The sequence below is a fragment of the Pipistrellus kuhlii genome, unplaced genomic scaffold (assembly GCF_014108245.1).
Source record: "Pipistrellus kuhlii isolate mPipKuh1 unplaced genomic scaffold, mPipKuh1.p scaffold_m20_p_16, whole genome shotgun sequence".
Classification (NCBI taxonomy): domain Eukaryota; kingdom Metazoa; phylum Chordata; class Mammalia; order Chiroptera; family Vespertilionidae; genus Pipistrellus; species Pipistrellus kuhlii.
Window position 1 is genome coordinate 31,501,212 of NW_023425471.1, and position 288,358 is coordinate 31,789,569.

The following is a 288,358-nucleotide window of genomic DNA, read 5'->3' on the forward strand; positions in this document are numbered from 1 at the left end:
TACTGGTGGACACTTGACCTGCTTCCAATTATTGGCTATTGTAAATAATGCTGCAATGAACATAGGGGTGCATAACTTTTTTGAATGAGAGGTTTAGGTTTCTTTGGATATATTGCCAGAGATGGGATCACTGGATCACAAGGCAGTTCCATTTTTAACTTTTTGAGGAAACTCTATACTGTTTTTCACAGTGGCTGCGCCAATCAGCATTCCCACTAAGCGCATGAGGGTCCTCTTTTCTCCACATCCTCAGCTATACTTATTTGTTGATTTCTTGATAGTTGACATTCTGAAGGGTGTGAAGTGATACTGCATTGTATTTTTTATTTGCATCTCTCTGATAATTAGTGACTTTGAGCATTTTTCATGTCTATTGGCCATCTGTATGTCTTCTTTGGAGATGTGTCTATTAGGTCCTTGGCCTGTTTTTAAGTTGGATTGTTTGTTTTGTTGGTGTTGAGTTGTATAAGTACTTTATGAATTTTTACATAAATCCCTTATCAGATGTATCATTGACAAGTATTTTCTCTCATTTAGTGGGTTGTTTTTTCATTTTCTTGATGGTTTCCTTTCTATGCAAAACTTTTTAGTTTGATTTATTATAATTTGTGTATTTTTTCTTTTGCTTCCATTGCCCAAAAAGATATGTCAGAAAAAAATATGCTAATAAAAATGTCAGAGATTTTACTGTCTGAGTTTAGGAGTTTTATAGTGTTTAGTCTTTTATTTAAGTATTTAATCTATTTTGAGTTTATCCTTGTATATGGTGCAAGAAGATGGTTTAGTTTTTTTTTTGCAAGTATTTGTCCAATTTTCCCAACATCATTTAATACATAGACTATCTCTACCCTATTGTGTGTTTTAATCTCATTTGTCAAATATTAATTAATCATATAGACATGGGTTTATTTCTGGCCTCTCTATTCTGTTACATTGATCTTTATCTCTGTTGTTATATTCTATTTTTATTTACTGTGGCCTTGTAGTATAGTTTTACATCAGGTAGCATGATTCCTCCAACTTTGTTCTTCTTTCTCAATATTTCTGAGGCCATTCATGTTTTTGTGTGGTTCCATGAAAATATTTTGATTATTTGTTCTAGTTCTGTGAAACATGCCATTTGTAATTTAACAGGGATTGCATTGAACCTCTTTGGGTAGTGTGGACATCTTAATGATGTTAATTCTTCTTATCCAAGAACATGATATATGCTTCCATTTACCTGTATCTTCTTTGATTTCTTTCTTAAGTGGCTTATAATTTCAGGTCTTTCACCTCCTTGTTTCAAATTATTCCTTGGTGTGTGTGTGTGTGGGGGGGGGGGGTGTTGGTGGAATTGTAAATGGGACTTTCTCAGTTTCTCTTTTTTGATAATTCATTATTGCTGTATAAACATGCAACTGATTTCTGAATATTAATTTTATATCCTAAATTGCCTTCTTTTAAATGTCAAACATAAATAAATAATTATTTAATGAATTACCAGTTCACATTTTCTAGAGGTTTATTTCTAACAGATTAATGTCTGTGACACTTCAATGACTCACACGTGTATTACTGTCATTATTCAAAAGGGAAACTGAGTCTGAGAGCTCTGGAAATTTGACTATAAGACTTCATAATTCTGGTTTAAATTGAATGCCTAGCATATAGCAGGCACTCAATACAGATTTCTTAAAAAATAATATTAAATTAATGCATTATTTACCTTTGTCACTAGATGCTTCTTCTTGTCACCATATGTCATAGCAAGAAAATCCACAATTTTATTTCTTTGTTTTTCAGGTGCTTAGAGCCAAAGGCATTGCTAAGAGGCTCCCTTGGGCAATGGAATCGTAGATTAATGCCATTAGGCAAATCTCTCAACAGAAGCAATTTGGCTTTCAGGTCATCTGATGTCTCACTTTTTGATAACTATTCCGTGCAATGCCACAAAAAGCAAAAACTGCTAAGCCTTAACTGGTTGGGCTTTTGTGCCTATGGGTGCAGCTTATTAGAGGTCCAACAGGGTGGGGCCATACTCCCATCTCTAGAGACAGTAGACCCTGAAAGTATGCTATGATTAAAATTGGGGTCTTTCTTGAACTAACAGTGGAACCTGGTAAACCCCACTAGGTCTGCATCTAAAGAACTATAAATATAATTTGTCTTACTCCGTCTGTAAAACAAAAGGCATTTTTTGTTATGATAACTATGTATTAGTGGCCTGGGTGAGGAAGTGGTAATTCTGTTTAAGGATGTTAGGCATGACTTAAAGCACTGGTTCTCAACCTTTCTAATGCCGCGACCCTTTAATACAGTTCCTTATGTTGTGGTGACCCCCACCCATAAAATTATTTATGTTGCTACTTTATAACTGTAATTTTCTACTGTTATGAATCATAATGTAAATATCTGTGTTTTCCACTGGTCTTAGGCTCTACAGCAGTGGTTCTCAACCTGTGGGTCGTGATGCACATGTTGAGAACCGCTAGCAGGTGCCTATGACCATCGGAAAACACAGATATTTACATTACGATTCATAACAGTAGCAAAATTACAGGCTTTCATTTTTTGCTGATTGAATTTATTTACTTCTGTGACTGGTATGCAAGCTCCTGGTTGGGAGTGTGTGTGTGTGTGTGTGTGTGTGTGTGTGTGTGTCTGTGTGTGTGTGAGTGTGAACTTTTTAGCTTTGTAGCACGTTGATGCAAATGAAATTTAAGGGATGGGGTAGCAAGCAAAAGCAACCTAATTACAATGAAATCATTTTCCAAATATGTTTACAATCAAATATCTCTCTCAATAATTTGATTTGTAGGAAATGGCAGAGAGCAGCGTTTTATACAGAAGCATTTCAATAATTCATCCTCAACTCATTGATATGCAAGCCTTTGGCTAGGTTGGTGAGTACAATAGGTGCTCTGGCATGGGGGAAAATTCATTTGGGTCCTGAAATTGATGTATCCCCTCTCTGATCCACCAGTTTAATGCTGCTCTGTTCCTGCAAGTAGAGGTTTTTTAATTTACTAGGTAGCCTCCTGTAGTTTGCATTTTTTCAGGGTACTGGGGGCATTTGGAGATTGTACTTTTTCCTCATTTATTTTTTTTCAGATTTACATAGGTACAATTTTAATTAAGCTGCCCAGATGATTAAATTCCATTGTCAAAAATTATGAAAAATTGACACACTCAAGTGTTAGCTTTTGGAGACATAGTAAAGTTCGAAAGTGTAGAAAATGAAAATTCAGAGAGGGTCTTGTACTAGTTGAAAAGATAAGTCTCTCACAGGGTCCCACGGTCAGTGAACCTGAATACACAGGGAATAAAAAGACCAAGATGCATTTGAAACTCTTCAAGTGTGAGCTAACTTTGAAAATATTTTCCTAGGAAACTTACACTCTGGTGGTGGCTCCTCACAACTTTTTTTTTTTTTTTTTTTTTTTTTTTTTCCAAATAGTGGCCCAAATTCTATGTTTATTATAGAATCCTGTTTACATTTTGTGATCTATTTTTCTTGTCCTTTACACATTATTTTCTTATTTGTATGAGTCTTCAGCTAATAAAGACATTACTTTTTAAAAAAAATATATTTTTATTGAGTTTTTACAGAGAGGAAGGGAGAGAGATAGAGAGCTAGAAACGTCGGTGAGAGAGAAACACCGACCAGCTGCCTCTTGCACACCCCCCACAGGGGATGTGCCCGCAACCAATCTACATGCCCCTGACTGGAATTGAACCTGGGACCTTTCAGTCCGCAGGCCAAAGCTCTACCACTGAGCCAAACAGCTCCTCACAACTTCTGTACAATAGACTTTCTCTAGTTCTTGTGTAGGGTTAAGGGAAATCCTTATTAACTGTAGACAGTGCCTGGGAAGGCATATGGCCATTTCTTTAATTATTGTTGGCTGAAACCAAGGCGACAGTCAAAGCCACGCCCTGGAAAAATGCTTTGCCAAAAAAAGAGTGTTATCAGCTTGGCCTTCATTTCAGCCCAGGTGCCAGGGAGTGTACTTTGATATGTAAATCCAGTTTAGCACTGGGAATGAGGGAATGAATAGAACCTGGGCCCACCCAAGCTCCTTTGATCCTAAGTTTGTAGTGAAACCCCTGGTATTTGGAATATAAATAACACTCTGTGTGGGCTCTGGGTCCCTGTCCCTCAATCAGAGAGAACAGTGGTCCCACCCGGCTCCAAGATTTTTCCTTCTATCTTTGTGTCTTGTCTTTTTCTTTCTTTTCTTTCTCAATCCCCAGCCGCCTCTATTCAGAACCAGTTCATCTCTCTTTCCGTGCCAGCAACCCCCCCCCCCAAAAAAAAAAGAGAGACCCCACCATAATTAACCTTGTTCCTTTTTGTTTTCATGGAGAATGGAGAAGAAAGAGGCAGGACAGAAGGAGAAGGTGGGTGGAGAGAAGATGGCATGGCATTCCAAGTCATCTCAATTAGAGTCCCAGAGTTTCTGGCAGTAATATGCTGAGGCTTTGGCACTGAGAGAGGCCAGACAGTGATTACCTCCTTTCTAATAATAAACAAGAGACATGAAGTTTGCTATTGTGCTTCTGTTGCTGCTCTGAAACTTTGTGAAACCATTGATCTGACTTCCATGAACCATAATACTATTGATTTGGTGTCAGATCACTAGTAGACACTTGAGTGACAGCCTGAGTGGATGTGATATTACATTTAAATTGTACTTTTGTTTGCTTTCTGGTTGTCAAAACTTCTTGATAGAGTATGTGCTGCTAAGTGCCTGTGCAGTCCTTATTAGAGTTCAAGTCTTAAGAACATGTGCTGCATCATTAAACCAAATGAGTGGCTCTTGGCCAAATTTTATTAATAAAAAAAGTAAAATATTTGGTTATCCTGATTTTCTCTTACCAGCTCAGAAAGACACAGAGTTGTGCCCATTAAAGCTGGGGAGGGCAGAAGAAAAATCATCCTTCACCTCTCACTCTAATCTTATTGGTATCTGGGATTCATGTCATCTCAGTCACATTTCTGGCTATGTTGTAACTGAGAAAAGGTTTTACTAGGCATTAAAACCCAGCAGGTTGAAAAGTATCATGAGCCATCACAAAGGAAGTGGTCAAGGGCTGGGGGGTGGGGTGGGAGAAAAAAGTGGAATTAGTCTGATACATTCTTCCCAGGCTCTTGTGGACACAATAGGCAAAGTAATGTCCTAGTGAGGATATGATGTGGCAAAAGTTGAGATGCATGAACTCGTGGAACCCATTCTTTGGTGGGTTTGAATCAGTCATTATTTTTATTCAGTGATTATATATTGAGCACCTGCTAGACACCAGGCATGGTGCTTAGTGGTAGGCATACATTAGTAAACTAGAATGACATGATGCTTACCCTCAAAACACAGGTTAGGAGGGAAAGAAGAACCAAATAACTCTAATGAAGAATGCTAGAAATAATGCTAGAGAAAGGGAGAGAATGGTGTGAAATATGCCCCTGGTATCTTGAATTATATTGAATCTATAGATTGTTTTGAATAGAACGGACATTTTAATGATGTTAATTCTTCCTATCCATGAACACAGTATATGCTTCTACTTATTTCTATCTTCTTCAACGTCTTTCTTCAGTGTCTTATAATATTTTGAGTAAAGGTCATTTACAACCTTGTTTAACTTTATTCTTAGTTATCTTATTCTTTTTAATCACTTTTGAATTGGATTGTTTTCTTAATTTCTCTTTCTGAAAGTACATTATTGGTGTATAAAAATACAACTGATTTCTGGACTTTATTTTGTATCCTGCTATTTTACTGAATTCACTCCTCAGTTCTAGTAGCTTTTCAGTGGAATCTTTAGTGGTACATTTACACATATGAATACTATTTGGCTGTAAAAAAAGAAAAAGGAAATCTTACCATTTGTGACTGTATGGATGGACCTGGAGAGCATTATGCTAAGTGAAATAAGCCAGTCAGAGAAAAACAAGTGCCATGTGGTTTCACTCATATATGGAATATAATGAACAATGAATTAACAAGCAAAATGGAGATAGATTCATAGATAGAGAGCAGCTGACATCTATCAGGCAGTACTTGGGGGCTGAGTGAGGAGGTGAAAGGATTAAGCAAAAAGAGAAAAAAGTCCTGTACCTGTGTGGTGATTGCTGGAGGGAGGTGGTGTGGGGGGAGGTGGAGGAGGGTACAGGAGGGGATAAATGGTGATGAATGGAAACTTGACTTGGAATATTGAACACACAATACAGTGTACAAATGATGAGTTTTGGAAATGTGCACTTGAAACTTGTATAATTATGTTAACCAGTTTCACTCCAATAAGTTCAATAAAAAGGAAAAAAAGTGAGGCTGTATAGTGTGGTGGAAAGGACATGGGCTTTGGAGTCTGGTATATCTGCAATCAAATTTAAATGAGCTGTTTGTTCTTGAACAGATGACTGTTTTTCTTTTATTTCTGTTTTAGTTTTCTCCTTTGTAGCATAGTGATAGTAATAGTGTGTACCTCAAAGGATTGTTACCAGAATGAAATGGGAATATGCATGCAGATATCTGGCCCAGAGCCTGACACTAATAGGTATTTAATTGAAGAGGGAAGAAGGAGTGGAATAGTAGTGGTAGTGGAAAGCACAGTGACAGGTATATGGAGGATCATGAACAAATGCAAGTAAGACATGATGATGCCCAAAGCTAGAATGGTATAATGGTGAGGGAGAGGAAGGAACAAATGTTTATGTTACAGAGGTAGAATGAATGGATATGGGAGTGTGGGAAAATCTAGCCTCTATGTTTCTGACTGTGATAATTGGATGGATAATTGTTCTCTCTATGGATTAGAGAATAAGAGGACATTAGGGGCAAAATAAATCTGAAATATCATTGGGACATCCCAGTGTGTGTGAGATGTCCAGTAAGTATGCAAGTTGATACATAAGTGCCGAGTTTAGGAGCAAGAGCAATCCCCAAAATCCAGATTTGAAAATTATCAGCACATGGGTTGGAATTTTAGCTCTGAGATATTTCATGAAGAGAAAATGGAATGAGCCCAACCTGTGTGGCTCAGTAGTTGAGCACTGACTTATGAACCAGGAAGTCATGGTTCAATTCCCTGTTGGCACATGCCATACCTAGGTTGTAGGCTCAATCCTCACTGCGGTGGGGGTGTGTATGCAGGAGGCAGCCAATCAATGATTCTCTCTTATCATTGATATTTCTATCTCTCTCCTTTTCTCTTCCACTCTGAAATCAATAAAAAAAAACATTAAAAAAAGAGAAAATGGAATGAGAAGGGAAGATAGTCAAGGACAGATTCATAGAGCAAAATTTGTTAGCCTCTGCTTCTTATGTTTAATAATCTTCCTACTTTTCCAGATAGGCATTTATGGAGTTCTTTATAATTTTTGTAAAATGTTTATTTTGTATAACTGACTTATGAGTCTCCTGCACATTGAACATTTTAATTTTATATATATATATATATATATATATATATATATATATATATATATATATAATTTTTTATTTTTTATTTTTTTAAGAAAATGGGATCTCAAGTATAGTGAACTATCATGAAATTGTCAAGGTCACACAGCCAGTATCAAACCCAGGACTCCTTCTTGCCTACCTGCCCATGTCAATCATTTCTCTATGATTCCTTTCCATATTGAGATATCCCTTTCTTTGCGTCTGGATGTGGCATTGTGATTCACTTGTGCTTTGATCTCCTCATCTATACTGATATGGGTTGTTATTTAGGGTTGTTCATGTTGGATGGGGAGGGCAGAAGGTAGGGAACAAGAGAGTTCTGTTTTTGAGCATGAATTGTTACTGTAGACAGAAATATGTGGGAAATGAATACCTTGTGCTGTTGGGAAGCAAAGAAAGAGGAGTTGAAGAGAGTAGAGCTAAAAGAAGTGGATGTATTATTGGAGTAAAAGGACACTGAGGAAAATATTATTCAAAGACCTAGCATGAAGTGAGAATTTCAGGATGTAAGAGACAAAATTGGGAGAGGTGTGAATGTGTGCACAGCAAGAGGCTTGTTTATTGCCCCTTTAATTTATTCAGAGTTTTTTAATGAAAGCCCAGCAGCAGGAGATGTTCAGTCCATTTAGGAATAACAAGAACCGCTAATCTAGGATTTACCTATGCCTGCAGAGGTGAAAGTTCCTGCTACTAAGTTATTTCAAGTTAATGCACCGGCTCAAGCAGAAATCTACTTGTCTGGCTGGGTCAGTCCTTCAGTTAATGCTTTAGCCCATCACAGTGGAAGTAAAATCCTGAATTGGATTTCCATACATGTCTAATATAGACTCAAGAAAAAGCCCAGAATAAAGACTGAAGCTTCTGTTTGTTTATAGAGCCATGCAGAATCTCAAGGATCTTGATTTCCATGATTGTGTAGCTGAGTGTGACCCCCTAATCACAAATGTGAGCTTGAGCATACTGTGTACTGTCTGGTTTCAGAGGGGAACTTTAACCTCTTTGACATTAGCCTACATAGAACTCATGTCTTACTGCTCCAGTACTTTTTCCATCATCCCCTGTAAATCAAGAAATCGCAATTCCTACCAACAGGAGGGAAAATTCTGGTAGGTGTGGGGCTGTTTGTACGCTTGGTTTCTCTCCTAATCTTAGTGCTAGGAGCAGGTGTCTGTTTGGCAGTTCTGTAGCCCTGAATCATCTCAGAACAACTATCATCATAATTCTCCAACACATAGCCTCTTCTCCACAGGGTATTTCTGCTTGGCAGACCTGCTATGGCCTGGTAAAGAGGGCTTACCAGATAGCATCTTCTCTCTGGAAACTAGTCTGCAAGTCTCCCTTCAGTCCCTCAGCAACTACAGAAAGACAAGAAGCTTCTGGTATGATCTATGGTAGGAGTGGGGAACCTATTTTCTGCCAAGGGCCATTTGGATAGTTATAGCATCATTTAGGGGCCATACTAAAATTATCAACTTAAAAATTAGCCTGCTATATTTGGTTAAACATTTAATTAACTCACCCCTAATGCCTTGGCAAGGGATAGACTAAATGACTTTGCAGGCCTTATATGACTAATGGGCCAGGCATTCCCCATCCTTGATCTATGGATAAGGACCTTTGTAGAAAGAATCGTTCAAATTCAGATCCCCAGATTCTGGAGCTTATACCCTCTTCCTCAAACATCCTTTAACAATGCTCCAATTATTAACATGGTAAACAATTCCTTTGTCATGCTTTAGTCCTGAATAGATTACCACCTAGTACTGAACTATTTATGATTCTCCCTATATGTAATTCAAACATGAAAATGTACTAAACTGTAAAATAAGTTCAGAATGTCCAAAAACCTTCTGATTTTGACATAATAATTACTATCATGCTTTCTAAATAGAAAATACAATATTATTTAAAATAGTATTGGGGTAAATCAGATAATCTGGCAACAGCTCTAGGCTGACACTTAACAGAATCAGAAAGAGAGGCTACCTCTGCAGAAAGACCACTTGAACTTTATAGGCAGAGATTCCATATTCCAAAGCCCACAACCTTCTTCCCCAATTTATTTTAGAGATTGTTTCAAATGAATATCTCTTTGCCAGGTGCTCCAGACTGATCCTAGTGAACCTACGCCGTCACTCAAATTGGCTGTTCTCTTATGAAAAATACCAAAGAAACCCCAATTGCACAGACTAATCCAAATTGTCTGAGCTACTTGGTTCTATCTTAATGGTTGATTAGAAAAATCAATCTGGTTAATCAAAGTAGAGAAACATTCTGGCACCTCCCAAATCTTCAAATTCACATCTTTTCTTGAAGGCATGGCTTAACACCCAGCTGTTGTTTGGGAAAACTTTTACCAGAATTTTTACCTGAGCTGCATAATTTTCATATGAAACAATTCTCTCTTTCCTTGACGCAAAGCTATTATTGAAGTGTAGGTGGTTTGGGCTGAAAGAGAGGATGAATTTTCTCAGTCCTGTCATATGGCAGAACAATCCATCATTAAGTACACAGATTGCCCAAGGGAAACTACTCAAGGATTATCTCAAAGAGGCAAAATTATCGTTAATAGGATGTACACCTTTTCCCATACAAGCACATGGAACACCAACAACCAACTTCACTAAACAAAGTAAAGAGATATAAAAGCCTGCAGCAGAAGAAAGCTGTAACCAAGAACATTCTATTTATTCAACTTAATCTTAAAGTTCATTGTTGATTAGCTCTAAATAATGATAAACTTATAGATATACTTCTACCTAAGGTGTTCTTCCACCATATTTTGAAATAGAGTCTTTGCAGATGTATTTAAGTTAAGATGAGGTCATACCAGATTAGGTTATACCAGTAAGATTCAAAGTAATTGAACAGGGCTCACTATACTGTGTATTCAGTTGGTAAACGAGTCTTTAATATACACAGAACTACTTGAAGTAGCCAAAGACTGATCTGACCCTGGCCTTGGGTTTATGTCTATGCTATGGGGACCAAAAGGGGAGTGTTTGAATGAATTCTTATTCTGGAAAACACTTCAAAGTTTTTGTCTCACTGATCATGGCTCAGTAGTTATTTCTATTTAAAAGACTGCACATTTTAGTTTTCAAAAGTGATCACCTCTCGCCGAAACCGGTTTGGCTCAATGGATAGAGCGTCGGCTTGGGGACTGAAAGGTCCCGGGTTCGATTCCAGTCAAGGGCATGTACCTTGGTTGCGGGCATATCCCCAGTAGGGGGTGTGCAAGAGGCGGCTGATCAATGACTCTCTCTCATCGATGTTTCTAACTCTCTATCTCTCTCCCTTCCTCTCTGTACAAAATCAATAAAATATATATATAAAAAAGTGATCACCTCTGGAACATCTATCATTTATATTAAATAATGCAATGTATATATTGGATTGGGTATAGAATGTAGTTTTATACCATGTAATGTTTTGTTTCTTTATAACTGTCTCTCCTCCAGTAAGAAACCTTACATTTTGGAAGGGAGAAACAAACTAGCTGTCCATTTTACAAACTGGTTCAGGAATCACAAATGTGGATGTATAAGTCCACAAGTACACACTGTTTCTCCCAAAGGAATATCTTACAACTGTGTATAGGAATGGCTGGAGAAATGATCACTAATTTAATGACAAGGAAACTGAGGCATGGACAGATTAGGTGACATTCCAAGGTTTGGTGGGTTGAGTAATAAAATTAATTTCTACCTGGAACCTGTGACCATGACCTTACTTTGAACTAGTGTCTTTTCAGATATAATAAAGTTAAGATGAAGTCATACTATTAATAGATTAGACTATGTCCTGAAATCCGGTAATGGATGTCCTTATAAGGAGAGGGAAGTTTGAAAACACAGAGACATAGGAACATATGGAATAAGACCATGCGATAGCTGAGACAGAAATTGGAGTTGGGTAGCTATAAGTCAAAGAATGCAAAAGATTGCCAGCAACCATCAGGATATAGAAGAGAAGCATGGAACAGATCCTTCCCTAGAGACTTTAGAGGGAACATGGTTCTGCTTACACCTTAATTTTAGACTTCTAGCTTCCTGAACTGTGGGAGAACAAATTTCTGTGTTTTAAGGCTCTATTCCATGGTAATTTGTTACAGTAGCCCTAGGAAACTAATACACTAAGGTTACATAGATAGTGAATAGTAGTTAGGTTCATAGATGGAGTTTGGTTTTCTGAATTCTAGTGCAGTGTTTGTTTTTCCAAGACATCTGAATGCCTCCCTATTTAATGCCTGCCCTTTCCCCATTTAATCTCATCATGATCAATAAAAATAAGCTAGGGAAATCATTCTCTTTGAGATTTATACTATTTTGTATTTAAGGGTACTGTAATTATAAAGAGGTAGGTGACAGATTAAGAGGACAGTAGTGTATAATGCCCATAGACACTGTCCAGAAGCAAAGCATGCTACAATATATTGGGCAACCCATGTTATGTGGAGAACATATTATTTCTCTCTGGTTCCCTTCACTGAGACTATCTCAAAACAGAACTGTAATGAGCACTATCTATCTCTGCTGGTAACCTATGATACAATTATGATAATAATGATGATAAATATTTATTAAGCACCCATGGTGCCGGATGTACTTGTTAAAAATGCATAAAAGACCTGGTCTCCACTGTTATAGTATTTGCCATAGTATTGGCACAGTGGCAATTGACACTCTGTGGTTAGTTAATGCTTTGAGCTGATCTGCTTGGACAACAGACCACAGCCCTTCATACTTCCGAATTTCTTTGAGATATTCTGCTGTTTCTGGCTCATATAAGTACACTGTGCTTGGAGACCATAAAAATTTTGGACTCTGGAAAATTTAAAATTGTCATAATTGTCAAAATACTTTGACCCCACTTTTCTCACCAATTTACTGATCACCAGTTTATAGATGAGGAAACTGAGGCGTGGACAAATTAAGAGGCACTTTTAGGAGCAGTGGGTTAAATAGTGCCCTTCCTCTCAAATTCATGTCTATCTGGAGCCTGCTAATGTTACCTTATTTATAAATAGGGTCTTTGCAGATGTAATTAAGTTAAGATGAGGTCATACCAGATTAGGTATATTTGGTTGGTGAACTGAATTTTTTGGGTTTTCACAGGTTTCTCTGCTTACTGCTTCTAAATTTCCTTGCTATGGCTCCTTTAAATTAGCAGTAGTCCTTTTATGGAGAAAAGCTGGAGATGGTTTTAGAACCACATATCTTAGCAATGAAAGGGACCATAAAGCAAAATGGTGAGAGAAGACAAAATGGCAGTAGAATAGACAGACGTGTCCTAAGCCTTGTCCTGGAGCAGATAAAAAGAACAGCTAAAATGAATAACATCCAACCCAAATTGGCGAAGGAGACTCAGCAGATGAGACAGTTTGCAGCAGGGAAGGGCATAAGATCCCTGAAAAAAGGAACAGCAGCTGTGTGAAATATCGGCTCCCCCATCTGAGAAGCAGCAATGACGTGAGCAGCCCACCCCATCTGAGGAGCAGCAGCCCAGCCGCAAGAGCAGCTCACCAACAATTGAGGATCTGAAGCCCCGCATAGCCCACCCTCACCTGAGGAGCAGCAGCTGTACACAGCCTGCACCCTACACCTGTCCAAGGAGCAGTAGCCACACAAGCAGCTTACCCCCATCCTAGGAGCAGCAGCTGTGTGAGCATCCCACCCCCATTTGAGGAATAGCAGCACAACAAGCAGCCCTCCCCCGTTCGAGGAGCAGCAGCCCACAGTGGACCGAGGAGCAGCAGTCACACAAGCAGACTGCCTATGTCCAAGGAGTGGCAGTCCTGCACAACCTGCATAGGTCCAAGGAGCAGCAGCCATATGCAGCCTGCATCTAACTGACAAGCAGCAGCTGGTGAGCGACCTGCCTCCGTCTGAGGAGCAGCAGCTACACATGCAGCTCGCTCCTGCCTGAGGAAAAGCAGCCATACAAGCATCCCATCCCCCATCCTAAGAGCAGCAGCCGCATGAGTAGACCACCCATGTCCAAGGAGCAGCAGTCCTGGGCAGCCAGCAGTCTGAGGAGCAGCAGCTACACACAACTTATACCAGTCCAACAAGCAGCAGCTGGGTGAGTGGCCCATGTCCATCTGAGAAACAGCAGCCACACATGCAGCTCACTCCTACCTGAGAGGCAACAGCCATGCAAGCAGCCCATCCCCTGTCTGAGGAGCAGCAGCTGTGCAAGGAGCCTGCACCTATATGAGGAGCACCAGCCTGGAAAGCAACCTGATCCTGTCCAAGGAGGGGAAGCTTCATGAGCAGCCCACCCCATCTGAGGAATAGTAGCAACATGCAGCCAGCCTTGATCCTAGGAGCAGCAGCCATGTGAGTAGTCCACCCCTGTTTGAGTAGCAGCAACCATGTGACCAGGCCACCCCCAAACCAATGAACAGCAGCTGTGTGAGCAGCCTCCCTCATGAGCCAGAGGAGACACCAATACCGTGAATAGCACCCACCAGAGGAGCTGCTGCCAACTGAGGAGCAGCCACTTCAGCAACTACTTGAGGAGCAACTACAGCCTGAGGAGCCACTGCCACCCAAGTAGCAGCCCCTGCATGACTCAACATCTATATCACTTAGTAAGACCAAAAATGGGTAGAAAAAGACACCCCCAACGGAAAGAAAAGGACGAATAGCCAGAAAAGCAGCTAACCAAAACAGAGGCAAGCAATATGTCAGAAAAATAATTCAGAATAAAGGTCATACAGTCATAAATGGGATGGAGGAAAAAATTAACAACTTATGTAAGAATCAAGAAGAAATGAGGAGTGATATAGCTGCAAAAAAAAAAACAAAAAAAAAACAAACAAACAAACAAAAAAAGAAACACGGAAAGTTTCAACTGTAGACTAAGAGTAGCAGAGGACTGGATTAGCGAATTCAAAGGCAGGGAAACAAAACACACCCAAACTGAACTGCAATTGGAGAAAAAAAATTAAAAGACAGGAGGAGAGCATAAGGGAGCTATGGGACAACAAAAAATAAAGCAACATACAAATAATAGGGGTGCCAGAACAACAGGAAGAGGAACAAGAGTTAGAAAACCTGCCAGGACCGGTTTGGCTCAGTGGATAGAGCGTTGGCCTGCGGACTGAAAGGTCCCAAATTTGATTCCAGTCAAGGGCATGTACCTTGGTTGCGGGCACATCCCCAGTAGGGGATGTGCAAGAGGCAGCTGATCGATGATTCTCTCTCATCGATGTTTCTAACTCTCTACCCCTCTCTCTTCCTCTCTGTGAAAAATCAATAAAAATATATTAAAAAAAGAGTTAGAAAACCTATTTGAATAAATAATGTAAGAAAATTTCCCTGATGTGGGGAAGAAAAAAGTCACATAGGCAGAGTCCCAACTCAAGATGAACCCCAAAAGAACCACACCAAGAAATCTCATAATTAGAATGACAAATGATCATGACAAAGAGAGAATCTTAAAGGCTACAAGAAAGAGACAGAAACTTACATACAAGGAAGCTCCCATTATATTATCAAATGATTTCTCAACAGAAACACACCAGGGCAGAAAAGAATGGAAGGAAATTTACAAAGTGATGCAAAGCAAGAAGCTGAATTCAAGAATAGTTTATCCAGCAACATTATCATTCAAAATTGAAGGGGAAATGAGGAGCTTCACGGAAAAACAAACAAACAAAAAAACACGTTAAGGAAGTTTATCACTACCAAGCCAGCAATACAAGAAATGCTAAAGGGACTGGTGTAAAAGGAGAAATAAAAGGTAAGAAAGAACACAGGCACAAAAATTAAAAATGGTTACAAACAATTACCTTTCAATAATAACTTAAACATAAATGGACTACATGCTCTAATAAGAAGACATCCAGTGAATGAATGGATAAAAAAGCATGACACATATATATACTGTGTACAAGAGACCCACCTCAGAACAAGGGACTCACACAAACTGAAAATGAAGGGATGGAAAAATATCTTTCAGGCAAATGGAAATGAAAAACAGCTGGGGTAGCAATACTTATATCCTACAAAATAGATCTCAAAGTGAAGGCCATAACAAGAGATACGGAAAGCCATTTTATAATCCTAAAGGGATTTATACAACAAGAGAATATAACTCTGAATAACATATATGCACCCAGTGCAGGAGTACCCAAATACATTAAAAAAAAACAACAACAAAAAAACAACAACAACAACAAAAAAACAACACTCCTGGAAGATATAAAGGGAGAGATGGACAATAATACAATCACAGTAGGGGACTTTAATACACTACTGACATCACTGGATAAATCTCCTAGACTAAAAATCAGCAAAGAAACAGCAATCCTAAATGACTAACTAGATCAGATGGACTTAATTGACATCTTCAGAACATTTCACCCCAAAGCCATGGAATATATGTTCTTCTCAAGTGCACATGGGACATTTTCAAAAATAGACCACATATTGGGTCACAAGCAAAGTCTCCATAAATTCAAGAATCTTGAAATCATAACAAGCATTTTCTCACACCACAATGGCATAATATTAGAAATAAACTACAATAAAAACAACCCAAAAAATTTCAAAACTTGGAAGCTGAACAGCATGCTATTAAACTGGGACTGGGTAACCAAAGAGATCAAAGAAAAAATTAAAAACATCATGGAAGTCGAAGCCGGTTTGGCTCAGTGGTAGAGTGTTGATCTGCAGACTGAAAGGTCCCAGGTTCGATTCCAGTCAAGGACATGTACATTGGTCTCTCTCATCGATGTTTCTAGCTCTCTCTCTCCCTTCCTCTCTGTAAAAAATCAATTAAATATATATATATCGTGGAAACTAATGACAATAAAAACAAAGCAATGCAAAATCTGGATGTGAGGGCGATCTGGTGACATCTGTCACCCCATTGATCGCCAGGGTTGATTTGGCTGATCTGGCTGGCTAGGTGGGTGTCCCCCTCCTCCCTCACTGATCCATGTGAGTCCCTCCTGAAGCTGCACGCTCGATCGAAAAGGATGACTTTTCCCCAAGAGGAGAGGACCGGTCTTCAGTCAAGGGTATATGAGTAACTGCGCTCCCCTGCTAGAACCTCCAAACAAGCTCTCAAAATCTATGGGACACAATAAAAACAGTCCTAAGGGTGAAGTTTATAGCGCTACAGGCCTACCAAAAAATAAAAATAAATAAAAAAGGTAATAAATCATCTAATTCTACAACTCAAAGAATTAGAAATAGAGCAACAAGAAAAGCCCATAGTAAGCAGAAGGAAGGACATAATAAAGATCAGAGCAGAAATAAATGACACAGTGACCAAAAATACAATACAAAAGATCAATGAAACCAAGATCTGGTTATTTGAAAGGATAAACAAGATTGATGAACCTCTAGCCAGGCTCACCAAGAAGCAAAGATAGAGGACTCAAATAAACAAAATCAGAAATGAAAGAGGCTAAATAACAACAGATCCCACAAAAATACAAATGATTGTTAAAAAATACTATGAACAACTCTATTCTAACAAATTATACAACATGGAGGAAATAGATATATTCCTAGAAAAATACAACTTTCCAAAACTCAATCAGGAAGATTCTAAAAAATTTCAATAAGCCAATTACTATGGAAGAAATTAAAGCAGTCATCAAAAAGCTTCCAGCAGCTGAAACCTGAGGTTTGGCTCAGTGGATATAGAGTCAGCCTGCAGACTGAAGGGTCCCAGGTTTGATTCCCGTCAGGGTCATGTATCTCAGTTGAGGGCATATCCCCAGTGTGAGTTGTACAGGAGGCAGCTGATGGATGTTTCTCTCCCACCGATATTTCAAGCTCTCTATCCCACTCCCTTCCTCTCTGTAAAAAATCAATTATATATATATATATATATATATATATATATATATATATATATATATAATCTTTTAAAGCTTCCAGCAAACAAAAGCCCAGGGCCAGACGGCTTCATAGGGGAGTTTAATTAAACATTCAAGGAAGAACTAAAACTTAGCCTCCTAAGATTATTTAAAAAAAAAAAATCAAGAGGAAGGAATACTTCCAAGCTCTTTCTATGATGCCAGCACCATTCTAATACTAAAACTAGATAAAGACAACACAATGAAAGAGAATTACAGGCCAATATCCCTCATGAACATAGATGCCAAAATCCTCAACAAAATGTTAGCAAATCGAATCCAGCAGTACATCAGAAATATCATACATCATGACCAAATAAGATTTATTCAGGGGATGCAAGGATTGTATAATACCTGCAAATCAATAAATGTGATACATCACATAAACAAATTGAGAGATAAAAATCAAATAATCATATCAATTGATGCAGAAAAAGCATTTGATAAGATCCAACACCCTTTCTCTTTTTTCCCTTTTTAAAAAATATATTTTTATTGATTTCAACGAGGAAGGGAGAGGGAGAGAGAAAGATATAAACATCAATGATGAGAGAGAATCATTTATCTGCTGCCTCCTACATGCCCCCTACTGGGGATCAAGCCCACAACCCAGACATATGCCCTTGACCGGAATTGAACCTACAACCCTTCAGTTCACAGGCCAACGCTCTATCCACTGAGCCACACCGGCCAGGGCCCAACACCCTCTCTTGATAAAAACTCTTAGCAAGATGGGAATAGAAGGATCATACCTCAGCATAGTAAAAGCCATATATGCAAACTCACAGCCAACATCATACTCAATGGGTAAAAACTAAAACCATTTCCCCTGAGAACAGGAACAAGACAGGGATGCCCACTCCTGTTCGAAATAGTACTGAAATTACTAGCCATTGTGATCAGACAAGAAGAAGAAATAAAAGGCATTCAAATTGGAAAAGAAGAAGTAAAACTGTCCTTATTCGCAGATGACATGATACTGTACATAGAATACCCTAAAGACTCCATCAAAAAATTATTAGACTTAATAAATGAATTCATCAATGTAGCAGGAAACAAAATTAACTCCAAGAAATCTATGGCATTTCTATACAACAATAGTGAACTTACACAAAGAGAGACTAAAAAAGCAAACCCATTTACCATTGCCCCCCCCCCAAAAAATTAAGATACCAAGAATAAACTTAACTAAGGAGGTAAAAGACCTATACCCCCAAAAATTTCAGAACACTGAAAAAAAGAGGTAGAAGAAGACATAAACAGATGGAAGAATATTCCACGTTCTTGGATTGGTAGAATCAACATCATTAAAATGTCCATACTAACCAAAGCAATCTATAGATTCAGTGTACTCACCATTAAAATACCAATGGCATGTTTTTCAGACCTAGAATGAACTTTCCAAAAATTCATCTGGAATAAAAACAAAACCCCAAATAGGTGCTTCAGTCCTGAGAAAGAAGAATAAAGTAGGTGGGATCTCAATACCGGATTTCAAGCTGTATTACAAAGCCAATGTTCTCAAAACTGCATAATACTGGCACAAGAACAGACATATAGATCAATGGAATAGAATAGAGAACCCAGAAATAGAGCCCAAGCCACTATGCTCAATTAATATTGGACAAAGCAGGCATGAACATACAATGGAGTCAAGACAGTCTCTTCAATAAATGGTGTTGGGAAATTTGGACATACACATACAAAAATGAAGCTAGACCACCAATTTATACCATACACAAAAATAAACTCAAAATAGATAAAGTACTTAAACATAAGACAGAAAACCATAAAATACTAGAGGAATCCACAGGCAGTTAAACCTCAGACATATGCTGAAGCAATTTCTTAACTGATACTGCTCCTAGGGCAATGGAAACTAAAGAGAAAATAAACAAATGGGACTACATCAAAATAAAAAGCTTTTTCACAGCAAACAAAAACAAAAACAAAAACAAAACAAAAACAAAACAAAAAAAACAAACAAACAAAAAAATCAACAAAACAACAAGAAAGTCCACTGTTTGGGGGAGAACGTATTTGCCAATGTTAACACCTATAAGAGCTTAATCTCCAACATTTACAGGGAACTCATACAACTTAACAAAAGGAAGATAAAAAATCCAATAAAAAATTTGCAACAGACTTAAATAAATACTTTTTGAAAGAAGACAAAAGGAAAGCAAAGAGGCATATGAAAACATGCTCAAAGTTACTAATCATCTGAGGGATGCAAATCAAAAGGGCAATGAGATAACATCTCACACCCGTCAGAATGGCTATCATCAACAAAACACAAGTGCTGGTGAGGATATGGAGAAAAAGGCACCCTCCTTCACTGCTGGTGGGAATGCTGACTGGTGCAGCCATGGGGAGAACTGTATGGTGTTTCCTCAAAAAAATAAAAAACGGAACTCACTTTTGAGCCAAAAATCCCACTTTTAAGAATATAAGCTAGAAACTAGAAACATTAATCAGAAAGGATATATGCACCCTATGTTTATAGCAGCATAATTTAATTTTCTAAGATTTGGATAAATATTAAGTGCCCATTAGCAGATGAGTGGATTAAAAAACTGTTGTACATCTGCACAATGGAATATTGTGCTGCTCTAAAAAAAAGGAGTTCTTACCATTTACAATAGCATGGATGGAACTGGAGAGTATTATGCTAAGCGAAGTAATCCAGTTGGAGAAAGATAAATATCACATGACCTCACTCATACGTGGCATATAATGATCAGCATAATTAGATGAACAAGTGTAGAATCAGAGACAAATGGCAGGGGAGGGGGAATTGGAGAATAACCACAGGACTTGTATGCATGCATATTAGCATAACTAATGGACACAGACACTCAGGCAGTGGAGGCTTGCCCGGGGTAGGAATGGCTGGGGGGGGGTGTGTGTGTCAATTGGGGAAAAAGGAGACAAATGTCAAACTTTAGACAATCGTATCTAATAAAAGAATAATATGCAAATTAACCATCACTTCACTACACACACAAGCCAAGCTCACCAGCCAATCAGGAGCAAATATGCAGATAAATCCAACCAAAATGACTATGGCCACAGAGAACAGGAGGGAGGCTTGGGTTTCCCTGGCAACAGAGGAAGCCAAGCTTTCCGCCTGCCCTTGCTGGCCTAGGCCTCCACTCTAGGCTACCAAGTCTCAATGATAGAAGATACATAAATCCAAACAGAAATGACAACAGCCATGGAGCTGGAAAGAGCAGGAGGGTAAGGTTACTCCAGGTGATGGAGGAAGCCAAGCTTTCCGCACTCCCTGGCTGGCCCAGACCTCTGCTTAAGGCTACAAAATTTCAATTATAGAAGATACATAAATCCCAACAGAAATGGCTGCTTCCATGGAGCAAGCATTAGGCGTGGCTCCACTCCAGGCTACAAAGTTTCAATTGTAGAAGATAAATAAACCCCAGATGCCAGGGCCTCACTTGGGTCACCAGGGAGCATGGCTGGCCTGCAAACCACCACAGGCCCCTCGGCCACCCCATGCTCCAAGGGAACCCCCACCTTGATCTGGGACACCCTTCAGGGCAAACAAGCTGGCCCCCATCTATGCACTAGGTCTCTATCCTATCTATTGAATAATAAAAGAGTAATATGCAGATTGACCATCACTCCAACACACAAGATGGCTGCCTCCATGTGGTCAAAGATCCTGCCCCCATGTGGACACAAGATGGCCACCCTAAGATGGCCAGCAGGGCAGGGCTGTTGTGGGCAATCAGGCCAGCAGGGGAGGGCAGTTGGGAGAGACCAGACTTGCAAGGGAGGGCACTTGGAGGCAATCAAGCCTTCAGGGGAGGGCAGTTACAGGTGACCAGGCTGGCAGAGGAGGGAAGTTGGGGGGCGACCAGTCCTGCAGGGAAGGGAAGTTGGAAGTTACCCAGGCCTGCAAGAGAGAGCAGTTAGGGGCAAACAGACCGGCAGTGGAGCAGTTAGGCATCAATCAGGATGGCAGGGGAGTGGTTAAAGGGTGATCAGGCTGGCAGGAAGAAGTGGCTAGGGCAATCAGGAAGGCAGGCAGGTGAACAGTTGGAAGCCAGCAGTCCTGGATTGTGAGAGGGATCCCATATTGGAGAGGGTGCAGGCTGGGCTGAGGGACAACATCCCCCCTCCTCCCCCTGTGCATAAATTTCATTCACCGGGCCTCTAGTAAATAAATAAGAATTAACAAAATAGCCCATGTCAGCAATGATATTTCAGTTCTTGATGGTGAACAAATGGTGGCAATGCAGGTCCAATCCTCTCTGGTTTGGTCCTGGGCAACCTGTAGTGATACACAGCTGCTGACTGCTATTACAGCAAGGTGTCATCAGTGTCTTCCATCTCTGGAAAGCTTTTCTTCTGTTTTATTGGTTGGAGAAGTCCTGTCAATTTCTCTCTGTTGTCAGAATCTACATGGTCTTAGAGTTGTTTTCTGAAAATATACAAACATATTCTCGACCAAAAGTTAATAAAGGAATATTTTCTATAAATTTGACTTGGGATCCTTTTTCATTTTTTGCCCAAATGATTTTCCTCTGGCTTGTTTTGACAGTACGTGTATTTTTCATGGGTGTCTTGCTGTTAGCATAGACATATACACATAAGGAACTGTTTGACATTGAAATTGGGTCTCAAAAGAACTGTTGGCCCAGAAAGAAACTCACTACAGACTGATTCATATGCCTTTCAGCATAACTATTATTGCTTGTCTCATTTTTAAAAAAAATATATTTTATTGATTTTGTACAGAGAGGAAGGGAGAGAGATAGAGAGCTAGAAACATCGATGAGAGAGAGTCATCGATCAGCTGCCTCTTGCACACCTCCCACTGGGGATGTGCCTGCAACCACGGTACATGCCCTTGACCAGAATCGAACCCAGGTCCCTTCAGTCCCCAAGCCGACGCTCTATCCACTGAGCCAAACCGGTTTCGGCGCTTGTCTCATTTTTGATTCTTATAAGTATATTTCCAGTAGGACATGATCTCACTCATCTAGGGGAAATGGTAAACACCATAGACTGATGAACAAGAACAGACCCAGAGATAAGGAGCCATGGGTCAGACTGTTAGACCTCAAAGGGAAGGTGGGGATAAAAGGAGAGATCAACCAAAGGACATGTGTGCATACATGTGAGCCTAACCAGTGGTCAAAGACAATAGGGGTGTGGGGCATAAGTGGGGAGGGGTGGGGGATTGGAATGGGGGGTTGAGGACAAATATGTGATACCTTAATCAATAAAAAAATAAAAAAATAAAAAAATAATAAAAAAACATGCCCATGTTAAAAAAAAAAAAAGTTTTCTAGGAATACAGGAACACAAGGAAATCAGTATTCTTTTTCTGTGATACCCAAGGAATCAGCTTTGGTCTTGAATACTTATGTCAATTTGCTGGTGGTCTTTCAGAATACCTTGTTTAAAACCTTTGACACAATTGTGGTGGTAAATCAGAGAATAGATCAATTTCCAAGAAAATAACATCCATCCTTTATGTGAGCTATCTCTACTTTCTATTCAAGCCCATATTTTGTGAGATGAGGATTTGGGGTGGTGAAGAGGAAAAGAAGATGGACTTACAGCTGTTCTGTGGGTTTGACTTCACCCTATCACTTTGAATAGGTCAAAACCATTTTAGAAGACACTACACTATTTTTTTTTTCTAGTCTAACAACTTGGAATGGAAGAATGGAGCCTACCCAAAGAGAAGGGGAACTGTTCTTGTCTTTTTATCCCATGTCTCTCCTTTCTCAGCTTTCTAATCTCTTTGGTGGCTCTATATATTGAAGCAGGAATCCAAAAGTAAGGGCAGAAACCATATCTGGTCTTTCTAAGTGACATGACATAATTGGTACAGGTACCAATGTGAAGTGGCCAGCCAAGTTACTCTTGTCAGTGAATCTAATTGCCTTGCTTAAGTTGTGTTTGGTTGAGAGTAAGGACAGTCTTGAAGGAATCTCATTTATAGACCACATCTATTTTAGTCTGATTTGATCACTGCTGTGACTTTCCATTTTTCCTTCAATCCTACTCATTTATAACTGCTGAGCTGCTCTAAGGCTTAGCATAAAAAGGTTAAACTCATCTTCTAGATGATGCACTGCTACCATCTAGAGTTGGGGGGGATTTCAGCAGCAATTGTCCTTACTTTTTAACAACTGGTTGTTGGCAGACAGAGTGGTGAATTTATTATCTTGTCTGAGAAAAATAATTTTTTCTGAAATCCTCTTGGTTCTTTTGGAGGTGCTTGGGGTTAGAATGGGGTTTGGTTTCTGGACCAGTGAATGAAATTTATAAGGTTGATAGTAATAAATATTTATACAGACTTCTTATTCTCTTTACCAGCCACTACTACCCATTATTACTAATAAGATGGTGCATTAGTAACCTAGGTATGACCAGTACTAAGGCACGATTAATCTTGTGGCCCAACTACACTCCAACTCTTTTTGTTAACCTCTTGCCTGAAGACATACAGTTATCAAGTGAGATCGAGGGCCTCCCTGTTGATTATAGTAGGAGCCTACAGTCACTGATTTATAAGACTTGGGTAGTATAGCAAAGCTGGAGGGATGCTCTATAGTTCTACCATTTACCTATGCTGAAATCCTTACCACTTATCACCTTGGTTCCACCTACACTGCAGTTCGAGTGCCAACATAATCCATCCTCATGGCAGATTTCAGTTGTGAACCTTGGCAGAAGATAAAGATGAACTTACTAGTAAGTGCTTGATATGTTACATTCCTTGTGGTCAAGGTGAGAGTAGAAGTTACCATTTTATAAGTGAAACTTAGTGCAGGGTGGCAAGTCTTACTGAAGGGAATGGTCCTATGACTTTAGAGTTGGTCCACATGTCAGGTCTAAAGCAATTATGTAGGTAGCACCAAGAATGCTATCATTTCTTTTTATTCATTCTCAAAGCCAGGCTTGTTTTATATTCACATGGAAGAAATTAGTTATCAGTGTTAGTCATCATATTTCATTCTAATTATGCCAAAGCAAAGCCTAAAGAGAGATATCATAAGCCTCTAACACACTATACTTCTGGGGTAGTCATAACATGTGACAGAGGTGGAAATTTTGAAGTACATAGGAGAGTTCCAGTACCTTCCATCCCCCAGAGCATGAAAACAACAGCAATACCCATTTTTACAGAGATACTGTTAGGGTTTCCAGAATTAATCACTTTAATTTCTACCACTACTTCTTATACTAACCTCCCGGATTTTTTCCTCACATTGTTTAACCTTTAAACACAGGTCTTACTGTTTTTACTAAAACTTTCCTGGTCTAATCACTAACAGATATCTTAAAGAAAATCAGTTTGCTCAATAGGCCATTTGTTGGCATTTAGTGAATTCTTAACATTGTAGACTGCCTCAGATGATCATTAGATCTCATATGAGATGTTACTTCCTCAGAGAAACTTTTTCTGATCATGTGTTCTATGGTTGGTCTCTCCAACTTTCTCTTTGGTACAGCAGTTAACAAAATATGCTCCAGCCTCAGGAAGATATATTCCCTGGCTCTGCCCACCACTATCTATGCTACCCAAGGCAAATTGCCTCTCTCCATCTCAGTTTCCTAGTAAAATAGGAAATAATAGTACTAGTTCAGAGGGTTGTTGTGAAGATTAATTACAATGCATAAAGCTCTTAGATCAGTGCTTAACTATCATCATTATAATTTTAGCTTTTGTTTGTTTCTTCTGTATCACTATAATTTTAAATTGTCATAGGTATACATTTGTTTGTTTTTTCAGTCTCTCTCCTGCTGTCGTAAAAACTTCATGCAGACAGAAACCATATTTGTGTTTGCCTTGTCTATTATCCTTTCCCTAATGACTAGCACACAATAGGAGCTCAATAAATACTTGCCAAGTGAATGAATAATAATTTAAGAAAAATTTCCTAAGCAATTGAAATATTATTTATTTCCTCCAAGCTTCTTTTGCCATAAAATCTCCTTAAATCAAAAAAGACCCTTGGATCTCAATCAATGGAACATTTTATTTCAAAGAACATTTGCTACAAGCAAAGTAACAGGGTACCACATTCTAAAAGCCTTCCATGCCAGCCTCATCTTTTTTTATGACAGCCAATGCCTTCTTCAGCTACTTACAATTAGATCTACTAATGGGAACCACCTCTACATCCAGGCCCAGAATCCAAGTCTATCATCCAAGCAATAACAAAGCTAGAGTGATTGAAAATTTAGTCTAAGGTACAAAATTATAAAGGTACAAACATATTAGAAACTGTATTGTGCAAATTGTAAAGTCACCTTACCCCACACAAAAATGTGTTAGAGGTGTACTCTGAATATCTGTGTAGCCTCCAAGTCATAGATCCTAGTCACAGTACCATCTATCACAAACAGCCATATCTCATGGAACCAGCACAAGACTTCATCTGTGCTTGTTACCTGGAATCTTTTGCTGACATACCCTGTCCTCTTATTTTCTGAAATATTTTGAAATTTGATGAATTATTTGGACACAGTGCCTTGGACATCCAGTTGCTACTGTTGATACTAGTCTCCTGTGACTTAAATGCCTCAGGTCTCAGTGTTGCTACTCAATCTCAACAGTCCTGGCTCCGAGCTCATTCTAGTTATACTGACTTGGTACATGTTGTACTGGAATTTGACTTGAATTATTGAATTAACCTAAAATGTATGCACACTAAAGGAAGTTACAGGAAACCAACCTGATTTATTATTTCCAAGTAAACCACAAATCATAAAGATAATATTTAGTAATTACCCCATTCTAAAGCTTTTGATGACTCCACTGTGAGTTTCTGATTATTCATTTTAGCAATCAAGGCTCTACACGATAGCCTCTACCTACCTTTGCAATATCAACTCCCATTACTTCACTATACAAAGCTACTGTGAGATTCTTGAGGGCAGAGGTTTTCTCTTCTTTAGTAGGAAGTAGCCAGGCATCTTGAATAGTATCTGGCATATGCGGTGGTCAGTAAATATAACAGCTAGAAAGCATTAAGTTCTTTACTCTGTGCTGTGCATATAAAACATGAAATGATTTATAGATATCATTTATAGGTATCTTATGTGATCCTCCAACTTTATGAAATAGATACCATATTAATGTGCCCAACGTCACTCAGATAGAGAAATGGTAGAACCAGGACTTGAACTCAAATCTGTTTTGCTCCAGAGCTCGTGCCATTATTAACTACACCATCATTTCAGTGGTGTTTGTAGAATAAATACTTTAGCTAAACTGTACTTTTCATTATTTCCCTATTACAATGAACTTATTGCATTCTTTCCCTTACCAAAAGACTTTTTCCATGGCTTCTAGTGTCATCAGTCACTTTTTTGGACTTAAGTTATATCAATGCTGAGCACTGCTGCTTTGACATGACAAATACTTCCTTGTTTTTGTAGTTCTCCTTTTATGATACCCATAGACATGTTCTAAGCTCTTAGAGGGCAAAATTCACATCTTACACTGTTGTGTATTCTCAGCCTTAAACATCAAGCATATACACTTGAATCCAATAAGTACTGTTTCCTCATAGTGATGGGTTAAATGGGGACAAAAATAAACTGAAATTAGGTTCATGATTAATTATAATTGACAAGAGACCTACTTACATAAGGACTTGTCAAACATGAAAGTCCTTTCAAGGGCAAATATTAGTTACTGGGATGAGATATTAAAGGAACAGGGAAGAAATAGTCATTCATCATAACCATCATACTTACAAGTCAATCTGCTTTAGAAGTTGAATTATCCTGTTATTTCTACCATGTATTTTATTTATTTTTTTTAATTTAATAAATCTTTATTGTTCAGTATATTACAATTGTTTCTCCTTTCTTCCCCCATAGCTCCCCTCAACACAGTTCCCACACCAACCTCTGCCCTTACCTGCCCCCGCCCACTGTCCTCATCCATAAGTGTATAATTTTTGTCCAGTCTCTCCCCCGACCCCCAACACCTCTTTCCCCCTGATAATTATCAGTCCACTTGCTTTCTATGCCCCTGATTCTATTATATTCATCAGTTTCTTATGTTCTTCAGATTTTTAATTCATTTCATTTTTAGATTCACCAGTTGATAGATATATATTGGTTGTTTATAATTTTTATGTTTACTTTTTTCTTCTTCCTCTTCTTAAAGAATACATTTCAGCATTTCATATAATACTGGTTTGGTGGTGATGAGCTCCTTTAGCATTTTTTTTTTTTTTTTTAATCTGTGAAGATCTTTATCTGAACTTCAATTCTGAATGATAGTTTTGCTGGGTATAGTAATCTTGGTTGTAGGTTCTTGCTGTTCATCACTTTGAATATTTCTTGCCATGCCCTTCTCGCCTGCATAGATTCTGTTGAGAAATCAGCTGACTATCATACAGGTGCTCCCTTGTAGGTAATTAACTGTTTTTCTTTTGCTGCTTTTAATATTTTCTCTTTGTCTTTTGCTCTTGGCATTTTAATTATGATGTGTTTTGGTGGGGTCTTCTTTGGATTCCTTTTGTTTGGGGTTCTCTGCACTTTCTGGACTTGTAAGTCTATTTCTTTCACCAGGTGGGGGAAGTTTTTAGTCATTATTATTTCTTCAAATAGGTTTTCAGTATCTTGCTCTCTCTCTTCTTCTGGCACCCCCATAATTCTGATGTTGGTACACTTGAAGTTGTCCCAGAGGCTTCTTACACTATCTTCAATTTTTTGTATTCTTTTTTTCTTTTTGCTTTTCCAGTTGAGTGTTTTTTGCTTCTTTGTATTTTAAATCTTTGACTTTATTCTTGCATTCCTCTAGTCTGCTGTTGGGTGTTTGTATAATATTTTTTATTTCAGTCAGTGTATGTTTAATTTCTAGTTGGTTCTTTTTCATATCCTCAGGGATCTCACTAAATTTAGCAGCCTTTACTAGGAAATTCTTGAAAAACCTTATAACCATGTTTTTTTTTTTTAAAAAAATATATATATTTTATTGATTTTGTACAGAGAGGAAGGGAGAGAGACAGAGAGTTAGAAACATCAATGAGAGAGAGTCATCGATCAGCTGCCTCTTGCACACCCCCTACTGGGGATATGCCCACAACCAAGGTACATGCCCTTGACTGGAATCGAACCCAGGACCCCTCAGTCCCCAAGCCGACGCTCTATCCATTGAGCCAAACTGGTCTCGGCATAACCATGGTTTTTAACTCTATATCCAGCCATTTGTTTTCACCCATTTCTTTTGTTTGTGATCTGTTTATTTGTCTCTACATTTTCGCTGCTTCCCTAAGTTGGTAGAGTAGATTTGAGTGCTATGTGTCCTATATGGCCCAGTGGGTTGGCCTCCCCAGTTACCTGAGATGGACACTCTTGGTGTACCCCTTTGCGGACTGTGTGTATAGCTTTGTTGTAGTTAAGTCTTGATTGTTGTTGGTATCACTGGGAGGAATTGACCTCCAGGCCAATTGGCTGTGAGGATCAGCTGTGTCTACGCTGGGAAAACTTCTGTGTTGGAGACAGCCTTATGAGACCAGACTTGCAAAATTGCAAAAGCCTCTGTGTTCAGTTTGGATGGGGCAGAGTCTCAGGGCTGAGCAGACAGCCTTGGCTTCCCATCAGCTCTGCCCTATGAGGTCCCTGGGCATCACTGTCCCTCGGTCATTGCTGCAAGCACCTCTGAGAGAAAGCCACCCTCGAGTTTTGCCCACTGCCAGACAGTCCAGTTTCTCCCCCAATGAATATGGATTCCCAGATTCTCGCCCAGAACTGGAGTATAGTGCATTTTAGAGCTTCCTGTTCCCTCCAGCTAGAGAAAGCCAGTGGCACACACAGCAGTCCGTCCTCTCTGTGTGCACTTGTGTGCATGCCTCCATACCTCTGCCTTTTGTGGCTCCCATGAGTTTCTGCCTGACAGTACATATTTCACCCATAAGAGCATGGGTTCCCAGGGGCTTGCCTGGAACTGGGGTTCAGTGTAGTCAGGAGCTTCTGACTCCTCCACTAGGAAAAGTCAGCAGCAACTTCAGCAGTCAGTCCTCTCTGCATGCACTCACACACCTCCAGACCCCTGCCCACTGCAGCTCCCCCAGTCTCTGAGTCTCCAGTGCCTTTCTCTCTACCTGAACTTTTTCTGGGCACTTCCAGAAAAAAAAGAGATTAGTTGCTTAGGCTGGACATATTTTTTTTGCATTTATAGAGTATTGTAAAACTGCTTTGCAATAATTATAATGTTCACTGGAGATCAAACAAGACTCAACAGAAACCCGTGAGAGTCTTCAAAGGCTTCTTGATGACCAGGGTCTGCCTATAGTAGGAAATCTTTGGTTAAACTCTATGTAGATCTCTTTTTTCTCAAAAGATGATGAAATTTCATTGATCTCTGTGTTCTAAAGCTGTGTGACAGCTATTTATTTCTTAGGGAAAAGAGAACTAAATTAATTTTACTCTCCTTGGCTAGAAAAATCTAATGCCATATTGGAACAGGTTAATGGTTCACTAAGTTATATTCAAAGCTCTAAGTTATAAAGGAAGGGAGGCCCATGCATGAATCTCCTAAATGTATTAGAAAAGATGTGAAATTAAGAGTTGTGAATCTCTACTGACTCTTGTAGGTGATTACCTCTTCTGGGATTTTAATCTGGTGGTTTCACAAACAGTAAGATTAAGTATGATGCCATATATATTAGAGGTCCCTTGCAGGAAGATTCCTGCAATAGGGCTTGCTGCTGTAGTCTCCGCTGCTCCGCCTGCTTCTCTCCCTTCTCCCTGCCCTGTCTTCTTCCCTTCCTTCTCCGCTGCCACGCTCGCTTGCTTCTCTGCAACTTTGTTCCCTTCTGCAGCACTTGGCTTCTTTCTACACTGTCTTCAGTCTTCACTCTGGTCTGGATATGCAAATTAACTGCCATCTTGGCTGGGTTAATTTACATACTCACCCCGATTGGATGGTGGGTGTGGCTTGTAGGTGTAGTGGAGGTATGGTCAATTTGCATGTTTCTCTTTTATTAAAGAGGATATACTGATATATATATATATATATATATATATATATATATATCCTATAATGACATAATTTTCTATTCTCTTTACTTTAGGAAGAGGGGTCAGTGGAAGATGTCTTCAGATACATTGACATTGAAGAGAGACTCTATATATAACCCCCCTAAGATAACCCAGATTTCTGTTACGAAGCATGCAATTTGATTACCTTGCTAGTGTTCACTTACATTGCATGACTTAACAAAATAATTAATAGCTATAAAAGTATTCTGGTCCTTAACAATTCAGTGACTATGCTTCTCTCAATGGTCTCTCACAGCAGCAAATTCTAGGCTGATTAGAAGTTGCATACCAATTTTAATTTTAAAATATACTTTACATTAATTTAATTAAACCTACTTTTGCTCTCCTGGAATGTCACTAAGAATCAAAAGGGCTTTCCCGTGTCTCCCAGCACTTCCTCCATGGATGTAAGAAATCAGACTCAACTTTTCTCACTTCTTATCTTCAGGCCGAGTTTGTCTTTTTTCACTTTACCATTTCTTTCTGAATAACCAACCTTGTTCTTGACCTTGGGCTTGCAATCTGAGATCTGGATGGAGGTAAAGTATAGAGAGGATGTTCTGGAGTTAAGCAGATGGATCCCAAGAGCACAATGGCTTAGCAGCCCTCCTGTGATTGTTGCCAAAATGCCTTCTTGTTTTCAAAGGGTGTCTCACCCTCTGCTCCTTTGTTTTACTCTGCTAGGAGACTGCAGTTCTGATTTTGTGAGGAACCAAATCTTCTATTTCAAGAAAATGCAGCTGTTTGCTTTGGTGGGTGGCTTGAAAGAGAGAATTTTTCTGTCCTCCTTCACCCCCCTCCTCCCCCCTCCATGTCAATTCCACTGGCTGGCTCATCATCTCAGGAAGCATTGATTTTAGAAGCTGACTATTTGCTTTTGATTGTTTGGCTGAGGCTGCAACGAAGTCATTGATGGATCTCATTTTGAGCTATAATCATGTCCATTTTTTTCTGCTAGCCTTCCAGAACTGACTGTCTGTTCCCCCAAATGAAACTGCACAGCAAGACAGTGAGGCTTTCTCAAGTTCCACCATTTCTCATTTCTGAGAAAACGCATAGCTGCAAGGGCCTCAAGCTGGGCATGCTCACCCTAAGACTGTTAGTTCTTTCACCAACCCATCATTAAGCGCAAGGTGTGATTTGATCACTGCTGCCTAGGCTGCTATCCCTGAGTGGATATTGCCTGGTACTGATGTCACTGCTTTTTGCAATCTTTGCTGAAAGAAAACAGCCAAGCTCAGCACAGCTGTAGTCTTCTATGCTATAGGGCATGCTCTTTTACTACCCTTCCCAACTCCCAGCTTTTGGAAGAAAGGTCATTGGTTCCCTATGGCCATTCTGGTCCCAGCTGTAGGCCACAGGCACAAATTAATATGCTTTCCTTTCCCAAGTCCAATGAGCTAATATCAAAACTCTTGGACCTCAAATTGGAATGATTTCCCAGCTGGCAAGGCATTGTTTTTTCCTCAATAAAAAATTGTACATAAATTCTCTGCTGCTAAAATGATTTTTCTGTCACTTCTACTCTATCTGTCCTCTTTATGGTTCTCTCTATGCTTCTTTTTGGGATCTCCCTTTTTCAGTTTACTCTCCACTGCCCCATGGCTTTTCAACCTAAACAGATATTGTGTGTTGTGTTGTTAGTAGCACATGTGACAGGCCTTTTGTACTTACATTGCTAACTTGGGTAATGTAACTGCTGCTGTCAAACTGGCAATTCTTCATGTTTATTAGTTTTCTTTCTTTCCTTCTTAAGTGGACATTAACCAACTTGTAAGTTTCCTAGTTTAGTGAAAGATCAGTCAGTAGAGCAGTTGGAACTCTTAGGGAGCTACCTATAGAAAGCGACTCCTGAAATTCTGAGAGAATCTTTGGAGGGACAAAGAGAGAATCTAAGCCCAGGCTTGTAATTTAGAACTAAAGATCCAGTGTTCTCAATTGAGGTTATCTTTTTTTCCTAGAGAAAGAAGATCAGGAAGTTGACTCATTAGGTTGTTCTCTTCTCATCCGTTCTTTGGCTACTATCTATTTGAACTTAATGTAAAAGGTTCTATAACATGGAGTTCACATACTCACTCCACCTCCATGACCATATATCTCTAAGTCTTGAAAAATCTAGTTTGTTTTTTCCCAGTCCTGTGGATATCTACAAAAAGAACTCAACCTCCTATAAGACAAGGCAATGAGTTTTTATTTTATTTTATTTTATTTTGTTTTATTTTATTTTATTTGGAAAGCTGATCTTCAAGACACATCCTATAGGGCTGATATTTTGATCAGTAGTCTTTTAACACTCTCACCCATTACTTCCAGAGATATTTCTGCCTCTTTTCCCACTCCACTTGAACCATTCTAGAAATAGCAGAAGAGATTGTGCAAGAAGTCTAGGCTGGGAGCCAAAAGTCAAGTCCTTGTCTGGAGCTCTAATCTAAGGAATTTACACATGGTACTGAGGTCCCTAAGATCTATTTACTAGGTTTAAGCACTAGAGTTTGGGGGTAACAGTGAAAATAAATGGATTGGCCTAAAAAAAGGCCTAGTTTTTTAAATTTATAATTATATAATTTTTAAAAGTAGATGCACTTTATAATTAAATTGGTTTTTGAGTTCTCTTATTTGATGTTTGTTTTTATTTTCTCCAAGTTATCAAAAAAGCATTTCCTCTGGAGACAGTGGAATGTCACTTTTACATGCCTCCTTGGGATGAGAGAGACAGGAAGTGGTAGCGGAATGGTTGGGCATAATCTGATCAGAGTGCCTTTGAAGGGAGCTTTTTGTTTTCTGAAGTGTGGTGGTGGGGAACAATAACAGTTGGTATGAGTTTGCACCTAGGAGACTAGCATTTGGGATCCACTTGGAGAGAAATTCACAGGAAAAGGTTAAGGCAATAACACCCAGAGCCCAAATGGTGCTGTCAAACATCACAGGTAGTCGCTTCAGGGTAGTAAAGAACGTGTTAGAGAGCAGTGTCCTTTATTGAAGTGTATTTGTTGATTTAGTCTTTGCTAATTAAATGGTCCCCGTGATGTATGCTTATTTAGGGATATTTATGAATTTTGCAGCAGCAGGGGTTTGGCCTCCTGGGAAGTGCCATTCCTATAGGGAGGAGATAAGCCCAGAGGAGGTTTGGAATAATTTATTCAGGGATATGGACCTTGTCAAAATGGGAAAGCTTGGGCTGATTAATAGCTTTCTCTTTTCACCCCAGTCCCTTACCTTTCTTATCTTTCTTAGAAAAGGCAAGCATCAGTGCCATGAAGAACAATTTTAGTCCTTAAGGAACACTTTCTTTACTCTTTGCTTTTCTGATGCAGCTCCCTAGTTGTCAGTGTTATTCTCTTTCACAAGTTGGGAATGGGAGGGGTTTATGAGGAAGAGAGAGAAAAAAATACAAGGATTTTCAAAGACTTTTCTTGGCCCTTTTCCCTAGTTTTCCTGGTATTTCAAAAGGGTCAGAAACAGCATCCAGGATGGTGGAAACTGCACCCCACCCCTGCTCAGCAGGTCTACATTCCTAGCTGTTGCTTTTAATGCCTTTTCATGTGATGTCTGAGTGTGTGCATGTGTGTGTGTATGGGGGGAGGGGGAGTGGTATAAATTGGGCAATCACTTTGGGTAGATGGGAACAGAATTTCAGGAAGTTATCAACATGGTTCCTACTCCAGCAAAATCTATAGAATACAAAATTATATACTGCTATTAAATTAATCAACTAAAAGTAAAACTTCACAAGGGCAAAGACGGTCTTTTAAAAAACATTTCCAGTCCCTAACACAATGCTGGGCACGTAGCCAGCACTTGTTGATTTCACAGGGGAAATGGTTGAGTTTTATGTAATGAGGTCATCTTGGCAAATCATTAAACTGCTCTGAAGTAGACTTCCACATCTGCAAAGTTTCTTTACCTCCCAGGGATATTGTAAAGATTAAATGAGATGATGACTTTAGTAATGACACTTTTCAAGTTTTTGCTGTTTCTTCCATTTTCATTCTTTTATTTTCTCTACTCAAGAAATTATAACCTAAGTAAGAAAATCAGATATGCAGGCTAGAAAAGTTTGACTTTGGTTATTTCTTAAAATCAAGCTTTTCTAAGAGAACCTCATCAGGCAGCTGGTCAATTTGGTTGCATAAAGTGGAATTCCCAGGATATGCAACAAAAGCCAAGCTAAATGATCCATTTTTCTGTAGCAAGGGCAGAGGAGTGGGGCGTCAGAATGGGGAGGGGGAGATGTAGACGGAGAGAGAGAATAGTTATTTGAAGGCTAATTTCTTTGGAGCTTGAAGCAAACATTTTAAAGAACACATAAGCATAACCAATGGACAAAGACACTGGGGGGTGAGGGCATGTGCTGAGGGGTAGAGGAGATGAGGGGTCAATGGGGGGGAAAAGGAGACATATTACCACTATATGTAATACTTTAAACAATAAAAATAAATTAAAAGAAATAAAGAAAGCCCCCTTAAACTTGTCAATACTAGAGTTCTCATATTCTGGTATGTTAGTTCTTACCATCAGTTTTAATTTTTTGAACAAAACTATTTTAGCTTACTCTTATCCTCATTTTGGTCTTCTATAGCACTGTAGTTGATACCCAGGGTCTGATGTTTCTCAGCAAAGGTTGAATAAAAAATACCGAGAACGGTCACTAGATGTCCCTCTTGTGTCTCATAAGAGGCTGAGGAGGCGGGGCTCCCTTCAGGATTGAAGTAAAAAGAAGCTAAAACTAAGAACTTTCTTTTTCTTTTTATTATCTACATGCAGAACAATTTTATTCAGTTTATTAACAAATTCCTGATCATCAAGGTGTTTTCAGCCACTCATTTACTCAATAGCATTATAGCTCTTGGAGTATAATAACCAAGTGTGCCTCTTAGAAAAAAAAGAATACATTCTGAGAGCAGTGTTAGTATTATCAGTACAAATAGATTGGGGGGGGGGGTAGGTGGAAGAGCTGCCTTTTTAGAGGGGAGGTATAACTATCACTCTGAGCCTGTGGTAAAGAAGGGAAGCAGGGCACATACCCCTGCCTCCCTCAACGTCTCTTTTCTATAAAAGCGGTTTATTATAGTTGGAAGCACTTGGGGTGCTCTGCGAGGAAAGCAGGGGCTACTCCAATGTGAACAGCCAGCAAGAAGCAGGGAGCCCGCTGCCATCTCTTTATCTAAGAGCACGTTTGTCTTTGCAAATGCTGAACATGTCTTTACAATGTGATTGCAATTACAGTGGTAATGACATTGTACATGAATTGAATTCTCCTATTTATCTTTAAAAGACAGCGGAATATAGACATTCTATTAGCACTCCCCAAGGTAAAAGGTCCGCAGCCTTCTTATCGTGTGTGCATCTTTTCAGATGCCACGGCAATGTTAATCATTTTACCTGAGTAATTCTTCCATTTCTCATTACCTGGGGGATTGTTAATGGCCAAGACTACTTCTCAGACTCTTTGCTCCCGCTCAATCAAGCCGTGGAGGCGCCAGTTTACTTTTATTGATCAGCGGGTTCCTGACAGCCTTCGCCACAAGGAAGCAGCATCATTCTTTTTTAACTTAAAGGGGAACAGATCGCCTTAAAGTTTACAGCTAAAAGCCTCTAAGCATAGCATGCAAACATTTTAGCATGTTGCTAATTGTTCTGTTTAAATAGTCCAAGCAATATTTTAGAAAGCTGTCAAACGCCCGAGTCACATCTCGTGATCAGATAGCATTTCAAATGCCTTTTTAGGCCTTTTTAATTAGAACAAAATGCACTTCATTCCCACTTGCTGACATGAAAGGTAAATAACTGTGATAAATCAAAGGGAGCCCTTCTCTTTGTGAAGTCTGCGAGGTGCGCCCTTGCTGCCTGCCATGTTGTCAGTCTCCTCCACTACTTGCCCATTTTTCCAACAGGGTCTGCAGAAAACCGGACAGGGCACCAGACACCCTCCAGCCACAACTCTGCCAGTCCATCCGCATCTCTAAATTACCAAAATTAAATGATACTCACTGCAAATGCTTTGATTTTCCCCGTGATGTTCTGGGGTGAATTGCATCCTAATGGAAAAGAGTGAAATGCTCTTTCTCCACGAGGAAAGCAGACTAGGCACCTTGCACTCTTCCCTAGGTCTCCGCCAAATCAAACTTATTCCTGATAATCTGTCTCAGTGGGAAGAATCTGTCTTTCCCTCCCTCTGTAAGGGTAAAGGCTGGTAAACTAGCTCCTCTTAGGAGGATTAATTTTTTTTAAGCAGCTGGGGTGCTCTTTGTAAGAAGATGGCAGTTTTGAGAAAACCTATTGTGCCTAAACGCCTTTTTTCTTTTCTTGTTTAATTTTCTTTTAAGGGCAAAGTGAGTCTCATTTTAAGCTCACAGGTTCGGGACAATGTCGCTGTGTTAATTAAGAGTTTGCTTACCGGAGACTCCCAAATATATGAGAGGACTCACTCAGAAGGGAGGTTTACCCTTCTAAGAATTGTGAATTCAGAAGCAGGTCCCCTCCACCACCAATTTATGATTTTAAAGAAACAAACAAATAAACAACTTATTCAACCTGATTTTTATTTTCCCCTCCAGTGACCTTAATTAAGAGCCTCAGAATCAAGTGGAGAGGAATCCCCCTCTGACCCCAGGGCTCCTTCAGTCCGGAAGGCAAATGGAGTTTGATGTCAGCCGAGCCACGCCAGCCTCTCGCTTCCCAGCTCTCGTAAACCCTGCATTAGCTGTCACTGTGACCGCCGGAGCGGAGCTGGCAGCTCCCTGGGACCGAGGCCCCCGTGGGAAGGATGGGGCGCCCCGCACAGCAGCGCCGACTCCAACAACAGATGACCTAGGCAGATCGCGCGCCAGCTCCGCAGCTCCCACCCGGCTCTGGGCTTCACTGGTGTGGCGCTGCGGCGTTGGCTCTACCGCTCTTCTCAAACATACAGTTTATTTATAGGGAGCTAAATTCTCCAACAGGGTGTGGTGAGGGGCAACGAAATGTGTCAAGCTCTTTTCAAGGTTCAGTCCCTATACCAAGGAACCCATCTGATTAACAAGCAAAGGACAAAAGCGAACCAAATCGGGCCACGGGTCCTACTGGGGTGGGGGAAGTGCTGCGTCTGTCCTGGGAGGAGGGATGGGGTTGAGGGTCGGGGAGGATGGCTTCCCTGATTCTCAGTTGAAGTGAAGACTTATCGGCCAAGAGCCGGCTGAATGGCCACCTCAAGGGAGCTTTCTCCTTTCTTTTTTTCCTTCCACTACCCGAGAAAGGAAAAGAGAGGAAGATAAAGAAGCAGACAAACCCAGAACGATGAGACAAAGAGGGAGGGAGGAAGACGGCAGGGGAGAGGGAGAGAGGGGGAGTGGGGAGGGAGAGAAAAAGAAATATAAATATGATATTCAAGATATGAAGATATATGAGGGAGATAAAGACACCCAGATAATCAAATCCCTCTCATCCTGCAATTTCTAGACTCAGGAGAGGTGCGCAGTTCCTGGGAAGGTTTGGCCGCAGCGCTAGCATGCCCCGCTCCTCCCTGTCCTCTTACCCCAACCTGGCCAGCCCGCCAGGCCTCCCCTGATTCCCGCCTGGGCTCTGCGGGGCCGGGATACCACTTGGTCTTTTCAGTGTGGAAGTTTCCGGCTGGCCCCGCCCAGCCCTGGCCCCCGCGCCATGGCCCCGCCCCAATTCCGGAGCCCGCTGGGCTGTGCGCTGATTGGTCAGAGCCTGGCGTAGCCCAGCTCGGCAGCTCCGGCTCTCTCAGCCTCTCTCCAGACTCCCTGGCCAGTAGTTTGCGGCATCATCGGAAGCAGCAGCAGCAGTAGCGGCGGCAGCGGGTGCGTAGGGAAGACAGACTAGTGGGCTCAGACGGCAGCAAAGCTCCTGCACACCATGCCCGGCTTGCCCAGGGGGCACTGGCACTCGTGCCCCTAGCCCTGCGCGGGCTCGTGGCGCATTGCTTTCTGTGGCATTCCAGCTGAGCGGATTCATCTGAGATACGAAACCTCCCACTCCTGCTTGCTCACACTCCACACTCAGACTCCCCACACCACACACTCACTCTCCCTCTCCTCGCACATTCACAACACCACCTGAGAAAGGAAGAGAAAGCCAGACAGATCTTCCGAGTGCGAGAGCGCCCGAGAGGGAGGGAGCCCAGCGCAGAGGGGCCAGCGCCTCTCCGGGAAGATGGAATCAAGACTCTCATGCAAGTAAACTTTGGCGGCTACAAAACCGTCGACCTTGGCAGATGCTGAGGCGAACCCCAGCGACATGCCGCTGAGCTAGGAGGGCTTCCTTCTGTGGCGGCGGCGGCGGCGGCTGCGGCGGCGGCGGCGGCGGCGGCCCTTGGAGCGACAGCCCAGCCCAGACCCAGGGAGGAAGAGAAGCCCCCGGTAACCCGCAGAGGCTGCCCCGCCTCTCTTGGCCGGTACTGTTGTCGCTTCCCCTTTCCTCCTCCCCATTCCCGGCCCCCATCGGGCAATTGGAAAGACTGAGACTTTGATTTTCTTGGACAAATTACCAACGCCCGGTTTTCACAAACTTGACGTGGAAGCTTGGGTGTGTTAGTAACTTTGATATCTGAGACGCAAAGCCCGCAGTCCAACCGCTTTGTGGTGGGAGCTCTGCATGCATCTCTGATTCTGGACAGACGCGCCCCCCCGAGTCTTCCAAAGCCAACCTCTGCACCGCGGAGCGTGCTCTCCTCTCAGCAGCCTCTCTACCATCTACCCTCCCTTGCTGACTCTGGGACTGCTATCCGACTCAGCCAGGTACCTGGGCGCCAGCGGCTCTTGACACATCTCAAACTCCCACCTGTGATCCCCCTTGTTCCAAGCCCGCCTCAAAAAGGCTAGTGTGGCTCCCTACCGGACCCCGGAAGACGTGTTCCAGGCGGATCCATCCTCGCAGTGAGCCGGGAGCGCTGGGGGGGGGGGGGGTCTTACGTATGCCAGGTGCACAGACCAGGAGCTCGCCAGTCCCAGTGCTGGTGCGCTGCGGCGGGCCGGGCAGTGCCTGACACCCTGCATCCCCACCGCCTTCCCCGCCTTGGCTCCAAGAGCGGTCCAGACTTAGTCGCACATCAACCCGGCCACTCGAACGCCGTCCGACCCGCTGCCCTGCGACGTAGCGGCCAGTCGCGCCTGGCTAACTCTGAAGGGGGAAAACTGAGTAGCCGGGCTGGAGGGTGGGGGCTCGGGGCCGCGAGGTGCTCCCTCGGCCCCCTGGAGCCCCCGAGCCCCCCGCAAGCCCCCGCCCAGTCCACAGAAACCTCAGCATTGGAGCCTGCGCGGGTATCACCCGCGCGCCGCCGGGCCGCCCTGGGTGGGACTCCTCCCGAGGCCTCCAGGGCCCCGGGGCGCGCGCAACAGGCGGCCCAAGTCAGCGGAAAGCTGGAGCGCCGGCGGCGCCGTCCTCGGAGGGGTGTGGAGAGGCGAGGCCAGGCAGAGCCCCGCGCAGCCATGGAGTCACTCCTGCTGCCGGTGCTGCTGCTGTTGGCCGTACTATGGACTCAAGCAGCCGCCCTCATTAACCTAAAGTACTCCGTAGAAGAGGAGCAGCGCGCCGGGACGGTGATCGCCAACGTGGCCAAGGACGCCCGTGAGGCGGGCTTTGCGCTGGACCCGCGACAGGCCTCTGCCTTCCGTGTGGTGTCCAACTCGGCTCCGCACTTGGTGGACATCAACCCCAGTTCAGGCCTGTTGGTCACCAAGCAGAAGATCGACCGAGACCTGCTGTGCCGCCAGAGTCCCAAATGCATTATCTCACTTGAGGTCATGTCCAGCTCAATGGAGATCTGCGTGATTAAGGTGGAGATCAAGGACCTGAACGACAACGCGCCCAGCTTCCCCACGGCACAGATCGAGCTGGAGATCTCAGAGGCGGCCAGCCCAGGTACTCGCATCCCCCTAGACAGCGCCTACGACCCAGACTCTGGCACTTTCGGCGTGCAGACCTACGAGCTCACACCTAATGAGCTGTTCGGCCTGGAGATCAAGACGCGTGGCGATGGCTCGCGCTTTGCTGAACTCGTAGTGGAGAAGAACCTGGATCGTGAGAAGCAGTCGCATTACAGCTTTCGGATCACTGCTCTGGACGGCGGCGACCCGCCGCACCTGGGCACTGTTGGCCTCAGTATTAAGGTGACTGACTCTAATGACAATAACCCGGTGTTTGGCGAGTCCACCTATTCAGTGAGTGTGCCAGAAAACTCACCTCCAAACACTCCTGTCATCCGCCTCAATGCCAGCGACCCAGATGAAGGCACCAATGGACAGGTGGTCTACTCTTTCTATGGCTATGTCAATGACCACACTCGTGAGCTCTTCCAGATTGATCCACACAGTGGCCTCGTCACGGTCACTGGTGCCCTAGACTACGAAGAGGGCCACGTGTACGAACTGGACGTTCAGGCCAAGGACCTGGGGCCCAACTCTATCCCGGCACACTGCAAGGTCACTGTCAGCATTCTGGACACCAATGACAACCCGCCGGTCATCAACCTGCTGTCGGTTAACAGCGAGCTGGTGGAGGTGAGCGAGAGCGCCCCTCCAGGCTACGTGATTGCACTGGTGAGGGTGTCTGACCGAGATTCCGGCCTCAATGGGCGAGTGCAGTGCCGTTTGCTGGGCAATGTGCCTTTTAGGCTGCAAGAGTATGAGAGCTTCTCCACTATCCTGGTGGACGGACGGCTTGACCGTGAGCAGCATGATCAGTACAACCTCACAATCCAGGCGCGCGACGGCGGTGTGCCCATGCTGCAGAGTGCCAAGTCCTTTACTGTGCAAATCACCGATGAGAACGACAACCACCCGCACTTCTCCAAGCCCTATTACCAGGTTATTGTGCAGGAGAACAACACTCCTGGCGCCTATCTTCTCTCTGTGTCTGCCCGAGACCCCGACCTAGGTCTCAACGGTAGTGTCTCCTACCAGATAGTGCCATCGCAGGTGCGGGACATGCCTGTCTTCACCTATGTCTCCATCAACCCCAACTCCGGTGACATCTATGCGCTGCGATCATTCAACCACGAGCAGACCAAGGCATTCGAATTCAAGGTGCTGGCCAAGGATGGTGGCTTGCCCTCCCTGCAGAGTAACGCCACAGTTAGGGTCATCATCCTAGATGTCAATGATAATACCCCAGTCATCATGGCCCCGCCACTGATCAATGGCACGGCTGAAGTCTACATCCCCCGCAACTCCGGCATAGGCTATCTGGTGACTGTAGTGAAAGCAGAGGACTATGACGAGGGCGAAAACGGCCGGGTCACCTATGACATGACCGAGGGAGATCGCGGCTTCTTTGAAATCGACGAAGTCAATGGTGAAGTGAGAACCACTCGCACATTCAGCGAGACTTCCAAGGGTTCCTATGAACTTATTGTGGTGGCCCACGACCATGGCAAGACATCTCTCTCCGCCTCTGCTCTCATCCTAATCTACCTGTCTCCCGCTCTGGACGCCCAAGAGTCAATGGGCTCAGTGAACTTGTCCCTGATTTTCATTATCGCTCTGGGCTCCATTGCAGGCATCCTCTTTATCACTATGATCTTCGTGGCGATCAAGTGCAAGCGAGACAACAAAGAGATCCGGACCTACAACTGCAGGTAAAGCCAACTTTTCTTTCTTTCCTTTTTTTGTCTTGAGTGAAAAAGGTGTATCCGTGTTGCTTTGTGAAAATCCCAGTGCCTTTGTTTCCTACTTAAATGCATGCTTGGTACCTACGGAGCTTCTTTTTTTTTTGGGGGGGGGGGAGGGAGGAGTTTGTGGCAGTCCGCCTTGATCAATTCTTTTGATCTGACAATTTGCTGGAAGATAATAATATACTGCTCAATGGATTCTGTCATATAATGATGATGAGCAGCATATCAATTATCATTTTAAAATTTGTACAGCTGTCTTCATGAAGTTGGGGCAGAAAAAAATGGGGTGGGAGGGGAGGGAGGGAGGGAGGGAGAGAGAGAGAGAGAGAGAGAGAGAGAGAGAGAGAGAGAGAGAGATTTTCAGCAGAACCAGAGAGAGAGAGAGAGAGAGAGAGAGAGAGAGAGAGAGAGATTTTCAGCAGAACCAGAGAGAGAGAGAAGAGAGAGAGAGAGAGAGAGAGAGAGAGAGAGAGAGAGAGAGATTTTCAGCAGAACCAGCAAGTACTATAACTTTATTTCAGAGGCACAGTGTTTTGGGGACAGGTACTGAAAGGAGGGGGAGTGCTGATAGTTGCCCTGTCACTTTGTAGAAATGAAGTGTTAAGAAAGCGTGTGAGTGGAAATGTGAGGTACCAAATGGAGAGTTGGGGAGAAGGGGGAACAGGAATGGGTGGGGAAGCAAGTGATTAGTGTTTTTTTTTTTTAGTGTTTTCTTGGCTTGTTTTGTATCCAGTTCCCAAACATCTGGTTATGCAAAGTGAAAGTCTAGTAGTCATGTGTATGTTTTCAAATATCTGGTTGGTTGGTGGGGTATAGGCCAAACATTCCAAGGAAGGACAGGACTTTGCATCCAGATGTTTTTGTAAAAAATAGCAAACTTCTGGAGTTGATGGTGCTTTCCTCTAATGTGTTGTATTAAGATCTGCTTCCTACCAGTGGATGTCACTATGGACTATTATGTTTCAGCCTCCTTTGAAGTGTGATCAGGATGTGTGTGTGTATGTGTATGAGAGAGATAGAGAGAGAGAGAGAGAGAGAGAGAGAGAGAGAGAGAGAGAGAGAGAGAGAGAGAGAGAAGAAATATGGAAATTGGAATAACACATACTGTTGTTTTTTTTTTTAATATTTTGTAATAAGCACATTAGAAGGCCTTTCCTTACAATTGGGTAGGAAAAAATCTAAGTATTTATAGAATCCAATTTAGGATAATACATGTAATTTTTTCCAGCAGTGTCTCATCGAAATGGTTGAAAAAATTGTTTCGTTTTCTGAAAATGAATGATATTGCTATTTCTAACCAAGGTGTATGTGCGCTTTCAACACACCTACACACCCAGTGTGTCTTTTGTGCCATCTGTGCTTGCATGCTAATCAGTCAAAATAGGTCTGATTTGTATTTTACATGATCTGAAATGCACACTTCTGTGAATTAGCGTCCCCTGAATATGTAACAGCCATGCAATTATTGTTTCCCTTTTACTATTCTCTGCGTTACACAAGTTAGTAGACAAATGCTAACCACACATGAATATCAATCAGGTGCCACAAAAGAGCAGCTGCAATGCCTCATAAATGCTTTAATCCTGTTACTACTGAAATGGCCATGACTTTTCTTTTTTTCAGCTCTGTCATTTCAGATGGGAGACATGGAAATTAATATTGCTCTTCTACCTTTGAAACCTGCAAGGGCCAGTGGTGATTTTTATAGGGGAAAAATGCAGGGTCTATAAAATGTTATTTATATAGAAATAATGATAAAGGAGGCTCTTTTTAAGTCATTTTCTGAGCATAAAGTAAATGCATAGGACCCTTTCCTTGATGAAAAAGAAATCAGTTTGTGATAAAGATATTGAAGGCTTTGCCACTTCTTGGTGATGTATGGCTAGAAGTGAGAGTTCTTTCCTAGAGGTTGCCAGGAAAATCACTAAACAGGGAGGAGAGCATTTGAATTGGGAAAAAAAAAAAAGTCTCAGTGCTCTCCAACTTCACCCACATGTGAATTTTGTAAAGACCACTGTTCCCTGTGATGGTTTGGGATTAATCAAGTACAGTTTAATTAAATAATTGCTCAATACAGACAAGGCTGCCCAACGAATGCCTCAGCTAAATAATTGGGCAAGGCATTGCCAAACTTACCCATCATGGGTAAACAAAATGATTAGAACTTACCATTGATTTAGTAAACAGATTAGAAAAGAAAATCAACCCTCATCCTGGGGTTTTGGGGATTTTATCTGCTCCCAAACCCCAGTAGCATCAGCTTGCTATCACTGCAAGCCAGCTTAAATACTGATCCAAAGGGTGAGGGGAACACAACTGCTTAACTCTTGAAAATCACAGGGACAGAGCAAGAATTTGCCTCTGGAGACATGTAATCTCCCTATGTGCTCAGACTTTTTAGAAAACAAAAGTTGAAGAGCTTGTCTTTCCATGTATTAGGCAGAGGTTTCTTGTTCTCAGCATCTGCAGAGCCTTCTCCTCAAATGCACCGTTTATGAGACTTGTGAGATGATCTGCAATTACTACTTGAATTGGGCTCTCTTTTTGTATTCAGACAATCAGCTTTGTCCAGTGAAAATACAGACACCGTCTTTCCCTTGCAAAGATCAACCTGTATTATTTATTAACCCTATTATTTTGCTGATTATTGCACAGAAATTGAATTTCCAACAATAGGCTGAATCATTGTGTGCAAAACAATAAGTGACTTTGATAATTTTGCTACATTTTAATGTATTTCTTTTGAAAAGTCTTAATGCTTGGTGTCTTTGGTGCACGTTGCTGGGTCTGTGTCAGTGTTAATTAAATTTAGCTCTTTATGTTCCAGTTGCAGCACAGCTGCTTGTAGGTACACCTGAATGGAGAAGGATGCTGAATGCACTAACCTTTAAATTCCTTTGCAGTAATTGTTTAACCATCACTTGTCTCCTGGGCTGTTTTATAAAAGGACAAAACAGCAAGTGTCAGCATTGCATCTCAATTTCTCCCATTAGCGAGGAGCAAGACAAAAAGGCTGAGGAGAAAGTGAGCCTAAGGGGAAAGAGGTAAAGAGGCATTTCCCCTCATTCAAATGGGTTTGGCTATCAGATTTCGCCTGGAGAGGTGGGGTGGGGAGGGGAGTGGAAAGGAGCAGGGCTATGGCCAAGGGAAGGAGGGTGTGGAAGAGAGGAGCCAAGAATGTGTTAACACAGGGTCTGTTTTCCTACCCCAGTCCTAAACTCATCAGGTCAATCATAGAGGAACCTGATTGAGGGTCTTGGCCACATGGAAAATGTTTGGAGGAACTGGAAAGAGGGTTATTTTTTATTTCCTTCTACCTCTTTTTCAGTTTAATTAAGACTTGCTTCTTCATTCACCCAGGAGTGACTTTGGCTTCCAGGGAAGCTCCAGATTTGAGCATTTTCATGCTTTTGCTCCCATAGCTTCAACTTTCCCATTCCCCCCATCCTTGCTAAATGGCCACTCTCAATGAAAAAATTCCAAATCCAAAGTACAGAAAATTTTTTTGCGGGGGGAGGGGGTGTGGGCAGTTATTATTTTTAATAAGAAAACTTTATGGCCCTCAGCTTGTTTTCCAATGTAAAGAGCACAGGGAGGAACCCGATGATGTAATGCACCCAAATAAGAAGCTGGAGCAGAGATGGGTGCAACTTCTGGGGTGCTTAATGTTTATTAATCAATGCATGGTTTGGGAGGGCGTTAGCGATACATCCTGCCTTTTCTGTCACATAGAATCGCTGAGTACTCCTATGGGCATCAAAAGAAATCAAGCAAGAAGAAAAAAATCAGTAAGAATGACATTCGCCTTGTACCCCGTGATGTGGAGGAGACAGACAAGATGAACGTTGTCAGTTGCTCCTCCCTGACCTCGTCCCTCAACTATTTCGACTACCACCAGCAGACACTGCCCCTGGGCTGCCGCCGCTCTGAGAGCACTTTCCTGAATGTGGAGAACCAGAATACCCGCAATACCAGTGCCAACCACATCTATCATCACTCTTTCAACAGCCAGGGCCCCCAGCAGCCAGACCTGATCATCAATGGTGTGCCTCTGCCTGAGGTGAGTGCATCTAAATGGCACTGTGAGGTTTACCCAAAGTTTCTCCCATAGGTCCCTACACTGGCACCTTCTCTGGCAGGAATAGAAAGGGCTTCTCTGCCTAAGCCCATTTCCATAATCAAGGTCTGCTACCAGTGTTTCTTGGGACAAAGGGTAACTCAACATATTGGGCCTTTATAGGGGTGGGTTTTGGGAGTGGGAACTCAAGGGGGCTGCACCTTTGAAATACCTAGTATTCTGGCATAATATGAGTTTGCTCCACCTGTTTCAAATAGGGCATGTTTGCCAGCTAGTTAAAGTGGCAGAGAAAGAGTCAAGTAGTGTTAAAGACGGATTAACAATGAAATGCTAGAAACCAATTTCCCAGGGTAAGGGTGATTCAGCCCCCTTCTTTGGTCATATGCTTGCTTTGCCAAAAATATGGATGGGATGGTAAAAAGAAGGCTAGCAAAAAATTTAAAAAGCCACTTTGTCATTTCTTAGTAGGTCTTATGGTGATGTTTGAAAAACGAGGAGCTTAAAACTGTCATTAATAATGAAAATTTCAGGGATTAACCATGCATTTGAATTAGCTGTTTATCTTTACTGAGAATGAATGTTTTAAAATGGAAGCATTCTTTAAAAAACACTATATGGTCTAATGTTTGACATCTATAGAAATATCTCAGGGAAAGAGGCTGAAAATGTGGATGATGGTGGGTGTGTGACTGGGTGAAAAACTATAAATACAGTTCTAAAGTTGATTTTATTTTTCTATGAATTGCTTAAGTCCCTCTTTGGTTGAAAATTTGATGCACTGGGAGGCATATGCCCTCTTCCAGGCCACTAATGCAACACCATACTGCATACTTGGAATACTGCACACTTGGAGGGTACTTCCACATTTAATAAAGCACCTTCTCAACCACTGTCTCCTTTAATTCTTACAATTAGGGTCTTGATACATTGCCCTTCAATAGATGATAAAATGGAGATCCAGTGATGTTATGGAATTTGTTCAGACTCACAGAGCAGCTCTGTGAATGTTCTTTCAGTGACACCTTCCTGCTTCAGAAATAATTCAGCCTGACATACCTAGGCTATGATGCATACAAAATGGTTGCAATAGAGAGGGAGAGATGGTGCTTTGAATGGAATAAGATAGACCATGATTTTGAATATGGGGGACACCTCTTGCTATGGAATCCCTCTGAGTCTCTGTTTTCTCATCTACAAAATGGGCACATCTACCACACAAGGTTGGTCCATGGAAAATATGATGTTGCACAATGTAAAGGATCTGACACATAGGTGTCTTTTAAATAGGACGATAATTGGAGAATCACTGTTGCAATAGTCTGTACAACTAAGTGTGACTCCCTAGGCACTTGTAACCAAAGAGGAATTTAGGCTGGTTCTATATAGGTAATACCTACAAGGTGGTGTGGTTAGAGTATTGATATTGGATATATATAAGCAATAGAGGTAAAAAAGTTATGGGTTTGAGTGCTGCTGTTATAGCTTGTGGAGATGTACAAAAGAGAGAATCCTGAGGGCTTGGTAATTACTTATGCAATCAATTCAAGGTTCTAGAGAAATGTGAGCCTAGATGTCTATGAGATACGTGGAAGGGGCAGGAGACATATGACAATGTCTGCATGGTTTACCTAAAGTCTTGGTGTTCTTTCTAAAATTATCCTATGGCAGGATTAAACAAAGTATTGCTCTAATTATTTAGAAAAGCCATTGAAAATCTGAATTATGATCCTAACCCTGACTATAAAGCTAGATGTTCTCCTTATTTAACAAAATCACATAGATATAGTATCTAGGGCTAGTCAGGGCCAAGACAGTGTGTACTAAACACAGTGCAGTTAAGTGTATATTTCTAACATATGACAAACCCATTCTGAAAGGGGATAGACCCACATACAGCCATGCATGAATTAGTCAATTTAACCTGAATATGTCACAAAGTCCCACATAAGGAAAATGGCACTTCTCTTTTTCTTCTCATACTAGAGGCCCCTCAATATGGATTAGGTAGAATACTTGAGGTACAGTGAACTCTATAGATGAGTAGGAATGTTTGATTTATAAATACAACTAATATTTTTTGAGTGTGTACTCCCTGTAAGGGTCTTCTCTAGGGTCCAGTGTTTGAGAAATAAAGAAGATGGTCTCTGATATCAAGGAATGCACATTCATATTGGGGAGGCATGCAAACAAATAGGTGATTTGCATGGAGTGATAAGTGCTACTATTGGTTAAAATGGGATATTCGCCTTTCCTAGGATAGTAATACACTGATGTATTTATTTACATTTTCTTTATTAATTAATGGATTAATTTAAGAAACAAACCCTTATTACAGAGTGATAAGTACTACAATGTGATAAATATAAGATTCTATGGAAGTCTCTATTAGATCTTATGACACTTATTTTTTCATGAAACCATTGTTATTTCATTAAACCATTTTTATTAATTCAACCTAGTAGCATTTATTGCATACTTATATAGTAATATGCCAGGCACTGTACTACTTGCCTAGGATATAAAAATAAAACACTTGATCTTTGTCTCCAGGGAGCTTACCTAGAGACAGCCAAATAAACAAATCATTTCAAATCAGGATAACATCTCTTTCCTGAACATATATTACATTCTTACTCTTCCATATTGGAACCAAAGATCAGTATACATTGGTTCCTCTGCGGATATACCTTGTGATAAACCCATTCTGTTCCTTTCATTAGCTGCAGTACAGTTTTAGGGCTAACTAGCAATGCCATTTTAGGGGAGTCAGAACTTCCCTCACAGAACTCCATCACACTTTGAAGTTTATAACCTTGGTATTAGAACAAATTGATCAGCATTGTTTCTACTGTATGCTCAGTTGTGCGACAGGTACCATGAGGATCCCAAATAAATATAAGAGGTAGATGCTTCCCTTACAAAGGTCTTAGTCTAGGTGGGGAGCTAAGAACAACCACTATATTTTGCTGCAAACAATACAAGTGTTTCTACTTTGTACTCTTCTTAGTATTCCCTTTCTCCTCCTTCTATGCTAGACCTGCCATAATTTATATGTAGATTTACTCTTGAGCTCTCAAAGTTTGGTTCTGATTTGGGCTTATCTTTTGCATTAGCGTGCAATTGTGGACACACCTGAGCATTGTTGGCTCTAGAAATCAACATTGTGACTTTAAATGCCATTAAGGAAGGAAGGTAAAAGGAATGGAGCATTATCTGGAAAACTGAAGGTTAACCTTTACTATTACAGAGATAATCTTGCCCAGATTGTATTAGTCTATCATTATTTAGCAGTACCCTGATGAGGAAATAAGTTAAATGGATTTTGTGGCTTTGTACACAAATTTGAAGAGGAAAAGTGAAGGATGTCTTTGCTGTTGACAGAAGTTTTGTAGAATTAGTGATGGTGAGGTATCTCTTAAATATTTTACATTGAAAGCTGAGGATTCATTCATTGGAATTCTGGTTTACTTCGTCCATAGATTAAGTATATGTGTAATTGAATGTGTGTGTGTGTGTGTGTGTGTGTGTGTGTGTGTGTGTGTGTGTGTGTAGGGGCGAGTGTGTATGGTCTGGAGGGTGAAGAGAGGGAAAGGGAAGTTTGAAGAAAGAATGGAGGAGAAAGAAGGTTTGTCAGTTTGCTAAGATTTTTTTCTAAAAACATTTAAATTTTTTAGAGGCTTCTTAGTATGGCAAATGACTTGTATTTCAATCTTATATAACAGAAGCATGTCTAGTGGGCTCCACTGGATGCTCAAAAGTGTAACTTCTTTGTATATCGGTATTCCTGCATTTCCTTATTTGTCACCCAGGCTGTGGTCATTGCTGAAGAAAAAAAAATGCAATTCATTTCTTCCACTTGTAATGGAGACTGGGTGAGACCTTTTCCTGTCTTCAGAAGGGGTGAAATGACCCAAACACCCAGTCTCTTTGATGAGGCATTTAAACTTTTAGTTTTCTAATGTTAAATATTTCTAAATTGACAGCACTAGGAGAGTGATAATGGACAAGAGATTCCAGAATTCTAATCATAGGTGTATAGGGACTTAAATTTTGGTTTCAAACTGAATCTTGAGTTCTCTATTTTTTTTTTTACCTTTTGTTAGTAAACAGCAGCATCTTTGATATGAGACTTTCTAAGGGTGTCTGCATGATCTGCTATGGTCACTCACCAAACAGTTTCATAAATAGCAGTGTAGTACCGGTGGGAGAGCTTGCAGCACAAGGATGTATGTGACAGACCGAATTGAATGCTTCCAATTATCCTACCAAAAGTCTCAATGCATGTTATCTTAGTGCAAGTAATGAAACTAAAGCACCAATTAGGCTTTGAAGAAAATAAGAAGAAAAATATAGCTCGGTATGCTTTGGTCCCTAAAACAGAGTTTTAAAGTTAGGGATTTGCAGTGATTTGAATGAAAGTCTAGGCTAAGAAACTAGAAAAGCAGCCACAAACCTGTTAGATAACAGATTTAGAAATCACTAGAAAATAAATGAGTATGTTGAGGCTGGCTTGGATAATAAAATAGAAAATAGCACAAAGCACTCACTACTTCCAATTAAAACCAACAAACACTTCAGTGAGTGTTTTTCACTTTACTTTCTTTGTTATGACAGGGTTTTGGAACCATCTAAGTCTTATCCCTAAGAGTCAAAAGTAAGCTCCAGGCTGCAGAAAGAAGCAATGGAAAATATCTTTTCAAGACTGCTTAGTCCAATTTTCTTTTACACTTTGGGTGGTGATCACATAATGGAGTATAGAGATGTTGTATTATAAAGTTTTACACCTGAAATTTATATAATGTTACTAATAGGAGTTACTCCAATAAGTTTAATTTTAAAAATCGATGGCTCTACTTCTACTAAGACATTCTAGGGTCACCCATTACCTATATTGTACCTTATTATCCAGTTTGAAATCTAACCCAGGTAGTGTGTTTCCCAGTGGGGATCCGCTTGCAAGATGTGTTCTAGAATAAACCGTTATTCTGTCGTCTCCATGCAACTGCCACAGAACTCAATTAGTTATTTGCTAATTTATTATTACCATTCCTTATTGGCAATTAACTGGTTACCTTAGAGATCATCTCTTTCCCCATACGCCTTCACCAAAGGTGAGCTCAGACAGAGGCTTGCTAATGATCCTGAGATTTCTCTCCCTAGGGGACTGGAGGTAGGACATTTTTTATAGAGGGCTCTGAGGCTTTGGAATTCCTCTTATCAGAGGACCACTTGTTTGGGTCCCTGGGGCTGCTCCTGGTTTTTCTCTGATTGTCAGTCAGATTTATAATGTGAGAGGACCCGTAGACTTTTGCCTCCTTAACACTGCCCTAGTCTTTGCTGTGACTTTAGTATACTGTGCCCAGGGCTGAAGCTAGGGGGTTGGAGTATCATTTGTTAGGAATTAGGGGACTGAAAAGTATGAAGTCACCTCTTGGCAAAGCTGGAATCTTTCACTTATGGCAATGCAGTGGATCTGAGGCGTCTTCCTGGAGTTTCAGATGTTGAACCCTCTGCATGTGTATCAGTTTCCAGGGCTTAGGGAAGGCCAAGCTTGGCAGGATCAAGTGTCTCAGATGTGGGTAAATGAAGTCATTTGTACAAGAGACCTGTGTGTGAGAGGCGGGAAGCTGGCTCTGGAGCTGCCATTTTCCCCCACTGAGAGGAGCTTGATTTCTTGCTGTGTGACTGGCTGGCCTTTAATGTGAGCCTCATTTACTTCGAACAATGGAGAGGCTTGAAGTGAAAGTCCCAGAGGATCAGTTGTTTGTAGAGGAAAATGCTCTTCAAGTTACATTTCCTTTTTGGCTGTTGTGTAGTTACGAGTAGTTTTTGTGTGGGCTGCATGATGAGGATCACTCTGTTTCCAGTGGGTGTAGCCAGGCTGCAAGTGCCTCCCTAGGTTTCCCCATGGAATGGTGAGAAAAGTACTGAAGCTATGTGAAGAACAGCTCTGCCAGGTCCAGGAACTTGGGCTCCAACTTGCTAGTATTCGGCATTTTGCTTAAAAATATTGGCTAGGACTACACCACTCCATAGCACTCCCAGAAAAGGTATCAGAACAGACCAGCATTTCCACTTTATAAGCATGAAAATGGAATTACAGAAAAGGCAAACGACTCATCCAGGCCCACAACTGGACTTCATTTTGCTTGGCAGACTTTCCTCTGGTGAAACTTTAAAGTGTTTTCTGCCACGTAATAGAAATTGGGTTCTACAGGAGGACCTTTGAATCACAGTGTGTTCCCGAAAAGCTGTGCAGCAATCGAGTGTTTGTTTTATAAATTAGACCCCCCATGTTAACCATATTGGTGACAATCCATATTTATAGGAATCCTGTGGTGGATTGTTTTGCAAAAGAAAGAGCCCTTGTGTAATGGGGATGATCAACTTCTGACTAATTTCCATTACAAGTAAATCTGGATTGTCACATACCTTATTTGCTTAAAGTGAGATTTCTCACTTGGCAAGATTTACAAAACCTTTGGAAGGTGGGCTATTTCACTAATCCCTTGGATTTTCACTGTTTAGCATTTCTTTTTGATTTTCACTTAATTAGAAAAACATTTAATTATGTAATATTTAAAACACATGGAGTCCAGAGAAAACAGATACGTATCTACCAAATGTAAGACATTTCATATTTGTTCCGGATTTTAAAAAATGAAATAGAAGGTTACAGCTACCCCACTCCCATCTTATTCCTATCTCTTCACATTTTGTATGTGTGTGGCTGGAAGAACAGAATCATAACAGGAATGTTTTTGGTGCTTTTTGTCTTCGGTGTTTCACTTGCTTCTGAAAGAGATAGCTCCCACTTTAAAGATCCCAAATCAATAAGGGCTTCCTGAATTGAGTAGATCCTGGGAATTACTTTGGAAGTGCTCTTTTAGACTTCCTTTAAATTCAGCATTTGTGAAGGAAGAACATTATTTTTCAGAAATAAAAAAATCAGAGTGAGAGTTTGACAGATTGACAGACATATGGATGTTAGGAGCAGTTGTCTTTAGTTTTGAGCAGATCATTTGAAATTGAAGTAGACAAGGAGCTTAGTGTGAGGCTTGCATTCTCCTTGAGCTGTGTTCATGGACTAGCACCAGGGTTTCTTCGTGTGGGATGTTTAAGCACTTGCCTTGATGTGCATAGTCTTTGGATGCTCCATTAAGTCTCTGAATGCCAGGGTGGCCAGTTTTCAGCTTCTCCCACAGGGGCCCATCTGTCTACTGTTCTGTGACAAGATGCTCTCACTCACTACCACTAGCACTGGCCTTGGCGGTCTCTGCTTCCTGGATTATTTTCACTCCTAAATCTGATTTCCAGAGCATGAAGGGCACCTCTTCTCAGAGTGTGTAGTTTCCTCTTCTGAATAAAATGAATTCCCTGTGTAAGTTGGCAGGAAGATAAAGTCAATATAAGGGGCAGATTCTCCCTTTAGGTAGGTAGGTGTGTATGTGTGTGTGTGTGTGTGTGTGTGTGTGTGTGTGTGTGTGTGTGTGAGAGAGAGAGAGAGAGAGAGAGAGAGAGAGAGAGAGAGAGAGAGAGAGAGAGAGAGAAGACATTGTGTGTCTCTCACCCACTTATTCTGCCTCTGTGGTGATGGAGCCTTTAGGGGGTGGCCTTATGGTACATAGTCTATGAGATTATGTGTTAAAAATCCTACTCCCCAACTTTGATATCCAGCTGGTTGTCACCATAGGAAAAACTTAGAAGCCTATTCATATCAGGGTGTGATCTCCCTAAATGTGAGGTTAAGGCACTCCAATTTGATAAAGTGCAGGGACAGATCTCATGGGGACTATTTTAAGTTAAGTAATGGGCAGCCAAATAATTATTTTGTTAATAAATTTCAACTTCAGAAAAACTTATAGGGACTTTTAATTTATTGTACATATTTTTTTCTGAGGCTTAGTTTCTCTTTTGTCTTTTTTGGGCATAATTTTACTTCAAGCCTTTCTCTTCCTCTTTAATTCACTTGGCTTGAGGAAATCTGGTTTGAGTTGCCTATATGTACAGGTACTTTGCTATAAACCATATCTTTTCTAAGTTAGATGCATGAGTAGGGAGACTAGATTAGATTGCATTTAGAGTGATGGGTTTAACCTTTAAGCAACTCTTTTTTTTTTTTCAATGAAAGATGTCTGTAATCTAGTATTCATATGTGAAACTTGACATGTTTTAGGGAGACAGGACTCTGGAAATGCAGGGATAAACAGATGCATCTGGATATAGGTAATGGAAGACTGATTTCCCCCTCTGTGCTGCACTCAGAAAACTGGCATTGACTATGATCTTGCTGTACTGGTCATTTCTTTAATTAGTTCATTTCCATTTTCTCAAATATGGACTTTTGAGTGATGAAGTGCACCAATGGCACTGTTTGTTCCTAAGAACACAGAGGAGAGAATATGATGTCATTAGTATTAAATAATGACTTTTTCATAGTGGATTTTTGCCTGATCTTTTAATTGCTAAACAATGTAATAGTTGTGGCTCTTTAGAAACAAATCTCAAATATAAAACACCAATTTTCTGTGTAACGTGTGAGCTTGCTAACGAGATGTGTGTCCCCTTACACCTCTGGGTCACTCTAATTTTACATCTACTGATAATTCTTAAGAAATGGAAAAAGGTGTGTGCTTTGTTGCAGTAAGAAATACAATAAGGTAATACCTGCAGTGGAAAGAAAACTAAACTGCCTTTGCATAAACTACTATTATACATTGTAATATCTTATAAAACTGGTAAGCTAGAAATACTATGGCACTGGGAATTACTGAAATGGCATCAAGGAGCTTGGTCTTTGCACATCTGACCATCTGGGATCTCAAGAAGAGATCATGGAAGGTGAAGAAAAACAGGAACTTCAAAGGTCTGTGGCTGTGAATGGTGTCAGATTTGGTGGCTCATGGGATAAAAAAATCTGTGTGACTCTTGCAATATCTTGCTCTCCTCACTCTTTGACCCTAACAAGCTCCAACAGAACAGTTATCTCTAATATGTGAGTGACCCCAAGTCACTGTATCCCCAAAGATAACAATCTAGAAGTCTATAATTTTGGAATAAGGGAAGAGGTCACTAGTAAAAAAAAAATTAGAAACCTCATAAAAAAGGAAATTTAGTTTATTGAAAGCTATTATTAAGAAAATCAGAATTTAGGACATCAAAGATTCTAAAGACAAAACTAAACAGATGCTAAACTGTACTAATTCTGCAACATTTATTTGAGAAGATTTGGTCAGGAGATTTCCAAGTTCTCTTGCAACTCTGAGTGTAATTCTGTGAATTTTGCAGCATTGGTTTGAGGGTCTTTATACAGCATTAAGGTTTGAGTCCTTGTAATGACAGTGTCTGCTCTGTAGGTATTAAGGGAAAGGAACTTAGTTAAAGTAGGTGACACAATAGCCCTTTAAGTTTTAAATGAGAGTGACATATTCTGTGTCTAATGTGAGTTGTGAGTGTGTACATCCAAATTCAGTAGTCTCCCCATTCAAATAGGTCTCCATGTCTAATGTGAGTTTTATTATAAAGGCAGCAATGACTATACTAAGCTTGCCTCAGTTAGTCTGTGCTTGTTCTAGAGATGAGTAGGAGAAACACTCCCCTTGTCTGGCAAACCAGACCTTTCAGAAGAACACAAATTCACTTAAATATAAATTGTATTGATTATCACATGACCTCAAAATTCACAGAGCTGGAAGTCACTGTGATCTTTTTAAGTTAGATATTCTTGAGAACTATTTTGTATATCATGATAAATTATCTAACCTTTCATGCTGTTGAAGGCCATACATTATGGAAATAAGCAGCTTTTTATTCTATTCTAAGGTCAGTCTAACCAAATTATGCAACTTCTAATGCAATTGCTTGAAGCTTCCACTTTGAAAGTTTTCTCATTTTAATACCTTACAACAGAGATATATATTTTAACTACAATTTGTGCTTAACGATATATTTTACTGATTGTCATCCTCTTTGTAGCATTTGTTGGCATGAGAGGCAGTTTACAATGTCCTTTCTCATTTTGCTCTTTGTTATAGATAATCAGCAAAAAGTCAGAATTGAATAAAAATGTGTTTTTGTGTGCATGTTATTTTTTTAAAAAATTCTTTATTAAGGGATCACATATTTGTCCTCATACCCCCATCCCCACCCCAAACCCCTTGTGCATGTTATTTTTAATTTCAAACCATAGGAGTCTAAGTGAGCCCTACAGAATCGATATATATGGGGCACTTGGGGTTTTGCTTGAGAGCCAAAATGAGGTAGATTTTCTTTTAATATGGATTTGATTCCAGGATTATTAAACTCAATGCATGTTGGAGGCTGACGGATTGCATTTAGTAGGATTTGGGGCACTGTTTATAACAGAGCAATCTATTTTTTTCAGGAAGTAAACTGTTCTTTCAGGAGAATGAAGGCCAGTTGGGGAGCACTTGGGAGGTTCTGTTTTACTTTTAATACCCATAAAGATGATTTTTCAGGGATTCCTTTAAGGTAGGGCTAATTCAGTGTAATTATTTTTGTATAGCGTCAGGAGTTATTAATTGTGTTTTGTTACTGATGAGTTTCTACAGTGGTCATGGTTCTGTGCACTTAAAGGGTATTAATTTATTCTAGGTAGAGCCTAGTTATCTATGATGCTTTGCCTCTAGACTTTAGTGAATGGACTTGTTGTTTAATAGTGGGTGTCTTTTCAAGGAAAAATATGTTGGCTTGAAAATATTTATCCATTCACCTATCCAATAAATATTTGTAGATAATTATTTATTGACCAACCCCTACACAGATATGAGGAATATAGAGAAAGTATAAGCAGTACCTACCCCCATAGCTTATATTGTCACTGAAGAGACTAGAGGTTAAACATATTTAAAAAACCAAAATCATCCCTGCTGGTGTGGCTCAGTGGTTGAGCAGATGCCTGGGTTAAGGGCTTGATCCCCAGTAGGAGTCATGCAGGAGGCAGCCTATCTATGATTCTCTCTCATCATTGATCTTTCTATCTCTCTATCCCTCTCACTTCCTCTCTCTGAAATCAATAACAACATATTAAAAAAAGAAAACAAAATAAATGGCTAAAGTAATGATTATTCACTAAGTGATACTATGTAATTGATTAACAATTGGAAAAAAAGTGTGTTTTTCCCCATTATATGAGAATATAAATTCAACATGGATTAAAAGCTAAAACTTTAAGATGAAAACTCAAATAATAAAATTATTAAAAGAAAACATAAAATTCATCTAATCTTGAAATTGAATAAAACTTTGGAAGTATAAAAGAATCAGAAATGAGTGCAAAGAAAAATACCAGCAGCTTTGACTATGTCAAACTTTAAAAAGTCTGTATGTCCAAAAATATCATAAGCTAAGTAAAAAAATAAATGATAGCAGACAAATAACCTATATTTTTTAATTTTACATATAATTATAGGGTGCTTATTACTATGTGCTAGTCAGTATTTAATGTGCTGGGTCTACAACAGTGAACAAAACAAAGTTCCTGATTCATTGAGTTTATATTTTTATGGGCACAAACAACAAGCAAATAAATATATATGTTAGGTGGATAAAGATATATGTTCTCCTGGGAATGAGGATTCTCTAGGAAGGTCAGCAAAGACATCTTGGATAAGGAGACATTTAAGCAAAACCCTCAATACAGAAAGAGTTCTTACAATTCAATAAATAAGACAAATAACCACAATATAAAAATAATGCAATGTTCACAAATATTCAATAGATAATTCATAAAGAAGCTTTACAAATGACACGTATATATGAAAGTATTACAACCTTAGTAATTGAATAATAGCAGTAGAATGACATTAACTTTTAATTACAAACACTATATATTCTTATTAAAAATTCAAGCAAGTGTATAAAATAGAAGTCTCCACAACTTTCTCCTCACCAATCCATTACCTCAGGGAAACCCAAGACAATTTTATATGCAAGTTGTCATTTTTTAACTTATCAAATTAAGAAAGTTTTAGAAAATATACTAAACATTGATAAGGGTGTGCTTATTATACTAGTACTCTGTTACATGGAGTATAACTGATAGAATTGAAATTGATATAATATTTTTTTGGGGTAATTTGTAAATACACATTAAAAACCCTAAAATATCTAGCACTTCTTCCTCTGGAAGTTATCCTAAAGAAATAATTTTAGATCGCTTAGAAATTCATGTCCAAGGGTGTCAATCTCAGCATAATTTATAGAAATAAAATATTGGAAATATCCTAAATAACATTGATATGTGAATGATATTTTTTTTATGTTGCATATATTGCTAGACTACCATGAAGCCATTAAAATAATATTTTGAGGAATAGTTAGTGGTATACACTCATGGTATAGCATACATTAATTGAAAAATTCAGTAGACAAAATGGCATGTGTAGATTGATTCCAATTGTTTAAAAAATATATATATGCATAGACAAAAATACTGGAAGGAAAACTACCTAAGCATTAATAATTATATCAAATCTCAGAAAATCAGGTGATTTTTACTTTTAAATATATTTTCTAATTTCCCAAATTTTCTACATTAGACATGTATTATTTTTGAGAGAAGAAAAATAATTACTTAAAGAAGTTAACTATTATACTATATAGTTTATATTAATGACCAAATATGTGTCATAGGCAGTATTAAAATTATTTATTTTTATTTTATACTTCTAAAATTTCCTTCTTATTTTTCTTTTTGGTGCTTTCACTCAGATGATAACAGGTATGAAGATTTGCATTTAAAAATAATCATTTTCTTTACAGTTTATCTTTTAAATATTTTAAATAATGCTATGAAACATATTTTTCCTTCTTCACTCTTCTTGCCCATATGTATACCCTTGTAAAAGTAGATTTGTCGTACTAGTGTTAGACATCTGGTCCACAAATTTTATTTTTAGAATAAGAAATTTTAAAATAGCAACATTTGACTATATTCTGTACAGATTTTTAATATTATAAAAATGATAAAGGCTTTCTCTAAAGGCTAATTTGGCAAATATATTTTTTCAATGCCCATTTTAGGCCCAAATACCTAATTTGAAGAAGGACCTTTCTAACATTTCTTAATATTTGATTTCAGGTTTGAATCTTTTGGGTCTGAGGTATATAATATCTCCAACAATTTGGAACAACAAAAAGAGGCAGTGAATGAGTTGGCAATCATTTAGATGCTCAACATTTCAAATTCAGCCTTGACTAAATGTACTGTCCTCCTCCCCACCAAACAAAATGGACTGCTTTCAATCCTTATTAAGAAAGGCACATTTATTTGATTGCCTCCCCATCTAGTAGTTTAACTTTGAACAGTCTAAGTACAAAAACCAGCATCCTTTGGGACACTTTAATTGATGGCTGTATAATGCTGTATAAACCTCTCACACACTAAGTACTGTACTTAAATGCAAAATGTTTATTCAGTAGTTCTGTGTATAAGTCAGAACTATTTAGATATTGTAAAGAAAATTCTAATTAAAAAACAAATAGATGTTTCACTCCCACCCCATAGCTAATAGATGAGAATGTTGTCTGTACAATGTCACCTGATTGTAGATGAAGTGTTCGTGTACTTCAGAAAACATCTGCAGCCTAATTCTATAGTCTGTCCCTTGGATAAATGGAGACTGTGGCTTTCAGTAGGACTGAAATCATTTAACTAGATGAGTTTCAATTTGAATTATATGTTATTACATGGCATATTTGATAAAAAAATAAATATCTGTTGCTTTTTTTATGTGTGTGAGCACAAAAAGAAGGGAATAAAAATTAAAATCCAGCCTCTTCTTTTCTCAGTTTTTTTAAAATATAAAAGTTCTCATTTAAAAAATATTGAGAATGCTTGAAACTTGATTATAAAGTTACCTAAGATTCACATTTTCCTTTTATATAGCTTAAAGATTAGATTGTTAGAATTAAAAAAAATCAGAAAATTAAATATTTAATTGATTTTAAGCCAGGATTTGAAAGAAAAGTAATGTGATAAAACAGAGTGTTCTAGCTGAGGAAAAAAAAAAGTAATACAATGTAAAAATAAAATGCAAATTCATGTAACCACTAAAGTGAGTATAAAACTCTGTAAAGTGATAAGAAGATTAAAAGCAAAGAATTTTGCGTATTGAATTCTGAGCCTATTTGCAGTTGCCGGTTAGTGGGGGTTTGGTACATGCTGCTTTATAGGATGTGAGTAAAGGTGATTCTGAACTTGCTTATGGGCCCTGCATAGGCCTAAAGATTTGAACTTCTCCCCACCTTCCATTTTATTTGGATCTTATTGCCTAGGGCCCCAGCACAGAATTGATTAGATGTTGTGGCTGAGATATTCTTATTTACCAGTGCCCTTATGATGGAGATTGAGCCACCTAGGGTGAAAGAGATATTATAAAAGTCCCCTGCAAGTAATGGGAATCTCAATGGGTTGATACCTTTGAAGACACATCTGTTAATGTCCTGAGTGAATGTAGTATACTATCTGACTTTCACTTGATAATTAATAAGAAACCTGTTGCTGTCTGGGAGAAAAAGTAGGCTGAGTCCTATTGTCTTTTTTTTTTTTTATTGTTTACTCATTATAAAATCAATTCATTTATATTGTGAAAAAGATGTAAAAGTACAGAAATATTTGAAAAAGTTGGAAAATCATCTATAATTACACTACTCAGGGACAATTTCCATGGAACAAAATAGGTGTTTGATAAAAGTTATTGAATTAATGAAAAGAATTTCCAAATTTTTACTATTTTAAAATTGGGATCATTTTAGTTGAGATTTTTTTTTCCATCTTTACTTTATACCATAAACAACTGGAGGCCTGGTGCATGAAATTTGTGCACAGAGGGTGTGTGTCCTCCAGCCTAACCTGCACCCTCTCCAAGCTGGGAACCCTCAGTGGAATAGGGCCTAAAGAGGCAGTCAGACATCCCTCTCACAATCTAGGACTGATGGCTCCCAACCGGTCACCTGCCTGCCTGCCTGATTGCCTATAACCACTTTTGCCTGCCAGCCTGCTCCCCCCAAACTGCCCTCCCCTGAAGGCCTGGTTCTCCCCAACTGCCCTCCTCTGCAGGTCTGGTTTCCCATAAATGTCCTCCCTTGCCAGCCTGATCCCCCCGAACTGTGTTTCCCTGCAGACCTGGTCCCCCCAACTACCATCCCCTGCTGGCCCGGTTGCCCACAACTGCTCTCCCCTGCAGGCCTGGGTCTCCCCCAATTGCCCTCCCCTGCAGGCCTGGTCACACCTAACTACCCTCCCCTGCAGGCCTGGTCACCCCTAACTGCCCTCCCTTGCTGGGCATCTTGTGGTGGCCATCTTGTGTCCACATAGGGCCAGCCATATTGTGTGTTGGAGTGACAGTCAATTTGCATATTACTCTTTTATTACATAGGATTATTTCTATGTCATTAGCATATATTTATAAGCAAGATTTTTTAGTGGTTAAATTGTATACTGTTCCATAGATAGGATTAATTTTACTCAAACAATCACTAATGTTGGCCTTTTAAGCTATTTAAATTTTTTCCTATTATGAATAACACTATGATGGATATCCCTGTACATAAATATCATTGTGATATCTGATTGTTCCTTTAGGATAAATTCCCTATTTAATTATTACAAATAAATTCCAACTCAACATACTTTTTTTTTTTTTGCTTTTAGTTACATGAATAATAGTTTTTTTTTCTGTTTTTTTTTTTCTTTCACTATTGGCTCCTTCAAGATTTTTCATTATTCTTTACTAGCATACTAGTTTCTAGTTCAACTGTGAAGTTGGAGAAGGTCCTACATACATCAAAGTTAGCTAGAGGTGCTGGTGGGAGAGTAAAAGCTCTTCTCTTACGTTATCCCCTGGTACTTCCTTTCCAAAGTCAGTGGATATTAATTCAGGCCTTAATCTGGTATTTTTCAACCTTTCTCCTGCTTGACTCTGTGCTGGGCATCTTCATTAACTAGGAAGCTCTGGAGATGGCAATTTCATGGACCACTGGCTTGGGGTTGTGACCTGCACTTTAATAAGTACTGCCCCAAGCCTTTCTTCTCCTATGACCTGCTGCTTCTGCAGACCTGGACTCTGTTTCAGGGCCACTGGTTTTTCTTTCTTCTTTCATGCAACTGATTTACAAATGAATTTTAATAGCCAGTTCATGGTGAGGAACTTCTGAGCTCACGTTCCTAGTACTGTGCTCTGTCCCAGACATGCCTTTTTTCCACCCAGGAAACCAGTTCCTGGTGTTTCTTTTCTAGGATCTTTTACACTTTTTTCAATTTGGGGATGGAATGTAGAGGCGTAGGGTAGGGGATTCAATTCACTTTCACTACTTGGGGTACCAATTTATACTTTGGAAGGTTTTAGCAGAAGGCTAGGAGTGGGAAGGGAGAACAAAAGCTTGATTTTCTATTATAGTTTTCAACCTGAATGAAATGTGTGAAACCTGGCAAACAAGATCTCACTCTAAGTGACTCATTGCCACCAATAAAATAATAAATAACTGGGTGCCACTATTTTCTAATCAGATGCATAGCCCTAAGGTATCATTTTTTTTAAATAACTAGATACTTTTCCCCATAAAGTTAACATTTGAGGATATAATCTCTTTATTTAAGTACAGGTCGACTTTTCTCTTTTCTAGCTTATAGAGTTGTAATTCATGCACGTACAATTAAAATGACATTCAAATACAGCTCAGGGTTTTCTTTGATTTTGCAGTGGCTTTGGTGTGTAGGGCAGGTTGTTGCTTTGCTATAAACCACAGACCTAGAGTAAACCTCAGCTGTGCTGTAGCTATTTTGGACGACAAGTTTCTAGTTGCTTGTGTGTAATTGCTCATGTTACATCATCCTAACCATTGTGAAATGTGCAAAGTACAAAGCTCATCTAATGATTCATTTCAGGTGGACAGTTCCTCTCAAAGTAATTCTAGAAGCAGTTCTCTGCACAAAACAGATTCCCCCCATTTTGTTCTTGCTTTCTTGTTCAGGTTGAAGGTAATTTAGTGATTGATAACAATGTACTGGTGAGAAACATATCATATACATTGTGCCATGTAACCTTGACAGCCTACCTAAAATGTTCCATGGGATGTAGTTTCTCTTAGTGAAAGTAAAGAACCGAGAGAAGCAAAATTCTCTCCACATCAAATCAAGGAAGCATTAACCCTAAATGAAATTGAATTTTACTATCACTGAGCAACAGAGAAAAAAAAAGTCTATTTTCAGCATTCACAAGAAGCTTGAATACAAATCGCTCACTGGTCTTACTGGAGTTTCAGTTTGTCAGAGTATGCTATATTTTGTAATGGTAAATATATATGCCACATGAAGACTTTAAAATGCCTCTGTTGATAGATTATATTAACCCATCTTTAGTCAGGTATGTGAAATTCCACTAAGCTAAAATTTGGCATTTTCTTACCATTATTAAACATTTTCAGACTAGCTAATAGATCGCGTTTACTCATCTATTAGTAAGAAGAGGGGCTTAAATTAATAACACTTATCCATGGACCCTACATATAATATCACACACAGAGTACAGTTTGGAAAAAGGCTTTATAGGTAATATTTCAAAGTGGAGGAAAAAGATTGCTTGGAACCAGAAAGGTCAGAAATAGATAAAATAATTCTGGGCATTTTTATTGCTGAATAATGGACTTTGTAAATACCACATGTGACTATTAGATAAAATGAGAATACATAGAATTCAATATTAATTGGTTTAGTATGAGCTGATGGCCCGATTTCAGGGTACAATGAAATTATGTTATCAATATAATGTTTTATTGATTCCTTGGTTTGAAAATTAAATAAACATAGCATAAGCATTTGCAGTGGTAAGTTGTAGCAGGGAATAAGGTTTTTATTTGGAAGGTGAAAACAAAATTAAAGGTGATTGAGGCAGAAAGCAGGCTATGGCATAAGAATGCTGTAAGCATTTCTTGAAGTAATAGTATATTTGTGATTTGGAAGAAATAAGAACCAAAGAACAGGGACTTTGGGGGAAATGGTCTGACATACATTTCTAAGGATGATGTCACTATTAGCAAATACTATTGTTGAATAGTTTAGCTTGTTTTGATGTGGATATATTCATTTATTAATTATTTCATTTTATACTTTCCTCCCTTGCCTTTTTAAAATTTAATAAATCTTTATTGTTCAGATGATTACAATTGTTCCTCTTTCCCCCTCCCAGAGCTCCCCTCCACCTGGTTTCCACCCCACCCTCTGCCCTCATCCATAGGTGTACAATTTTTGTCCAGTCTCTTCCCACACCCCCCACACTCCTTTCACCCTGAGAATTGTCAGTCCACTCCCTTTCTATCCTCCTGATTCTATTATATTCATTAGTTTATTCTGTTAATCAGATTTTTAATTCACCTGATTTTTAGATTCACTTGTTGATAGTATTTGTTGTTCATAATTTTTACTTTACCTTTTTTCTTCTTCTTCCTCTTCTAAAAGAGTACCTTTCAGCATTTCATATAATACTGGTTTGGTGGTGATGAACTCCTTTAGCTTTTTCTTATCTGTGAAGATCTTTATCTGACCTTCAATTCTGAATGATAGCTTTTCTGTGTAGAGTAATCTTGGTTGTAGGTTCTTGCTATTCATCACTTTGATTGTTTCTTGTCACTCCCTTCTGGCCTGCATAGTTTCTATTGAGAAATCAGCTAACAATAGTATGGGTGCTCCCTTGTAGGTAATTAACTGTTTTTCTCTTGCTGCTTTTAATATTCTCTGTCTTTTGCTCTTGGCATTTTAATTATGATGTGTCTTGGTGTGGTCCTCTTTGGATTCCTCTTCTTTGGCGTTCTGTGCACTTCCTAGACTTGTAAGTCTATTTCTTTCACCAGGTGGGGGAAGTTTTCAGTCATTATATTGTCAAATAGGTTTTTAGTATCTTGCTCTCTCTCTTTTTCTGGCAACTCCATAATTCTGATGTTGGTACACTTGAAGTTGTCCCAGAGGCTCCTTACACTATCTTCAAAATTTTGGATTATTCTTTTCTTTTTGCTTTTCCAGTTGAGTGTTTTTTGCTTCTTTGTATTTTAAATCTTTGACTTTATTCTTGCATTCCTCTAGTCTTCTGTTGGGTCTCTGTTTAATATTTTTTATTTCAGCCCATGTATGTTTAATTTCTAGTTGGTCCTTTTTCATATCTTGAAAAACATTATAACCTTGGTTTTGAACTCTATATCTAGTTGTTTTTTTCTCCTCTATTTTTTTTAGTTTGTGATCTGTTTCTTTGTCTCTGCATTTTCACTGCTTTCCTGAGTTGGTAGGGTAGCTTTGTGTGGTAGGTGTCCTATATGGCCCATTGGCTCAGTCTCCCCAGTTACCTGAGGTGGATACTCTTGGTGCACCTCTTTGTGGTCTGTGTGTACATCCTTTTTGTAGTTAAGTCTTGATTATTGTTGTTATCACTGGGAGAATTTGACCTCCAGGCCAATTGGCTATTAGAATCAGCTGTGTCTACGCTGGGAGAATTTCTGTGCTGGAGACAGTCTTATGAGATCAGACTTGCAAAATTGCAAAAGCCTTTATTCTCAGTTTGGATGGGGTGGAGTCTCAGGGCTGAGCAAACAGTCTTGGCTTTCTGTCAGCCCTGCCCTATGAGGCCCCTGGGTCTCAGTGTCCCTCGGTAATTGCTGCAGTCCTCTCTGTGCACACATTGTGTACACGCCTTCAGACCTCTGCCTTTCACAGTTCTCCTGAGTTTCCATGTGCTCTTCTTTTTTCCTGATAGTCCAGACTCCCCCATATGAGTTTGGGTCCCCAGGGTCTCACCCAAAACTGGAGTTCAGTGCAGTTGGAACTGGTGTTCATCGCAGACGGGAGTCTCCATCTTCCTCCCACTAGAGAAAGCCAGTCGCACACTCAGTGGTCAGTTCTCTCTGTGCCCACTTGTGCACGTGCCTCTAGACCTCTGCCTTGCATGTCTTCCTTGAGATTCCATGCGCTCCTCTCTTTTCCTGACAGTCCAGACTCCCCCCGTATGAGTCTGGGTCCCCAGGGTCTGGCCCAGTACTGGGGTTCAGTGCAGTCAAAACTGGTTTTCAGTGCAGCCATGAGCCTCCGTGGCCCTCCCACTAGAGAAAGCCAGCCAGGCATCCAGCCTCCCTTTCTCTCCATGTGTGAGTCTCCATACCTCAGCCTTTTGCAGCTCCTCTGAGTATCCGTGTGCCCCTCTCTTTCCTTCTAGTTGTAGAATTTCCAGTCATCCAGCTTTTCTGTGGTTCTAGATGATGTCTGTTCTGTCTTTTAGTTGCAGTTTTTAAATTGTTGTGTGAGGCAGCAGTTTAGGTGTTCACCTATGCCACCATCTTGCTTTCTCTCCCTGGTGTCTTATTGATACTATTCTATATACTGTTTAAACAAGGGTGAACAAAATTGACATAGTCCCTGCCTTTATGGAGTCAGAAGACAAAACCCCAATATAAAAGTGTAGCGCAATAAAAGAAAAGGTCATTTTAGTATGAAAGAGAAAAATTGGGGAATCTGACATAGACTAGAGGATTAGGGAAGTCATATTTGAGTTGACACTTTAAGGGTAAACAGGAGTAAGTGAAGCAGAAATGTTTTGGGTTGGGGCGACTAGCATGTGAGAAAACCCTGAGGTGGGAAAGATCTTGGTGGAATTCAAGCTAACAATGGAATCAGAGCAAGTGGGTGAGTGAAAAAACATTGCATGCTGTGGCTGTTGAGTATGGATCTGGAATTAAACTCTTGGCCACATCTCAGAAATCCCTTCTGAGTGCTGAGGTTTTGAATCCTACACAAAGCTATTGATTAAAAGAGTGCAAAGGGGCTGAGGCAGGAGGGCGGTGGTGGTAGTGCACGGGTCTATTGTGAATTCTAGCAAACACAAATTTATTTCAGAAAAGCAGCCATGGATTGAATCGATTTCAAAATAAAGAACGTAGCCTGTAGCCAGCTCCAGATGGATAGCTTGTGGCTGAAGTCCATTCTCCCAGTCTCTGCTTAATCACCTTTTGTGTCCATGTTGTGCTCACTCACATTGGTGGGTGGTGTGCAGATGAGCTCTGTTAAGATAGTGCTGTGGCTCATGCAAGGCTTATCTAGTAACATTCACATTGTGGAATAAGTAATATCAAGGCAACATTGACAATTTTATTTTCAATCTCGACTGGTCTTGACAGAGAAGACAGGAAATTCTTCTCTTCATTTTCTCTCTGAATAAATAGACAGCAGGCACCAGAGAAGAATTTTTTACTTCTCTATTTTCTGCTTACTGTCTCATCTTCTTTATCCTTCTTCCCTTTCTGCTCCAAGTTTTGTGTGTGTGAAGTTCTGCCCAATAGTCAGCAGAGGGCGCACAAATGCACCAAAATTCTACCTTTATTCATCTGGCCAGAGTAATTTCACTGTCTTTATATGTTCATCTTTTCATTCTTCAGAGACAGGGATGCATCTTAGCCTGTTCTCTTTGTAATATTCACATCAAGGCAACCATTTCTACCTATTTTGTAAAAGTGGGCCAAAGCGACTATCTAGATAAAAAAGAAAAATGGATTGTGTTTCTGAGATATGGGAGGAAATGTGTGTGTGTGTGTGTGTGTGCGCGCGCGTGTGTGTGACAGATCTCAGAGTTGCTGATATCCTATGTAACTTGTTTGGAAAGGACTCATTTTGCCAGTAGCAAGGGAGACAGTGCGGGCTCCTGTTCTTTGCTTTCCTTGGGCTGTTGTCCTCATAGCAGCTGGCCTACTTCCTGACATGTCCTACTAATGAGGATGATGTGGCCAGGGGGAGATTAATCTTCTTCCCCAATCTGACCTCTCCATCGAATTTGCTCCTTGCTGAAGTCCAAAGGGAATTGTCTCCTCTTAACTGTTAGCTCTGTTCACTCTGCCCAAGGTCAGAATCCAGCTGTGGCCTGTCTGCCTCCAACGTCACTGGCCATAGAGAGTGATCCGCATATGCCTGTGACAGTTCTGAGCATGATGTGTGAGAAGCAGAAATCAGCTAGTGTAAGCTTCTCAAAAGATGTTTTGGCATGCCAGTGCTGATGAAAGTGGAGACTTGTTTGTGTCAGTGACATATCAGAGTAGACATCTATGGACCAGATGCAGGGAGTGAGGAGGTGTGTAGCTTAGTATAGTCTTCTGACAAAAGCCCACATACTTTACATTTATCTGCCCTTAGTGAAAATCTTCTTCTGATGTCTTAACCTAACTTTCGTTCTGGTTTGTTCATAGGGTTCCAGTGCTACAAAGAATTGTTTGGCTAGTGGCAGTAATACAGGTTTGCACATTAATACAAGTACAGGGCAGTTTAACCAATTAGTGTCATAATATGAGGAATAAGCAAGTTTAGCATATTCTGCCTATAGTAAAGTATCAGGCACAGTTATAACTCCTCATAAATAATTATGTCTCTGAAAGGCCACTTTTTCATTTAAATTACTTTACCATTAACAGGTTTGAGAAAGAACTAGATTGAAGAACATGTTATTTAAACAGCAAAACAATTTCTCAATAAAATACTTTTTAATTTTTCCCTTTGGGGCTCTGGGGTGCCCTCCTTGTCTTAAAGATCCACATGGGCAGATTGCATGTTAGCTTGAAAATACAGAGATGGAACCATTCTTACCTTCAATGTCAGCAAAACACTAATTCTTTAAACACAAAGGACATTTTACATAGTACCTGTTTTGAATAGAGTGAGTGGCACTGTGAGCTTGCTCTCTCTTGGATAATTTCTGTATGATGGGAGCAACATTGGGAGTCAGTTGTGTACATGCATATAAGTACAACCAATGGACATAAAACTCTGGGGAGGGAGGGTATGTATGGGAGGGGAGGGGGCAAAAAAATCAATAAAATATATTAAAATAAATAAATAAATTAAAAAAAAACATTGGGAGTCAGATCAAGGCCACTCTTTAGTTTGTGGTGTATAAATGAATGAATCAGGTCAAGGCTTCTCCTTGATTTGGAGGTATAAATGAATAACTTTAAAAATGTATATTCAGAATCATTCCTGTTCTTCCTCAATAGACTTGCAATCCTGGGCTGAATACTTTTTTGGCTTGGTTTTGTGTCTATGGAACAAGGGAAACTTCCAGTGACCAGTTTGGTTAACCACCAATGCTCATTCCCTCTTTCCTACTATTCCATTTTGGGTGTTCTTTTACTCCAGTACATTGGATTTCTAATCACATCAAACTCTATTAGGCTGTCTTCCATTCATAGCAGATTAGATTCCCTTATACTTCACTGCCTAGCAGGATTTTCCTCTCCACAATATGTAGAGTATTAGATTCTCTGACATGGGTTGCTGCTTGTTAAGTTGTGTTCGGTGCTGCGTAATATCGAATTCTCTTCCTCATCAGTAGTCACTAGTTTGCAAATTCACTTCTTTTGCACATTCTCAAATGCACAGCTCTCCACAAGCTCTGACTGCGTAAGTCAGTGCCTCAGGCAGCCATAGCTGCTCAAAGGTTCAGTTCAATTCAGTTCTGTGATATTGAGCATCTGTGCTTCAGAGTATGTGCTAGGTATTACAGAGTTTGCCAAAGTGAGTGGAGAATAATTCTGGCCCTCTAGAAGTTTTCAGTCTGCTGGGGTAGGGACAAGGAAGGACAGTGCACAATATGAACTATGTGTATGAAGGGTGTTAGTTTTATGCCTCCCCTAGTAACAATTTATTATGTAGCATATTTAAAACACCATTGAAGGCAACTTGTGATTTATAATGCCATTATGGTCACCACTCTGTTCTATGATGAAAGAAAAATTATAAAGCACAACTGCATGAAAAGTGGACATCTTATCAGATTCCAATACAGGTATTGGTAGAATTGCAATAAAACTCTGATGTCCCTTAACACACTTAGTTCTGTTTTCACATGTGTCCAGCATGATATTAGCAATTATATGATTCTAAGAAATATCTATTAGGCATAGTAGATAAATAAAAGTTCAGATTTAGATTGTTCTATAACATGCTTTGACATTATATACAGACTAGGTCTATCTCTATTTTTTTCCTTTGTCACCAAAATATTCTACTATTTATTAATCTTTGGAAGGGAGGGAACTAAACATAATAGAAAATGGTGTGAGAGTCATGGTACCCTATAAGTAACAAAAAGAGGGGAGAGGAATTACCAATTGTAATCTTAATGCTCAAAAGTTTCAACATGGCTGCAGAATCACAATCTTATGTCTCACGATTAGTGTAAATACTGCTTACTTTCTTCTTCATATGACTTCTCATTCCTTCAACACTTACCACATGCCAGGCACTGTTCCAGGTACTTTGTTTTAGCATCTCAGTAATTGCTCACCATAAACAAACCTTCTCTGTATTTGCTGTTGATTAAAAAAAAATCAAAGTTTACTGGCAACAAAGGGATGTGTTTTGCAACTCTTTCTGCCAACTCAACCAGAGTGCTTCATTAATGCCAAATTTCTAATTTGATGCGACAAATAGTGATCTTAAAAGAAATGTGGTTTAGAAAAAGACCTAACTAATAAGAGTAAGATTATTTGCTATAGGAATGAAATAAAAACCAAAACTTTGGTTTAATTATTTTTTGTTGACACCAATATATTGTGCCATTAAAAAAAAAATCCCTGGAAGGGAAGGAACTAAAAGTAAGGCAAGGTAGAAAGAGGTGACAGGACCAGTGCTTTTGCAATTCACTCAATATTTTCTAACTAGTAAGATATATGTAGTTAAAACCCAGAGTATGATATCTGTATTTTCTATTCTAATTGTTCCCTACAAAGAGATTTTATTTGTATGAGAAAGTGACAGCAACCTTCAGAACTCATTTTTTCAAGGATGCGTTACTATTCAAACATGCGGACCATAACACTGTTTCATTAGAATAATAAAACATTGATCTTTCTACTAAAATGTCCTACCCACTTACTTGACCAAGGTCATCACTAGTTTTTGGGGTGGTGGTGTTTTTTTTTTCTTTTTAAACTTAACATGCACACCTGGATGCAGATTTTATTGTACTCTAATACCGCACCCAAACATTTACTGATCTCTACTATGTTCAAACACTCCTACCAGGGTATACACTTCCATAACTTAACTATTTCATATTTCATTCACCTTTGAATCCAAGACTCTACACTATGACTTACAGATTATAGCTTCAGAGAACAGTCTGTTACAATGTACCCTACTATTCCTTGGACATACCTTATTTCATAGTGCAATTTCCACTTTTCCCTGGTGCTTAATTTTTTTTTTTTTCTATAAAAACCATAGAGTCAGTAACTGGCTCAAATCTTGCCACCCCTTTCACATTATTAGCACAATAGTGAACATTCTGCACATTGCTCATGATTCACATAATCACCATGCAAAATGCATCATTCATAAATTGTTTAGTGTGAGCCTTTGCACAGTAACACTAATTATTATTATCATGTAAGATCAGTAAACTAGACTGATAATTATCAGGGATTTATTTGAATGGATAGCTAAGCTATTTTTGGCAAGTTAGTCAAAGAAGTTGTCACGACAGCCATACAAATATGTGCTATGAATTAGGTTAATTAGATTAATTAATAACTGTTATTTGGCCCCTCTTTCCCAAGGTATTGCCTCAACATTATCAAAAGGGAAGAGGTAAAGTTATTTTAAAAAGTTTGCATCCCTCTTCTAAGAAAGCTACTTTAAAAATAATTAAAAACCTATGAACATCCAAAGGTGGCTCCTCTAGAGAAACCCTTATTTTCTTTATAGGATCTCCTCCTACTTTTGGAGGTTTCAGAGTCAGCAAGCATAAGCCACACTGAAAAAAAGTAGTTAAAAGGAGATGCTAAATAGTCAATTCCCCCAGGCCACCGCTTTCCTTTTAGTCACCTGTGAGAGCTCCCAAGGGACCATTCCTCTGGCCACCACTTTTGGCAGAGCCGGGCTTTGTTTTTTTTCTCACCTAGAACTTTCTTGCTTTGCTCTCTAGCCTGTCCATAGTATCTGTTTCCTCTTCTTTTTTTTCCTCACAAAGAAGTTGTTTTTCTCGCCTGGGTTTCTGCCCCTCTGAGGTTTTCCAAGTGTTAATTTTGTTAGAAGCATTTTTTTTTTAATTCAATGCCTTGGACCATCTAATACTGCCTGGTGGTTTTGCGCTTCTCTCTCTCTCTCTCTCTCTCTCTCTCTCTCTCTCTCTCTCTCTCTCTCTCTCTCTCTTTTCCAAAGAAAGGAAAAGGGGATAGCTCTGAAGAACTTTCTTTTTCTTTCCTAAAAAAGTAAAGGGTAAAAGTTCAAGTATTATCTCTGTGAATTTCAGCATACTAAGTTTTTTTTCTTTATTATAGTGTGAAGAAAAGAGAAAGGGAGGGGTTAAAATGAAATCGATTTTTCCCACTGAGGTCATTTCCCCCCCAGAGGATACTACTGTGTTTCCCCGAAAATAAGACATCTTCCGAAAATAAGACCTACTTACAGATTTCCTTCTGAGTGAAATATAAGGCATCCCCCAGAAATAAGGCCTCCCTAGGCTAAACATGAGAGATTTGGTCCACTGATTCTGAAAGAAATGGAGTCACAAGAAATTCACCAAGAAATTCAGGAATTGGATTGTTATGATGATGTTCCAGAAGATGATGACATGATGGTCATTGAATAAATGAGTAAATTCTTGATACTGTAGGATTCACAATTTGTCTGGTTTGTGTTGACAACTACCGTACTACCGTACCGTATACAGGTAATAAATTTCCTTTATTTTCATTTAACAATAAATATGTACCGTATTCTTCTTCATGGAAAAATAAGACATCCCCTGAAAATAAGACTTAGCTTATCTTTGGGAGCAAAAATTAATATAAGACACTGTCTTATTTTCGGGGAAACAGGGTATTATTCACAAGAAAGAATTTGAGACTTTTCATAATGGTTTTGAGTAGCAAATTTCTCCCCCCCCCCCCTGTTTCTTCCATAAAACAAGGAGAAGGGATGGATACAGGAGGGAAGGGAACTGAGTACATTAATTGAACACCAAATCTATGTCACTTTCTGGGCCCAATGATTTTCATATATTAATTTAATCCTCACAATAGCCCTGTGAGACTGGACACAATATTATCCTAGTTTTATAGATGAAGAGACTAAAGGTCAAGTAAAGACCACACATAATGAGGACTTTAACCCAAATCTCTCTGATTTGGATTTCTTTATCCTACACTAGTTAGAATAGTTTCTCAGAAAAGTGAGAAGCTTCTAGTACTTTATAAAATCCAGATGCTTTGTTCACATCTCAACTCTCCTTGACTAGGAGTGCCCATTATTTCTTGCTTTTTTGCCTCTTTGACAATTGAGACTTATAATTCAGGGGCCAGCATTCTGATTGGCCCATAAAATTTAAGTTTGGAGACAACCACAGTGAAAAGCTTTTAGTAGAAACTCCTTAGAAACGGCCACACACTTTCTTCCCATGTCACACTGGGGTCTCATGATCAGGAAAAGGCAGCTTCCTTTTCTATTTTATATGCAGTTGGCTTGTTAAGGAAGAAAGGAGTTGTGTTGTCTGAAGGTGTTGTGTTGTGGCTTGATGATGCTTTGAAGCTGCACAGGACACATGGGAAATGGAGGTAATCCGGGTCCTTTGGTTATCCTTATGCTAGTAAAACAGGACCATCTTCTGGCAGCTTAGGAAGCTGGAAAACCAACAAGAGAGAGCTATTCTAGGTCCATTTGTCTAGTTTACCTGTATGAAATTTAGAATGGATATTGTACATTTGGTATTAATTTTTAATAATCCATAATGAACATTCATTCATTCAGCAAATAGTTATTGAATACACACTTCCTTCCAGACACTGTATCCAGGGTTCTAGGGAAAGCAGTGAACCAAACACAAATATTTCTAACATCATGGAGCTAATATTGTAGTACAGGGAGAGAGATGATAAATAGTGAAATATATAATATTTTAGAAGATAAATACTATGAATAAAAATGCCGGAAAAGAAGAATTGTGAATATTGGAGAAATTTTGCAAATTTAAATAGGGTGATTAGGTAAAGCTTCAGTGAAATCTAATTTTATTCCTTATCAGTTCAAAAACAGACTCTTCTCCAGCCAGGCTGATAGTTCATTTGTTCATTAGTGCCAACTTTATGTATTATTTGTTTAACCTGTCAAACATGAAATACACATTTCAGGATAAAACAGACCCTGCTACTACCCTTATGGAGTATAATGTAGGAGACATACAGTAAAAAGATGATTACAAAGATAATGACATGTAATCATGATAAGGGTGATGGAAAATGGTACAAGGTACTAACATGTACCACCCATGAAGGCTAGGACACAGCTTACTAATACTATTAGATAAACCACTGAACATCTGGTCTCACTGGATTATAATAGAAAGGACCATGCTGACATGATGACAAAACAACAAGTCTCATTTGGTTTAGGTTGTGTCTAAGAATCCATGATTTTGTAATTTCAAAGATCTGATTGCCATAATTGCATATAGATATCTTCAGCCTCCATCTCAGCATATTACTGGCATTTGATTTTAAGTGCACACACATACTGTGTTTTTCTGGGAAACAAATGAATGATTGCTTGATGTAGCAAATTGTGAGGCTTATAGAAAACTAGCTTAAAAGGAGGGGAAGCAATAATGAAGGTAATGGCTGATTTTCAGAGTGGAGTGCCTAATTGTTTTTTACTTCTCCTTTTGCTGTACCTCCAAAGCTTCAAAACCCCCTAAAATGAAAGATTATAGGATAAAATACATCCTTTTTTATTTTTAAACCATGAAGAGTGAAGTGTTTTAATGAGGAAATATATTATATTATTCTCCTACAAAATAAGGGTTAATAGCCTGGAACTGGTACTTTGGCTCCCTAAAAAGTCCAACAAGACAAGCCAATTATGGACGCTGAAACATTTTTATTTTTAGTTCCTTGTAATAGCGATTCATTCCCTGCTACGGTACATTAACTGGGAAACAAGTTGAAATGAGAGTTTTGGCACCTTTAGAATAATTGACTATATTTACCAAATTATTAATAGTGCAGAGAAGCTAGTAGGTGGGGGATAGAAGAGCAAAAGAACAGGCAGGGAAAACATGTACGCAGGAGAGCGTGACTTTCCATGAACTCATGACTTTCAAATTGACATCTGTGGAATACAGTTTAGCTAACTATTTTTCTTTCAGTTTATTCTTCAAGTAGGCACACTTTGGTTATTTTCGCTGATTTCTGCCTTTAGGTGTGATGTGGTGTTACTTTTGTGACAGGAGTAGCTGTTTACAAATGAAGAGTGCAATTGGCACAGCTGTGATATTCTTCTCCATACCACAATTTCTGGCAGTCTGCAATTGTTCTCTGTACCTGGGTGTATTTGTAACACCTTAGCTGGTCGCTTCCCTTACTTTTACAGTAGAATTTCTTTTGGGGAGAGGCACATTACTTTTCCTTTTGGTTTACTCTTTCATCAGTGGTTCTACTTCCCTATCTGGTAGTCTGTTTGGAAGTCTCAACCAAATGCCAAAGTGGAGTGGAGTTGGTCATGCCACAATGGAAGGAGTCTCTGGTAATGATAGAAATGTTTCGAGGGAGGCAAGTTGAGGACAAATGGATTCTAAAACAAATATAATATTAGGCTTCATTAACAATGTATAATTACTTGATTACTGAAGGGGTAGCCCCTCTTTGATTACATCTGAAGTATTATGTTCAATTTTGAACATCTTATTTTAAGTAAAAAACTGACAGACTGGAATAAGCTTCAAGGAACTAGTTAGGAAACTAGTAAAGGGGCTGGAGACTATGTCATTTGTGGAACAATATTCATATTGCTTAATTATGATGGAGGTCAAAAGGCTTGTAAACATTATTATTGGTTTGCACTAGGCAAATGTGTTAAAAGAAGAGACTAAAACTAAAATATCATAAAAGCATAAAACATTCTTTTTCTTCTTAATAGATTGTGAATTATTTTGAGTAAATATATAGGGTAGAGCAAAAGCAGGTTTACAGTTGTGAGTACATGAAATAGTTTATTCTTGTATTATTATTTATTAATTATTGTATTATTTTCCATATGAACAACTGTAAGCCTAATTTGCCCCACCACATATATACAGCAGTCTCCCCTTATAGGGGTAGGTTTCAAGACCCTCAGTGGATGCCTGATACCGTAGATAGTACCAAACCATATGATTTTTCCTATACATCCATACCTATGATAAAATTTAATTTATAAATTAAGCATAGTATGAGATTAACAACTAATAATAAGATAGAACAATTATAGCAATGTTCTGTAATAAAAGTTATAGTATATGAGGTTTATCTTTTTCTCTAGTGATAAACCTGATAACTTAGATGGCTATTAAGCAATTAATGTATACAGCATGGATCCACTGGACAAAGGAATAATCCACTTCCTCGTGTGATGGAGTAGGTAGCACAAGATTTTGTAATACTAGTTAGAACAGCCCACAGTATAAAATTATGAATTAATTTTGAATAATTTCACTTAATATTTTCAGGCTGTGACAACAGCTTTTGCATACTCAGCATGGAAAATCAGTTCTAAGGGGCAAAATCAAAACCTGCTGGATCATTGGGTGATCAGGGGTTTCCCTTTCCCTTGCACAGTTCTCCAAATTTAAACTTCTCATTATTAAAGACCAGGTGATTGCCACAACCAGAGATAGGGTCCTAGAGCAAATTGGCCAGTAGCTAGTATGCTGTCTTCCATTTCTTGACACCATTTGCAGCTTCTCAGTGTTGTCATATTAGTGGGGTTAGGAAGTAGTTAATATATTGGAAAAACCTTAGATGTGACTTTTTCTCTTGGGAATATTGAGAAGATGAATATGACATTTTGAGATTTTATGGTATCTTATTATCTTTCTCTAAAAAGCACTTCTTGTAATAATAATCCAAAAATTAAAGAAGAAATATTAATTTGTGAAAATAAAATTTCAAAATAAAATTTTTATGAAATGGTTGACTGGCATAAGATCATCATTATTTTTAGGACACATTGGGAGAGGTCATTAATATCTTTATTTATTCATTCACTATTTTCTCATGCATGATTCATTTATTTATTAAAATACAGGGGAGAAAACTTTGTGAGGGAAGAGATAAAAACAAACTTTGAACAGAAGCACAATGTATACATTGTTGGCTTAAAGCTTGTAGTTAACAGAGTCTGGTTTCAGAGTCATTCATGCCCTGTTATTTAGGACAGCAGACTCAGAGCCATCATTCTCCGATCAGAGATGATGTTTCTGAAAAAGCCAAGGTTTTCCTTGTGATCTTCCCTTACTGGATGGAATCAGGTCTCCAGGGATGGCACATATTGATAGGAAGAAAGTAGGGCTTCTCCAGCACCTGTTAAGCAGGAGAGTGACCCAAGAACTTTTAGCTTCTTCTGGATAAAAGACAGTGTCAGGTGAATCAGAGGAAGAAGAGAACAAGCATAAAAATTCACATTTTTAGACACCATAAAAGGAATAAGGATAGCGCTTGCTCTGCTCCTTACCAAGTATACAAGTTTTATGGTAATCTTTTTTGTAAGGCCAAGAGCTAGTAGGTCTGACTTGCTGAGGAAAATGAAGGTCTCCATGTACACACTGTTGTAGAAAAGAATTAGATATTCATTTCCTACCTCTGACAAGTAGAGAAGAGTCTATTCAAGCTAGGGTTGACTTGTCTCAGGACTCATCTTTATGCAAAGACTGCAAAAAGAATTTAAAGTCATGAGCATCTTGACCACTGGAGAGAACCTTTACTCATTCAAAAACAAGTCTCTGTGGTTTAATTAAGTACCCTTTCGGACATTGATTTTTCTAGCACTTCTACTGAATGCAACTTGTCTTCCAAACTTTGCAGAGGATCCAACCCAAATCCAGCTGGATTTGTGGCTGTAGGGAAGTTGCTTGATTTTATTAAGCATGGCTTATGCTCTCTCTCTTTCTCCCCTGACACTCTTACCTAACTTGCAAAATGAAGAATTAGAACAAGAGAGAAGCAAACTTCCCTCCAAACAAATGCTTTCCCTACTTTCATTCCCTCCTTAGATTGCATGTGTCTGAAAGCAGTTCTGGCAGCAAGTGTTATAACCTGGGTGGGTGATGCTTTTTCTTGGTTGCTTTCCCCTTTGTGCTCCCTATATATGGTCATAGCACAATGCCACATTACAATTGTCTCTTACATACCTGTTCCCATCACTTGAAATGTTAGTTACTTGAGGGCAAGAGTGGGATCTGATCATCTCTATATCCCTAGCATCTACCATGAAGTCTGTCACACAATCTTAACAGTATTGGTTAAATTGAATTGAACTATTTTGGCTCTGAGCTGTACTATAGCTGCCATTTGTTCTGCAACAGGAAGTCAAAGACAGCCAGGGAGCATGAGGCAAATCTTTTCAATTTTGGGGAGGACTTGGAATGATTTCTTTTTGCTTTGTCTTCTACCTCCTCTCATTGCACCCATTTACCATTTTTCATTACTGGATGCTTATTTTTTGTGCAAAGAAAGGTCTCAAACAGTGCAGGATTTTCTGTGACTTTTATGTCTTTTGACTTGGGGCTGATGGCTTTGTCATTTCATACAGCCTTTATAAAGTACAGTGAAATCTGATTAATTGAAACTAACCCAGGGAATGGCCGGTAGGAATTATAGATATAAAAGAAATGCAATTTTATCACTTTTGAGTTCGTAGAGTAATAAGAAATCTAGCAAAGCTCTTGCCAGGAAATTTTGCCAAATAGAAGTCCATGGATCTGCTTTAATGAATAAATAAGAATAATGTGCAATTAACATATTTATTGTTTGTAAATTGCTTCTAAAGTGCTTAAAAACAATTTATTCCTGCAAGTAGTTTAAACACTTCCCTTGTAATTCTGTTTACACCATAATTTTCCCATCAAACCTTCTAAAAAATAGACACAGCAGCCTAGCTTTACCTGGGTGATCACCAAATATGAATTACTGATGTCTGAACTGCAAAGGTATGGCTCCAATATGTTGAAGCCAGTAAGCACGAGAATAATGTTTTGAGGAAGTGGGCAGAATAGATTCCTCCTTTTCTATGTAGTTATTAGTCATAGAGACAGGGATTTAGAGTTAGTTGTTCAGTCCTATTTAGAGAAGGGGAAAACTCCTCACCAGGAAAACAATACATGCCATCATTCTATCCCCTCCTTCCTCAATGGTCTAATGCCAGTTTCCACAGAGGCAGTAAAAATGAGCAAATTTGCCTTTTGGATAATTTCACTATGATCAAACAATCCCCAGTGGGCAAAACTAATAGAAGATACATACTGTATTTTGATTGCAGTTTATCTCTTGCAATTATAGATGAGCAATTTAAGTGACAACAAAGCAAGTCATTTGCTAGAATGAGGCTGTATTTCAAGGAGCTTTATCATTTGATGTTCTCCCTATCACTCAGCTAAAGACAGTATGTTTCCTTGGGTGGATCATACATTCTCTTTATTCAGTATCCCGAGGAACAATTACTTTTCTTAACGTTAGGAAATTGACAAGAAATAATTTACAAACTTCATTTGCACTAAATTACATTTCCCCCCCCCCCAAGAGAAATTTAGTTGATGAAACTTACAGCATTCTGTTTTACGTTTCTGGTACTTCTTAGAATTAACAGGAAGGAGCTGGACAAGAGTAAAAGGATGAGCCCTAGCCTGGATGTTACACGAGCTGAGTTACAAACCCATGCCTGGGTTTCTGATAATCAGATGTGTTATTTTGAGGTAGTTGTGAGGTTCCCTGTGCTTATTGTCTTCAAATAGTGTGTGTGTGTGTGAGAGAGACAGAGAGAGAGATAGAGAGAGAGGAGGAGAGGGAGGGAGGAAGAGAGGGAGGGAGGAAGAGAGGGAGGGAGGGAGGGAGGGAGGGAGAGAGAGAGAGAGAGAGATATCTAAGGTCTTTTTGAGTTTTAATATTTATGATTCTGTGATGTTCATGAGCCTAAAAGGGAATTTTTGAAACCCTGTAGTGAATAGCATAGCATTGTCATATTGCACCAATGATTTCAAGAACTTTTGAAATGACCACATTTGTCAGTAAAGTAACTGGAGGCTCTATCAAGATCTTAAGAAATATTTAATATTGCATAAAATATGTTATTTTTATAAATTTATGAAGTATAGGTCTTAGAAGGGACTATAGATTGAAAGCAAAAGCAGTAAGTCAGCCAATGGGCTTTTGTTTCCTACTGCCTGTAAAATTAGACTGGGTGGAAGGTCCTCTAGTCCAGGAAGCAGGAGTTTTAGGTTCTTTCTCTGAGTCTGCCAATACTTGGGTGTTTGATATTGGATTAGAAAACTCTCTGGACCTTAGTTTTCCATCTGTTAAAAAAAGGGAAAATAATATCTTACCTATGCACCTCTTAAATCTTTTGTGGTTATTGTAAGAGAGCATATGTCTGGGATCTGTAAAATATAATTGCCATACAAATACAAAGTATTATTTGAGAAAATAATTTTCTTAATTGGGTCATTATGATACACAGTTCTATAGGTGTTTCTCATTGTGTTAGATTGTAAACACCTTGTTTAAAGGTGTGGATTACATCATGTTCAGTAACTGTATTACACACTGCTATATTAATATTAATAAGCACGGTCTTCTAATTTTTTTTTACATTTATAAGTGGTACTTTGGATAAATAAAAAAGATAGAAATAGAGGGGTGGGAGACAGAGTTTTATTTTTGTTTTTGACTTAAGCCAGTCCTCCATACTATCTAAATTCTTGAGAAATGTTGAAACAAATACAAATTTAAGAACTATAGCAGCCTTTTAAAAAATAGCTTCTTTGGGAGCCTTATATTTCTGATCCAATTTATGAAATAAACAGGTGATCTCTTTCTATCTCATAGACAGGTTTAACATAAGGTGTTATTCAATTAACAAACAATGGATGAGCACCTGCTCTGTGCTAAGAAAGATGATAATACTGAAAATATTGACACCAAAGATGTGTTTCTTGCCCTTAAGGAGTTTTCAGCCTTGTGATGCCAACAAATAAGCAATGCAATATGTTACAGGATGTGATAGAGATAAGTATACTATTTATATTTCCTTAGTTCACTAAGTGATCACATTTTAGAACTGGAGAGTCTGAGTAACAGATCAACAATCTTGCTCTGAGGTAGCACTGACCAACAGAACTTTATGTGCTGATGAAACTGTTTTATATCTGTGCTGTCTAATATGCTAGCCACTAGCCACATTTGCCTATAGAGTGCTTGAAGTATGTCTACTGTAATTGAAGAACTAAAATTTTACCTTTAATTTTGTTAAATTTAAATATCTACATGTGTCTATGCTGTTGGACAACACAGCTGTAGATGGATGGTAGAGGTGGCACATAGTCAGGCTCCAAGGCAGTCCTGAATTGAAATCTCTCTTATCGTTTTGGATCTTAGAAGGCTCTGGTCAAGCTTTCCCAGTCTTCTTTTAACCCTGTTTTTTTCTTCTTCTATCTATACACTTCACTAGCCTTTAACTGGCTCATTTCCAGCTGGCAGCTCTGAGGTATGCAGAGGGGGTGGACAAAAAAAGGAAATGAGGGAGGGGTTCTTCTCTCGGGTTAGAGATCTAGCGACGGAGCGATCCTATTAGAGCCCGATCTCCCGATCCTTTGTCGAGAGGGAGAGAGAGCTCAGTCTTTTAGAGAGCTCGCTCTGCGCTCTTCTGAGCGGATCTCTCTATCTCTCTTTTTCATCTCTATATCCTTACTTCATCCTTCATTCTTCCTTCCTCTTCCTTCCTTCCTTCCTTCCTTCCTTCCTTCCTTCCTTCCTTCCTTCCCTTCCTTCCTTCCTCCCTCCCTCCCTCCCTCCCTCCCTCCCTCCCCTCCCTCCCTCCCTCCCTCCCTCCCTCCCTCCCTCCCTCCCTCCCTCCTTCCTTCCTTCCTTCCTTCCTTCCTTCCTTCCTTCCTTCCTTCCTTCCTTCCTTCCTTTATTTTTCAAGAAAAGTGTTTCCATGATAGTTAATCATAACAGATAAAGGAAATATAGGGCAAAGGAAATCTAGTTTATAAAAGCTTTAAAATGTCTCAAATCTTTTCTTTCACATAATTTCAGATAGTGTGATGTCATTTCAATTTTCTGTAAGCTGACTTTTCTCTCTCTTACACACACATGCCCGAGCATACACACACACACACACACACACACACACACACACACACACACATACACACCCCTCAGCTAAGGTCTGCTGTAGGAGATTGTGCTTCTTCTATTCCTATTGACTCAGTAATTAGAGAGTAATTAGATAATGCCAAAACAAGACTTCACCATATTATTTTTTAAAAATAAATCTTTACTGTTCAGATTATTACAGATATTCCTCTTTTTACCCCCATAGCTCCCCTCCACCTGGTTCCCCCCACACACCATGTCCTTACCCCCTGCCACTGTCCTCATCCATAGGTGTAAGAGTTTTGTCCAATATCTTCCTGCACCCCTCATAACCCCTTCCCCCCAAGAATTGTCAGTCCATTCCCTTTCTATGCCATTGATTCTATTATATTCACCAGTTTATTCTGTTCATCAGATTTTTTTATTGACTTGATTTTTAGATTCACTTATTGATAGATATGTATTTGTTGTCACTTTGTTGTTCATAATTTTTATCTTTTCCTTTTTCTTCTTCTTCCTCTTTTTAAAGAATACTCTTCAGCATTTCATATAATCCTGGTTTGGTGGTGATGAACTCCTGTAACTTTTTCTTATCTGTGAACCTCTTTATCTGACCTTCAGTTCTAAATGATAGCTTTGCTGGGTAGAGTAATCTTGGTTGTAGATTCTTGCTATTCATCACTTTGAATATTTTTTGCCACTCCCTTCTGGCCTGCCTAGTTTCTGTTGAGAAATCAGCTGACAGTCATATGAGTACTCCCTTGTAGGTAACTAACTATTGTTTTCTTGCTGTTTTCAAGATTCTCTATTTGTCTTTTGCCTTTGGCATTTTAATTATGATGTGTCTTTGTGTGGTCCTCTTTGGATTCCTCTTGTTTGGGGTTTTGAGTGCTTCTTGGACTTGTAAGTCTATTTCTTTCAGGTGGGGGAAGTTTTCTGTCATTATTTCTTCAAATAAGTTTTCAATATCTTGCTCTCTCTTTTATCCTGGCAACCTCATAATTCGGATGTTGGTCTGCTTGAAGTTGTCCCAGAGGGTCTTTACACTCTCTTCATATTTTTGGATTCTTTTTTTTTTTTGCTTTCTGGTTGGGTGTTTTTTATTTCTTTGTATTTTAAATCTTTGATTTCATTCTTGGGATCCTCTTGTCTACTGTTGAATTTCTCTATATTATTCTTTATTTCATATAGTGTATGTTTAATTTATGACAGGTCCTTTTCCATTTTTTTTTTTTTTTTGCATTCTCACTAAGATTCTTGAAGATCTCACTAAGTTTCTCTGAGGTTTCTAGAAGGTTCTTGAGTAACCTTATAATTGTGGTTTTGAACTCTATATCCAGTAGTTTGTTATCCTCCATTTCTTTCATTTGTGGCATATTTCTTTGTCTTAGCATTTTGGCTGCTTCCCTTTGTTGATGGAGTGGCTTTGTGTAGTAGGTGTCCTATAGGGCTCAGTGACTCAGCCTCCCCAATCACCTGAGGTGGATACCCTTTGTGGGCTCTGTGCACTGTCTTTTTATAGTTAAGCCTTATTTGCTGTTGGTATAACTGGGAAGAATTGACCTCCAGGCCAATTGCCTGTGAGGAGCCGTTGTGTCTATAATGGAAGAAACGCTGTGCTGGAGACACCCTTATGGGGCAGGACTTGCTTCAATGGGGCTTTGGTGCTCACTGAGTCTGCCTCTTGAGTTTGTCACTTATGGATATGAGGAGTTGAAATCTAGTGTTATCTTACACTGACCACTAGGTACACTGGCTCTTGGATCTCCAAGGAGGTGCAAAGTCAGCTACTGCCTGAGGCCACCCAGCAGGAGCTACCAGGAGATCTGCAGATTTCTCCTCTTTGTTTGAGGTTTGGAAGTTTTGTTAGGTTAGGTTGCAGTAACCTTATAATTAGGTTTATAATTAACCTTATAATTATAAAACCCAGCTGCAGTTTGTTAGGTTAGGTTGTGAAATGACACGCCATTCATATGCAAAAGCTTCTGCTCACAGCTGGGTGGTGTTGTTAATTGGGTGAGGTGGGGTCTGAGGGAATCACCAGGATGGAGCAAACAGCAATGGCTGCCAGTCAGTCAGTCTGTGTCTCAGCCTCTCCATGTCTCTGAGTCCCCATGCAGTAACAATGATCCCTGCGAGCACCTCTGTGAGAAAGCCACCCTCACTTTCTTACCCAATGCCAGACAGTCTAGTTTCTCCCCATATGAGTCTGGGTCCCCAGAATCTCACCAGAAACTGGAGTTCAGAGCAGTTGGGAGTTTGTATCTCCCTTCCAAATGAAAAAAATAGCACACCCAGTTGCCAACCTGATCCGTGCACCTCCGTACCTCTGCTCTTCCATACCTCTGCACCTCCTACCCAGTCTCATTTGCTTTTTTCTTTCCTTCTATTTGTAGAACTTCTACTCAGCCATCTTTATCATGGTTCTGGATATTCATTTTGTCTTTTAGTTGCACTTTTGGTTTGGTTGTGAGAGGCAGCACATACATGTGTTTACCTATGCTGCCATCTTGGTTTTCCTCTATTATTTCTTTTTCTGAAAATACAGATAGGGGGAGAATAAGATAAAAATATTAGTTGGAAATCTTAGAAGGAAAGCTATTCATAATGTTCAATAGGAATTTAGTTTAGTTAGAGATATAAATAAGTATTTAAGATAAATTAAGTTTGTGTCATGATCATCAGACTTGTCATTTGTCTAGTAATACATATAATAGTTTTAGAAAGCACCTGCACCTATATTGTTTTATTTGATTCTAATAATAATTAAGTAAGCTACTTAGGACATATATTATTTCCATTTTATAGATTAGGAAATTGAGGTTCAGTGATTTCTGTGAAGTCACATGGCTAACAAGAACTTTTTTTTAATTTTTATTTTCACCTTGAAGGCTTTGTATTGGGAGCTTTTCTAGGACTTTTCTTTCACTGTTCTGTGATATTTTTTAAGTTAATAGCCATCTTACCAAAATAATCACAGGGTTACTTAGCCCTAATGAAAGCTGTGTCTACCAGGAAAAAGCATTTTTAAATAACAAGACACTAAGATATAAAAATTATATATATAATGTATATGTATTCGTGTGTGTGTGTGTGTGTGTGTGTGTGTGTGAATTAAGACATGACTGCCCATACCTGTTTGTACTGGGTTAACCCCAAACAAAATGTTTTATTTTTTATTATGTAGACACAGTATTGAGCAGACCAGGATGAGGAGTGAGTGTGCAAATTTCCTTTGATAGAAAGGTGTGGGCATATGTATAATAAGAGTAAATGGAGAAAAAGTTGTCTAAGAGCATTTGAGAGACTGACCAGGAGAAAGCTGAAGAGAGAGAAACCTGAGAACAATATTGGGAAAGGAAGGTAGTACTCAACTACACAGATTGAAGGTATGACTGCTTGACACAGTACAGTGTTATGTTTCTGACAGCATTAAATTTTTTTGACAGTTAAGTTTGTAATTGTTCCTGATTTTTGCTGCTGGAGTCTTACAGTAGAGGGAGAGTGAAGTGTTCCCCCTCATTATTTCTTAATCTTTCTGCAGGAGGAAATTGTTCCAGTTGTGTTCACTGCCCTCGAACCTGTCACGTTTAAGCAGGCTAGGGTATTTTTTCCCCCCTCCCAAATAGTACACCCAGTCAGCCAGTCCTAATTACTTCTATTTTATTGCATTTTCCAGAATCCTAATGAGGTGTGGCCTAGTGGTGTGAATTCAGGACCCAGAGTGAGGAATCTTGAATTCCAGCTGCAGATGCAATGCTGCTTCTCTCTATTAGAGGCCACGTCTCTTAACCTGTTCTGTCCTCTTTTAATGGGCTTAATAATATGTCTTAAAGGCAGCAGAAGAATTAAGTAAGTAATGTTGGTTAAAGGCAAAAATATAAGCAAGAAAAAATAAATGATAAGTTTTTTTGTGTATTGTGTGCATTTTCAAATGCTAATTCATTTTTCAGGATGATATAAACAGAAGGTTCCTAGTCCATTGCAGGCAATAAGTATCCACAGAATTCTTGCTGGCTGGAGGAGAAGCAAAACTCTGTGCCATGAGCTCTGGAGAACATGTAGCAAGCTACATTCAGCCCCACTTTCCAACTTGGATGTTTGTTTTCTGCTTATCTACTAGTAAAAAAATTCCTTCTCTTATGGTTTCTCTAAATTTTAGTACTGTCTCTCTCTCCTGAAACCTTTTTTACTTACTGTGACCACTACAAAATGACTATTATGTTTCAGTTGTGGGGGCAAGTGATACCTTTGTAAAATAATCTATTACACATTCTGGTTATTTGTTGTTGTTGTTAATAAAAGGTTCCATATAGATGCAAGGTGTTTTAGTAATTGTTTTGTTGGTGCATTGCACAACTTCATAACCGATTTGGAATACACTGACAATTTCAAGCCAATAATATTAGTCACTGTGCAAGGTGTAATTATGACTTGACTGTGTATGATTGCCAGCACTCTTATGTCAGATTAGTCATTGACTAATTCCTTTTCCCAAATGAGGTAAAATTCTAACCTGCCCTCCTCCTGACACATAAAATGAGGTCTATTAGGATTTTGGAGGACAGGTAGGGGTTTTTAGAGAATGAGTATACATTTTCATTATTTCCTTGAGTCCTCTTCCTTTCTTGGATCATCTCATTTGTGGTTCATGAAGTAAGGCTAAAGATTAACTCTATCTTGCCTCTGACACTGATTTGCTGCAGTGATCATTTAAGTTGCAAGAAACTGAAGGCTACTGTGGATTTCCTCCAGGGCTTAATAATTTCAACAGAACCAAATGCTCTTTGTTTAGACTATAGTCATAATTAGAGAGTTGCCAATGTTAAGCAACCACAAAATTTGATTTTGAAAAATGTTTATTTTGCCCCATTACATTGGAAATTAGTATTTAAAAGATAAGAAATAATGTTTATATTCTATATTTTTGTAACAGTAAATATAAGAGGATGCTGTGTGTGTGCACATCGTTGACTTTGTGAATTACAACGAGTGAACTGAAACACCCCACCCTCTGTTTACCATGGCAGTAATAATAAAAGCTGAGCCAAAAGAGAACTATGGAGGATTTCATTGACCACAAACAATAAAATGGCCTATTATATTGTATCTAAGTAGAAACATCAATATTATTGTCTAACACATTCAGTATTTCTAAGATGGTAACATTATTTGTTTTTGTTGGTATGGTCACATTACCAGCTTGAGCAATGAGCTGGTATAAGGGAAATGAATTTAGAATGGTATGCCAAAGGCTGTTTGTGAAGGCAACTGGGTTTTAAGTGATGCATAGCACAAATAATGAAATTGGGATTGGGACTGGATTTGGAGGTATTATTTTTGTCAGTAGAAATAGGGCTACCTGCTATTCCCCCTCCAAATATTTTGAGTCTTTTCAACTGACAAGGCTTACTCAGTATGAATTGCACTCTGAAGGCAGTCAGGGCTACATAATTGCTAAGTAGCAGAGAATCAAAGAACCAATAAAATAAAATTTAATGGAAAAGAATGGGCCAGCTCAGGTTCTGAGAGTTCTTAGTCTTCTCTGAGCTAGGGGTGGCTAATAGATTCTATAGACTTAGAAGAGCTCCTACTGTGATTCCCTGAGCTATTGCTTGTGGAAGGTCTTATATTAGTTTCTTATTGTCAGTTGAACCAGTTTTACCAAATCATAGCTTCTGAAACAGGTGATACCCCATAAGTCATCACTAGTCATCTTAGGTCATGATGGTTGCCAATGTTTCTAAAGGACAACTGAAATTGTCACCAAGGTTCCAGGGAAGAAAGTAGCTCATTCCTAGATCTCTTGAGCTATGCAGCAGGGCTTGCCATCTAGATCTGGAGAACTATTTGTGTGTGCCAAATTTATCTTTGTCTAACTGCTGGATTACACTCTCCTGGCCCATTCACTGAAAGTAGCCAATAAAGTCATTCTAAGAAAAACAGGTATGAAACAGGCTAATTACTTCCCTGTCCTGATCATCTTGTGTTTGCTTTCCATTTCAGTAGTAGTTAATGCCAAGAATAGTGCTCCTGGGGATTTTGCTTGTTGTTTTCATTTTTGTGACATGTTCTAGCTGAGTCAGTTTTTAATATTGCTGTAGCACTTAACTTGTGTGTTTATTTTCTTGGCTGTTTAATAGGGGGATAACAGTTGGCACATGTTTGTAAAGTACCTTGATATTTGAGGATAAAAGGTACTCTATACTCTGTACCTTCAAAATAGCTTTAATGTGCTGTAGGTAATATTTGGAGATATACATTGGACTCCAGGGTTTGTTTCACTGGCAAATGTAGTTGATAGTTATTTACTTCACAGGTTGAATTTTGTTTATATGGGTTGAGAAAGTGTGACTCATGTGATTGGATTCATAATTTTATTTACTCTTAAGCTACCTTTACTCACACTGAGATCTTATTTATTTTGCATCTGTGCATAGATTAGATATCAACTTGTTCCTGATAGCTTTTTATTAAATAGGAATTTGTCTTCAATGAAATTAGGAGGCATGTGTAAAACAACTACATAATATCTGAAAACACATTAGAATGGCAAGAACTTTGCAGGGTGAAGGAAGTGCAAAGGAAAAAACAAAAAATAAGCAAACTCTGGTCCTTAAGATCCTTCAAAAGGCTGAAGAATTACTGTAGGTGGAAATAATAATGTGGAATAAAAACAGGGGTATTGATTAGAATTATGTTAAGAGTTATGCACTACTTCTCACCTTATGGTTGGGTGTTAATCTTTTCTTCAGCCCAAAGAAACGTAAAACAATTTATTCATTGGTAAAATTAAACCAAAGTGGAAATGGCTCATCAAGCACAAGGGAAGGTAAAGATTAGCAAGTGAAAATAAAACTCATATTGAATGGTGAAATCCCTATCATTCTTTTCCCCACCTACTTCCAATCTGACAAAGCCTTGTCTTTTCACAGAAATTTTATGTACTCTGGTTTGGAAACACTATCTTGTGTCACTACTGCCATCCCCAAAGATGTGGAAGAACTGCTGGATTTAGATGGGCAGAAAGCACCTAACTGTGTCATTATTCCTAGCAGTTATATCCAGACTACTGCATATTTATAAGGCAATAACTGGGAGTGAGGACAGGCAACAAATTATAACTATAGAAGACTATGCAGAATGGATACTTTCTGAAAGATTTTGCAGAATGGGCTAGAGCCGTGGTGGACAAACTGTGGCTGGCAAGCCACATGCAGCTCTTTGGCCCCTTGAGTGTGGCTCTTTCACAAAATGCCATGGCCTGGGTGAGTCTATTTTGAAGAAGTTGTGTTAGAAGAAATTTAAGTTTAAAAAATTTGGCTCTCAAAAGAAATTTTAATGGTTATACTGTTGATATTTGGCTCTGTTGACTGAGTTTGCCAACCAGTGCTAGAGCAAAGGCAAATACAGATGAAGAAAGTGGCACAAGGTGATGAAGACTGTGGGAATGGAGCTGAAGGAACATACACAAGCTACGTTTAAGAACTTTAATAATTTTATAGCCCATTTGATAGGAGGGGGAGGTTTCCTGTATTTGTGATGTGGGTTTGTATGTATAACAAACATAAAGGTCAAATCCTCCTATGTGAGTCACCTAATCTCTCCAGCTATTAGGGTGTTATTTAGCTCTATAAAATAGTAGTGTAATTCTCAAAGTTGCATTTTAATAGCTTGTATACAATTATTAGTATATGTATGTATCTGCAAGTAAGTAGTATGTGCCAATCCGTGTGTGTGTGTGTGTGTGTGTGTGTGTGTGTGTGCTAATTTTTCATGGTTTTCTGAATGGCTGACATTTTAAGCACCTCTCATAAGAGGTTCATTAGTCTGTGATTTCATTTGGTGCAGCCTAAGTCTTTCTTTTTCATCTTCAGTGTTCAATGCATGCTTAATGTATGGACAAATGAATGCATTAATAAGAACCATTTTGTCTCAGAATCCTAGAACTTTTGGAGCTTGAAGGGAGCATTGACATAACTTGGGTTATTCATTTTATAGATGGATAAATTAAGTCCTCAAGAGGGATAAGTAATTTATTTAAGGCTATGTGTAGTGACCTGTGGATTTGTACCACGGGGCAAAGATTCTAGTCCTGAATATCTTCATTTATTGGGCTTCTTTCTCCTTTGGGTTGAAGTTTCTCCTGGTTATAAATGTGATTCTGAGAGAGTCACACTCTTCCAAAAGACTAGGGCAGAATTCAGTGAGCTGTAAAAGTAAGGCAAAATGACAATTAAAGTAGGGCATTCTAGTACCTTGGGGGCCTGACAAAGTGAAAGTATTTGAATTCTGATGTGTCAGATTTATTAACATAGAGACATAATAACATACCACCCACCAAAATATTTCACTAGAAACCTCATATATTCAGAAGGGAGCTGAAAATAGAAAGTAGAAAGCAAAAAAAACTTCTTAGATGGAAAAAACAAACAAACAAACAAACAAACAAAAACAAACACAATAAAACCCTAAATATTACGCAAAAGTTTCTATATTAAAGATCATGTAATTTCCCTTTTGTAATGACAACATCTCAGCTCTCTACCCAGAACTTATCTTTTATTTTCTAGAGTAATCTAACAAATATAACAATACTAGAAGCCCAATGCATCAAGATTTGTGCTAGAATGGGCTTTCCTTTCCCTGGATGCCAGCACCTTCTTTTCACTCTGGCCCAGCCCCTTTCTTTTCAGGCCCCAGAGCCACCTCTTTCCTCTCTGGGACCTGCCTCTTTCTGCTCTGGCCCCTCCTTTCCATGCTGCCCAGAGGCCCTGAGAGATTGGGGGTGGGGCACAACACCTGAGTCTTCGCTATGGCCATGACTCAAGCATCCTGCCCCTGCCACTCCTGCCTGTGTATGCAAATTAACTTCCATATTTGTTGGGTAATTTGCATATAACTCCTGATAGGCTGGTGGTGTAGCTGAGGTATGGTCAATTTACATGTTTGTCTGTTATTAGGTAAGATAGATTCAAAGAACACAGTAAATAGAAGTATCAAACGTGAAATGGAAGAAAAGCAGTTTTGAATATACTAATAGCACTGAGGAGTAACAATACTGATTGTTAGATAATAGATTGGTTGGGGACATGTAAAAAATTAAAGGCAAAATTTTAAAAACACAGCACTTTGGGTCAATGAGTATATGGCCAAAACCTGCATGCTATAAAGATTTATGTTCAGATAGGTGTACCTAAATAACTAAAAAGCAACTATGTGATACACTTTAGAATAAGGCAGAATGCTTAGCATTTTAATGGTTTTAGTCTTTATAGGGGAAAGCCCTAAGTTATCTTAAAAGTTCAGCTATCCTCCCCTACTTTCCCTCTGAGGTTTGATGGTCTTCTCAATGTTTCTCTGTTTCTGGATCTATTTTTATTCATCAGTTTATGTTGATCATTATATTCCATAAATGAGTGAGATCATGTGATATTTATCTTTCTCTGACTGGTAGCGGTAAGGGGGAGGGATCAACCAAAGAACTTGTATGCATACACAGGCAGGAGTGGCAGGGGCAGGATGCTTGATTCATGGCCTAACCAATGGACACAGACAACAGGGGGTTGATGGCATGAGTGGGGGGGGGTGGAATAAGGGTAGGGAGTAATGGGGGAATAAGGACACATATGTAAAAAATAAAAGTAAATAATAAAAAATAAAAGTAAATAATAAAAAATGTTCAGCTATCCAGAAGTATTTATTCTTTAGGTTTTCAGAAAGTCAAGATTTTATTCAACCTAAGTCTAGTGAAAATTCTGTTTTCAGTGAATTCCTAGGATTAAGACTTCTAATTAGAGAAAGAATTTGGGAGAAATATATTGTATTAAATGATAGGGGATCGACTTATTTACCTCTGAGAATGGAAATAAAAGTTTGCTCTAGACCCATTTTTTAATGTCAAAATTAGGTTTTTTAGAAACAAATGTCTCTTTGCTGTGTTCTTGTGTTAACTTGGCTGTCTCATTAGAGATGGGCACATTTTCTAGTCAAATTAATGTGACATTTAGAAAAAAAAAATCCCCTTTCAAATGTTTCATGCTATTTGCCATTTGGAATACTTAAAGAGGGGATTGGAATAAGGTCAAGTAAACTTTGATTAAATAAGGCTAACCAAGAGCTAATACATTTGTGAAAAAAAGAAAAGCTCTTTTATTATTTCTTAAAAAAATTATTTGTGCTGTGTTCAGCATCATATACTGAGGTGAGCTTGGCAGATAATATGATAAAAAGGTGCCATCTTCTAAACAGCTGGGTTTGACTTAGAAAACACAGCCACATCAGGTTACATTCAACGCCTAGTCCTTTGCTAAGGACAGTTCTCCACTCTTAATGTACATTAGAATTACCTGGGAAGTTTTTTAAAAATACCAATTGCTGGGCCCCACTCTAGGCCAATTACCTCAGAATATGTTGGAGTGGGATCTTGGCAACAGTATCTTAACAGCAAACAAACAAAAATACCCCCCTCCAATTCCCTAGTTGATTCTAATGTGCAGCTAGGTCTGAGAACCACTTACTTAAGACATGCGAACTATTCATTAAGAGAGTTCTTATTTCAGGGTGGTCTGAGTACCATTCTTTGTGTCACCTGAAGTGTAAAAAATAGTTTACCCTTTCAAGGCACAGGAGTTGGCTTTGAACACACACATAAATCAGTATGAGCAAGAACACTTGGTGTAAGTATACACAGCCCTATAGGAGGCCATGTATGGCCAGTTAGCTTAGTTGTTTGGACTGTAGTACTAATGAGGCCAGAATAAGTGTAGGCTAGCCAATTAGAATAATTCTGTTGCATAGACTGTATCCATAATTCCAATCAAGCAGCCTCACAGAGATATGTTTCTTTTTTTAACTCAGTGTCTGTGAGTAAGAATCCTCATGGTGAGATATTATTCCACTAATACAAGAAGTAGTATAGTCACCAGGAATAAAATTGGTAGGATTTTGCTTATTTGCTCAAATGTGGAGTTCTGGCACCATGCCTGGAGGTCATGTATCTGTAGAGTTCCATATCTGATGCCCAGTGCAAAGAGGTTGGATGTCTTCATATGCAAAGCTATGCAAAATATTCTACTTGACATCATTTTGGGATATTGCTCATGTTTCCCTGTAAAGCCATTATATATTTTTTCTTTCCATTTTTTTTATTAAGATACTATATGTGTACATATCTTACCATTGTCCCCCACCCCATTCCCTTACATGCCCTCACCTCCCAGAGTTTTGCGTTCATTGGTTATGCTTATATGCATGCACACAAGTCCTTCAGTTGATCTCTTATCCCCCCCACCTCTCCCTAACCTTCCCGCTGTAATTTGACAGTACATTTGATGCTTTACTGCCTCTGTATCTATCATTTTGTTCATCAGTTTATAATATTCTTTATTATCCACAAATGAGTGAGATCATGTGGTATTTTTCTTTCATTGACTGGCTTATTTCATTTAGCATAATGCTCTCCAGTTCCATCCAGGTTTTTGCAAATGGTAAGAATTCCTTCTTTTTTATGGCAGCATAGTATTTAATTGTGTAGATGTCCCATAGTTTTCTGATCCAGTCATCTGCTGACAGGCACCTAGGCTGTTTCCAAATCTTAGCTTTTGTAAATTGTGCTGCTATGAACATAGGGGTGCATATTTCCTTTCTGATTGGTATTTCTAGTTTCTTGGGATATATTTCTAGGAGTGGGATTACTGGGTCAAATGGGAGTTCCATTTTTAGTTTTTTGAGGAAACTCCATACCGATCTCCACATTGGCTGCACCAGTCTGCATTCCCACCATCAGTGCACGAGGGTTCCTTTTTCTCCGCATCCTCGCCAACACTTGTCTTTTGTTGATTTGTTGATGTTGGCCATTCTGACAGGAGTGAGATGGTACCACATTGTCATTTTGATTTGCATCTCTTGGATTATTAGTGACTTTGAGCATGCTTTCATGTGTCCCTTGGCCTTCCTTCTGTCTTCTTTTGAAAAAATTCTATTTAGGTCTACTGCCCATTTTTTTTATTGGATCACTTATCTTTTATTAAGTTGTATAAGTTGCCTGTAGATGTTGGAGATTAAACCTTTATCAGTGATAACATTTGCAAATATGTTCTCCCATGCAGTGGGCTTTCTTATTGTTTTGTTGATGGTTTCTTTTGCTGTGGAAAAACTTTTTATTTAGATGTAGTACCATTTGGTTATTTTTTTCATAGTTTCCATTGCCATAGGAGATGTATCAGTGAAGAAATTGCTTTGTCATATGTCTGAGATTTTGCTGCCTGTGTATTCCTCTACTATTTTTGTGGTCTTATGTTTAAGCCCTTTATCCATTTTGAGTTTATTTTTGTGTATGGTGTAAGTTGATGGTCTAGTTTCATTTTTTTTTTCATGTATCTGTCAAATTTTCCCAACACCACGTGTTGAAAAGACTGTCTTGACTCCATTGTATGCTCTGGCCTCAAATATTAATTGAGCATAGTGGCTTGGGTCGATTGATTTCTGGGTTCTCTATTCTATTCCATTTGTCTACATGTTGTTCTTGTGCCAGTACCAGGCAGTTTTGAGAACAGTGTCTTTGTAATACAGCTTGATATCTGATATTGAGATCCCACCTACTTTGTTCTTCTTTCTCAGGATTGCTGCAGCTATTTGGGATCTGTTTTTATTCCAGATGAATTTTGGAGAGTTCATTCTAGGTCTGTGAAATATGCCATTGGCATTTTGATAGTGTGTTTTTTTAAGGTGCTGGGTCACTTCCATTTGTTAAATTATATATTTTACTGAATATCATGGAAGAGTACTTTCACCCAATACCATTTTTGGCTTATAATGTTGGTATAAGAAATTAATTCAAGAAATGCTCATTGGTTGACTGACTGATAGGTAACCTCTTTCAGCAATAACTCCAGCATTGTATTACCAGTGCAGCTTCAAGTTTGCCTCATCCTCCTCTAATTATGTTTACAACAATTTCAGCATCCATTTTCTTATAAACAAATTAGAAATGAACTGATCCTTTTGACTTTTCCTTTTTCAAATCATTCCTTTCAACATACTAAGCTACTTGTGGTTAACATTAACGTGGATTTTTTTTATCCTCTAGCTAAAACAATGAGAGTGGATATTAGACAGATCATCATCAAATGAGGGGCAAGTGGCAGTCATAGACATACCTGAGTTAATGCAGGATTTCCTTTTCATATTGTCTCCTCCTTTCTCTCACCTAGTCACCAATCCCATCTAGATATTCACCTACTCTAGATATTTAAGGGCCCCACCTTGACTGATGGTAGTTTGGTGCTCATGTGGTAGTTCGATCTGCTATCACCTGTCCTGTTTACTTCTCTCCCAAACTATTAGCTTCTTGAAATCAAAAATTGCACAAGAGCTTGGCAGTTAATGTCTGGCAGGTAGTCATGTGAAAGGAATCTGCCGTTTTGCTAGCTAGACAGCTATTGTGTTTCCTTTTCCAGGCACTTTCAATTGAAGTGATTTCAGAAAGCCCTAAGGAATGGTGAGAATAATGAGGACTTCTGTTAGAATGGCAAGGGGTTAGAGCACTTTTCAATTTATACAATGCTTCAATGAGAGTAGTACTTCAATGTTGGGGGTAAGGTCAGCTTAACTAAGACTAATAACATCGCTGTTGATATTTCCATGTATTACCACTTTCTAGGGCTGCTCCCCTTTAATCACCCCAGCCTCTGGTGCTCATAAGCTGTTTCCCCATCTTTTTCATCTGGCAGGTATTCTGCATTTGCTTTTGTAAAGCAGGTGCTTAGACAGTCCACTGCAACCAGTTTAGACAGTGGTGTTTTAATGATAGGAGCTGAGACAGGGTTTTGCTTGCAAACTTCATGTTTCACATGAAAAGCTTTGCCACCTCCTGTGGACTGCCCTTCACCCAATATTTGACATAATACTTGTTTGCTTTTATATCTATAATAAAATGGAGACTTCTCTGCATAACCAGCACTGAGTTAAATATCTTAAAACAAAGGGAAGTGCAGAGTTTACTAGTAAATCCACAGTGGGTGATTACCTTGCCTGCATATCCATATCTATGGAATAAATATTTTAACATGTTAATTATCTACTATTAATAAAAATACCTTTGAATTTCCAGTCAATTTGATGGGCACAGAATTGTGTCCACTAGGGAATGGGAAGCAATTAGTTTCTGTAAAGATTGTGGGTCATGCTGTATCTTCCCCTAAGTGGTTGCAGTCAGTAGCCAGCCTCATTCTAGGGGATGTTTGTGTTAAGTTCATCTTAGTCTGCAGGTGAGGCCTGCATCCACAGAAACCCGAGGGCCCCAAGGAGGCGGTAGGCATTACTCAGGCTGTTGCCCCACTATGTCTTTGGTTTCTTATTCATTCATTGCTTATTACCCAGTAGAAAAATGACCCCCCTCTGCTAAGTAGGACAGTTTGGCTATTTTTATGAATCATCTATATAACATTTTTTTTTCCCATTGCAGACTGAAAACTATTCTTTTGACTCCAACTATGTGAACAGCCGAGCCCATTTAATCAAAAGGTATGTTGGTTTGCTTGTTTATTTTTACAACTAAACTTGATGTAATATAAAAAGCAAAACAGGTTAATTGTTTTAAGGATGCCCTTTTCAGATTTTAAAATGAACATCTAGCCCTTGACTGTGTGGCTCAGTTGGTTGGGCATTCTTGTGCAAGGAAAGGTTAAGTCCTGGTCAGGGCACATGCCTCGGTGGCTGGATTTATCCCCAGCAGAGGGCGTGCAGGAGGTAGCTGACCAATGTTTTGCTCTCACATAGATGTTTTCCCCAATATCTCCTCCCTTCCTCTCTCTCTCTAAATAAAAAAATAAAAAAATAAAAAACTTAAAAAAATAAGTTAAAAATAAAATGAATATATATTTGCTTATTGTAGAATATTTGGAAAATTCAGAAAAGCATAAAAAGCTAAATAAAATCACTGATAATTCTACTATCTCAAAATAATAACTTTTAGAATTTTATCATATTTCCTCACATCTAAATCTATGCATAAAAACAAATTGAAATTGAAAAATAGTTGGCATTATATTATATAATGATATCAAATTGTAGAATATTTTACCATATTAACAATTTTAAAATTTTTATAAAATTTAAATTTTGAAATTTATAAAATTTTCCAAATATTCTATAATATCAAACAAAGCAAAACAAGAAAAACTAGTACAGACAATGCAGATATCCTCTTGAATTTTGTAGCTAAAATTGAACTCTAAATGTGTTTATTAAAATATTAGAAATTAAATAGAGGCACAAGCAAGGAATGTTAAGAGCTGCAATAGAGAAAACTTGAAAATTCTATTATTAATTTAAAAAGTATTACATATGTCCCCCTCGCTCCCCATTAACCCCATCTAATTCACCTGTGCCCCTTACCCTAGGCCTCTACCACCTATTGTCTGTGCCCATGGGTTATGCATATATGCATACAGGTTCTTTGGTTGATCACTTCCCACTTTCCACTCTCTCCCCACTTACCTCTGAGGTTTGACAGTCTGTTTCATGCTTCTATTTCTCTGTATCTATTTTGTTCATCAGTTTATTTTGTTCATTAGATTCCACACATGAAAATTCTATTATTTTGCTGTCTCTAAACTCATGAATGAGAGTGGTGTCTAACACCAGGTACATCACTATAGGAGTAGGGATTTCAGAATAGACTAGCTTATTGTACAAGCAATTTTAATTCATATCTATTTTATTTCAAAATGTTGCAGTAAACCCTGAAAATATGCTAGGTTTATCTATATTGGTTTGCAATCACCTGTAACCTTAAGTGATAATCATTAAATATCTGAAAATTAATATCCCGGGATTACTCTCATAGCATAGCTTGGACTTTGTTTAAAAAAGGGGGTTTGAGGAGTTCATTATTGGCCCACAGAATAAAAAAACAAAACATGAGGGATTAAAAATTATCTCACTGATTTGTTTTAGAGGAAAAATACCCTCTTTTGTGCACTGATTAGAGTTATTTTGCAGCAGAAATCTGCTTTGTTTTCTACTTCACAGCTATTATTTCAAAGCTCATTTTCCCCACCCTGGATTTCATCTATTTATTTTAATTAAAGTTTATTTTAAATTACAATCCTACATTCAATATTATTTTGTATTAGCTTCAGATATACAGCAGAGGAGTTAGACATTCATCTACTTTACAAAGCACTTCTCCCAATATTTCCAGTTGGGACAGGGTGAAAAAGGTGAAGGGACTGAGAAGTACAATTTGGTAGTTACAAAATAGTTATGAGGATGCAAAGCAAAGGTCCTTAAAAAAACAAAACTTGTGTTAAAAACAGGGACTTGCCATATCTTCATAGGTTCCTTGGGCTAACTCTGGGCACCTGGGAATTCTAAACCAGGTTCAACTGAGCATGAGCCTGCTCTTCATAGCATGGCAGATGACTAAGATTCCTGGGGATCCTCACCATCTTAGGTTAGCCCTGGATATCCAATACACATACAAGGCAGATTGATAAGATGAAAACTTACATTTAAACATTGTTTTAGTTCAATGTATTTCCATAGTAACTTTGGGACTCACTAGAGACCTCTGATTTTAATTAATTACTATATTTTAAATTGATTTTTAGAGAGAGAGAAGAAAGAAACATGGATTAGTTGCCTCCTGAAGCTACCCAGACTGGTGATCAGTCTTGCCACCTTTGGTGTTGTCCCTCCAATCAACTGAACCACACACTGACCAAGGCTTTATATGTTTTTGTTTACGCACACATATCCACAAAAGGCACAACCTGGACTTAATGGGCTATCAGTAGAAAAGTCTCCTGATGTTATCTTCAATCAAATATAGTTTTGTTTTTTGTTTTTAACTAGGGACAACATTGATTAAGAGGAAACATCTGAAAGCTCAGGGACACATGCATTTTTGCCAAGTTCTGTTTCTGGAATCTTGAGGGCTTTGGAAACCACAAAGGCCTTGTAATTTATGGGATCAATTGGATTTAGACAAAGCACAATACCTGCAAAAGATACAGAAATCTTGTGTGCTATGGTTTTCTGAAGACTAACCATTTTAAATGTAAAATGTGTGGAAATGTCAAAAGAGAGTGGTGTCTAATACCAGGTAATAAAACCCTGTAAACCATGTTCAAATAGCTCACTGTGATGTTTGAAAGAGGTTTTGTCATCTGTAGTTTATTGAGGATAATGCCTGGAAAAAACTCATGGCCAGGAAATTGTGAATTTGACATCAGTTTTTTTTTTAAACATATTTTATTGATTTTACACAGAGAGGAATTGAGAGGGACAGAGAATTAGAAACGTCGATGAGAGAGAAACATCAACCAGCTGCCTCTTGCACACCCTCCACTGGGGATGTACCTGCAACCAAGGTATATGCCCTTGACCGGAATCGAACCTGGGACCTTTCAGTCTATTCACTGAGCCAAACTGGTCCCGGCTGACATCAGTTTTAATTTTACAATTTAGTCTCTGTTTCTTTGAATGCCAATCCAATTTCAGGCAACTTAGAGAACTTCCCTTCCTATCCATTCTCTCTTCCTTTAGTCACTTTCTACTCATCCAAGAATTCTTCTTGGCCCCTTCTTGTTAACTGTCTTAATCAGATTACTTACATAGACTTTTCTTTTTCTCTCTCACATATATCTCAGGTAAACCAATAGAAAGCTAGAGGGCAAGGAGTGCTCCTAGCACAAATCAAGGTTGATAAGAGTGGATGGGAAAGGGAAAAGGAAGAAATATAGCACATTCCCCATAATGCTATGCAGCGAGGAATTTAGTGTTATATTTCTGTATTTTCTTCCAGAACGTTACCTGCAAACTGCAGGTGTACCCAAGGCATATATTGGAGTCCCAGGTTAACAACACAAGACAATTTGGAATTTTTTTTTGGATGGACTCCCTTCTTGCTATGTTTATTTCCTTGCTATCAGAACAAGGAAAGCCAACAGTATTACTTTGCCCTTGCTGTACCACTCTTTCTTCATGACTGGCTTTTGTGCTCCTGTCTGATATTTATGCTTGCAGTGCTTTTAAAGCAATATCAAGCAGGGCATGAGGCTGTAGCTCAAAGAAAGTAACACAGAAAATGAACAAGGTACTGAAGCAGTGTGTAAAGGAAAATGAGCATTGGCGCCTAAACCATGCATAGTGCTTTCATTTTCCACATAAATTGTCATAGGATTTTCAGCATCTAGTATGGTGGCTTGTCTATAAAACGTGCTGATACACATTTATTGAATGAATGGATGAAATAAGTTGAAGAAAACCTCAGCTTTTTTTTTTCATTGCAAACTAGTAATAAACTTTCCTTCAAGCCAGAAATTTCTGACTTTTAATGTGCATTAGAATCACTTAGGAGGCTTGTTAAATGCAGTGTACCTAGTTCAATCCCGAGGATCTCCAATTTTCAGATTTCCAAAATTTATTGTGATACAGGTGGTCCAGGAACCACTTTGGGATCTTCCCAATAGTTCTTAAATATAGTTACAGTACTCTTTTTAATGTTCATTCCCTTCTAATTTTTTACTCTCAGATTCCATTCCCTGGGTATCTGGTGTCGCCTATTAGGAAGATATGACCTGTTTCCCTTCAGATTATTCTGTCTTTTGGAAATATTTTTAATATCTTAAAAGGAAAATGGAAGTCAGGATTTGAATAATGTTTATTCACCAAACATTTTCTGAGTAACTATTATATGTAGAGTCTTGTTGTAGGTGTTTTTAAACAAATCTGTTCTTCTGTTGACTACCAGGGCAATAATAGAAACATTTGCATTTCCAATACCATTACAAACAGATATCCCTAATTTATTGTCCCACAAAAGTTGGTTTACAAGTTGTCTCCCAAGAGGTACATAGGTAATAAAGCAAGTGCAATCAGCATTTTAAAATGCCTGGCATAAATTGTTGTTTTGGGTGAGTATCCATTTACCAGGCTGTTTTAAAATATGTAGCATCTTGCTCACTGGGTCTGAAACCGCCTTACACAAATTCATTCATTAAGCCACTAAATGTCCTTACAGTATCAGAGTAAGTGATACTTAGTTTGTGAGATGGGCAAACTGATCTTTAAAAGAGTTAAGTATTCCACGGTTTGGGGGAGATGTATCTACTCTTTTCCTTTTTCTTTTGAAAATACATAACTTTTCATGCTTACACTACCAGCACCTTAATTCCTAGTAGTCAATCCTTCACTATTTTATTATTTCTGTCCTTTCTACCTAAAAGTAAAAAGCCCTGAAATGGTTTATAATATTCAGATGCATATAAAATAAAACAATCAAATTTTAAAAGGCAGATCCAAAACCAATTAGGAGAAGCTACATCCCTGGCATCCATCTCACTGCAATTAAACACTCTATTTACCTTGCAGCTCTTGGAAAGGCAAGACAAAATGGTAAATGTACCACGGCATATAGTCTCATTTTTTAATAAAGTAAGAATATACATTTGACAGGATAATTTTTTTTCTATTCCTGGATTTTAGGGAAAGTGAACATAGTGGACAAAGTCTGACTATAGTTTATGAAAGATGTAGAAGCATTCTTTAAACTCACATTTTCTACATCAATCCTATAAAATGGCTATGGATATAATATTTAATTATAACTAAAAAAAACATTGCCATATGGACTAATGATTATATAAAAAAATAATCATGTATTGACCATTTATGTATACCTGGTACTTCATGAACAGTACTTCATTGAGTCATCACAATGGTCTCATGTATGAGTTTTTAGCAAATGCATTTTACAGACAAGGAAATCAAGGCTCAAAGACATTAGATATCTGGCCCAGTGCTCCATTGATGAAATTGTAGACTACGGATTAACATTAGTTCTAATGACTCCAAGTTCAGTGTTCTTTTCACTACAGTATAAAAAATCTAACATGTGCCAGAAACAGAGTTTAAGGAACCTAGAGCAGTTGTTCTCAACTTGGGGTATCATTTGACACTATCTGGAGACAGTTTTGGTTGTAGCTTCTGGGAGGGCCACTACTGGTATTTAGTAGGTAGAAGCCAGTGATGCTGCTAAACATCCTACAATGCATAGAGCAGCCCTCCACAACAAAGAATTAGGCAGTATAAAATTTCAACAGTGCCAAGATTGAGAAATTTTGCTCTAAAGGATGGTTAATTGCCCTCAGACTATATCTTTCACTAGCATGTATCTTTTTTTAAAAAAAACACATGTATCTTAAGCAAGTTTTGGTAACTGCAGAAATGCAGTGAATTCTGGGTTGAAATATCTGACTTAAAGTAGCAATTTTGTGGCCTTGGATTAAAGAAGTTTCACATGCTTCCGATATCATCAAAACATATAGAAAAATTAATATTTGCTATAAAAATGTAGACGCTTATAATAGTATCCAAACAGGTGATTTCCTTTCTTTTAATATGTGGAATTGCATGTGGGCAGGACCATTTCCCCCCCTAAAACAACAAACTTTGAATCTGTTCCATCTGTTGAATTAGTATTTATAGGAGGCCCCAAAATCTGTGCCATAAAGATAGAAATGGTGGCCAACTTTAAATCATGTGTTTCCAATTAGTCTTCTTGACCATAAAAGAGTTATAGAATGATTTTTGAGTAAATCTACATTCTGTTGTGTCCACAGGGCTGAGTCGCTGCATGACATAATTTGGAGGAGCTGAATGAGCTGTCCTATTGAATGACTTTAATTTTAATACAGTTGATGATCAGTTATCCTTTCTGACAATAATTAGCAAACAGTTCAATGCTTCCCTCTCTCTTGCTCTTTATTTTTCTTATAATTATGGTTTTCCAGTTACTTCCCTTTTGATTTTTTCTCTTTCATATTCAGGGCAGCAAGCATTTTACATCTAGGTTGTTCATATGCTAAAATCTTCTGATTCCTTTAGACCAAGTGTGGAAAATGACGATGTACCCATGGCATAGCTCTTCATCATATGTACTGAATGTTTTTATCAAAGCTTCAGAGAGCCAGGCTTATGGATGTTCAAGGTTGACCATATCAAGCAAGTTTGCAGTGTCATCTCCACAGGGCTTCCTTTTCAGAGGTACAATAGGTCTGTTGGGACTTGTCGTAATTCACAAGCATGCCATCTTCCTCTGTTGAGACAACAACACATTTTCTTGAGTGTGCCTTTGCTGTTTCCTCACTGACTAGGGAATGGCTTTACCATTCACTAGGTGTTTTAGATGTATAATTTATGGCCCCTGGTGCAGCACAGCTGCAGATTCTGTCAGAACATACAAAGCACTAGAAATAGCATGTGGGGCCTCTATGAATATACCTTATGTATTATTGTCTAGTTCATGAGAAATTGTGTGAACTTTGTAGGTAGTATGCTTGGTGAATTGTGTGGTAGGTTGATTGAACAAGTGCAAGAAAAATATATCCATAAGCTTTTGAACTGAACGTTTCCATGTTCTCAGCCTAACACCCAAAGTTTTGTTGGAGCCCACTTTCTGGTTCACCCACCCTGTTGTCTTACCTTCCACACACCATGGTTTTCCTCGTCTCAGCTCCTGCCTCTCCCCTTTTTCTTGTTCTTTGAATCTACCCTTCTTTATTTCTCATTTAAAACTGTCATGAATTCCCTGATCCTGATAAACCTTTCTGTTTTAATTGAATTACCTCAATTACTGCTACTTTCATTTTTACAGTTGATTAGTAGACATCTTTGGAAAGGCAGTATACATGGCAGTTAAGGACCCAGGTTCTGGAGCTAAACTGCTTGGGTTTCATTGTAGATCTACATTTTTATAGGCTATGTGACTTTGCACAAGTTATTTAACTTCCGTTGTGCCTTTATTTTTTCATCTGTAAATGGGAATATCTATTAACATATTTTCTCTTACATATCTATTAATATGCTTTTCTCTTATAGAGGTGTCATGATTTAAAAAGTTAATTCATGTCAAATACTTACAATACTGTCTTATGCATGGTAATTCCTCAGTAAACATTAACTATTATTATTTTACTTTGATTATATAATAAGAGAAAGAAAACTTTCTGAAATGATTATATTCTTTGCAGGTGGTTTCCCCCCCCCCCCCAGATTTGCAGCTTCCTCTGACTTGCTTATAGTAATGCACTGAAGATAAGTGAATGAAAGTATTAGTGGCATCAGCATCCAAGAGTGGGAACCTCCTTCCAATGTTAAGTTCCATTATCTTTAACCAGAAATTTCTCTTCCTTCTATCCTATTGAGCAATCCAGTCACCATTGTCCTCACCACAGAACTGACATCATCTTGGCTCTGAAAGATTTTTAAAATAATGTCTATCACAGTGGTAAATTGTCATTCTTTCTTTAATCCAGCAGCTCCACCTTCAAGGACTTAGAGGGCAACAGCCTGAAGGATAGTGGACATGAAGAGAGTGACCAGACTGACAGTGAGCATGATGTTCAGCGAAGCCTGTATTGTGATACTGCTGTGAATGATGTACTGAATACTGCTGTGACCTCCATGGGATCTCAGATGCCTGACCATGGTAAGGGCTGTTTGGATGTAAGTTGCATCCACAGATGCTAAAAAATCAGAATGTTTGTATGTACACTGTACTACTTTACTATACTGAGAGTATTGTCAAGGTGCATACTGTGTTCATGGCCTTCAGCAGTCTCTACGGTGTTTGGAGATGTCCTGATATATTTCCAGAGCCATCTCTCCCCTCCCTGGTTGGATTTCCTGGGATTGTATAATATTCAGGCATTTAAAGGCTGACTCTCTCTAAATACAATTTCTCTACAATTAATAACTATACTGAGCACATGGGAAATGATCAGATGCCTTCTTACCAGGAACAAGTGTCCCTTTTTGCTTTAGTATATGAATGAAATTGAACACTCAAGTTGCATAGAACACAGCACTAATGAGACCAAAGGAGTGTATGTTATTTCCATATCAGGCTGGTTAACTTTATCCAGAGAGAGACTCTGTTCTCTAATCACAGATTGCATATTCTTTGCTAAGGAGGGGAAGTACCAGGTATTCTATTATGTTTATGGAATTACTTTGCAAGATCTCTTTGGTTACCACAAAAATCTATGCCATTGCTCATAGGAAATTCCAGGGTAAGAAAATATTGCTGACTCAGTTTGACATTTGGTGAATATTGAAAACACTTCAAAACGCATGTACTTCAAAGTAAATGTCAGGTAGCATACTCATGTATGAAGTAGAGTCTATTTTTGTGACCTCAGCCACACGTGCTTTAGCAAGAAGAGCTATTTAAAACTGTGTTAGGCATAAATTAAGGTACAAAAATATTAGCAGTGTTCAGCTATGGCAGAATGTTTGTATGGACTTGGGCATAAATGTCATTTTCAATATTTTACTGATGCAAACATGGTAGGTGAACAGCCTGTCTTTTTCAGTTAAGAACTATGAATTCAGCTTGGTGCTTAGGCTCAGTGAAGCTTCAGATGCTTGGCTACATCTCAGACGCAAGCTCAGCTGGAAGCCCCACTGCTAAAAGACTTAAAGATGAGAAAACAAAATATGGTGATTATGTGCTGGTCTTCAGCTGTTTCATTTCACTGTAAACATCATTAAATGCTTTTGTTTTGGTCTTGCAAATGAATCCAAAGGAAAAAAATTGCATGATCCACAAAACAAAATGTTTTCCATAGAAAAAATTATTCACTGTGTATTCTATTAAATTTTCTAATCCATTCCTCCCCAGAAGATCCAAGTGTCAAGGTCTATAATATAGAGAGGTCACTACTGATTGTGCACTGCTGCCTTCCCTAATTAATGATAGTGACATCCTCAGAAATAATATACTTTCTGGGAAATCTTACTAAAGCTAAAAAAATAAACATTTGCACAATTGAAAAAGAAACGTTATCAGCAAATTAGCAATGTGTCACAGGACACAGACTGATATGTATCATTTACTAATCTTGTGTCTTAAAGAAAAGCTATTTCATTTATATCAGAAAGGGTTTTATTTAGATGCTCTCTAATATTAAATGACTTTAGGAAAGGAAATATTCATAATTAATTCTCAGTTATGCTTACCTAGAACATGTTTTCATTTTTGTCACATTTCTCTAGGAAAAAAATATCAGTTGACTACAGCTAGTTTTCTTCTAAGGGTGTGTTCCTTATAAATTGGATATATAATAATGTATACATATATTAGATTATATAATAATGAGAGTATTCTAAGCAAATGGGGAACATTATCTCAAGATTATTCTACATAAAAAATGTAGATTATATAGAAGATGATTATATACATAATTTTTGTTCCATTTTAGCAACATTTTCACATTTTGTTTCTTAATATTATATTTTCATGTGTGTGTCTTCATTGTTTCCATTTGTCTAGCAGTAGTTAAATCTTGAACCAAGACCTCGGTTTGTTCTTTTTAATTTGGTTGAATCATTAAAGTTCAGGTACAAAAGAATTCATGTCTTGTTTATATCTCAGGCTCTTATAATATCTGAGTACTTCTGAGCTTTCCATAATGATAATTGTTATATCTAGGCTAGCTACCCAGACTGTGTCACCAGTGCGCTAGGGTTGATTATTGTTATCTCAAACAATAGCAACAATTTCAACAATTGACATTTTATAGCATTTTACTATCTCAAACTTGGATTCACATAATAAATGTTTTTCCTTTTATCCTAAGGCACCGTGGTAAAAGGCAAGCACTGAGTTAATTTACCATGCATGCCTGATGTTGTAAATCATTCAATCTAGAATAGTTTTAGTTAGATTCAATCCAGGGCAGTATGGTGTATCATTGTTATTGAGGCCAACCAATTTAGAAAGTTAAGGAGGAAAAAAAATGGAATCCTCTCTGGACTCGGACCATCACTGAAAGTCTCAAAGATTCCTAAAGGGGAAACAAGGTAGTTCCAGGACTCTTTGGCTCATTGATACTTGATTGGCATCTCAAACCCAATTGCTCTAAAATCCTGAGGGTTTCAGAGCTTAACTGTTCTTGAGGTTTTAGTGGATGACTCTGGAGAAGAGCAAAAGTTATAATAACCTTGTTAGAGTAACTGATCTTGATAATATTTCTTCTGTTTCTGTCAGAAGCATTTCAAAGTTGGGTCAAATATACCCAATAGAGTGTACCTTACACCTTTGTTTGGGATTTCTCTGTGATGTTTCTAATTTGGATATTAATACAGCATATTTCTTTGCACATTTGTAGACACATGATTGATGGCAAACCTTATAATTTTTGAAAAACAGATAATTTTATGCAGCTAGAGTGGGAACAGGTTGTTCAATGAGATAATATTGTGTTGTTAGTGGTTGAAGAAAAGTTATAAACTATATCTGTTTTTGCTTTCTAAGACACCTATTTCATGCTTCTTTTCACTGCCAAAAGCTTTTTTGGGGGGATGGCTTTGTTCTTACAACTATAGCAGAAGAATGCTCGGTGTGAATGTCAAGGATGCTTTGTGACTCTTAGAGTAAATACTTAAATCCCTTCATTTTCAGCAACTCTTCCCTGAGAACACATTTCTAGGGATGGGAACCCACAATCAATATATACAACACAGAAAGGAGAATGTCTGGAAGGCTTTTGTACTCAAAGTTAGAGGTTTAACTTGTCTTTGGATTGTTTTGATTGCTTCCACCAAACACATCCCTGAGCTGGACAGGGTAGAGATAAGAGGGAATGAGAGGGATCTATGCTTTTTGGATTATTATTAATCCTTGTGTTATTCTCTACATGCCTAAAACCAGGTCAGTGGGTTGATGTACTGGTTGAGCTGAATTTCCCAGTTGCCAGGTGACTGAATTATAAAATTATTTGCCACCTGAAGTGCCTTTGATTTAATATGTCTCAGCTTGTCCCCAGTACCATAGTTCTTGTTCCCAGAAAAGAAGGTGATGAAAAATTCTTTATCTTATAATTTCTACTGGCATATGACACTTTTTTGGAATGCTATCACTCTGTAGCTCTCAGAGTGCTGGGAGAACACGTAAATGTTGTCACTCAGCAGATTTTACCACTTGGTTTGTTTTCTGATGTGATTTTATGCTGCTTGGGCGTCACATTCAAATATTTTAACCAATGCTTTCTTTTCATGAATTCAAGTTCTTTGGTAAAATTATCACCTGGCATGAACAAGAATTTCATCTCATGTGATTTCTGCAATCTCTAAGAACAGTAACTGATAAGTAGGGTGGTCAGAGATGCCAGAGGCTCATGGGTTTGTTGCACAATTGGGAGTATCACTGGGCTTGAATCTCTTCCTATCAGGGTAATTTCTGGGTTGTGTAGTCCTGGGGTTAGTAGGCTTCTGTCTCCTCCTTGTTTCTTTGCATGACCCTTTGTGATGATGCATATTACTGTTATGCTTACTTAAATATATTGTCCTGATATGAAACTTAGTTTTATGAAGATCATGTCCTAGAACTATATATACTAGTACCAAACCCAATTAATTTGTTTCAAATCACACTTAATCTCTCTTACATTATGATTTGAATTATTGATAATAAATCCATTAGCTGAAAAGATGGCTCTACTTGTGATAATATGCACATAATTTGGAGTTCATTAAAATACTGAATTGGTTTCCCTCCCATGCTAATTGATACCAAATGAGAGCAACATACAGAAATTTGCAATAACATTTATCTGCTGTTCACATCCAAATGCACCCAAATGCAATATAATGATTGCTGTATTTTGCAAAGTGTAGGTTCTTCTGCATTTTACTAACTTGTTTATTTGCTAGTTTCACCACCTGAATATCATTTAACATGTTTGTTGTGTAAAACATGGATTTGAAGAACTCAATCTGTGTCTAATGCAACTGCTGTTACAAATTAGCCAAGGAAATGTTTTGTAGGCTGCATACTATGCATATTCTATTTTCAACCATAGGTATATTAAGATATTTATACTTTCAACACTGTACCAACAATGTGTAATTTCATTTCCTTTAGTCTTTTAATGAAAGTATAATTCAGTGACTGAACATCCCTTTCTTATCCTTTTGTCTATTACCCTGACTCACCTCTCACCTTAGTAAATTTCCAGATACTAATTTCAGCTAGTTTCTTGGCAAAATAGGGAGTTCTCAATGGACAAGATTTTGTGACATTGCAAAGTAGTGTGCTGCAGGGTTCCAGAAATGGTAGCATGTACCAGATGTTCATAGAATAATAGAAAATTTCATTTTATCAGAATAGCACTTTCTGTCAAAAAGTTTTATCTTTACTTCAGCAAAGAGGTTGACTAGTTTCCCCTGGACCTGCATTAGCATATTTGAGGCTAGATACACTGTTTTGCAATTCATGTGGTTATTTTCCCCTAGTTTTTCTCATAGAGAATCTTTTGAAATGTCTTTAGCTTCTTGTAAATGTACCAAGTGAAATATTTAATTGTTTGAAGACAAGTATGTATATGATATATCTATATGTGTGACTTACAGCTTTTTTTAAATCTTGCATCAGGTATACAGTGTTCTAATATCAGGCAGGGATAATCCATATACACATATATTTCATTCATTTATTTAAAAATAATTTTAAATGTCCACTATGTGTCTAGCTCTGGAAATTGAATGTGTTAATTACTACTATTATTGAATGTGAATGTTACCATTTTAGCTTTGCTTATCTGGGGTTTGCTAGATGATTAAGATCAGCTCAATGATGAAATGAATAATTATTTCTTATTTTAAATATCATTATAAGAATAGAGCTTGGGACTATCAAAAACCTAATTAATATTGTTCCAATAAAGAAAAGAAATGATAAAATAAGACTTTTACAATCAAGATCTTTTTTATTAACAGTATCATGAAATATTCTCCCTTAATGTTCTAATTTGAACAATGTCACAATGGTAAAATTTTTATTTTTAAATCTATCTTCTTCCAGGTTGAACTTCCTGTGGTAGGTTTAATCTCTGACATGTCCACTTAACTGGTTTAGAGGCACTCAGTGGTACTCAATGACTACTTTCCCTTTTCCTCTGATGTCTAGGAACTTTATCCACTCTTAGTTTCAGCAATGGCTGGATAGGTGTGAAGAAAGGTCACAGGTAAAAAGGAGGACCTATGTACTTTCAACAATAAAGATTAAAACAAATAAAGGTGACAGATAGATACTTTTGTTTTTTTCAACTACATTGCTGACCCAGATAATTGGACTCCTTCCAAAGCATTATTTACTTTTTATTGGCAAGATAGTCTCTGGAATAAAAAGTCATCCTTAACTAATGGAAACATCCATTCTATTATCAGTTGTTTGCTAGCATTATTTTGGCATGGATCTTTTGGTCAGAGAAATATTGTCAAGACAGCTCTGTTCATTGGCTTTGAATGAGAAACAATATTCCTCTTTTTAAAATTAAACCATTTTTCTTTATCCACTTGGAACTTTTAGTTATATCATATTCAGTGTGTATTTTAAAATTTATTATTATTAATAATTATCTGAGATCATAGATTTATTATTCATAAAGATAATAACTGCCAGGAGGGAGAACCAAGATGGCAGCATAGGTAAACACCTTTACTTGCTGCCTCTTGCAACCACATAAAAATTACAACTAAAAGACAGAACAACTATCATCCTGAACAATAGGAAAGCTGGTTGAGTGGAAGTACTACAATGAGAGAGGTAAAGAAGCAAGTGCATTGAGACTGGTGGAGGTGTAGAGGTGCTGGATGGGCTGGCACCCAGTGTGCTGCTTTTTTAATTGGGAGGAGGGTACAAGCTCCCACTTGCTCTGAACTCCAGTTCCAGGTGAGATCTGGAAGACCCAGACACATACGGGGAGAAACTGGACTTTCTGGCATAGGGACAGGAATGCAAGGGTGGCTTCCCCTCAGAGGTGCTCACAGCGATCATTGCTCCTGTGTTGGGCCCTCTCTGGTGTAGGGCTGACTGGTAGCCATTGCTGTTTGCTCCACCCTGGTGATTCTCTGAGACCCCACCCCACCCAATTTGTGCAGCAGTTTTTGCATATGAATGGCTTGTCCATTATCAGCCTAAAACCTGTCAAACAGGCAGCAACTGGGTCAAAGCTACAAAAAAAGAAGACCCAAGTCCAGGAGCAGCAGCCTGCCTTATTTCACAGCTGGGCCTTGTCTGGGCACTTCCAAACCTGATACAAAGAGGAGGAATATGCAGATCTCTCTGTAGCTCCTGCTGTGCAGTCCCAAGCAGTGGCTGAATTTGCATCTCCTTGGAGATCCAAGAGCAGTGTACCCAGTGGTCAGTGTGAGACCACAGCACTTTATAACTCTTTACATCCATAAGTGACAACCTCGAAGGGAAGATTCAGTGAGCACCAAAGCCCCACTGAAACAAGTCCTGCCCTATAAAGATGTCTCCTGCACAGCAGCTCTTCCATTGTAGACACAGCAGGTCCTCACAGCCAATTGGCCAGGAGGTCAATTTCTCCCAGTGATACAAACAGAAATCAAGGCTTAACTACAATACTGAGAACTCAGCCCACAAAGGGGTACACCAAAAGTGTCCACCTCAGGTGATTGGGAAGGCTGAGCCACTGGGCCTTATAGGACAACTACCACACAAAGTCACTCTATCAACTCAAGGAGACTTAGCAGATACCCAATACATAGAAACAAACACAGGGAAGCAGCCAAAATGCAGAGACAAAGAAACATGTCACAAATGAAAGAAATGCATGAAAGCAAACTACTGGATATAGAGTTCAAAACCACAGTTATAAGGTTACTCAACAATCTTCTAGAAACTTCTGATGAACTTAGTGAGACTTTCAAGGATCTTAGTGAGAATTAAAAAAAAAAACAAAAAAAGGAAAAGAACCAGTCCAAAATTAAGCATACACTCACTGAAATAAAGAATAATATACAGAGATTCAACAGTAGGCTCGAGGATCCCAAGAATCAAATCAAAGATTTGAAGTACGACAAAGCAAAGGACACCCAATCAGAAGAACAAAAAGAAAAAAGAATCCAAAATATTAAGATAGTGTAAGGAGCCTCTGGGACAACTTCAAGTGTTCCAACACCTAAATATGGGGATACCAGAAGAAGAGAGAGAACAAGATATTAAAAACCTATTTAAAGAAATAATGACAGAAAACTTCCCATACCTGGTGAAAGAAATAGACTTACAAGTCCAGGAAGTACAGAGAACCCAAACAAGAGGAATCCAGAGTACCACATCAAGACACATCATAATTAAAATGCCAAGGGCAAAATACAACTAGGGAATATTAAAAGCAGCAAGAGAGCCGAAACTGGTTTGGCTCAGTGGATAGAGCCTCGGCCTGTGGACCAAAAGGTCCCGGGTTCGATTCTGGTCAAGGGCATGTACCTTGGTTGTGGGCACATCCCCAGTAGGAGGTGTGCAAGAGGCAGCCGATCGATGATTCTCTCTCATCAATGTTTCTAACTCTCTATCCATCTCTCTTCCTCACTGTAAAAAATCAATAAAATATATTTTAAATAAATAAATAAATAAATAAATAAATAAATAAATAAATAAATAAAAGCAAGAGAAAAACAGTTACCTACAAGGGAGTACCCATATGAGGATCAGCTGATTTCTCAGCAGAAACCAGACAGGAGTGGCAAGAAATATTCAAAATGATACAGACCAGACAGGAGTGGCAAGAAATATTCAAAGTGATGAATAGCAAGAACCTACAAACAAGATTACTCTACCCAGCAAAGTTATCATTTAGAACTGAAGGTCAGATAAAGAGCTTCACAGAGAAGAAAAAGCTAAAAGAGTTCATCACCACCAAACCAGTATTGTATGAAATGCTGGATGGTATTCTTTAAGATAATGAAGAAGAAGAAAAAGGAAAAGATAAAAATTATGAACAACAAAGTGACAACAAAAACATATCTATCAACAAGTGAATCAAAAAAGCAAATGAATAAAAAAATCTGATGAACAGAATAACCTCTCAATGTAATAGCATCAGGGGCATGGAAAGGGAGTGGACTGACAATTCTCAGTGGGGAGAATGTGTAGGGGGTGCAGGAAGAGATTGGACAAAGATCTTACACCTATGGACAAGGCAGTGGAGGGGGCAAGGACCAGGGGTGGGGTAGGAACTGGGAGGAGGGGAACTATGCTGGGAAAAAGAGGAACATCTGTAATAATCTGAACAATAAGGATTAAAAATAAGAAAAGAGAATAACTGCCAGGGGCTTTCTTGTCTGTTGGATCTAAAAATGTCTATATTTCTAAGCACTTGGAAAGCTCTGGACAATATATAAAGGGAGCACGCTGAATAATTAAGAACTTCATTCTCTAGGAGTTTATGGCCCGATAGCATAAATGGCTCAGTATGGAATAGACTGCATAAGATCAGTGAAGAAATTAATTAAGATTATTTGAGCTGGAAAGGAAAATGCATTTCAAAGGATACTTTGGTGTAATGGGATCCCTTTGAAAGAATAGTGGAATACAGACAGTGATGTAGTATGGTAGATAAAATTATGCTTTATTTGAGTGATTTGCTAGGTGAATGTTTTCCAGTTGATCATGATAAAGCAATCTCTCTGTAGGGCATGATAAGAAGGCTCACTTCCAAAAGGATAAAAAAGAGAATCAAAACATGTTTTATAGGGCTAGATAATTTGGGTTTTCTTAAATATTTATCAAGTGTTTTTTTAATTTTAAATTTAATAAATCTTTATTGTTCAGATTATTACAATTGTTCCTCTTTCCCTGCCCCATAGCTCCCCTCCACCTGGCTTCCACCCCACCCTCTGCCTTACCTCCCCTGAACTGTCCTCATCCATAGGTGAACAATTTTTGTCCAGTCTCTTCCTGCACCCCTCACACCCATTCCCCTCTGAGAATTTTCAGTCCACTCCCTTTCTAGGCCCCTGAGTCTATTATATTCATCAGTTTATTCTGTTCATAAGATTTTTAATTCACTTGATTTTTTGATTCACTTGTTGATAGGTATGTATTTGTTGTCCATAATTTTTATCTTTACCTTTTTTTTTTCCTACTTCCTATTCTTAAAGAGTACCTTTCAGCATTTCATATAATACTGGTTTGGTGGTGATGAACTCCTTTAGCTTTTTCTTATCTGTGAAGATCTTTATCTGACCTTCAATTCTGAATGATAACTTTGCTGGGTAGAGTAATTTTGGTTGTAGGTTCTTGCTATTCATCACTTTGAGTATTTCTTGCCACTCCCTTCTGGCCTGCAAAGGTTCTGTTGAGAAATCAGCTGACAATAGTATGGGTGCTCCCTTGTACGTAATTAACGGTTTTTCTCTTGCTGCTTTTAATATTCTCTCTTTGTCTTTTGCTCTTGGCATTTTAATTATGATTTGTCTTGGTGTGGTCCTCTTTGGATTCCTTTTGTTTGGGGTTCTCTGCTCTTCCTGGACTTGTAAGTCTATTTCTTTCATCAGGTGAGGGAAGTTTCCAGTCATTATATCATCAAATAGGTTTTCAGTATCTTGCTTTCTCTCTTCTTCTGGCAGCCCCATAATTCTGATGTTGGTACACTTGAAGTTGTTCCAGAAGCTCCTTACACTATCTTCAAATTTGGGGACTCTTTTTTTTTTTTTTTTTTTTTTTTGCTTTTCCAGTTGACTGTTTTTGCTTCTTTGTATTTCATATCTTTGACTTGATTCTTGCATTCCTCTAGCCTGCTGTTGAGTCTTTGTATAATATTTTTTATTTCAGTCAGTGTATGTTTAATTTCTAGTTGGTCCTTTTTTCATATCCTTGAGGGTCTTGCTAAATTTATCAGCCTTTACTAGGAAGTTCTTAAAAAACCTTATAACCATAGTTTTGAATCTAGTCATTTGTTTTCCTCCATTTCTTTAGTTTGTGATCTGGTTTTTTGTTGCCACATTTTCACTGCTCCACTGAGTTGGTAGAGTAGCTTTGTGTGCTAAGTTTCTTATATGGCTTAGTGGCACAGCCTCTCCAGTTACCTGAGGTGGACACTCTTGGTGCACCCCTTTTGTGGACTGTATATACAGCCTTGTTGTAGTTAAGTATTGATTGTTGCTGATATCACTGGGAAGAATTGACCTCCAGGCCAATTGGCTGTGAGGATCAGCTGTGTCTATGCTGGGAGATCTTCTGTGCTGGAGATAGCCTTATGAGACCAGACTTGCAAAATTGCAAAAGCCTCTGTACTCAGCTTCGATGGGGTAGAGTCTCAGGGCTGTGCAGATAGCCTTGGCTTCCCATCAGCCCTGCCTTATAAAGCCCCTGGGTTTCAGTGTACCTCAGTAATTTCTGCAGTCCTCACTGTGTGCACTCATGTGCACGCCTCCAGCCTTTGCCTTTTGTGGGTCCCCTGAGTTTCTGTGTACTCCTTTCTTTTCCTGACAGTCCAGACTCCCTCATATGAATCTGGGTCCCCAGAGTCTTGCCCAGAACTGGGGTTCAATGCAGTCAGAACTCGGGTTCAGTGCAGTTGGGAACTTATGTCTCCCTTCTGCTAGAGAAAGCCAACCAGGCACTTAGCCGCCTTTCCTCTTTGCACTCATGTCTCCATGCCTCAGCCTTTTGCAGTTCTTCTGAGTTTTTGGGTGCCCCTGTCTTTCCTTCTAGTTATAGAATTTCCTCTCAGCCAGATTTCCTGTGTTTATGGATGATGTCATTCTGTCTTTTACCTGTAGCTTTGAAATTGTTGTGTGAGGCAGCAGGGTGCTCCCCTATGCTGCCATCTTGGTTTCTCTCTAGAGTGTTTTTTCTTATTCATTTTCCCTTTAACCTCTTCATTATGAAATAAATATGAGGAACCAGGTTGTTTTTATTTAAAGAGAAATTTCAACAATACCAAAAATCTTGTGTTATTTCTTTATTGTTTAGGTAAAATATTTGTTAGATGGTTTTCCTTTCTTTCCATAGATACTTTTTGTCACCCAGGTTCAGGTGTTTGTCCAGGTACTTTTGATGTGTGTCTTCATCTGATGCTCATTGCTTGTTCACCTAATTTGACAAATCCACTTTGGAACTATGATTTAAATTTTTTTTTTAAAATTGATCTTCATTATTATTATTTTTTTACTTTTTTAGTATTGTTTGAATCATATTGTGTTAATATTTTCTAAATATTATATTTTAAAATATATTTTTATTGATTTTAGAGAGGAAGGGAGAGAAGTAGAAAGATAGAAACATCAATAATGAGAGGGAATCATTGATCAGCTGCCTCCTGCATTCCCCATACTAGGGATCAAGGCCGCAACCTGGGCATATGCCCCTGAACAGAATTGAATCCAAGACTCTTGCATCTGCAGGTGGTTGCTCCATCCACTGAGCCAAACCAGCCAGGGTGATCTTTATTATTCAAAGTATTACAGATGTCCCTCTTTTCCCCCCATTTACCCCCTCACCTTGCACTGCTCTTTCCCCCAGGCCCTCACTGCATTATTATCTGTGTCTATGGGTTATACATATTTCCATATAAGTTCATTCATTAAACTATTTCCACCCTCTTACCCCTGGAACTATGGCTTTTGATATTTCCCCCCCCCCATTTCTATTCCTATAAGGCTTTCCCCCAATAAAATCTCAGCCATTAAAAAACCACCAAACACCAGATTGGAATAGGTTTGAGCCATCAGAAAAGTAGTTTTTTAGAGGCTTATACATTGTCCAAGGTGTGTAGACAAAACAGAATCTTTTTCAAGTAGCCAAAATGAAGCCCCATAAACCAATTATTCTGCCATATATAGGGACTACAAAAAAGCTCTCCATGGCTTGAACTAAAAATATTATTAATGAGATACCAATCTCTAGAGTTGCTTTGGAGCAGGTCCTTTGGTACTGGACATTTGTGTGCAGTTGACAAAGTCAGAAGGGTGTTATGAGATTTTAGGTTTAATGATGTAGGTCAAAGATCTATTGTGTAGTTGGAGGATTTTGTGTGTGAGATGGTATGTAGCAGAGGTGAGTTGAAAGGCACTGAATTCAGAAAAGATCAAAGGAGTTTATCAAAAAATGAACTCTTTACGGCTAAATTCATTTAAAGTTTTCTCATTGAGGTGGCCTCATGAGAGACCCTTTGTCTTTTAAGGGTTCCTGGTAATCAGAAGTAATACTTCTGCTCCATTATTCTTTACAGCAGGATAGACAACAAAATTGCAAGCTGTTAAAACTAAATAAATAGATGACACCATCTTATATAGTTAGTTCTCTTTAACCTTACTAGTATATATTTTACTGTCAAATGAGAACTTTTTAGTTTCCTGTCTTAGTTTAACAAAAATATTTTTTAATTTGACAGAAGATAGAATTTTAAAACACCCCAGTTAGATAAATCTTATGTTGTTTCTAATGCATGGTCTAGTACCTAGATTCTCACTCATGCAGGAGTGCAAGTTTACCAAGTGTTTACTTATAGATATCTATTTAAAAGGGAAGAAATATTATGCTTTAAGTTAGTATTTATATCTCTATATCCATCCATCTATCTATCTATCTATCTATCTATCTATCTATCATCTATTTATCTACACACTGGTGTAATCACCTGTAGAAACTTGGTAACCTTAGTTAATTGTACAACGGCAGTTTCCCAGCCATGAGTTTGCAAATCCAAATCTAGTGCCAGAGATATACTTTCCAATTTCTGTGTGGCTACTTTCTCCACCTCTCATTTTTGTCCTTAGTTGCATAAAAATTGATATTTGACCATTCGCTGTCTTTCCTCCTCTTTCATCCTGTATGTAATTTTCAACCTGAATGAACAATAGAATATTTTCCTTTTAATATATGGAAAGAGGGAGGAGAGGAACGTTTTAGGTTCCAAGATATTTAGACTGGTTAAACTGTTCCAAGGCATTACCACCTTCTGGTTTTAATCATCGATTAGACTGTCAGTTGCACTAATCTAGAAGGTGAACCAAAAGAATGGTTTTGATGTTCATTTAATTTAATAACCAGCTTATTGAAAAAAGTGTTTCCAGCTTGTAAGAGTCGGATTGTTTATAAACCAAAGCAACTCAGTTACAGAAGTTGAACCATCATTCATATGCAAAAAGGAACTATTTTAAACTTGGGGAATTATTATATTATCATAAGTAGCTACAAAATTTAGACCTGTTAATTAAGGGATCTATTTTATTACAGAGACATGCTTCATATAAATATTTGTTCCAATTTTTTTCTGGAAGAAAAGCTGATGCACAAACGGCTTAAAGACTATTAATGTCAGAACACAAATTATGGTAAAATCCAAAATGAAGCCTAAAGTGCAAATTATTTTGCTTGACCCACTGCCTATCAATCTGTATGTACACTTTAGAAGTGTAGTGGTTATCTGTGAGTACTCTATTAAGGTTGAATTTTGTCACACGGGATGATTTTGTTTAATGGCAAAATGAGAATTTAGAAATGCAGTGTTTATTCACAAAGTAGATTTTAAACACTTGGAGCCAGACCTTTGTGCCAACTATCAACTTTTAGAAGGTTCATTATGCCTGTTGGAGCTTCACCAAACACTTTCAGATTTATAATTGATGTCTACTGAAGTTGAAGGCAAAAAACAAAAACAAAAAACAACACCTTTCTTCTTTATCTGTAGAACACATTACCTTAATGTTGGACTCTAGATAGTTGTAGAGTAGCTGCATGGAATCACACTAGCATGCTAACACAGCAACTGAGCACTTCTGAATTCAGCTTCTAATAAATCTATGCAGCTAATGAGTATGTAAACAGACTAAGCTGCTGAAGCTGGCACCAGGAAACTACCATTCCAAACTAACCATCTCTTATTAACCTTTTGGTTTTCCTTTGCGACGCTAATTAGAGACCCATAAAACTATCTGCTTGGATCTTTGGTTTAAAATACAATTTTCAAAGAAACACAATCTGCTTTAAGGCTTCCATTAGTGTGGTGGTTCCCCTCATGAAGGAAAATCAGACTTGCCCTTTACGTAAAGTTTGTGTGATTAATCTGTAATGTTCCGATATTAAAATACCAGAAAGAGTTGCTTCTGTAGTTGGTATAATTTACAATATTCTACAGATTCTGATAGTACTAAAGTAGATGGCAAATATTTCTACTAACATTATATGTTAATGGTCTAAAGGTACCCATTCCCAGACTGAAACCATGTCTGCCAGACTGCCTGTCTGCCTTCTGCTTTGAACTAAATTACTCTTGATTGCCTTTGAGTAAGAAGTGTGTTTTGCTTCCTTTTTTGCAGGATGATGAGCCAAGGAATGAGCATTGTATTGTTGGGATAGGGGAATTCTTCTATATTAAAGAGCTTTTTAGCTCAAAATGATAGGTTACTAAATGGGCCCACCCAAATTTTCAAACTATTAGATCTGCATGATGAAGATGATGGAGCCATATTCTTTGGTGCTATATCTCCACATCCCACTTTCTCTTTGATAGCTTCCACACTAAAAAATAAATGTCTCATTAAGCAAAGATCATTGTGAGATAAGTTTTCAGGGCTTGTTGTACCCATGTTTTCATCTGTGTGTTTGTTTGCCCATCTATGGCACATTTAAGTCCCTAATTTTTCTCTCATTTGTCCTAAAAAATTATCAAAAATAAATGACTTAGATCTTAGAGAACATAATATTTAGATAAGGTATTGGCTATCTATTACATAAGTGAGCTTTGCAAAGTTAGACATTGTTTTATTGGATTTAGAAAAGTGGTACTTCTTCCAAAAATCTAATATTAATCACCTAGGATCTTTCAGAGATTAAAACATCTATGCCAGAAATGTAGGCACAGAACCCAATATCCTACTTGCAGCATTACTGAGAGCCCCTTTGGTATCTTAAATTTCCACTGACATCAATATAGAATGTTTAAAATCATAAAAAGTTCCCAAAAATCATCATGATAGGGAGTGCATAGTAGATCATTTATCTCTTGCAGCAACTCTCAGAGGAAGACAAGCATAGAATTCCATAAAGTTAACAGAGGAGTGACAACCATTTCAACTGAGACTCAAAGTAAGAATATTATAGATTAAGAAAGTTATAGAGAGTTAGAAAGAGAAATTAAATAAGATACAATTATCTATTGTTGAAACTAGGGTTGGCAGGGATATGAGGGACACAATCCAAACTTCCTTTACTATATATTATCTGTCTAACATTCATAGGTCAACCTAAGAATTTTTATTGTTATTTCAGACAGGCAGTGTCTCATCAATTCAGGTTCCAAATAATATGAACAAGTTCTGTTGAGTCAGTACAACTGTTTCTACCCTCTTCCATTCTACTCAAGACTGAAATCACTAGTCAGCCTGTAAATCCAAAGACAAGTGTAACATTATAGTGAATTAAGAGTATGGATTATGGGATAAGACAAATAAATCTAAGTACCATGGTAATCTTTGCCATTTAATAGCTATTGCCCTTAGTCAAATTAGTTAATTTTTGAACCCTTAATATTCTTATCTGCCAAATAAGAGTGACAATAGAAATTACTTATCAGGGTGATTGTGAGGTGATCCAGGTACTTAATGTACTTTATGGCACATGCTAGTAGTAAGTGCTCAAGAAAATAAATGCTGTTATTATTACAGAGGTTCAGTCAGTGAAATATTCATTTTGCATGATTTTGGATGCACCACCCCACTGCTCAACGTCTCTCATCTGCTTGCTGATGTTTGTAATTCCTTTAACAGAGGGTCAGGCTTTTCCTTTTATAATTATAGTTCAAACTTCAAGCAGCCCTTGGAAAGGGATAATTATTTACTTAAATTAACACTAAGTTGCAAATGGCTGCTATTGGCTTGTTTCTAAGTTTGGAATTTGGTGGTGGTGGTGGTGGTGTGGTTTCCAGAATATTGGGCACTAAAAGTCTCAGAGGAGAGAAAAGCAGGACAAAGAGCTGACAACCTCATGAGTTTATCCAGAGCTATCAATCTCTAAAGGAACATTGGATAATTATTTGATTTACTTACTATGGAATGTTTGGATCATGAAAAGCTGCCTTCACTATCATATCATTTTTCAGAATTAGCCCAGACTCTGGTTTGAGTAATTATGGAATGCCCACTAAAGGTTATTATGGAACTTGGATAGTAGGTCTATATAATATACACTAGTGGTCCAGTGCACGAAATTAGTGCATGGAGAAGGGTGTCCCTCAGCCCAGCCTGCACCCTCTCCAATTGGGGACCCCTTGGGGGATGTCTGACTTCCAGTTTAGGCCCAATCCCTCTCACAATCTGGGACTCCTGGCTCCTAATCACTCACCTGTCTGCCTGTCTGATTGCCCCTAACTGCCTCTACCTGCCTGCTTGATTATCCCTAACCCCTCTGCTTGCCTGCTTGATTGCCCCTAACCTCTCTGCCTGACTGCCTGATTGCCCCTAACTGCCCTCCCCTGCCAGCCTGGTTGCCCCCAACTGCCTTCCCCTGTTGGCCTGATCTCGCCCCCAATGGCCCTTCACTTCCAGCTTGATCTTGCCCCTAACTGCTTTCCCCTGCCAGCCTGATCTCACCCCCAACTGCCCTCTTCTGCCAGCCAATTTGGTTCTGACTGGTCCGTTTCTATGCCAGTCAGCATCAAAAGTTCTGCCTCCTAGGCAGCCATTGGCTCCTCACAGTTGACCCAGATTTGGTTCTGATTGGTTGGTTTCTATGCCAGTCAGCGTCTCTGGACCTATCAATGGGGTCTGATCAGAAAAGCGGGGCTGATCAGCAGCCCTGGTAGAGGCCTGGAGAGAAATGGAGGTGTGGCTGCTGGCCCTGCCTAGAGAGAAAGAGAGGCAAGTACTGATCAACAGCTGTCACACAGGCTACATATCAGACACTGCTTCTCTCTTCAGACCTCTCTCTTGGCCTGCTTCACAGCCCTCTCAACAGTCAGTGCTGGGTCACTGCACCTGCACCTGCAGCAGTCAGTGCTGGGTGGTCATGGCAATCCAGCACTGACTGCAGGACTGACTTCCAGTTGGTTGAGCCTCTGGTCATGATGGACCCAGGGTTTTTATATATTAGAGTTATAAAATGTACATATTCTTGAAAACCTGTGATGATACAAGCAAAAATTGAGTTATTTTCTGGTGGTATTGCCTCTGCTTTGTGTTCCCTGTATAAAAATATGCATGCCCCAATCCCCAGGCTCCCTACTCTCCCCTCACTGCTCTTAAATGGCTAATGGGTGGCAGGTAACATTTTGATTCTCTTTTTTTTTGTTCCTACTTAATGCCAGACTTTCATTAAAAAAGAAATGAGGAGGTACATTTTTTATTTCTAGTTTTTCTCTAAAAATATCACCCTGCAAAGAACCTTTCTATTCTTTTTCTGCCAATGGGCTGAAAAATGTTCAGTTTATACCTGAAAGGTCATATCTTTTTGTCATATGAATGAGCTCACAGCAGGTCTATGGGGACAGTGTTATCTGAGTAATGATGGGAATTTATATGTCTTTGTATTTCTGCCTCTTTTTTGTAGAGGAAAAATGAATTTGTTAATGGTAGAAAAAATTTAACTGAAGCTCTTTATAAAATTCTCTGTCTATAAATGCCAGGAGAGAGCCACTCAATACACAGTTGATAAATGAAATTTCTTTTTGCTTCCTGTCTTGCATAAAGCTGTTTGTCTTATATTAATGTAAGTCAGGTGGCTCATATTCACTGATTATTGTATGTTGAATTTAGTGGGCAGGCTGTGGTTTTGTGGAGTAAAATGCATTAGCTTGTAAGGGACCTTATGACATGTTTGTGTTTGCCAAAAAATTTAGATGAAGAGAAAGGGAGAGAGGGTGGGAGGAAAGGAGGATGAGACGGCAGGAGGGAGGTAGAGAGAGAAAGGCAGAGGTGGGGAAGATTGGACACACACAGAGGGAACTGTATGTAATTAAGGATATGCAAAAATAACACAGGGACGACCACTGTAGGTTTTGAAAGAGGCAGATTCTGAGAAAAAAACAACACTTTAATATTTTGAACATAACCATCCCATAATTAGTATAACTGGTAGAATATAAGTTTTGACTTCCTAAAACTCCAAATCCAGGTGCTATATGCAAAATACTAAAACAAAAACAAAAAACAAAAAAAAACACACACACAAAAAAAGCCCCAAAAAACAAAATCCCAAAACCAAACAACAACAACAACAAAAACATAGCTTTAAAATAAATTAATGTTTTGTTGCCTTAGGGAAACTGAAAATTGTAATTTTTACTTTATTATTTTTTCATCACAAAGCCCTGGATAAGTCACTAACCTCTCAAAATCTTAATTTATATCTTTATAGATGGGCTGATGATCAATGTTACAATAATATTGCTTAGATCAACAACCAAAGTGATATTTTTATGTGTAATATTTTTAGAACAATATAATTGTGAATCAAGATACTACTGCCCCCTCTCCTTCCATGTTATTCTTCTTGTCTTGGTGTCCTCAGTGCTTTATTGTTAGCATAATATGGTTTAGCAGAGAGAAGTGACCTTAGAGTCAGGGTCTTTAACTTCTTATTTATTCTACAAATTAAAAGCTGTATGATTTTTCTTGTTCAATACTCAACTGTAGAATGGAGTATACTAGTAGTACCTACCTTGCAGAGTGGTTGTAAGGATAAGATAAGGTAATGCATCTAAAACACTTAGGAAAGTACCTACTCCACAGTGGACTCTCAAGAATGATAGTGATAATGTGAGGCTGATGAAGTAATTCTTGGTTTGCTTTCCCTCTTCTTCACTTCTCTATATCTCTTTCTCACTTTAAAATCTTTGGCAAAATGAGAATGTTTTAAAAAACTATGGTACATCTATACAATGGAATACTACACTGAGGTAAAAAGAAGGAATTCTTACCATTTGCAACAGCATGGATGGAACTGGAGAGCATTATGTTAAGTGAAATAAGCCAGTCAGAGAAAGATAAATATCACATGATCTCATTTATTTGTGGAATATAATGAACATAAACTGATGAACAAAAACAGATCCAGAGACAGAGAAGCATTGATCAGACTGTCAAACCTCAGAGGGAAAGTAGGGGCGAGTAGGGGTAAAGGGGAGAGATCAGCCAAAGGACTTGTATGCATGCATATAAGCATAAGCAATGGACACAGACATCAGGATGGGTGAGGGCATGTGTGTGGGGAAGGGGGTGGAGAAGCAATTGGGAATAAGGACACATATGTATATCTTAATAAAAAAAGAAAAAAAAATTTGGCAAAATATAAGTCCTATAAGAAGCCTTTCTCTCTGAGACCGGTTTGGCTCAGTGGATAGAGCGAAGGCCTGCGGACTGAAAGGTCCCAGGTTCGATTCCGGTCAAGGGCATGTACCTTGGTTGCGGGCACATCCTCACCTTCGGGTGTGCTGGAGGCGGCTGATCGATGTTTCTCTCTCATCGATGTTCCTAGCTCTCTATCCCTCTCTCTTCCTCTCTGTAAAAAAAAAAAAAAAAAAAAAAAAAAAAAGAAGCCTTTCTGGACTAACAGTTAGTTTATTGTTATCACTACTTGGCACCTCTTCAGCACCTATATACATAGTTTACATCTTGACAAAACCAGTTTGGCTCAGTGGATAGAGCAGCAACCTGGGGACTGAAGGGTCCCAGATTTGACTCCGATTGGGGGCATAATTTACATCACTTTAATTTGCTTTTTGACAAATTTTTAATGTAAAATGAGGAGGATGATCATTGTTAGGAACCTTCAACTTCTAAACTCTTTTATTTTGCATTTTGGGATATGTGAACAATCTTCAGATTCCTGAACACGTAGCCTTTTACGAGTGGATCTGTAGTGAATGCTATACACAAGTTAACAGATGGTATGGTGTGCTTGTTTTGAGGGTTAATTGCTCTTTCATCTTAATTTCCTCCCTTTGGCATTCCTTTCTTGGAAGCTACTCAGTGGCAATGTCATGAAACATAGGGTGAAAATCAAACTGAAGTAGTAGATCACTTGTCTATTTCAGAAAAAATTAGTTAAAAACTAAGGACCAGCCAAAACTGGTTTGGCTAGCATCAGCCTGCGGACTGAAAGGTCCCATGTTTGATTTGGCATGTACCTTGGTTGTGGGCACATCCCCAGTAGGAGGTGTCAGCTGATTGATGTTTCTCATTGATTTGTTTCTAACTCTCTATCCCTCTCCCTTTTTCTCTGCAAAAAATCAACAAAATATATTAAAAATAAATAGAAAACATAAAACAAAAACCTAGTACCAGTGAATTTCTACTGAAGTTTTGCCTTTTCACCCTAGTATTAGGGGACAAATAAGTCTAAAGGTGCAATGGACTTAGATGGTTCATTCCTCTTTTCCTAAGCAAGATGGCTATATCTACTTCAATTTTCCCTAAAGTTTAAGAAACCTCCTCCTCCCTAGCTAACATATCACACCTCTCACAGTTGGTCAGTTCTTAAAATCTAACATTCTAAACCAAATGTCATGTTCTTTGTTCTATGGAGTCAATTATAAACTGCTAACTTTACTACAGATTTTCTCTCTTCTTCTCCCCCCTCTCCCCATATCTCCACACACTTTTCCCCTTGATGTTTCTTATTTATCTCTTCTTCCCACCATCCCCATTTTAAGCTCAGCCTGAATCTATCCTCTTTCCTTCTAGGGACAATTTATCTATATATACACAAAAAAGTAGATATATTTTTAATGACATTTAATAATAAATTTTTGGTTGTAGTAGTTCAATGCTCCCTTAAGGAATATTTTAATGGCTTCTTTTAATTTGCTACAGTTGCTTTCCTCCCACATGGCTCATAGCACACTAGTATGAATGGACAAGACTCTCAGTAAACAAGGTAGATCAGTCAATTGCTCTTTTTTATAAAATATATATTTTTATTCATTTCAGAGAAGAAGGGAGAGTGGGGAGAGAGCGAGAGAGAGCGAGAGCGAGAGAGAGAGAGAGAGAGAGAGAGAGAGAGAGAGAGAGAGAGAGAGATTGCAGTGGCCATGTTCATCCTGCCCAATTATCTGTTACCAGGTGTAATTGAGAGAGAGAGAGAGAGAGAGAGAGAGAGAGAGAGAGAGAGAGAGAGAGATTGCAGTGGCCATGTTCATCCTGCCCAATTATCTGTTACCAGGTATAATTGAGGGGCAATTAGCCTTCCATGTCACCCAGACTTTACTGGGATTGAATCTAAATTGTCCATGTCTAGCCCATTTCCCCATCAATCAACAGGGAATAGACTTGGAGAATGCTAAATGCAGCTTTTTGGCAAAGCTCTGCAAATAGCATGTCTAAATCTTTAGGTATTCCCCTTTACCCCTTTCCTGTTAAATAATAACTAGGTTATCACAATTGTATCTTTTTGGCTGGATTTTCCTCTGTATTTCTTTTTTTTCTCTAATATATTTCATTGATTTTTATACAGAGAGGAATTGAGAGGGATAGAGAGTTAGAAACGTCGATGAGAGAGAAACATCGAACAGCTGTCTCTTGCACCCCCCAATGGGGATGTGCCTGCAACCAAGGTACATGCCCTTGACCGGAATCGAACCCGGGACCTTTCAATCTGCAGGCTGATGCTCTATCCACTGAGCCAAACCAGTTTCTGCATGGATTTTCCTCTGTATTTCTAAAGTGCAAGGCAGGATGGGAAATTTGACTCTTAGTCATGGGGCTTTGGTTGTGAAAATTTTTCCATTATGGCAAGGAAATGATTTTACGATTAAACATTGCTGGAACTAGCTTGTGTTAAGCATTATGAGTTTCTTCCTCCTCTTTGACTTCTGTTTGAATGTGTTTAGCTTAACTTTGCTTTCAAGTGAATATTTTCAAGGAAATGTTTCTTCTTTTCTTTTATACCCAATTCATGGTCTCATCATCCATCTCCCTTACTGAATCATACATTTCTGAATAGTTTGCAATTTTCAACTTAATTAGGTCTTTCCCTAAGTGAAGAACACAGCTGTTCCCTCTTTAATGCTTTGGCATTTGCCTCTCCCTTTCCCAAAATGGAATACTTATCTCTTTCCTTGGATTTCTTAGCTAGTCATTAGTTTAGGACTAGTAGCCCATCTCCTGGTAATGGAATTACTAAATTTCATGACCAGAATTGTTCCCATTGCCTTTGGTGCCTTTTAAATCCTTTGTGGGCTTAATTAATATGAAATGGGGATTTAGCAATCTTTCAAAGATCCATTTGCCTTATTATCTCCAGTGATTCCATTGTTCAGCCTTTTGAGATGCCGATTCATCTATGAGAAGTACCTAGCCCAATGCTCCTGCTGTAGTTTGATGGAGAAATAGAGGATTAGAAGATACTAAATGTACTCTGTCCTTGAATTAAATGGTCCTCATGTGCCCACTTTACAGATTCACCACTTCAGTTCCTAGGAAGTTATCTTACCAATTGGTTTTTCCCTTTACTTTTATGTGTAAGCATTTCAGAAAGCAATTACTATTTTTCCCTAGGTGTTTTGATTTTATCTGAACCTCTGACCTTTAACTTTATGGTTACTCACATCCATTTTTACTTGTTGGGATTTGCAAATATCATACCTTGTCCATACAGCACAGATATTAAGTCAGCTTCTCCACTCCATTCCAACTTCTCTCTCACATCATGCATCCTGTTATTCAACCCGAAACTTTCTATATTGTTGGTTTAGTACTGTCTTTCCAAATGTATGTTGTATAGCCTGTTTTCCTGCCCCGAGTGCCTCATTCAATTTAACACTCATACTTAGCATATTAGGCATCTTGTCAATATTTCCTTTCTGAGGTCTATTTTTAAAAATTTGAATGCATTCTGCATGTGTTTTCCCCCCCTTAAGTGACAAAGTCTGCAGCAGTGTCAGAACTAACTCTATGCCTAGGAGGAAAGGGAAAGAGCATTGCTCACATTTTCAGAAGGAATATGCAAGGGCAAGCTCTTGACAAAATTGTATCTACAGTGTCACCATATCTATCTACCTTCTGTTCATTTGGGAATACAGGCATTCTAATACCCCCCCTTGGATTTTTGTAGTTTCCTTCATCATTATCACTTCTATTCAGGGTCCTGTATTCCCAGGTTTTCTTTGCTTGTTTCCTGCTTCTCACATATATACTTATCTGTCCCATGTTCCATTTCCTCAAGGTACTAATTATTTCAAAGGACCTGTTAAAATAACTCATCTCCCTTTCCAAGTAGCATTTGAAATCTTAATGTGATGATAATACAAAGAATAACTAATGGTGGCATTTGGGTCACCAAGGAAGCCTGAAGGGGGTGAGGTTTTTGACATGGGTTTTCCCAGCAGCCCTTCCTTCATACCCCACCAGTAGTTGGCTACAGTGTTTAAAGATAAGGACAGCTAGGGCTCCATCTCTTCCAAAGATTTAGAGTTTCCTGATAGATAACAATACCTAACATGTATTGAGTTCTTTCTTTGTGCCAGGCACTGCTTAGCTTAGTTTACATGTATTTCCACTTTTAACCATCCCAACAACTTTATGAGGTCGTGTTATTCCCCCCCCCCCTCCTATCTTACACAGAAAAAGGCACAGAGAATAACTTTAACCAACTTCCTTAGGATAGAGCTATTAAATGGCAGAACTGGGACTTGAACTAGGCCCTCTTACTCCTGAGCCCACAGTCCAGAGCCTCTGAGAGAGGGATGGTGCTATTTTCAGATACATGCTTCACTGAGAGAAGCTGGCTACAGTTGTGCTGTGGGGGTAGTAAGCTTCTTTTTGGCAAGGAGTAGATCAAGTCTCGAGTTGTTACAGTAGATGTACCTTGTTTATTTCTCATTCTTCTGGAGAGAAATTTTTCTTTTTTTGCTTCCTTCCAAGCAAATGTACTGCAGCATTTGATTTTCTGTACCTGCAAAATTAACAATGTTAATTTTTTTTCTTCACCAGTCCCTATTGCTTTAGATCCAGGATGGTTGCCAAGTGCTAGGGCCAACCTTACACTCTGTCTTCTTCCTACTTTTGGAGCTGATAGTGCTGCAGGAGGGCTCTAGTTGGTATTGGTCAGCAGAAACATAGACATTTGGGTCTGGGGTTCTGAGAAAGGAATAGCAGATTCTCCCATAAGCTTAAGGGCCAGAATATTATTAGCTAGAAACACTATTTCACTGAGGTAGTGCCAATCTCTTCACTATAAGTAGTTTTTCAATGTATTCATACCAGTTGTTTTCTGACATGGATGGTTGTATTTCCTGTTATTACTGCTTTTCCTTCTGGACTGAGTTTTTATTGACTGTGGCTTACTTAGTAGCCAACACCTGTGGGCTACTGCAATCATGGTAATGAACGCTCTGCTCTTAGAGGGAAGATTTTTTTCTCTTTTCCAGTAGCTGTTAGCCCAACATAGGGAATTGAATACATTCATTTACTCTTCGTTAGATAAACAAGATTAAATCCAGAATGAAACGGAGCACTCTTAGCCCTGTCTGTGCCTTGCATGCTTTTCAGGGTCTGCACAGTTCCAGCTGTGTAAACATGCTCTAAGAACTTAGGTATTGTCTAATGAAAGAGGATTACAATTTGGGAGAGGCCCACCATGGCTGGGTTGGAGCCAGACATTTTTCCACCCACTCCACTCCACTCCACACCCTGTGAGGTCAAGGTCGGCTTACTCAGCTCCTAGAGTCAGAAGTGAAGATGGGACAGCTGGTGTTAATTATTTTATTTTACAGCTTCTTATCATTAGGGGTTGAGAACTAGGCAAGAGTTAGGGAAATCTAAAACAATATGATCAAAGATACTTCAGTTATGGTGCTAAGAAACAAAGAAATGGAAGACATTGGACAAAATAAAGAACCCACAAATATTTAACATGGCAATAAAAATGTCTTGAAATTGTAGCTGCATTTACATTTAGTTTGAGTCTCTCTGTGGTTACTGGAAGCAAGGACAGATAAAAATGGTTTGCAAAGAACTCATGTGTACTGATATCCGGATTCAGCTTTATTCTTGAGATTTATTTAAGTGACTAGCTCAATAATGCTAAAAACTTTTCATATATGAGCATTATTATTGTGGAAGGAAATGTGGTTTCTCCATAACAAACAGAAATATTACAGATTATATAATTTCTCCATCTTCACCTTTTACCCACAATTATGTGCACATTTGGCTCTGCTCAATTCAGTAGAGCCTGGAATCTAGTAATTTATTCTGTTCCTCTAAAGAGGCACATAGATATGCGTATCTCTGAGCTCCAATGTATGGGCTTGTTAAGATAGAAGGTTTCCATGCCTTGGATTCTTTAGGTTGTACCAAGGAAAACATCAGTGATAGATAATACAAAGGTAGCTGACTTTCCATTGGATGTGAATGTCAGGACATGGTCCTGATCCAGGAAGAAAATAAGGCATTACCTTTAAAAAATTATCTTTATTGTTGAAACTATTACAACTGTTTTCTCTCCCCCCCCCCCCCCCCCGCTATTGACCAGCTCCTGCCTGTTCCCACCCCTCCCACCAGGCCTTCACTGCACTACTGTTTGTATCCATAGGTTATCCATATATGCATATAAGTTCTTTGATGAATTTCTCTCCCCATACATTCCCTCTTGATAATCTTCAGTGTGTTGCAAAGCATTACCTTTTAAAGGCACTAGGATGCTTTGTGTTTAGTGACAACCCAGTCAGTTATATTCACTCCTGATACAACTAACTACTGACAAACTATTTTCTGGAGCATCTCACTTCAAAGCAGTGTGTCTGAGACAGAATATTTTCTTCATAGGATGAAAAGCCTCTGGTTTGAGAAGAAAAACTAGTTTGATAGAGTACTGAATTTGAATCATATGGGAAGTGTTCAAGAATAGAAAGGCGAAGAAAATTCCAATAATTTGCCATTTTCTATAATATTGGGATATCAGGGAAATAGAGAGTTCTAGGCTATGATGTGTCCATATTCATTCATTTGTTCACTAGCTGTAGTAATCTGGAGAAGTAAAAACAGTACCTCAGACTGGCAGCAGGGCATATGAGAACCCGTCTTTCATCATACTTAAAAACTGTAGAGGGGGAATCCTGTCAGTACTATTCACATAGTGCCCTAAATTTTGAGACTGGGCCAGTAATATTATGCTGAATGCGGTAATTGTAGCATGTGAGGAACTTTCCATAACATTTAGCTCTCGAATGCTTGTCTGAATCATTAGGTATGAGTATTATGAGTGCCATATTAGCACTGGAATTTCTGCAACAACAACAAAAAAGAAACACATTTGGCTTGCACTTAATCTACAATCACTTACACTTAAGCTGTTGATAGTTGATTGGCATCTATAGACTGCTGGACTTGTGCCATGGGACTCCTGAGTATATTTGATGGGTAGAACAGAGAGGGAAGCTATAGGTTTTGGCAAACTATAATTCCCATTGTTCAGGCCGACTATATCTGACACTAAAGACTCTATTTCACCAAGATGAAGGTTACTTCTCTAGGCTTTGGCTGATGGCCCAATGATATTACTGTCAAGGAGAGGAGAGGACCAGTGTTATATTAGACTGCAAATTTCTAATGAGTAAATAGTTGTAGTTTACTGAATCACCTGTTGATTTTTTGGTAGACAAAATTCATGGCAACTTTTTTGGAAATTGAGGAAATTTTAAGCTTTTACATTTTATTTCAGTGTAGATGTTAACTATTCACTCTCCCAATAAGGAAATATGAGCTCTTTTATAGGATGTGTAGAATATATTTGCAGTTGTACAGTTACTATTAATTACCTCAATTTTTTCTTGTAAGTGATGCTGGTAACACACCCTGCTACAGAAATTCTAGACACAGCTGTTTCTAATATTTGGCGGGGCTTACTCTGAGAAGGTTCTTTGGTGAGAATGAGGAAATGTCTCAGAGAGCAGGTCTTTTCCTTATTAGTGGATTTTCTTGGCCACTGCTATTTTTTTCTGATTGCCTCAATATAGCTTCTACAGAGACATGAGTTTCTAGGCAGAAATATTTGATGTGATGAGGAAAGGCTACAAAGCTGCAGAAAGAGAGACAGAGTCTGAACAGAATAGTAAAACAAGAGGATATTTTGGACATGACAGAGATGGGTTGAATACTATGGAATGGGGACAGGGAGATGAGATGAGAAAAGAGGAATGAGAAGTAATTAATGGGAACACATTATTTATAAGTGGGAATAAAAGACCCACTGAATTCCAGGGGAACCTTTTTTAATGAAATGCCTACAAATATGTTGAAATTTTATAAAGGCAATTCCATCTAGCAATTTCCCTGCTAGAACTTACAAGCTGCAGTTCATGGATTATTCTATCTAGTTACTTTCCCCCTGCCCTGGACAACCTTTAGGGTGTGGTAGGAGAAAGTAAATAGGACAGATAGAAGATTTCCTTCCCATAGAGTCCCAAGAGCTTCCATAAACAAAGGCAAGATATGAACATCATATTTTACTTTCCAAACAACTTTCCTGAGAACTACCTTGGAAATTCTGTGGCTTCCTCGTACTTCCCAAGTAATTTCAGAAACATTTCAGTACTCTGATTAGTTTCACTTTTTTAATAATAAAAGTTGACTTGTGGGGGGAAAAAAAAGGAGGAAGAAATCACCTGGACAGCTTGTGTCTAGTTGGGTGGTGCAGAAAGGTGAGCTCTTGTATCAATCATATTCTCTCTGTAAACACAGATGACCAGAAAGGAAGGCTTGTTAATGGTAATGCATACCAGAAAAAAAAAGGCTATTATTTTCAGTCTGTTGAACAGTACAAAAATGCTTCTTAAGCACTGGGCCCAGATGTTTCTTTTTATTAACTGTCACACAAGGAATTAGACTCATTTCAAACAGTTTGTTTTCCCACTCTTGTCTCCATAAAATCATTACTCATGAGTGGTTTCTTTGTTGAAATACTGCTGACCTCCCATATTGGAATGATAACAGGGTGCTAAACATATAAACATTTCAGGTTGCGTTAACTTTGGAAGAAGGGGGATAAAGATTCCCTAGGAGAATAAAATCATTCCTCAGTGTCATTGGTTGTTTGTCCATGTCCTATAAGCATCTTATTCAGGAAGCTATGTCAACATTACAATTCTGGTGTGTGTGTGTGTATGTGTGTGTGTGTGTGTGTGTGTGTGTGTTTAATAACAGCAATAGGAGGTTTTAAAATATAATTCTTTATCTGTACCACTCTTTTTTTCCTTTTTCACCATTTTCTAACCCCTGCCCCAAATCCAGGACCATTAAGATAGATGGAGTTGTGACATGTTTTTAATAAATGAGCAGACAATGAGCCTTAGCTCTTCAGCTGGGCACTGTTAATATTTTGCCAAAGATGATTGTTTCACCTGCAGTTTTAATAACAAGCTAGATTATTTGATGTTCACTAACTGATATAATCAAATAAATATTTCAAAGTAGAATTAAAGGGGATAAGAAAGTTTTAGGGTCAAATAAGGCATTTTCTTTAATAATTTTAATTTACTCTTAGAATAGCTTTATGCTAGAGTCCAATGCTATATATTAAACAATTCTACAGTCTCCCTCTCTATAACTGCCAAATTGGAATATCAGATAATAGGAATTGTGAGGACTTGGATAAAGCTTCAAACTTTCCTAGTGCTGTCATGTTTTCTGGACATAGAAGTTGACTCCTCAGGGCTTCTCCAGACACAGCATGGCATTCCTTCATAGCCCCATGTTACAAGGACCCAGCCATGAAAGATTTGCATTTTAACCAACAGGGGCAAATACAATAACATTGAAGTTCAGGAGACACAGTGTTTTGGAAAAACTGATTTTTCCAAGGGTATAAAGATACATGATCTGTACTAAATGGAAAGAGCATTTAAATTTACCAGAATGTTTTTTTTCTTAATCTTTAGATTTGTTTCATTGATTTTTTTCTAGCTTTATTGAGATAGAATGGATATATAATGCTCTGTTGTTTGAACTTGTGAATGGAAGTGAGTATTTACGATGCTAAGGACTGGTGATGGTGATGGTGATTGTGTCTGAATGTGCATGTGTTTGTGTTTGTGATTTTTTGTATGTGGCCATAATCAAGGCTTACTATGTATCCTCTTACATAGATTTTTCTAAAGCTACGTTAGAGTGTTTTAAGTCAGGTAATCTCGAGCAAAACACCTTTTGATACTCCTATATTCAGAAGTCGAGCCAACTCAGAAAAAGCCCTCACAGCTGTGGCCCAGAGAGATTCCAAGAATTCCTTGATACTTCAGATGGAACAGCTATTCCATCTTTCAGAGAAGAGTTGGACAAGCTAAAGGTTGGGGGAAGGGGGGTCTTACTGGAACAGCCATGTACTAATGCTGTAAAATACTTTTTCTTTCTAATAAGAGCTGCGGAACAAGCTTATGATGCCTTAAAATTACCAAGCTCCCTCAATGAATAGATTAATTGGCCTTACTTCTGAATTTGTCTACTTGCATTTGAGGCAACACCCTGAAAAATATACCTTGCTTTCTCTCACTAGTATGATTAAGTGGATCACTGGAAAAAGAGTAATTGTAAATACCTCTAAGGTAAAGAACAAAAAATAATAATGAGCCTTGTCCAAGAATGATGGATAATGACAAGTAAACACAGAAGGTGGGGTTTGATCTCTTCAGTTTTGGCATTCATTATTCATAGTTATTATTCATAAATTCCAGCACAAATGTTAGGTCTGCACCCCAGTGACTCATTTGCATTTTACTTTAAGTTGATTTCTACCTGGTTTTGCAAACAAGTATTTAATGGTTTTGGTTGTCTCTCACTATCCAAATGTTGCTATAGCTTGTCTTTTACACATAATGGCTTCTATCCCTTTCAAACTCTTTATCTCAATCATTCATCTCATTCCATCCAATAGTCATTCTCTCTCTCTCTCTCTCTCTCTCTCTCTCTCTCTCTCTCTCTCTCTCAAAAAGATTTCTAATGTGGAAAAGTGATATTTGATCCCCCTAAGGCAATCAATTTACTTTTAATTTCTCTGGAACTGAGCTTTTTTTGTTGTTGTAATGAGGAAGGAGTGAAATTGCTTTAAAATTTATTAGCTTCCAGGAAGATATTTGAAATGATTTTTTTAAATGATTGTGCTGTTTGCTGTACCCAGAAGCAGTGTCATAGCAATTATACTATTCCATATGTTTGTTGGAGCTACACTGAAATATCAAGATAATGCTAGATTTTTTATGAGGCTTTTGTTGGTAACAAATAGTACAACCTAGGTAGTTAATAGATAGTAATTCTTCTGACACTCTTATTTGCTTTGAATGACTATTTATAATGATTGCTACCTAGCTGATGACATGACACACTTTGCAAATGACAGTAATTGGTTTACTGAACACTGTATTTTTCCAATGAAAAAGAAGCCATTGGAGAATTATTATATTGTTTCTTAGCTTCCCCACCCAGTATCATGAACATTTTGGCATCAAGAATCTTTAAAAAATTTGGAAGTTACAGTTACAACATTTTTATTGACTCATGTATAACATTGCCTGTTGTCCTGGGACTTTGCTGAGGGAAGAGTCATTTCCTATTAAGAGGAACACCAGCTGCTGGGTGCCTTTTTCCCCCTAACATTACATTTTCATTAAAAAAGGGAAGATTTTTTCTCCTGGTTTAGCATGCCCTGTCCCTCTTGCTTTCATACTAGCTCTATTTGTGCCATCCTTACTATATATTCTGTCCTATACCCAGAAGCTCATGACCAGCATAAAAGTGCTTTTCCCCCTGAAGTTAATGATGTGTTAGCAATTTCCTTATTTTCCAGAAAAGAGTGAAACCAAGTTGATGATAACTTTAGGTTCAGCGCTACTTGTAAGCATCACCTGAAGGCTCTGTCTTCCCAGCAGTATAACTACCTGTAGAATGTGTGAAATGGTCTATTTTTAATCTGCACAAAATCAAACAATTAGTTTGAACTCTTCACAGAAGTGAATAAGCTTGTAGGTGTCCAACAGATATAGGGTAGGGGACTTAATTCTGTGGATGTCTTAGAATGAAACTTTAAAAAATTGTCCTATTTTGAAAGGTTTGCTCAGAGTAGTTGCATCTCAGTGCTCTTTCTTTTGGGGAATAGTTCAATAATGGCCTTTTGTGGCCCCCTCATATTTTACATGTAAAGATGCTTTATCAAATTATTTCTAAGCATCTAGATAAAGTCCAGTATTTTATCAGATATTTTTCTCCACCATAGATGACAAAATACAAAGGTTCTAGTAAATCTCTGCTTATCTCAGTCACTGTCAGCACATCTTATTTCTTAGTCTCAATTTTCCAGGCAGCCTTCTGTTGCATTTCCTTGCTTCCCATGCATCAACACAAGTTATTTATACTTATACACATCTTGAAATCTCTTCTTTATGGATTGAATTGAATTGAGCCCAAGTACAAAAATGAAAACTCCAGGAACTATTGTGATTGCCCAAAATCCAACTTAAATATTAAATTCTCAAGCACCTATACTTCAATATGTTTTAACTTTGTTTCTTTGACCAGATAAGCACTGTAGATTTCATTGAAGATAATACAGTTATTTTGAATTCTGAAATGGGCATATTTTAAAACTAGTTTCATGTTGCACTGGTTGTTAAGTGAATTTCAGGTGCATAAACTATGAGTGAGGGGAGAGGCCAATGTGTAATTTGGCATCATAGAGGCAAAATATTGATTGGCACTTGCTAACTGATACTGATCAAATGGTCTAGGAGAATGTTGGGGTTCATCTGTCTTTCACCCATCATCTCAAGCTAAAGCTAAACTTTTACAGAATTCCTGCTGTTTAACTACCGTAAAAATGTCAATTTATGCTGATCAGAGCTGGCTTTTCTCTCCGTCTATCTTCTCTCTTTTGGCAACATTCCTTTGCCGGTTCACTTTCCTCCACTTTGCCCTTCCTGAGGTATCATCACCTGCAAACATTTCTAACCTTTCTTATTCCATCAAAACTTTCCTGGGTTCCTCTTTATCCAGTGCTTTGCTGTGTGACGAACGAAAACTGGTAATCTTGGTTTGGTAGTTGATCCTCTTCTTTTTAAAATCCTTATCTGAGGGAATGTTTTTTTGTATGTTGTCTTTTGCTTTTGAAATTGGTGAGAGAGAGAGAGAGAAAGAGGAAGAGAGAGAGAGAGAGAGAGAGAGAGAGAGAGAGAGAGAGAGAGAGAGAGAGAGAGAGATATTTACATGAGAAAGAAACATCAATTCATTGCCTATCATATGTGCCCTGATCTGACATCAAATCTGAATCTGCAACCTGGGTATGTGTCCTGACCTGAAATCCAATCCGACATCTTTTGATGTATGGTATGATGCTCCAACCAATTGAGCCACACTGGCCAAGGCTGGATTATCTTATTTTAACAGGAACCTTTAATGTCTGTGCCCAGATGAATGAAAACTGTGGGAATTTTTCTCTATGTTTTAAAGGATGATTTTTGGATAGCTTATCTTTGGCATCTGTCAAATAATACTACATCTGTATTTCAAATGCCAATCAAAGTTTTGACATCCTATCACTTCTGCCTGTTGTCTGTCAGGTCATAGTTCTGTAGAAAGGATGCTAATAAGCAGGAGGCTGGGGAAGAAGAGAATTTAAAAAAAGCATTAGGGAGGAACAAAAAAATGGTGGGAAATTCTGAAAAAAAGAGAAAAAGGAAGACAATAATAAGTAGCTATTTATAGTGTATTTTGCAGTGTAAGCCTTTTCATACTAGAATGTCTTTGGTTTAAAAGTCCCTAGAAATATATATCCTCATTCAGATGTCCTTGAATTTACAGGCAAAGATCTATCTTTTCTTGCCAAAACTTTGAGTCCTTTGGGAAGTGAGTATAAACTTTTACCACAATTACAACCTGGGAGGACTCTGGGAAGTTGTCATTTGAAAGCTTCTAAGCCCTTATTGTTTGTGGTAAATGCTAAATGATATTTAAACACCCAAAATAAGCCCAATCCTTAATATGTAAATCAGATCAAAACTAAGATGATAAGGACACATATGTAATACCTTAATCAATAGAGAGATTTTAAAAAAACCTAAGATGAAATGTCTAATGCCTAGCTAGTGTTTCCTGCTCCCCTCCCTCTCTTCCTTCATTCTTCCCTCCCTCTCTCCAATCCTCTCTTTTTTACTGAGCCCACTGCTACTCTTCTTGCCTTTTTAAGTTACAGTTATAGAATGGATGCTCTTTTTCCTAACTCTTTGCAGGCCTTAAAATGCTTTTAAGAACTTTTCCCAGGATAATTATTTCCTTTGATAATTCTCTCACATATTTGACTGAAGCATCAGTTTTATTATGTGTATTTTAATTAATTTTGCCAGAAAGAGTCAGCATCTGCAGTGGATCTAAAAGGGTCACCATAGGTCTCATTTTTTGGCTTATATTTTATAAGAATTAATAATAATTTTATTTGGTGCCAAGAAACAATTTTTGATATTTGCACAGCATTCATTTAATAAAGTAGATACTTCTGCTATTGTATTATTTATTTATCACAGTATAAGTCCCATTAACTATAGTTAAAATGGGAAACTTCAAGGTACATGGAAAATGTATTTTCAACTGGACATTAAAACATAAGAGATTTCTTTACGATCTGTATATAGTGTGAGGGAAAACACTCAAAGGTTAAGATGACACTTGCTTTAATGTTTTGAAGTACTACTTTTATTGCCTCTGACAAAGCATGTAGCTTTGTAGTTTTCTTTATATGTAAATTCTTTATATGTTTCTATAGTATTTCTACTAAATGGAATATCGATAGTTATTTCCACGTTTAGGAAACGGCACAGTATCAATGCCACAGTATCTGGTATGTTGACCAAGATTCTTTATTATGTTGCTATCACTTTCTTGTACTCTTTTCATTTAATTAAATTAAACTTATTTAGTTCCTGCTATAAGCTATATCCTTTGCTAGTTTCTGTGGGTATGAGGGAGAATAAAACAGGTACAAATTTTGTTCAAACTTTATAATTTAGCATATAATATAGATATTACACAAACAATTACACGTATTGAATGCTATAAAGGGCATGAGACCTACCTTTGTCTAAGGGATAGGGGAAGGATTCCCCAATGAAGTTAAATTTGAGACTTCAGGGGTCATGTATCAGTTATGAATAGTGTTTTACTGCTGGTAATAAAGACCCTCCTCCCTCACTAAAGAAAATAAAGCAGTGGCTTAAGCAAGAGGGAGGCTTATATTTGTTCTTATCTAACAGGTTCATGTCTAATGAGCTAGGTCTACAATATATTCAATACCCACAAGTCCTTACATCTTCTATTCTATTATCCATGGCTTCCATCCTCAGAGTTGTCACATGATAATAAGATGGATACTGTAAGAAAGATAAATATCACATGACCTTACTCATTTGTGGAATATCACGAACAACATAAATTGATGAACAAAAATAGATCCAGAGCCAGAGCATTAAACAGACTATCTAACCTCAGATGGAAGGTTGGGAATGGATAAAAGATCAACAAAAGGAGTTGTATGCATGCATATAAGCATAACCCATGGACACAGACAGTAGGGGGGTGAGGGCATGTTCTGGGAGGAGGTGGGGATGATCAGGGAGAGGTCAATGGGGAAAAAGGGGACATATGTAATATTTTAAGCAATAAAAAATTAAAAATGATGGATACTGTAGCTCAGCCATTATGTCTCCATTCTAGATAGGACAAAGCAAGAAGGAATAAGCACATAAAGGGCTCCTCTCCATTTAAAAACCTTTTTTTTTTTTTTTTTTTTTTTTTTTTTAATATTCTGCTTCCATAACATTGGCAATCTCAGTTACATGGCCACTCCTATCTACAAGGGAGGCTAGGAAATGTAGTTATTTTACCTGGTCCTTTGCCTATCCTAAGAGAAGTAGGGTCTATTTCTAAGTATTATAAATAGACATGGCCTTAGCTGATTTGGTTAAGTGGTAAGAGGTCAGTCCATAGGCTGAAGGGTCAAGGATTCGATTCTGGTCAAGGGCGTATACCTCAGTTTCAGGCTCAATCCTGGCCCTCAGGGCATTTGTGGGAGGCAACCAATAGAAGTATCTCTCTCATATCTATGTTTCTCTCTCTCTCTGATCTCTCCCTCCCTTCCACTCTCTCTAAAAATCAATGGAAAAAAATAAACTCAGGTAATGGTTAACAAAAAATAGATATGGATATGGATATTTAGTAGGCAGTTTATGTCTGCTTCAAATGAGTAAGAGTTAAGTAGATCAAAAGGGGAAACTTCTTGAGTTATGTTTTATTGATTAGATGCACATGACCAATTTGAACAACTGTCTCTTTATAATCATTGCTACAATGTGTTCCATTATATCTTACAAAAATTAGTCCTGTTTTGGCCATAGATTATCTTGTTCATGATATGATTAAACTAAGTGTATGTATATTTGTACAATCCATGAAACTTTCTGACTTACACATAGCTTGCTTATAGGTTATGTAACTGCTGCTACTTAGAAGTAGCTAACTATTTGAGCTTTCAGGAACTGGAACTCACTTTAACTTTCTCTTTCTGCCTCATTGATTACATATCACTTCTGAGGAGATAACACATTGTTCTTTTAACTGTTACTTTGAACTATTTTAGTGTTGGAGTTTTGTCTCTGATCATTGGAATCTTTGAGTTAATACACCCAAACTCTGAATCACTGTAAAGAACTGCCAGCATTATTGACCACATGTATTGTGGTTGGACATCTATACAAACTCAGCCTCTCAGCTCTTTTATTCCACTGGGACTTTGAACGTTTTAATAAAGTCTGAGACAGTGTTTTCATCATGTTCTTTTTTTTTTAAAATATTTGTTAAGGCTATGGGTAGGCTCTTTCTAGTGTGGAAGCACATTGCTTGCTCACATCTAAAGAGACAGCAGCTTCACATCCTGAAGAGAATAGTAATTGCTGCAAAAAGTTTTGCTATTATCTACACAAAATAACATATTCTGTTCTTTTCCTATTTTAATTACTTATCCATCATGACTTAGTCATTGCTGCCTCTTATGCCTCCCATGTTCTCATAAGACTGATGCTTTTACTTAAGATTTAAATACAATATATTATTTTGCCAGAGGTTTTGGGATTTTCTCAACAAGGTCCCTAAATGACAAATTATGTCAAAAATACTTGTTGCAACATGGATTGAAGAAGCTTTATTTTTCTCTGTTTTTATTCTTCATTTTTTATCTAAAGTAATATGATTTGCATTGAACTAAGGAGTTCTATGGCCTCAAGACTTGTGTCTCTTTTCCAAACCTATTCTATTTTTTTTTTAATTTTATTTTGAAAATCCTGGGGCCAGGTTCAGAGGCAGGGAAAACCAATTTGCAAATTCATCATTTATACCTAATCATGTGAACATTTGAATTTATCTGTATGTAGTAATGAGTTATAAGTCCCGCAATTCTGGATTTTAATGTCTTACATTTTGCTTTGCTTAAGTAAGGCTCAAGTAAGTACTTTCAGAGAAAGATGTAGCAAGGTATAGAGTTACAAAAAAGGCTCCTAAGAGCAATCTTAGCAGGAAATTAATGAATTTTTAGCTTACATCTGTTTTAACTAAAGTCAGCATTTTGACAGTTAATTTGTGATAACACAAAATGGTTCCTTTCTAGTCTCATATCTCCATCCCCAGACATAATACTACATTATGGCAGACATATAGTTTGTACAAGCCCTATGCAATTCCAGAAGTAGCTTCTTTGCTTTTTTACATCTAGTTTGTCTTCATTGTTCTTCTTAAGGGGCTTTGTATTGTGATTTTCTCACTTTTAATACAAACGTAACTTTTTATTAAACTGAAGTTTTGATGTTTAAAAATTAATTTATCTTCAGTGCATTTATGAATGTAGGTTACCTTGGGCTGAGAATATATTTTTCTATATTCACCATGTTTTCTTTCATATTTTATATGACTATAAACACTAAAGCCAGATTGGATTTTATCTTAATTGTATTGTCACAAATGTCACCAACTAGTGTATGGTACCAAAAATGATAAGCAACAAGTCACTGCTCTTGGTCAAGATTTAATGAAATAAAGAAGTCACATCTAAGCCAGGGTGAGACACTGTGAATGAAAGATTCTCTTAGATTCAATTCTTCACTTGCATGAAGTAAGGACAGTGCACAAAATAAGTTCACATAATTAATACAAGAAAATTGCATATTATTCTAGCTCATATAGAGCTGAGGTAAGCTTAGCTAGGTTGGTGGGTCAGCCTTAGACTGATTGCATTCCTTGTAGCACTGAGTTTACTTTTTCCTCTTTCCAAAGAATGATTTATTCACTAGACAGTGGGTAAGCTGAAAGTAAGTACTATCTGCAGAGAAGCTTCTGAGAAGACAGTTTCCTACTCTAGTCTAACTAGATTCATAAGAGCTTTGACTTGTCTGTCACTGGGGTCTCTGCTCTCTGTGTGCTGGGGCTCCAGGTCTCATCCTGCTGTTTATTTGAAGCAGCCTACTATAGGGAAGGAGCACTGTACTTAGATATGGAGTAACAAATGCATGGCATTTCCCTACTGAATTGTGCTTAAAAAACAACAACAACCTGCATTTCCAAATATGAAGACAGCCACTTGATACTAAAACTTAAAAGAAATTCGAGCTTTATGTTAAGCTCATTGAGAAGATTCCATTAGAATGTAGTTTACCATTGTTCTGCTTTAGAAGTGTTAGCAAGTGGCCTATAATATCAATCTGAAGGTCAGCTGGGATTTTCTCTTAATAGCTGGTTTCATGTCCATGGTTACAGGGCTAAAAGGCTAAGGCCTATATGCCTTTCTGTCCTAAATTAGGACCAAAAAGGACAGGGTTCCATAGCCTTCTTGACATTTTTTGTTGGCTTCCAGGTGACACTTGTTTAGATTTGTAGAAACAGAAGCTAATTATCGAACTGTTCCCTCACTTGCAACTCCTTATTCTCTACCTTTAAATGAACATTCACACAAATTCTTTAGAGCTATTACTTGGAAAGATATGAGATGGGCCTCAGAGAAGATAAAGAAAAAACATATTTTTGGGAAACTAAACATAAATTCTGTCCTATTGCAGGGATTGTAGGGTCTCCTGGAGAAAGCACTAGATTTGAATCAAACTGATTGTGGGTGGATCAGCCATAGACTGTTCCACTTGTAATGTTTAGGTCTACATAAAGTGCTTCTCAAGTTGTCCCAACATATTTTCCTTACTTTTTATACTTTTTGCCTCCAGGAACATAGGCTATTGGATAGATAGCAGCACTAAGAGTTTGCAGGAGGTAGCAGATACATCCTTCATTTTGCAGAGGGAACTATGCAACCCTGACTTGGAACTGTGCCAAAGTTTGCAGAAGCATTGTCTTATCTATGTGAAAAGCACTTATCTTGTTGGTGATAATGCTAATTTATTTGGTTTCAGTTGCAAAATTGTGAATGTTTCTTTCTACAGCACTGAAATGGGGCATAAATTGGTAATCTTAAATTTAAATTGTCAAATTGTGACCAGGTATTGGGAAGAAATTTTACCTTCGGTTCTCTTTTCAGCAGTTTAAACTAGGCCAAGGGCCATGTTCCACAATTTTGTTGAATTCTTTTCTCAGCCTGGATTATGCCTGGCCATTTAGTTGCTTCCAATATATTTTCTCAAAATGATAATTTATATACTCAACTAATCAATTATTTCTTGAGCCCCCTTTCATGTGTCCCTTTACTAAAATAGCCTTTGATGATTAAGGCAGAGCAGTGCCTCTTTGGTATGTTATTTACTCACTGAAAACAATCAAACAACAGCTACATATAACACACCTTCCTATATAAGAAAGGTGTGTTATACGTAGGCTGATATCAGGCAAGGCACTGAATAGTAGACTTCATCCTCCTACAAAAGAGCAGTCACAACATACATTTCCAATTTTGGGGGGTGGCATGCACTTTTTGTCTTTGTGATCTTTTCTGTCTCCCTACCCCAGAGTTTTTTGTTTTTGTTTTATTTTTTTATTTTTTTAAATAAATCTTAAGCTGCTTGTATTTTGATGCTTTATTCAATATGATAAAATTTTTATTAGGTCAACCTCATGCCAAAATGTAACATAAATATTAATGGTTCTGGAAAACTAAGGATGTAAATTAGACCTAGAGATTAACAGTTCTACCAATAGACAGGCAGAAATTAACCTGTCCTCATGCTTTCATGAAGCTCATGTAGAAAGCTTCTCTGAAAGCCAAATTAAAAACTTAATCTTAAAAGAACTTAATGTAAAATGAGAAACAAACACATCTCACCAATAATTATGAGCTCTATCTGCTGAGATTGGTCATGATAGGGCTAAAGAAATCCATGGAAGATTTCTTTAAGAAATATGACCTTCAAAATCTGCAGATAAAGAAGATAAGGAGGGGTGGCTACTTGGGTATAATTAAATGATGCTCAACCTATGAGTGATGTGTGCATAGGGCCAATGAAATTTGTGGGTCATATGGAAGGAACAGAGGTCATTATGTTCATTCTAATGGGAAATTAAGTTATGCAAATAGTTAGTGAGAAGATTGACTGGTGGGACTGATGGTCAAAAAGAAGTGATGCCAAGCAGCCTGCCCCATCTGGAGTACAGCAGCAGTGTGCAGACAGACCCAATAAAAAAGCAGCAGCCACATGAGCAGCCCACCCAGTCCAATGAGCAACAGCTGCCCACAGCCTACCCCATCCTAGGAGCAGCAGCTTTGTGATCAGCCCACTCCCATAGAAGGAGCAGCAGCTTTGCAAGTAGCCTCCCCCACCAGCCAGAGGAGATGCCACTGCTATGAACAACACCCACCCAAGAAGCCACTGCCAAATGAGGAGCAGCCACTTCTGTGACCACCAGAAGATCAACCACTGCCTCAGGAGCCACTGCCACCCAAGGAGCAGTCCCTGCACAACTTGACATCTAGGTCAGTTGGTGAGACCAAAAATAGATAGATGGAGAAACCCCCAAAGGAAAGAAGAGGAGGAATCACCAGAAAAGCAGCTAAGTGAAACAAAGGCATGCAACATGTCAGAAAAAGAATTCAGAATAAGGGTCATATAGTTGATAAACTGGATGAATGAAAAAAAAAATCACAATTTATGTAAGAATCAAGAAGAAATGGATGAAAAAAATTAATAACTTATGTAAGAATCAAGAAGAAATAAAGAGGGATATAGCTATAGTAAAAACAAGCAAACAAACAAAACACACACACACACACACACACACACACAAACAAACAAACAAACATGAAAAACACCATGGGAAGTTTCAACAGTAGATTAGAAGAAGTGGAGAACCGAATTAGAGAATTAGAAGACAGGGAAGCAAAACACACTCAAACTGAACTTCAATTGGAGAAAAACAATTAAAAGACAGGAGGAGAGTCTAAGGGAGCTATGGGACAGTATGAAGTGAAGCAACATATGAATAATAGGGGTGCCAGAATAATAGGAAGAGGAACAAGGTTTAGAAAACCTATTTGAAGAAATAATGTCATAAAACTTCCCTGAAGTGGGGAAGAAAACAGTCACAAAAGCACAGAGAGTCCCAAACAAGATGAACCCAAAAAGTCCCACACCAAGGCTCATCATAATTACAATGGCAAATGTTCAGGACAAAGATAGAATCTTAAAGGCTGCAAGAGAGAGACAGAAAGTTACATACAAGGGATTAAATTATCAAATATTTTCTTAACAGAAACACATCAGGCCAGAAAAGAATGAAAGGAAATTTATAAAGTAATGCAAAGCAAGGGACTGAATCCATAAATACTCTATCCAGCAACACTATTATTCAAAATTGAAGGGGAAATAAGGAGCTTCACTGAAAAAAAAAAAAAAAAAGGCTAAGGGAGTTTATCACTATCAAGCCAGCAATACAATAAATGCTAAAGGGACTGGTATAAAAAGAAGAAACAAAAATGTAAGAAAGAACACAGGCACAAATAATAAAAATGGCTATAAACAAGTACCTTTCAATAATAACTTTAAATGTAAACAGACTATTTGCTCCAAATCAAAAGACATCCAGTGGCTGAATGGATGAAAAACATGATCCATTGCCAAAACCGGTTTGGCTCAGTGGATAGAGCATCAGTTTGTGGACTGAAAGGTCCCAGGTTCGATTCCAGTCAAGGGCATGTACCTTGGTTGTGGGCACATCTCCAGTGGGCGGTGTGCAGGAGGCAGCTGGTCGATGTTTCTTTCTCATCGATGTTTCTAGCTCTCTATTCTTCTCCCTTCTTCTCTGTAAAAAAATCAATAAAATATATTAAAACAAAACAAAACATGATCCATATATATGCTGTTTAAAAGAGACCCATCTCAGAACAAGGGAATCACATAGACTGAAAGTGAAGGGATGGAAAAATACCTTTCAGGCAAATGGAAATACAAAGAAAACAAACAAACAAAAACTAAGGTAGCAATACTTATATCTGACAAAATAGATCTCAAAGTGAAGGCCATAACAAGAGATAAGGAAGGCCACTTCATAATACTAAAGGAATTGATACAACAAGATGATATAACCCAGATAAACATATATTCACCCAATGCAGGAGCACCCAGATACATTAAAAAACAAAACAAAAAAAAACCAAAACACTCCTGGAAGATATCAAGAGAGAGATCAACAGCAACACAATCATTGTAGGTGACTTTAATACACCACTGACATCACTGGATAAATCCTCTAGACTAGTGGTTAGCAAACTCATTAGTCAACAGAGCCAAATACCAACAGTACAATGATTGAAATTTATTTTGAGCCAAAATTTTTAAACTTAAACTTCTAATGCCACTTCTTCAAAATAAACTTGCCCAGCCAGTGGTATTTTGCTCCTGAAACACAGTTTGCTGGCCATGGCTCTGGACAAAATATCAGCAAAGAAATGGCAATCCTAAATGACTGACTAGGTCAAATGGACTTAATTGACATCTTCAGAACATTTCACTCCAAAGTCACAGAATATATGTTGTTCTCAAGTGCACATGGGACATTTTCAAAAATAGACCATATATTGTGTCACAAGCAAAGTCTCTCCAAAGTCAAGAAGATTGAAATCATATCAAGTATTTTTTGTCACACCACGATGGCATAACATTAGAAATGAACTACAATAAAAACAACCCGCCCAAAATTCAAACACTTAGAAGTTGAACAGCATTCTACTAAACAGTGATTGGGTTACCAAAGAGATCAAAGAAGAAATTAAAAAATCCTGGAAACTAATGACAATAAAAACACATCAATCCGAAATCTATGGGACACAATAAAAACAGTCCTGAGAGGGAAGTTTATAGCTCTACAGGTTTGTCATATATGGCTTTGGAAATGTTTTTCTTGAGAAATGTTTTTCTTGAGAAAACAAGAAAAAAAATGCTAATAAATGATCTAACTGTACAACTCAAGGAATTAGAAAGAGAGCAACAAGAAAAGCCCAGAGTGAGTGGAAGGAATGAGATAAAGATCAGAGCAGAAAGAAATGACATAGAGACAAAAAACAAACAAAAACAAAAACAAACAAACAATACAAAAGATCAAGTAAAACAACAGCTGATTCTTTGAAGGGATACACAATATTGATGAACCTCTACCAGGCTCACCAAGAAGCAGAGAGAGGACCCAAATAAACAAAATCAGAAATGAAAGGCAAAATAACAACAGACACCATAGAAATACAAAGGATTGTTAAAATAAAATACTATTAACAACTCTATTCTAACAAATTAGACAACCTAGAGGAAATGGACATATTCTTAGAAAATTACAACCTTCCAAAACTCAATCAGGAAGAATCTAAAAATCTCAATAGGACAATAACTATGGAAGAAATTGAAGCTGTCGTCAAAAAGCTTCCAGCAAACAAAAGCCCAAGGCCAGAAGGATTCACAGGGGAGTTTTACCAAATATTCAAGGAAGAACTAAAACCTATCCTCCTCAGGCTATTCCATAATATTCAAGAGAAAGGAACACTTCCAAGATCATTCTATGAAGCTAGCATCAACCTAATATCAAAACCGGATAAAGACAACACAATGAAAGAGAATTACAGGCCACTATCCCTCATGAATATAGATGCTAAAATCCTCAACAAAATTCTACTAAATTGAATCAAGTAGTACATCAGAAAGATCATACACCATGGCCAAGTATAATTTATCCTGGGGATGCAAGGATGGTACAATATCTGCAAATCAACAAATGTGATACATCACATAAACAAACTGAGAGATAAAAAAATCACATAGTCATATCCATTGATGCAGAAAAAGCATTTGAGAAAATCCAAGACCCTTTCTTGATAAAAACTCTCAACAAGGTGGGAATAAAAGGATCATAACTCAACATAATAAAAGCCATATATGACAAACCTACAGCCAACATCATACTCAATGTTCAAAAACTAAAACCATTTCCCCTAAGAACAGGAACAAGACAGGAATGCCCACTCTCACCACTTTTTATTGAACATAGTACTGAAGTACTAGCTATTGCGATCAGATAAGAGGAAGAAATAAAAGGCATCCAAATTGGAAAAGCAGAAGTAAATCTGTCTTTATTTGCAGATGACATGATAATGTACATAGAAAACCCTAAAACTCTATAAAAAATTATTAGACTTAAAAAACGAATTCGGCAATGTAGCAGGATACAAAATTAATGCCAATAAATCTATGGCATTTCTATACACCAACAATGAACTTACAGAAGGAAAAACTAAAACAACAATTTCACTTACCATCGCACCAAAAAGTTAAGATACCTAGGAATAAACTTAATTAAATAATTAAAAGACATCTACTCAGAAAACTATAGGTCACTGAAAAAAGAGATAGAGGAAGAACATAACAGATGGAAGAACATACCGTGCTCATGGATTGGTAGAATCACCTTCATCAAAATGTCCATATTACAAAAAAAATATGTATATATATATATATATAGATTCAATGCACTCCCCATTAAAATACCAACAACACATTTTGCAGAATGAACTTTCGAAAAATTCATCTGTAATAAAAAACAAAACAAACAAATAAACAAAACAAATAAAAAAACACATAACACTGCATAGCCACAGCAATCCTGAGAATGATGAACAAAGTAGGTGGGATCTCAATACCAGATATCAAGCTGTATTACAAAGCCACTGTTCTCAAAAAGCCTGGTACTGGCACAAGAACAGATGTATAGATGAATGGAATGGAATAGAGAACCCAGAAATCAACTCAAGTCACTATGTTCAATAAATATTTGACAAAAGAGGCATGAACATACAATGGAGTCAAGACAATCTCTTCAATACATGGTGTTGGGAAAATTGGACAGATACATGTAAAAAAATGAAACTAGACCGCCAACTTATACCATACACAAAAATCAACTCAAAATGGACAAAGGACTTAATCATAAGATGGGAAATGATTTAAAAAAATAATAGAGTAATCCACAATCAGCAAAATCTCAGACATATGTCAAAGCAATTTTTTCATTCATTCTCCTCCTTGGGCAAAGGAAACTATAGAGAAAATAAACAAATGGGGCTACATCAAAATAAAAAGATTTTTCACAGCAAAAGAAACCATCATCAAAACAACAAGAGAGCCCAATGCATGGGAGAACATATTTGCCAATGTTATCACTGATAAGGGTTTCATCTCCAGTATTTACATAGAACTAATGCAACTTAACAAAAAGAAGCTAAACAACCAAATCAAAAAATGGGCAACAGACCTAAATAGATACTTTTCGAAAGAAGACATAAGGATGGCCAAGAGACATATGAAAACATGCTCAAAGTTACTAATCAATGCAAATCAAAACAATGCAGTATCATCTTGCATCTGTTGAATGACTATCATCAGCAAATCAATAAATGACAAGTGCTGGTGAGGATGAGGAGAAAAAGGAACACTCATGCACTGCTGGTAGGAATGCAGATTGGTCCAGCCACTGGGGAGAATATTATGGAGTTTTCTCAAAAAACTAAAAATGGAACTGCCATTTGACCCAGTGATCCCACTTCTAGGAATATATTCCAAGAAACTAGAAATACCAACCAGAATGCATATATGCACCCTTGTGTTCATAGTGCCACAGTTTACTATAGCTAAGATTTGGAAACAGCCTAAGTGCCCATCAGCAGATGAGTGGATTTAAAAACTGTGGTACACCTACACAATGGAATACTAAGCTGCCATAAAAAAGGAGTTCTTAAACCATTTGCGACAGCATGGGTGGAACTGGAGAGCATAATGCTAAGTGAAATAAGCCAGTCAGAGAAATTTAAATATCACATGATGTCACTAATTTATGGAAAATAATGAACAGCATAAACTGATGAATAAAAACAGATTCAGAGACAGAGAAACATTGGTCAGACCATCAAACATTAGAGGGAAGTTAGGGGAGGGTGGGAGTTAGGGGGACAGATCAACCAAACGACTTGTATGCATGCATAGAAGCCTAACCAATGGACACAGACAACATAGGGGTGAGAGCATGAGGGGAGGGATGGGGGGTAATAGGGTATAAGGACACATATGTAATACCTTTATCAATAAAGTAATTTTAAAAAGGTGATGTATTATAATTGGGCTTTCAAAGATAGCATGATACCAACCCAAATTTAAGCACTCAATTTCATTGACAGGTAGGGTGGATATGTGGTTGGAAGTGCTGTTGCTCAAAAACATGGCTAAAACTTCTCAGATATACTGACTGTTGCATTACCTGCTCTAATTCCGCTACTTCTGCTGCTGTAACCACTCTCAAATACAGTTGATTTTTAGCAGCACTTGTCAATACAATGCTGGCTTTCAGTGTCTTGACTCTCAAGACACTGAAATTATATATTTAAAAAATATATAATTTTATCATAGTGTGCATTTTTATCTTTATTGAACTTATTGGAGTGACATTGTTTAACAAAATTATATAGGATTTAAGTGTATGCTTTCATAATACATCATTTCCACAGTGTATTGTGTGTTTATTACCCAGATTCAAGTCTTTGTCACCATTTATCCCGCCTTTATCTTCTTCTACCTCTTTCCACACCCCTTTCTCTCTTGCTATCACCAAACTGTTGTCTGTGTCTATGGGTAGTTGTTTTTAATCCCTTCATCTTTTTCACATGGCCCTTCAAACCTCTCCCCTCTGACAATTGTTTCTCTTTAGGTTTTTAGTTTTGTCAACAGTGGGAACAGTGAAAACAGTAATAAAAAGGGGACATTTAACTGAAACCAGTTTGGCTCAGTGGATAGAGTGTCAGCCTGCGGACTGAAGAGTCCCGGGTTTGATTCTGGTCAAGGGCATGTACCTTGGTTGCAGGCACATTCCCAGTAGGGGGCGTGCAAGAGGCAGCTGATCGTTGACTCTCTCTCATTGATGTTTCTAACTCTCTATCTCTCTCCTTTCCTCTCTGTAAAAATCAATAAAATATATTTAAAAAAAAGGGGGGGCATTTACAGGGGAAGGTCTACAGCCTTTTAAAAATCCAAGTCTAGCCCTGCCACGGTGGGTGGCTCAGTGGTTGAGCATCAACCTATGAATCAGCAGGTCATGGTTTAATTCCTGATCAGGGAATATGCCTGGGTTGCGAGCTTGATCCCCCATGGTGCAAGAGGCAGCTGATTGATCAATGATTCTCAGTCATCATTGATGTTTCTATGTCTTTCTCCCTCTCCCTTCAACCCTGAAATCAAATATATATATATATATATATATATATATATATATATATATATATATATATATATATATATATTCCAATTCTTCACACTTGTCCCAAAAGGCAATAAAGGACTATCTATAAGTTCCATTCCCGGGAAGGGCCTGTGGACATCTAAGAAATCAGAAGGTTAGAGAGTAAGAATGATTCCTGGGAAAAACTGATGTAATTGACATTTTATTTTCTCCAAACAGATCAGAATGAGGGATTTCACTGCAGGGAAGAATGCCGGATTCTTGGCCACTCTGACAGGTGCTGGATGCCCCGGAACCCCCTGCCCACCCGTTCCAAGTCCCCTGAAAATGTGCGGAATATCATCGCTCTGTCCATTGAAGCTACTGCTGCTGATGTTGAGGCTTATGACGACTGCGGCCCCACCAAGCGGACTTTCGCAACCTTTGGAAAAGATGTCAGCGACCACCCCACTGAGGAGAGGCCCACCCTGAAAGGCAGGAGGACTGTCGATGTGACCATCTGCAGCCCCAAAGTCAATAGCGCTATCCGGGAGGCGGGCAATGGTTGTGAGGCTATTAGCCCTGTCACTTCCCCTCTGCATCTCAAGAGCCCTCTGCCTACCAAGCCTTCCGTGTCTTACACCATTGCCCTGGCACCACCCGCCCGCGATCTGGAGCAGTATGTCAACAGTGGTCCTTCTCGTCCCTCTGAAGCTGAGCCTCGTGGAGCTGACAGCGAGAAAGTCATGCATGAGGTCAACCCCATTCTGAAGGAGGGTCGCAACAAAGAGTCTCCTGGCTTGAAGCGTCTGAAGGATATCGTTCTCTAAACCAGCCTCGGGGAAGAAGAAACCATGCTGGCTAGCGAAGAAGCAGGAGCTGATCATTTTAATTACTCACCAATGGTTGGTTCTTGAGTGGCTGTATTTCAGAGCTTTCCCTAAATGTATTGTTTATAAATGACTATCATTTTGTGACAATCCCTTGTTTCCACAAGCAGCAGGGGTGTTCCGTTGGAGCAAATTAGCTTTGGCTTGAGTTGTTCATGGGGCCTTGATGTTGGGGAAACAGATGAATTCAGTTGTGAAAAGTATTATGTATAAGTGTTTGAATTTATATATTTTTCTATGTCAAAATTATAATATAAATTACATTGTTTGTGGAGGATTACATTTAAAAAAGGAAAAAAAAATCTGTGGACACTTTTAATAAGCTTGCCACTGTTTTGTAGTGTAGGCAAGTTAATGGTCGTTTATTGTGTACTATTAATTGATTCAGTGATGTGAAATTGAGCCCCTAAAAGATTGTTTCTGAAGCTCAAGTAGTTTCCAATGCCACTACTTTGCTGTGAACACCGCTGCTTTAAGAACCCTTTTGCTAGCTGTGCTATTGTTGTATTTGATATTGCAAATTGCTATGTGTGTGGTGATGGCAAAAGACTTTTAGAGATTGGTGTTTTTTTCTTAAAAAATAAATAAAACTACAGATAAAAACAAAGTGCAAACTGAGATGGCAAGTGAATAAGTAATACCACACGTATAGATAAGTACTTGGGGATACTCACTCTTGGAAGATACCAATGGAGTGGTTGCTTACACCTTGTAGAGTATTTTGCCTGCCTTTCGGTCTTCTGCCCAGATCTGTGATAGATCGTTGCAGAAAGTCATTTTTTTGATATTCTGCTATCTAATTTGTCAGAAGTGCTGTGTTGAAAGTAACATGAAATCAATTTTTCTAATTCTCAGGCCCTGAACAGGAAAGTTGCTCATGAAGTTACCATTTTCCAGGCTTAGAAATTCCCTGATTCCAATCACCTAAAATTAAAAAAGACTGAATCTATTTTCAGATCTAAATTAGCATATTTTTAGATACACTTCCTGATTCAGTGTTTCCCAGTCATGATTAGAATTATACTACAAAGCATGTCATGGGGTGGAATTGAGAACTCCATGTTGCTCTGTATTGCAGGATTATAATTTGGGATTGTATAAGCAGTACTAAATGTACTTTTAGAAAAAGACAGGTAGCAGGTAACAGCATCACTATCTCAATTACTGTGCCTTCTATATGGAGACACTTGGACACTTGAACTCATCTTTTTATGACTAATACTTTTTAAAAATAAAAATGCGAACAGGAAACTATTAAAATAAAAATTCTTTAGATTTAGCTAACTCTTTGCTGTAGGCTAGGAATACACCTTTTTTATTAACAAGTTTGTTATACACATTTTTTGTTTAACATTCTTTCAACTCCCTCATTTATAAACTGTCTATTAATATTCACTAGCCAACATAGTATTCTTGCAGCTTAAGAGTTCAAGAGTTGTTTCTAGAGAAACAAGTTTTGTGGTTCTGTTCTCACTGGTTTTAGTTTTTTAAATTCAAGAGTACCCAATAAAAAAGCTTAGAGCAGCGGTTCTTAACAAGTGGGTCATGACCCCTTTGGGGGTCGAACAACCCTTTCACAGGGGTTGCCTAAGACATCCTGCATATCAGATATTTACATTATGATTCATAACACTAGCAAAATTACAGTTATGAAGTAGCAACAAAATAATTTTATGGTTGGGGTCACCACAATATGAGGAGCTGTATTGCAGGGTCACAGCGTTAGGAAGGTTGAGAACCACTGGCTTAGAGATTAGAACATTAGAATGCAAAAGAGAATTTATTTTCTTAAGTTTATGTAGATAACTCAGCTCTTTTAAATGTTTTAGTTATTTTTTACCTGAGTTCCTGCCTTTATACATTATTAGGAATATGTTCTTTTATAGGGGGAAAGGGTTTTCAGGAAGGGAGGGTAAGGCAGTGAAATGGAGTTAGGTAGGGGAGAATATTTCTGAAAAAGAACCTATAATTAAGCTACAAATTCATCCTTATTTCTTATTTAGTGCTGAATACTACCTCATACAAATTATTGGTGTGGCTGCAGATTTCCCCTTGAAACTGAAGTGATTAGTAATCAATTGCCATAGCATCTTCATCTTGGCTCATTTTACTCTCTCCGATACATTTCCCCCCTTTGACTCATTTTAGTAGTAGGTTTTGAGTTAGGCATGCATTTCTGTTTGCGAATGACTATTTAATTAATAAATTAAAATAAACTCTTTTCCCTTTAAGTAATGATGACTACCTGTAGAATTTAGATTGCTCCTCACCTGATCCATCTTGATATTATGGTCTTACTTATCACCTCAAGGTCACTTATAAGTCAAATTTGATTATTTTGGTTCCAGTGTATTTCTTATTATGCTTAGTGGGAATAAAAAAAACTGAAAGTGGGAAGATTAAATATTATTTGGCTATTGAGCCAGAGAGGCCACTGGCTACCATACCTCTTATCAGCCAAGTTTAAAATGGTTAGAGTAGCAATGGCGTTGATTTTGCATCTCTCTCTCTCATCCCCTCTTCTCAGAATTCAGAACCCAGCCATAGAAGAATCATTTGTTCCTGTCAAAATATTTTGTTTTCAGTGGGAAGTTAGATACTTTTTGGCTTTCAAACCCTTGATTGAGCATGTTTAGATAAGTCCCCTTATTAAGAAAACATCTCCCTCCACAATTTTCTGATGTATATATCCTCCCAGAAGCACAAGTGCATCCTAGAAGGGCTCTGTAAGCTGGTTTTATAGGAAGGCTGCCCTGCAAATAGGAATTTTGTGCAAGGATCCTAAATTTCAATTTGGCTCATATTTTTCACCCTTTTTTTTTTTTTTAACATGTCTGATAAAAAGTCACAAAGGCCAGAGAGCCAAATATTCTTACTTTTCCCTTTCTAAATATGTTATAAAATTAGATATGCAAAAGCAATTTTAGTTCCTAAATCCTAAAGAAGTCTATTTCATTTATTCTGATGTCCCTTTTGAGGAGGAGTTAGTCTTGCTTTACTTGTTTTGGGCATACCCCAGGGCAGGTAAACTTCTTCATTTGACATAAAGGGTTTACTTTGCATTGATTGTTTGTTTTTCCCTCAATATGGGAGTATACTATATACAAGGAATAGGAAGAGGGAAGCCATGCTATGTGGAATCTCTTTTTTTTTTCCCCTTTTCATATACCAATTAACTTTTGAACCTGTTCAGAATGATCCTTATTATCCTTTTGATCCTCTTACAGCCAGTAGAGTAAATTATGGCCCACATTGTTGCCCAAATAGGTAATGGGCCAAGGGATCCTCCAGTAACTTAAGGATAGTAATTCTCAAAGTGTAGTTCCTGGACCAGCAGCAAAAACATCACTTGGGAACTTATTAGAAATGATCATTCTTAGTTCTCACCTAGACCAACTGAAGCAGAGACTCTGTGGGAGGGGCCTAACAACCCATATGGATCAGATGCCCACTAAAGGTTAAGGGATGTTAAAGCACAGGTTGATGGCTCCAAACTTGGAGTTTCTTAATCAGTAAACCTGGGGTGGGGGCAGTCTTTGTCTACTTTAAAATTCCCAGGTGATGCTGATGCAGCTAGTCCAGGGGCCACAGTTTGAATATCACTGTTCCAGAATAAATCTACCTAATAGAACTAATTGCATATAACATGCTTATTTAAACTAATTCATTGACATGGTGACCCATTGATCACTAATAAAAAATGTTAAAGGAATACAATTTAGAACACTGAAAACTGAAACCACTCAGAGTATCATTCTGGTAGTATTACTTCAGCCTGCAACTGATTGAATGAAGGGAATTCAGTTGAATTTTCCATATAGCTCTGTCATGTCATTAAAAACAGAAAAAAAGTGGTCCACTTGAAGCAACAAGAACATAGGGCAGTTTGGGGAGAGGCAGGGTTATAGGGGACAGCTTGGCTGGGCACCCAGGGTGGGAAAACAATTATTATTGTACATAATAGAAGTTCTGACTGGAATTCTATTCCTTTATGGGGATCATTTTGATGTTGAATGTTCCCCAAAGCATCTTGACAAGTCTGGTTCACTTGGCTTTTTTCACAGGGTAATAAGACCCTAAATGACTTTGAAAAACTGGCATAAATGAGCTTAAGAAGTCCATTGTATACAGTCCTAGTGTTTGCCTTCTCGGTAAAATTACATTTGAGGATGTCATTTCATGAGTCAAATTGTATCTGCTGATACTGAAGTGTATTGAGATGTTGTTCTTTAGTTTAAGTATATAACAAAGTAATATTCAATGGGGATGTGTGGGGGTGGGACTGGGTGACTTTATATTGATATTGAAATATTCCAGAGCAAAACACATTGTCCTAATGAAGTTGTTGCAGCTCTCTTTGTTTTCTTGTGAAGCTGGAATTGGCCCGTGGGTCATTTGTTGTGCAAAAATGAATTAATTTAAAATATAACTCATATTGCTTTTGTAAAACAAAGAAAATCAACCACCTTGTCTGAAATATATACTGTGAGGTGCTCTTGGTAAGGAACAACCCACAAAAACCTGATCTTGATTGGAAAGCATTGTAGGTCATTAGGAAAATCTGATGATGCTGATTGTTGCTCCAGCTGTGTTGGCAATTAAATATAAACTTGCTACTAACTGAAAGTTGCTGTCAACTTTAGCAAACAAACCAGCTAACACCATTACAGTACTGGTTAAATAAATTTTTACTGGCACTGGCTGGAATTCAGCTGAGGAAGGCTAGGATACAGACTTTAATGACCAAGAGCCAGACTAGCTCAAGCTAGAAATTCAGCAACAAATACCTCCGTGTGTTATTTGAATGCTAAGGTATTAGTTGCAAAGGCTTAGGGCTTTGCTCCTCTAGTGAGGGAAATGAGCCTGATGACACTATTACTGTTTACCTGTCAAACCAGGGTGGAAATTTAGAAGGATGGAAGTGAAGTATGTTTCATTAAGCAGTCTCTGTTGCTGATTATATGAAGATGAAATTGTTGTATATGCTGATCTGTATGTTATGTACATTTTCACAGTGATAGAATCATTGTAAAAAGAAAAAAAAAAGAAAAAATACAATCACCGCTCTGTCTATTTTATGAAGATGATAAAGCAGCTTTATTAAATTATTACAGTTATGTTTTAAATGGTGTTATCTGCCACATTGTTTCCTTTTATCTGGTGGTTCTCTGTTTCCCTCTTAAATGTGTTTTCTCTGCTTCAAAAATTTAATGCATTTTAGTATTAAAGGCTATTATGGAAAAATTATTAAGTGTTTGGTGAAATGTGTCTTGGAGAATGTTGGTTGGCTTGGGGGTGGGAGTGACTATTTAGGCCTAGGAGGTCAGCCCTTGGTGAGGTCATTGGTGTTTATACCCAAGAGGTTCTTGTTTTTTTTTTTTTTTTTATTTCACTCAATTGTCAACTCTCTAAAATGAGACTCTCCTTCAGCCAGACTTCATAATTTCCTAAGTGCTTCCTTTCCTTCCCTCCCCAGTCAATACCTTTATCTGTGGAGGAAGATCCATTCATATCCAGAATGGTAAAGACTTTCTTCGGTGGTACTTTAAACAAGAGCACTAAAATAATTTCACAATATATGTAAATCAAACCATCATGGTGTACACTTTTAAGTTATATAGTGATGTAATGTCCATTATTTTTCAATAAAACCATTTTATGTTGTTAAAAAATAAATAAAATCATTCTTTTCTTATTTTTTTAAAATATTGTTTTCAGAGAGGAAAGGAGAGGAAGAGAGAGATAGAAACATCAATGATGAGAAGGAATCATTGATTGGCTGCCTCCTGCATGTTGCAACGAGCCTGCAACCCAGGCATGTGCCCTTGATCAGAATGGAACTTTTGGGACCAATGCTCTCTCCACTGAGCCAAACTGGCTAGGGCTAAAATCATTCTTTAAAATAAACCATTTTGGGCCAACTTCATAGTGAGTCTTATCTGAAGAATTAATTTTTAAAAGGTGAGAAATGGTAGAGGCTGATAGCAGGGGAAAAGAAACTTTAAAACAAAGTTGACCTGGCTGCCCCTTTTATGCCTTCAGGTTTGAAAGCAAAGCAATAGTAGAGGCACTCACTTTGCACATAACAAAGTTGTAGTAAAAACCCTGACAAGCTTTCTTTATCCAAACTATTATTCTCTGGACTTAACATTCAGACTGTAAGTATTCATTCTGAATGCAGCTGGCAGGAAAGCACACACACACACACACACACACACACACTCACATGGCTGAACATTTTCAAGTAGGGCTTTTGGTGGTTAAAGGCTACATAAATTGCTTAAATTGCTTCAGCATGACCTATTGTCTCTGGACAATTAAGAGTGATCTCAAGAAAATCCACTATTTCCCTGGATCTCTATCTTTCCATTATTTATATCCTCTTGTATTGAATTGAGATTGCATGGTGTTCCCCAGAATTAACCCTAACACCACAGCAATAGCCAGCTATATTACTGAGCACCACAGTTTAGCAGATGTTATATCAGAATGTAAACACAGACATGCTGGGACACATAAAGTCACATACACTGATGTATGTACAGATGTTCATACAGAATCACAAATGTTCATAAAGATGTATGGCAAGGAGGCTGGTCTGTTACTGGCTTGAAGGCCATTATGTTATTGGTCATTACAAGTGCTTCCAGTAAGTCCACAGAAAAAGTGCAAAGAAAAGATTTTTCTTTAGTCCTCTTCCATTGGCATTTTTTTGGGGGGTGGCATGGCTCAAAGGGAATGGCGACTCCTTTTGAAAATAACATCCTTCAAAGTATGAACAAGAGAAGAATTAATTCTTATATGATAAGGGGCATACTAGTAAACATGCAACATAGATATATCCAAGGTCACAGACAAGTACTATAACTTTACCTCAAGTGAAAGAGTAATCACATTAGAAGCATAAGCTCAAATCTATTTGAATTTATAAAGCAAAACAAAACAAACTGCTTGTGATTCATATAGTGTGTCATTGATTTGCTGTGTGTGGGGTCAAGTAACCATGGTGTGAACTGATGAAAAAGAAGGCAGTTTCACAGGGGTCCTCAAACTTTTTAAAGTGGGGGCCAGATCACGGTCCCTCAGAGAGCTGGAGGGCCGGACTATATGAACTACTAATTCCTACTGTAACACCTCGGCTGCGCTCACTGCCCAAAAAACCTGGTGGGCAGGATCAGACTCCTCTGCGGGCCACATGTGGCCCGCGGGCCGTAGTTTGAAGACCCCTGCTCCTGTGGCAATGGCTCCAGGGAAAAAAAATATAGGATTAACTTTTTTTATCATTCTGGTTTAGGGTTACAGATATGGCTTAGAGAGGCATATAAGTGGGCCACTTGTAAGAGGATGGGACCCTTAACCTCTCAAGCACAATTCTCCAGGATAGGGGCAGAAAGGTGTTCTCTTAGTGTTTTAGATCTAAATATTCTTACATGTCGACAAATGGCCTACTTACACATGTCTGGCAAACTAACCAGGCTTTTGATGTGAAGAAAGAGGGCCAGTGGGAAGTGACACAAGACTCTCTGTTACATGAAACTCCTGGCTCACTGGATGTACCCACACCTAACCCTGTCAATGACCTATGCACTACAGGGAATCCACAAAGTCCTGTTGGGAACCCCTAGTGTTTTTGCTTTCCCTTCTCTTTGAGTTTCTTGACTTATTTCAGGTGCCCAAAGCCTCAATTTCCTTTAGTTGTCCAATTTCTCTTGTATGCCCCTAACTTTCCAAACAGAATTCTCATCTCTTTTGTATCTCCCCTACTTCCCTTCCTACCCTTTCTGGGGTTTTTCTCTGCAATAGTTTAAGGGAGCCAAACTTTTATTTAGCACCAACTATATGTCAGACACTTTATGAACATTCCATTTCACTCTAACAGTAACCCTGTGTGGTAGATGATGATATTTCAATTTTAGAAGCATAGAGAACTTAGGGGACTTGTCCAAGGTCACACAGTTACTAAACAATGGAACTAGGATTTAAACTATGCCTGTTCAACCATGTCTGTTAGAAATTATTACACTTTTCTGCTACTCTTAAGGAGCAGGTAATCAACCTGATAAGTTCTTCCTGACTGGAGTATTAAAAAAGAATGCTAATTCTATCTAATAAAAGAGTAATATGCAAATTAACTGCTACACCACCAGCCACGCCCACCAGCCACACTCACCAGCCAATCAGAACGATCATGCAAATTAACCCAACCAAGATGGCTGCAGCCAAGGAGAAAGAGGGAGGGAGGCTTGGGTTTTGCAGGTGATGGAAGAAGCTAAGCTTTCCTGACACCCTGGCCAGCCCAGGCCTCTGCTTAAGGCTACAAAGTTTCAATTATAGAAGATATTATACATAAATCCCCTGCTGTCTTGGAGCTAGCAGAAGGCTTGCTTGACTTCACCCCAGGCTACAAAGTTTCAATTGTAGAAGAGAAGTAAATCCCAGATACCAGTGCCTCCACTTGGGTCACTGGGGGGCATGGCCAGCCTGCAAACCATCACAGGCCCCTCTCCCAGGCTTCCCCACACCCCAAGGGAATCCCCATTATGATATGAGACACCCTTCAGGGAAAACCAACTGGCCCCCACCCATGCACCAAGTAGGATACTACCTAATAAGAGAGTAATATGCAGATTGACCATCAGTCCAACACACAAGATGGCTGCCCCCATGCGGACACAAGATGGCCATCACAAGATGGTCAGCAGGGGAGGCCAGTTGGGAGGGTCCATGCCTGCAAGGAAGGGTAGTTGGAGGAGATCAAGCCTGCAGGAGAGGGCAGTTAGGGGTGACCAGGCTGGTAGAGGAGAGAAGTTGGGGGCAAACAGGCTCACAGGCAGAAGTGGTTAGGGTCAATAAGGAAGGCAGGCAGGTGAGCAGTTGGGAGCCAGCAGCCCTGGATTGTGAGAGGGATGTCTGACTGCCCATTTAGGCTTAATCCCATGGGCAGTCGGACATACCTTGAGGGGTACCAGATTGGAGAGGATACAGGCGTAGGCTGATGGACACCCCCACACCCTGTGCACGAATTTCATGCACTGGGTCTCTAGTAAATTCAATAACAAGGAAAAGAAAGAAGAAGAAGGAAAAGGAATGCTAATGTTTTAAGGCATTTATCCAAATAGAAAACATATTAACATTTTAACTGAGATCTTTGGGAACCCAATGTTTATGATTGTCCAAAGAAGTAATTGTAGCCATGGGACTTTCAAGCACAGGGGCTTTTGATCAGCCTCATAGGAATCTCTCTACTTTTTCTATACCCAATGCCTGCCTTTCAAGTTGCATTTGTCATGCATGACAGGTCTATGGCTCCTTTTAGAGTTTATGCACTCTAGCTAGTCAACAGCCCTTGAAATGAAGGTCTGGTAACCCTATATTCATCTGTCCCTCTGGGTTTCAAGCAATCTGTCAAGGATGTATTCACATGTGTTACAGGTCAGCACAGCTGGAGTCAATCCCAGTATATATTCATAACAGGCCTTGGTTACTTGTTCAGATCCAGAAAGTAGGTTGAGGGTGAGGGGGGTTGATGGTTAAAGGGGTGGTAGTGTTTGTATGGAGGGGATGTGTACTTGAAAAAGAAATTGAAACTCCAGACTATTACAAGGAAGAATCTCAAAGAATAAAAATTTAGCTAGAAAACTGGCTGAATCAGTTGTGAGCACTTTACCAACAGAGGCCTAGGGATTGTTTTCATTCCTGCTTCATAGTTCAGGTCGAGTTGAAGAGGTATGGATATATCCCAAAGGCCATTCATCTGGTCTTTCTCAGTGGGCAAGGGCCCTGACATGGAGCTATACCAGGAAGTGAAGTCAGAGAAAGAAAAATGGGAAGGGAGGAGAGAGATGATCTCAACTGCATGCATAAAGTTTTTGGTGATGATTATACCAGCTTCCCCAAAGGAGGCATAGATATAAAGAATTTAAAGACCAACTCATTTTTAAATTCCTGTTGTTGAAGTGTTCTTGTCCAGTTTGCTGTGGTTTTCCAGCACTTTCTTAGTCTGAGATGTGGTTCATGGGGTTTTGGATGTCAGAATTGAGTTACATGAAATGCTAAACACTGAGATGCTTTGACAACACTATTCTAGCATTCATTTTTTCTCTTCTAGCAGAAAAACATAGAATGTCAGAGTCCAAATTATCACACAGGAGCTTTTCCCAAAATGTATAAGCTTTCCTCATTCCCACTGCCACCACTGTGAGCCAGGCCATAGCATCCCTTATCTGGGTGGCTGAACTAGTCTCTTAATTTGCCTCCTCTCATTCACCCTGCCTCTCTTAATCACATTTTTTCACACCACCAGCCAGAGGATCTGGTTAAAATGCAATTCTGGCTAAATCACAACTCTGCTTAAAACCTGTCAATTGTTTCTCCTAAAATGTAGTCCAAATTCCTTAACATGGACTACATAGTAAGACATGCATTTTGCATCACTAATCAATATCCTACACATATAACTGACACAAATATTTTATAGACAGTACTTATCCTTGTTACCTTCAATGCACTTGTAGATTTTCTATTTAACTCTGTATGCTAATGGTCAGTAAACTTTTCTGTAAAGGTCCAGATGGCAAATATTTTAGGTTTGAGGGCTATATGGTCTCTGTTGTTATCACTAAACTTCATCATTGTAGCAGTGTACACAAGTACCTTTGTTTACAATTCCCAGGACTTTGTGTATCCCCCAGTTTTCAGATGCAGAGCACCCACTCTCCAACCCCAAACAGTAAGCACTCTCACTATAGACATTTCAGCATCACACAATGCCTTACTCACAGGCCCAGATCTTGAGTGGCTCTACATGAACTCCCCCTTCATCTGTCATAATTCTTATTTTTTACATTTCTTCCCCTGGAAGTATGAATGAAGTATTTATCTAACCTTCATTAGCAGGCAATGAGCTAGAAAATAATTTTAACAATCAATAGAGAATGAAAAATAATGAGTCACAATTCATGTTCTTTTTTCTTTCTCAATATACTGTATATAATGTTCACATGTATGAATGTTAATAAGTACATAAATATATATATGATAAGCAAATCACACTTTAACAAATTCAGTCTTCATACCAACTTCACAAAACAAATATTTTCAAAGAATGCAACTCTGAGGAAGAAACAAATTCCCTTTTTTACTTGCACATTAGCTTCAATTTTCAGATTATGTCACCTACAAACCCTACACATTTTGAGGGAAAACGCTGAAGATGGAATCTTATAGTTTTCTTTTCAGACTCTTCTCATTCTTGTGTTACCATTATGTTTGTGAAATCAGGACAACTATTTTCCCGACTCTATCTTAAGCATTAATCTATTTCTGAACTTTACAAGAAATCTATGCCCCATTCCATTGAGAGCCTCAGATAGCATAACTACTCCTAGGCCTCTGATGGTAAAATGCTCACAACTGATTCATCCATTTCCTCAGCTAATTTTTTATTGCTTGAGATTCCTCCTTGCATTAGTTTCGGGTTGAGTTACAATGTCCTTTTCAAGTATGCCTCCCCTCCACATAACCACTACCACCCCTTTGTCCTTCAAACTCCCTTACCCATTGCACATGGTACAAACTATGAGGGGCCTGGAGAAGCATCACTTCTTAGCGCTTGTTAAGTACCATAATTTTTTATATATTAGGTCTAGTAATAATTAATGTCGTTTTCTAATACTTTTTAAAATAGAATTTATTTAAACAATACAACAAAATTTAATCAACAATATACAATAGTGGCCGTTGTTTTCTACTACTTGTGCCCAACGCTCAGGAAGCATTTTAATCCCTCCGTTGTAAAATTCTTGTGATTTTGATGCAAAAAATTCGGTCAGTGCATTTTTGAGGCATTCTTCATTATTAAATTTTTTTCCAAGAAGAAAGTTTTGCAAAGAACGAAACGAATGGTAATCGGAAGGGGCAATATCAGGAGAATATGCAGGTTGAGGGAGAACTTCCCATTCCAACTGGCGCAGTTTTTCAGCAGTGATTCTTGGAGTATGCAGTCGTGCGTTAGAATTAAGCCCTTCCGATTAATCAGCGCGGGTTCTTTTTCTCTTAAAGCTTGGGCTAACCTTTTTAATTGGGCACTATACACTGCACTTGTAATGATTTGGTTAGATGGTAAAAGTTCATAATGAAGAATTCCTTTAAAATTCCACCAAACACACAATAACACTTTTTTCGCATGCAAGTCAGGTTTTGGCGTGGGCTGCGGAGCCTCATTTTTGTCCAACCATTGAGGCTGCCTTTTCAAATTAACATACAGCACCCATTCTTCATCTCCGGTAACAATTTGCTCTAAAAACAGCCAACGGTTTTGACGAGAGAGGAGCGAACTGCAAATTGTGACTCTTTGATTACGGTTGTTGTCTGTCAACTCATGAGGAACCCATTTTCCAAACTTTTGGACTTTGCCAAGTGCACGCAATTGATTGGAAATTGTTTTTTTGTGAACAATTTAAAGTTGTCTCAAGCTCTTGTTGGGTAATTTGAGGATTTTGCACCAAAAGAGCTTGAAGAGCTTCTTGATCAAAATTGGACACACGGCCTCGACCACTCTTGTAATCTAACGAAAAATTTCCCTCGCGAAATTTCTCAAACCAACGCTGGCATTTTCTGGCGCTAACTGCATCTTGACCAAGAGCACTACAGATGTTTTTTGCAGCCTCACTTGCTTTTCTTCCTAATTGGAACTCGTAAGGCATGCAGTGCCAAATATGCTCTTCATCTGCCATCTTCTTAGCCCTAGTTTTGCAACAAAAACCAAACCAAACACAAACTTTTTCAAGCAAAACTTGTCAATTGCACTTCACACGTTCTGTAGATACCACGTGTTTGAAGGTTATGTCAATACAAGTCAACGCCAAGCAAGATTTTAAACAAATGTTTAAAAACGACATTAATTATTACTAGACCCGATATAGATATATATATATATATATATATATATATATATATATATATATATATATATATATATATATATTTACTGATTTTTTTTACAGAGAGGAAGGGAAAGGGAGAGAGAGTTAGAAACATCAATGAGAGAAAAACATAGATCAGCTGCCTCCTGCACACACCTCACTGGGTATGTGCAGGTTAGATGCCCTTGACTGGAATCGAACCTTTCAGTCCGCAGGCCAATGCTCTATCCACTGAGCCAAACTGGTTAGGGCAAGTACCATAATTTTTGAAGAATGTATTGACAGTGGATTAGACATTGGGAAAAATAAGTGGAAAATTCTTGGTAAAATCTAGACATGATGTGTGAGAACTAAATGAGGACAGTGACAATGGTCCTGGAAAGAAAACTTAGAATTTATTATCTGATTAGAAGTAAAAGGGCAAGAATAAGAGAAAAGAGCTCATGTATGGGAGAATTTATAATGGTCTGATCAGAGGAAAATGATCATATAATACTATTTTCTACCTTATCCCTCAGCTACAGTCCCATTAACATACACACACACACACACACACACACACACACACACCTATTGTAGCTCCTGATTGGTTCATTCAACAAATATTAATTGAGCACTTACTATACCACAGACAATCTGCTAAGTGCTGGGTATATAGTGGTGGTGGGGGGGGAATCTTTACCCTCACAAAGTTTATATTCTGTGGGGAAAATAGAAAATAAATGAATATAATATATATTATGTCTGATTGTGATAAATGGTAAGGAGAGAGAAACTATCAGAAAGGAAAGAGAATAGTAAATGTCTAGAGGGTTACTGAAACTTTAGTTGAAGCAGCCAGGGAAATCCATATGGGTAATTGGTCCAAAGATAGGAAGCATCTCCAGGCTTTGAGCAGATCAATAATCTGATTCAGAATTGAACAGTATTTATTACTCTGACTGATGGACTGCAGAGATCAAAGGCAGAGCAAAGAGAAAAGATGGTAGCTTGAACCAGAATGATGGCCATGGAGGTTAGAAGTGGTCCAATCTGGATATATTGTGCACTGCAATATCAATAGAGAAAAAAAGTCTGGAGAGTGGCAAGGACAATTGTAAAATGCTGAGGAGGCATGAGGTCCTGATGGGTAAGACAGAATAGAAGGAAAGATGATTATGAAAAATAAAAATCGGGCCATGTGGGAGAGAAAATACAGGTAATTAGAACATGTTTGAAATCAGTTTTCAGTATCAGATGCTTTTGATTATGTAGACTGGATGATTATCATGCCTTTTACAGTGTCTATTTCCTTGTAAAGTAAAATGATTTTCAGCATTGTGGAATAAAGAACGTGTTCATTTTATATGTATAGATTAGGGAAATACTTGTTCTTTTCCAAGCTAAATGAGACAAAAAGGACATTTTAATTGACCCTGGGAAAAGTAATTAATGAGTCAGAATAGCTTCATTAATTTTTTTTCTTTAGCAGTACTCCCTGTATGGGCAGACTATAAGCAAATTCCTTCTCATGTGCTTCCCAATAAAGTGTTGTGATGCCACTTCTCGGGTTCAGGACTATATGAAAAACTTAGTTTCTTCCTTTTTAAAAATTCTTATTTTATTGTTTAAAGTATTATAAATAGTAGTACATATGTCTCCTTTTCTTCCCCATTGACCTTCCCCTTACCTCCCCTACCCCCAGGCACATGCCCTCACTCCCCCCCACCCCCGTGTCTTGTGTTCATGGTAATGCTTATATGCATGCATACAAGTCTTTTGGTGGAACTCTCACCCCGCCCCACAACACTCCCCAGCTTCCTGCTGTAATTTGACAGTCTGTTCAATGCATCTCTGCCTTTGTATCTATCTTTTTGTTCATCAGGTTATAATGTTCTTTATTTTCCATAAATGAGTAGGATCATGTGGTATTTGTCTTTCACTGCCTGGCTTATTTCACTTAGCATAATGCTCTCCAGTTCCATCCATGCTGCTCAAATGGTAAGAATTCCTTCTTATTTATAGCAGCATAGTATTTCATTGCATAGATATACCACAGTTTTCTAACCCACTCATCTACTGATGGGCATTTAGGCTGTTCCAAATCTTAGCTATTGTAAATTATGCTGCTATGAACATAGGGGTGCATATATCATTTCTGATTGGTGTTTCTGTTTTCTTAGGATATATTCCTAAAAGTGGCATTTTAGGGTCAAATGACAGTTCCATTTTTAAATTTTTGAGGAAATTCCATACTCTTTTCGACAATGGCTGCACTAGTCTGCATTTCCACCAGCAGTGAAGGAGGGTTACTTTTCCTTTGCATCCTCTCCAGCACTTGTCGTTTGTTGATTTGATGATGATAGCCATTCTGACAGATGTGAGGTGGTACCTCATTGTCGTTTTGATTTGCATCTCTCCTATGATTAGTGACTTTGAGCATGTTTTCATTTGTCTCTTAGATTTCTGAATGTCCTCTTTCAAAAAAATGTCTATTTAGGCCCTTTGCCCATTTTTTGATTGGGTTACTTATCTTTCTTTTGTTAAATTATTTGAATTCCCTGTAAATTTTGGAGATTAAACCCTTATCAGAGATAACATTAGCAAACATATTCTCCCATGCAGTGGGCTTTATTGTTGTTTTGTTGATGGTTTCTCTTGCTGTGCAGAAGCTTTTTATTTTGATGTAGTCCCATTTGTTTATTTTCTCCTTAGTCTCTCTGATCCTAGGATCTGTGGCTATAAAAATATTGCTATGATATATGTCTGCAATTTTTCTGCCTATAGAGTCTTGTAGAATTTTTATGGTTTCCCGTCTTGCATTTAAGTCCTATAGTCATTTTGAGTTTGTTTTTTGTATGGTGTAAGGTGGTGATCTAGTTTCTTTTTTTTTTTTCTTTTCTTTTTTTGCATGTATCTGACCAAATTTCTCAGTAACATTTATTAAAGAGGCTATTTTGACTCCATTGTATGCTCTTACCTCCTTTGTCAAATATTAATTGAGTACAATGGCTTGGGTCAATTTCTGCGTCCTCTATTCTGTTCCATTGGTCAATGTGTCTGTTCTTGTGCCAGTACCAGGCACTTTTGAGAACTGTAGTTTGGTAATATAGTTTTATATCTGGCATTGTGATCCCTCCAACTTTGTTCTTTCTCAGGACAGCTGTGGCTATTTGGGGTCTTCTTATTTTATCACAGATGAATTTTTATAGAGTTTGTTCTAGATCTTTGAAATATGCCATTGGTATTTTAATGGTATTGCATTGAATCTATAGATTGTTTTGAGTATTATGAATATTTTAATGATGTTTATGCTACCAATCCATGAACATGGTATGTTCTTCCATTTGTTTATGTCTTCCTTTATCTCTTTTTTCAATGTCCTGTAGTTTTCCAAGTACAGGTTTATTATTTCCTTGATTAAGTTTATTCCTAGATATTTAAATTTTTTGTGTGCAATGGTAAATGGGATTTTTTATTTCATTTCTCTTTCTGTGAGTTCATTATTGGTGTATAAAAAGGCCATAGATTTCTGGATGTTAATTTTGTATCCTTCGGCATTGCCAAGTTCATTTATTAGGTCTAGTAGTTTTTTGATGGGACCATTGGGTTTTTTACGTATAGTATCATGTCATCTGCAAATAAGGACAGTTTTACTTTTTTTCCAATTTGGGTGCCTTTTATTTCTTCTTGTCTGATCACTATGGCTAGTACTTATAGTACTATGTAAAATAGGAGTGGTGAAAGTATGCTTCTTTGTTTTGTTCCTGTTCTTACAGGAAATGGGTTTAGTTTTTGCCCATTGAGTATGATGTTGACTGTAGGTTTGTCATATAGGGTTTTTATTATGTAGAGGTAAGACCCCTCTATTCCCACTTTGCTGAGACTTTTTATAAAAAAAAGGGTGTTGAATTTTGACAAATGCTCATTGATATGATTATGGTATTTTTTGTCTCTCATTTGGTTTATGTGATGTATCCCATTTATTGATTTACAGATATTGTATGATCCTTGCATCCCTGGAATAAATTACACTTGGTCATGTTTATGATCTTTCTAATGTATTACTCAATCCGATTTGTTAGAATTTGTTGAGGATTTTAGCATCTATTTTCATCAAGTATATTGGCCTGTATCTCTTTTTTTGTGTGTAATGTTTTTATCTGGTTTTGGGATTAGGTTAATGCAGGCTTCATAGAAAGAGCTTGGAAGTATGTCTTCCTCTTGAATTTTGTGGAATAGTCTAAGGAGGATAGGTTTTGGTTCTTCTTTGAATGCTTGGTAGAACTTGCCTGTAAAGCCATCTGGACCAGGGCTTTTGTTTGGTGAAAGATTTTGATCGCTGTTTCAATTTATTTGGTAGTTATCAGCCTATTCAGGTTTTTTAAATTTTTCTTGGTGGAGTTTGGGGAACTTGTATTTTTATAAGAATATGTCCATTTCATCTAGGTTTTGAATTTTTTTTTTTTTAATAAAGTTGTTCATTGTATTATTATTATTATTTTTTTTAACAATCCTTTGTATTTCTGTGGGGTCTGTTGTTATTTTGCCTCTTTCATTTTTGATTTTGCTTATTTGGGTCCTCTCTCTTTGCTTCTTGATGAGCCTGCTAGAGGTTCATCAATCTTGTTTATCCTTTCAAAGAACCAAAGAACCAGCTCTTGGTTTGGTTGATCTTTTTACTTTTTATTTTATTTTATTTTTATTTTTTGCCCTCCATTTCATTTATCTCTGCTTTGATTTTTATTATTTCATTCCTTCTGCTTATACTGGACTTTTCTTATTGTTCTCTTTCTAACTTTAAGGTGTAGGGTTAGGTAATTTATTACCATTGTCTTTTGTGTGTTTTTTTCTGTGTTTTTTTTTTTTCCTTGGGGCGGCGGGGGTGGGGGGCAGGTAGGCTTATAAAGCTATGAACTTCCATCTCAAGACCACTTTCATTGTGTCCCATAGATTTTGGTATGTTGTGTTTTCATTGTCATTTGTTGCCATGATGCTTGTTATTTCTTGTTTGATATCCCTGGTAACCCAATCATTGTTTAATAGCATGCTATTTAGCCTCCATGTGCTTGATTTTTTTTTATTGTAGTTGATTTTTAGTTTTATGCCATTGTGATCTGAGAAAATGCTTGATATGATTTATATCTTCTTGAATTTGAAAAGACTTTGCCTGTGACCATATATATGATCTATCTTGATCTATCTTTGAAAATGACCCATGTACACTTGAGAAGAATGCATATTCTGTGGCTTTGGGGTGAAATGTTCTGAAGATGTCAATTAATTCCATCTGATCTAGTGAGTCATTTAGCATTGATGTTTCTTTGCTGATTTTTTGTTTAGAGGATTTGTCCAATGGTGATAGTGGTGTATCAAAGCCCCCTACTATGACAGTACTGCTGCCAATCTCTCCCTTGATATCCTCCAGAAGGTTTTTTATGTATTTGAGTGTTCCTGTATTGGGTACATATATGTTTACCAGAGTTGTTTCTTTTTGTTGGATTGCTCCCTTTAGTATTATGAAGTGGCTTTCCTTATCTCTTGTTATGTCCTTCACTTTGAGATCTAATTTGACAAATATAAGTATTGCTACCCCAGCTTTTTTATTTTCATTTCCATTTACCAGAAAAATCTTTATCCATTCTTTCACCATCAATCTCTGTGAATGCTTTTTTCTGAGCTGTGTTTCCTGTAGACAGAAGTTATATGGATCATGTTTTCTTTTCCACTCAGCTACCCTATGTCTTTTGATTGAGGCATTTGATTCATTTACATCTAAAGTTATTCTAAAGTTGTTTGTGCCATTTTTATTCTTTATGCCTGTGTTCCTTCTTCTCTTCCTATTTCTTCTTTTTATAGCAGACCCTTTAGCATTTTTTGCATTCCTGGTTTGGTGGCAATAAATTCCCTTAGTTCTTTTTTGTCTGTGAAGCTCCTGATTTCACCCTCAATTTTGATTGATAGGATTGCTGGGTGCAGAATTCTTGGATTTAGACAATTCTTTTGCATGACTTTGTATATTTCATTCCATTCCCTTCTGGCCTGGTGTGTTTCTGTTGGGAAATCAGTCGATAATCTGACGGGGGATCCTTTGTAGGTAACTTTCTGTCTTTCTCTGACTGCTTTTAATATTCTTACTTTATCATTGGTGTTTTCCAATTTAATTATAGTGTGCCTTGACATTGGTCTTTTGGGGCTCATTTTGCTTGGTACTCGATGAGCTTCTTGAATTTGTGTGAGTTTTTTCTTTCATATACCAGGAAAGTTTCCTGTTATTATTTTTTCAAACCGGTTTTCTCTTCTTTGCTCAGATTCGTCTCCTTCTGGCATCCTTATTATGCAGATGTTTTTTTGTTTTGTGTTGTCCCAAAGTTCCCTTAGGCTTTCTTCCTGTTTTTTTGTTTTGTTTTTTTTTTTTCTTCTTTTTTTCTAGATGCTGCTCTGCTTGGGTATTTTTTTTTTTTTCTATCTTGTCTTCTAGCTCACTGATGTTTTCCGCTGCTTCTTCTAGTGTACTGTTGATGATTTCTATTGAGTTCTTTTTAGCAGCGATGTCATTTTTCATTTCTTCTTGGTTCTTACACATATTGTTGAATGTCTTTCATTCTTTTCAGAGACCTTATGATCATTTCTCCGAATTATTTCTCTGACACATTGCTTGCCTCCATTTCTTTTACTTCTTTTTCTGGTGATGCCTCCTTTTCTTTCACATATGGTCTATTTCTTTGTCTCCCCAAGATTTCTCTTCTCCATGTATTTGGTTATGTAGCTCTCTCACTCCTTTTCCTAGGCAACTTCTGACCTTTAAGTGAGAAGGTGTAGAGCTTACCCAAGTCCTCATATTCACGCTGCTTGAGATCCAGTGTTCCTGGGTTCACAGCTGGTTCCTGGGTGTTGTGATTGTAGAGTCCCAGGATGTATAGGCTTCTGATAACAGCCACTCTCCCCTTCAAGATCTAGATTCCTTCTTATTGGTAGAAGGCTAGAAGCAGAATGCCATATTTGGAAATTTTTTTGGCCTCAGGGTTTTGAAATTTATTATGAACAATGTCAAAGATATGTAATAGTTGAGAATATTATAATGAATGATGTCACCATTATATATCCTTAATAATTGTCAATCTCCTTGGGATTTATATTTCACAGAGAATAAAGGGGAATGTGAACCGTAGGTTAGACTGTCTTTCAGAGTTCTGACATTTTCATACCCATGAAATCAGAAAACTAATTGTAGTCTGGTCCAGATATAGGAAGCATCTCCAGGTTTTACATACTAAAGAACATAGATGAGAGAGAAAGGGAGAATGATAACTTTTATTTTTTTATTTTTTATTATTTAAAAAAATATTTTATTGATTTTGTACAGAGAGGAAGGGAGGGAGATAGAGAGTTATTGTAGAAACATCAATGAGAGAGAGTCATTGATCATCTGCCTCTTGCACACCCCCTACTGGGGATATGCCCTCAACCAAGGTACATACCCTTGACCGGAATCGAACCCGGGACCTTTCAGTCCCCAAGCCAACTCTCTATCCACTGAGCCAAACCGATTTCGGCTAACTTTTTAAATTGTAAAAAAAAAATTACCACCCAGCTGGTATGGTTCAGTGGTTGAGGGTTGAGCTACGAACCGGGAGATTACTGTTGGATTCCTGGTCATGGCACATGTCAAGGTTGTGGGCTCAATCCCCAGTGGGGGGGTATGCAAGAGTTAGCCATTCAATGATTCTTTCTCATCATTGGTGTTTATATCTCTCTCTCTCCCTCTTTCTTCCTCTCTGAAATCAATAAAATACATTAAAATTTTTATTTTTACCAAGGACAATTAGAAAACCCTGAGCTGATGGTGGAGCACAACCTTTTAGAGGTTATGGGGTTGACATACTATGGTTAACTTCTTTCTCTTTGAAGATTTCATCTCAGTTTATTGGATCTACTAGTGGCATTTCCTTTTTCTTTTTGATGAAACATTAATTCACTGTTATATTTCATCATTTAAATCCATGGGGGGAGAAATCTACTTTGGCAACAGTTGTTTTTCACTTGCCTACTTTTGCAATGCATTGACTTTTAAAAGTTCAAGTTATATGTTTCTTGAAAGATGAAAGGTCTTTACAGTTTACTATAGTGTTTTCTCATAAAATAAATGTCAACTTTAACTTTGTACCATCTTCATTGCTCTTACCTCAGAGCTTTAATTGCATTGGAGAAAAAAAGTGTGTGTGTGTTTGTGTGTGTGTGTTATGTGTGTGTAAGGGTCATCAGGAGATTCTGGTATAGGTTGAGTGAGAAGCGGGAGTACTTAACAAATATTTCCACTCTTTTGGTAAGTAATTGCTGCCAATAAGGGAAAATTTTGCTTCAAAATAGCTATTTTGATACAAAGAACTCTAGTGTGGTTATATGTGTAAAGCTCATGCTCATTTGCCACAAACTGGCCTTGGGGTTAGTGGTGTGGAGGCCTGGGCAGGGCTCCAGAAACTGCACCTGGGTGGAGCTTGAGTTGATCATATAGTAATTTTCACTTATTTTCAGATAGCAGGTCAAATCGTTGCCCTGGATTTATATTCCTGAGGTCTCTAAAGACAGCTAAAGATGTTTTAATCCTTCCTGACACATTGTCAGGGAGCTGCACCTGGTTTTGATAAACTAAGGAGTAATGTGATTAAAAATCAAACAAACAGCCTCAGTCAGAAGATAGTGAATACAAAAAAAGCCTTCCTCCCAGGACACCATAAGAAAGAGAATTGCACATTGGGAAACCTCAAGGAAATTAACATGCTGTCTTGAATTGCCACTTAGTGATAGTGACTCTTCGCATTGAGACTTCTCTGGCTAGTCTCATTAAAGTTTCAATAACCCTCTTACCATCACCTTTCCCTGTCTTGTCATTCTCTACTCCTTAGACTATATCAATATGACATAATATATAGATGCTGTCTAGCAATAAGACACAGGTAAGAAAGCTTTGTAGAAAGCGAGGTTTTTCATTCTTTTTCACCTGACAACTCAGGCCCAGTCAAAAGTAGGTGAAACTCAAGGAAATTTCAGAAAAATAGATCTGATATGCAGATTGACCTATATGACTCCCTCTAGTAACACAGTAGGCTTTATGGGTAGTAACTTCCCAAATAGGTCCTTACAGATTGCACATCATAGAATGACAGCTTCAATAATATTAGCCACCATTTGTTGAGTATTTAGTATGTGCCAGGTACCATCAAACAGAAAATATATATATATTCTCACTTAGTCCACATAACATTATAGTAAGATAGTTATTTAGTTATTACAGGTGTGGCAAAAGTAGCTTTACAGTTATAAGTATGCAGAATAGTTTATTTTTTTGTGTTATTTATTGACTAGAGGCCCAGTGCATGAAATTTGTGCACTGGGGGGTGTCCCTCATCCAGCCTGCACCCTCTCCAATCTGGGACTTCTTGGGAGATGTCCAACTGCCTGTTTAGGGGATAAACAAGCAGTTGGACATCCCTCTCACAATATGGGACTGCTGGCTCCTTGCCACTTGCCTGACTGCCCCTAACCACTACCCTGCTGGTCTCATTGACACCTAACTGCTCCCTTGCGAGCCTGCTTGTTCAATTGTTTGGTTATCCCTCACTAATACCCTTGCCGGCCTCATTGCCTTGGGATTGGGCCTAAATCAGTAGTCGGACATCCCCCAAGTGCTCCAGGATTGGAGAGGGTGCAGGCTGGGTTGATGGGACCCCCCCCCCCTCTTCCGCTTGTGCACCAATTTCACGTATCGGGCCTCTAGTGTTATAATAAATATCCAGGCAATTAGACCTTTTCTGCACTTTGAATATACTCTTGAAATAGTTTCTAAAAAGTAGGATTATAAAATAAAGAGATCTTCTAAGTTAATAAATAAAACAATGATGCTAACTTCTGCCACTTTCATCTAACTTAGACCTAACCAGAGCAATTAAGCAAGAAAAATACATAAAAGGTATCCAAATTGGGAAAGAATTAAAATTGTCTATTTACAGATGACCTGATCCTTGTATATAGAAAATCCTAAAGATTCCACACACAAAAACTATTAGAAATAAACAAATTCAGTAAATTTTCAGTATACAAAATCAACATGCACAAATTAGTTGCATTTCTATACACCAAAGGTGAACTATGCAAAACTGAAATTAAGGAAACAGTCCTATTTGCTATAGCACACACACACACACACACACACACACACACACACATACACACACACACACACAGAAAAAGAACAAAAAATACTTAGGAATAAACTTAACCATGGAGATGAAATTGATATACTGTACAGTGAAAATTGATATACTTTTATAAATAAACCAAGGGAGACACAAATAAATTGAAACATCTGCATATATAGATTGGAAGAATTAATATTGTTAAATGGTCATACTACCCAAAGTAATCTACAGATTCAGTGATATTCCTATCAAGATCCAAACTGCATATTTTATAGAAAATATAGGGGGAGATCAGGCTGGCAGGAAGAAGCACTTGGGGGCAATCAGGAAGGCCTTATCACCTCTAACTGCTCCTCTGCAGGCCTGGTCACCGCAGACTGCACCCCTCTGCGGGCATGGTCATTCCCAACTGCCCCCCCCCTTCTGGCCTGGTAGCCTCACACAGCCTGTTATTAAGTCATCTGGTCATCCATCATTAACCCCCCTGCCAGCCTGGGCATAGGCAGCCATCTTGTGAGGGCATGCTGGTCAATTTGCATATCATTTCTTCATTATATATGATATTTGCACAGTACATATGTAATATAGGGAAGAGAGGCAATGGGAATGAAAGGTCAAACTTCAAGAACATCAGTTTCCCATAAGGAAAGCCTGTCCAACACTAGATGGACAACATTCATTCATTTACTTTACAAATATTTCTTTAAGGCCTAACCTGTGCTAAGCAGTGGTACAGATGTGAATAATACCTGACTTTCATATATCTATACATGATCTGTTCTAAATGCTTTATGTATAACCATTCAGCATATTTGTATTGAACACTTATTGTGTGCAGGTGCATTCTGGGCACTGAGGTTACATGGTTGAACAAAACAGACAAAAAAAAAAAATCATGTCCTAATGGAATTTATACTCTAAATATCATGACACATTTATGAGATTGATTCTATCTTTAGGCCCACTTTATAGATGAGGAGGCAGGAAAGAGTGAAAAATAACCTATTCAAAATCTCACTAGCAGAAAGTGACATAGCCAGGCTTACCAGCAGGTGGTATGGTTCCCAGGACTTCTTTTAACTATTGCCTCCTACCACCATTCAAAGTAGAACAAGTCTTTGCACTCAAGGGGCTATTTGGGGTGAGTGACAAGAAAATTAACAACTGTAAAATGACCAAAATAGCAGTAGGTAACACGGATTGAGTGCTTACTCTGTTCTAGTCATTGTGCTAAGTGTTTGCCATCCTTTCTATTAATCCATCCTCCCCAAAATACTAAGAATAAATAACATTATGAATCCCATTTTACACATAAAGTAACTGTTGGACTTCACATCACATGTCTCTAACTACTGTATTGTAGTGGTCTCCAAATTGGTCTTTTAAATATATTACCCAAATACATAGTCCAGCTTGCAGAATATTAGTTGTCACCTCCCCATCCTCAGTCCTTGTTATTACTTACTTTTAAACCACTAATGTATGTAATCTTTGGTATCTTTTTCAATGCCATAAGAGCTACGTGTTGCTCTGAGGGTCTCTGAAAGGCTACCTATATTAACTACTTGATTTTTGAGATATTGCTGGCTTCATGTCTTCAGAAGGTCTACTAAGTTTGGTTTGGTGCTGCAGGATACATTTTGTATGACATTTCAAAAAAAAGGCAGTGTCCTTAAGTAAAGAAGTAGCATGGCATAGTGCCTAAACTTGTCATCTTCAAACTCATATAGCCTTACGGTTTTCAGCATGGTAAGTTACTTAATCTTTCTGTACCTTAGTTTTATGGCACTAAAAACTACTTCTTTTAGAGGCTTTAAGAGGAGGGAAAGTTAAATAGGGATTAGGAAAACTACATATTTTCCAGTGCCTTGTGTGTGTCTGTGAATGTACAATAAAAATATAGACTCAATCTCCAATGTTCCAAATCTCCCTAGTCCAACTGACTACAGTATAAAAAGGTATTCTTGACATTCATTCATCCATTCTTTATGATATTCCCTTTAGAAAATGTTGTATAATAGAATCACATAAAACTATATTTCACATATATTTTAATAATAAGAGTTCACTATTGACCACATTTGTGAAAAAGAATATCAAATAATGATTTGCCACTTACTTACCATGTAACAGTTGAACATTAATATTTATTGCTACATGTTAGCAATTTTATAGAGCATTGCTTAAAATATTTGTTGCCTCACAATCTGTTGGCACAAAAAATATAACAAAGCAAATGACAGGAGAATAGATTATAATGGAGTCTGAAAGTTCATCTTTAAAAAGGAAACCTATTTCCAGAGTGAACATCTGCTCCTAATATGGAATTTGGGGCCATCTGAGGCTGTTGTATTTTTAGCAGATGAAATTGATGTGGACTAGAAATTCACAGAGCATAGGAGGCTGATGTTTGTCACTTCACCAGATTGTTTCCTGGATAGTTCATTGTCTAATGTCATATGAGTACACATTGTCTTCTGAGTAAAAAGAACTTTCTGTGTATTGATTTCAATATATTCTTGTTGGGATATACATGGCTTGGATAGTTTCATGTTCCCCCGTATTGTACGTATGGAGAGATCACAATCCATCTGTCTGTAGATACATTTGTAAGAATTAAATGATAAAGGCATGGTTATCCCATATAAAAAGAGCTTATCAGGACAATTAACACACTTACCCTAACCATGGCAGCATTGCTCCCTCAACAATCAGTCTGGCCTTTGCCCAATTTCACTTTAAAGGAAAAGCATTTGCAAAATTCCCTTTCACATAAGGCTATTAGGCTCCTGATTTTAATGTCTTTTTTCTCCCTCTTCCCACACTTTTTGGTCAACAGTTCTTTTAAAATGATTAAATTCTGCCGAAACCTATTTGGCTCAGTGGTGGAGTGTCGGTCTGTGGACTGAGAGGTCCCGGGTTCAATTCCAGCCAAGGGCATGTACATTGGTTGCGGGCACGTCCCTAGCAGGGGGTGTGCAGGAGGCAGCTGATCGATGTTTCTCTCTCATCGACGTTTCTAGCTCTCTGTTTCCCTTCCTCTCTGTAAAAAATCAATAAAATATATTTTTAAAAAAATTAAAATGATTAAATTCATTCTATATTAAATTTCTCAAAGATCTAAAAGTAAAATTTATTATAATATATATCATATATAATCAACGTTATTATAGGAGAAACCAAGATGGCAACATAGGTAAGCATCTAAACTGCTGCCTCACACAACAATTTCAAAACTACAACTAAAAGACAGACTAGACATCATCCAGAACCACAGGAAAGCTGGATGAGTAGAAATTCTACAACTAGAAGGAAAGAGAAAAGCTCACAGAGAATCAGAGAAGCTACAAAGGGCTGAGGTACAGAGACACACATGCAGAGAGGAAGGGCGGCTGAGTACCTGGCTGGCTTTCTCTGGTGGGAGGGAGAAGAAAGCTGAACCCCAGTTATGATGGCACTGAACCCAAGTTCTGGGTGAGACATTTTGACCTAGGCTCATACAGGGGGAATCTGGACTCTCAGGTAGAGAGAAAGGCACATGGAGACTCAGGGGAGCTGTGGAGGACAGAGGTCTGGAGGTATGCATGTGTGAGTGTGTGCAGAGAAGACTGACTGCTGAGATTGGCACTGGCTTTCCCTAGCAGGAGGGAGTCAGAAGCTCCCAACTGCACTAAACCCCAGTTCAGACTGCACTGAAACCCAGATCTGGATGAGCCCCTAGGGAACAAGGCTCTTATTAGGGGAATCTGGACTGTCAGGTGGAAACTCAGGGGAGCCACTCAAGGCAGAGGTCTGAAGGCGTGTGCACAAGTGCAGGCAAAGAGGAATGACTGCTGAATATGCCACTGGCTTTCTCTAGCTGGAGGGAACCAGAAGCTCCAGACTGCACTGAACTCCAGTTCTGGGCGAGAATCTGGGAATACAAATTCATTGGGGGAGAAACTGGATTGTCTGGCAGTGGGCAAAACTTGAGGGCAACTTTCTCTCAGAGGTGTTGCAGCGATTACCAAAGTACACTGAGATCCAGGGGCCTCATAGGGCAGGGCTGACAGGAAGCCAGAACTGTCTGATCAGCCCTGAGACTCCACCCTATCCCAGCTGAGCACAGAGGCTTTTGCAATTTTGCAAGTCTGGTCTCATAAGGCTGTCTCCAGCACAGAAATTTTCCCAGCATAGACACAGCTGATTGTCACAGCCAACTGGCCTGGAGGTCAATTTCTCCCAGTGATACCAACAACAATCAAGACTTAACTACAACAAGACTGTACACACAGTCCACAAAGGGGTGCACCAAGAGTGTCCACCTCAGGTAACTGGGGAGGCCGACCCACTGGACCATATAGTACACCTAGCACACAAAGCTACCCTATCAACTCAGGGGAGCAGCAAAAATGTGGAGACAAAAAAGATCACAAACAAAAGAAATGGAGGAAAACAAACAACTGGATATAGAGTTCAAAACCACGGTTATAAGTTTTTCAAGAATTTCCTAGAAAAGGCCGATAAATTTAGCAAGACCTTTTTCGAGGTTATGAAAAAGGACCAATTAGAATTTAAACATAAACTGACTGGAAAAAAAATTATACAGAGACCCAAGAGCAGACTAGAGGAATGCAAGAATCAAGTCAAAGATTTGAAATACAAAGAAGCAAACACACTCAACCAGAAAAGCAAAAAGAAAAAAGAATCCGCCAAAACTGGTTTGGCTCAGGGGATAGCGTGTTGGTCTGCAGACTGAAAGGTCCCGGGTTCAATTCTGGTCAAGGACATGTACACTAGTTGCGGGCACACTCCCGGTGGAGGGTGTGCAAGAGGCAGCTGGTCTATGTTGCTCTCTCATTGATGTTTCTAGCTTTCTGTCCCTCTCCCTTCCTCTCTGTAAAAAATCAATAAAATATATTTTTTAAAAAAGAATCCAAAAATTTTAAGATAGTGGAAGAAGCCTCTGGGAAAACTTTAAGCATACCAACATCAGAATTATGGGGGTGCCATAAAAAGAGAGAGAGCAAGATACTGAAAACCTATTTGAAGAAATAAAGTCTGAAACTTCCCCCACCTGGTAAAACAAATAGACTCACAAGTCCAGGAAGTGCACAGAACCCCAAACAAAAGGAATCCAAAGAGGACCCCACCAAGACACATCATAATTAAAATGCCAAGAGCAAAAGACAAAGAGAGAATATTAAAAGCAGCAAGAGGAAAACAGTTAATTACCTACAAGGGAGCACCCATACTATTGTCAGCTGATTTCTCAACAGAAACTATGCAGGCCAGAAGGGAGTGGTAAGAAATATTCAGTGATGAATAGTAAGAACCTACAACCAAGATTACTCTATCCAGCAAAGTTATCATTCAGAATTGAAGGTCAGATAAAGATCTTCACAGATAAGAAAAAGCTAAAGGAGTTCATCACCACCAAAACAGTATTATACGAAATTCAGAAAGGTATTCTTTCAGAAGAGGAAAAAGAAGAAAATAGAAAAGGTAAAAATTATGAACAACAAGTACATATCTATCAATAAGTGAACCTAAAAATCAAGTGAATTAAATATCTGCGGAACAGAAGAAACTATTGAATTATTAGAATCAGGGGCCTAGGAAGGGAGTGGACTGGTAATTATCAGGAAGAAGGGGAGTGAGGGGTGTGGGAAGAGATTGGACAAAAATCATACACCTATGGATGAGGACAGTGGGGGTGGAGGTAAGGGCAGAGGGGGTTGGGGTGGGAACCGGGTGGAGGGGAGCTATGTGGGGGGAGGGAAAGGAGAAACAGTTGTAAAAATCTGAACAATAAAGATTTATTAAATTTCAAAAAATAAACTTTATTATAATATGCATATAGCACAGGGCTGTGCTAAAAAAAAATTTTGTGTGTGTTAGTAACTTTCCATTATATTAACCTTCTTTTGTGCCCAGAAGTGGATAAAACAGAGCCCTGTAGTAGTACAACTCATTTCTTTAACAGCCAAACTTAAAGACAGGTAGTCTGAGGGTTAAATTTAACACAATATATTCATATTTTTAAAATGTGATTTGGGGACTCTTGGACTTTGTGTCAAAGTGTCATTTCTATCTCTAACAGAAGAGGATAATATATTTAATATATTTGGCTTAGTACCTATGGCTGATGATGGGATAATGGACACTAGAAATATGTGAAGGGATATATTTAGATAAGAGAGTCTAGTGATTCATGCTTGCTTATCACATGATGTTTTATTCAGAGTTATGAATAAGCCATAATAAGCACAGTGCTATGATTTATAGTTGAACATCAATAAAAAGAAGATGAATATTAGTAGTGAAAAATAAGCAGTAACTAGAAGAGATCCAAAAATTACTGTAAGACTTTTCATCACTCTCCCTGTGTTTCTATAGAAAGAAGAGACTTTTAACTGTTATTTTTAAACAATAAAAATAAAAACAAAGGCATTGGCAATAGTACTACTACACATCAATGTTAAATATATATAGACCTTTCTGGAGGTACAGAGCACTTTATATTTTTCAACAGCCACAAATCTGGAATGACCACCTACTCTATGAAAAGCACTGTACTAAGAGCTATGGGAAGAACAAAAGGGTATATATGATTAACTCTTTTACATGTAAAATGGCATATGCTTTCTTGGCCATATCCACGTTATATTTTTGACAATTCATCAACATATGACAATCTGAAATATCAAGGCTCCTTAACAGCAACAAGATTTCAACATAGAGAGTGAAGTAGTGATGTGTATATTTGTGAAGCCCAAAGGACAAGTTTCAAGGCAATAGGACTCCTGTGAACCTAACTCATCATCTAGGGCTAAGGACTAGAAGACATCAGGCATACAAAGCACTGCACCTTTACAGATGCATATTAATCAGTTATCATATCTGGCTTTGAGTTTGAAAAGGAATCCCATGGTGTTGTATTTTTCAGGTGTCTTGAGAACTTGTTTGGAGGTTCTAGCAGGGAAGCACAGCTACTCCTATACCTTTGACCAAAGGCTAATCCTCTTTTCTGGGAGGCAGGTCATCCTCTTCCACTGAGTGCAGCTTTGGGAGGGAGCATATGAATCCGTGATGGAGGAGGGAGACACCCGCCTAGCCAGCCAGATCAGCAAAATAAACAATGACAGTCAATGGGGAGACAGATGTCATAGCCAGATGGCCTTCACATCCTATAGCCACATATCTTAATGCTCTGGAGGATGGACTCTTTTTTTACCTCTCACTTGGTTCATGATCTCTTAGGATTGCATAGATGGTCAAAACTATTTAGACATAAAGTTTGGAATACTGAAGCATTATGACATTGTGTATGTATGTGCATTAAAATTTTTTGAATAGAAAGCATTTGGTTTCTTCAAAGTGTTTTTTGCACTCATTTAAAATGTTTTAAAATCTATCTATATCTATCTATCATCTATCTATTATCTATCTATATCTATCTACCTCTCATCTATCAATATCTATGTTGATATATACATAAATTTTAAATACATTTTATTGATTCCAGAGAGGAAGGGATAGGCAGTGAGAGATAGAAACATCAATGAGGAGAAAGAATAATTGATCCACTGCCTCCTGCTCGCCCCCCACTGGGGACTAAGCTTGCAACCCAGGTATGTGCCCTGACCTGGAACCAAACTGTGACTTCCTGGATCATAGGTTGATGCTCAACCACTGAGCCAGGCCGACCAGGCTAAAATATATTTTTTATTGTTGATAGTATTACAAATATTTCCTATTCCTCCCTCCCCCACTACTGGCAGCCCCTGCTCACTCCCCCAGGTCTTCACTACTCCATTGCTCCTGTCCATGGGCTGTGCATATAAGTTCTTTGGTTTATCTCTTCTCTTTCCCCTAACTGCACATGGAGGTATACCAATCTGTTCCATGCCTCCATGTTTCAGCATATATATATATATATATATATATATATATATATATATATATATATATTAGGATTGCATAGATGGTCAAATAGGATTGCATATTTCTTTATTAAGGTGTTACATATGTGTCCTTATTCCATTACCCCCCCCCCCCATTCCCGCCACTCATGCCCTCACCCTCCTGTTGTCTGTGTCAATTGGTTAGGCCTATATGCATGCATACAAGTCCTTTGGTTGATCTCCATTCCTTACCCCTGAGGTTTGGTGGTCTGATCAATTTTTCTCTGTCTCTGGATCTGTTTTTGTTAATCAGTTTATATTGTTCATTATATTCTATAAATGAATGAAACCATGTGATATTTATCTTTTTCTGATTGGCTTATTTCACTTAGCATAAAGTTCTTCAGGTCCATCCATGCTGTCACAAATGGTAAGAACTCCTTTTTTTTTTACTGCAGTGTAGCTTTCTATTTCTTCTTCTTGTCTGATTGCTGTGGCTAAGACTTCCAGTACTATGTTAAATAAGAATAGTGAAAGCAAACATCCTTGTCTTGTACCTGTTCTTAAGGCAAACATTTTTAGTTTTTGCCCATTGAGTGTTATGTTGGCTGTATATATGACCTTTATTATGTTGAGGTATGATCTCTGTATTCCCATTTTACTGAGATTTACACTCATTTTTTATTTTATTATTTATGATTTTAACAAAAACAAAAGTTCCAACCTGCTTTGCATTTGGGTTTATTTTGAACCTGTCAATGAGCTTTTTCTCTCTTTTATAGAATTATTTTTTTTGTGTGTGTGTGTGTGTGTGTGTGTGTGTGAAGCATCTGGTAGTCAATCAACAATGGCTGGGAAAGAACTTAGTGGGTAAAACCAACATATAGTTTTAGGTTTTTTATTAAAGGTTAAGAATATAGTGCTCATCTATAAAAGTCATAGCTAACATTTATAGGTACTTTCTGTGAGTCGGGATTTAGTTTATGTAAATTCTCTCACTATAACTCTGTGATTTGGGTACTATTATTACCCTTATCTTGCATTTGCAGCAATGGAGGAACAGATATTAAATAACTCACTTTCCAACTCACAGTCTTAAGTGGTAAAGCTGGATGTCATACTCAAGTAGTCTGGCTTCATAGCCCAAGAGAGTAACCACTTCATGAAACTGTTCTACTATTGGGGCAGACCTGACTATTGTGTGGCCTGGTCATTGGCATTTTAAAAACATCTTCCCTAGGGATTCTGATTAACTTCCAGGGCTTAGAGGCTCTCTCTGAAAGAAAGCTGACCTTGTTTCTTTGAAAAATTGCATTGCCCAGGTCTGTGCGGGAAAGGGAGGCAGACAGTAGAGATGTTAAATGAGTCATTCATGATAAATACCCACCATATGGTCAAAATGAGTCCCGCTGCCTCCCAGTGAGGGAAGCAGACACTTTGTGTATGAAATGTACTGTTTGTTTTCTTATGTAGTGGTTTCAGTTCAAATTAAATGTTTCACATCAGACAAGGAACTAATAACAGATGATCTCCTCCCACAGTGGTACAGTAACAAATATGTAGTAATTTGAAAGCTGGAAAGAAAATTATTACTCCCAAAGATGCAATAAATATATGATATGCTTAGAGAGTCCTTTGATGAAATGAATACTGAAGGTGCTGCTAGTACTACTTCTGCTTAAGAAAAAAAAAAAAACATAGTGAAAAAAAGGAAGAAGCATTTTAAAATGCTGTCTGATCTGTCAACATTTTGTTAACATGTAATACCTTAAGGACACAACTTAGAAGTAGAATCTTCAGTGAAGCAAAAACTCATTCCTTCTTCACATCGTAGGGGAGAAAACTGGCAAGAAGAACAGCCAGGCATAACGTTTTTGAAGTTTAAAAGTAACTTAGTAAGATAGGGTGCTTCTTCTCCCTTTTAAAAATATTTTAATTGGTCTCTGAAAAGGGCAATGGCCAAACATGATTTTCTTCAGTGAGGCACCCCGATGTCTGCCTGAAAAATCTATTTCTGTTCCACTCTCTCAGCACTCACAATATTCTAGGAGATATGCTATTTATCCTCTTTCTTCCAGGCTCCCTGTTTCAAGAACTAGAACTGTAAGGAACCCTGTTTCAAGAACTATAACTGTAAGGAAATAAGTCTCAGCCTCTATACTCAGTTGCCTCTGACCCTGAGCAATAGCATTAGTAGAGGCAAGGAAGAAGTTCAAGACTAGCAGCTGCTGCTAGTGTTCAGTCCCTAGGGAGAGTCCAAACTCAGGTCTCTGCAAAGGGACTTGTCTGCTTAGTGCTTGCCATAGCCAGCCTTCCTCTGCCTGGAGTCTAGTGAGTAGGATGTGACAGTGAAAGACAGCAGCACCCCACATTGATATTATACTTTCACCCTACATATATTTTGAAATATGAATAAGTACACAAGAAGTTGCCAAAAATATATAGGAAGATCCCATGCACTATTCACCCATCCTTCCCCAATAGTATCATATTGTATGACTATAGTACAATATCAAGCCCATTAAATTGATATTGGTACATTTTACAGAGCTTATTAAGATTTTAACAATTATTGATGCACTCATTTGTGTATGCTAGTGTGTATATTGTTTTATGGAATTTTATCACATGTGTAGCTATCTTGATTGGTATAACTATGTAGTAGGTCTTACAGCAGGAAGAATAATTTCTCTCCTACTTTTTAAAAGAAAAAAAAACCCTCCATTTATTTTTCTGCTCTTTTCTCATTCTATTCTCATTTCAATCAAGAGTGCATTCATCAGCAACATTTCCTACCCCCCAAATGTGCTACTACGAAGAGTTCATTCTATCTAGTCTGAATGGAGCTAATACTTTCTGGAGGTGGACAGACATATCAACTCAGACAGGGGGATTGCCAAATGCACAGCTTAGATTTTCCTTGGGTAAGGGAATGAGGTAATTGGAGGATACATTTGGTTTGCTTTACCACTGATTCTTTAGAAATATACCCCCCAAACACCTCAGCCAGAGTCATCATCAAGAAGAGTTGTCTGATTATTGCCTCTGTGGTTTTATCCATTATGGAGAAGCTGAAGATCACAGGGGTTAAAGCATTGGCTTAATTAAAAAACAAATCAGAGTAATACAAACAAAACAAAAAACACCTCTAACTTTTCAATAAGGTCAAGTTAAAGTTTGAGGGAAAATTACTTTCTGGTGATGTGATATAGTCTAGGGTAGGTGTGTAGAACTCAATCAGAGAAGGGGCCAAAATCTAAAATCCAGCCCAAATCGCGGGCCGGATGGTTTACTGAACAGTCATAAACTGTCATTGTGATGGAAACGCAGCGGAGTGCAGTGATGACAGCGCGGTGCAGGCCACATTGCAAGGCCTGGCGGGACGGATTTGGCCCGGGGGCCTTGTGTTTGACACATGTGGTCTAGGGAGTGCACCAAGGTGTCCTCGATTCCCAAGGTTTCTCCCCAACTTCTGACTAATGAGATATCACTTCATCCCTTTAGCATACATTTTTTAAAATTATCTTCATTTTTTAAAGTATTCCCGATGTCTCCTTCCTCCAAGCCATTGACATCCTCCTCCCCACTTTTGTCCCATCCTCAGGCTTACAACATATATTGTCTGTATATGCACATAAGTTCTTTGGTTGATCTCCTCCTTACCTCCACTTCGCTCTAAGAATCTTCAGTCTATTGCATGTTTTCATGTCTCTGGATTCGTTTTGTTTGTCAGATTGTTTTGCTCATTAGATTCCACATATAAGTGAGATCATGTGACACACATCTTTCTCTGATTGGCTTATTTCACTTAGCATAATACCCTCCAGGTACCTCCATGCTATCTTAAAGGGTAAGAGATCCTTCTTTTATAGCTATATAGTATTCCATTGTGTAAATGTTCAAGACTTTTTACCCACTCATCTACTAATGGGCACTTGGGGGCTGTTTCCAGATCTTAGCTATTGTAAATAATGATGCTATGAATATAGGGGTCAAAAGTCAGCGGAGGACCTAAATACACTTCTCCAAAGAGGACATACAAATGACCAAGAGACATGACAAATGCTCAACGTCACTAATCATCAGAGAGATGCAAATTAAAACCACAATAAAGTATCATCTCACACCTGCCAGAATGGCTGCCATCAATAAATCAACAAACAAGTGCTGGTGAGGCTGTGGAGAAAAAGAAACCCTAGTACACTGCTGGTGGGAATGCAGACTGGTACAGCCACAATGGAAAATAATGTGGAATTTCCTCAAATAAATTAAAAATGGAACTATCATTTGACCCAGTGATACCACTTCCTGGAATATATCCCATGAAGCATGAAACACCTTTAGCATAAACTGCTAATTTCCTATAACATCCAGGCACCCCAAGCAGGGCTGATGACTTAAACACTTTTTGATAATTTACATCTTAGTATGGGTATGTGCATTTCATCATTTCTTGAGACTGGATATTTGTGGGGAAAAGCCTACAAAGGTGTTTGGAACTTGATTTTTGTGGGGCCAGAGAAGGGCACAGAATGAAGAGGTCAATGGTTCTGAAGTGTAAACTTGTTCTGATTATAATGCTTTCTAAAGACAATTTTGTCTTAGATTCTCAGCTTTCTGAGCCAACTTATATTTTAGTTAGATGTTTACCATTATTAAAGCAAAACAAAAAAACACAGTTCTATCTTTATTCTTCCTATGCTCTATGTTCTATTGAACATTTGGTTATTCTCAGATGCTTGAGGAAGTTTGAAAAAGAATACTTGGAAAGCTGCCGGATACGTGAAAGGAAAGACACCATGATTACATGTGGTTCAATTCAATTCAGTTCAATTCAATTTAACATTTATTGCATGGTATGTAAATGCCAGGAACTGATCTACAGTACTCAGTGTGCTTGTTAAGTCAATAGAGAATCTTTTCTGTGGCCAAGTCAGTCAGTCATTCCATTCTCACTAAGACACAAAGTCGTGTGTGTGTGTGTGTGTGTGTGTGTGTGTGTGTGTGTGTGTGTGTTTAAGTAAAAACAAAAAGAAGCTAGGTTATCAGCTGAGGATGTAAAAAGGATTTCTGAATGGAACTCACATCTCTTTGAGTCAAATTGTGACATGCTCCCTGTAGGGTGAGTCCATAATTTCATTGCTTTTTTCACATCTGACATGTCAGCCGTGGATTAGAGGACTGCTGAGAGAAGGAGTTGCCTTGGGCATGATAGTCAGACCAAGATAGTATGATAACGATATATTCAGCTTCAGAGCAAGCATCTATTATTAGGATTTATTCCTAAAAATGTTTGTGGGTTGATGCTTCCATTACAAGTTTCACACCATGATTTCAGTGAGCTGCATAACAGAATGCTCATTATGTTTTAAACGAGATACAAGCTTGTGCCCTTTATGTCAAGCTAGGTAAGAACAAATGGGTTTAAATCTTAAAGCATCTTCAGTGGCTCCTCCTGTCATGTTGATCTATTGTGGTGCCTTGCTAACACAACAGTGGCCTTGCTTCAGAAAATGATGCTAGCTAGTTCTTGGATCCAATTAAACTCTGGGAGCTGAGAAAAGAAACTGGATCCAGCAGAAGTGAATATCCTCATCATATACCAAGCAGCTTTAAGTTTTTTCTCAGCCTGATTCTTCAAAAGTCAAACACCCTCTAATGCACAGACCTCTGAAGCAGTCATCACCTTCAAGCAGGAAAGTCATGTAGCCCAGATGAATAGCCACTATGACCATTCTGGCCAGTCAGCATCCAAGACTTCTTAGGGAATTGCAAGTTGGAAGTGGTGAGGGAGAAGTCTAGGTCCTTTTCCTGGCTCTTGAAGCACATATAGTAACCTGAGAGAAGCTCTATTTCCCTCCCTGTAAACTTCTCACATAGCCAGTGAGGTCAACTAAATCACACTTTGCAACATGCCACTGACAACTGTGTGAGTGTGAGGAAAGTGGGGTGAGAGGCAGGTGTGAGAAATGTTAGATCTTGATGCACAAAGACAGCAAGTCTTGCACTCCTTGTAAATTGGGAAGCCTTTTAGTGGTAAGGAAGCTTAAAAGCAGGCACGATGTCTGATTTAACTGCTTAGTAAGCAAAATCTTCTAAGTTGAGTTTTCCAAAGTAGGCACATCTGACTTGTTCTTAAACAAACCATTTACAAGTTGTGTTTATGAAACCCAAAAACAGTGGGAAAGTAACTCAGTTCTTGCCCACCTGAGAAGTAACTCAATCAGTAACTGGAATGTTTTCGGGGGACAGGAAACACTGTGAGAAGGAGAACCTCTAGTCAACTATTTGTACACTGAAATAAAATTATTTAGGAACCATTTGTGCTTTTAAGGCTTTTTTTTCAGATAATTATTTTTGCCTCCTCCACTCTTTTGGGGATTGCTTCTAGGGTAAGAATAAGGGAAGTGTTATTCATTAACATCTGTAATATGTCAGCATTACTGATCAAAAGGTTCAGTGGAAACATATGGGAAAAAGTTTAGCTTTATTGGTAATCAAAGAAGCAAATTAGAACATTAAGATACCCCCCCCCCCCATCAACATAGTAAAGGAGGGAAAATAAAAATACTAAAATTGAAAAAGGTATAATGAAACACTCAAATGGTGCTGGTGGGAGTAGAAATTAGTACAAATCTTTTGGAAATTAGTTGACAGTTTATACCTTTTGATGCAATAATTAAACTTTGGGAATCTATAGATATATTCAATGAGTAATATTAAGTAAGTGAAGTGTCAAGCATAGATATGCTCATTGTGGCTTATTTTAGACAAATATAGAAGAAAACCATAATGTATGAGAGTGTGGAAATATGCTTAAGTATATTATAGCATATACCCATGATGCATTATTAGGCAGTCATGTAAATATGTGTTTATTGCTTATAATATCATGGGAAAATACATTGTAAAATTAACTGGATGAAAAGGAGCACATGTTTTTACACATAGAGTGAACATAACTGTATTTAAAATATGTACATAAATGTAAAAAGGATGGAAGGAAATAGAACTGAATGGTAATAATTGTTGATTTTGGGTGGTGGCACTGTAACTAATTTTTCCCCCTGATTTTTATTTTTTAGTTTCCCTGCCCCAAATTTTCTACACTGAAGATGTGCTATTGTTATAATTGGAAAATTTTTTACTCAAAAATATTCATTAAGGGTTTGGGGTGGGAATTGAAAATATTGACAAAATAAATTTGGGAGATTATACAGTGATTTTATTTTACTGTATTCTTCCTATTCCATTTACCTCAGAGACTTGAGAAATAGTTATATTTAAGTCTCAGGCTATGTGACCCTGCACAGCTCATTTTACACATTCTTCTGACTATAAATGGCATTGCCCTAGGCCTTCTATAAGAGAAAAGAAAAAACAGATAGCCATCCTTTATTGAATGCTTACTAAGTGTTGGGCATTAGGTTGATTCATTGGCATTTATTATATTATTTAACCCTCACAGAAAAAAAACTCTTTGAGGTAAGTTGTGCTATTGTTATATCCATTTCATATGGATATGGATGAAAACTAGACTTAGAGGGGTTAGGTAACAATCTAAGCATACAGCTAGTGAACAGTAGAGTAAGAATTCAAATCCATATCTTGCTTTCAGTAAGTGGGTAAATAATAAGAACCAAAAACCATGTTTTAGGTTGAACACTTTTGCCTTAATGTACCAGAAAACTCTACTAACAATTATTTAAGCCATCAGATCACTATATTGTTGCTTACCATCAAGCCTGGTAGTAGGTGATTTCATGAGTGTTTCAGCAGCTCCATAGTCTCAGGGAGGGCTACAGAACTGTTAACCATCATGTCCTCACATGTGTTCTAGACAGGGACAAATAGAAGGATCTCTAGTTTTACAGCTTTTTATTATGGAGAAAAATCTTTCACAAAAGCCGCTGCATAAAATTTCTACTTATGTCTCTGTTGGGAGACAATTCTACAATAGTCACTTAGATTTCAGTATGTCTTGTGAGCAGAGACAATGACTGCCTTTGTTCTGGACTATCTTTTTCAAGGATGTTTATATAGTAAATAGCCTTGGAAGACAGAGATAATGCCTTCTTCAGGGCAAAGAGCAGCCCTGATTACTGCCCATTAAAAAAGATTTGTGCTTACTAAACTTGGGGTTCCTCTCCTGTAATATAGCACACCGAGTCTGCCATTGTCATGTAGTTCCCTGTATCATCCTGTGGGAATTGGGGATCAGGCTCAAGAAAATGCTAGTATTCTGATCAATCATGAATGCAGTCAGTGATAAAGTCCTTTGTCTCTGGCTCAGAAGTCATGTATCTTCTGCAACTATCCATACCCTGTGGCAGGTTAACTGATTAGCTTGAAAGTAGGGTAGAAATCTCAGACCCTTCACGGTTCTTGGCAGTCTCATTGGCCATTAGTTGTTCTATATGAGCACTTCTAGCCTTGAGGGAAGCAAAGGTAGAGATTGTGTAGAAAAATTAAATGGAATACTCATATTTGACTTAGATAAATTAGTATTCATTCATTGGCGCTTGGCATATTGCTCTCCAATCAATGTTTCTTTTGTCAAGAAAATAGAGAAGAGTAGATATGAGTTCATTTTTACTCCAAAGTCCAATCTTCTAAGTAGCCCACAAAGTAAATATGGAATACTGGGGTTTATAATGAGCTCTGTGAATCTGAAAATGTCATTTTGCCATTGTCTCTCAGTGGTGTTACATGTAAGATGAGACTGGGCATTTATTTTGCAGAGTCATGGCAAATAATAATATAAATAGTGGCTCTGGAGTTTCATGGGTGTACAATGGCCAAAATATATTATTACTATAGATTATGCAATTAAAAGGGCAAATCAGTTGAGAACTGTCATTAAATAGCTTAACCCTCTAGAAGTTTCTATTTTATAGAGATCAGATGATACAACTAGAAAGTAGAGGCCTGGGTTTGAGAACAAATTTACTCCCTCTTGATTCATTTCTTTCACCTATAGAATAAGGGCTTTGAATTAGTGTCTTTCAGGTCTGATACCTTATATATTTGTAGATCAGGACAATTACCCCTAATCATGTACAAAGAGTCTGCTATGCATCACTCCTACTTGTACTTAGCACACGTAGATATAACATGCTGGCAGTATGATACATAGGCATGCTAAGACATGAACTTTGATCTGCCTAAATAGTTCATGTCAAACTCATGTTGAAGCTTTGATCCTTTGTGGAGTTAATTTTTAATTTACCTTTTGTATATGTCAAATCATTCTGCAGTGGGTGATGTCCAGATGGGACTAGGAACTGAAAGACCATTAGTTTTAGAACTGGCATTTCAATTATCTGCTGGATTGTTCCTTATTCTATGAATTCCATTAGAGTTAAAGCTTATTTCTAGAATTTTCCTATCTGCTGTTTTTAATGTCCTATTAAATTGTGTGACCTGTGAAGGCTCCATAACTCAGCTCACAGAGGAATTAGGGTGAGAGGAACCTCATGCAGAGAAACTTCCAAGTTATCAGCTTTCTTTTGGGGGTTTCTCTTTGTCATCTTCTTAAAAAATCTGTCACTGTGGAATGTTTCTTCTGTGCAAAAGGGCGGGGGAAAGCTCAGTCTGTTTGGAAACTGTCATTCTTTATGCACTTCTTTGTGATAGATAGAAAAACACAATAGGCAATAAATCTTGTTCTGGGAATATAGGACAGAAGGGCAGTGAGAAATGCATCCAGCACAAAAGTCAGAACTGCAGCAGGAATTCTTGCGTCTTGGTGGTCACTGCACTCTGATTCTCATGGAAGATTGACAATCTCAATATTTAGCAATGCCAGTTATGGCACTGTCTAAGCTCCCACTGTCTGCACGCTACTCTTCTAAGAATGGATAAAACACATGATTACAGGATATTTCTGTCTAGCTGCAAAAAGCAATATTTTGTGGGGTAGAAAATGACTTATAGTAACATTTGCAAAACAGCATTGAAATGAATTCAAATTATATGATGAAACTAGAATAAGGATGAGCTTTGGTAGCCCACAATGAAAAGGTGATTATAGTGAAGAAGGGTTAATTAGAAAAGGCTTCCCTGAGGAGATATTTAAACTGAATTTTGAATGAAGGAGGCCCATAACACTATACACAGTACTCCAGGCACCATTCATTTATGCAGTACATATTTATTTGGCATCTGTTGTAGCATAGCTCTATGCAGGGTGCTCTGGGGGATACACAGAGATACAAAGCTCTATCTCTGCCTTCCCCCAGAAACTTCAAATCTGTTAAGAAGATTCACTTTCCCCCCACTCCTGATGCTTCCATTCGTATGGAGTAACAATCCATTAACATAGAACTCTGGCCTCTTTCTGCCCCCTCATCCCCACCTCTACTGGGGAGAAGGTATGACTGCTTTGATTAGTGTATTTGAAAGGTGCTGAGTAGATGTCACTCAGCCATTCCCTCCTGATTTGTTTGAGAGCTTTGCAGTTTGAGTCTTTGTTCAAAACACATTCTGGTCTGCTCCTGTACACCTTAAATTTAAAAGGAGAAATTTTCCACATGGGGAGGCCTACTGACTTACAGTGTCACTTGTGACTGGGGGTTAAGTGTATCAAGTTCTGGAGTTCAGGATTATGAAGCCCACCTAGCCTATGTCCTTGTAACTAGACTTTAGCAGTCTGAATTCTTTGTCTAGCAGGTAACTGATCAAAGGAATGCTATTTATTTGGGTTCCTCAACCCGCTCTCACTGAAGTCTTGTAGGAGGTATGAGACAAGCCCTTATATAATTACAAGAAAAGGCAAATGTGGTAAATACCACAAGTATAACTTGGTTCCTTTACGATTCTCTCTTTGACCCTGCAAAGTCTGCCACCAATATAGAAAATGAGTATTTTGTGAGAATCTCAGCATTTACAGAATTTGTTTCAGGTTGGCCATTTTTCACTTGCTTTCAATTGTATCTCGACTTCCTGGTTGTTGATGTTCAATTCCTCCTCTCATTTCTAGTCTGGGTTTCTCTTCTGGTTTCTTGAGTTGTGTATTTGGTTGCCTAATTCACATCTCCATTTAGATGTAGCACAAGTTACTCCAACTTTAAGTGATCAAAATTGAACTATTGAGTTCCCACCACTCCCCTCCCAATTTATACCCCTCTCAGTTTTCCTCATATCAGTAAATTGTACCACTATTCATTGCTCAAGCAAAATAATTTTGTATGGTTAATATTTGTGTGGTGATTTGGTCAATGTCTGCTTCTCTTGGGGATTATCTATCTCTTTTATTTTCTCTGCTGTAACTAATGTGCCTTTCAAAGTGTCAGGGACAAAAAACAACAACAACAAAACAAGAAAAAAGAGAACAAGAACAAATGTCAGGGACATAGTGAGCACTCAATAGATATTTTATGAATAAGTATATTTTATTAATTAACCCCAATTCTAGCCTTTTCAATTTGTTTTAGCAGTTTTCTTGGCTTTGGACCTTTGGTCCTCCTGCCCACCTTGAATTCCACCATTATTCTGCTATTCTTCCACCAAGACTAAACTGTGCTTTGGTCATAGGCCAGTACAGATAGATTATTTGGTGAATTCAGATAAGGGGGCTAGGATGGTAGAATTATGGAAGATTCATGAAGGAAGAAGTATTTGAGCTAGGCCTTGAAAAAGGCAGAATTTTAGTATGGGGGGGCAGTGGAGGTAAGGGAAAGAGATATTTCTGCCAGAGGAAGTCACTAAGAAAAATTGTAGATATAGAAAATGAGTATTTTGAGATCATGACCAATAGACTGATCTATGAGGGGGTATAATGAAAACTACAATTGGAAAGATAGGCTATAGCCAGTTTGTGGAGAGAAAGAGTACCTAAAATTCATCTAGGAAACATGAATCTGCTTGCTAAAAGTGTGCAATATGAACTCTTCACTAAAACTGTTATACTATAAATGATAGCTGCATAGACAGAGTATGAAATTAAAATATGTTTCATTAGGTTATGACCAATTTCCTTGTGAAATGAGTGTGGTTGAATTTTAGAGAATTTCACAGAAATATGCTACTTTTGACAACATTGATATTTCTTGTAAAATTCTTCACATTCTCCACATTCTCTCAGATTTGCTGTGAAATTCTGAAAGTGCAATTATTCCCCTTGTCATCTCCTGAAAACATATGTTTCAGGCTCATCTGTTCTGTGGGTACTCCAATTCTCCCCTAGATTCCAAGGATAAATAAACCCTGGCTTAAGATAGTGGAAATTAGGTGGTTTGAGGAAGGGTCTTATTCTTTTGTTGAGACATTTCAGTTAAGAAGCCTCTACTGGCTGCAGCATCAGGAAATAATTAGTGTATTATATACTAGTAAAAGAGTGTGAGAAATTGTTCAATTTTAGGAACAATTGTTGAAGAAGAGAAAATGGATCCATTTTCCCAGTTCCTCACTTTGTGCTGTCTGCTTGCTTTTGTGAATTAGAGACCACCCAGAAAGTTGCTGTTTATAACAGTGGTTATTTCAGAGACTCATTTCTATTCCTATTTTATTTTTGCAGAAATGTTTTCTCCTTTGGGTAGACTCCACAGGGCCTGGGGATTTTCGTAAGATTACTGGGCCTGGCCATATTGTATATGAATGAAAGGAAGGAATGTCTTCCTCACTTCAGTCTGATTTAGGAGTACTATAGAGCTTTCTTCTAAAATGTGAAGAGCCATCACGTAGGAAAGTGAATAGAAATTCTTTGAAGCTCCAGAGGACAGATCTAGTACTAATGGGTAGAAGTTATAAAAAGGCAGACTTTTGTTTATCATAGAAGCTTTGTATCATAGCTACTCAGAAAGGATGGGCTGCCTAGTCAAGAAATAATATTTGTATTTCTGAAAGTATTGAAATAGAGTTTAAATGGCACCAATTATGGATGCAGTGGATATTAACTCTTGCTTTGTTAGGTAGGAGGTTGGATAACCTCAAAGATCCCTTTCCATGCTACTCATATGTGAATCCTATTTTTTGAATATGGAATTCTATTCATGTTTTTAAGACCAAGCCAATCTCATTTTCTGCATAAGGCTTTCTATAGCATTTGTCCATTCTCCACACTTGACACCAACTATTTATGGACTTATGCTGGTAGTCCAAAGTGTCAAAACAGCTATCCTTAGGAATACAGAACACAAACACAAAAAAACTAATTGTTACATATGATATATACAACTTTTTCTAACTTTAAGCCCATTCCAAAATTTTCCTCTACCTTTACTGCCCAGCCCCATTCGTTTGGCAATCCAGGATGGAGTGAGATCCAGAGAAGGGATAAATATATCTATTTCACACTATTTATTTTGCCTTTATCTTGTTTAAGACCCTGTCCTAGGAAGAATAATTTGAGCTAGGCATCAGTGAAGAAAATGCATCAGTGAACATAAAAGAAAAAAAAAATTCCTGTCTTTGTTAAGCTTACATGTATATAAAGTACCAAGCATATAAGGAACACTCAATATATATTAACTTCATTTATTTTTTTAAAATATATTTTATTGATTTTTTACAGAGAGGAAGAGAGAGGGAAAGAGAGTTAGAACCATCAATGAGAGAGAATCATTCATCAACTTCCTCTTGCACAACTCCTACTGGGGATGTGCTGGCAACCAAGGTACATGCCCTTGACCAGAATCGAACCTGGGACCTTTCAGTCCACAGGCCGATGCTTTATCCATTGAGCCAAACTTGTTTTGGCTAACTTCATTTCTTTTCAAATCTCCTCAGCTAGTATGACATTAAAGAAGTAACATTTATTGAACACCTACTATATGCTCTGTGCCTATACATGCGATCTTATTTAATGATTGAAACTCAAGAAGTAAATCTCCTCATCTGTACTGTTACATCAGAAAAACAAAGGTCACAAGAGTATTTTATCCAAAACCAAAATATAAATAGAGTAAGTATAATTTTAACATAGGTCTAATTTCAGACTCATGTTCTTTTATTATGCTGCTTCTAAGAAGTATCAAGTTTTTTTGTTATTCTATGGCTGGTAACTTTCTACATAGCTGAAGATTGTCTTTATTTAAAAGTTATGGTTTCTAAAGACTTGATTATCATACTTTAGGCTGCATAAGAATCACATAGGAAGCTTGATAAACATGAAGATATCACAATTCAGGTGAACTCAGGAATCTTCACTTTACAAATACCTACCTGCAAGTAATTTTGAAGTCCACAGTTTATGGAACATACTTTGGAGTACATAAGATCCTTTACAGTTTTAATACTTTGTCCTTTAATGAAATTTTGATTAGTTCCAATTTTGTTGTTTATAATGCTAAAGTAATTATGGCAGTCAATGTAGTCATCATCATCAACTCCACCAGCACTATCAGATATAGTTGTCCTTCGTTTGCAAGCTACTTAATTTATGTATTGTTCTTTCTGGGGAACACCTGTAGAAGGATCAACCCTTCCTCCTCGGCTGCTACTTCATGGCTGGCTGGATGCTTAGCCCATACAAAATAAACAAAATCAACAATACTAGGGTGGGCATTATAAAGCCTTTATGGTACAATTAGTGACTTGCTTTTAGATGATATCCATGTTATGAATTTGGACTATTCATCCCCACTGAAGGCCTGTTTTCTTCCACCTACTAAATTTATTTTCTTCCCATGACCATGATGCCACCTCCCACCACCTTTTGAAAATGTTGTCTTAATGGACCCACTGGTGACAAGAGAAGCTTTGTGCTTTGCATCTTAACTGCTGAACCTTTGGTTTAAAGAGTAAGGCTGATTGGGTACTGGCAATAGGTGGTATAAGGTTCTAATAACTGTGTCTGATAATTTAGATGCTCTTCCATTCAAAAACATTATAAGGGGACATCAGGAGAGAACTTGGGGGTCAACAGAGATGGTCACAAACCTTCACCTCCCAACTTTGCAGGAGTCTGAACCCTCACCCCTGCTGAGGGAGGTCTCCTGCCCCCATACTGGTTAGCTTCCCATGCCCAGCTCAAATCGGGACCCAGGTAACAGACAGAGACTTGGCCAACAGCAGCTGCACTCTCACTGCAACAAGACTTGTTTGAGATGTCTTATACCCATGATGTGGTGAACTGGGTTTTTTTATATTTAAACCCAGCCTAGCATCAAGAATGCTCAGGGCCTACTCAAGAAGGCAAATAATCCTTTCCACTAATATTTACAGGGTAAAATAAGATGGTTGTTAGAGTATTAAATTTGAGAGTAAAATATTGATAGTAGTGTCAAGTTTTCAGGCTAATTTAAATTGGGTAATTGAAATAAGTGAATATTCTAGAAAAATCAATTATACTGGTCAAAAAAGCTGTTCCTAAAGTGTTAACTAAAATTTTTATTGGTAGTTTGTCTCATGGTAAAATTGCATAATATATAATGAACCTAAAGCAGTCACGTTTTAGAGCAAAAAATTAAAATTAAAAAGCTATCAAGATTATATTATAAAATTTCCAAAAGCCTCCTAATATTTAAATCAAAAAAGGGGGGATAGTAGAAGAATATCATGTAAGGAAAAATATCCTGTAAGTAAAAAAATAAAATAAAAAGGATCACAAGTCAAATTTATAGAAAATATTCCTTTATTAACTTTTGGTTGAGAATATGCTTGTATATTTTCAGAAAACAACTCCGAGACCATGTGGATTCCTGCAAGAGAGAGGAATTGACAGGACTGCTCCAGCCATGAAGACAGAAGAAAAACAGTCCAGAGATGGAAGATACTGATGATGTCTTGCCATACTAGCAGTCAGCAGCTGTGCGTTGCTGCAGGTTGCCCAGGACCAAACCAAAGAGGGTCAGACTTGCATTACCACTATTCGTCCACCATCCAGAACTGAAATATCATTGCTGACATGTGCACATAAGGAACTGTTTGACATAGAAATTGGGACTCAAAAGAACTGTTGGCCCATAAGGAAACTCACTATAGACTGCTTCATTTGCCTTTCAGCATAACCATTATTGTTTGTCTTATTTTTGGTTCTTATAAGTGTATTTCTAGTATCACATGAGCTCACTCATCTAGGGGAAATGATAAACAACAACATAGACTGATGAACAAGAACAGCATCGATCAGACTGTAAAACCTCAAAGGGAAGGTAGGGGAGGGTGGAGATAAGGGAGAGAGATCAACCAAAGGACTTGTATATGAGCCTAACCAGTGGTCATAGACAACAGGGAGTGGGGGCATGCGTGGGGAGGGGTTTGGGATGGGAATGGGGGATGAGGACAAATATGTGATACCTTAATCAATAAAGTAATTTAAGAAAACATTATAAGAGGTTAGCATATCCCTCATATTGTCTTAGCATGGTTCTGGGCCCTCAATATACAATTGATTGATGACTCACAATAATTATAGATAACAATTATAGATTAGTTACCATGTGCCAGACACTATACTATTTTGCATGCTAATCATCTGTCCTAAGAGCCCTTGTATGTACTTTTGAGGTCCCCATTTTACAAATAAGGGAACTGGCTAGTAGGGGAGGGCAGTTAGGGATGACTAGGTTGGCAGGGGAGGGCAGTTAGGGGTAACTGGGCTGGCAGGGGAGCAGTTAGGTGTCGATCAGGCTGGCAGAGGAATGGTTAGGGGGTGATCAGGATGGCAGGCAGAAGTGGTTAGGGACAATCAGACAGGCAGGCAGGTGAGCAGTTGGGAGCCAGCAGTCCCGGATTGTGAGAGGGATGTCCTATGGGATTGGGCCTAAATTGGCAGTTGGACATCCCCCGAGGGCCCCATATTGGAGAGGGTGCAGGCTGGACTCAGGGACACCCCCTCCCCCAGTGCATGAATTTTGTGCACCTGGCCTCTAGTAAGCTTTATAAAATTGAAAGGAAAGTCTCCTAAGAAATTTTGAACATCTGGAGCTGAGATTAAGGGTCTTCCAGGTTAACTTGAAAAAGAAAGGGACTCAATCATGTTTGAGTATATTAAAACATTAGAAGTCCAGTGCATGAAATTTGTTCATGTGTATAGTCCCTAAGCCTGTCCATGATCAAAGCATGAGCATCTTGCATGGAAGGACAGGTCTGAGCTGACCTCTGGGCCCTGGGATTATTTGAGCCCCCAAGAGCCCCCCTCCACCTGAGTCATGGTGCCTGAATCTCCATGTGGAGATATGGTGAGTGGGGCTTGATGCCGTGGGTTGGGGCACAGTGCAGGCCTCTGGGCCACTCAGCAACACTGCACAGAAGCCAGGCGTGCAGCTTGCTCTCTCTCAGCCGGCCTTGCAGACCAGCTCTTGTGCAAACCCAAGGAGCCTGACCTGCCCCTGCAGTCCCAGTGGCTGTAGCCCAGATCAAGGTGCTGCATGGGTGAAGGGCAGGCTCCTTGTGAGCACCTACCCCTAAGTGTGTGTGTGGGGGGGAGGGGGGGTTTCCCTGGCCTTCGAATGTCCTGACATACTGGAGGAGGGTAGCAGGGAGAGTGAGAGTGAGATTGGTGGACATTCCGCATTCTCACCACACCTCTGTCCCCTTCACCCCTGCCTTCAGGTAGCCAGCGAGAGATCGCAGTGCCCCAGCCATACACCACAGGAGGTTGGTCACCACCACTCACCTCAGGGTCTGTTGGCTGCTGGTTTCTGTCCGTAGGGCACTTGATCTGGGCCAGCCCCCCACCAAGCTCCCTCAGTGCCTGGGAGCCAGGAGGCAGCCGTGCCCCCTGCTGCTCACCACTGCTGCTGGCCACCTTGTCCTGGCGCCACCTGCTCAACTGCTCCACCATCCCGCCGCAGTCCCGCTCTCATTGGGGCCCATCAGAGCCAGAGGTGCCTCCACTGCTGCCTACTGCCAGCTCTGCATTGCCAATGCCTGCCATGTTCTGTGCTGCCTCTGATGGTCATGTTGTGTCATGTCATGTCATGTCATGTCATGTCATGTCATGTCATGTCATAGGGAGCCGTTGAATTCCTGTTCAAACTCCCGGTGGAGGGAACAATTTGCATATTAGGTTTTCATTATATAGGGTAGGATATCTTTTGCTAACACATGCCTGTTTTCTCTTTTATCTTCTTTATATTAATAAATCTTTTCTATATGTCCTTGTTCTTGGTAAATAGCTAATGATAATGGCTACCACCTGTATTCCTCAAAAAAGGATTGAACATTAGAATGCAATTACAATTAATGCATACAAAAATGAAAATTGTCAAATTAGCACAGAGTATTACAGTGTAGAATGTAATGCAGCAACCCTTTCAGCATAGAAATAAGCATAGACTAATCAGTCATTACTGCTTACCATTGACAAACCTGCAGCCTAACAGCCAATTTTCCCCTCATCTCTATATGGGCAGTATCTCTAGAAGCAGCCAGAAAATATAGTAGCTCAGTGCTTGCTTGGTTCTCAGCCTTCCCTCACCATCTTCTCTTTCCTTCCCTGTATTTGTGACATAGAGTCCTAGTCCTTTGCACATTTATTATTGTTCCTGTTACTCTTATTATGTAGTTTTTCTCATTTAAAAGCAATTCCTGTTCATGTAAAATTAAACTTGTAAAGAAAAATATGAGCAGCAAATCCTCCTTCTTCCTCACCTTTACTCACTCAGTACCCTTTTTCCCTGAAAATAAGACAGTGTCTTATATTAATTTTTGCTCCCAAAGATGTGCTAGGTCTTATTTTCAGGGGATGTCTTATTCCTCCATGAAGAATACGGTACACATTTATTGTTAAATGAAAATAAAGGAAATTTATTACATGTATAGTATGGTAGTTGTCAACACAAACCAGACAAACTGAGAATCCTACAGTATCAAGAATTTACTCATTTATTCAATGACAATCATGTCATCATCTTCTGGAACATCATCATAACAATCCAATTCCTGAATTTCCTAGTGAATTTTTTTGTGACTGCATTTTTTTCAGAATCAGTGGACCAAATCTCACATGTTTAGCAATAGCACTGTTTTTATTTTTATTTTTTTCTATTTATTTATTTATTTATTTATTTATTTATTCATTAAATTATTATCTGTGTACATATTTTAACATTGCCCCCCTCCTCCCATACATAACCTCCCTCCCCAGAGTTTTGTGTCCATTGGTTGTATTTATATGCATGTATACAAGTCCTTCGGTTGATCTTTATCTCCCCCAGATCTTCCTACTCTCCCCGCTGTAATTTTACAGTCTGCTTGTTGCTTTACTGTCTTTATATCTATCTTTTGGTTTGTCAGTTTATAATGTTTTTTAATATCCATGAATGAGTGAGGTCATGTGATATTTCTCTTTCATTGACTGGCTTATTTCACTCAGCATGATGTTCTCTAGTTCTATCCAGGTTGCTGCAAATGATGAGAATTGCTTCTTTTTTATGGCAGCATATAATAGTATTCCCTTGTGTAGATGTACCATCGTTTTTGGATCCAATCATCTGCTGATGGGCACCTAGGCTGTTTCCAGATTCTAGCTATTGTAGATTGTGCTGCTATGAACATAGGGGTGCATATATCCTTTCTGATTGGTGTTTCTAGTTTCTTGGGATATATTCCTAGAAGTGGGATTACTGGGTCAAATGGGAGTTCCATTTTCAGTTTTTTGAGGAAACTCCACACTGTTCTCCACAGTGGTCGCACCAGTCTGCATTCCCACCAGCAGTGCACTAGGGTTCCTTTTTCTCCACAACCTTGCCAACACTTGTCGTTTGTTGATTTGTTGATGATGGCCATTCTGATAGGTGTGAGATGGTACAGCATTGTTGTTTTGATTTGCATTTCTCGGATAATTAGTGACTTTGAGCATGTTTTCATGTGCCTTTTGGCCTTCCTTCTGTCTTCTTTTGAAAATATTCTATTTAGATCCATTGCCCATTTTCTAATTGGATCATTCATCTTCCTTTTATTTAGTTGTATAAGCTGTTTGTAGATGTTGGAGATTAAACCTTTATCAGTGGTAACATTTGCAAATATGTTCTCACACACAGTGGGCTTTCTTGTTGTTTTGTTGATGGTTTCTTTTGCTGTAAAAAAGCTTTTTATTTTGATGTAGTCCCATTTGTTTATTTTCTCTTTAGCTTCCATTACCCTAGGGGCAGTATCAGTGAAGAAGTTCTTTTGGCAAATGTCTGAGATTTTGTTGCCTGTGGATGCTTCTAGTATTTTTATGGTTTCCCGTCTGATGTTTAAGTTCTGTATTCATTTTGAGTTTATTTTTGTGTATGGTGTAAGTTGGTGATCTAGTTTCATTCTTTTGCATGTATCTGTCCAATTTTCCCAACACCATATATTGAAGAGACTGTCTTGACTCCATTGTATATCCGTGCCTCCTTTGTCAAATATTAATTGAGCATAGTGATTTGGGTTGATATCTGGGTTCTCGATCCAATTCCATTGATCTATATGTCTGTTTTTGTGCCAGTACCAGGCTGTTTTGAGAACAGTGGCTTTATAATACAGTTTGAAGTCTGGTATTGAGATCCCTCCTACTTTAGTCTTCTTTCTCAGGATTGCTGTGGCTATTCGGGGTCTTTTATTGTTCCAAATGAACTTTTAGAGAGTTCTTTCTAGGTCAGTGAAATATGCCATTGGTATTTTAATGGGGAGTGTATTGTACCTATAGATTGCTTTAGACAGGGGTCCTCAAACTTTTTAAAGTGGGGGCCAGATCACGGTCCCTCAGAGAGCTGGAGGGCCGGACTATATGAACTACTAATTCCTACTATAACACCTCGGCTGCGCTCACTGCCCAAAAAACCTGGCGGGCCGGATCAGACTCCTCTGCAGGCCGCATGTGGCCCACGGGCCATAGTTTGAATACCCCTGCTAGGAAGTATGGACATTTTGATGATGTTGATTCTACCAATCCATGAACATGGTATGTTCTTCCATCTGTTTACATCTTCCTCTATCTCTTTTTTCTGTGTCGTGTAGTTTTCCGCGTATAGGTCCTTTACTTCCTTAGTTAAGTTTATTCCTAGGTATCTTAATTTTTTTGGTGCGATGGTAAATGGAATTGCTTTTTTAGTCTCTGTTTCTATAAATTCGCTGATGGTGTATAGAAATGCCATAGATTTCTTGGTGTTAATTTTGTATCATGCTACATTGCCAAATTCATTTATTAAGCCAATTAGTTTTTTAATGGAGTCTTTTAGGTTTTTTATATACAAAATCATGTCATCTGCAAATAAGGATAACTTTACTTCTTCTTTTACAATTTGGATGCCTTTTATTTCCTCCTCTTGTCTAATTGCAATGGCTAGTACTTCCAGTACTATGTCAAACAGGAGTGGTGATAGTGGGCACCCCTGTCTTGTTCCTGTTCTTAGAGGGAATGGTTTTAGTTTTTGCCCTTTGAATATGATGTTGGCTGTGGGTTTATCATATATAGCTTTTATTATGTTGAGGTATGATCCTTGTACTCCCACCTTGTTGAGAGTTTTTATCAGGAAAGGGTGTTGGATTTTATCAAATGCTTTTTCTGCATCAATTGATATGACTATATGATTTTTATCTTTCAACTTGTTTATGTGATGTATCACGTTTATTAATTTGTGGATATTGTACCAACTTTGCATTCCTGGAATAAATCCTACTTGGTCATGGTGTATGATCTTTGTGATGCTCTGCTGGAGCCGATTTGCTAGAATTTTGTTGAGGTTTTTGGCATCTATGTTCATGAGGGATATTGGCCTGTAGTTCTTTTTCATTGAGTTGTCTTTATCTGGTTTTGGTATTAGGGTGATGCTGGCTTCATAGAAGGAGTTTGGAAGTGTTTCTTCCTCTTGAATTTTTTGGAATAGTCTGAGGAGGATAGGTTTTAGTTCTTCTTTGAATGTTTGGTAAAACTCTCCTGTGAAGCCATCTGGCCCTGGGCTTTTGTTTGCTGGAAGCTTTTTGATGACTGTTTCAATTTCATCCCAAGTCACTGCTCTATTGAGATTTTTAGATTCTTCCTGATTGAGTTTTGGAAGTTTGTATTTTTCTAGGAATATATCCATTTCCTCCAGGTTGTTCAGTTTGTTGGAATAGAGTTGTTCATAGTATTTTGTAACAATCCTTTGTATTTCAGGGGGTCTGTTGTTATTTCACCTCTTTCATTTCTGATTTTGTTTATTTGGGTCCTCTCTCTTTGTTTCTTGGTTAGCCTGGCTAGAGGTTCATCTATCTTGTTTATCCTTTCAAAGAACCAGCTCTTGGTTTTGTTGATCTTATGTATTGTTTCTTTGGTCTCTATGTCGTTTATCTCTGCTCTGATTTTTGTTATTTCTTTCCTTCTGATTACACTGGGTTTTTCTTGTTGGTCTTTTTCTAACTCTTTGAGTTGTAGAGTTAGATCATTTGTTACCATTTTTTCTAGTTTTTTTGCAAAAGGCTTGTAGGGATATGAACTTCCCTCTCAAAACTGCTTTTACTGTGTCCCATAGATTTTGGATGGTTGTGTTTTCATTGTCATTTGTTTCCAGGATGTTTTTAATTTCTTCCTTGATTTCTTTGGTAACCCAGTCCTTGTTTAATAGCATGCTGTTTAGTCTCCATGTGTTTGATTTCTTTGGATTATTTTTATTGTAGTTAATTTCCAGTTTTATGCCACTATCATCTGAGAAGATGCTTGATATGATTTCTATCTTCTTGAATTTGAAGAGACTTTGCCTATGTCCTAAAATGTGGTCTATCTTTGAGAATGTCCCATGTGCGCTTGAGAAGAATGTATATTCTGTGGCTTTGGAGTGGAATGTTCTGAAGATGTCGATTAATTCCATCTGGTCTAGCGAGTCATTTAGGATTGATATTTCTTTGCTGATTTTTTGTTTAGATGATTTGTCAAAGGATGACAGTGGGGTATTAAAATCTCCTACTATGATTGTATTGCTATTAATCTCTCCCTTAATGTCCTCCAGCAGTTTTTTTATATATTGGGGTGCTCCGTATTGGGTGCATATATATTTTCCAGGGTTATTTCTTCTTGTTGGATTGCTCCCTTTAGTATTATGAAGTGGCCTTCATTATCTCTTATTATGTCCTTCACTCTGAGATCTAATTTGTCAGATATAAGTATTGCTACCCCAGTTTTTTTTTTTCATTTACATTCGCCTGGAAAACCCTTTTTCCATCCCTTCACCCTCAGTCTGTGTGCATCTTTTTTTCTGAAGTGGGTTTCTTGTAGACAACAGATATATGGGTCTTGTTTTCTTATCCAATCTGACACCCTATGTCTTTTGATTGGAGCATTTAATCCATTTACATTTAAAGTTATTATTGATGGATACTTATTTGACGCCATTTTTTTTCTATACCCCTGTGTAACTTCTTTGCTTTCTATTTCTTTAATTTTACAGTAGACCCTTTATCATTTCTTGCATTGCTGGTTTGTTGGAGATAAATTCCCTTAGTCTGTTTTTGTCTGTGAAGCTCCTGATTTCACCTTCACTTTTGATTGATAGCTTTGCTGGGTACAGTATTCTTGGATTCAGACCCTTCCTTTGCATGACTTTGTATATTTCATCCCATTCCCTTCTGGCCTGATAAGTTTCTGTTGAGAAATCAGTTGCTAGTCTGATGGGGGTTCCTTTATATGTAACTTTCTGTCTCCATCTGGCTGCTTTTAAAATTCTTTTTTTGTCGTTAGTGTTTGCCAGCTTAATTATAATGTGCCTAAGGGTCGGTCTTCTGGGGTTCATTTTTCTTGGGACTCTGCGAGCATCTTGGATTTGTGTGGGTTTTTTCTTCTCTATCTCAGGAAAGTTTTCTGTCATTATTTCTTGAAATACGTTTTCCATGTCTTCCTCAATTCCCTTTCCTTCTGGAATCCCTATTATTCTAATATTGTTTTGTATTGTCCCAAAGTTCCCTTAGACTTTCCTCCTGTTTTTTAATTTTTTTTCCCCAGAAGCTGTTCTAATTGGGTATTTTTTTCCATCTTGTCTTCTAGCTCGCTGATGCAGTCCTCTGCTTCTTCTAATCTACTCTTGATGCTTTCTATTGAGTTCTTTACAGTAGCAATGTTTTTCATTTCTTCTTGGTTTTTCTTCATTTCCTCTTGGTTCTTACTCATATTGTCAAATTTGTCTTCCATTCTTTTTAGCCATCTTATGATCATTACTCTGAATTCTTGCTCAGGTAGGTTGCTTGCCTCTATCTCATTTACTTCCTTTTCTGGTGAAGCCTGCTTTTCTTTCATATGCGGGCTGTTTTTTGGTCTCCCCATGATCTAGGATGTCTGGTTGTGTAGTTCTCTCTCTCCTTTTCGCTGAGCAGTGGTGCACTCCTGTGAGGCCAGGTGTTCGTGCCGCCTGGGATCCGCATTCTGGGGGTCACAGATGCTTGGTGGTCCCTGCGGCTGTGGATATTCAGGCCTCTGACACGGTCCTATCTTCCTCTCAATATGGCGAGGTTTCCCAGTCCAAGCTGGTAGGTCATAGCACTGTCTTTAAATGAGTACTTCTTGTCAAGGTAGCCTGCTTGCAGTGCATTTGCAATGCAACTGTCAGTGATTTTTCTCCCATGAATTTTTCACCCAAGTCACAACTTCTTGCAGTTTAGGTTTCACAAAGTTTCCAAGCTGATTTCTCTCCATTATTTTTTCAATGTAGTCATTAATTTCCATGTACAAATTGTCTTTGAATGGCTTGTTTATTGCAGTATCAAGAGTCTGGAGATAGGCCATCATTCCGGCTGGAATCATTATCTGATCTATTTTTCTTTCGTGAAGAAATGTCTTCATGTCTTTAGCGCAGTGAGTGCTGGCTGCATCCCAGACTAGCAGACCTCTTTGGCTCCCTTGCATAACAAGTGGCAGCATTAAATCGACCCACTTCCTTATAACTGCTTGTGTGGCCCAGGCTTTTTCAGTTTCAAGAATAAAAACACCAAAACACGTTCAATCTTTTCCTTCTTGCTCTTAGAAATGATTAAAGGTGGGATTTCAGTGCCATCCAGACAAGTTGCCAAAATACAGGAAACACGTGCACTTTCATAAGCAGTGGAGGGAATGTACACTAAGGAGGCACCCCGCTGTTCAATTGTTGTTTGAGATGATTGGCCCATAAACACTGCAGTTTCATCCATAGCAACCATGTTGGAAAGATTGTATTTAGAGAAGTCAGCATCATCAATAAAGGACTTGAATGCAAGTGCTCACTTAATAACTTGAGTATCTTCCAACCTAAACAATGTTGTACCTGTAGATCTTCTTAAATACAGTTCACTTCGCTGAAGGAAATTATCCAGCCAGTGTTGTGATGCTTTGAAGTCTTCGGGGGCTATGTCAAACTGTGGTACCATTGCAAAGGCAAATTCTTGAATCTGAGCCCTATTCACAACCAAAGCCTTTGCTCTCCTGTCAACAACCCATGCACAGATCAGGTCTTCCAGCTCGGAAAATAATGGTTGCCAACTGGATCCACACTTGTGCTTTTTTAGCATTTCCCTTGTCCACTTGTTCAATGAGGTTACCATATTCTGCTCGTCATTTTCGGACCAATCGGATACTCAACATCTTCTCTTTGAAGAAAGCAGTAAGATTTTGGCCCCAAGACTCTTCCACAATTCCTTTCTTGTACTCCACGGAGTAGCTTTTTCTTTTTGCGCTCATTTCTAGGGGTAAAAAATAGGAATTGGGGTATCAAGGTGGGGGGTGGGGGATCACTTAAAATGACACAGGGGTCATCAGACGGGGGAATCAAAATGGCACAGGAGAATCAGAGGGGGGATTACCATTTTAGTACCCCCTTTTCGTCCTCCTGTGTCATTTTAAGTAATTCCCCCTCCCCCCACCCCTGTGCCACTGAACACCTTCACCAGACATCCCCCCTACCCCTTTATCAGACATTTACCCACTGGGGCCTGCCTGGGGACTGTCACTGGCTTGCTGGGGCCTGGATCTGGGCTGGAGCAGGGTCTGCCACTGACTGAGAACCTACAGTCATCATGAGGGTGGCTACGAGCATCAGGTAGCGTCACCAGAGACAGACCAGCACTCACCACCTTCACAGTGTCCCATGCGTTTTAATCCTCCTGTTCTTCTACATGCATCTGCGAAAGTCTCCTCCTCTCTCCCGCCCTGCGCTCACCGCTCACTCCGACCTCTGCTCCACCTCCACACAGCAGTGACATCAGGACTCCGTGTAACGTCACTGGTTGCTAGACTCCAGTCTGGGCGGCCCTAGCTACCAGTTTATGGTAAATTAATTTTCATTCTGAGACAGAGCCTAAGTGGTGCCTTATTTTCGGGGGATGCCTTATATTTCACTCAGAAGGAAACTTGTAAGTAGGTCTTATTTTCGGAGGATGTTTTATTTTTGGGGAAACATGGTAGTAGTCACTAGTCACCTAAGTTTCTCATATATCCTTCCAGAATGTTTCTATGTAGATATAATATTCAAGTAAATATACAAACCCATACTAATATATATATATATATATATATATATATATATATATATATATATAGTATTAATATTTAAATATATAAAAATTATTAATACTATTTAAAATTAATGTGTACAAAATATTTTAAAATATTTATAAATATTAATTTAAAAATATTAATACTATTATAGTCTTTGTCAATCTGACTGGTAGAAAAAATGTTTTAAAATCCTTAGAGAAACAGATATCAGTATGGTGATTACCAGAGGAAAAGGGAGTGGGGGCAGGTAGAAGAGGGTAAAGGGTGGATAAATGGCAATGGAAAAAAAATACTAGACTATGGGTGGTGAATACACAATACAATATACAGATTATGTATTATAGAATTGTACACTTGAAACCTATTTAATTAACCAATATAATACCAGTAAGTTCAACAACAATACAACTTAAAATATTAAACATGGTGCTTTATTTTGCACTTAAAACTATTTTTAAAATATATTTTTATTGATTTTAGAGAGAGTGGAAGGAAGAAGAGAGTGAAACATCAATGTGAAAGAGAAACATTGATTAGTTGCCTTCTGCATGCCCCCTGCTGGGATCTGAACCTGCAATCCCAGCATGTGCCCTGACTGGGACTTGAACTGGAGACCTCTTGGTGCATGGGATGAAACTCACCCAGCTCAGGCACATGGGCCAGGTCTACTTTACATTTTTTAGTTACAAGTGAGTTAACATATGTTTGTATGTTTATTGGTGATTTGCACTTTTTTATTTTGTGAACTGCTCATTTTCTATTTAGTTCTTTTTCTTATTGAATTTTAATAGATCTTTAAATATGAAAGAAATTAGTCCTTTTCTCCTGTCAAATATATAACAAATATTTGTTCTTTGTCATTTGTTTTTTGTATTTTTATTGGCAATTTTTTTTCAATGAGAAGGTTTTAATTTTTATGTAGCCAAATTTATAAAAAAATTTCTTTAGAGGTTCCAGGTTTTATATTTTCATTTGAAAGTCCTTTACATTCTAGTAATATATTAAATTTTCCTTTAGGTTTCTATCTATCCCACTTTAAAAATACATTTATTTTTTTATTTTAAAAGTAATATTGAGCGACTTAATATGAACTAGATACTCTGGGATCCTTCTAGGAGGGTTCTAGAAAGATTAGATAAAGTATAACAAGTGTTCTATTAAGTACATAACTTAACTCTAAGAAAAGTATAGAATATTATTAGTATGCAGAAACAAAGATGGAAAATTAGAGATATAAGCGTATATTTTATGATATCGATGCTCCAGAGGGAGGTAGAGGTAACATCAGAATCAGTACTCTAAAGGCTTGTGTTTTAACATCTATATGGGGATGAGAGATAAAACCTTGGGTCAATACAAAGTACTTCTCACATAAAACCAAAAACATAAAAGCCTACAATTTCAATGAAAAAAAAAAAGAACTTGATAAAATTACATGCAATAATACAGAGAAATAACAAGGAAGTCTATAATTTGTCTGGGATCTGGGTGAGAAAGGCTGTTGTGAAAATGTGCAACAATGGGTCTATGTCTCACAGGTTTGGACTCTTAACTTATACTACCTGAAGGGTTTAAGAACTCTCAAGTCAAAGATTTAACATAAAATTAGGTCCAGGTAAAATTTGTTCCACTCATAAGTCCAGGCCACAAAAGATTTTCATTTATAAAATCCTGCTGAGGAAGAGCTCATATCCAAAAATTACATCTAAAAACACACATGTCACCATGAATGATAAGTACAAATACAACAAGGAGCAGGATTAGAATTTCAAGAACCATCACAAAATAGGACAATCAGATATAGTTCATAAAACTAGAATGTTTAAAATCATTGTGGAAATAAGAAAAGACTTGAAACATTAAAGAATAATAAGACACTCTGCAGGCAGACAGATTGTAAACAATAATTTGCATTTAAAATAAAGACTAGAAAGACCAATAAGGGAAGCAAAATTCAAGTAAATAGTGGCTAAGAATATTTCATAATTGATCAAAGACTTGAATCCACATTTTGGAAGTACAATGGCTCCCTAGCAGGAAAACAAAAAATCTATACTTAGTTTCATCATAATGAAATTACAAAACACAAAGGAGAAAGAGAAGATCTTATGCATAACCCATGGACACAGATAATAAGTGTGGCAGGACTGGGAAGGGCAGATGTGGGGTGGAGGGGGTCAATGGGTTAAAAAGAGGACATCTGTAATAATTTAAATAATAAAGAAATAGAGATATAATAATATCTTCAAAGGCAACAGAAAAGAAGGACTATTTATCTGCAAGGAAAAATGATTAGACTGACAGAATTCTCAAAAGCAACAATAGAAATTAGAAGAAAGTAGGATAATGGCTTAAAAGTGAGGATGAAATAATGAACACTGAATTGAGGGAGTGAGGTGTAAGAATGGCAGGCAAGTAAGAAATTAGTAAACATGAGTAAACTTAATAAGCATTTACTCTATAAAGTATCAATAATACTGATGACTAAGTTGAGGGTTATAAAAATAAGAACTAAAAATACACACCATATTAACATGTAAGATGAATGGGAGGTAATTGAATTTAAAGAATTCAGTGAAGTTACAAAAATCCCCTGGGAAAAACATTGTATTTGTGAAAGACCAATTCTCTTAAATTAATATAAACTCCAACATAATTTGAAACAAACTTGAAAGAGGATGTGTCTTTGTGAGTGTTTGTACTGTATAAGTTGATTCTAAAATTTATATAGAAGAGTAAAGGAGCACAAATATCCAAGAAAGTTTTAAGGAATAAGATGGTAAAAAAAAAATGTGTGGAATTTATTCTACAAGATACTAAAATTTACTATAAAATTCTCTATTAAGGCAGTGTAACATTAATACAGGGATCACCATTTAGAGCAATCTCAGAAAGAACACATGAATATATGGAAACTTGGTAGACACCAATAGGGAAATGATAGACCCTTCAATAAATGGTAATGAACTAACTAGTAATCCACATGAAAAAAAAATAGATTGCTTCCTGATCCCATACATTCAATCAGTTCCAAATATCCTACAGATATAAATTTGCAAAATAAAATATTTTTAAAAGTTGAAAAAATAGAGCATTTAGAAGAAAATATGACATTAAAATAAGCAAGAATGTCCTAAGCAAGACAAACAGCATAAATAATAAAAACCATAATTATAGCTTTTGCTACATATTTACTAAATTCAAGACAGTCTCTTACCATAATCCCTACCCTGGCACAGAACCATACAACCAGAAGGAAATCCACAGGCCCCACCACATATCCTTGGGCAGGGAAAGAGTTAAGGTGCATGGCTAACATGTCAATCTTTTCAAGGATGCTTGTGGGACTTGCTTCAGCCTTACCTGTTTCAGAGCACTGACATGGCCTGACATACTCTAAACATCTGGGAGTCAGTGAGAACAGCGATGACAGTTTAAGTTAGCATGAGATATGTTGCCATAGCCCTTCCGATTTGCACAGAATGAGTAGGTAAAAAAAAAAAAAAATCCCCAGATCCTAGCTTCTCCCTGAGGAGAGAAAGTATTCAACCAAGTTCCAAATTCCACATATTCAAAGTTCTAGCTTTTCTTTGCTTATCTCAGAATGCTAAAAGAACCTGGACTATTCTAGTTGCCCGGCAGCTGCTAAGAAAAAGATGGCAACTTGGACTATTACAAAGTTATGAAGAGGCCCCCAGAATCTATGGCAGGTCTGATTGCTAATGGTCATTTCTGTATGACTTTAGTCCGTGAAGACAGGGTGAGGTGGATATTTTTTCTCATGCATAGAGGCTAACACAAAGAGTCAAGGAAAATGAAGAAACAGAGAAATATCCCAAACATATGAACAAGATAAATTTCCAGAAACCAATTTTAATTTATATATATATTTACTAAATTCAAGACAGTCTCTTACCATAATCCCTACTGTGGCACAGAACCATACAATCAGAAGGAAATCCACAAGCCCTATAGGATGATAATATTTAAAGTGCTGAAAGAAAAAAAAAATCTGCTAAGCAATAATAATAGTATACCTGCAGAATTATCCTTCAAAAATGAAGGGTGAAGATTTCCTTAGACAAACAAAAGCTGAGAGAGTTATGTACCACTACACCTGTCTTACAAGAAATGTTAAAGAGAGCTTTTTAAGTTGAAATAAAAGGACACTAAATAGTAATACAAAGCATATGAAAGTATAAAACTCAATGGTTAATGAAAACATATAGATAAACACAGAATAATATAATACTGTAACAGTGGTTGGCAAATAATTAAAAAAATAGAAAGAACTTATGGACATGAAAAGAAACCAGTGTGGTTATTGCCAGGGGGGAATGGGCCTGTGAAGGAGGGTATATGGGGGATAAATGGTGATGGACAAAGATTGACTTGGGGTGGTAGACACACAATACAGTGTATGGAAGATGTGTTGTAGAATTGTGCACTGGAAACCTGTTTAATTTTATTAACCAGTATCACCCCAATAAATTAAATTTAAAAAGTTAAATGACTAAAGTATTAAAAATAATAATGGCTACAAATATGTTATTTGATACAGAATCTAAAAAATGTAATGTAAATTGTGACATCAGTAAATAAAGTGTGTGTGTTAGAGGAAGTAAAAGTGTAGAGTTTTGCATGTTATTGAAGTTAAATTGCTATCAGCTTAAAATATATAATTAATATCACAATGTCTTTTATGTAGTCTTCATGGTTACCACACAAAAATGACATAAAGAAGATGCACAAAAGAAGATAAAGGCATCAAATATTACCAGAAAATCAATAAACACAAAGACAGACAGAAAGAGAAAAAAAATGCAAAAAACTACAATACAACAGAAAACAATTAACAAAATGGCCATAATAATAAGTCCATCCATATCAATAATCACATTAAACACAAATGAATTAAATTCCCAAATCAAAAGATGTGTCTGAATAAACAACTAAAGAAGTCCCAATTATAAGAGACTCACTTTAGATTTAAGCACACATAAAAGTAGAAACTGGAGGAATGGAAAAACATAATTCATGCAAATGGTAAACAAAATAGAACACAGGTGTCTATACTAATACCAGTCAAAATAGACTTTGTGTCAAAAACTAAAGAAATTAATGATAAAAGGGTCAATTGATTAGGAAAATATAACAATTATAAATATGTATATGCTAACATCAGAACACTTAAGTGTAGAAAACAAATATTAACTGAACTTAAGGGAGAAATAGATAGCAATACAATTTTGGGTTATGCCAATACCTCATTTTTAAAATTTAATCTTTATTGTTCAGATTATTACAATTGTTTCTCCTTTTTCTCCCCAAAGCTCCCCTCCACCCGGTTCCCACCCCACCCTCTGCCCTTACCTTCCCCCCCATTGTCCTTATCCATATGTGTATGATTTTGTCCAGTCTCTTCCCATACCCCCACACCTTTTCCTTATGAGAATTATCAATCCATTCTCATTCTATGCCCCTGATTCTATATAATCACCAGTTTATTCTGTTCCATAGAATTTTAATTCACTTGTTGATAGATATGTATTTGTTGTTCATAATTTTTATCTTTACTTTTTTCTTCTTCTTCTTCCTCTTCTTAATGAATACATTTCCGTATTTCATATACTGTTTTGGTGGTGATGAACTCCTTTAGCTTTCTCTTATCTGTGAAGCTCTTTATCTGACCTTCTATTCTGAATGATAACTATGCTGGGTAGAGTAATCTTGGCTGTAGGTTTTTGCTATTCATCACTTTAAATATTTCTTGCTACTCCCTTCTGGCTTGCATAGTTTCTGTTGAGAAATCAGCTGACAATCTTATGGGTGCTCCCTTGTAGGTAACTAACTGTTTTTCTCTTGCTGCTTTTAATATTCTCTCTTTGTCTTTTGCCCTTGCATTTTAATTATGATGTGTCTTGGTGTGGTCCTCTTTGGATTCCTTTTGTTTGGGGTTCTGTGCACTTCGTGGACTTGTAAGTCTATTTGTTTTACCAGGTGGGGGAAATTTTTAGTCTTTATTTCTTCAAATAGGTTTTCAGTATCTTGCTCTCTCTTTTCTTCTGGCACTCCCATAATTCTGACGTTGGTTCACTTGAAGTTGTCCCAGAGGCTTCTTCCACTATCTTCAAATTTTTGGATTCTTTTTGCTTTTACTTTCCCAATTGAATGTTTTTTGCTTCTTTGTATTTCAAATATTTGACATTATTCTTGTGTTCCTCTAGTCTTCTGTTGGGTCCCTGTATAATATATTTTTTATTTTAGTCAGTGTATATTTAATTTCTGGTTGGTAATTTTTCATATATTTGAGGGTTTCTTTAAATTTATCAGCCTTTCCTAGGAAATTATTGAAAAATACCACCGTGGTTTTTAACTCTATATCCAGTAGCTTGTTTTCCTCCATTTCTTTTGTTTGTGATCTGTTTCTTTGTCTCCACATTTTCACTGCTTCCTTGAGTTGGTAGAGTGACTTTGTATGCTAGGTGTTCTATATGGCCCAATGGATCAGCCTCCCCAGTTACCTGAGGTGGACACTCTTGGTGCACCCCTTTGTGGACTGTGTGTACAGTCTTGTTGTAGTTAAGTCTTGATTGTTATTGGTGTCACTGGGAGGAATTAACTCCAGGCCAATTGGCTGTGAGGATGTGCTGTGTCTATAACGGAAGTATTACTGTGCTGGAGACACACTTTTGGGGCAGGATTGGTTTCACTGGGGCTTTGGTGCTCACTGAGTCTGCCTCTTGAATGTCTGCCTTATGAGAGTAGTTGAAATCTGGTGTCATCTCACACTGACCACTAGATACACTAGCTTCTGGATCTCCAATGGGGTGCAGGTCAGCTACTGTCTGAGGCTACCATCTGAGGCAGAAGTCACAGTGAGAACTGCAGTTTTCTCTTCTTTGCTTGGAGTTTGGAGGTTTGGGAGCTGTCTGACTAGAGCTGCAGTTTTTAGGTTAATCTGTGATAGGACAGGCAATTTATATGCAAAAGCCTCTGCGTGGAGCTTGGGTGTGTTTATAAATTGTGCAGGGCAGGGTCTGAAGGAGTCACTAGGCTAGCACATGGCAAACAGGGATGGCTGCCAGTCAGCCATCTCTGTGTTTCTGCGTTTCCAAGTCCCTGCGTCCTGTGCCCCAGCACAGTAAACAATGATTGCTCTGTGCACCTTTGCAAGGAAGCCACCCTCACTTTCTGACCCAATGGCAGACAGTCCAGCTTCTCCCCATAGGAGTTTGGGGCCCCAGGATCTCCCTAGAAATTTGAGTTCAGAGTAATCAGGAGCTTGTCTCCCTTTGGGTTGAAAAAAGCAGTGCACCCAGAAGCCTGCTGCAGCCGGATTCGTGTGCATACGTACCTCTGCTTTTCAGCACTTGTGCAAGTCTCAATGCTCTTTCCTCTTTCCGTCTATTGTAGAACTTCCACTCAGCCAGCTTTCCCGTGGTTCTGGGTGATAGACATTTTGTCTTTTAATTGTAGTTTTGAAATTGTTATGTGAGGCAGCAGTTTTGGTGTTTACCTATGTTACCACCTTGGTTTCTCCCACCAATACCTCATTTTCAATAATGGGTTGAATATTCAGACAGAAAACCAATAAGAAAGCAACAGACTTGAAAAAAACAAGTGTAGAGCAAAGGGGCATAATACACATATACAGAATAGTCTACCCCAGTGGTTGGCAAACTATGGCTAGTGAGTCACATGCACCTCTTTGGCCCCTTGAGTTTTTAACAAAGGCCAGCTTAGGAGTACCATAATTAAGTTAATAACAATGTACCTACCTATATAGTTTAAATTTTAAAAAAATTGGCTCTCAAAAGAAATCCCAATCTTGTACTATTGATGTTTGGCTCTGTTGACTAATGAGCTTGCTGACCACTGGTCTCCCCAAAGTAGCAGTATACAGATTCTTCTCAAGTGCACACAGAAAATTCTCTAGGATAAATTACATGTGAGGCCACAAAACAGATATTAACACATTTAAGAAGATTGAAATCACACCAAGTATTTTTTTTTTTTTTTTTTTTTGGTCACAGTGGTATTAAAGCAGAAATGAATAAAAGGAGCAAAATTGAAAAATGGATAAATATGTGGATAGTAAACAAAACAATTCTGAATAATCAATAGGTCAAAGAAAAAAGGGGAAATATCTTGAGATAAATGAAAATTAAAATAAGTAAATTTGTGGGATGTAGCAAAAGTTGTAGGAAATGTGAAGTTCATAGTAATAAATGCTTACAATAGAAAATAAGATCTTAACCTAATATTTACATCTCAAAAATTGAGGAAAAGAAGAAGAACAAACTGGGGGAACTGGTTTGGCTCAGTGGATAGAGCATAGGCCTATGGACTGAAAGGTCCCAGGTTTGATTCTGGTTTGATTCCAGTCAAGGCCATGTACCTTGGTTGAAGCACATCCCCAGCAGGGGGTGTGCAAGAGGCAGCTGATTGATGATTCTCTCTCATCAATGTTTCTAACTCTCTATCGCTCTCTATTCCTCTCTGTAAAAAAATCAATAAAATATATTTAAATAGAAGAACAAACTAAGCCTAAAGTTAACAAAAAGAAGGAAATAACAAAGCTTTAAAATAGAAACTAAGTATAATTTGAAGTCAGGTAGCACGATATCTCCAGGTTAATTCTTTTTCTCTCAGGATTGCTTTGGTTCAATAGAAATCTGATGATTTCTCATTCTATTTCTTTTTTAAAAATGACATTGGGATTTTGATTGGGATTGCATTAAATATGTATATTGCTTTGGGTAATATGGCCCTTTTAACTATGTAGATTCTTTTTTAAAATTTCTTTATTGATTGAGGTATCACATATTTGTCCTCACCCCCCCATTCCCATTCCAAATCCCTACCCATGTCTGCCCCCATCCCCCTGTTGTTCATGACCACTGGTTAGGCTCATATGCATGCACACAAATCTTTTGGTTGATCTCTCTCTCTTATCCCCACCCTCCCCTACCTTCCCTCTGAGGTCAGACAGTCTGATTGATGATTCCCTGTCTCCGGGTCTGTTCTTGTTCATCAATGTATGCTGTTCATTTCCCCTAGATGAGTGAGCGCATGTGATACTAGAAATACACTTAACTAGGTTGATTGTTCCAATCCGTGAACATGCGCTATTTTTCCATTTTGTTGTGTCTTTTTTAGTCTCTTAATAATGCTTTGTAATTTTCAGTATATAGGTCTTCACATTATTTGTTAAGTTTATTCCTAGGTGTTTTATTCTTTTGGTTGCAATTGCAAAAGCATTTATTTAAAATTTATTTTTCTGAAGTTTTGTTGTTAGTATACAGTAAGGCAATGGATTTTTAATACATTGTTTTATATCCTGAAACTTTGCTATTTTTCTTTGTTTCTAATAGTTTTTTTGATGATTTTTAGAATGGTCTATATAAAGAATCATGTCATCTGCAAAGTGACAGTTTTATTTTTTTTTTTTGAATGCCTTTCATTTCTTTCTCTCGCCATATTGCTCTGGCTAGGACTTACAGCACTATGTTGAATAAGAGTGGTGAGATTGGACATCCTTGTCTTGCTCCTAATCTTAGATAAAAAGCTTTCAGTTTTTTACCATTGAGTATATTATCTGAGGGTTTATCATATATGGGCTTGATTATGTTGAGGTACTTTCTTTCCATTCTAGAATGGAAATGCTTTTTCTGCATCTATTGATAAGATCATATTACAGAGTCACCATAATGAAAGAAGCATGGTATTGGCAGATAAATAGACACACATATCAATGGAGTAGAAGAGAGACCAGCTATAAAACCACATGTGTATGGACAAATAAATTTTAACAAAGAAGCCAGAAACAAACAATGGAGTAAACATAGTCTTTCCAATAAATGGTGCTGGGAAAACTAGAAAGCTACATGCAAAAGAATGAAACTCAATTTCAGTTTGTCTCCATGTACAAAAATTAATTCAAAATAGAACAAAGACGTATATACAAGACCCAAAACAATAAGTTACGTAGAAGAAAATATAGACACCAAACTTATGGACCTTATTCTAGAGAATATTTTATGAACATGATCCCACAGGCAAGAGAAGTAAAGGCAAAATTAAATGAATGGGACCATATCAAAGTAAAAAGCCTTTGAACAGCAAAATAAACTGAGAACAAAACAAAGAGGCAGCCAACCAGATGGGAGATGATATTTGCAAATAATAGCTCTGACAAAGGTTTAATTTCCAAAAAAATATAAAGAACTCCTAAAACTCAACACCAAACAAACAGCCCAATCAAAAAGTGGACAGATGTTCTAGCTAGTTTTGCTCAGTAGATAGAGTGTTGGCCCAGGGACTGAAGGTTCCCGGGTTCAATTCCCATCAAGGGCTCATATCTGGTTTGCAGGCTCAATCCCTGGCCCTGGCTGGGAGTGTGTGAGGAGGCAACCAACTGATATGCCTCTCTCACAGGGCTGTTTTTCTCTCTCTGGCTCTCCCTCTCCTTTCCACTCTCTCTAAAAACAAATGGGAAAATGTCATTGGGAAGGATTAGCAGACCAATGAATAAATAAATAAATAAAGTTGGCAGAGGACCTGAAAATACATCTCTCCCAAGATAACATATGAACAGCCACTAGAAATATGAAAAGACATTCAATCTCACTAGCAATTAGGGAAATTCAAACCAAATCTACAATGAGATAACACCTCACACCTGTTAGAGTGGCTATTATCAACAAGCAAAGCAAAAGCAAGGGTTGGAGAGGTTGTGGAAAAAAGGGAACCCTCATTCACTGCCAGTGAGGGTGTAAACTGGTACAGCCATTATGTAAAATAGTATCAAGGCTCCTAAAAAATTAAGAATAGAGTTACCATATGACCCAACAATCCCTTTTCTGGGTATCTACCAGAAAAATCTAAAATATGTGTTTGCAAAGATATATACACCCCTACGTTCATTGTAGCATTATTCACGGTGGCCAAGACATGGAAACAAACAAAGTGTCCTGTGATAGAGGACTAGATAAAAAGATGTGGTGCATATATATAATGGAATACTACTTAGTCATAAGAAAGAATGAAACACTGCCATTTGCAACAACATAGATAGAGCTTGAGGATATGCTCAGTGAAATGTCAGTCAGAAAAAGCTGAGAAGCATATAATTTCACTCATATGTGGTATATAAGACTGAACTCCTGAACACAAACAGCAGTATGGTGGTTGTCAAAGGAAAAAAGGTAGGGAGTGAAGGGGGCCTTAATATAAGGTGACAGCAAAAGATTTGACTTTGGCTGGTGGATATACAGTGCAATAAATACAGATCTTGAAACATAGAAAGCCATATCTGAAACCTATATGATCATATTAACCAATTTTACCTCAATAAAGTTAATAAAAAAAGAAACAATAAAATAGAGACTAAGAAAACAATAGGAAAATATCAGTATAACTGACAGTTGATTAAAATGTTTTTTTCTTTATTGTTGAAAGTATTACAAATGTCCCTTCTCCTCCCTAGTGACCTCCTCCTCCCCATTCCCACACCATACCCAGGTTTCCACTACACTATTGTCTGCATCCATGGGTTATGCATTATGCTCAGTTAATATTTGACAAAGGAGGCAAGAGCACACAGTGGAGTAAAGGGAGTCTCTTCAATAAAAGGTTTTGGGATAATTGGATAGGCACAGGCAAAAAAATGAAACCAGACCACCAATTTACAACATACAGAAGAATAAACTGAAAATGGATAAAAGACTGAAATGTAAATCATGAAACCCTAAAATTCCTAGAAGAAAATATAGGCAGAAAAGTATCAGACATCTCATGTAGCAGAATTTTTACTGATACAATGACCAGGGCAAGATAAAGGAAAAATAAATAAATGGCAAAAAAAAAACACACCACCCTAGCATCAAAATGAAAAGGGAACTCATTGTATGGGAGAACATATTTGCCGATGATACATTTAATAATAGTTTAATTTCCAAGAGTTGATTTTTTGTAAAGATCAATGAAATTGACAAACTTTAAGGTAGACTAAAAAAATCAAATAATATAATAAATGAAAGAAGAAACATTACAACTGATACCACACAAATACAAAGAATCAAGAATAATATGAACAAGTATACTCTCTCCCAAATTGGACAACCTAAAAAGGATACAACCTAGAAACATACAACTTACCGAAACTGAATCAAGAAGAAACAGAATATCTGAACAGACCAGTTACTACGGTAGAAAGAAGATTGAGTCAATAACCAAAAACCTTCCAACAAAGACAAGTAAAGAACCAGATGGCTTCACCAGTGCATTCTACCAGACATTTTAAAGAATAATACCAATTCTTCTCAAGCTCTAAAAAAAAAAAAAAAAGGAAGAGGAGAAAATACTCTAAACCCAAAAGCCAGACAAGGACAGTGCAATAAAATAAAATTATAGGCCAATATCTCTTATGAATATGGATGCAAAATCCTCAACTAATTACTTGCAAACAATATTTAGTGGTATATGAAAAGGATCAGTGGGATTAATTCCTGGAATGTAAAGATAGTTGAACATATGCAAATGAATTACTAGCAATGTAATATACCACATTTACAGATTGAAGTATAAAAATCACATGATCATTTTAACAGCTGCAGAGAAAGCATTTGACAAAATTCAACGTATTTTCATGATAAAAAAATGAATAAAAAAAGTATAGAAGGAGTGTACCTCAATATAATAAAGGCCATATATGACAAACCCATAGCTAATATCATACTAAAAATTAAAAATAGAAGCTTTTCTTCCAACATCAGGAATAAGACAAGCATGCATACTTTCACCACTTCTAATTAACACAATACTGGAAATCCCTTTCAGAGCACTTAGGCTCCCTCCAAAAAAGAGAAATAAATCTTCAGAATAAAAATTTAAAAAATGAAGTAAAATTATCTATGTTTGCAGATGATATAATCCTTTAGGTAGAAATCTCTAAAGACTCCATTAAACATTTAGACCAATAAACATATTCCATATAGTTACATATTATAAATTCAAAATACAGAAATCAGATGCATTTCTATATATCAATATTAATAACTAACCATATGAAAAATTTTAGAAAAACAATCCCATATAAAGTATCATAAAAATTGACAAAATAGTTATAATGAACTTATCCAAACAGGTAAAAGACTTGTACATAGAAAATTACAATGCACTGATCAAAGAAAGTAGAGATGACACAAATGAATGGAAAGACATTCTGTCTTCATGGACAAGATTGTTTAATATTATTAAAATGACCTTATTACACCAAGCAATACATAAATTTAATACTACCCCCATTAAATTCCTAATAGAATTTTTTACAGAAATAGAAAAAATCCTAAAGAACCACAAAAGACCTTAAATAGCCAAAATTATTTTTATAAAGAAGTACAACCCTGGAGGCATTAAACTTCCATATTTCAAAATATATTACAACTGATTAAAACATCATGCTACTAGCACAAAGACAGACATATAGACCAATGAAATAGAATAGACAACCCAGAAATAAACCAATGCCATGTATTGCCAACCTAGTTTTGATAAGGGTGCAAAGAATGTACAATGCGGGCAAAGGAGATTCTATTTAAATGGATTTAGGAAAACTTTGTATACACATCAATTGGTTGCCTCCACACACCTTATGCAGCACACAAAAATCAACTCAAAATAGATTAAAATATTAAATGTACAATTGAAACAATAAAGAACCTAGAAGAATATATGAGAAAAGCTTCTTGATAATGTTCTTATCACTGCTTTCTTAGATATGATGTCAAAAGCACAAGCAACAAAAGAAAAAAAATAGACAAGTGGAACCATAGCAAACTAAAAAGCTTCTGTATAGCAGAGAAAATAATCAACAGAATAAAAAAGCAACTTAAAGATTGGGATGGGAAGGTCAAAATGGTAGCGGAATAGACAGATGGGTCCTGAGCCTTGTCCTGGAGCAGAAAAAAAGAACAGCTGAGGGTCGCACAGGGAGTACTTATTGGAGAGTTAAAGGACAGCTAAACTCCAGGGGAAGGTGGGGGAGTGCTGGACAGGATTCCTCTGACCTGGCATCCCCCACTGTGGCTTAATTCCCTCTCAGAGCTACCAGCTCAGATGTGGAAACTGCATCATCTTGAAGGGGAAAGTGGATCTTATATGAAGCTTGAAAAGGTGCAACTGCAACAACCACTAAATAGCTGCAAACCCCAGAACACCCATACCCAATTGGCACAAACATGCGTTTTCAGAAGAGGTCTACACTCCACCATGGAAATTTCAGATTTTGCCTGGGAGGTCTCTGGTTCCTGCAGGAGAGAGAAATGCACACTGTGGGAGCTGAAGGACCGGGAAGGTCTATGCCTAGAAAAGTCCATGGCTATTGGGATTGGCTGTAGAGGGCCTCCTGGGAAGGCACTTCTTTTAATTATTGCCAACTGAGTCCAAGACAACTGGCAGAGCTGCAGCTCAGATACACATTTCCCCAAGATGGCAAAAAGTGTAATTAGCTTGGCCTTCATATTAGTCCAGGTGTTGGCAGGGGTGGGACTAGATATGTAAATCCAGGCATGCTAGGGCCTACTTAAGAATGCAAATAAGATGGTGATAACTTCCTGGTATTGGAGGTATAAAATAAATGTGCTGTATGGGCTCCTGGTGGTCATCCTGCCTCTCCATCAGAGGGGATGGCGGCCCACCTAGCTCCTGGCTTTAAATCTATTTCTGTGTCTCCCTCCCTCCCTCCCTCCCTCCCTCCCTCCCTCCCTCCCTCTCTCTCTCTCTCTCTCTCTCTCTCTCTCTCTCTCTCTTCTCTCTCTCTTTCTTTCTTTCTTTCTTCTTCTTTCTTTCTTTCTTTCTTTCTTTCTTTCTTTCTTTTTTCTTTCTTTCTTTCTTCTTCCTTCCTTTCTTTCTTTCTTTCCTCAATCCCTGGCCAGCTCAACTTAGAACCAGTTTGTTCATCTCTCTTTCTGTGCTGGATGCAGAAAAGGGTGATCCCCGCCATGTCCTGCCCCTGCCACATCAGGCCCCCACAGTTGGCTTGATCCATGAAAATGAAAAGGGGTCCTCATAGCTGCTAACATAAAAAAAAATCTAAAAAGCAGCCCATTTTGTTCTGACTCAAAAGAAAAGCCTAAAGATCTTAACAGTGTGAAAGCTGCTTGAACCCAAAGGGGTAAGAGTGACATGCAGTCTTGCTTGCAGCCCCATTGTTGGCATACTTGGGCTTTTTCATCTTCAAATGCTTTCTCCTGGTTACTAAACCAAATACATAGTATCACCTAGTTGGGGACACCCTGGGAGACTGCAGGGGAAGTTGTTTTTCTGAAACCTGGAGAATGGAGTGGGAAGTGACTTTTGGAGAGCTTGCTCTGAGGCAACCCACTCTTATAAACCAGTATTGAGTACCACAGGGAAAGGAGGCTAGAGAGTCCATATAGACACAGAAGTCAATCAAGGGTCTGAATCACTAATCAACTCTTGTGTAATTAAAAATAAATGAATACTAGAAATTAAGACACTGCCTGCTTAAAAACCAGGACTGGCTTACAACACTGAGGAGCAGTGGAATGCAGGGATCTGCAACATTATCCTGACTGGGAAAGAGGCCTGCCAAACAGAACAATAGAGTAAGTGAATGACCTTCACTACTGCACATTTTATTTTTTTATTTCTTATTTTTATTTTCTTCATCTTTTATTTAAGAAACTATTTTTCCTCACTTGATTTTTGCATTTTTAATTATTACATTTTTATTTTCAATCAGTATTATTATTACTACTATTTTACCTTTTTTTTTAAAGCGTCATTTTATTTTACTTTGGGATTGGTGTTTGACATTCTATTTTCATCTTTCCTTTTGTATTGTTTTACTCTCTAACTCAACTCAACCTTTATGCCATCACTCTCTTCCTAACCTTTCCCTTTTTGATGATCTGTTCTCTTACCCTTTCCTGCTTTAGATTTTCCATATTTTTTCTGTTTACCCCTGTTAAAATTTCACCCTACTTATACATTGAATTTCCAATCCCCTGCTCCAAGTCCATACACACATCACAGTTCTGAGTCTTAACTATCCAAAAAATTGTTTTTCTCCTTTTCTTATGCTGTTGTTTGCTTGAATGTTGACTATATTGATTCTTTATACTTTTTTTGTGTGTGAGATTGTTTTGCTTATTCTTTTTAATTTTTTTTTGTTTGCTTTGTTTTTGTTTCTTTTTTGTTTCTGTTTTGCCTCACCTCACCTTGCTTGATATCAGTTGTTGTTAGTAGTTTGTATTAATCTCCATATACTTGTCGCTGGCATTTGCTGGGATTAGTAGCTGTTCTATTGGATATATATATATATATATATATATATATATATATATATATATATAGCTTGTTCCCTTTTTCTTTCTCAGTCTTTTTATTCTATCTCTTACTTTTTTTCCTTTTCCCAATTTCATTCTGACACTCCTTTTTTTCCCTCTCTTTCCACTTCAATCTCTCCTATGCCCTAATTTGCCTTTCTCTGGTGGTCACTTTTATAAGGGGTTATCAATAGCGTGAATACATTTCTATTCAGTGCCTTTTGTTTTGAACCTGCTTGTGTTGTATTTTGTGCTTTTAAATAAATGCAGGAAAGAGAGAACAACATAACCAAACATCCATAGAAGAGAGACCATGGGGAGATAAAGAAACATCCTGCATATGAAAGAAAAGCCTTTAATTCATTTACTTCCTTTTCTGATGATTCCTGTTTTTCTTACATATGCAGGCTGTTTCTATCGACAGAAAAGGAAGTAAACAAAATAGAGGCTAACAACATGTCAGAGAAAGAATTCAAATAAGTGGTCATAAGGTGGCTGAAAAGAATGGAAGACAAATTCAACAATATGAGTAAGAAACAAGAGGAAATAAAGAAGAAACAAGAAGAAATGAAAAATGACATCGCTGGTGTAAAGAACTCAGTAGAAAGCATCAAGAGTAGACTAGAAGAAGCAGAGGAACAGATCAGTGAGCTAGAAGACAAGGTGGTAAAAAATACCCAATTAGAGCAGCTTCTAGAAAAAAAATTAAAAAGCAGTAGGAGAGCCTAAGGAAGCTTTGAGACAATTGGAAACAAAACAACAACAACAAAATAGGTATTCCAGAAGGAGAGGAAACTGATCAAGGAATAGAAAACCTGTTTGAAGAAATAATGACGGAAAATTTTCCTGATATAGGGAAGAAAAACCCACACAAATCCAAGAAGCTCACAGAGTCCCAAGCAAAATGAACCCCAAAAGACCAACCCAAGGTAAATTATAATTAAATTGGTAAACACCAATGACAAAGTAAGAATCTTAAAATTGGACAGAGAGAGAGACAGAAATCTACCTATAAAAGATCCCTCATCAGACTAGCAACTGATTTCTCAACAGTAGCTCGTCAGGCAAGAAGGGAATGGAATGAAATATACAAAGTCATGCAAAGGAAGGGTCTGAGTCCAAGAATACTGTACTCAGATAGGCTATAAATCAAAATTCAAGGTGAAATAAGGAGCTTCACAGACAAGAAAGGACTAAGGGGATTTATCACCACAAAACCAGCAATGCAAAAAATATCAAAGGGTCTGCTGTAAGAAAGAATATAGGAAATAAAGAAGGAACACTGGGGTAAAGAATAAGAATGGTGACAAATAAGTACCTATCAATAATAACTTCAAATGTAAACGAATTGAATGCCCCAATCAAAAGTCACAGGGTAAGGGATTGGATAAGAAAACAAGACCCATATATTTGCTGTCTACAAGAACCCATCATAGAAAAAAAGACACACAAAGACTGAGGGTGAAGGAATGGAAAAAGATTTTCCAGGCTAATGGAAAAAAAAAAAAAAAAAAGCTGGGGTAGCAATGCTTATATCTGAAAAATTAGATCTCACAGTGAAGGACATAAAAAGAGATAAGGAAGTCTACTTCATAACACTAAAGGGAGCAATCCAATAAGAAGAAATAACTCTGGTAAACATATATGCAACATACAGGAGCGCCCAAATAAATAAATAAATAAATAACTCCTGGAGGATATCAATGAAGAGATTGAAAGCAAGACAATTGTAGCAGGAGACTTTAATACACAGCTATCTCCATTGGACAAATGCTCTAAACAAAAAGTCAGCAAAGAAACATCAATCCTAAATGACTCATTAGACCAGAAGGAATTAATTGACACCTTCAGAACATTTCACACCAAAGCCACATAATATACATTCTTCTCAAGTGCACATGGATCATTTTCAAAGATAGACCATATGCTGCGACATAGTAAAAGTCTATTCAAATTCGAGAAGATAGAAATCATACTGAGTATCTTCTCAGATAATAGTGGCATAAAACTGAAAATCAACTACAATAAAAACAAGGCAAAAAGACTAACACATGGAGACTAAACAGGATGCTATTAAACAATGACTGGGTTACCAGAGAGATCAAGAAAGAAATAAAAAACATCATGGCAACAAATGACAATGAAAACACAACAATCCAAAATCTATGGGACACACCAAAATAAGTTGAAAGAGAAGTTCATAGCTCTACAAGCCTACTGCAAAAAAGAAAAAAAGGAAAAAAAGAATAGAAAAGAAAAATGGTAATAAATTACCGAACCCTAAAACTCAAAGAGTTAGAAAGAGAGCAACAAGAAAGGCCCAGTGTAAGCACAAGGAAGGAAATAATAAAAATCAGGGTGGAGATAAAAAACATAGAGACAAAAGAAACAAGACAAAAGGTTAACAAAACCAAGAGCTGGTTCTTTGAAAGCATAAACAAGATTGATGAAACCCTAACCAAGCTCACCAAGAAGCAAATATAGAGGACCCAAATAAACAAAATCAGAAATGAAAGGTGAAATAACAACAGACCCACAGAAATACCAAGGGTTGTTACAAAATACTATGAGCAATTTTATTCCAACAAACTGAACAACCTGGTGGAAATGGACATATTGCTAGAAAAATATAACCTTCCAAAACTCAATCACAAAGAATATAGACAGCTCAAAAGGCCAATAACTATGAAAGAAGTTGAAGTAGTCATCAAAGAGCTTTGGGCAAACAAAATCCTGGGGCCAGAAGGCTCCAAAGGGGAGTTTTACCAAACATTCAAAGAAGAAATAAAACCTATCTTCAGACCATTTCAAAAAATTCAAGAGTAAGGAACACTTCCAAGCTCCTTCTATGAAGCAAGCATCACCCTAATACCAAAACCAGATAAAGACAACACAATGAAAGAGAATTACAGGCCAATACCTCTCATGAACATAGATGCCAAAATCCTCAACAAAATTCTAGCAAATTGGATTCAGCAGTACATCAGAAAGATCATACATCATGACCAAGTAGGATTTATCCCAGGAATGCAAGGATGGTACAATATCCACAAATCAATAAACGTGATTCATCATATAAACAAACTGAGTGATAAAAATAACATAATCATATCAATTTATGTCAAAAAAGCATATGACAAAATCCAACACACTTTCTTGATAAAAACTCAACAAGGGGGAATAGAAGAATCATATCTCAACATAATAAACACTATATATAATAAACCAACAGCTAACATTATACTCAATGGGCAAAAGATTAAAACCACTACTCCTAATAACAGGAACAAGAAAGGGATGCTCACTCTCACCACTCCTGTTTGACATAGTACTGGAAGTATTAGCCATTGCTATTAGACAAGAAGAAGAAATAAATTTATTCAAATTGGAAAAGAAGCAACGCTATCCCTATTTGCAGATGACATGATATTGTACATAAACAACCCAAAAGACTCCATCAAAAAGCTAATAGACTTAGTAAATAAATTAATTCTGCAATGTAGCAGGATACAAAATTAATGCCAAGAAATATACAGCCTTTCTGTACACCAAGAGTGAACTTACAGAAAGAGACAAAAAAAATCCCATTTACCATCACACCAAAAAATTTAAGATACCTAGGAATAAACTTAACCAGGAATTTAAAAGATCTGTACCAGGAAAACAACATGACACTAAAAAAGGAGATAGAAGAAGATATAAACAGATGGAAGAACATACCAAGTTCATAGATTGGTAGAAACAACATCATTAAAATGTCCATACTACCCAAATAAATGCATAGATTCAATGTAATCCCCATTTAAATACCAATGGCATATTTCACAGACCTAGAAAGAACTCCAAAAATTCATCTGGAATAAAAAACCCCAGATAGCCACAGCAATCTTGAGAAAGAAGAACAATGTAGGTAAGATCTCAATACCAGATTTCAAGCTGTATTAAAAGCCACTGTTCTCAAAACAGCCTGGTACTGGCACAAGAACAGACTTATAGACCAATGGAATAGATTAGAGAATCCAGATATCGACCCAAACCACTAAGCTCAATTAATATTTGACAAAGGAGGCATGAAATACAATGGAGTCAAGACAGTCTCTTCAATAAATGGTGTTGGGAAAATTGGACAGATACATGCAAAAAAAAAAAGAAACTAGATCACAAACTTACACCATACACAAAAATAAATTCTAAATGGATACAGAACTTTAACATAATATGGGAAACTATAAAAATCCCAGAGGAATCCACAGGCAGCAAAATCTCAGACATATGCCTAAAGAACTTCTTTACTGATACTGTTCCTAGGGCAATGGAAGCTAAAGAGAAAATAAACAAATGGGACTACATCAAAATAAAAACTGTTTTAATAGCAAAAGAAACCATCAACAAAACAAAAAGAAAGTCCACTGCATGGGAAAGCATATTTGCAAATGATATCACTGATAAAGGTTTAATCTCCAACATCTACAGGCAACTTATTCAATTTTAATAAAAGAAAGATAAATGATCTAATAGAAAAATGGGCAATGGACCTAAATAGAATCTTTTTAAAAGAAAAACAGAAGGTAGGCCAAGAGATACATGAAAACATGCTTAAAGTCACTAATTATCCGAGAGATTGCAAATCAAAACAACAATTTGGTACCATCTCACACCTGTCAGAATGGCTATTATCAATAAAACCACAAAGACAAGTGTTGGCAAGGATGCTGAGGAACAGGAACCCACATCAACTGCTGGTGGGAGTGCAGACTGATTTAGCCATTGTGAACAGTATGGAGTTTCCTCAAAAAACTGAAAATGGAACTCCCATTTGACCCAGTAATCCCACTCCTAGGAATATGTCCTAAGAAACTAGAAACACCAATCAGAAAGGATTTATGCACCCCTGTGTTCATAGCAACACAATTTACAATAGCTAGGATTTGGAAATAGCCTAGATGCCCATCAGCAGAAGACTGGATCAGAAAACCATGGTACATCTACACAATTGAATATTATGCTGCCATAAAAAAGAAGGAATTTTTACCTTTTGCAGCAACCTGGATGGAACTGGAGAACATTATGCTAAGTGAAATAAGCCAGTCAATGAAAAAAAAATACCACATGATCTCACTCATTTGTGGATAAAAAGAACATTATAAACTGATGAACATAAAGATAGATACAGAGACATTAAAGCATCAAACAGACTGTCAAATTACAGCAGAAAGGTTAGGGAGGTGGGGAAGATAAGAGGTCAACCAAAAGACTTGTATGCATTCATATAAGCATGAGCAATGGACGCAAAATACGGGGGTGGGGGAGGACATGTATAGGGTGGGGGCGGCAATGTTAAGATATGTACACATGTAATAACTTAATAAAATGAAAAAAATAATATATAAATAAAATAAAATAAATAAAAATAATGATTTGAACAAAATATTTCTCAACCATGTATCTGATAGGGTGTTAATTTTTAAAATGTGTAAGGAATTCCTACAACTCAAAAACAAACAAAAAATAATCTAAAAATTAAATTAAAATGGGTGAAGGATATGAATATATATTTTTCCAAAGAAAACTTACACAAGACCAACAAGTATATGAATGATGTTAAACAACACTTATTATAAGGGAAATGCAAATACAAATTACCTGTTAAGATGGCTATTATCAAGAAATAAAAGAACAAGTGCTGGTAAAGATGTGGAGAATTTGGAGGCCTGAACAGTATTAATAGGGATGAAAATGGTGTATCAGCTTTGGAAAAGCAATATGGAGGTTCCTCAAAAAATAAAAAGTAAAAAATAGAATTATTATGTGATTTAGCATTCCCATTTTTGGGTGCATATCCAACAATTAAAATCAGGATCTCAAAGATAATATTTACATTCCCCTGTTCAATACAACATTATTCACAATAGCAAAAGTATGGAAACAACTCAAGTGTTCATAAAGATATTAATGAATAAAGAAAATGTGGTACATATACATACAATGGACTATTATTAAACTTTAAAAAGTAGATCCTGACATTTGTGACAGTGTGGATGAACTTGCAGGACTTTATGGTAAGTGAGATGAACCAGCCACAGAAGAAGAACAGATACTGCATGATTCCACACAAATGAGGGATGTAGATAGTCAAACTCACAGATGCACTAACCTATTAGTAGTATTCAGAGGCTTAGGGGAAATGATGAGTTTTTGTTCAGTGAATATAAAGTTTTAGTTATCTAAATTAATATGTTGTAGAGATCTGTTATAAAATGTAGTGCCTACAGTTAAATTTTAAGAGTGTAAATCTCACATTAATTGTTATCGACACATACAAATACACACTAGATAAAAACTAAGAAACTCAAGAAAAATTTTGGAGGTGTTGGGTATATCTATCAGCTTTATTTTTTCAATGACATCATGGGTGTTTAGATATGTCCAAACTGTACACATCATATATGTGCAGTATTTGTTTATCATTTGTACCTCAATAAAGCTATGAAAAACAGGATTAAGAACTTAAATGTAAAATTGGATACTTTAAAATTCCTATAAGAAAACATAGGGGGAAACTGCAAAACATTCTTTTTGACAGTGATTTCTTCAATATACCAAAAGCACAGGCAACAAGAAACAGATGTAGACAAGAGGGATGACATTTTTAAAAATGCTTCTGCATAGCAAAGGAAACAACTAAAAGACTGAAAAACCAACATACAAAATGGAAGAAAATCTTTGAAAATTATACCTTTCATACACAGTTAATATCCAAAATATATAAGAAACTCATTGGGCTTATCATCAAGATGGCGGCATCAATAATTTCAGAACTCACACCTTTCCATAATCACTCCAAAAATACAGCTGAACTATAGAACAACCGTCATTCAGAATGGCCTGAAATCTACAACTAAGGATATAAAGAAAAAGCCATATTGAGACTTATAGCAGGGCAAAGATGTGGAATAAGCTGTTCCATCACCCACATAAAGTGGATAAAAATTTGGAAGGATTATTTCAGCAGAGATCCCCCTTTAGGTGCCAGGGGTCCGAGCCCTGCACCAGGTCCCTCAGACAATGGTTCCAGGGCCTAGAAAATAAGTCCCCATAATTTCTGGCTATAAAAACCAGTGGGAATTATGGCTGAGAGAGAGATTAAAGTCCCAGGTAGTTCTTCTTAAAGGGCCAGCACACAGACTAACTTGGATTTACTCCCTCTGAGTTCCAGTGCTAGGGCAGCAGTTCAAATGGCACTAGAGACATACAGAAAGGAATTGAAGTGTCTGGCAACAGGGCAAGAAATGGGGGATCAGCTTTCACTCAGAGGTGTTAACAGAGGCCATTGTTCCTTTGCTGAGCTCTTCCATCCCAGAGCTGGCAGGCAAGCAGGCAGGCAGGCAGCATAATCCAATCTCCATCAACCTAATTAACACTGTTCATCCAAGCCTGGGGATTTCCTGATACCCTGGCCGACCAGCTGGTGGGCCCATCCAAGCTATTCCAAGGGGCTCTTCCATATGAATGGCCTGTCTTGGCTCTTGCTTCAGACTTTCTTAAAGTTTCTCAAACAAGAAGCATCTGGACTCAGCATGCCCCACACCTTTCACTAAGTGGCTCCAGGCATGGTACTAGGGCCAGATGGCCTTGGTTCACAGCTTGTCCTTTCCTGGGCAGCTCCATGCCCATCATAAGCAACAACCACCTTCAAATCACTATGTATCTCATGCTGAGTGCCACTGGGAAGAACACAGGGGATATCTGACTGGTCCTGCACCTCATGGGAGGAACCAGAGCTAACACACTCAATGGAAAGCTTCAGAACACATTGAAACACCACCTAACCAGCAGCAGACTCAAGGCATGGATTCGGTGGTCAATAGAGCCCTGCTGAAGTGAGACCTGTTCTGAGGGGTGGGGTCACTATTGATTCTCTATGATGGTCTCAACCAGTTATTGCAGCCAATTGCCCTGGGGAGAAATCCATCCTATTGGATTTCTGAAATCTACAACTAGATATAAAGAAAAAGTCACATTGAGAGTGGTAGGAGGGCAAATATGTGGAATAAGCTATTGATGTTCCAATAGCATTAAAGGTTCAACTACAAAAGGAGGGTCTATACAGCCCACATGAAAAATTCACACCTGGACTGCCCAGTTTGGGTGAATAAGGAGGCTGTGAAACTGGAGACTAGAGGACACCTACTATATTAGAACACTCTAATAAATCCATGAAACATAGAAGCTCTACCTAGTATATAGAGACAAACATGGGGAGGGGGGTGCCAAAATGTGGAGACAAAAATGTCCCAAATGAAAGAACAGAATCAAATTCTAGAAAAATAACTACACAATGGAGACAAGCAATCTATTAGATGAGAGTTCAAAGCACAGTTTATAAGGATGCTCAATGAACTTAGGGGAAGAGCAGATGAACTTAGAATTTCAACAGCATTGAAAAGGATATAGGAACCATGAAATAAAAAAAGAAATGGCCAGAAGTGGAAGATACACTAACTAAAATGAAGAATAATTTACAGAGAATCAATAGTAGGTTAGTGAAGAAGTTCTTTTGGCATATGTCTGAGATTTTGGATGAAGGCAAGAATCAAAGCAACAATATGGAATACAAGAAGCCAACAACAACAACAACAACAACAACACACACATTAGAAAAGAAAAGGATTTTAAAAAATAAGGATAGTGTATGACATGTTCAAGCATACCATTATTCATAACATAGCATAGCCAGAAGGAGAAGAGAAAGAGCAAGAATATAGAAGAGTCAGGATAGCAGCCTGCAGGACGGCAGTGAGAGGGAGAGTGAGAGTGAGTGAGGGAGTGAAAGGGGATCGTGTGGTGTGTGTGTCTGTGAGTGATGGACAGTTTGATCCTTCAGGACTTTCAGGGGCTGGTGACCTATACTTTCTTAGACAGGGAGCACCTGCTACCACTGCAAGCACTCCCAATGGCTGGTGCTGACACAGAAACCATATCATCTTTAAGCAGAGAGCCACTGTAACTAGGAGCTCAGCCTTACAACCACCCAGACTGACCTCAGATATCACATGGTACCCTATAACCACTCTGGCAAAAGACCTGCTACTTCAGCTGCAGACTGATAGACATCAGGACTCAAGCTTCTCCAGCCACAGGCTCATGTGAATCATGGAGTGCATGACCTTCCCCACAACCTACTGCCATGGCACAGGCCCTACATGTTCCCAGTGCCTGGGCTCTTTAGTTATTCTCAGGGTGCATGACCCTCCCACTGAGATCTCCGATTCAGCCACAGGTCGTGCACAGTAAGAGCAAACATGAGGAGACAAAGAAACACCCCCCAAAGACAGAAAAGGAGGAACTGCCAGAAAAGGACCTATATGAAACAGAAGCATGCAATATGTCATAAAAAAATTCAGAGTACGGATCTTACATTTCATAAAATGGATGGATGAGAAAATCAACAACTTATGTAAAAACCAAGAGGAATTTAAAAAAAAGATATAGCTACAAAAAAACAACAACAACAACAAAAACAACAACAAAACAAAACAAAACAAAACAAAAAACCCCACACAATGAAAAATTTCAACATTAGACTGGAAGAAGTGGAGGAACAAATTAGTGAGTTGGAAGACAGGGCAGAGAAACACAACCAGCTAAACAGCAATAGAAGAAAAATATAGAAAGCAGAAGGAGCTGAAGCTGGTTTGGCTCAGTGGTAGAGCGTCAGTCTGCGGACTGAAGGGTCTTAGGTTCAATTCCAGTCAAGGGCATGTACATTGGTTGTGGGCACATCCCTGGTAGGGGGTGTGCAGGAGGCAGCTGGTCGATGTTTCTCTTTCATCGACTTTTCTAGCTCTCTATCTCTCTCCCTTTCTCTCTGTTAAAAATCAATAAAATATATTAAAAAAAAATAGAAAGCAGGAGGAGAGCCTAAGGGAGATTCAGAACAAAATGAAACAAAGTGAAATATATATAATAGGGATGCCAGAAGGACTAGAAGAGGAGAAAGGAACAGAAAAGTTATTTGAAGAAATAATGACAACAAATCAGAAAACTCCCCTGATTTGGGGAAGAGAAAAGTCACAAAAGCAGAGAGAGTCCCAAACAAGTTGAACCCAAAAAGACCCATAAAAGACACATCATAATTACAATGACAAATGTTAACAAAGAGAGAATCTTAAAGGCTGCAAGAGAGAGACAGAGAGTTACCTACAAAGGATCTCCCATTAGATTATCAAATGATTTTTCAAGAGAAACATATTAGGCCAGAAGGGAATGGAATGAAGTATACAAAGTAGTGCAAAGTAAGGGACTGAATCCAAGAATACTCTATCCAGCAAGACTATGATTCAAAATTGAAGAGGACATCAGGAGCTTCACAGACAAAAAAAAAGCTAAGGGAATTTATAAATACCAAGCCAGCAATGCAAAATATGCTAAAGGGACTGTTGTAAAAAAGAAGAGAAGAAGGAACACAGGCACAAAAAATAAAAAATGGCTATACACAAGTATCTATCAATAATAACTTTAAACATAAATGGACTAAATGCTCCAATAAAAAGACATTGAGTGACTGAATGGATGAGAAAACATGATCCATATATATGCTGTCTGCAAGAGACCCACCTCAGAACAAGGGACTCACACAGACTGAAAGTGAAGGGATGGGAAATTTTCGTTCAGGAAAATTAAAAAAAAAAAAAGCTGAGGTAGCAATACTTATATCTGACAAAATAGACCACAAAGTGAAGGCCATAACAAGTGATAAAGAAGACCACTTCAAAATACTAAATATATCAATACAAGAGGATATAAATCTAGTAAATATATATGCACCCAATGAAAGAGTACCCAAATACATAAAAAACAAACAAACAACTCTTGAAATATATCAAGGGAGATATTGACAGCAATACAGTCATGGTATGGGACTTTAATACCACATTGACACCAATGGATAGTCCTCTAAACAAAAAAGAAAAAATCAGCAAAGAAAGAGCAATCTTAAATTACTCACTAGGTCAGATAAGCTTAATCAATATCTTCAAAACATTTTACCCCAAAGCTACATAATATACATTCTTCTCAGTTCACATGGGACTTTTTTATATATATTTTTAAAATATATATTTTATTGATTTCTTACAGAGAGGAAGAGAGAGGGATAGAGAGTTAGAAACATAGATGAGAGAGAATCATCGATCAGCTGCCTCTTGCACACCCCCCCACTAGGGATGTGCCCGCAACTAAGGTACATGCCCCTGACTGGAATCGAACCTGGGACCCTTCAGTCCGCAGGCAGATGCTCTATCCACTGAGCCAAACCAGTTTCGGCCTCATGGGACATTTTTAAAGATAGAACCCATACTGGGGAACAGGCAAAGTCTCTTCAAACTCAAGAAGATTGAAATCATATCAAGCACCTTCTCATATCACAATGGCATAATATTAGAAATTAACTACAGTAAAAACAATAAAAAATTTCAAATATTCAGAGGCCAAATAGAATGTTATTATACAATGATTGGGTTACCAAAGGGATCAAAGAAGAATTAAAAGATATCTTGGATACAAATGACAATGAAAACACAACAATCCAAAATCTATGGGACACAGTGAAAGCAGTCCTGAGAGGAAATTCATAGGATTGCAGGACTACTCTTAAAACAAGAAAAACTAGTAATAAATTATATAACTCTACATCTTAAAGAATAAGAAATAGAGAACCAAGAAAGCCAGGATGAGCAGATAGAAGGAAATAATAAAGATCAGAGTGGAAATTAAAGAAACAGAGACAAAAAATACAATGAAACCAAGAGCAGGTTCTTTTAAAGGATAAACAAGATTGATGGACCTCTAGCCAGACTCATCAAGAAGCAAAGATATACTAGCCAATTATACAAAATCAGAAGTGAAAAAGGCGAAATAACAACAGACCCCCACAGAAAATCAAAGGATTGTAAATATATATATATATATATATATATATATATATATATATATATATATATACTGTGAGCAACTCATTTCCAACAAACTGGTCAACCTAGAAGAAATGGACATATTCCAAGAAAAATATGGCCTTCAAAAATTCAATCAGGAAGAATCAAAGAACCTGAATAGGCCAATAACTACTGATGAAATTGAAACAGTAATAATAATAAAAACTTCCAGGAAACAAAAGCACTGGAGTGGACGGTTTGACAGGGAAGTTTTACCAAACATTCAAAGAACTAAAATCTATCCTACTCAATTCCAAGAAATTCAAGAGGAAGGAACACTTCCAAGCTCTTTCTATGAAGCCAGCATTACCCTAATCCCAAAATAAGATAAAGACACTATGAAGAAAAAGAATTACAGGTCAATATATCTGTTAAACATATATGATAAAATCCTTAACAAAATCCTAGCATTCATTACATTAGAAAGATTATACACCATGATCAAGTAGGATTTATTCCAGGAATGAAAGGCTGGTACAATATCCACAAATTAATAAATGTGATACATCACATTTACAAAGTGAGAGACAAAAATCACCTAATCATATCAGTTGATGCAGAAAAAGAATTCAACAAAATCCAACACTCTTTCTTGATAAAAACTCTCAAAAGAAAAGCCTTATATGATATATCTACAGCCAACATTATACTCAATGGGCAAAATCTCAAAACACTTCCCCTAAGAACGGGAACAAGATGGGGATGCCAAATCTCACCACTTCTGTCAGATAAAGTACTAGAAGTGCTAGCCATAGTGATCAGAGAAGAAGAAGAAATAAAAGGCATCCAAATTGGAAAAGAAATAAAACTGTCATGATTTGCAGATGACATGTTATTAGAAAGACCCTAAAAATTAAAAAAAAACAAAAACCTACTGGATTTAATAAATAAATTTGGCAATGTAATAAGATATAAAATTAACACCCAGAAATATATGGCCTTTTTATACACCAATAATAAACTCAAAGAAAGATAATCTCACACATCTAGAGGAAATGATGAACAACATAGACTGATGAACAAAAACAGACTCAGAGAAAGAGAAGCACCGAACAGATGTTCAAACCTCAGAGGGAAAGTAAGGGAGGGTGGGGGTAAAGGGGAAGAGATCAACCAAAGGACTTGTGTGCATGCATATGGGCCTGGCCAGTGGCCATGGACAATGAGGTGGGGTGAGGGCATATGTAGGAAGGGCTTTGGGATGGGATTGGAGGAATGAGGACAATTATGTGATACCATAATCAATTGAAAAATGGGAAAAAAATAATCCCATTTCTCATTACACAAAAAAATGATGATACCTAGGAATAAACTTAACTAAGGAGGTAAAAGACCTATATTCGGCAAAGTCCAGGACTTTGGGACTTTGAAAAAAGAGATAGAGTAAGACAGTAACAAATGGAAGAATATACTGGGTTTATGGATTGGTAGAATCAACATAATTAAATTGTCTATATTGCCCAAAGCAATAAATAGATTTAAGGCAATATCCATTGAAATACCCATGGCATATTATACAAATCTAGCACAATTTCTCCAAAAATTCATATGGAATTAAAAAATACCCCATCAGCTGCAGCAATCCTTAGAAAGAAGAACAATGTTGGAGGTATCACAATACCAGATATTAAGCTGTATTACAAAGCCATGGTTCTCAAATCGGCCTGGTACTGGCACAATAACATACATACAGACCAATGGAATAAAACAGAGCACCCAGAAATCTACTCAAGCTATTATGCTCAATTAACATTTGACAAAGGTGGCAAGAGCATAAAATGGAGTCAACCCAGTCTCTTCAATAAATGGTGCTGAGAAAATTGGACAGATACATGCAAAAAAAAAAAAAAAAAAAGAAGAAAAGAAACCAGATCACGAACTTATACTGTACAACACACACACACACACACACACACACACACACACACACAACAAACACCTCAAAATGGATAAAGGACTTAAATGTAAGACAGGAAACCATAAAAATCTTATTAGAATCCATAGGCAGCCGAAACCGGTTTGGCTCAGTGGATAGAGCATCGGCTTGGGGACTGAAAGGTCCCAGGTTCGATTCCGGTCAAGGGCATGTACCTTGGTTGCGGGCACATCCCCAGTGGGGGGGTGTGTGTGTGCAAGAGGCAGCTGATCAATGATTCTCTCTCATCGATGTTTCTATCCCTCTCTCTTCCTCTCTGTAAAAAAATCAATAAAATATATATATTTTTAAAAAGAATCCATAGGCAGCAAAATATCAGACATATTTCATAGCAATATCTGTACTGATGCAGTTCCTATGGTAATGGAAATTAAGAAGAAAATAAAATAGGTCTCCATCAAAATAAAAATCTTCTGTACTTGAAAAGAAATCATCAACAGAATAAAAAGAAAGCCCACTACATGAGAAAACATATTTGCTAAAGATATATCTGATAAGGGTTTAATTTCCAAAATTAATAGGGGACTTATACATCTTAACAAAATGAAGATAAACAATCCAATCAAAGAAAAGGACAAAGGACCTAAATAGACATTTTTCTGAAGTGGACATTCAGGAGGCCAAGAGACATATGGAAACATGCTCAAAGTCACTAATTATCTGAAAGATGTAAATCAAAATGACAATGAGATACCTTCTCATACCTATCAGAATAGATATCATAAAAATTCAACAAGTGACAAATGCTCTTGAGGTTGGGGAGAAAAACAACCCTCAAGCACTGCTGGTGCAAATGCAGACTGGTGCAGCCACTGTTGTGACAGTATGGAGTTTCCTCAAAAAATTAAAAATGGAACTTTCATTTGACCCAATAATCCCACTTCTAAAAATATATCCCAAGAAATAAAAAACAATAATCAGAAAGGATATATACACTACTATGTTCATAGCAGCACAATTTATAATAGCTAAGATTTGGAAACAGCCTAAGTGCCTATCAGCAGATAAATGGATTAAACAACTGTGGTACATCTACACAATGGAATTATCTGCTGCTGTAAAAAATAAAGAACTCTTACTATTCCCAACAGCATGGATGGACCTGGAGATAATTATGCTAAGCGAAATAAGCCAGTAGGAGAGAGATAAACATCACTCATTTGTGGAATATAATAAAAAACAAACAGATGAAGAAAAATAGATCCAGAGCCAGAGAGACATTGGACAGACCATTAAACTTCAGAGGGAAGACAGGGATGAGTGATAGTGGTGGAGGGGGGGAGAGATCAACCAAAGAATTTGTATGCATTCATATTAGCATGAATAGACAGAGACACTAGCAGTGTGAGGGCATGTGCTGGGGGGTGGCGATGGCTGGAGAGAGCTAAATGAGGAAAAGGAGACATGTAATACCATATGTAATCCTTTAAACAATAAAGAATTTGAAATGTGGAAAAGAAGAGCAAGAATTTAAACAGCTATTAAAAAATAATTGATAACTTTACTAACCTGGTTAAGGAAATCAACATACAAGTCTTGCAAGCATAGAGCGTCCTAAACAATATGAATCCATCGATGCCCACAACATAATGAAAATGCAAAAGGTTAAAGAGAAAGAGAGCATCTTAAAAGTAGTAAGAACAAAGCAGTCAGTTACCTACAAAGGAGTGCCCATACAACTGTCAGCTGAGTTTTCAACAGAAACTTTGCAGGCCAGAAGGAATTGGCAAAAAAAAAAAAAAAAAAAAATTAAAAAAAAAAAAAAAAATTTAGTGATTCAGAGCAAGGAGCTACAACCAAAATTATTCTACCAAACAAAGCTATTATTTGGATTCAAAGGATATATAAATAGCTTCCCAGACAAGGAAAAGCTAAAGGAGTAAATGACCACCAAACCAATATTACGTGAAATGATAAATGGTCTTTAAGAAGAGAAGAAAAAAATATGAACAATAAAATGTTAATAAATACATCTTTCAATAACTGAATTTTAAAAATTAAGTAGTAGAACAGAAACAGATTCATATACAGAGAACATTTTGATGGTTGCCAGAGGGAGGAGGGTTTGGGGATTTTCTGAAAAAGGTGAAGGGATTAAGAAATACAAATTGTAGTTAAAAAAAAAAATAGTCATGGGAATGTAAAGTACAGACTAGGAAATCTATTGTGTATGTGTAAAACCCTAATATGCAAATAGACTAAATGACAGAACCACCAAACAACCGAACAAGCTGTTGCTATGATGTGTGCTGACCACCAGAGGGCATGTGAAGAACATGGCAGGCAATCACCTGGGGCAGGATGGTGAAAAAGGTGAGCAGGGGCACCAGATCAAGTGGGGACTCTGGTTGCTGTCATCTGAGCTAGCCTCTGGTGGTTACTGAAAATTCTTTCCTCCCTCCTGCATGCCACTGTCCCACCTGGTACTCATACTTGCTCCTGATGCTGGCCCTCTAGCACTGGGTACCAGTGCTGGAGCTACCACTCGCCCCCACTCCTGGTGCCTGGCGCTGGCCCTGATTGCTCTGTGCCATCACTGGGTGCATGCAGCAGCTGGCAGCCCTGATCACCCCTCATGTCTTCTCCACCTTTCCCTGCTCCTGATGGGCTATTGGGGCAGCAGCTGCTGTTTGCACCCACTGATGGCGCCCACCCCAATCTCTCAGTGCTGTCAGAGGCTGTGAGCAGGGCTGGAGCCGCTATCACCATGTGGGAGTGGCAGAGTGGCGGGAATGGGGCTGCCTACAGACAGGGGACCAGGAGCCACAGTGGGAGGGCCTAGGCCAGAGCATGGAGGATGGGCCAAGACCCATCCCTGTGCCCACTTCAGCCTCACTGCCCACAGTTCTTTTCAAGGTGCATGCATTCATGCACTGGGCTCCTAATATGGTCAATAATATTCTAATAACTCTGGTATCAGATGAATATGAGATTTATTGGAATGATCACTTAATAAGTTATGTAATGTCTAATCAGTAAAGTGTATATATAATGTTGTATGTCAGCTATAATCCTATATAAGAAATGGATAATATGCAAATTGACCAAACAGCAGAACAATGGGTTGCTATGATGTGTACAGACCACCAGGAGCCAGACTTTCAATGCAGGAGTTGCCCTCTGGTGGTCAGTGTGCTCTCACAGGGGAGCACTGCTCAGCCAGAAGTGGGGCTCCAAGGTAGTCAGACATCCCCGGAGGGCTCATGGACTATGAGAGGGTGCAGGCCCAGCTGAAGGACCGCCCCACCCCCGAGTGCATAAATTTCATGCATCGGGCCTCTACTGAAGAATAAACACCAATTTAAAATAATATAAAAAATGTGTACCATAATTGCCAAGTTACAAGGCTAAATAAATTTAAATATTTCATGATTAAAATGGAACAAAATTTAAGTAAGTAGGCAAATGATATTTATAATAGCTGGCAATGCCCAATTTTATCCAGATATGAAAAGATTGTTTTGTGTGATCCAGATATGAAAAGATTGTTTTGTGTGATGCTACAGTTATCTGAAGTTTAATGGTTAAGTTTAATCATAGAAACTTACCTGGGATTAAATGTTCAAATGTTGATTTCTGTTGAAAACCTGTCCTGATGAAGGAAAATGATTCTATGTATAAAGAAAGACAGAATGAAATGCTTTTATATAGGAACCATTAGTAATATGTTTTTCCTATTTTAATGACTTGTAAATTTTTCAGGTTGTAAACTAAATAAATTATTAATCAGATAATAGGAATTGATTAAAAGTCACTACTTAAGTATCTGAAAGTTGTTCAGAGAGTAGATCTTAAATGTTTTCATTACAAGGAAAAATATTATTTTGTAACTATATGAAGTTATGAATGTTAAAGTTATTGTGGTAATCATTTCACAATATATTAAGTCAAGTCATATTATACATCTTAAATTTAAATAGTGCTATATGTCAATTAGTAGTACATTTCAGTAAAATTGAAAGAATAAAAAAAATGGAAGAAAGAAACTCATACAACTCAATAGCAAAAATCCAAATAGCTCAAATTAAAAGTGGGCAAATATTTGGTTACACATATATTTAAAGAAGACAAATTCTAATGGATATATTTAAAGCTGTTTAATATCACTAATGACCAGGGAAATAAAGATCAAAACCACAATGAGATATCACCTTACACCTTTTAAGATGACTGTAATAAAAAATAAAAGTTCTTGGTGAGAATGTAGAGAAATTGGAACTCCTGCAAACTATTGGTGGGAACATAAAATGATATAGTGGCTATGCAAAACAGTAGCATTTCCTCAAAATATTAAAAATAGAATTACCGAATGATTCCTCAATCCCAGTTCTGGGTATACAGTATATACACAATAACTGAAATTGGGATCTTGAAGAGATATTTGTCCTCCTGTCCAGTGAAGCCTTATCCTTAGTAGCCAAGAGGTGGAAACAACCTAACTGTCCATCAATGGATTAATACATCTTTTAAAGGAAATGTAGTATATAACACAATGGAATATTATTTAATCTTGAAAAGGAAGTAAACCCTGTCATTTGTGACATCATTAATGTACCTTGAAGACATTATGCTAAGTAAAATTAGCGAGTCACAGAAGGACAAATATTACATGATTCCACTTATATGAGATATCTAAAATAGTGGAACACATAGAATCAAAGGGAATGGTTATTGTCGGGGCCTTGCAGGAGGGAAAAATGTAATTGCTATTTAAATGTATCAAATTTTAGTTACGTAAGATGAATAAATTCTACAGATCTACTGTATAAAATTTTGCCTATAGATACCAATACTACTGTATTGAGCACTTAAACATTTGTTAAGAGGATAGTACTCATGTTAAACGTTCTTACCACAGGAAAAAAAAAATCTTAAATTTCAGCATTAATCCATTGTGCCCCAATTATTTGTCAAATTACTTATTACTGGAATCTATCATTTATATTCTTTTATTTTAATATTTAGGTTTATTAAAGATATGTTTTAAAATTAAATTAATTTTTGTATTGATCTTATATCCTATAATAATCTTACTTGATCTTAGAAAAAAGCCTGAGACACAATCCTTCAATAATTTTTATTAAGTTGTAGGAGCATGAAAAATTCTTTAGGATTGTCTACTTTAATAAGTGTTCCAGAAATAAAAATAATTGTTGTTTTTAAAAAAATAAGCAATCATCAAAATGACAGACTATAATGTCATGTAAGTTAAGACATGAAAGGTACTAAATAATTTATAGATTATACTACATGTCTATGTAGTAAACAATTAAAAACAAATATAGAAATATTAAACCTCAAATTAAGAATAATAGCTTAGAATTGTGTATGTGAAGAGGACAATGGGATATGAAACTTTATATAAGCACATTGGGTAAAATGGGAGATCTGTCTATCAATAGACATAATAGCTATATATGTATATTTCTCTGTGTTCTATATGCTTGAAATATTTTATAATTGGAAAGAGAAAAATAAACAACAAATATATATATATATCAATAACCACACTAAATAAAGTTAACCGCTATTATATTTTGGTAAATATCCTTCTATCATGTGCATGTGTGTGTTGTGTTTAGCTTCAGTAACAAATTACCATAAATGTAGTGGCTTAAAACAAATTTATTACCTTAAGTTTCTGTAGGTTAGAAGTCTGAAATGAGTCTCATTGGACTAAGATCAAGTGTTAGCAGGATTCTGTTCCTATCTAGAGGCTTTAGTGAATAGTTTTTTTCCGTGTGTGTGTGTGTGTGTGTGTGTGTGTGTGTGTGTGTATGTGTGTGTGTGTGCGCCCGCGCGTCTGTGTGTGTATGTGTGTTTCCAGCTTTTAGAAGCTGTCTGCATTCCTTGGCTCATGACCACTTCCTCTATCTTCCAAGACAACAAATTTGCATCACACTGACAATTTCTCTGTAGTCACATCTACTGGTGTAGGAAGATACATGTGATCTCATTGGACTCACCAAGATAATGCAGGATAATCTTCTCATGCTAAGTGTGTACACCTGAAACTAATACAAATAATATTGAATGTAAACTAAAAAGATTAAATTTTTGTATTAGAAAAAAAATTACAAAGATTAAAAAACCAGAATTAATTAAAAAATTAATCTGCTGCCATGGCAAGTTGTTAAGTGGTTAGAGCATTGGCCCTCACACTGAAGAGTCTCAGGTTTGATTTCTGGTCAAGGGCATGTACCTGGATTCCACGTTCTATCCCTCGTCCCAGACTGGGCATGTGCAGGAGGCAAAAAATTGATGTGTTTCTCACATCAATGTTTTTCTTCTCTTCTCTTCTCTTCTCTTCTCTTCTCTTCTCTTCTCTTCTCTTCTCTTCTCTTCTCTTCTCTTCTCTTCTCTTCTTTTCTCTTCTCTTCCCTTCCCTTCCCTTCCTTTCCCCTCCTTTCCCCTCTCCTCCCCTCCCCCCCTCTCTCTTTCTCTCCTCTTTGTCTCACTCCATTCCACTCTATTTAAAAATCAATGGGAAATATATACTGAGTGGCCAGATTATTATGATCTCTGAATGCATAATAATCTGGCCACTCAGTGTATATCCTATAAAATAAAAGACTAATTTGCAAATTGTCCCCTCAACCAGGAGCTTGACCAGAAGGCAGCCTGGCCAACTGCCCATGGGCCCTTCCCCTGGCCAAGCTGGCCAGACCCCACCCATGCATGAATTCATGCACCAGGACTCAAATATATATATATCCTATCTAATTAAATAGTAATATGCAAATTTACCATCACTCTAACACATAAGATGGCCGCCCTGATGTGGTCAAAGATGGCTTCCCCAATGTGGACACAAGATCGCCACCACAAGATGGCCAGTAGGAGAGGGCAGTTATGGGTGATCAAAGCAGCAGGGAAGGGCAGTTGTGGGGGACCAGGAAAACAGGGGAGTGCAGTTGGGGGGAACAGCCTGCATAGGATGATAGGGTTGACTGGGCCAGCAGAGGAGGGCAGTTGGGGAGGGGGACCAGGCCTTGAGGGGAGAGAAGTTTGGGGAACCTGGCCTGTAGGGGAGGGCATATTGGGGGAACCAGGCATGCAGGGGAGGGCAGTTAGGGTTGATTGGTTCTGCAGGGGAGGGCAGTTTGGGAGACCAGGCCTGCAGGGGAGGGTAGTTAGGGTTGATCAGTCCTGCAGGGTAAGGCAGTTGGGGTGACCAGGACTGCAGGGGAGGGCAGTTGGGGGGGATCAGGCCTACAGGGGAGGGCAGTTGGGGGGGGCAAGGCTGCAGGGTACGCCAGGTAGGGGTGACCAGGCTTGTAAGGGAGGGTAGTTGGGGGAGGGACCAGGTCTGCAGGGGAGGCCAGCTAGGGGTGACCAGGCCTATAGGGGAGGGCAGTTGGTGGTGATCAAACTGGCAAGGGAGGGCAGTTAGGGCTGACCAGGCCAAAAGGGGAGGGCGTTTGGGGGTGACCAGGCCTGCAAGGGAGAACAGTTAGGGACAATCAGGCTGTTAGGGGAGTAGTTAAGGGGTGATCAGGCTGGCAGGCAGAAGCGGTTAGGGGCAATCAGGCAGGGACACAGGCAAGTGGTTGGGAGCCAGCAGTCCTGGATTGTGAGAGCATGTCCGACTGCCCATTTAGGCCCAATCCCAGCAGGATTGGGCTTAAACAGGTAGTCGAACATCCCTTGAGGGGTCCCAGATTGGAAAGGGTACAGGCTGGGCTAAGGGACACCCTCTCCTCCCACCCCCCATGCACAATTTTCGTATATATATATACTGAGTGGCCAGATTATTATGCATTCAAAGATCATAATAACATAATAATCTGATCATTCAGTGTATTTACTTAACATCTATCTGTTAATCAGGCTTGTAGTAGGAAACAGATGGCACAGTTAAGGTAACTGAAGAGATATTGATGAAGGGAGTATTGGCAAATGTTTGAACAGCATTAAACAAGGGATGGCAAAGTTCCCTGAGATTAACTACATTAGGAAGTGATTACCACCCTAGACATTAAGAAACAAGGGGAGAAAACTGGAATGCATAATAAATAATCTGGCCACTTAATGTATATCCTATAAAATAAAAGGCTAATATGCAAACTGTCCCATCAACCAGGAGTTTGACCAGCAAGCAAGCCAGCCAACCGCCCATAGGCCCTTCCCCTGGCCAGGCTGGCCGGACTCTACCCATGCATGAATTCATGCACCAGGACTCTAATATATATATATATCTCCTATCTAATAAAAGAGTAATATGCAAATTTACCATCACTCCAACATACAGGATGGCTGCCCCCATGTTGTCAAAGATGGCTTCTTCAATGTGGACACAAGATGGCTACCACAAGATGGCTAGCAGGGGAGAGCAGTTGAAATTGGGTGCTATTGAAAACTGGAAAAGAAGTCCAAAAAGAGAGGGCCACATGATGACAACTGCCAAATTGCTGCCTGGCAGAGAGGAGCAGATTTTGCACTTACCTCCTCATTATTTGTAAATGCATCTTATTAGTTGTATCCAACTGAAGCCTAAGGGAAAAGGAGCCCAATTGATACAATCCATAGAAGTCCTTCTCTTGAAGCTCAGAGAAGATTAAGAAGGGTAAAGATAGATATGGTAGCACAAATAAAGAATATCCATTAAAGTCTACAGTATATGTTAGACATTTTATGTTATCAGATTTAAGCTTCACAATAGCCTTGTGGGTTATGATTTATCCATTCCCTGGCTCATTTTATAGATGAGTAAACTGATGCTTAGAAATATTGATTGATTTATCTAAGGTCACATAATTAAATTATAAAACTAGGATTCAAATTCAGGTCTAACACAAAATCTTATGCCCTTAATCTGCTATGAGACACTGCTCCTTGCATCATCATTTAGGACCTTTATGTGTCAGGCCCGGTGCTAGTGCTGCAGAGAATACAATAATAAAAAGTCCCTGACTTCAAAGAAGTTAAATTACTATTCTTTATATGCATTGTATAATTTAATGATTATAACAGCTCTATAAAATAGAACCATTATCATCACCATTAAACAATTCTTTAACAAATAAAATAATATTATTTAAGTTTCAAGTGTGCATTTCTATGATTTTGTACCCATTATTCCATCCTATCTAATAAAGAGAGAATATGCTAGTTGTTACATTTTCACAACGATGGAGGCACTCACAGTCAATAAGGAGGGAATATGCTAATTGACTGCCCCAGTCTCAAATATGGCAGCACCCACAACCACAAGATGGTGGTGCTAAGTCCCCTCAGCCCTGCCAGTGCAGCAGGCACATGGCATGGCAGGGACCTCCTCCAGGCGGGTCTGGCTGCTCTGCATACCTACCTCCAGAGTTCCCCAGTCCCCTCAGCCTCCCAGCCACCCAGGGCCGGCCCCAGGAGCAGGCAAGCCTTGGATGGCGGCTTACCAGCCACCCAGGGCTGCCTGAGGCTCAGACAAGCCTCAGGTGGTGGCCGCCCAGCCTCCCAGGCTCACATAACCAGGGCAGTCCAAGGCTTGCCAGCAGTAGCAGCAGCAGAGGTGTTATGGGAGCATCACCCACCCCTGAGGGCTCCCAGACTGAGAGAGGGCAGGCTGGAGTGAGGATCCCCCTCCCCAGTGTATTAATTTTCATGCAACAGGCCTCTAGTTTAAAATAAATAAAAATGGATTTTACATTTTAAAGTGTTGGAAAAGAAAAAAAAAGTCGCATTTTGTGACACATAAAAGCTTCATAAAATTCACATTTCAGAGTTTAAAAATTAATTTCTATTGGAATACAGCACCCATGAGCATTTATTTTATGTATTGTTCAATGAGGCAGCTTTTACACTGCAATGGCAGTGTTTAGTAATAGTGACAGAGACTTAATGGCATACAAAGCCTAAAATATTTACTATCTGACCTTTCCACAAAAAAATTTTTGGCATATGATTTAGAATGACTAAAGCAGTCATTTCACAAATAATAAGTGCTTACTCTACATAAAATTGAACTCAGAGAACCATTTAGTCCTATGGTATTCAAATTTCCTTTCCCTTATTAAATTCCCTTCTCAAGTGAAATATTAGCTAATCCAAGATATAATATAGATAAAAACAGAGATGCTCTGATTACTGTCATGATAGGGATAGGTGTCCAAAGGTCTCACACAAATGGCTTTCTACTTGGTCTTCCCTCTTGATTTCTTATATATAGCTCTACAGGCATGTATAATACAGGTCCTTCATGGAATATTTTTTGAAAATTGCTGGGACATTTCATCCCTTTACTTTTACAGAGAAAGAGAAAGACTCATAAAAATTAAATGATTTACCCAATGTAATCTAGTGGCATGGCTGAGACTAGCACCAAAGTATCTGGATTTGAGTGTGTATGGTGTAAGGCAGTGTGAATGTCCATGCAAATAAAATTTGTGAACAGGGTCAGCATTCTCTATAGATGAAGTTTCTTCTGAACAAAGTTGAAATAGAACACTAATACTATAAGTGTAGTTACAGGTCATCTAGTTCAAATCTTTTATTGCACAGAAGAAAAAATATGGGGGTAAAGTAACTTCCTCAATGTAAACCAATGAGTTACTAAAGGCTAGAATTTTGGCTTCCATTTCAGTGAAATTTACCTTAAAGCAGGTTGTATCCTATTGTAGGTATGTTAATTTTGAAGTTAAATTGTATGCTGAAATCCTCTTTCAAAATATGAATAAACAGATAAATAATATATTAGTTTATCTTAAAAACTAGAAGCCTGGTACATGAAATTCCTGCATGGGGGGGTACCTCAACCTGGCCTGCACTCTCTCCAATCCAGGACCCCTCGGGGGGATGTCCTATTGCAATCCAGGGCTGCTGGTTCCTAACTGCTCACCTGCCTGCCTGCCTGATCACCCCTAACCCCTCTGCTGCCTGCCTGACTGCCCCTAACCACCTCTGACTGCTGGCCTAATCTCCCCTAACTGACCTCCCCTGCAGACCTGATCACCCCTAACTGCCCTCCCCTATGGCCTGAACTCCCCTAACCACCTCTGTCTCTGCCCCCACTACCGTGGCTTTGTCTGGAAGGAAGACCAGACAACCAGAAGATGTCCAGTTGACCCAGTCTAATTAGCATATTACCTTTTTATTAGTATAGATAAGCAAGTCTTTATCATTTTTTGGTATAGCATCAACTGACTTGGTGAGGTCCTGGCTTAATAAAGGGAGAATTAAAAAGCTGCTTAGAGTTAGTCAGGAGCTGGCCTTACATGTAAGGTTATGAATTATGAATTTTTAAGCCAGTTCTTAATTACTCAGGAATAACCATCCAGACTTCTGATTAGCCAGATCAAATCTTTCCTTTGCTGCTTACCTTATGGATATTTTTTCAGGTACTTTGAAAGCTGTTTGATGCATGTTAAAATTATTGGTGGAAGAGATTATAATAATTGTCTCAATACATGTCTTGTTGCCATCTGTAGATGTAGACTTTCTTCATTAGTTTGGCCATGGAGGAAAGGGCCATTTGATGCTTTGCCAAAGAGAGACATGTAATAAGGGTAATTTAAAGACTCCCTTTGCCAATAATCCTCTTTACAGCATGTTAGTGAGGTTATTTACTGGGCTTACATATCCAGGTGCATTTTTTTTCTATATCTTTAGAGTTGTGTTGACTTCAAGCAATACAAGTCCTTTATGTTAACAAACAGGTTATTTTTTCTCCCTAATGGATCTAGGATAACCACCTCCAAGTTTGTTGAAGTTGTTGGTATTTTTTGTGTTTAGAACCCAGGAACTGTATTACTTCCAGATATTCTTAAACCAGCCTTCAGATGTTGCCAAATGACTGTTGGTAGGTAGATTGGAATTTGGGGGGGGCATAGTATATAGTTTGAACAACCGGAGTAACAGGTTTCTTTTCTGAGGATGCTGAAAATTTACAAGGAAAGTGGTTACTGCATGACTGGATGGTATATTGTCTCCCTCTCTTTTTAATTTAATTTCTTTATTGTTTAAAGTTTTATATAGGTTTCTTATTCCCCCTTGACCACTCCCCACCTGTCCCCAACCCGAGCACATGCCCTCACCCCTTATCTGTGTCCATTGGTTATGTGCATATGCATGCATAAAAGTCCTTTGGTTGACCTCTTACCCCCTTCCACCTTCCTTCATAGGTTGGACAATCAGTTCCATGCTTCTATGACACTGGTTCTATTTTGGTTCATCAGTTTATGCGTTCATTATATTCCATAAATGAGTGAGATCATGTGATATTTATCTTTCTCTACCTGGCTTATTTCACTTAACATAATGTTCTCTAGTTCCATGTGTGCTGTTGCAAATGGTAAGAGTTCTTTCTTTTTTACAGCAGCTTAGTATTCTATTGTATAGCTGTATCACAGTTTTCTAATACACTCATCTGCTGATGGGCACTTAGGCTGTTTCTAAATCTTAGCTATTGTAAATTATGCTGCTATGAATATAGGAGTGCATATATCCTTTCTGATTGATGTTCCTGATTTCTTGGGATATATTCCTAGAAGTGGGATTACTGGGTCAAATGGGAGTTCCATTTTTAATTTTTTGAGGAAACTGCATGTTGTTCTCCACAGTAGCTGCACCAGTCTGCATTCCCACAAATAGTCTATGAGGATTCCTTTTTTTCCAGACCCTCTCCAGCATTTGTTGTTTATTGATTTGTTGATGATAGTCATTCTGACAGGTGTGAGATGGTACCTCATTGTCATTATTATTTGCACATCTCAGATGATTAGTGGATTTGAGGATGTCTCCTGGCCTTCTGCATGTCCTCTTTTGAAAAGTATCTATTTAGGTCCTTTGCCCATTTTTTCATTGGATTGTGTATCTTTCTTTTGTTAAGTTGTATGAGTTCCCTATAAAATTTGCAGATTAAATCCATATCGGAGACAACATTGGCAAATATGTTCTCCCATGCAGTGGCCTTTCTTGTTGTTTTGTTGATGGTTTCTTGAGTTGTACAAAATATTTTTAATTTTATGTAGTCCCATTTGTTTATTTTTCTTCTTAGTTTTCATTGCCCAAGGAGTTGTGTCAGTAAACATATTGCTACAACAATGTCTGCTGTTTTGCTGTGTATGACTTTTTCTAAGATTTTTATGGTTTCCTGTCTTATGTTTAATTCCTTTGTCCATTTTGAGCTTATTTTTGTGTATGGTGTAAGATAGTCGTTTAGTTCCATTTTTTTTTTTTTTTTTTGCATGTATCTGACCAATTTTCCCAACACCATTTATTGAAGAGACTATCTTGACTCCATTGTATGTTCATGCTTCCTTTGTCAAATATTAATTGACATAATGGCTTGGGTTGATTTCTGGGTTCTGTTTTCCATTCCACTGGTCTATATGTCTGTTCTTCTGCCAGTATCAGGCAGTTTCAAGGATAGTGGCTTTGTAATACAGCTTGGTATCTGGCATTGGGATCCTTCCAACTGTGTTCTTCTTTCTCAAGATTACTGCAGCAATTCAGGGTCTTTTTCTTTTTTCCAGATGAATTTTTTGGAGAGTTTGTTTTAGGCCTTTGAACTATGCCATTAGTATTTTAATGGGGATTACATTGAATCTATAGATTGCTTTGGGTAGTGTGGACATTTTAGTGATGTTGATTCTACCAGTCCATGAATACAGTCTGTTCTTCCATTTGTTTATGTCGTCCTCGATCCCTTTTGCAGCATGTTATAATTTTCTAAGTCCAGGTTCTTTATCTCCTGATTAAATTTATTCCATGGTATTGTAAATTTTTGGTTGCAATGGTAAGTGGTTTTTTGTTTTTGTTTTTGTTTTTGTTTTTGTCCCCCCCCCCCTCTTTCTTTGAGTTCATTATCGGTGTATAAAAAAGCCATATATTTCTGGATATTGATTTTGTATCCTGCTAAATTGATAAATTCATTTATTAATTATAGTAGTTTTTTATGGAGTTTTTAGGGTTTTCTGTGTATAATATCATGTCATCTGCAAATAACGACAATTTTACTTCTTTTCCAATTTGGATGCCATTTATTTCTTCTTCTTATCTGGTAGCTATGGCTAGCACTTCCAATACTATCTCTAACAGGGGTGGTGAAAGTGGACATCCCTATCTTGTTCTTGTTGTTAGGGGAAATGATTTTTTGTTTTTGTCCATTGAGTATGATGTTGGCTATAGGTTTGTCATATAAAGCTTTTCTCATTTACTGAGATTTTTTTTTTTATAAGGAAAAGATGTTTGATTTTTGTCAGATGATTTTTCTGCATCAATTGATATGATTATGTGATTTTTTTTCTTTTAATTTGCTTATGTGATGTATCATATTTATTAATTTGCAGATATTGTACCAGCCTTGCTTCCCTGGAATTAATCTCACTTGTTCATGGTTTATAATCTTTCTAATGTAATGCTGGATCAGATTTGCTAGAATTTTGTTGAGGATTTTAGCATCTATGTTTATCAGGGATATTGTCCTGTAGTTCTCTTTATTTGCTTTGTCTTTATATGGTTTTGAAATTATGGTAATGCTGACTTCATATAAAGAGCTTGGAAGTGATCCTTCCTCTTGAATATTTTGGAATAATCTGAGGAGGATAGGTTTTATTTCTTCATTGAATGTTTAGTAAACTCCCCTGTGAAGCTGTCTGACCCCAGGCTTTTGTTTGCTGGAAGTATTTTAATGACTTTCAATTTCCTCCTTAGTTATCAGCCTGTTGAGATTCTTTTATTCTTCTTGGTTAAGTTTTGGAAGGTCTTATTTTTCTAGGAATTTGTCCATTTCTTTTAGGTTGATTAGTTTGTTGGAAAGAGTTGTTCACAGTATTTTTTTTTTTTATAATCCTTTGTATTTCTGTGGGGTATCCTGTTATTTCCCCTCTTGAATTTCTGATTTTATTTATTTGGGTCCCCTCTCTTTGCTTCTTGGTGAGCCTGGCTAGAGGTTCATCAATTTTATTTATCCTTTGGAAGAACCAGTTCTTGTTGATTCTTTGTATTGTATTTTTGGTTTTTATGTCATTTATTTCTTCACTGAACTTTATTAACTTTTTCATTCTGTTCACATTGGGCTTTTCATGATGCTCTCTTTCTATATAATTCTTTAAATTCTAGAGTTAGATAATTTATTACTGGTGTTTCCTGTTTTTTGAGGTACGCCAGTAGAGCTATGAACTTCCCTCTTAGGACTGCTTACACTGTATCCCATAGGTTTAGGATTGTTGTGTTTTCATTGTCATTTGTTTCCAGAATGTTTTTAATTTCTTCTTTGGTCTCTTTGGTAACCCAATCATTGTTTAACATCATGGTATTCATCCTCCAAATTTGAATTTTTTAATTGTTTTTGTTATAGTTGAATTCTAATATTATGCCTTTGTGGTCTGAGAAGATGCTTGACATGATTTCAATCTTCTTGAATTTGGAGAGACTTTGCTTGTGACCCAATATATGGTCTATCTTTGAAAATGTCCCATGTGCACTTGAGAGGAATGTATATTCTGTAGCTTTGGGGTGAAATGTTCTGATGATGTCAATTAATTCCATCTGATCTAGTGAGTCATTTAGGATTGCTGTTTTTGTTTGTATGTTTGTTTTGCTTTTGGCTGAATTTTTTTGGTGATTCATCCAGTGATGTCTGTGGGTATTAAAGTTCTCTACTATGACTGTATTGCTATTGATCTTTTCTTTAATAACTTTCAGACTTTTTTTTATGTATTCGGGTGCTTCTGAATTGGGTGCATAAATGTTTACCAGAGTTATATCATCTTGTTGTATCAATCCCTTTAGTATTATGGAGTGGCCTTCTTCATCTCTTTTGTCAGATATAAGCATTGCTACCCCAGTTTGGGTTTTTTTGTTTGTTTGTTTGTTTGTTTTTTCATTTCTATTTGCCTGAAAGATATTTTCCAATTTTTTACTTTCAATGTGTGTGAGTATCCTGTTCTGAGGTGGATCTCTTATAGAAGGCATATACCTATATGGGCCATTCAGCCACTCAGTGTCTGTTGATTGGAGCATACAGTCCATTTAAAGTTTTTATTGACTAGAGGCCCAGTGCAAGAAATTCGTGCACAGTGGGTGTGTCCAGCCTGCACCCTCTGCAATCTGGGACCCCTCTCAAAATCCAGGACTCCTGGCTACAAACTGCTAGCCTGCCTGCCTTCCTGATTGCCCTTAACAGCTTCTGCCTGCCAGCCTGATCATCCCCTAACCACCACCCTGCCAGCCTGATAGATGCCTAACTGCTCCTCTGCCAGCCTGATTGCCCATAATTGCCCTCTCCTGCAGGCCTGGTCACCCCCAACTCCCCTTCTTTGCAGGCCTGGTCACCCCCAACTTCTATCCTCTGCCGACCTAGTAACCCCTAACTTCCCTTCCCTGTAGGCTTGATCGCCCCCAACTGCCTTCCCTTGCAGGTCTGGTCCTTTCCAACTGCCCTCCCCTGCTAGCCATCTTGTGGCAGCCAACTTGTGTCCATATGGGGTCAGCCATCTTTTGACTACATGGAGGCAGCCATCTTGTGTGTTGGATTGATGGTCAAATTGCATATTACTCTTTTATTAGATAGGAAGAGACCTGGTGCACAAAATCCAAGCAAGGGTGTATGTGTGTCCCTCAGCCCAGCTGCACCCTCTCACAATTCAGGACTGCTGGCTCTCAACTGTTTGCCTGCCTGCCTTCCTGATCTCCCCTAATTGCTTCTGCCTTCCAGCCTGATCATCCCCTAACCACTCCCCTGCCAACCTGATAGGTGCCTAATTGCTCCCTTGCCAGCCTGATTGCCCATAACTATTCCCTTCCCTGCAGGCCTGGTCCCCCTCCCCCCAACTGCCCTCCCATGTTGGCCATCTTGTGGCAGCCATCTTGTGTGTTGGAGTGATGGCCAATTTGCATGTTACTCTTTTATTAGATAGGATAGAGGCCTGGTGCATGGGTGGGTTCAGGTTGGTTTGCCCTGAAAGGTGTCATGGATCAGGGTGGGTTTTCTCTTAGTCCATGGGGTGGCCTGGGAGAGGGGCCTGTGGTGGTTTGCAGGCCAGCCCCCCCCCCCCCCCCCCCCCCGGCAACCCAAGTGGAGGCCCTGGGATTTATTTATCTTCTATAATTGGATCTTTCTAGCCTTGAAAAGAAACCAGGGCAGGCCAGGGAGGGCAGGAAAGCTTGGCTTCCTCCATCGCTGGAGGCAACCCAAGCGTCCTGCTCTCTTCATCTCCCTGGCTGCCTTCATTTTTGTTGGGATTTATTTATCTTCTATAATTGAAACTTTGTAGCCTTGAATAGAGGTCAGGGAAGGCAGGAAGCCTGACTTCCTCCATAGCCCAGGGCAATCCAAGCTTCTGGTTGGCTCCAGCTCTATGGCCACTGCTATATTTGTTGGGTTAATTTTCATACTCACTCCTGATTGGCTGATGGGTGTGTTATGGGGTTATGGTCAATTTTCATATTTTTCTTTTATTAGATAGGATAGCTACTTGTGTGTAGACATTTTTATTTTTTTGTGTCGGTGTTCCTTCTTCCCTCTCATTTTTCTCCTTTTTACAACAGTCCCTTTAGCATTTTTTGCATTTATGGCTTTGTATTGATAAATTCCCTTAGTTTTTTTTTTGTGTGTGTGTTTTTTTTGTTTTTTTTTGTTTTGTTGTTTTTGTTTTTTTGTCTGTGAAGCTCATGATGTTCCCTTTAATTTTGAATGATAGTCTTGCTGGATGGAGTATTCTTGGATTAAGTCCCTTGTTTTTCATGACTTTTTATACTTCATTTCATTCCTTTTTGACCTGATGTGTTTCTGTTTAGAAATCATTTTATAATCTAATGGGAGATCTTTTGTAGGAAACTCGTTTTCTCTCTCTTGCAGCTCTTAAGAGTCTCTCCTTGTTGTTTATGTTTGCCATTGTAATTATGATGTGTCTTTGGATGGGTCTTTTGAGGTTCAATTTATTTGGGATTATTTGCTTATGTCATTTTTTTCTTCCGCAAGTCATGGAAGTTTTCTGTCATTATTTTTTCAAATAGGTTCTCTAATCCTTGATGCTCTTTTGACCTTATGGTACCCATATTATATGTATGTTACTTCATTTCATGTTTTCCTAAAGCTCCGTTAGGTCTCCTTCTGTTTTCTAATTTTTTTCTGCAGTTTCTTTTCAGATTGGGCTTGTTTTTCTAGCCTATCTTCTAGCTCACTAATTCGTCCCTCCACTTCTGTTAGTCTACTGTTGAAACCTTCCATTTTGTGTTTTATTTTAGCTACATCACTTTTTATTTCTTCTTGATTTTTACATAGGTTGTTGATGTTTCTTGTCCATCTAGTTTATGAATTATATGACAATTAGTCTAAATTTTTTTCTGACATATTGCATGCCTCTTTTTTTCATTTAGTTCCTTTTTAATGTGAGATTGCTCCTTTTTGTTCCTTTGGTAATTGCTTTGTTGTCTTCCCTTTTTTGCTGTCACTGAGGGGTCCAGTTGCCAAGTTGCAAGTGACCTGAGCTGTGCAACAGGCTTGGTGGAAGTGCAGTGCACCCTGACAGTCAAGGGCAGGCTCAGGGTATTGGGAGGCATTGCTGTGCAGCAGGAACCCTGTGTGCACCAAGAGTTGGGGCTGGCTGTTTGCCCAAGAGACATGGACACTGACAGTCAGAGATGGCTTGGGTGCCCAGGAGGCACAGCCAGGGGGAACCTTGTGTAGATTGTCTCTTGATTCAGAAATATTTATATTGGATGTATGCTGAGAGTAGATCAGATGTTATGGAGGCTGAATTGTGGAACTATTGCACTTTCCCATTTCTTACAATAAGGGTCAGAAGGGTCTATTCTCCAACTCTAGCAATAATATTGGACCTAAAACCTTGGCTCATAAAAAAAACCATTATGGCTCTTTCCCATCTTACAAGATGGAGGGTGAAAAGAAAACTGAGAAGTTGGATACTAAGGAGAAGAAACCTGATACTAAAGAGAAGAAGCTTGAAGCCAAGAAGGCTGTTGCCAGAGTCAAGGTTAAGAAGGGGAAACCCCACTTCAGCCGAAACCCCATCCTCATCAAAGGAATTGGCAGATATTCCCGGTCGGCTATGTATTCATGAAAGTCCATGTACAAGAGGAAGTATTCAGCCCCTAAATCCAGGATTGAAAAGAAAAAGGAGAAATTTCTTGCTACTATCACAAAATAAGTTGGTGGTGACAAGAATGGTGGTACCTGAGTGGTTAAATTCTGAAAAATGCTTAGATATTATTCTACTGAAAGATGTGCCTCGAAAGCTGTTGAGCCATGGCAAGAAACCCTTCAGTCAGCATGTGAGGCGATTGTGGGACAGCATCACTCCTGGGACCATTCTGATCATCCTCACTGGGTGCCGCAGAGGCAAGAGGGTGGTTTTCTTGGAGCAGCTCAGCTGTGGCTTGCTAGATGTGACTGGACATCTGTCCTTCAATTGAGTTCTTCCTCGTAGAACACACCAGAAATTTGTCATTGCTGCCTTCACCAAAATTGATATCAGTGGTGTGAAATCCCCAGACATCTCACTGATGTTTTCTTCAAGGAGAAGAAGCTGCACAAGCCCAGCGAATGTCTGAAATTGAAATATGGGATTACAGAACAGCACAAGGTTGACCAGAAAGCTGTGGACTCACAAATTTTGCCAAAAATCAAAGCTGTTCCTCAGCTCCAGGGCTACCTTTGCTCTCTGTTTGCTCTCACCAATGGGCTTTATCCTCACAAACTGGTGTTCTGAATTTCTTATAACAACTAGATTACCTGAAACCAGTTTGGCTCAGTGGAGCATCAGCCTTTGGACTGCAAGGTCCCAGGTTTGATTCCGGTCAAGTGCATGTACCTTGGTTGTGGGCACATCCCCAGTGGGAGGTGTGCAGGAGGCAGCTGATGTTTCTCTCTCATTGATGTTTCTAACTCTCTATCCCTCTCAATTCCTCTCTGTAAAAAAAATCAATAAAATATATTATAAAAAAAGAACTATATTAAATAACTGGTAAGTTTTAAAAAATATATATTTTATTGATTTTTTACAGAGAGGAAGGGAGAGAGATAGAGAGCTAGAAATGTTGATGAGAGAAAAACATCAACCAGCCTCCCCCTGCACACCCCCCACTGGGGACGTGCCCACAATCAACCTACATGCCCCTGACCGGAATCGAACCTGGGACCTTTTAGTCCGCAGACCAACACTCTACCATTGAGCCAAACCTGTTTTGGCAATAACTGATAAATTAAAAAAAATCATTATGAACCATTTGCACGTTGATGTAAATTAGGTTATTAGCAGTATAGTGAGCTGTATGGGTGGGCTTCTGGGGGAGAAACAACTCTTATTTTCATGAAATCACTTGATCTGCTTTGGAAAACTGTTTTCATATTATACACTATTGGTAATATTACAATGCAGTACAATTGTTTACATACTTTTTATTCTGTGCTGTGACAGTTGTCTTTCTTAGTAGTTTTACATAATTAAAAACATCATAAGCCTAAAATTAGAGACAGACTTGAGTTCTCTTTGGAAAACATCTGGGTATCTTTGAATAATAACCTGACATCTGAGTCCAGCAGCAGCCCCCAAATTGTCTACAGTCAGATTGTCAGAGCCTCTATTAGTCAGCAATGTCTGAAAAGAAATTTACCATCTGAATTCTATTCTTCATAACTAGAGTTCATGATTATATTGATCAGAGTTGCTAGTTTTTCTGGGGATAGTTATAGTTTATACTTATAATTATTTGTAGCTGCCACTTTTACCCTTAAAATGTCCCAGTTTGCTCACCTGGTGTGGCTCAGTGGTTGACCATCAACCTATGAACCAGGAGGTAACAGTTTGATTCCCAGTCAGGGCATATGCCTGGGTTGCAGGCTCCATCTCCAGTGTGGGGCATGCAGGAGGCAGCTAATCAATGAATCTCTCTCATCATTGATGTTTCCAGCTCTCTCTCCCTTTCCCTTTATCCATCTGAAATCAATAGAAACATATTTTTTTAAATGTCACAGCTTAAATGATAAAGTATATGGTTATTCTCGGACCATGAGCAAGCAACTACATTTTGAACATCAAATATTATGCTGACTGCTGTTCTGTGGGGACACCTCAAGACAAAATACTTCATTAACTCTAGTTATCTTTTCCTTCATTGTAAGGCAGAAGAAAGAAAATAATGTCAAGTTGACAGGTTGCATAGTCATTGGCAAGCCATTTTACTACTCACAAGCTTTCTAGATATCATTCAGTACCTTGGGATAGGGTAATTAATGGAAGCTTTTTCTTTTCCAATATTGCTTCCTTCCTGAAGTGCAACTTTGGTTTCCATGGCTGTGCATTGAGAAGGAGACTCCTGATCATTTTAAATATATTTTAAACCTGACATAAAAGAGCCCTTTTCTTCCCTATGTCATTCCCAGTACTTCTTCATTCTGATGTCCTTTTTTTCCATTTTGAAAACTTCTTAACCCAACCATGAGGCTAATGTCCTACAACTTTCTAGAAATTTTCTTAAGGAGAAGTGTTTAAAAAACAAACAAACAAACAAACAAACAAGCAAGCAAACAAACAAACAAAACACACAGGAAAAGCAGGCTTGATTTGTCAGCCATAAAGCCAGGAACATTTTGACATGGAGCTGCATTTTAAAAATATGTGATGTGAGAGAGAAACCAAGATGGCGGCATAGGTAACCACCTAACTGCAGCCTCACACAACAATTTCAAAAAATACAACTAAAATATAAAGTGGACATTATCCAGAACTACAGGAAAGTCGACTGACTGGAAATTCTACTACTAGAAGAAAAGAGAAAACCAGAAGGAAAATCAGAGGAGTTGTACAAACCTAATGTACGGAGAAACGTTGCCTTTGTGGAGAGGATGGAGCCGGAGAGGAGGGGTGGCTGAGTGCCTGGCTGGCTTTCCCTAGCAGGAAGGAGATAAAAGCTCCAAACTGTGCTGAACCCCAGTTCCTACAGCACTGAACCCTAGTTCTGAGCGAGACTCTGAGGACCCAGACACATACAGAGGGAATCGGGGCTGTAAGGTGGAAGCTCAGGAGAGGGGCGAAAGGCAGAGCCTCAGAGTAGCGCATATTTCGGGCAGAGGATAGACTGTTGATTGAGCCACTGGATTGCCCTAGCAGGAAGGAGACATAAGCTTCTGACTGCTCTTAACCCCACTTCCAACTACACTGAACTCCAGTTGAGGGCTTGTTGGGGGAGAGACTAGACTGTCTGGTAGTGGGCGAAACTCTAGGGCACCTTTCTCTCATAGGTGCTTGTAGCAAGTACCAAAGGACACTGAGGAACACTGAGACTCAGGAACCTCATAGGGTGGGGCTAACCAGAAGCTAAGGCTGTAGGCTCCACCCTGAAACTCTGCCCTATCCAAGCTAAGCACACAGGCTCTTGCAGTTTTCCAAGTGTAGTCAAATAAGGCTGTCTCCTGGCATAGATACGGCTGATCCTCCCACTCTACCAACTCAGGAAATCAGCGAAAATGCAGAGACAAGGGAACAGATCACAAACGAAAGAAATGGAGGACAACAAGAGACTGGATATAGAATTCAAAACCACGCTTATAAGGTTTTTCAAGAATCTCCTAGAAAAGGCTGATAAAATAAACAATACCTATGAAGATATGAAAAGGGATCAACTAGAAATAATAAAGGATCAACTAGAAATAAAGAATACATGCTCTGAAATAAAAAATATTATATAGTGTCCTAAAAACAGAATGGAAGATTGTAAGAATCAAGTCAAAGATTTGGAACACAAAGAGCCAGAGGACAGTCCTCTGCAAAAGCAAGAATTCAAGAGAATCCAGAAAGTTGAAGATAGTGTAAGAAACCTCTGGGACAACTTTAAGCAAACCAACATCAGAATTATGGGGGTCCCAGAAGATGACAGAGAGCAAGATATCGAAAACATATTGAAAGAAATAGTAACAGAAAACTTTCCCTACCTGGTGAAAGAAATAGACTTACAAGTCCAGGAAGTGCACAGAACCCCAAACAAAAGCAATCCAAAGAGGACTACACCAAGACACATCATAATTAAAATTCCAAGAGCAAAAGACAAAGAGAGAATATTAAAAGCAGCAAGAGAAAAGCAGGTAGTTACCTATAAAGGAGCACCCATAGGATTGTCAGCTGATTTCTCAACAGAAACCATGCAGGCCAGATGGGAATGGCAAGAAATATTCAAGGTGATGAATAACAAGAACCTACAGCTAAAATACTCTACCCAGCAAAGCTATCACTCAGAATCAAAAGCCATATAAAGAGCTTCACAAATAAAAAAAAAAAAGGTAAGGAGTTCATCACCGCCAAACCAGAATTATATGAATGGCTGAAGGGGGTTCTTTAGGAAGAGGTAGAAAATAAAGATAAAATTTATGAACAAAAAATATGTAACTATCAACAAGTGAATCTAAAAACCAAGAGAATTAAAAAACCTGATGAACAATATTAACTGGTGAATATAATAGAATCAGAGGTACGGAAGGGGAGTGGACTGACAATTCTCGGGGAAAAGGGGAGTGGTGGATGCAGGAAGAGACTGAACATAAACTGTGCACCTATGGATGAGGACAGTGGGGGTGGGGAAAGGGCAGAGAGTGGGGTGGTAACCTGGTGGAGGGTGAAAAAATAAGGAACTTTTATAATAATATGAACAATAAAGATTTATTAAAAAAATAAATAAAAATATGTGATGTCATACACACACATACACAGCAAACTAAGGGACAATAAAAGCTTATTTTTCTTTTAAGTTTTCAAGAGTTAACTGGGATATTTTTATAAAAGCTACATTTTAAACATAAAAGTTACTTTAAATCAGGATAAAATAGATTCTTCTTGTGTTAATGGTAAGTATTTTTTTTAAAAAATTTTATGCAATATATTTAATACCAATGTCCTGTCTTCCTCAGGTGGTAAAATCAGTTTATACAGGATAGCTCCAACAAGATAAAGAACAGAAAAGGTTTCTGAAATACATAAATCTCTACACCTATGTGATGTAGTGGTATCATTGTGGATTAAACTAACTATATCTGTGGCTACTGAAGGGAAAGCAAGCTGGGTGAACTCTAGTGTGGTACTGAAAAAGGCAAATTCACATTGTGGGCAGTGATATTTAAGTCAGACACTATTGGGATCCCAAAATCCTTTTGGAAGAGGAAATGTAGAGTTCCTGGTCTTTCCCCCTCCCCATCCCCCTCCCCCTCCCTCTCCTTCTCCCTCTCCCTCTCCCTCTCTCTCTTCCTCTATGAAACATCAGCCATAGTGATTCTTCCAATATTGGAGGTGGCAAACATTTGGGTATCATACGTTGCAGCTTATTGGGATTTGGACTGATATGATAAATTAGACACAGTAAGATAGAACAGATTATAGTACTTCAACATCTTTTGGAGATGATTTTGAAATGGGTGCTCAGTACAGTGGTTATTAAGGCAAAACTTTTGAATGTGGCCCTAAAGAGATGGTAAAGCCTGGGCAAGAAAAAGTTATAGAATGCATAATTGTATAAATTTCAAAGCAAGAAAGAATTTTAGATACCATCTAACTTTTGATTATAATATACCAATAATATTTTCAAAACATAAGTTATATATATATATATATATATATATATATATATATATATATATATATATAAGCTTGCTAACTTTGAATGTAGCCATGTAGAGACATGCTTAAAGAAAAATGTTACCATTTCTATTATCAGTGTATCATAAAATAATTGCCTGTTTTAGTCCAATAATTCCATAGGTTCAGAATTTCACAAATTGACTGGATTTAGCTTACTACATTATCTTTATATAATTTTTTTCCTCTTTAATGACTGATAAATATTTTGTCACTGACTGACACCTATCTATAGACTGCTATCTGAGAACAACTGACTTAGCCCAATTATATTCATTCTACAGTTGAATAAATGGGGGCCCACAGAGGGAAAATAATTTGCTTAGGGATCCACAACTGGTTAATAGCAGAGGTGAGGCTATAATATGAACATTATGAGTTTGGTCCATGATTGTCTGCCTTCCTGGCATAGAACATGAAGTGAGGGGAAATTTTAAATAAGCAAATTCATATATTGTGACAATTTTTTTAAAAGCACGATTTTTATTACAGTATATGCTACTGAAAACTATGTCTTAATAAAAATTTTCTGGAGCAACTTATGTACGTAGAGAGAGAAGTTAAATACAAACAATGATTTCTTAAGTCAAGAGGTTGTGAAAATTGTTTAGATTATATTAGTGTCTAAATATAAAATCTTGACAGGGGATTTAGCACAAATTTTTTAATATACAAATGTTGGCGAGGCTGCCTCTTCATATCACTTTCAATATTTATGTTGTATTAGAGCCAGTCAGTGAATCCAGTTGCTATGTGGAGCCTCAAATGCACAAATTGTATAACAAGTGACTCCATGTGTGCTACCTTTATCTTGAAAATTCATGAAGATGAATTGAAGGGGCACATGCCTTCACTTCATTATTGGCATTCACAACACAATTTACAGATTGCTGAGATCTCATTGATAACATCTATTCAAATTTTCAAATCCAAGACTAGATTATGTGGCCAACCATGGTACATCTACATACAGATTAGAAGTTAACTGGTTCAGAGAGTAGAGATGGACTGGGAGACATTTTTTTCCCTTTTTTTTAGAGTTGTCTGCTGCCTATATGATATGATAGTATGTGAGGGATTCCAGAAAGGGTTCTATGTCCTTAAATCATCGTAATCCTGTATCCTAGGGGCTCATTCCTTTGGCATAAGAAGCTCCCCCCTCCATCCATGGATAATTTCCAGAAAGGGAGAGGAAATTACACCGTATTAGCTCTTAGTACTTTAGCCCGGAAGACTTTCACCTTTCCCTGGTTATTCCCACCCCCCAGCACATGCCCTCAGTACCCCACACTATCTGTGTCCATGAATTAAGCTTATATGCATGCATACAAGTCTCTCACTTCCCTACCCACTTTCTCTCTGAGGTTGGATTGTCTGTTAGATGCTTCTATATCTCTGGATCATTTTAGCTCATCAGTAAATGTTGTTTATTATATTCCATAAATGAGTGAGATCATGTGATATTTATCTTCCTTCCAATGGCTTATTTCACTTAGTAAAATGCTCTCCAGTTCCATCCATGCTGGTGCAAATGGTAAGAGTTCCTTCTTTTTTATAGTAGCGTAGTATCCCATTGTGTACTGTAGAGGTACCATAGTCTTGTAATCCACTCATCAGCTGATGGGCACTTTGGTTTCCAAATCTTAGCTATTATAAATTGTGCTGCTATGAACATAGGGGTGCATATATCCTTTCTGATTGGTGTTTCTGATGTTTTTGGGATATATTCCTAGAAGTAGAATTACTGGGTCAAATGGGAGTTCCTTTATTTATTTATTTATTTATTTATTTATTTATTTATTTAAGGAAATCACATACTGTTTCCCACAGTGGCAGCACCAGCCTGCATTCCCACCAGCAGTGTAGGAGGGTTCCTTTTTTCCATCATCGGGAGCACTTGTCATTTGTTTTTTGTTGGTGATAGGCATTCTGATAGGTGTGAGGTGGTACCTCATTGTCATTTTGATTTGCATCTATCAGATTATTAGAGACTTTAAACATGTTTTCATGTTTCTTGGCCTTCTGTATGCCCTATTTCAAACGGGGTTTGTTTAGGTCCTTTGCCCATTTTTTTTTTTAAATTGGATTGTTTATCTTCCTTTTGTTAAATTGTATGAGTTCTCTGTAAATTTTAGAGATTAAACCAATATCGGAGACAACATTGGAAAATATGTTCTCCAATGCAGTGGGCTCTCTTGTGGTTTTGTTGATGGTTTCTTTTCCTGTGCAGAAGCTTTTTATTTTGATGTAGTCCCATTCATTTACTTTCTCCTTAGTTTCCATTGTTCTAGGAGCTATATCTGTAAAGATACTGCTACAACATATGTCTGATATTTTGCTGCATATGGTTTCTTCTAAAAATTTTTATGGTTTCCTGTCTTTCTTTAAGTTCCTTTATCTATTTTGATTTTATTTTTGTGTATGGTGTAAGTTGGTGGTCTAGTTTCCTTTTTTGCATTTACCTGACCAGTTTTCCCAACACCATTTATTGAAGAGACTCTTTTGACTCCATTGTATGCTCTTGCCTCCTTTGTCAAATATAAATTGAGCATAATGGCTTGGGTTGATTTCTGGGTTCCCTGTTCTGTTTCATTTGTCTATATGTCTGTTCCTGTGCCAGTACCAGGAAGTTTTGTGGACAGTAGCTTTGTAATACAGCTTAATATCTGGCATTGCGATCCCTCAAACTTTTTTTCTTCTTTCTCAGAATTGCTGTGACTATTTAGGGTTCTTTTTTATTCCATATTAATTTTTTTGAGAGCTTGTTCTAGATCTGTGAAGTATGCCATTGATATTTTAATGGGGATTGTTTTGGGTAGTATGGACATTTTAATGATCTTGATTCTACCAATCCATGAACACAGTATATTCTTCTATTAGTTTATATCTTTCTTTATTTCTTTTTCAATGTCCTGTAGTTTTTCAAGTACAGGTTTTTTACCTCCTTAGTAACATTTATTTCTATGTACCATAATTTTTTGTCTTAATGGTAAATGGGATTATTTTTTAGTTTCTCTTTATGTGATTTCATTATGGACTTATAAAAAATATATTTAATATATATTTCTGGGTGTTGAATTTATATCCTGCTACATTGCCATATTCATTTATTTAGTCTAGTAGTTTTTTTTTAATTTATTTTTTATGGAGTCTTTATAGTTTTCTCTGTACAATAAAATGTCATCTGCAAATAATGATAGTTTTATTTCTTCTTTTACAATTTGGATGCCTTTTATTTCTTTTTCTTGTCTGATCACTTCCAGTACTATGTTGAAAAGGAATGGTGAAAGTGGGCATCCTTGTCTTGTTCCTATTTTTAGGGAAAATGGTTTTAGCATTTGCCCATTGAGTATGATGTTGGCTTTAAGTTTGTCATATAAGGATTTATTATGTTGAGGTATGATCCCTCTGTTCCCACTTTGCTGAGAGCTTTTATCAAAGAAATGGAGTTGGATTTTGTCAAAAACTTTTTCTGAATCAATTGATTTGATTATGTGTGATTTTTTGTCTCTTAATTTGTTTATGTGTTGTATCACATTTGTTGATTTGTGGATATTGTACCAGGCTTGCATCCCCAGGACAAATCCCACTTGGTCATGATATATGATCTCTCTAATGTAATGCTGAATCTGATTTGCTAGAATTTTGTTGAAGGTTTTAGAATCTTTAAGTTGCAGGGTTAGATAACTACCTTTTTTGTTGTTAGGCCCATAGAGCTATGAATTTCCCTCTTAGGACTGCTTTCAATGTTTCCCATAGATTTTGAATTGTTGTGCTTTCATCGTCATTCGGTTCCAGGATGCCTTTTATTTGTTCTTTGATCTCTTTGTTAACCAAATCATTGTTTAATAGCATGCTATTGAGCCTTGGAGTGCTTGACTTTTTTTTTTTTTTTTTTTTTTACTGTTTTTATTGTAATTGATTAGTAATTTTATGCCATTGTCAACTGAAAAGGTGCTTGATATGATTTCTATCTATATGAATTTGAAGAAGCTTTCCCTCTGTCTCAATATGTAGTCTATCTTTTAAAATATCCCCTGTGTACTTGAAAAGAATGTATATTCTGTTGTTTTGGGATGAAATGTTCTGAAGATGTCAATTAATTCTATCTGATCCAGTGAATCATTTAGGACTGCTGTTTCTTTGCTGATTTTTTAATTTATTTTTTTATTTTTGTAGAGGATTTATCCAGTGGTATCAATGGTGTATTAAGGTTCCTTACTATAATTGTATTGCTTTTGGTCTTGCATTTGATATATTCTAGAAGTTTGTTATTGTTTTTTTAATGTATTTGGGTGCTCTTGTATTTTTTGCATATATATTTACCAGAGTTATAGCCTCTTATTGAATTTATCCCTTTAGTATTATGAAGTTGCTCTCCTTATCTCTTATTATGGCCTTCATTTTAAGGTCTATTTTGTCAGAAATAAGTATTTACTGGATTTGCCTTAAAAAATTCTTTCCATCCCTTCACTATCAGTCTATGTGTGTCTTTTGTTCTAAGGTTTCTTGTAAACAGCAAATATATGGGTCATATTTTATCCATTTAGCTACCCTATGTCTTTTAATTGGAGCATTTAATCCATTTACATTTAAAGTTGTTATTGATAGATACTTGTTTGTCACTATTTCTATTCTTTATGCCTTTGTTCCTTCTTCCCTTTCTACTTCTTTTTTATAACAGCCCCTTCAGGACATTTCTTGCATTGAGGGTTTGGTGATAATAAGCTCCCTTAGCCTTTATTTATTTATTTTTTGTCTGTGAAAATTATGATTTCTCTTTAATTTTGAATTATAGCCTTGCTGGTTATAGTATTATTGGATTCAGTCCCTTGCTTTGCATTACTTTGAATATTTCATTCTATTCCTACTTGCCTGATGTGTTTCTGTTGAGAAATCAGATAATATTCTAATGGGAAATCCATTATAGGTAACTTTCTGTCTCTCTCTGGCAGCCTTTAAGATTCTTAATTTGTCATAGATGTTTGCAAATTTAATTTTGATGTGTCTTGGTGTCGATCTTTTTGGATTCATCTTGTTTGGGAGTCTGTGTGCTTCTTGGACTTGTGTGACTTTTTTCTTCACCAAATTAAGTAAGTTTTCTGTCATTATGTCTTCAAACAGGTTTTCTATTCCTTGCTCAGTTTTCTATCCTTCAGGCACCCCTATTATGTGGATGTTGTTTTATTTTATGTTGTCTCAAAGTTCCCTTATGCTCTCCTCCTGCTTTCTAAGTATTTTTTTCCATTTGCTGTTTTGATTTTTTTTTTCCTACCTTGTCTTCTAACTCACCGATGCTGTTCTCAGCTTCTTCTAGTTTACTGTTGAAGCCTCCCATTGTTTTCATAATTGCAGTTGTGTCATTCTTCATTTCTTCTTGATTCCTTTACATGTTGGTGAAATTCTTATTCTTATTCTTATTCAGCTCCTTATAATTCATACTGAGTTGTGTGTATTTGTCATTCACAGTTTGGAGCATCCTTATTAACATTAATCTGAATTTTTTGTTTGACAAATTACTTGCCTCCTTTTTATTTAATTCCTTTTCTGGTGATTGCTCTTTTTCTTTACTTTGGGAATTATTTCTTTGTCTCCCATTTTCTGTAATGTTTTAATTGTTTCTATGTCTTAGATCCAATGCTTTGCTACCCAGTTTCTTTTAGAAGTGGTCCTTTGTAGTTGGTGATTTTTGGAACCCAATGGTGCAGTCTCTCAGATCTCCTGAGCTTTGTGTTTTAGTGAAGTCTCCTACTTGAGTTATTTGGGTTCTCCTGATATAGATGGGTCTTGATTATTAGTTTCTCATTCATGGATGAAGTCTCGTAATGGGTTGTCTGACAATATGACTCATCCCTGGCCTCATCATTTTGCTGTGTTGGATGCGTTTGTGGTTACAGCTCTTATGGAAAGGGTTGCCTGAGGTCTTACTGGCATGCTATTACTGTGAGATCCTGAAGTCCATGGCCAGGGAGGGGTCTCAGGGCCTGAGTCTCAGGTAGTGTGACTCTGGCCTTTGTTGTGTGACTCTTACTGGGGTAGTGTCACCCTGAAAATCACTGCAAAGGTCCTGGAGCATGTGATGGTGGTAGGCACCTTTCCTATAGTCTTTGGATGAGGCAGTGTGACTCTGGCCAGTATGATTTCACTCTGCAAATCACTATGGGGTCCAGGAATCCGTGGCTGGGGATACAGGAATCTCGAGGTCTGTGGCTGAAATAGTTTGACCTTATCCAGGTAAGTGAGCCCTCAGTAGCTCTCTGAGGTGTCCAGAAACTGGAAGCTCTGGAGGGTAAGTTGCAGATTCTGCCGAGAGTGTTGTGCACCTTTGGAGAGACACGTGCTCAGTGGTGGCTCACAGAGGGTCCCAGGAGCTGCTTGTTGGGGCGGTGGGCTTGTGGGACCTGGACATTGAAGCAGTGTGACCATGGTGTCCAGATGACAGCTTCCAGGAACCAGGTAGTCACAGTTTCTGCTGAGGGAGCCATGGCCCTTAGAGGTGGATTTCCTGTGGTCTGCAGGTCTGTGGGCATGGCAGCACAACTTAGGCTCTGGTAGCTACAGGGTCCTGGGCAGTGTCCAAGTGCAGTCTGGTGGTGGTGAGGCTGGATTCCTAGAGGAGAGTGCTCTATGTCAAGCTTCACAGCCAGAGGAGTGCCTACAGTGGTAATAGGGGCTCCCCATCCATGAGAGCCTGGTCTGCTAGCCCCTGGTACTCCTGCAGGATCTAACTGTCCCTCACTCACACACACATATTCCACATATGTCCACAAACCCCTTTTCACTCCCTCACTCACTCACTCCATCTTCTCCCACACCACCATCCTGCCTGCTGCCATCTTGCTATATAGAGGAGAGTATTCTTAAAAGACATGCAATAAGGACTGTAGACTATCTTCCATATCAAATGATTTCCATTATCTCAACACATTGAAATTTTCTTATACTTACATTTATAAGCAGGGAGGGGAGTGGGGGGCCTTATCGAAGGTGCCAAAAGGCTTAAGCCATAGGAAAATTATGTGCTCTTGGAGTGATGATGGAGGTGGGAGGTATGCGGAGTGATATTGATAGCAATAGAAATATACCAAAGATGTAGTCAACAATTTGTTCATAGGTCAATGGGTTGACTGATACTTGGAGCTTTATAGTTTATGAAATCATTTTACACTTTATAATTTATGATGTACTATCTTCATTGAATTATTATTCCATGTGATAGTCATGGCAGGTATTATTATTCTTACCTTATAGATGAGAAAACAGATGTTAATTAACTTCAAATTACTTGCCTAAGGTCAAAGGCTAATTTGTGGCTGAACTGGGTCTACACCCAGGTATTATGAATCCAAACCCAATGTTTTTTCAAGTAAATGCTGTTGACACTCAGTTTTTTGAACCTTTTTACAATTCCAGGATTCATTTATTCACTAAGCATTTGACAGCCTGCTCTGCATAAATTTATGTGCATAGAATCCACCATCACAGAGTTCTTATATAAATACTTTCTGAAGAAATGAGCATTAATTGACATAGATATAGGGCAAGCTAGATGGTTTGGGAATTCAGAGAAGTGAAAGGAAATAGCATCTTTATTATTCAGGTCATCTCCTCTTACAACTGACTCCCCAAATAATTTGATCTTTTAACATTTCTGACACTGGGTGTCCAGTTTCTGTTTAAATATATTTGTGATGAGGGAGGGACCTGTTGCCTCATAAAGCGGTCTATTGCGTTGTTAGAGTGCCTCAACTATAATAACATTATAATACTTTTAAAAATTGTCCTCTTGTAATATTTTGCTGCTTGGTTTAATTTATTTCCAGGCAGTATCAAGAACAGTGATTCTCAATCATGTATGTGGGGTGAGCATGGTGGGTGCAGTGTGTATTAGACTCACTGGTGGGATTTTTTCAAATTACACATGCCCCTCACTATTCCTTATCTTCTGCTTCTTTGTCCCTGCCCAGAGCTGCTGCTTCAATCCTTGTCCTTAAATTTCTGTTCAGTACAAATATTCTCAGGTCTTTCAGTTACCTATCGCACTGTTTTCTTTCACCATTCTAATTTTTCTACTTTGAACTTTATATTGTTTGTAAATGTGTCTCTTAAAATGTTGAAAACAATACTATAGATGTGGTTGGACTGGAGCAGGGTACTGTGGAACTATTGCTTTTTGTGAATGGGACAAAATAATTCTGCTAGTGTAGCTTTAGATTGCCCTCACTTCTTTAGCAGTCACATCTTACTGCTGGATCATATTGATGTTGAGGCCAACTAAAATCCCCAGGTCTATTTCACACCAATTGCTGTCAAGACTGGTTTCTCTCTACGCTATTCTTGTGAAATTAATATTTTGAACTGGAATGCTGGACCTAGTGCATATTTCAGTTAAATTGAATCTTTTGGGTTTAGGCATTTTATTTATGTTCATTGAGGTCATTTTGAATCCTGATTTGGCTATCCATCCTATTGACTATTTCTTCTAAGGAATGTGTATAATGTTCACATTTTATATATCTGTCTTCTGTATTCATTCAGTTTGATATAAAACTTTCTGTTTAGGGGTTACCTAAGGATTAGAAAAGGTTTCATGGAGGAGGTAGTTATTTTTGTTAGTATCCTGGTGGGGATTCCCTTATGATTTAAGGACATGAACTTTTCCTGATTATGAGAAAGTCTAAAATGAGAACTGCTCATTTGTCTATTCATTCATTTATTAATTGAATATTTCCTTAGCTCCCATCATATCCTCAACATGATTTAAACTTCTTGGGTTACAGTTATGAACATGAAAGTTATAACTGCCCTTAGTAGCTTATAGTTCAGGTGGATAACTCTAAAATGTAGCTCATAAGAGCTACACATAATTGCCAGATAATGTAAAATACCCAAATCATAAGTTTACTCTTTTGGTAGCTTTCATATCTATGGAAGTTAAATACAGTTATATTCAAATTGACTAAACTCAACAAATACTTATTTACGATAAGTACTTTGGTAGGTACTGAGATATAATGGTGGAAAAGAAATACATTGTCTCTGTTTTATTGAGCTTACAGTTTAATACTGATTATTAGGCTAGCAAATAAGCAATTATAATGCAGTATGATGAGGTATGTTCTCTGACAGGAATAGTGTATAGTTTTCTGATCACATATAACAGTATCATCTAACACACACTTGTAGAAAAGGGATGATTCGGGACAATTTTTTGAGAGAATGACATTTTAAATGAGATCAGAAAGATGAGTAAATCAAGTAAAGTAGCAGAGGAAGAATATTTTAGGCCCCAAAATTAGCTGATGTGAAGGCTTGGAGGCATAAAAGAGCATAGTACATTGGATCAACTGGAATGTGTTGGCAGAGAAGAGAGCAAGGTCCTGCTAAGTCACTTTGATCTACTTATTTGATTTGGGGTACTGAGTTGTTATTTGATACCGCTTGTTTATTTCTAGGGAGGTGCTATAGAAGACAGATTGCTACTTATACCATGCTACAGGTTTCAAGGGTGACATTAGAAAAGGATGACATGTTTTCCTAAAGTCTAAATGTCTATGGTTACAGCTATAATAAAATAAAAATTCCTCATTGGATATTTTTAAAACATAGTTTTACAAATTGGCCATTTAATTCTATCTTTCGAAGCTGTTTGACCCTGAGGATGAAGCTCATTCTTTATAAGCACTGCCTTCGGTTGAAATAAAAAAAACTGCTCAGTTGCTTTATGGCAGAAAGAAGCCTATTGTAATTAAAAATAAATGATAGGTATAACTGTACTGTGCATGGACACTAAATATTTCAGTGTGGGGGCTAGGAACTCAAGTTTGTATACAGTAAGTTAACCTAACAATTTGATTCTATGCAAAAGGTTTGAAAGGGAACAGATCTTTGCATTTAAAAAAAGGCTACTATTTGAGATATGACCCAATGAAGAGAGTCTCAGGAAGCATGTCTATAAGAAAATATTTTGAAATTAAGGTAAATGCCTGAGGCAGGTGAATTGAAGGGTTTATTAGGTAAATTTGATTATTTTGGGGGCAAAATCTTATGTTTGGTTAAAAAATCTGAGACTCTTGTTCCTCAGAGGATTCTTTCTTCCTGGCATGATATATATATTGATTTCAGAGAGGAAGAGAGAGAACGAGAGATAATAATTGATTGGCTGCTTCCTGAATACCCCCCACTAGGGATCAAGCCCACAACCATGGCATGTGCCCTGACCAGGAATAAAACCACAGTCAATGCTAAACCACTGAGCAATACTGGCTGGGCAGAACTTTTTTTTTTTTTTTAATATAGAGAATATTGACATAATTTAACTTATTGATTTATATTATTTTAATTGAAATATAGTTGTTATAAAATATTATATTACTTTCAGGTGTAGACATGGCACCTTTAAAGATACTGGAAAATCTGAAGCTATACTAGTATAGATGATAAATCTTACAGCCGGATCCCAGCCTGTGGGATACTAAGAGGTAGATACCATAGTTGTATTTGAACTAGAATGCTAGGTAAGGCACATATCCAAATGGAGAAGATATAATTTCTTTATTTGATACATGAAAATATTAATAATATGCTACTAATGATAACAAAGAATTATTAAACACAATATATGCCAGACAGCATGCCAGATACTTTACATGCATGATCTTACTACAATTTTATGAGGTATTTGCTATAACATTATTACTCTCATTTTACAAGTGAGAAAATAAAGACCCAAATATAAATATAGATGCTCCTCAACCTATGATAAGGTTAAATCCTGATAAACCCATGGTAAGTTGAAGCTATGTTGAGCCAAAAATGCATTTAACGCACCTAACATACTGAACATAATTGCTTAGCCTAGTCTACCTTAACTGTACTCAGAACACTTATATTAGTGTTGGGAACAGTCATTTAATGCAATGAATACACTAAACCAGTGATTTTCAACCTTTTTCATCTCATGGCACACATAACCTAATTAGTAAAATTATATATATATATATATATATATATATATATATATATATATATATATATATGATGGCTATTGTTTTGGCTAATGTCATTTTTTATTTGATAGTCTAAGGGAAAAGAGGTCAGTGCTTCTGACTAAATAGTCAGGTATTGCATGTTTTAAAATCTCTTATGGCACAAAGTTTGAAAATCACTGCACTAAAGTATCATTTATTTATTCTTTTGATCACGTGTCTGTCTGGGAGCTCTGGCTTGTCACTGCCCAGCATCACCATAGTATTGCACCACATATCACTAACCAGGAGGAAAAAATAAAAATTAAAAATATAAAGGACAGTTTCTACTGAATGTGTACCTCTTTCTTAAGTTGAATAATCCTAAATCAGGAAGTGTTTATACAGTACATTAGCCAAGATCTTACAACCAGAAAGTGGTAGATCTGGAGCTTAGTCAGGTTTTTCTGATGCTAACCTCATGTTAGTAACCATTATGTTGTCTTTCACCACCAAATTTGAGAGGAAGAGGCTCTTAAAATGGTGTGGAACCTGCTTTTAGTCAATAGGTCAATAGTTCTGTCAAAAGTGATCACTTCCTTTCTCTGCCTCTCATATAGCTCAGAAGCAGCACTTCATATTAAAAAGGCATAGGCTTTGGATTCAAGCAGGCCTGGTCCAATCCTTCATATCCAATTTAAAGTTGTGTAACCATGGGGATAAGTGACTTAACTTCCCTAACTATCAATTACCAAATCTATAAAATGAAGGTCATTATATCTACAATACTTTGAAAGGTTGTTCTAAGGATCAAATGCAACAAAATGTCTAATATAGACTCTGGTGAATCATAAGTACCCAATAATGGTGGTTGTTTCAGTAATTAGAAGAGGTCCAATTAGAGTATTGAGTTGTCAGGTGTTTTGGTGATAGGCACTTAACATCTTTATTCAAAGCCAAGAGGAATAAAAACAGCAACTGCAGGTTATCTTTTAAGCAGGTATAACTCAATGTGTGGCTTCCAATCTCTTCTACCTCTAACTGCTACACCCAATACATTAACTTTAATATAGGTAATAGAAGTTAATATTCCTAAATTGTGATATTAACCTAAACTCAATTAAAGCACCACATTGCATTACTGCACGCCTCTGCCCATTTGTGATTGCACACCATTCTAGTTGCAGTTTTCATGGCTTTGTTTCAAAGCAACACATTCCACATAAGGAGCTCAGGCTGCAGTACAGAGGGAGATATGATGAGAAGTTACTTGTAGGTTCAGAAAAAAAAGGGTATCCTTAATTTATATTCCATTCAAAATACACAACCATATGTTCAACAAAAATATCTGCAACATTTTCACTGTAAATTATTTACTGGATACTTGAATACACTAGAAAGAAGCTGAGTTCAATTTCTTTGAATTCAATAGCAGGGAACCTTTTATTTTCACTCTTTTGTCTGGGAAAGTAAAGCCTTTAGCCCAGTGCATTACCCATGAAGTCAAATCTTGTTATTTATGTTTCAGTGTTAAATTTCCATCTCCTTAATTTCATCAGAAGCAATTATAAAGTCACAGTCATGAAGATAATGAGTACAGATACATGGTTCAACATGCCTGCATAATGATTCATCAACCCATTCAAATAAAGTTCCAGAGTTAATTTCTTTATGCACAATTCGTGATTTTTTTTCTTGTTGCCCATCCTTATGCTAAAAATCAGTATGCAAAAATTCAGGTTTGAATATGATGAAGAAAATCAAAGAGTCAGGAAAAAAGCTCAGGAAAAAGAATACCAATGTGACTCATACAGCTGAGTACCAAAGGAAAAACCTGGCTCCCACCTGCACAAACACTGACAATTGTTTGGAAAATATTACCTGGTCAATGATATTTAGAAAGGAGGATGAAGGAAGGTTTATTTCTATCTACCAGCAAAAGAGCTTGGAAGATTCTGAAATTATCCTCACCCATTAAAGTTAGTCTCAAAGAAAAGGACATGTCCTATTTTTCAGAGGAGATTGTATGCCAGGAAGCATAAACTCCATTAAAAAACACACACACACACAAAAAACAGAAAATAGTTATGCGACTTGAAGAGAATAACGCATTTGAGCACTCAGCATAGTGCCTGAGCAACCACATACTCAATGAAGGTTAATAATCCAATTAATAAGGAGTTGGTATGAGCACAGCATGATGTTAAAGAATTATTAAGACACATAAGGTATTGTCTTAGTCCTTAAAGCTTATCATAAACTGGGTGGGCCAAGACCCATAAGTGAAGAGAGAAGCAGTAATATGAAGCAGTGTAGGTGAGTGTCAAATGTTGGATGCAAATAGTGAGAAAGTAAACTAGCATTTGCTGAGATCTACATGCCATTGATTCCTCAGAACAATTATAGTAGGTTGGCTCTACGACTATTTCCATTATATAGATGAGTAAGGTGAATTTTAGAGTGGTGGAGTGATTTTTGCCTAGTCACACAGGTAGTGAAACCTGAGATGTAACCATTGCTCCAGATTCTATGTTCTTTCTACCATATATACCATACTCTTTATTGTGGAAAAATGGAATGGCCTCACCTTCATCAAACTTGATCACCCATTATTTGCTAGACTTATTGTTAAGTCCTTTATATTTGGTAGCATGTCATCATAGTGTGGAGGTTAAGGTCATGAATTCCCTAGCTTCAGCTCTTCTTTCCACACACCAGCTGTGTGATCTTGGGCAAGTTACTTAAACTCTCTGTGCTTCAGAAGTAAATGAATTAATATATGCAATACATTTACAAGAGAGTTTGACACTTTGTAAGTAAAATGTAAGTGATAGTTATTAATATTTTTATTATTTAATCCTTACAAATATTGGGTCGGCAAATAAGTAATTGCGGATTTTTTAAAGAAAATCAAAGACAATTTTTTCATGGAACTAAATAACTTTATTCTGTAATGTATTGCCCATTTTGATCAATGACCTTTTGCCATCTTTCAGGCAGCATCATAATCCCACGTTCAAAAAACTTCTGGTTTTTATTAGCAAAAAACTGAATCAGGTACGATTTGACATCATCATCATTATTGAAATTTTTACCATTCACGGAGTTTTGTAAAGATCGAAACAAAAAGTAATCAGATGGTGCAAGGTCAGGACTATATGGTGGATGTGGCAAAACATCCCAACCAAGCTCCATTAATTTTTGCCGAGTGACCAAAGATGTGTGTGGCCTTGCATTGTCATGATGGAATACAACACCTTTTCGATTTGCCAATTCGGGCCTCTTTTCTTCAACTGCATTGTTTAATTTCGTTAGTTGTTCAATGTAGACATCAGAATTGATCGTTCGATTGGGTGGTAAGAGTTCAAAGTAGACAATTTCTTTGTAATCCCACCAAACTGATAACAAAACCTTCTTTTGATGAATATCAGCTTTTGATGTTGTTTGAGTTGGTTCACCTGGCCTGCTCCACGATCTTTTCCGCTTGATATTGTTGTAAACAACCCATTTTTCATCGCCAGTTATCAGTCGTTTTAAAAATGGATCATTTTCATTACGTTTCTTTAGCAAATCGCAGCTGCTAATGCGTTGCGTTAACTGTGATTCTTTCAGTTCGTGAGGAACCTATGTATCGAGTTTTTGAACATAGCCACGTTGTTTTAAGTGATTTTCAATGCATGTATGTGATACATGAAGCTTCTCTGCAATCTCACGTGTTGTACTGTGACAGTCCGAATTGATTATTGCTTTGATTAGGGCGTCATCAACTTCAACTGGACGACCAGAGCGTTTTTCATCTTTGAGTGAAAAATCACCAGAACGAAATTTGGCAAACCAATTTTGACACTGCCGTTCTTTTAAGGCTTCGTCACCATAAACAGCACATAACTTTTTATGAGCTTGCGATGCGTTTTTCCCTTTGCGGAAATAAAAAAGCAAAATATGACGAAAATGTTCCTTTTGATTTTCCATTTTTCAACGAACGCCAAACGAAAACTACAAAACAGATCAAAAAACTTTTTTTACTGATTAACAGCTGAATAGCCAACTATCAAATAACAAAATGTGTTTTACATTTGTACTACGTCTGCCAACCTAAAAATTCAACTGAAGCCATATATGTGTGAAACCCGCAATTACTTAGTTGCCGACCCAATACTTATAAAGACTATGGTTATGTTCACTTTACAGATGAGGGAGCTGAGCATTAGAGAGATGGAATGGCATTTCCAAAGTTATCTTTGTAGTAAAATTTAGAGTTGGCATTCATGTCCAAGCTTGTCTGACATCAAACATTTTTATTCCTTACTGTGCCACATTGCTGCCCTAAGTGTCATTATTGCTCAAGAGAGGAAGAAGTCTAGTGAGCTGAAAGCTTTGTTGAGGATGTAGGACTTGAGGTCAGAAAAGGATGAAAAATATAATCTGCATAGAAATCTTAGGTAAAGAAGGAAGGATCGTTTGTGCTGAGGGGATAAGGTGGGAGGACCAAGCCCCTCTCCTTCCAGAAGACTGTTAAAGCATGAGGAAATCCAATCCTGCCATTAGGGATATGAAAACAAGTGCAGGCCTGCTCAAAGGAGGCTGTCTTACAGCTGAGTCATAAGGAAGGCCCTGAGGGGAGGAGGTAGCGCTCACCTTCCCAAGAGGAGTAAATTTGAGGAAAGCTGTAAATAAATGTGAAAGTACTTTTCTACAAGGGTGTGCTTGGAATCCTAAACCTGAGTTTACTGCAGACCTGCCTGCCTCCAGGTGGTTCCTACTATCATGCCAATTGTAGACAGTTTCAGGGCAGAGGAATTTCCATAGGAGAAACCAGCACTTAAAGCACCAAATTAGAAAGAAAAGAATCCAATGGCTTAATTGAAAATTTATAAAAATATGTACAATTAAAAGTCCATTACATTGTAAGGCGCAAACCCCCACTGAAGAATGATTTAACTGCTGCTTGCTTCTTGCTCTGCATAGCTGAATCTCCTGAGGGCCATTGCTTTAGCAGTTTGGCTATCTCAGCTACTACTGTGCCTCCTCATTTCCCTCCATTACTATCTTGAGTGGTGTGACCTGGGAAGTCAACCATGTCTTTTGTAAAGCCTGCCAGTTCACCTATGTAACTGGTAAGCGCTGGTGATTTATGTTTGGGAGTCTGTTTAGCTGGGGTTTCTGCCTGCCTGAAGCTTCCAGTGGTAATAGACCTCCTAATTAACTCTGTTATTCTTTATTTTCACCCTGTGAGCTTCCTTTGAAACTCTCCCAACTTTCAATGACTCAGAGTTTTAAAGAAGCATTTTCTTGTAGAGGAATTTCACTTAGGCTCCGCGCCCAGTCTTTGAAGTTTCACATTGGCACCTGCGCCTGCATGCACTTTGTACTGAACTTCAGTGTTTCAGTATAGAATTGTCTCCATGTATCACAATTACACAGACTTGAGCTAAATGACTATGTGGCAACCTACTGAGAGAATTCATTGGTTTAAGAGCTTATAAATTGACTTAATTTACCCTGTCTAAAGAGACTGTACCTGTGCCCGTTGACTCTAAAATGGATAATGTGCTGAACTAAAGCAATGAGATTCTGAATGAAAAATTCCCAAGAGCAAATGGGATAAGTTCTGAGTTGGCTTTGCAAACAAAATGCCTTTCAGTACCTCTGAGATGAAGTTAGGAGCTGTGTTTTGCTTGTTTACTTTTATTGTGTTTTATTTATTTATTGCATTTTATTGGGATGACATTGGTCAACATGAACATATATATTTCATGTGTGTATTTATAAGTTACAAAATCTGTATATAGCACCACGAGTCCACCACCTAAAGTCAAGTTTTATAGGAGATGTTTTGACACAGATTTATAGAGACATGCCATATAATTCTCAGGACTGATTTACTAGCTATGAGGGTTTTTGTCATTAACATATGGAATAGGTTCTGCTGTCAATTCAGAGTACTCTAGGCAGACATGGAAGAAGGCAAGTGAATTCTCATGTAACTTATTCCAGGATACTTTCTCATGATTCTTGATCGATGAATAGATGAGTGATATTATTCTATTTTAACAAAATGATTAAGAGAAGACTGAAGGCCTTATAGGACCTTGGTGACATGGGTAAATAAAGCAAAATAGATTACCAAGTAGGTAAGATCCATATTTCTCTGATTCATTAGAACTCAGTACCCATTCAGGGCTTGCATTCTTTTAATCTAGCTCTGGCTATATCCACTAGATGTTTAGAGCACAAACTAAAAGGTATAAGGCCCTTTTCAATGTTTTCTTCTCCTTACTTTACCATCTTTATATAAATCTGTTATCCTAAATCATTGGAATTTGTGCTGAAGCTCATGGAAGGTTCACACACTGTGGTAATGTCACCTCTCTTCTCTTCATTTCCATTAACTACTCAGCAAAACACCAGTGATGCCCATTGATATTACTATGCTATACTTTAATAACACAGTGTGATGAGCAAAACAAATAACAGCTACATTTTCTGGGGATAAAACTCAGATTGTGGCTGAAACCAGTTTGGCTCAGTGGATAGAGCGTCGGCCTGCGAACTGAAGGGTCCCAGGTTGGATTCCGGTCAAGGGCATGTACCTTGGTTGCAGGCATATCCCCAGTGGGGGGTGTGCAGAAGGCAGCTGATTGATGATTCTCTCTCATTGATGTTTCTAACTTTCTATCCCTCTCTCTTCCTCTTTGTAAAAAATCAATAAAATATATATATATATTTTTAAAGTCAGATTGTGGCAAGATAAAGGGTTAAAAAAGAGGTGTAACATGGCAAGGGTAGCTCAGTGATTGAACATCGACCCATGAACCAGGAGGTCACTGTTCGATTTCTGGTCTGGGCATATGCCCAGGTTGTGGGTTTAATCAGCAGTGTGGTGTGCGGGAGGAAACCAATCAATGGTTCTCTCTCATCATTCATGTTTCTGTCTCTCTCCCCCTCTCCCTTTCTCTCTGAATTAAATTTAAAAAAATATATTTTTTAAAAGATGCAAAGTAGAGAAAATAACTGTTTTCCACTATTTCAAAAACATTAAGTTGTGGACCAGGGACATTTGGAAGGATTGTTGGATGCTAATTGGGGTACCTGTTAAGGCATAACTTAGTTTGGAGACTAAAATTTCAGAACACAATGCATATTTGCTTGACTTTTAAAAATCCAGTTATAGATGCAGCCACTGTGTAGAACAGTATAGAGTTTCCTCAAAAAATTAAAAATAGAACTCCCATTTGACCTTGAGATCCCACTTCTTGGATAATAGCCTAAGAAACTAGAAACACAGTTAGAAAGGATATATGCACCTTTATGTTCATAGCAGCACAATTTATAATAGCTTAGACTTGGAAACAGCCTAAGTGCCCATCAGCAAATGAGTGGATTAAAAAACTGTGGTACATCTACACAATGGAATAATACACTATGATAAAAAAGGAGTTCTTACCATTTGCAACAACATGGATGGAACTGGAGAGCATTATGCAATGAGAAATAAGCCAGTTGGAGAAAGATAAATATCACATGATCTCACTCATTTATGGAATATAATGAACAACATAAAATGATGAACAAAAATAGATCCAGAGACTTAGAAACATTGATCAGAGCATCAAACCTCAGAGAGAAGGTAGGGGAGAGTGAGGGTAATGGGGAGAGATAAACCAAAGGACTTTTATGCATGCATGTAAGCCTAACCAATGGACACAGACAACAGGAGGGTGAGGGCATGAGTGGTAGGGGGGATGAGGGGTAATGAAGGAATAAAAACACATATGAAATACCTTAATCAATAAAGAAATTAAAAAAAATAAAAATTCAGTTATGGTCAGTGGCCTGAATATAGGAATAAATAAGGTAGTTTATGGAATTAATTAAAGACTACAGATTTTCAAAAAGGCAGTGGCTTTGAAGGTATTGACTAAAGACTGCTTAAAGGTTGAATTGAAATTTTTGCCTGGGAGGAAAGGAAGTAAAGACAGAAACGGACCAATAATAGGACAAAAATGAAGGCTCACAGGACTGAGGAACTCAGTGAAAATAAAGAACAAAGGAGTTGGGAATAATGGAGTGAGTTTAACAAATAAGAGGTCGTGCTCAAAGAACGAGCTGGTAGCAGCTAAGCTTTCTGATGTAAAGTAATTCTGGTGAGAGTTTAAGTCTACTTTGAGGCCCTCAGGGAAAGTTTCTGAAATGGAATGGAGGGGAAAACCCTTGTAGTAAAAGAGGTCCAAGAATTTTGGGCAGCAATGTTGAGCCTGCAGTATGATTAAGACACTGTAGTTGAGGTGGAGAGACTGACTGAGAGTGTGGTCATTATAGACCCTGGAGAATGTAGGTGAGTGGTCTAGGAGCCAAGATAATATAGTGATGAAGAAAAGTAGAAAATATATGCCTTATCCCTTAGAAAGAAGGGCCTTCTATAAGAGAGTGGAAGGAAGCATTGTGAGGTTAAGGTAATTAATTGTTAAAATATTTTAGCCACTCTAATGGCTAGAAGAGAAACTTCTAAATTAAATGACTGTGAGGTAGGAAAATGATTTGGTGGTTTGTGAGAGCCTTCTTGAAAAAACACTAGGTTCAATGTGCATGCTATAAACCAATGGAATAATTATCCTTGCAATTATTGATGTAGAATGTAAGAGTCATTTGCAATAGTTCCTCACGCTGGTACTGTAGGATAAGGGAGTTCAATCATTCCCATTTGCAAAGGAAGGAATAGACAATGGTTTTATGGTTAGATTTAAAGCAAAGTTATTGATTGAACTCCTTTTAATTGGCTATCACTTTCTAATTGGCTGATGATGTACAGATCCCTTGAAACTCCCAAGAGAATTTCCAGGAATCCAGGCTTCACAGTAGTGATAAATAATGACTTGAATAACCTTGTTTCTTTGCTAAGGGCAACTACTGGACAACTCTATAGGACTATTATGTGGGCCTTTTCCCTTACTTCTAGTTAAAGATGATATATTTGTACCACCAGTAATTTTTATCATTAGTACATATCAACATACTATTTGTATCTAGTTTTTAAATTTATTTGTAACCAAAGATATTGTGAATTTATATACTTGGATGTTAAGCATTTATATTTCGTGCAAATAAAATAGTGTTATCACCCTTGTATTTATTTATTTATTACCTTAAAAATATCACCTTCCTCCCTTTGCTGAATTTATGAACATTGCTCTGTTAGGTCAAGGAAATTTTTTTTTAATTTCTAGGGTTCACTATGGATTTTACAGCCATTCTTGGTTTTGGACAATGGGAAGATCTAGCTATTTTGGAAGAATAGTGCCAAGGACAATTACCAAGGAAGTGGAATTGTAAGACTAAGATGTGTGTAGACAACAGTGGAATAGAATGTCTTCTCTAGAGGTTTCTCTGGAGAGAGTTATAGCTAAAGGTTTTATTTTATTTTATTTTTCTCTAAGAGGGGGCATTGCTTTGGTTTGTTTCCCAGAATTCCTTTATTGTTATCTTTTATTTTGCTGTTCTGTAGATCAGAAAAAAAAAACAAACTAAATGTATATGATCATCTTATTTATAGATAAATGTCTCTGACTCAAAGTTGTGAGTGAATATGTATTTTTAAAAAGACTTTCAGCTTGCTTTGAGATGAGGGATTTTGTTTTCAGTACAGGTTAACCATAGAGCAAGTGCTTTTTTGTGTTGGTGATCTTTAGAATATTTGGTTGAATAAAATATGGCTTCTCCTCACTGTAGTGTTTTCTATTGATATATATTGCTAGAGTTCAGGCTTTGCCAGCACTCAAGCACTGTGTAACTTTATTTGGCAGATACATCTACAATATTTAATATTTTGGTTGAATAGAGCCAACAAATTTCATTAAATCAGCTCTTAATTGGTTACTCTTTCCACAATCTCCCAATCAATGCCCTGGGGGTTGTGGTATTGTTCATGATTTGATTTTCTAATTTTTTCCCCCCAGTAAGCAGCAGGATTCCCTAAGGCACTCTCCAAGCATTTTACTTCCTAGTTTCCTCCTTGAATTTTCAAATGAGAGTGTGACAGACGCCCAAAGAAGCCATCAGGTAGGAGGAGATGAGGTGCTTCTTCACACCTCTCTGCAGTTTCACACTTGCACATGGGTGCTTCCTTGTACATCCACACCCCATCTGTTTTTACACTGCCCCATAAAACTAGATATAATTATTAATAGCATATTTTCCTTGAATTTGCCTTATTAGAAAGTTATTTACAAGTTGCTGACTCTTCCTTCTCAAGTAGATTGGGTGAGTACCAGGAGAAAATAATTCAGATATTGGTTCCTCTGGAATTGGATCTCTTAGATGCATTCAGGTATAATATTCCCCCTAAGAGGGTATTACTGGCTTTCCAAGAAGGTGATAAATGTACCAAATGGAGAACAATCCTGGAGGATTTTTTACTGTTTGTACTTGGAGGGTTACCTTGGTTCATATTCAATGGGCCAGAGCCCTTGTTACAAAGTCCCCTTTAGGGAGGGCAGATGCAACATGAAATGTCTAGGTGTGATATGGGCCTCAGAGGCTGATGGACTCAGTCAATGTTTGCTTGTTACATTCAGTCCTGCCCATATTGTGGGGCTTAGTGGATTTGGATTTGGATGGGTAGCATAGATGGATAGCATCAGAGCAAATACAAGCAATGTCATGTGCAGCATGATGAATTTGGCCATTAAACATCAGTTTGAGTCAACCTACACTTCCATAGAATTACTTTTTGTGATTTTTGACCCTTTAAAGACAGCTATTAAATACTTTGTTTTTTCTGATTTTACTGTTCTAAACTCAATATCCATCCCCACAAATATTCCCATTTCATCAGGTCTCTGGGGAGATTCATCTTTCTACTGAAACACCCTTAAACATTCTTCTCAATTTGCTCTTCTTTATTAAAAAATATAAAATATTTTTAATATAATGACAATTCTAAAGAAAATATTTACTTTGATAAATTGAGGTTCTGCTCAACCACACATTGCTGGACTTGCTTGTTGGGCAACTTTATTAAAAGTTATAAAGTTAAATGTGTTCTCTTGTTCCTTTTGCTTTCTTTCATCCCCACTCCTGCTATCCATTCTCCCTTTCTTACAGGTTTTAGTTGACTCCCCCACCCCCATGCTCTGTTTTTTAGTTGCAAACATTTCAGGTTCTGGGTTGTAAAGCAAAAGATAAGTACATCTCTTTTATCTTAATTTGTCTGCTAATGTTCTATCTAGAAGTCTTAAAATATTTCTAAATGTCTATTGTTTTAGATTGGTGTTTTTCTTAGTGTCCTCATATGCTAACACCTTCTTCAAGATAGGATCATAATTGTTCCACTAATCTTTCCTTAGAGTCCTTACGGTTACTTTTCTGTATTTCTTTCTTTTTTCCTGCAGTTTGACAGAGAACCCATATAAGACACCAAACTTAAGCATTCAGAGAGCTTTTGTTCTCTTCATGTTTTCATTCTTTTCTCTTGGATTGCTATGAAAATGTAGACCCTTTTCAAATAAACACAGAGCCATATTTCAAACAACTTCAGTCTTAAAGAAAGATTGTCCTCTAAAAGGAAGCACTGATCAACCTCTTACATTTTATAAGATTAATGCTGCTATAGATGATGTTTTGTGTATCCAAATGTAAGAGTGCACCAGACATCATTGCTTTCAACAGTAAAAAATAAACATGGTGAGAAGAAATGAAAATCTTCCACTTTTAAAAATATATATATTTGTATTGATTTGAGGGGCAGGAAGAAGGAGAGAGAGATATAAACATCAATGATGAGAGAGAATCATTGACTGCCTGCCTCCTGCAAGCCCCCTACTTGGGAAGGAGCTCACAGCCCAGGCATGTGCTCTTGACTGGAATCGAACCTGGGACCCTATAGTTTGCAGGCCGACACTCCATCCACTGACCCAGGGCAAAATCCTTTAGTTTTAATCTAAATGTTAGTCCAATAATTTTTAACCATTTTGGCTTCTGATGGACTGCTTTCACAATAAGGGATAGAATATTTGAAAAGATAGAAGAGCCCTGGGGATAGGAATGTTGGTTTTGGAATCTCCATGTGTTTAAATCCCAACTCTGCAACTTTCAAGTTGTGTGACCTTGTGCAAGTAAGTTAACTGTCTTCTCTTAGTCACAGTTTCCTCATCTATAAAATAAGAATATTTATAGAACCCCATCTCATAGGGTTGAGAATTATATAGGTAAAATATTTAAGTATATATATATATATATGTGGCACATATATAGTTGATACATGTTAGATGCCAAGTTTATGATAATTTAATAGATTCCTCATAGAGGTAACAATGCATTCTAATGTAATTAAGATACAGAAAAAAATTGCAATTGAAGTTACAATTCAGATTTCAGTACAGTTGTCTTTCTTTTTTTAATAATAAATCTTTATTGTTCAGATTATTACAGGTATTCCTCCCCCCTCCCATAGCTCCCCTCCACCTGATTCCCAACCCCACCTCAGGCCCTTACCCCCATCACTGTCTTCATCCATAGGTGTAAGATTTTTGTCCAATCTCTTCGAGCATCCCTCAGACCCCTTT

At 38.0% G+C, this 288,358-nt stretch overlaps 1 protein-coding gene and 1 pseudogene across 4 annotated transcripts; both read left to right on the forward strand.

Moving 5' to 3' along the window:
* Positions 1–37,790: 37,790 nt before the first annotated feature.
* PCDH19 (protocadherin 19) lies at positions 37,791–154,135 on the forward strand. Of its 4 annotated transcripts, XM_036440018.2 has the most exons (6): positions 37,795–41,947; positions 44,887–45,027; positions 45,716–46,043; positions 96,691–96,749; positions 104,549–104,721; positions 151,980–154,135. In XM_036440018.2, exons 1-6 carry the CDS (start codon positions 39,801–39,803, stop codon positions 152,567–152,569), a joined length of 3,438 nt encoding a protein of 1,145 aa, XP_036295911.1. In that variant the 5' UTR covers positions 37,795–39,800; the 3' UTR covers positions 152,570–154,135. The 4 variants fall into 4 exon arrangements, with proteins under 4 accessions (XP_045438393.1, XP_036295911.1, XP_036295912.1 ...); XM_036440019.2 differs by lacking the exon at positions 44,887–45,027 and having other exon boundaries at positions 37,797–41,947; XM_036440020.2 differs by lacking the exon at positions 44,887–45,027 and having other exon boundaries at positions 37,797–41,947; positions 104,552–104,721.
* Positions 154,136–259,389: 105,254 nt separating this feature from the next.
* On the forward strand, positions 259,390–259,939 carry LOC118719818 (annotated as a pseudogene).
* Positions 259,940–288,358: the final 28,419 nt, after the last annotated feature.

What these genes read in the sequence shown, in the direction of transcription:
- PCDH19 (XM_036440018.2), top strand. Translation starts at nt 39,801, where the DNA reads ATGGAGTCACTCCTGCTGCCGGTGCTGCTGCTGTTGGCCGTACTATGG. An exon ending in ATCCGGACCTACAACTGCAG is followed by an intron (nt 41,948 to 44,886) that starts GTAAAGCCAACT and finishes ATTCCTTTGCAG; the next exon opens with TAATTGTTTAACCATCACTT. An exon ending in ATGGTGTGCCTCTGCCTGAG is followed by an intron (nt 46,044 to 96,690) that starts GTGAGTGCATCT and finishes TTCCCATTGCAG; the next exon opens with ACTGAAAACTATTCTTTTGA.